Source organism: Crocodylus siamensis, chromosome 4, assembly GCF_052110815.1.
Source record: "Crocodylus siamensis isolate JL-2025a chromosome 4, ASM5211081v1, whole genome shotgun sequence".
Taxonomy (NCBI): domain Eukaryota; kingdom Metazoa; phylum Chordata; order Crocodylia; family Crocodylidae; genus Crocodylus; species Crocodylus siamensis.
The window spans coordinates 210,290,062-210,578,419 of NC_143398.1; the positions used below are offsets into that span (position 1 = coordinate 210,290,062).

A 288,358-nucleotide genomic window follows, 5' to 3' on the forward strand; every position below is an offset into this window, starting at 1 on the left:
AGTTTCTCCGCAGTTAGTTCTGAGGTCAACCTTCAAGCAGTCCTGCTGGGAACGCAGCCCTGATTCTTCCATCTCTCACCACCTGGCTGCTGGCAGCTTCGAAACTTTCAAAATGTTTTTACTAGCTTCGTTTTGTTTCGAGGCTGTTTCAAAGCCCTTCATTCTGATTTCACTGTTTTGAGCTCAAAATGAGTCAAAACAGTGTTGACTCAAAACAGCTGGTGAAATTTCACACAGCCCTATTGAACAGTAGACTACTTGTTAATTTAAAAAAACAAAACAATATTTAATCCCTGTGGTACCACAGCTATTCCTACTGAATAAATAGAGGATCTGGGCCAATCAGGCTTGCACTAAGTGTAGCCCCCCATGAATATTCCAGCACTTACTTTTTACAGTTACTATTTCCCAACAATTATTTAATTAAAATAAAAGGTGCTTGCTTTGTTGTGCATGAATGTGTGGTTGGCAAAAAATGTTAGTTGTTACTTTGTGAATCCCAAGAAAACTATAATGACATAGGGCACATCCACACATGTAGGCACATACGTTTGAAGCAGCTCAAATAGAAATGGTGCAAATTTGAGCCGAGGCTTTTAGTCTCAGGGCACGTGCCCAGACATGCACTTTGGTATAGTGCAAGTTGTGCCACTTGGGGCAAAATAACCCTGCCTGGCTCCTCCCAGATCTGCAGCTAGTGGGAGCTAGAGCCTATAAAAAGCTGTCCTGGCAAGCAGTTCAGAGCTATGCGTTCTCAGAAGGTTCTGGGGCCTGGCCAATTGGTACCTGGGAACATAGGGAACTCATAGGAGGGGCGCATGGGTGCACGTGCCGCTCATGAGGTTGGCCACTGCCACCTTCTGTGGGCAGTCTCCTTTTGTCACCTGTTCCCCCCTTACCGCCACCGGCATCTGCAGGCGCTCACCACCACCATCCGCTCACCACTGCCACCTACAAATGGTGCCCCCTTCTTGTGCCAGCTGGACTGCTGAAGCAGTCCTGAGAGTTCCCTACACCCTCTACTCACTGCAGCATTCTGACAGTGGGGGCTGCTGCCTGGCTGTGACCTGCTGTGTACCTGCCAGACCTGAATGGGGACTGTACAGTCAGTAGAGGCATCTGCCCCTCCGGGCCAGCTGCCAGTGGGCTATGGCTGCAGAGCTGGCCTTTGTGCGGCACCACTGCCGTGTACGCCTCTGCCCGGCCATCTGGGCAGCTATTGCCCAGAAGATGTTCTGGGTGTGGTAGCCTGCTTTGAACTGTCAGAGCATGTTTTCCTGGCCTGAACTGGCCAGGAGGTCAGCCACCTGAGAGTGGGCCCAGAACACATGCTTTGACAGTTCAAAGCAGGCCACCACACCCAGATATAGATATAGATAGTGGTCTTTCATTTTAATTGTGGAGGAATGTGAATTTCAGGGTATTTTACAGAGTGACTTTGGGACTTTTTTTATCAGGGATTTTTCAGTTTTCAAATAGAGAACGCCAGAATTCCTGCTAGGGAGGCAAGTGGCAGGACCCTGCCTGCTCAGAGCTGACAGTTCAAAGCAGGCCATCACACCCAGATATAGATATAAATATATGACAGAGAGACAGATCCATTGGGCAATATTTTCTTAGATATATCTACAGTGTTAACACAATCTGGAAGCCTACCCATGTCTCTATCATCATCATAAAATGATTTCTAAATATCTGTATGTTTTGCTGTTTGCCTTTGGTTTTCTTACCACAGAGCAGTTAGAGCTCCCCCGACCCCTTCACTAACCAGGATATGGGGACAGCTTCCCCTGCAGCCACAGCTCCAGGTTTCATCCTATCTGGCAGCCGAGCACATAGGGTGTGTGTTGGGGGGATGTGGGATTTGCAGAAGGGTGGTGGGAAGAGGGCTAGTGTATGTGGGTGGCTGTAGAGGGATGTCGGGTGTGTGGGTAAGTGTGGATCATGGGGGTACTGTGCGGGGAATGGCTCAGGAGAGGTGAGTCCCCTGTCCCTCGCAGCTCACAGCCCTCCAGCTCATGGACTGCCCCCCCAATACAGGCCACACTCCTCCCTGCAGGGCCCATGTGCCCCCCCACTTTCTACCCTGGCCCCATCCCCCACTGACTCTCGCAGCCCCGCGATGGCTGCCCTATCCCTCGTTTGCACCCCCAAACTCCCCGATGGCCACCCCACCCGGCCCCAGCCTCCCAGCACTTTAAAAAAAAAAAAAAAAAAAAAAAAAAAGCTCTGCACTCACCAGAAGTAGTAGCAGTTGATAGGGTCACTGGGGCCTCTTGGCAGAGCCCTCCACATTACAGCTGTCACCCAGGGCCTGGCAACGCTCAGTCCAAGCACCCCCAGGTGCCTGACAGCATGTAGAGCTGCATGCTGTCCTGCCAACCCCAGCTGTACCCACATGATGGGGCAGTGCAGGTGCCAGGTAGTCGGGGCCAGTTTCCGCTGCCCCATGCTGGGTGAGGAGGGCTCTGCCAAGAGGCTCCAGTGACCCTGAGAGCAGCTGTTACTGCCGGTGAGTGCAGGACATTTTTTTTTTTTTTTAATTGCTGGGACGCTTGGGCCAGGCAGGGGGGCCATTGTGGTAGGCTGCAGGAGATGGATGGGGGTGGAGCCAGGTGAGGTAGCAACTGGGGGGGAGCTTGAGGGCAGGCGGGGCATGGGGCCGGGTGAGACAACCATGGTGGGGCCTGGGGAGCAGGTGGGGGATGGGGTTGGGCAAGGCAGTGATCCAGGGGTCCTCCCATGGTCCCCTCCCCGCTGCTCCAGCTCCCTACCCCACCCCCAACTTACCAGCATGGAGCGAGGGTTCAGCTCCCTGCGGCTTTAGCACTGGGGTGAGAGTCAGCCATAGAGATGTTCTGGCTGGCCACCAGAGCATCACTATGGAGAGCTTCAGGACAGATTATGGGGCTGTGCCCTGCCCCCACTTCTTTCATCCAGGGTATTTTTTGCCCCCTGGATATCCTGGATATTTTTTGCCCCCATGCTGCAAATTTGTAGCATGGGAACTTTTTTTGGTCCCGCACGTGCCTCTTGCAGCATCTCAAAGGGCTTTGAGATGCTGCAAGAGGCATGTGCAAGCTTGTCTGGATGCGCCTGTCACCCGGGTGGTACTCCAAGAGGTACCTCCTCTCCAATTGAAGGGATCAAAGCAGGTGCACAAGCGCTGTGGGAGGTGTAGGGACTTTTCTCCCCTATAGAGCAGAGCCAGACCACCAATGGGGACTTAACCATATACCTTTTAATGAGAGAACAATACTGGGAACATAATCAATATAAGCCAGGGGGTATAGGGGACACTACAATGCCCTGAAGGGGCAGGATTCAACAAAGGTCAGACACTTACACTCATAGACATATTCATCTAGTTGACAAAAGACAGGATTAACCAAAAAGTAAAACACAAACAGCAGAACAAACAATACTGGTTGGTAAAATATAAAAGGAAAAATACAGAATGTCAAATGACAAGGAATATAGGGCCTAAGTACCTCGAGGGGGAGGAAGGGGGAAAACACAATGACCCTTTTCCACTGCAAGAAGAATTTCTCCCTGTTAGCTCACTCATCCCAAGACACCCCAGCTGGGACTTAAACTCAGATCTCCCATGTGGTAGGCAAAAACTCTGCCATGCAGTCACCAGTGCTAGTATTATATCAAGCTGGTAGGGATCCTGACCTTCCAGGAACCCTGGCATCACATCGAGCTGCCTGGCCTCTTACTGGAGGAGCTGAAGGCAGAGCTGGGAACCTCTCAGGTCGCTGCTCAGATCCTTGCTGGAGTGGGAGAGCCTCTCCTGCTGGCCGCTGCCTCCTGTAGGGAATCCTGGAGCCCGGTGGGGAGCTTCTCCTGCCAGTCACACACTGCACTGCTGAGGGTCCAATGGCTGCCTGCAGGTCCCACCCCTTTGGGCACTTCTGGGGCAACTGCTCCTGCCCCGCTGGTCCAGCTCTTTGCCAGTTCTTTGAATCTCTTTCCTTATGGTCCCTCACTGGTCTTCCCTGAGTCAGCCACGCTGCCCCTTTTTATCTCCCTCCTGGTTACCCGAAGGGCCAACCAGGGGATGTAGAGGGTGAGTCTCTGGGGCCTGATTGGTAAGGAAAGGTCCTTACCAAGTCCTCCAATCATCTTTTGCCCTTTCAAAACCCCTGGGCTAAGTCACTGCAAGCTAGCCCATCACACGCCCACAGTGTTTTAATCAAGATACTTCAGTTTGCAGCCTGGTTTGTGGCTTGATCAGCTGCTGTAGCCTAATCAAACACATCAATGCCTTAAAAAGCTTTAGAACACAATTAAAAAAAAAGCTGTTGTAGCAAAAGGGAATTATTATAATTCTCTGTACTTTTATACAGCCTTTTATCACTTCAGTATCTCAAAGTGTTTCATAAATAATAATTAAAAATTAAGCCTCAAAATAACATAGGCAAGAGTTATTTTCACTTTTGAAGTACAAAGAAGTTAAGCATCTTGTTCCTAATTACACAGACTGTCACTAAGCTTCCATCTCCTGTCTCCCACTTGAATTCTGTAGCTTCCTGAATTCAATTACATACAAATAAATAAATAAAGGACTGATGCAAAGGCTCACTTGAAAAGAAAAATGTGATTTCAATGTCCCAGTGTTCTGTGTACAGGTTATCTTTTTTGCCCAGATACAACTGCTTAACCTTGGCCATTCCACCCAGTGGGCTGTCTTATAAAATATTATTCTTTCTTGGTATGCATTTCAAGAAATTTTGCATACCATGCCCCATGTGCTTTAGGAATTTTCAATGGAAACAAAGTTGTTATACAAAGGCTGGCAGAGATACAAAAACCATATATTATCAGGCAGTACATAACTCTTCAAAAATTATCTGTGGTTGGATGCATTTTGTGTGGAGTTTTCTGTATTATGGAATTTCAAAATAACTTGTCCCCAAGCAAAAAGTTAGAGTCTTTCAGCAAAATGCATTACTCCAGGGTTGCCAACATATGGTTCATAGGCCAGACCTAACCTGTAGAGTCACTGGACCTAGCCCATGGAGCATCAGGGCTTTGCCTCTGTCATGCCCGCACTGGGACTGAGCAGCAAAAAGCAATGCTAGGGCCAGGAAGCTGAAAGCCATGCCTGTACCACTGCCATTTTTCTCTGTCCCCCTCCTCCCTTCCCCTACCTCAAGGCTGTGACATGGGCACAACTTCTAGCTAATGAGGATTTGGGAGCTGTACCCTCACTGTTACCACTTCTCTCTGCCTCCCCCTCCCCCCTGCTTCCCAAGTGCTGTGGTGCAAGTGCAGCTTCCAGGCAGAGTGGAGCTGTACTGGGGCTGGGCTGGGAGGAGCAGGACCAATGTGGGAAGCAGCTTCCTGCTGCCTTGCCCCAACACAACCTTCTCCAACTTGAAGGTGCACTTGCACCACAGCCAGGGAGCAGGGGGCTTGAAGAAGTGGAGCAGGCACAACTCCCAGCTGTGTGAACCTGGTGAGGATGCAGGGAAAGTCACTCCCACCCCACCTCACCACTGATGTGCTGGCAAGGCTGCTTGACCCATGCTGGACTGGGGCCAGTTTGTTTTGGCCTGCAGCTTGAAAAAGGTTGCCAGCAACCCTTGAGGTAACGTATAAAACATTCTAAGGAGTGGGGTAAATACTATTGCTCACTAGATTCCAGAAGTTGGAATTCTACCTGCTTAGAAGCACTTACCCACTTAGGCACCCCAGTGTGAACCCTAAAACACTTGAGTACCTCCCATGGCTCCCTGCCTTGTCTATGGCCTAACTCAGGGACCAGCAACCTTTCATAGATTCTAGGATTGAAAAGGACCTCAAAGGATCATTGAGTCCGACCCCCTGCCAGTGGCAGGAAAAAGTGCTGAAGTCATGTGACCCCAACCAAGTGCTTGTCTAGTTTCCTCTTCAAGATCCCCAAGGTAGGGGGACAGCACTACTACCCTTGGAAGCCCGTTAAAAGCAATGGTAGGGCCAGGAAGCTGAAAACCGTGCCCTTAATCGAACTATGTGTCAGAGTTCAGACTGATATGGATCAGGTGACTTTGGTGGCAGGACAGCAGCAGGGGCTTTGCCTGCATCCGTGCTGGAGCCATACAGATGAAAGCTGCGCCTGCACTAGAGCTGCTTCTCCCAGGCTCTGCTCCCCAGCTGCAGTATGAAAACAGCTTTAAGCTTGAGGGGAGCTGCCCCAGGGCAAGGAAGCTGGAAGCTGTTTTCATGCTGCTCTTACTTCTCCCCAGCCCTGTTGGTCGAAATCCCCAACCCAGCCCTAGCATAGCTTCACTCGAGCTGGCAGTTCTGCTTGCACCACATAAGCTGAATATGAGCCAGAGGCATGTCCTAGTTGCCAAGAAGGCTAAACACATATTGGCCTGCATTGGTAGGAGTATTGACAGTAGGTCAAGAGAAGTGACCTCTATTCCCCTCTATTCAGCACTGGTGAGGCCACATCTGGAGTACTGTGTCCAGTGTTGGGCCCCCCACTACAGAAGGGATGTAGACAAACTGGAGAGTCCAGTGGAGGGTGACAAAAATGGTGAGGGGTCTGGGGGATATGACTTATGAGAAAAGACTGGGGGAACTGGACTTACTTAGTCTAGAGGAGACTTAATAGCACCCTTCAACTACTTGAAGAGAGGTTTGAAAGAGTACAGAGCTCTTCTCAGTAGTGGCAGAGGACAAAAAAGGAGCAATGGTCTCAAGTTGCAGCAAGGGAAGTTTAGGTAACTTTAGAAAGAATTTTATCACTAGGAGGGTAGTAAAACACTGGAACAGGTTACCCAGAGAGGTGGTGGTGGAAGTTCCATCCTTGGGGGCTTTCAAAACCTGGCTAGACAAAGCTTTGGCTGGGATGATCTAGTTGGAAATGGTCCTGCTTTGAGCAGGAGGTTGGACTAGATGACTTCCTGAGGTCCCTTCCAAACCCCAACTTTCTACGATTCTATAAAACCAGAGACATAATATTAATTTAGTAGCATAAAGTGATCCATTAAAAAATATACAGATCTTTTGAAAAATTTAAAGCTACCACCTTTCCACAGTTTGACTTTGACATTAAACTGTGCTACTTCAAGATTCGCATCTGTTCTAGGTCCTAGTTTCCTCTTCTCATATTAGCAATGGCGGCTTCTCTGTTTTAGTTAGGTACATTTCAATAAACGTCACCCTGTTTCAACAAATAGTAAGTTCCCTTTGTAAACAACCAGTTCTTTTGCTATTGAACCAAACAGCAATTATAATCAGTCTTTAAACTGAAATTCTGAAAACATTTGCCAATCTCTGTGTATAAGAATTCTTAATCAGCTTGGATTCTTCAGCTGCCACAGTAACAGAGAAGGAACTGTTGAGAGGACAAAGAATTCCTAGTTTCATTAAAAAGAAATGTTCTGCAAAATCATTTGTAAGTCAGCCAAAATAAAAAACTTCTGGTGTTTCTCCTACTTAAGACTATTTCTTCATACTGATAATTGCAATGTTAGCCTCTGAAGCTAGTTCTGGAGCCTTAAAACAACATCTGTTCTGAAACAGGTTTCTTCAATAATAATTTTAAAAAAATCACTCACTTTCTAAAGTTTTTCAAATATTCTTAGAAGTGTACTACATTCCTCTGACTTGGGCTTGACCCTAATCATTTGACACAGTCATATTTATAAACAGTTTACCAGTTCAGTTCAATGCAGTTAATTGCAGTGAACAGAGAAAAGTTTCAGGGGGTTTATTATACACTAGGCGAGTGTATTTCAAGAACAGTTGGGTAATTACAGTGTTTTCACTTTGAATTTTGAGTGTAGTCACAATTAGGTTTGCTTTCAGAGTCCTAGAAAATGACCACAACCTAGTGAAAGGACCATTTGGTTTTATGGTCTCCTAGATGTAACTTGCTAGTGATGAACAATGGACATGTAAGCAGGTGCCCAGCTGGTATCTGCAGTCCCCTCCTGCATTTCTCTGCATCCTCTACAAACCCAAGCTGGGGTTGGCTTCTTGTTTTGCTCGAGGGGCTGCTGCCAGGGCTGTAGGTAAGAACCCACCTTGAAGAGTTTAAACACACAATGACCAAGATAGGCCAATATCAATAGCTTTATTCTCCTCTCTTCAAGAAGGATCTGGGGTATGGAGTGGGGAAGTGCCTAAAGTCACAAGGAGAGTAGAATTGACTGCTCCTCTGACCTAACACCTGAGCCTGGTGGCCAGCTGCCCGGAGGGAGGCAGCTTATGGCTTTTGGGTCAGTGAACACTACTTGGCCAGAAAAGCAGAGAAAAAGTAAGTCAAAGAAGAAATGTCAGAGTGAAGAACTGGCAGGATAAACAGCGGTTGGAGGAAAGCGTGAAGCCTCCCCTGGAGAGAATCATTTCATGGGTGGATCTAGGATTTTGAAAAGTGGGGTGCAGGTGATGTGGCACATCATTGCATAACACAACACATATCTTTCTCCAGTTACTCCACTTGGAGAGAAACAAGATACTTTACTAATGTGCTAGGGGTCAAGCACTTTGGGTGCTGACACATGTGCAGCTCCTGCTCTAACTCATGATGCTTCACAGCAGGTGGTATGACTTAGAGCGACCCCAACCCCAGCAACAGGCATTCACTGTTTGGTAGGGGGAGGTTGCTGGGAAGTGGAGCTCTCCTTTGGAGGCCACTCAGCTGATCCACCCTCCCTTCCAGCTGGGGCTAGGCAAACCCCAGCCCTGAAAGCATTCCTCTCTGGGATCCTCCCTCCTCTCCTCCAGAGAGCACAGGGCTACATCAGAAAGTCACCTGCTCAGCTTTGGAGCACCTTCATCTGATCCTTGTTCTGAGGGTTAATTTGTGACATGATGGGGCATATGGGCGTCTGTCATGGCAGGGCTGTAGAGCACTTTTAGAGGGCCAATGACTGAACAAATGTCACTTTTTGTTAGCATCCTTAATGAATCAGTTTAAGACCAAAGCAAAAACAAGTATTACTACTGGAATGTGCATTCATTTGCTAATTGTATATATAATTGAGCAAACGCATGACAAACCATACAAAATTAGTCAAAAGGTAGTGTTGCTTGAACCCTGTAGTCATTGGAGGCAAATGCACGTCACTTTTTCAGATTCGTAAAACAAAATCCAGCCTTCTTGAGAGACTTGGCAGTGTCTTCGCTGTCAAGCATTTCTACCCCTCAACTCGCTGCCGCACCGGAGGGAAGGTTTTTGGCCACACCTGACCGCAGGGCGGGGAGCCGGCAGAGAGCCGCTGCGAGGGGTGGCCACCACCCTGCAAACTTGCAGAAGAAGGAGGGGTCGAAGAGGGGGACTCGAGCCCACGGAAAAGGAGAGAGGGGCTTAACACTGGTGCAGGAGGCGATAAGGAGCCGCCAAGCGAGCAGAGCCTCTCAGCGCTGCCCCGAGAGCCGGAGGTGCCGGCGGCAGGAGCCCCGCGGCGCATCCCCCGCGCCCGAGAGCAGAGCGGCCCGCGCCGGGGCTCCCGCCGGGCGGCGCCGGCGCCGAGCGCAGCTCCGAGGCACGTGCGGCCGGCGCGGGGATGGCGGCTCCGCTGCCGGAGGGGCGGCGCGGCGCGGCCGGGGCTGCCCCCTGGACGGCGCCCGCCCAGACCCGCTCCCCAGCCGCGCCACGGCCAGACGGGTAAGGCTGGGGCCGGAGGGGCAGTGCCGGGGGCCGGCCCGGGCTGGGGCTGTCCCGTGACGGGAAGGGCCACGTGCAGCAGCGGCTGCTTCTCGTTGCCTTCCCCTACCTGACAGTTTGGAAAGGGCCCTGGGCCACAGGAGCCGGGCTGGGGCGGCGGCCCTCCCTGCCCCCGAGCTGGCCCAGCGCTGCCTCGTGGGTGTGAGGTGGTTGGGTGTGGAGCCCCCCCTCCTGCCCCGGCGCTCGCTGCTGGCGTCAGAGCGTGGCCGACGGCGCAGACGTCACCCTCGTCCGAGGTGCTGTCGGGCGGCGCCTTGGGGAACGTGTGTGCGGGCTCCCTGCGAGGGTTAATGCCAGGCCATATTGCCGCCCCGCCCCGCCCCGCCCCGCCACGGGGGTTGTCATCCTGGGGACAAGAAACCGCTGTCTCCTCCGTGCACAACTAGGGGGTGGGGTGCAGTGGAGTGGGGAGGAAACCTCCCATGCCATGTGTGCCCCACCCCCCGAGCTACACCTCCTGGGATCTTGAGGGGAGCCAGGCCTGGCCCGCACAGCAGGGGGGTTGCCATTGCTTCCTCCCCACCATGCGGCTGTCTTGACACAGGCAGAGGCTGCTGTACCCACAGCTGGGGCAGGGGGAGATGAGCCTGACCTGGCCACCCCGTTAGGGTCCTGCTAGCGGGGTGCTGGGCCAGGGCCATGTGGTGGAGGGTGGGGACAGGGTCTGGGACATGAGTGGGGTGCAGAGGGGTGGCTCCCTTTCCCTCCTGCCCTGCTCCAGCTCCAGGCTTAGCTGCCATGAGGCTGGCACTGTCCAAATATTCAGGGGGTGGGCAAGGCCCCCCTGCTTTGCTGGCCTGGCCCAGCAAGGCTAGTTGGAGGAGCCCAACTCCCTTCTAGACACTGCTGACCATTACTAGCTGGTGGTGGGGTGTGGGGCTGGGAAGAGGGGCAGTCCGGCAGCCTGGAGCACCTCCACCTGCAGGCTTGGACCAGTGCACCAACAGGCAAAAGCTCGTTGGGTTCAATAGTACTCTAACAAATGGTGCATTTTGTAAAGTGCCTTGGGATTAAAGCACCTCCCCAACAGGCTTCCTGAGGGTTTTTACACACCCTTGAGGTGACATGAATTGGTGTTATCTTCCAAGGCTAGCTTCTTCATCCCAGGCTTGGAAGATAAGGGCTTGATTTGCCCTGGACAGTGAATATTAAAGCCATGGCTGTTATAACTGATTGCTCGCAGCCACATTTGTACCACATCTCCAATAGAATCCATTACAGTGGGGATTAAAAGTCTAGTTCGCCTACTTAGCTTCTTATGAAGTTTCTGGTAGTTTCACTGGGCTGAAATCTGGAACACCTTAGAATATTGTGAACACAGTATTTTTCCCTTTGTTCTAAAAACTATACTTGCTATCAAATGACTGCTCTCTAAATGCATTCAGAAACACAAGCAATGGTCTTTTGCATCATCCATTTTATTTTGATGGTCTGTAAGACTCATATCGTACCAATCAGCAAGTGAAACCTAGAGTAATTTTGGAAGTGAAGTTAGACATTGAGCTTAGAATATCAACTTGCACAAAGGGGGGCGGGGGAGGGAGGAACTAGGTATTAGCAAAATCAAACCAGTATTTATGCTGTTTCAGTTTCTGTTGCTTGTGATGAAACTTGTATATTGGATCCTCATTTTATTTTACATATGAGAAAATAGCCCAATGTTGCTTACAGCATTCTAAAAGCTTTGCATTTGGTTGCTTAAAAAGAGAGTTCTAAAACCATTATAAGGCAAAAGGTTTCGCAAAATGGTATTGAAATTAATGAAGTTTGTAGATACTGCTTGGCAATAATCATGGCAGCAAGAGAATTAGATTTAAGTAGTGCTTAGCATCTCCTATTAGGTGCTGTATTTAATAAAGCAGGAATGCAAAAGCAGTGAGAGGCAGAAAGGAATGTCCTCCTGTGTGATATTCCAATCACTTTGCCATTACCCTGCAAAATAACTTACGCACCAGCTTGGTTTACTACAGTGAGTAGGCAAATTGAAACAGACTTGTAGTAATGGGTGTGTTTGCAAGACTCAGGTTCCACTGGTGTTCCTGAAAATATTTGCTAATTCCAGAAGCCAGTGCAAACAGATTTATACACTGATCCTGCAAAGACTTGCATGCAAATGTAATTTTACACTCAAGAGGAAGTGCTGGGATTACTTCACGTTCAGAGCTAAACACATATGAAAACCACATGCAGCCTCCTGGCAAGGAGCTAACAAATGCAACTGATGACCGAGGCACCAAACATAATATGGTCACTATTTAATAGATGGTGATTTGCTTATTTCAGATTTAATTCTGGCAGCAATTACATTGTGGTCCCTGCTCTACTTATTTATTGCTTTATGTTCTGTATTGATGTAGGAGAAAAAAGAGCCAACTTGATGTGCTGGAAATCCCATCAATTCCAAATCCATTTCCGGAGCTATGTTGTTCTCCATTTGCTTCAGTTTTGTCAGCCAGCCTGTTGCCCAAGGCAACTTCAAGAAAAAAACAGGTAAGATTTATTTTTGATAAGGCGCTTGGATCTACAAACATTTCTTTTTTGCTTAAGGTTTACACAAATTGTGTTTGCCTGGGAGAGGGATGGAGCTTCACATATACTCTAGTGCTCTGGGGGATCTACTGAGTGTGAGACAGCCACAGAGAGACTAGATCTGGGTGCTTTTTAATGTCTGTAATACTGTTTCTGGATTAAAATCTGGAGATTGAGTGAGGAACTGTGTGAAAGTTGAAGTCATTTCGAGTAGCATTAACTTCTCTGGATGCTGTTGAGTCATTAAACCTCTCAGGGGCAGCATAAGTCTTACTGGACAATGTTCTATGAGGGTGTATGAGGCCTGGAAAATGGCCTTTGCATTGAGGGTCTGGCTGTAAACTCCTATGTGGCTCTTTAAACTTGTTCCAGTAGAGAAGATGTCTCAACTCTAAAATCAATCAGGATGAAGTTTTCAGTCTTTTCTGTTTCCCCTCATATGAGTTTATCCATGGCAGGCCCTATCTGACCCACTGTTCCAATCACTATGTGACTTTGTTTCTCCCAAATCGTAATAGGCCTCTTTAACAGCCTGTGACTGTGCCAGTGATTCTCAGCCAGGAAGCTGTGGTACCATGTGGTGCCATGAGATCCTTTTAAGGGTATCATGGGATGCTGTGCAATAGTAGGTGTGCAAACTCCTACATGTGATTCATGCGAGAAACTTGGAGATTTCAAATGGGAATCCATAGTGTCAAAAACACTCACACCTGGTGTAATCTTTCTGAGTTCTTTACAACATGAGTATTGTTCTATTATTTTTCCATAGCCAAGAAACAAGTGGAAGTAAGAGCTGGCATATTCAGAGTAGAGGTGCACTGATACATTGGTCCAATATTGGATTGGCACTGACATAAAGAAAATTGACTATATCAGAAATCTGCCTGAAGTGGCCGATAATTTGGCCGATTAAATGCTCATGTGTGCATGCAAGCTCAGTGCGGCATGCAAGGAGCAAAAGTCTGGCAGCTTGGAGAGCTGTGTCCGGCTGGTAAGTCTGGTGTGGTGGAAGGGGAGGAGGGAGGGAAGGGGCGTGGAGAGGCAGTGAGGGAAGAAGCGGGGCTAGGGCTAGGGTAGGCGCTGCCTTGGTGGGGTGGGTGTGGGATGGAGCCGCGGCTCATGTGAGAGGTGCAGAGAGGGGAGGGGTGGCTCCTGCTGCTGCGTGCTGCTTGTCCTGCTGCTGCTCCTGCTGCTTGGCCCCAGCCTGCAGCTGCAGCCCGCCCTGCCCCACAGATTAGGGGGCAACTGCCCCCCCCGCACATGTCCTTTTGTACAAACAGTGGGAGCAGCGGCGGGAGCTGCTGGATCAGCAGCGCACAGCAGCGGGAACTGCTTATAGTTTTCTCATGCTATATCAAATCAAATCAAAATTGGTGTTGTTCTGGTCAATTTTATATCTGGGTTTTGAGCACTGGCAGATGGCAAGAAGACTTTTGTTTATTCCACGTGGAAGCTATAACCAGAGGCATTATAGATATCCTTCTGCAGAGGGAGGAGGAAAGTGCTGTATTATACTTGGAATATTATCTTTGTGATTTTTGTGGGATTAGTACTTTTAAATTAAGTTTAAATTACTCATGTGTTTGAGTTAAACCCGTCTCTGTTCCACTCACTGCAGCAATCATACTTGCAACTAGTAAGCGGCCTTTTCAAGCCCTGCTTTGACGGAAGAAAACTCGATTTATCTGTTCTTCTGATGTATCAAGTTTGAAAGTATTTATTGTCTTTTTCATTTGTACTTATCTCAGTGCTGAGTTTGGTTATGAAAACTTCATATCAACTTTTACTACTATCTAATTTCCCTATAAAATGCTCACTCTGCTATCTCTAATAAGCTGTGGGGCCAGTCATGCTCTTCTACTGTTTCATGTTCTGCATTCTAAATGCAGTATTGGTAGATTTATTCAGTGGTAAATAGGTGTGCAGACAGATTAATTAACTGGTTCAAGATTTTGCACAATTAGCAGCACTTCTGGGTTAAAACTGAGGAGTTCTAACTCCTGCTTCTTTTAACTACTTGTTTTCACTGCTTTTTTCTAATGGATTTGCAATACATATATAATGCATGCACAACTGCTGTACTTAACGTATCTCTGTTGAAATACATGGATGTTAGACTTTTCTAAACATCTTAAAGCCAACAACCTTAAAAAAATATAGGGCTAGATTGAATAGAAGACTTAAGTGACTTGAATGGCACCGTGTAACTTTCAAGCGCTTCTCCTGCTGAAGTAGAATATAAGGCCAAAAGTGAGCTATATAAGCTCCCTAAGTAATGCACAAGGAGAATTAAGTACCTCAGAAGTATGATCCAAATAAAATCCTTAATCTAAGGAGAAATCAGCCTAGGGTTTGACAACAAAGGATGTTGAGCACAGGAGTCTGTTTCACTCTGGAGCTCAGGTGCCTGAACCATGGCTGCAAGAAGGAAACTCCTTCTACTTGAGATCTAGAGCAGAAATCCTTGTCCTGAAAGTATATTTCTCCCAGTTTTCTTTCAAAGATGATGTAAGACCTGCTGATTTCCTTTTAAATAATGGGTGGTAGCTAGGGTAGATGGAAGCACAAGTGGTAGTGTCCACTTTATATAAAAAGTGATCAGTTAGTGGCCTTGCCCAGACTTGTGTTTTAGGCTTTTCTCAGGCTGTGGGGTTTCAGACCAACATTTCCCATTCCTTGGGGAGGTATACTAACCATCAGGCTACAGGTCAGACTCGGTGGGAGGCATTTCCCACTCCTTCTGAAGCTGGGTAGAATGAACTGTAGATTCTGCAGTGACTGGATAAAAATAGATATAATCCTGGGAACAGAGACTGAAATGCAGGATTTCTTTCATCCCAGTGAGTGTCCTAACCACTAAGATAGGGTCATGGTTCTGCTATTATTGTGTCTAGCCCAGTGAATCTTGCATTCTTGTCTGCGCAGTGACAAAGCTTTCACAGGGTAAATGTGGAATGTGGATTTCTCCCTCCCCCTAACAATCTAGCTTGGTCTCCTTGGACATGTCTGTTTAAATGTTGGCTGAGAAGATCCTATGATTCAGGTGTCCCTCTTAGTAGGAGAGCACTGTAACCCAGAGGTGGGCAAAATGGCAGATCCAGCTGGGTGCCAGCCTCCATTTCCCAGCAGTCCCCGCCCTCATCTCTGTGGCTGGTTTCCGTGGAGACCCCAGCAGTGGTGGGTCCATGCTAGCAGGGGGCCAGGGTTTCCATGAACAGCCCCAGCAGAGCTGGCAGGGAGTGTGGCTGGGCAGAGAGCTGCTCCAGGGCTGGGATCTTACAGTGGTGACAGTGTGGTCTGGAGCTGGGGCAGAGCCATGATCCTCTGCCTGCACGCCCCTGCCTGGGGTGTGTGGGCAGCTGATTGCAGTTGTGCCTTGGCTCTGGACTATGCTGTCACTGCCACAAGATCACAGATGCGAGCACCTCCCTGCTCAGTTGGGTACCCTGTTGGTGCTGCTGGAACCAGTCTCCATGGAGACCCTGGCCCCACGTTGTTATGGCCTTGCTGCTGCTGGGGTGTCCATAGAAACTGGCTGTTATGACTTGGGCAGAGGCTGCTGGGAAATGGAGTCCACTGTGGGCCGTCCAGCTCACACCTGCTCTAACCATTAGGTTCCTGTATATATTGGAGGTCATACCATCTGTCTCCTTCTCCAGCAACATAGTAGAGCAACTACAACTGCATTTTGTGAGGGACTCAATCCTTTTGATGTGTGGCAGGTATGTTTATTAGATCAGGCCTCTCAGGGAACTTAAGCATCTGTCTACATTGTTTCTGGATCTCAGCAGAGCTTAGGTGGAAACTGGATGCTCAGGCTGGGGCAGAACTGAAAGTGGAGATGTCTAGGTAACTTGCCTCTTGTATAGGGAGGCATCTGGTAAGTTTTAGGTGCTTCCAGAGTTAGGCAGCTGCTTTAATGGAAACAGTTTTGGTTCACAAGAACTCGGGTGCCTAAAGTCTGCCTAGGTCCTGTTTGAAGTGTGTAAGGTGATTCTGCCCCTTAGTAATTTTCTTTACATAAAAATAAAAACTAAAGTTATATCAAACTGTAGTTTTATTTGGCTAAGGGCTTTCTCCCTTTTATTTCTGTTTTGATATAATTTCCTGTTAAATGCTTCCCATATTATGACACTTTCATCCCTCCTTTGTTTCTCTTTCTGATGGTTTTATACAGTAAACTCAGGTAGAGAAAAATTAAAGTAAGATTCTTAAGTTTAGCATGTCGCTATCCAACAGCCTTGTATGTAAACGCAAAACAAAACAAAACCCCGCTTTGGATACCCTGCCATATAAAATAATTTATTCTTACATAAATGGTTCATGTGAAACCTGACCGCTCTCTTACAGATACTTGGAGCATACAGGGAATGTCCTTGGGCATTGTGAGAGGGAATTTCTAAATTTCCCCTTTACTCTTTGAGCCTTGAGAAGGAAAGATTATATATGACCTAGTCTTTTAGGCTGTTGAAGATACTTGTATATTCCTCTTCTTTTCTCCCATCACACCTAATTTTAAACATAGCTTGATTCACTGGGATATTAACATGAACATTTCAAACATATAATGTGCCTTTGTTGTCTATACTGAATAATGACGGCCTCCAAAGGCTTCGTTAAAAAAACAACCCCCCCAGCCCTTGTGCCACCTTGTAAAAAGCCTTTAAAATTACAAATGTATGTTACATAGCCTGACTGAAGTTGTTAATTCTAGTTTATCACCTTTCTGAAGAGATGGAGTTTGCACTCAGACCAAAAAATGCCCAAAATATTAGCATGAAACTTGAATATTTATTTTGCTAAGCTGAAGTTTTCATTCTTCACTGATGTCCTCTTAAATTTCACCTATTTAAATCAGTCATTGCCAAACAGATTACAGTGAATACTGACTGATGAGGATGTCCCTTTTTATTAGGTTGACTTGCTGAAAATGTTCTTCCTTGGACTATTCACTTGTTTTGATTGCAGAATTATGAGTTGCCTCCATGTGTGGGTTATGGGACACATGTGTCTAAACTATTCAACACTGTATTGTCATCTATCAGCCTCACTTTTTTTTTCACATAGCTTACCAAGTTTTTCATTATGCTGGCATTAGTATGTGGGAGTGGATGGAGCTTGGCCCCATGCAGAGTGCTATGAGGGCAGCCAGGCACTCAGTCAGGGGGTGGACTGTCCCTGCAGTTGCACTGTACTGTCTGGGGGAACTATGCTTCATGCATCTCCTGCCCCCCACTCCCTCCTTCCCCACTGTCCCTAGCTGGCTTCTGGGCCCTGGCATACGGGCAACCTTCTACACCAACCCCAAATGCCCACCCCAACACCTCTCCTCACAATATACAAGAGTAAGATTTTATTTTGCATATTATTTTATGTAATCACCTCTGTATATAATACTAAAAAAACCAACATAAATCAGGACAAAGATATTATTTTTTTTAAATAAAATGAAACTTTTTAGTAGATGCTTTATTTTTAGTGCATGATTTGTTCTTTACCTATAATTTGTTAAAACGATATCTTCTGAAAATGTTTTGTGTGTGCTGCTCTCAACAGCTCACCAGAAATTGTTAAGTGGCCTTCCAGGTACAATAATTGAAATTTAAAAAGAGAAACTTACAGGGAAGTTGGGAGATACCACCAAGGAAGAGTACACAGCAATAGCCCGCACCTTTAGGGAGAGGATTAGAAAAGCAAAGGCAGAAACTGAATTCAAATTGTCAACAGAAATCAAGGACAATAAAAGTCCTTCTTCAGATACATAGGAAGTTGGAGAAAAGGAAAACGTTGGTCCTGTACCGACTGACATGGGACAGCTGACAACCAACACCCAGAAGAAAATCGAACTCCTAAATGATTATTTCGTGTCAGTATTCCACCAGTCCGAGGGTGTTACCCTGCTTGACAGGATACAGGACGATTGAGGTGGGGGTGATTACCCACCAGCAGTTGGCAAAGATCTCATGAGGGAACATCTAGAGAGGCTGGATATCTACAAGTCAGCAGGACTGGATGAACTGCACCCAAGAGTGCTGAAAGAACTGGGCAACATCACTGCATGACCCAATGCAAAACTATTTGAGAACTCCTGGCACTTGGGAGAGGTTCCAGAAGACTGGAAGAGGACCAGTGTGGTGCCTATCTACAAGAAGGGAAGGAAAGAGAATTACAGGCCAATCAGTTTGACCTCAATTCCTGGAAAAATCTTTGAGAAAATTATCAAAGAATCCATTAGCAATAGGTTAACATTCTAATAGATAGCCAATATAACTTCATTGCAGGCGGGTTGTGCCTGACCAACCTTATTTCCTTCTACAATCAGGTAACACGCCTCCTGGATAAGGGAGATGAGGTGTTGATGTCATATACTTGGATTTCAAAAAACCCTTAGTCTCCCATGACACTCGTGGTAAAATTTGGGAACTGAGGCCTCAATAACCCAATGGTCCAGTGGCTAGGAAACTGGCTCCAGGGCAGGACACGGAGAGTAATAATAGATGAAACAGAGTCAGCATGGCATTTGGTGACCAGTGGCGTCCCCCAGGGTTCAGTACTCGGACCAGTGCTTTTTAAGTTATTCATTTATGATTTGGATTTGGGTGTTAAAATTGGACTGGCAAAGTTCACAGATGACACCAAATTATGTGGGACTGTGGTCACGCTGGAGGATAGGCAGGGGATACAGGCTGACCTGGACAGGCTTGCAAGGTGGGTGGATCAAAACCTGATGATGTTCAACACCAAGAAGTATAAGGTGCTCCACCTGGAGAGAAATAACCCCCAACACGCATACAGGCTTGGCAGTGCTACATGTGCTAGCACCAGAACCAGAAGAGACCAGGGGTCTTGCTAGACCATAGAATGAACGTGAGCCACCAATGCGATGCCATAGCTGGCAAAGCAAACGAAACAATGGCGTTCATCTACTGATGTATCTCAAACAGAACTAAGGATGTCATCCTCCCACTTTATTCGGCCTTGGTGAGGTTGCAGCTGGAGTACCACATTCAGTTCTGAGCATCACGCTTCAGGATAGAGGTGCAATATTCAATCGGCACCAATATAAAGAAAATTGCCTGCATCAGAAATCGGCCTGATATAGCTGATAATTTGTCCGAAAAATGGTTTGTGCATGCGTGCAGCTGCAGCTCTGCACATAGGCAGTGAGCAGCACAGCATGGAGAGTTACATGCAGCTGGTAAGTCTGTTGTGGTGGATGGCAAGGAGGGGGAGAGAAGGGGTGTGGAGGGGGCAGATCAAGGCCCCTGGAGTGACGGAGTGGGGCTGGGGCAGGAGATAGGGCAAGCTCTGCCCAGCTGGGGTGGGGCAGGTGAGGGACAGTGCCGCAGCCATGTGTGCTGCAGATCTGGGAGCCACTGGTCTGGCAGCTTGTCTGGCGCTTGCCCGCTCATCTGGTGCTTCTCACCACAGCTCCCACTGCCAGTCCAGAAAGGCATGGGGGGGGCGTGTGGCCCTGGATCTGCGCGGGGTGGGCTTTTATGAGTAGGGCAGGGCTGCGCTCTGGGCAGGTGGCAGTGGCACTGGGACACGGGCAACAGAGAAGGGGGCTGTAGCCACCGCAAAATTTGCAATAGCTCCCCCATCCTTCCCTGCAAACACCACCACCACCCACCCCAAGCACAACCCCACTTTACCCCGCCCCACCACCATGCAAATATGGGGCAGGTTTCCCCCCTCCTTAGAATCTGGCAGGGGCTTGCTGTGGACACACAAGCACTTGCAGCACCTCTGCGCTGGCCTGGGTAGCCGGCTACCCCGCCAGCCACTGGCCGTGCTCACCAGGTTAGGCTGCTCTCACTGACGGGGCTCAGCTTCCTAATCACTGAACTGCAGCTGCTCAGGAAGGCCCCACCCCTGCGGGCCGGCCCCACCATGTAGCTGCCTCAGCTGGGACTGAGTAGGGCTGGCCTGAGCCATGGGGGCGGGGCCATCTACAGTGGCTGCGGCTCAGTGACAGTCTCTCCCTGTGCCCAGGCTGGGCTGGGCCTGGCAGCGGCACACAAAAACCCCTCCCCACCACACAGTGGAGGTGGGAGAGTAGAGGAGGGGTCTGCTATGCCCCAACTGTGGTCCCCTAGTGGGAGGGGAGGGGGGAATTAACTGCCTCCCTGCCCCCTTAGCCTTAATGGGGCCATGCCAAGATGGCTGTGATCCCTGCTGGTAGGACAGGGAAGCGGGGGAATAAACCCCATCCTGGGCACCCTGACGGAGACTGCTGTCCCTCTCCTGGACCTCTCACTGCTCCAGTGGTGGGGGTAGGGGTGTCATCTGATGCTATCCCAGCATGGCCCCATGAAGGCAGATGCCAGAGAGGGGGTTAATTCCTCCCGCTGTTTCTTCTGACCTAGGGACTACAGCCGGGGTGTGCCAGCCCCAGGTACCCCCTCTGCCGCTCACCCTGGAGACAGGCAAATCCCAGCTGCAGGAGGGGAGGGAAAGGAGGGAAGAATTAAACTTCTCCTTGCCCACTTTGCCATAATGGGGCCATGCTGGTATGTGTTTGGCCATATTTATGCCCCTGCTTGGGCTAGAGAGCAGAGGGATGGGGCCAGCCCTTCTCTCTGGAGCAGAGAGCAGAGCCCAGGCCAGCCAGGGCTGTAGGGCATGCTGGAGGACTCTGGTTTAACTTAAACTAGGAAGAGGTCTGAGAGAGAAATTCCATAAGCTAGTTGGACCCAAATCAGTTAAGTCTGGTACTGCATTCAGTCAGGCTTATCTTAAACCAGTTTCGGCCATTTTGAAACCAGTTTATGTGTACTGAACTTCTGTTCTGTTACAGGTTGAAACCAGTTTTTGATCACTTAAACTGATTTAGATGTAACTTCCGTCTCTATCCATAATGAGTCTGTTGAATTACCTCTTTACTAAGGTGCAAAATACTATGGATGTGAATATTCAGAGGACAGGATGCATTTGGCATAAATAACACTCATATTTATATATGTTCAGAAAAGAGTAATCAAGTATCATGGTTCAGGTCATTAGATATTACTTAAAGAGATCAGAAATAATTTTTTTTCTCCTAGGCTAGGTACAGACATTCAAAGAGCCCAAGGCAGAATCCAAATTATGCAGTTTTCTGTAAGTGATGTAATTTAGATCAGTAATGAACAGAAAGCATATTTGTACTTTGGTTGGGGGCGACAGGATCAAATATTAGAGTGGGTTCAACCATGGGCAACTGGTGCCTCCCGGTCTGAGGGGCACCAGATCGCCAACCAGGGAGGGGAGTCCTCCAGCGGCTGATCGCTGAGCCCGGAACCACCAGCGGTGAAACTGGAAGTGTGCTTCTGCCGGCTCTTCTGGTTTCATGGCTGGCACTTCCAGGGGGTGTATGGCCAATCTCAGGGGGTGCACATGCACCCCCTATGGATCACCAAAGAGTTCTACTATTTTAAAACCACTCTGTGTGTGCTGAACTTCTGTTCTGTTACTGGTATATACTGGTTTTCGATCATGTATACTTGTGAAAGTGCAGTTTCTATACCTGGCTCTAATGCAGGGGTGGGCAAAATGGCCGATCTGGCTAACAGCTGGACTCCATTTGCCAGCAGCCCCTGCCTGCAGTCTCTATGGTGACCCCAGCCACTGCTATGCTGAGAAAGCACAAGGCTGGGGTTGCCATGGAGTCCAGTCCCAGTTGTGTTGGTAGAGCAGGAGGCAGGGCAGGGGGCTGCTCCAGAGCCAATGCCATCTGGATCTGGCCTGCGGGACAGACTTTGCCCACCCTGCCCTAATGTATATTCATTGCATAATTTGTACCTTTCAACTCTCTTCTGTGCTAATTAAGAAATTGTAAGGAATGTAACTATATACCCTCCTTTATTATAATCTTTGTGCAATCTTTGTTTTGTGCATTTAATATGTATATGTATGTATATACGTATGTAGTGTCTGAAATGGAAGCCTGCAGTAAAATGTATGTTCATTGGGTAATTTGTGACTGGTCAGAAAAAATAGTATAGTTTTATATTCTTTTTCCATTTCTGCTGATCAAATTAATTAAGCACAAGTATTTAAAAGAGTGTTGCAGTTGTTAAATCTTTGTCTTTGCAGTCTTTCTGATGACAAAACAATAATCATTTATATTAGAGTGACTGTTCTTGCCCTGCTCAAGGATAAGCCAACAATTATTTCACCACAAAAGTAGTTCAAGGTAATTAGTGCCTTGTGTTTCCTTGAATCCAATTTCAAGTGTAAAAATAAAACTTCAACAAATCTGAAGGTGAAGAACACTTCATTCCTTTCGGTTATCTTTCTACATTTATCTCTTTCTTGGTGTTCTAAGCAAATAGCTATTTTTAACATCTAGAGACCAAATATACACTAAAGAATGCACAACTTCCATTTCAGGAAAGCAGTGTTGTAAGACAGCATTTTATTTATTGCACTGGAACTTGGGTTCACTTACATTCAGAATTGTGCAATTTACATCAGTAACCTTGTTAAAGATTATTGGCAAAGAAGATCTTTATGGCAAAAAACAGAACTTTTCTTTAAATATTTAACTATTCAGAGGTTATGGTTAAACTCAAGCATTTGACTCTATCATAACTAGACAGCCCTTTTATTTTACAGCTGCTATGGTTCAAGGTCTTTCAGTATTTGTATTTGAAACCTCTTTTTTCCAGTAGATTACAAATAGCATTGTTAGTGCATTGTTAGTATCAGGCATATAACCAAGTTACCAGAGACAACACTTGAGAAAAATAAAATTATCTCTTGATTTTAAAAAACCCTCATATCCTCGGGTGTTGAGCTGAAGTAAAAAGAGGGAGGAGGGGATACCTGTGTTCCTACTTTGGTACTGGATTTCATAGCTACATAGTTGCCACCGTATTAGTGAATATTAGAAATCATAGATTTCATAGACATTAGGGCTGGAAGGGACCTCGGGAGATCGAGTCCAGCCCCCTGCCCAAAGGGCAGGAAGTCAGCTGGGGTTATAGGATCCCAGCAAGATAAGCATCCAATTTACTCTTGAAGGTGTTCAATGTAGGCGCTTGAACCACCTCCGCTGGCAGACTGTTCCAGACCTTGGGGGCTCGGACAGTAAAGAAATTCTTCCTTATGTCCAGCCTGAAACGGTCTTGCAGGAGTTTGTGACCGTTCGACCTCGTCATCCCATGGGGCGCTCTGGTGAACAGATGTTCCCCCAGATCCTGGTGGTCCCTCCTGATAAACTTGTAGGTGGCCATCAGATCACCCCTGAGCCTGCGCTTTTCCAGGCTAAAGAGTCCCATGGCTCTCAGCCTGTCATCGTAAGATCTGTTTTCCTGACCTCTGATCATGCGTGTGGCTCTCCTCTGGACTCTCTCAAGCTTCTCCGCATCCTTTTTGAATTGTGGAGCCCAAAACTGGATGCAGTACTCCAGCTGCGGCCTCACCAAGGCCGAGTACAAGGGGAGAATGACGTCCCGGGATTTGCTCGAGAAGCATCTATGGATGCACGCCAACATTTTGGTCGCTTTACTAGCCGCAGCATCGCATTGGAGGCTCATGTTCATCTTGTGGTCAATGATGACCCCCAAGTCTTTTTCTTCTGTAGTGCTAACCAACGTAGCACTGCCGAGCCTATAAGGGTGCTGCAGGTTTTTCCTCCCAAGGTGGAGAACCTTCCATTTTTCGGTGTTAAACACCATGAGGTTCTCGTCTGCCCATTTGCTGAGCTTGTCCAGGTCAGCCTGGATCACCTGCCTATCTTCTGGCGTGGATGCTTTGCCCCAAAGTTTGGTGTCATCGGCGAACTTGGCCAGTCCACTCCTGACTCCAATATCCACATCATTAATGAAGATGTTGAACAGTATGGGTCCCAGGCCAGAGCCTTGAGGGACCCCACTGGTCACAGGGCACCACGATGAGTGACTGCCATCAATCACAACCCTCTGGGTCCGACCACGAAGCCAATTTCCCAGCCAGCGGATCGTGGTGGAGCCAAAGCCACAACTGGGCAGTTTGGCCAAGAGGTGATCATGGGATCATGTAGACTATGAACTATCTTAGTTTCAGATTCATTGTCACATAGAATGTAAATGTTTATAGAACTTGAGGTAAAATTAGGATTTTATTTCCCTCAAATTTTGTTGTGCTAAGTCCTCCCCCTCCCCCCCCCCTTTTTTTTTCTGAAAAGGAAAATCTTACATATATGTGCACTATAAAGCACTAATCAGAAAAAGATTTGATGCTAGGTGGTAGAAACTTAAGGATTTCTCCTCTGCTTCAGTTAACCTGAAAAAGTACAGCGTGTCAAAACAAGGTCTGGTCTGCGTAATGGTTTTGTAGTGGTGCAACTGTTCTGATTTAGGACATATAATTTTATTTAACCACTGTAGTTAGACCAGTACAATTCCTAATCTGGTTGCACTTATGCTAGTATAAGGTGTCTTATCCTATTGGTTTATTTATCTTTCTGTACTGGAAAAAAATAACATTGATATAGTCACATCTTAAATTTTAGTATAAATGGGTCAAAATCAAGGGGCTTGTACTGCTGTAACTATCCTGGTACAATTAAATTTGTCTGTGGACAAAGCTGTGTAAGTGATCATACATTTTCAGTTCCAACTTTGATAATTATATATGTTTCACTTGTGTCCCTTCTCTAGACAGGCTAGCCTTAGCCAATGTATCAACTTTTAAGTGATGAACATGAGTCACCAACGTGATGAAGCAGTTGGCAGAGCCAATCACACCTTGTTGTGCCTCTGTAGGTGCTTCACAAACAGATTCAGGGAAGTGATTCTCCCCGTCTATGCGGCACTGGTCAGACCGCAGCTGGAGTACTGCATCCAGTTCTGGATATTGCAGTTCAAGCGGGATGTAGACAACTTGGAGAGGGTCCAAAGAAGAGCTACTCACCTGATTAGAGGCCTGCAGGGAATGCCCTATGAGGAAAGCTAAGGGACCTTAACCTCTTCAGCCTCTCCAAGAGAAGGCTGAGAGGGGACCTTGTGGTGGTGTACAAATTCATAAGGGGAGAGCAAAGTGAAGTAAGCGATGATCTGTTCACCAGGACACCCCCTGGAATGACAAGGAACGATGGCCATAAGCTACTAGAGAGAAGGTTTAGGCTGGACATTAGGAAAAAGTTCTTTACGGTCAGGGTTGCCAGAGGAAAAGCAAGGGCAACATTGGACCCCTGCTAAACCAGATGGGACAACTGACAACTGGCGCCCAGGAAAAAGCCAACCTATTAAATGGGTACTTTGCATTGGTCTTTCATCAGTCCCATGGGATGCCCATGGCCACTACGGGACAGGGAGGTCTGGGTGAGGGAGATCCCCTGCCCTTCATCTATGCTGACCTTGTGAAGGAACACCTTGAGAGGCTGGATACCTTCAAGTCAGCTGGCCCTGACAATCTACCCCCCAAGGTACTCAAGGAGCTGTGAGCATCATAGCCCCTGGCATGGATATTTGAGAACACCTGGTGCTCTGGTGTAGTGCCCAAAGACTGGAAGAAGGCCAATGTAGTGCCTATCTTCAAGAAAGGGAGGAAAGTGGATCTGGCAAACTACAGGCCCATCAGCCTGACCTCTATCCTGGGAAAGGTCTTAGAAAAGTTTATTAAAGAGGCCATCCTAAATGGACTGACTGATGCCAACATCCTGAGAGAGAGCCAGCATGGGTTTGTTGCAGGTAGGTCTTGCTTAACCGTTCTTGTTTTCTTTTACGACCAGGTGACCTATCACCTGGACAAGGGAGACGAGTCATATTATCTTGACTTCAAAAAAGCCTTCAATCTGGTATCCAGTTATCACCTTTTGGTGAAACTGGCCAGTTGTGGCCTTGGGCCCAACACAGTTCGCTAGCTGGGGAATTGGCTCCATGGTTGGGCCCAGAGGATGGTAATTGAAGTCAATCGTCATGGTGCCCTGTGGCCAGTGGGGTCTCCCAAGGCTCTGTCCTTGGACCCATAGTATTCAACATCAACATCTGGAAGCAGACTGGCCAAGTTAGCCAATGACATCAAACTTTGGGGCAAAACATCCACACCTGAAGAGAGGAGGGTGATCCAGGCTGACCTGGACAGGCTTAGCAAATGGGTTCAGCAAATGAGAACCTGATGGTGTTCAATACTGAAAAATGCAAGGTTCTCCACCTTGGGAGGAAAAACATGCAGCATTCTTATAGGCTCGGCAGTGCTATGCTGGCTAGCACTATGGAAGAAAGAGACTTGGGGGTCGTGATTGACCACAAGATGAAAATGAGTCTTCAGTGCGATGCTGCAGCTAGTAAAGATACCAAACTGCTGGGTTTCATCCATAGATGCTTCTCAAGCAAATCCGGGGACGTCATTCTTCCATTGTACTCAGCCTTGGTGAGGCCGCAGCTGGAGTACTGCATCCAGTTTTGGGCTCCACAATTCAAAAAGGATGTGGAGAAGCTTGAGAGAGTCCAGAGGAGAGCCACGCGCATGATCAGAGGTCAGGAAAACAGATCTTACGATGACAGGCTGAGAGCCATGGGACTCTTTAGGCTGGAAAAGCACAGGCTCAGGGGTGATCTGATGGCCACCTATAAGTTTATCAGAGTGACCACCAGTATCTGGGGGAATGTTTGTTCACCAGAGCACCCCAAGGGATGACAAGGTTGAACAGTTACAAACTCCTGCAAGACCATTTCAGGCTGGACATAAGGAAAAATTTCTTTACTGTCCGAGCCCCCAAGGTCTGGAATTAGCCTGCCATTGGAGGTGGTTCAAGCACCTACATTGAACACCTTCAAGAGTAAATTGGATGCTTATCTTGCTGGGATCCCAAGACCCCAGCTGACTTCCTGCCCTTTGGGCAGGTGGCTGAACTTGATGATCTTCTGAAGTTCCTTCCAGCCTTAATGTCTATGAAGTCTGTGAGTGTGGAATGGGCTCCCAAGGGAGGTGGTTCTCGCCGAATTCTTGGGGGTCTTCCAGAAGAGACTGGACAGGCACCTGGCTGGGATCACATGACACCAGGGTTGGTGACTCTCTTTTCTTGCCTGCCAGAGGCAGGGGGGCGGACTAGATGGCCCACTGAGTTCTCTAACAACTCCATGAAACTAAGTTTTTACAATGAAAGTCCGACCATGTTTTGATACTTGTCAAACTTCTGCTTTGAATATCCCAATCTTTTTTGGTATGAGAAGAGAATGAAAGATGACAAATGCTTTAAATGAAAAAATAAAGGACGCACAAGGCTGAGTTAGCTGGTCTATCCACACACTACAAGACTGGAGACTTTAAATTGCATGTTGGAAGTAACAGCTAAATTGTATTTTAAGTAGATTAGTAATGTCAGCCTATCCAATGCGAGTACTAAAATACCCACACCAACTTGCAAATTGCAATAGCCTCTGGTACAAATAGATTATTTTAGTTACCAAGTAACCTGTAAACTGTAGAAATATAGATATATTTAGAAATCACCTCAAAATGACTTCCTTGAATTAAGCCAATTAGTTATTTTATCGCATTAAGTATGATTAAACCAATAAGAGACTGAACAAATGTAAGAGGAATAAGGCCTTGATTTTAATAGCTATTCCTGTTAACTCGCAGGTGGAATAATAATAAGAACAAAACAGGTGTCCTGCTTTATCCATACTGTTAAAATCAGCATTATATGTATAACCATACAGTTAAAATCAGCATTATACTTCTTAATGTTGGAAGTAAATCAGGCCAAGTGAAGGGGAATTTGGTGCCCTGCATTGAGTGACACCTGCCTCACTCCACCCTGTCCCCTTCCCCCAGCTTTATATTTCCATCCTTCTACCACATACCTCGAAGACAGTGATGGCAAGGTTTCCTGGAAGTGATGGCAGCAGAGAATTTCTTCAGAGGGGGCAAAGATGTCACTTCTTCTCCAAGTCATCTTCATAGAGATCTCAGTTTTGTAGAAGGACAACCAAGGATGCTTACTGAGAGTAATTGGTCTTGGACTTAACACCTCACTGAGTTGTCAGGTAGTCCTCATGTCGGAGCTATAGCTTCAGTATTCATCACACTCCTGCTTGTGTATTTGTAATTTCTGACCTGGGACATGCATTTGGCTCAAATAATGTCTCTTGGGCTGCCCCTTATATTTGCTTAAGAGGGCTTAAGCAATCAGTTCAGATTGTCCCATACTTTTGTAATGTTGCCTTGTTATCAACTTCCTGGGCTTTGGGCCTTGTATCTGTAGTTGGTTCCTCGTCTTCATATCCTTGTGTGGTTACTGAATGATACATAAGAGGCAGGTTGGTTTTAGGGTTCCTCGCATCTTTTTCAGAGCTGTTTTGTTAGGATTTGAGGTGGCATCTGGTTAGCTGACCTTCGGGAGGAAGACACTATCCAAATAGAATGACCTAGCTGTTTATTAATAATAGTAAGAGATGCAGGATGAAATTTTAAAGATACTCCAGTAACTTAGAAGCTAGAGCCTACTGAAAATCATGGAATTTCAGCTTCAAAGTTATTTTAGGTATTTCTAAAAAAATTACCCTTAGGCTTTATTGTATCTTTTTTTTTTTTCCCGGTAGACTTACAGTCTTAAGTCATTTGAGTGCTTTTGATCATTTTACTTTAAGTAACTCGAACCTGACATAATTCAGGAGAATTCTTAGCTTTTGTCATATCTATTCTGTTTCTGCATGTAGCGTTTAACTCTTAGTTCTGGAACTAGGCCCTTTCATGTGAGAGTGGGTCAGGGAATTGGGGTCTTGCTATATTTCTGTGTCTTGATTCAAAGGAACGTGTGTAAAAGAGAAAGTATCTTTGATGTATTTACAAGACTAATTCAGAATTTAATGTTAAAAAATGTTCTGCTGTCCTGTTTTTTATCACCTGCAAAAAAGCATCTGCCTATGAATAGCATCCAGAATGTGAGGTTTTACCATCTTGTACTTACCGTTTGGTGACATTAAGGGCGCTGACAGAAGTGGCATTTGTCATGTGATTGGCTTCTTGAAAGCATTCTACAATTGTGCTCTGACAGAAGTGCACAGCTGCAGAGAGCTTTGAAAGTGACTGATCACACAACAAATTAACCCTTACTTAATGAGGGTTTAGATGAAGGCACTCCAAAGGGGTGGGTGGATTGAAGCCTCCAGCCTCGGGGTGGGGGGATGGGAAGGGGAGGAAGGGGCTCTAATCTACCCACCTCTACTCTGGTACAGGTTGAGCAAAGCCCAGCCCAGAGCTCTCACCCCTCCCCTGCCCCTTTCTTCCCTCCCATCCTACAGGCAGCACTGGATCTGGGAGTGGGGTGGGGCTAGGGGAGAGTGGCTACAAAGTGGAGCTCAATCACAGCCCCTCCCCCACCCCGACCCAACAGTAAACATCTGTTGGATTGAGGGGGAGAGAGGCTTGCTGTAATTCATGGCACTTTCTTTGAAGTGCTATGAATTAGTGTGGAGCTGCATGTCTGTCAGTGCCATAACAGTTCATTTGTTTTGAAGGCTGTAATTGGAAGTGAAAGGCCAATGAAAGGAATGTTTTCTGGTATAGTCAATAGTTTTGTGAATCCAGAGTTTTAAATGACAATTTTAAAGTAACTTACTGGGAATCTGTTTATGAAAGGGCCATGTACAACTACCTTACCATGGCTCTCCATTCTTCTCAGGCAGTTGAAACAGCCTTACTACACCAAGTTTATCTATTTTAAGTTGCTTGAACCAAAACAGTATCATAAGTATGTCTTCTGTTTGCGTTGTGTGACATCTGCAATTTGTAATTCCTGTTCCTAGGTAGTTTGGAAGAAGAATCCTATGGCAAGGGAAAATGGTCAATACTACTTATGCACTGTCATCTTTTATCTTTTTGCTTACCCCTAGGAGTACTTTTGAGAGCATTATTTCTGCTTTTATCTACTACCTTGCTCTTGCAGATGTCTAATTGGAAAGGAAGTGGTTACTGTCATAGCTATTAGGCTCACAGCACCTCTGATTCCATGTGTTCTCCAGGTGCCTCTCTGTCTTTGGTCCCCCTGGGAGCTATGACAGTGGAAACTGTTTACCAGACACTGTTATTTGAACAAGTATTCAACTAGAATAAAATGATTTCAGAGACAGCAGATCTGAAAACATGTAGTCTCCCTAAGATTTTAGTTGGAAATTGGGGAAGGCCCTTAGAATTAGGAAGACACTATTCCATTTTGGGTATGTCCACACTGTACAGTGTAGTTCCATGTGGCAATTTTTGAGCCATGTTAGGTATTGGTAATAGTATAGAGATACTAGGTCAGGTGGCACACCAGACTTAATGCATATGTTTTTGTGATGGACTATCAATCTTACTGTAATATTTCTATGTTAACTGTCTTCATGTTGTTATAATATTATATGCCTCAGTTTTTCCATAAAGCTAGTACATATGGAAAGCATATGTTAAAGAGACCGTGAAGCAAGGGCTCTGCCTACTGTGTGGTACCAGACAAAACTGTGGTACCAGACAAAAGCTGATGCTCTAGCATCAGCAGGCTTGAACAGCTTGTTTGACATATCAACAGTACTAAGATGGTTGACAACTAGGAAACTGGAGGGAAAGTGAGTGAGGTGAACCTAACAGTGGAGAGGGAAGCATGAACAAGGAGCTTGTCAACTCGTGGAGGGGGTCAGTTAGAGGAGTCTTGAGACCAAGATGAGCAAAGGAGCTTGGGGGCTCAGGATCTGGAAAAGATTGGAAAGAGAACAGCAGAGCAATCCTTTTGGGTGCTCTGGGCTGTGTGGACTGTGCTGGAGACAGAAGAGCTGTTTAATCCTTTGAGATGTAGTAAATAGAGAATGTCTGGCTGAGTGGTCTAATTTCCCCAAAATATGCCTTCATTGAAGCAAACCCATCTGTTTTGCTACTTGGAACTTCTGGTTGTATTTGATCTCCCCAACAAGAAGTAAATACCCTCTCTCAGGAGCAGAACTGGATTCTAGCTCAGGGGTAGGCAACACTTTTGGGAAGAGTACCAAAAACACCTACTGCTTTGACTTGTAAGATGTTGGTGTGCCAGGGTCGGATGGCAGTGGAGCTGTTAGGAGGTCAATTCTTGTTGTGGCAGCACGCCTCGGGGCAGACTGTAGGGAAAGGGCCAGAGGCACATGCGCCAAGCAAAATGCCTTTACATGCCATGCTCTGGCATCTGTGCCAGGAGTTGTCTGCCCCTGTTCTAGCTCTGTGAGTCAGGGCCATGGAGAATCAGGAAGGGTGAAGGACAGACAGGTCAGAGTTTCAGAATGGGAAGGAGCCTGGAAGGAGTACTCTAGAAGCCACACCTGGGTTTGCTTCAGGGAATACCCTCGGAGGCAGGACAAGGCCATAGCAATCCTAGCAAGCACCACCTGGGGTAGGTGGGGGGGTGTTGTGGACCCCTCTAAACATTCAGGTAAAGACGTGATAGGAGCTTATGTATGATGCACACAGTTTCAGCTCCTGCCATGCCACACATGCATGGTAGACAGTGTGACTTGTGGGATGTAGCATCAGATCCAATCATGCCATATTGCTGGTGCAGGGGGAGCCCAGGATCATGATCCCAGGTTCTCTTTGCACCAGTAAGTAACAAGGTCCTGCAGCTGTGAATCTCATCAGCTTATGGGACTACCAGCCACAGCGATGTATGGTGCACCCCTGTGGTTGTGAGCTTTGTCAGCTGATAGGGCTCCCAGCTTCAGGGACATGGCTACATGTTCAAATTGTAGGTGGTTTCTATCCAGTTTTAAAGTTGTTACATATTTTCCAGCTCTAAGTTTACAGCTGGTGGACCTTTTTATGGCATGATAGTTATTTTGTATATGAAGCTGGACTAAATGAATTCTTCAATTAACCAGTTAATTGTTAATGCACATAATGTGTAGAGGGGGTCTATGACACCCTAGTTCTTATCAGAATAAATTAGCCAGGACAGAGCTTTGTGCTGATGCAACTAACCTGCTTTTGGTACCCAGACTCTCTCAGATGTCTCACCCTACCTCTTTATATCTAGAGAATCTTTTCAGTCCATTGAGCGTCCTTCTAGTTTTTGTGTTCTCAGCCTTGGAAAAGCATCTGGAACCTTGAAATAAGTCATTGTTCTTTTGCTCTGAGTTTACATATGTTTATCCCCCTGTTAAGTTTACCTCACTGACACATTCACACACTCTTTTGTAGAGATTTTATGAATTCTGTATTAGTATGTACATAGTTGCTGTACATTTGCCACTAGCAGATCTTTGATTAGATTAGATACCATCACTTACTGACAGATCTTTTGCTAACTCGCTTCTGGTTGATGGAACCATAATGTGATCAGTAATTGATGTTATTTTGCAGGCTGAAATAATAAAGTATTACAGCAAACAGAATTGGTGAGTAATTTTCCCTCATTGGGCACTGTTTAATGTGCTGTCTGTATTATGTAAAATGAATAAAGCTTCATTTGACTTGGGTGTACAAACTAAACTAGAAAAGTCAATAGATGATACAGCACAGGTGTGAGCGATTATTTGGGCCAGAGGGCCACTTAAGGAGTTTTTCTGAGCTGTTGTGGGCTGGGTCAAGATCTCCCCCACCCCCCATCCATCCTCCCTGCTCTGGGCCAGGTGGATGGGATGGAGCCATGAGCAGATGGGATAGGGCTGCAGGTGGGTGGGGAGCAGCATCCAGGAGTGGGATGGGTGGGGCCAGGATCTTATGGTTGGGGTCTGGAGCAGAGCCACAATGTATTCCTGCATGACCCTGTGATGGGTGCTGGTTCTGCAGCCAGGGATGTGCAGGGAGCAGGTTATGGCTCTGCCCCAGGGTCCAGCCTTGTGTTGTTATGGCCTCATGGTTCTGGGGTCTCTATAGAGACCGGCCACAATCTGCATAGGCTGACCACATATTCAGGAGGATGGGATGGGTCTGTGGGTAGATAGGGAGTGCCATCCAGGAGAGGGATGTGTGGGTGGAGCCATGGCTGTGATCTCAGGGCATTGACAGCACCGGTCTGAGGCCTGGGACAGGGCTTTGATCCTCTCCCTGTACACCCCTACCTGCAGAACTGGAGCCTGTTGCAGGAACATGGGCAGCAGACTGGCTCTCCCCTGGGTTCCAGCCACACGCTGTCACTGTCCTGTGATCCCACCTCATCACTACCCTATGATTTCACTTTGTCATTGCCCCTCCATCTCCCACTCCCAGATGCTGCTCCCTGCCTGCCCACAGTCCAGTCCCATCTGTCTGGTCACGTGACTTGTCCATGCACCCTCCTGGCCTTGGGTGAGTGGAGGACGGACTGGAGTGCCCAGGCAGCAGGGCTGGTCTAGTGGTGGTGATGACACTGGCAGGGGCAGCTGGAAAGCACTGCTGCCACTGGGGGTGCCAGGAAGTGAGTGTGGCCACTGTGCCACCCCAGCCCTGCTGTCTGGTGACACTGGTCGCATGCGCCATGGCCCAGGCTGCCCTCCTCTGCATGGGCTGGGGTGGGGCTGAGGGTTCCACTATGGGCTGGACAAAATCCCTTCGTAGATTTGCCCACCCCTGGTATAGCATGACAACCAGATTCAGGACTCTCTTTATCAGTAGTTCTAATATGATGTAGACTGAAGAAAATGTGGTTTGTTGTTAAAGGAGGTATTTAGATAGTGGGAGGCAGTTTCCCCCATCAGTGCTACACCAAGACCAAGCGTTGAGAGCTTTCCTGTTCATAAGTAGGCTGTTTCTTATATAATGAGCAGTCTGTCTAATGAAAAATAAATAACAGAGTTACATCCTTAACTTTCTCAAGTTAACTCATCAAGTTCAAATTTTTTTTGATTCTTAAATAATTCTTGATTTTCATTAGAGGTAGAGTGTGGGTACAGGTTTACTGACAAATTACATTTTTCTGTTCTATGAACATCTATATTCCTAAACGGCACAGATTTTAAAGAGCATAGTAAATCCCAAAACATTTTAGCCCACTTCTTTGTGAAGCTAGACTTCTGCTTATGCTTTCCCCTCTGTTATTATCAATCATTTACCTTTTCTGTATGCCCTGAGTTTCTTAGGTCTTCTGGAAGATGAAGAAAAGTCAAACTGAGACGCTATGTATGCAGCCACATCTTTGCTTCCATCAAATTCAATGGAAGATGCATTCTTACTTATTTTCCCTGACTTTTAACATTTCAACTGATAATCTTTAAATATGCTGAGAAAGAATAACTAATCAGAAAAGTGGTTAGGTGAAGGGGAAGTGTTAAGAAAGGCTGGTATGTATATTTCATATAGTAGCCTGTTTTAGCTAGTGTCATAAATTGATTGTTTTCCAAGACTTCACATATTACCTAAATACATGAAGGTCTCAGTCAGGCCCTTAGATTATGTGGGCAAACTTTTGCTCCCGTGTATAAAGCATTGAAGTATTCTACACATATGTAAGATTCTCCTTGCATGGATCAAGTTCCAGGATCAAGGTCCTGGACTATATGGACATTTACACATGTGCAACAAAGGTTCCCTGACGTGCTGTAATTACAAGGGGGCAGCGCTTTAGCTAGAGCAGCTCGGAGTGGTGCGGAGTCATGTATCAGTGTCCCTGCATTTTAAAAATTGGGGGTGGGGAGGGGCTTGAACTAAAGCTTGAGCACTGCTGATTTACACTTCTCTGTGGTGTTGAAAATATCCAACTTCCCACAGTCCTCTGCTCCCCCTCCCTTGTAATTGTCACTACAGAATGCCCCTACCAGCCCTTGCACTGCTCTGGGTTGGCTTGGATCAGTGCGGGGGAGGCAGCTTGCGGTAATGCAGTGGCAACCTTGCTGCTGTGGCGGAAAGCCTACCTTGCCTCACGTTCATCCAAGTCAGCTGGCAGGAGTACACAGAGTGAGGGTTGTTCTCCCATGATGGGAATAAGGAGGGGTCCTGCCATAGGAGATTGGCTCTCCATCTCACTGACCAGTTGATTGGCAGGATGTGGGGCATTTCCTCAGGGCTAGAACCTTCACAGGGTTGTCTATAGCAGTTGACAGTTTTTGTTACCCCTTCCCAGACAAGAGAGAAGGAAGGCTGTCAATTAATGTAGGCCTCCCTGTCTAGAGAACTCACCTGTGTAGCTCTCCAGCCAGGGAGTTGAAATGCATGTATGCTTCAGCTCCCGGGCCATTTTTTTAACAGGAAGAATTTCAAAGAAATGTTTAATGCTGGAAATGAATGCTTGTCCATGGTTTTAGATAATGTTCAATGTTGTGTGAGATGTAGACTAATTGATATCTTCCTTCATATGTTGCCTGATGGTGATGTCCCAAAACTGAGATAACGATTAAGGCTCTAAGAATTTATGACAACACCACTTCCACCTTGTACTCATTTGTTTTGACAGTAACTGAAAAATTGAGATCAAACTAAGAGTTTCTTTTAGTAGTTACTGTGTAGTTTTGTTTCAAGAGTTATGAACTTAATACAGTTTTGGACTGTTCCCAAATATTTGGGAATAGTTGTTCAGGATTTTTTTTTTAAATTTAAGTTCATTATGTTTCTGTTCAAATAAGTAATAGGAAAATATTGAAATTAAAATGGGAAGCTGTCCATTAAGAACTCATTAAAAAGGAAAGGTGAAATAAGGCAGTTCTGCTGCAAGAGGCCAGGCAACAACATTGCCTGGCTGGAGGGCTGCTGATATCAGCTGGAGGTAAGGGAGGAGCTGTAGGGGATGGATAGGAGGCTCCTGGACCTGAGTGCGACCTAAAACTGCACCCTGCCGGGAGTGGGTAACCTGGTGGGGCTCCCAGTGGCACAGGAGCCCCCAGGAAATACCAGGTCAGTTACTACCCTGGTGAAAGGTGGGTCAGGGTGCCTTAACTGCTAGCCCTCACAACTGGGTGGGTGACCCCTTTGTTTGGAGGGCCCAGATGGTGGACCCTCAGAGAATGAGAAAAGGGGCATAGACTCAGGCCTGAGTTTTCCCTGACTGGCCTATGCTGGGGCCAGGACCAGAAGGGTCATAGTTTCATAGCTAGTAGGGTTGGAAGGAACCTGAGCATCAAGTCTGACCCCCTGCCATGGCAATAAAGAGTGCTGGGGTCAAATGACCCCAGGAAGGTGATTGTCAAGCCTCCTCTTAAAGACCCCCAGGGTAGGAGCCAGCACCATTTCGCTTGGAAGTTGGTTCTAGATCCTAGCTGCCCTGACAGTGAAGTAATGCCTCCCGATGTCTAATCTGAATTTACCCTCTGTCAGCTTGTGACCATTATTTCTAGTCACTCCTGGTAGTGCTTGGGGAAACAGGGACTCCCCCAATGCCTCCTAGTCCCCTCTGACTAGTTTGTAACAGGCCACTAGATCCCCCCCTCAGCCTTCTCTTGTGGAGGCTGAACAGATTCAGGTCCCGTAGCCTCTCCTCCTAGGGCCTGGCCTGCTGCCCCCTGATCATGTGAGTGGCCCTCCTCTGGACCCTCTCCATGTTGTCCACATCCCTCTTGAAGTGTGGCGCCCAGAACTGGACGCAATACTCCAGCTGCGGCCTGACCAGTGCCGCATAGAGGGGGAGTACCACCTCCCTGGACCTGCTTGAGATGCATCTGTGGATGCATGACAAGGTGCGGTTGGCCTTCCTGACTACATCCCCACACTGCCGGCCCATGTTCATCTTGACATCAGTGATGACTCCAAGATCCTTTTCTGCCTCTGCACTGATGAGAAGGGAGTTCCCCAGCCTGTAGGAATGGTGCTGGTTCTTCCTCCCCTTGTGCAGCACCTCGCACTTGTCAGTGTTGAATCCCATCCTGTTCTCATCTGCCCCTTCCGTAACCTGTCTAGGTCTGATTGTAGCCTATTCCTTCCTTCTAGCATGCCCACATCCCCCCACATTTAGTGTTATCCACAAATTTGAACCGGGTGCTTTTTATCCCCTCATCCAAGTTACTGATGAAGATGTTGATCAGTGCGGGCCCAAGGACTGAGCTCTGCAGAACCCCCCCTGCTCACATCCCTGTAGGTTGAAAATGACCCATCCACCACCACTCTCTGGGTGCAGCCTGCAACCGCCTGGCCTCAAACATCCGGTCATGCGCTGTGCGAATTTGGATGTTTAGGGTTCTCTGTTTATGCATCCCTGGGGTCCTGCTGCGTAGATGCCCCTCCCTTGGATAGGCTCTCCCCCAATCTCACCTGCCATGACTTTGTATCTTAATTCAGTGGTGGAGGTCTGACTACTAGGGTTCTTACACGTACGGGTCCTCCTAAACGTTGATCTTCTGCGAGGCTCTGCCTCCCCTACACCTCACCTTCGCCCTTGCCTTGACGGCTTCCTGATGACTTCCGGCCTAATCCCCAACTGTTGATGCCCCATGTCTTCTTGCCAAGATGAGCTACAGGTTGGCTGGACCAAACCCTCGCTCTTCCTACAGGGTGTCACCACCGTCTACCTTCCCTTGAGACTGTATGCCTCCTTTAGGTTTAGCAGACACTCTGGCTCTCTGTGCACTACCTCACAACCCCTACAAAAGTAGGAAAAGAAAAACAGAAGGAAAAAATACCAACAACAATGAAATGCAAGTACTGCTTAGGAGATGCCCTCTGCCCCTTTACCACCTGCTCCTGCGGACTGCTCTACCCCAACAGGCCTCGGCCCCTAGCTGGCCCTGAGCTGGGTCAGTGCTGGACTGCCCGCTACTACGTTCTCTCCTCCAGCCTTCGCCCCGCCCGTGACTCCACTGGACCCTTGGTGGTCCCTCGTGCCACGTCTTCCTACATGTCTCCCGCCGGGTGGCTCTGTACTGCTGGGGCCCATCTTCCGCAGCCCTACCCGCTGCTTGTGCCCTTTGTCCCCTGCTGGGGACACCTCCTTGAGCCCACTCAAGCCCGCGACAGCCCCACCTGGTCTGGCGTCTTGACCTCTGCGAGCCTTTCCAGTTCTTTGGGGGTAACTCCCGTCGTCCCGTTTCTCCTCCTTCTCTCGGTTTTCCCGCCCGAGCTCCTGGTCTGAGTGGGGTGCTTCTGCCCCTCCGGTCCTTGTGCTGCTGCCTGAGGCGTCCTCTCCACGGAGAACTTCACGTCATCCTCCTCCACTCCCTCCTATTACCCCATGGGGGTTGCCCCTAAGCATAACCTCCCCTGCTGATCCCTCGTGGACATGTGCCCGAATAATTCTCTCAAAAAGCTTACCCAAGATTATGGGTAATGGCTAAATGACCTATAGTTCTCCAGGTCCTCCTTCCTCCCTTTTTTGAAGATGGGAACCACATTGGCCCTCTTCCAAAGCACCACGAGTGCTTGTACAGCTGTGCCAGGGGTCCCACAGTGACCTCAGCTAATTCCCTCAGCACTCTGGGGTGGAAATCATCCGGACCAGCTGATTTAAATACATCCAGTCCCTCCAGGAGTTCCCTGACTAAATCTTCACTGACCCTTGGCCTGAGGGGTGTCCAGTCTGATCCGGTCCCTGCTCAGAAAAATAGAGGCAAAGAAGTCGTTAGATAGGTTAGCTTTGTCGTCTGGTGTGACGACCAAATTTCTTAGCATGTCTTGCAGGGGCCCCACATTACCCGGTGCCTTCTTTTTGCCCCCTATATATTCAAAAAAAGGACTTCTTATTGTCCTTGATCCGGGTAGCTTATCCCTGTTCCATCTCTGGCTTGGCCTTCCTGACTGCCCCCCTGCATCCCTGAGCAAGCGCAATATAGTCGTCCCTGGTGATGGCTCCTTCAGTGATTGAAGGAACATTGAGATGCCATCTGCGAGGCTTGGGCTACGGTGTAGGGGAGGAAAGGAGCCACAGATAGCGCCCCCTGGCATCTGGGCAGAAAATGGGCTGCCTCCCGCTTGATTAACATCTACTAATTAAATATTAACATCAGAGCGTGGCGAGTGAGAATGCGGGCGGCTAGCCCAGGAACAGGTGGGCAGGCCATGGTTAGATCAGCCCAGAGCAGGCCCCTTGTTACAAACTGCAATATGAAGAATGTATATGAAATATACAAAACATACTTCCAGCTGAAGATCTGTCAATGATACTAACATGGGATAATGCATGCAGAACAATTTTAAGTAGCTGCTGTTAACAAATATAAAATTGCTTTGGTATGTGCATATATTTTCTTACCAGCTATTCAGTTACCTTGGAGACCTTTGATGCTTGATTATTCTAAACAGGCACATCACTTGAAGGCCATGACATGCAATTTTTTTTCCTAATCATATTTGATGATTTTGGTTGTCAGCTACAATGCCACATTTCTCTTTGCAGTTTCAGTGTTTTTAAGATTTTCCGTCTAACATTGTATTGTGAACAATTAATTTTAACTTGTGACCGGTTTCCCAGTCACATTGCTTGAGGGGGAAAAAGTGCTGATATTTAGCTCCTTTTGGTCTGTTCCTTGGTCTATCTGCTCTATATTTTCTTATGGATGCAGATGAGAAGACTGGTTAGTGAAGAATGACTCAAGACTGGGACCACTGAAATAAACAATAATTTTGTGGTTGGATAATTGACCATCACTGTTTGGATCTCCACAAGTGTTTTAGACTGTAAGATCCTTGAGGAGAAGGACCATTGTTTTTGTTCTGTGTACAGTCCCATGGACAAGTCCAGGTTCAGGTCCATGGTAGGGTTCCTAGGTGCTCTGGTACTACTACTGCTACTATTACTTCTGCTTAATGATACAGCACATGCCTTTTTCCCACCCACAGAGCCAAAGGTTCAGATAGCCAGTTAGGGACATTAGAGTATAAGTGTTATAAATGTCTGCAGTAATGTTTCCTTGTTGCTAGGGAGGGATTCTCTTGATTTCCCAAAGAAAAAGTTTCCCCGGTGAGAGTGTCTGCCCTTCTGGTAGGTTCCAGCTGGGAATATTTCCTCAAGAAGAAGGTAAAAGCAGCTGTTTAGGGAAGCTGTTTGACTGCATGCATTCAGGGGAAAGTGATCAGAGCCCCTGGAAAATGGAAGAGCATCTAGTTTGGAGAAATTATCTCAGGAAATCATTCTCTCCTTCCAGAAGCCACCACATGGGAGTTAGCTGCTAGGGAAAGCTCCAGCTCAGTTACCAAAGAAAAGGGTTGAGCTTTAGGCAATAATATTGGGTGACTGAGCATGATAACTGTGTCTAATGGTTTGTCTGCCTTTAGCATATCTGAAACGCTTCTCAGTGAGGTTTAGCAACACATTTTCTTCTTTGGCAGACTTATCGGGTTGGGCAGTAGGCAGGCAAGTCTTACCGATACTGCATTTGTATACCACTTGTACAACATGAAAAGCAAATCACCTCAGCCAGGGAGATCAAGAAAGGCTAATCAGATGATAGAGTTCCTCCCTCTCGTTGATGAAAGACCAGTGAGGGGGAGGAAATAAAGGTCAGAAGGAGTAATGAGATCCCTAACAACAGGGTAAACTACCTCCTGTTCACAGTCCCCAGCTCATAGTCATGGGACTTCATTTGTTACTAAGCTGCCTCTGGTTTGTTTCAGATACTTTAATGATATTTGTTAATACTTGGGATTTCTTACTCAAGCAACCACAGATATTGGTCATGACTGTTAAAAACGCAACAAGTTTTTAAAATTTAAGAAGCATATGGATGTGCTTACCACACTTTATACAGGTATGTACACATGTGATAATGGTAGGTATGTGATTATGGTAAGTACTCATAAACACTTCAAACTTGCTACAATAAATAAACTTGCTACCACAAGTGACAAACTTTAGCTAGTGCTCTTATACTATAAATAGCCTTTTTATATTAGTTGTTATGAGACCTCCTGTTACTGATTGCATTAAGACCTTGAGTTTGTGAACAGCTGCAAGTACTTAATAATGACACATGCATATTATGGAACGTTGAGAAAACATTCCTATAAAATTCTGGCTGTTTTCCTAATTACCAATATTTATTGTTATATTAAGTGTATAGGGCCATGGAATACAGTGACAATTTCTTATGCCTTATTTGACAGAGGTTTACAATTGGTATTTTTTTAATCGAACAACTTGATTGAGCACATGATTAGGGAAGACAGTTAGTTGCCTTGCAAGAGTTGCTTATAAATAGCGATTAAACGTTCTACAAATTCATGTACAAAACTGAATGGAAAAAAGAGTGCTATCTAATATGATTACCTTAATTTTCTGCCTAGCATTTTTTAGATATCTCCACTGCATAACTAGGCTTAGAAACAGGTGACTTGCAAGGTGGAGACTGATATCCTTGGAACAGGTTTTGCAGATGAGTAGTGTAATCATGTAGGAAGACAGGGCTTTACAGCATTTATTTATTTATAGTCTTTTATGTAATCTTTATAACCCTAGTAACTAAGACTCTCAAATACTAGCAAGTTTTAAATGCATGATACAGAGAATGTTTTCCATATTTTGCCGTTTGCGTGAATTATTAAAACTGTTTTCTAACTCGTAAAGGAATCTACAGCAAATTTACTTTAGCATCATATGATATTTGTCTGGGTTTTTAAACTACTTTAGTATTTCTTCTATTTATGGTATGGTTTTATGTAGACTGATTGTGGGATTATGCCACAAACTCCAGAGGCTTTTAAAATTTGCTTTCGTTCTGTGCTGGAACAACCCAGATTTTCAAACCTTTTTATGAAAATTTGATTTTATTGAAATGTGCATTTCCAGATAACTTTTTGGACTCAGGATGCTGTGACTTCAGAAGTGAGAAGTGCTTTTTACAACATAGGGATTAGGCCAGGGGTGAGTAATTATTTCAGGTGGAGGGCTGCTTACCCAGTTTTAGCAAGCTGTTGAGGGCCACATGGGTAGCCCCACCCCTTGACAAGTCCCCCCCCCCAGGCACCATCTTGGGACCAATGTCTCAGGGCCAGCACCAATGGGGCCCACAGCAGGGCGCAAGCTGGCAGGGGCCTGTGGAGCCGGGCTGGGCTGCACCAGCAGGGAGGGGGGAGCTGGCTTGGCTCCATAGAGACCCTGACAGTCAGGACCTTGTACCCCTACCACCCTGCTCTGGCCCCTGCTGGTGCTGGCCCCAGGACACCAGTGTGGGCCCTGTGTTCCCATGCCTGCTCACTCCCAGTGCCCCCCAGCCCTGCAGTACAGGTGGGGGGAAGCTCACAGCCCTGACCCTCCTGCTCGCTGGCAGGGAAGGAGCTGGTGCTGAGCATTGGGAAAAGCAACCCCTCCCCTGCCCATGGCCAGTGCTCCCTGCTGCAGCTGCTCGCAGCCTGCACAGGGCTGTGCTGAGCAGGAACAGGCAGCCCCATGTAGGCTGCAAGTGGCTGCAGTGTGGGGCACCGGCCACAGGGTGGGCAAGGGGCCAGTTTTCCCCTGCACTCAGCACCAGCTTGTAACCTGCCTGCACTACCAGTCTCGCCCTGCACCAGCTCCAGGCTCGCCCTTTGGGGCTGCACCATGGTGGCAGCAGCTTCAGCCTTCCTGCTTGCTGTGCCAGGCAGCATTTGCTGCTGCTGCCTGTGCAGAGCTTGTGTGCTGGGCAGCACAGAGGCAGTGGTGGCAGCCTCGCTGTAGCCTACCATGGTGCGAGCTCCGGGCAGGCAGCACAGCAAGCAAGAGGCTGACAGCTGCTGCTGCTGCTGCTGTGGTGTGAGACCAGAATCGCATGGGGCTGGTGTTGAGTGCAGGGGAAAAGTGGCCCCTTGCCCACCCCATGGCCAGCACCCCGTGCTGCAGCCTCTTGCAGCTCGCCTGGGGCTCCCTGTGCCTGCTCAGGACAGCCCTGCATGAGCTGCAAGCGGCTGCATCAAGGAGAGGTGGGGCTGGGTGGGCCCTGCTGTTGCAGGAGCTTTCCAGGCTTCCCCTGGGTCCTACTGCCCCTGGTTCCTGTCATTTTTGACAGAACCCAAGGAAAGATGCATTTTAATTTTCAAAAAATTTTTAGGGGCCTTGTGGGCCGGATCCAGCCCATGGGCCATATTTTGCCAACCCATGGATTAGGCCCTGGGATAAAGTGTCAAGCCCCTGCTTTGTCTGATTCAAGGTTGGGATGAAAAACTTGTTTCTGAAGCAAAGCAGGTATAGTTTGTCTGTAATGCACACACACAAATATACCATTTTTCCTATCACTGTCTATATATTTCTAAACATTTTCTTTTGACTTTAAATTTTTCATTTATTTGAAAATGTTCCAGCTAGCTATATTCTATTTCTTTTCTGCAACAAAACAATGAAGTTTATACCTTTCAGAATATGATATTCTAAGGTCTAAAGACAAGAGTAATAAATATGTACTCTATTTTTATTGATGGGCTGAGCAATGAGGGTATATTGTAAACCTAGCATCTTTTAAAATTGCCCATCAAAATGAACTGGAACAATAATACTTCCATAAAGTTTACAGATTAAATTCAGCTCATCTAGGAGCAAGAAAGAATGTGCCATTTTTAATTTTTTTTTTAATAACAGAAAGATAAATGGTCAGAATTGATCTTGGAAAACCATTCCTTTTAAGTTATTACTTGGAAAGTTTTGTCCTTTGTACCTTTACTTATGAGACCAGGACCCTTATGGCATAGCAGCAAAAATTAAATATTAATATGTGTCCAAAGTGAGACAGGTATCTGGCAGAATACTTGGAATTTTGTTCATTTTAGCAAGCTGTGGGCTAACAGGCAAGGTTTTTAGGCATGAATGAAGTCCTAGAATACATGAATCATTAAAGAATGAGATGACAGAAATAAAACTGAGTGGACTTTGTAAAGCAAATTGGAAGACTAAAATTGACACAGGGGAAGATACTGTAGACAGAACCAGTGTCATGAATGGCTTGACAAGCAGAAGCTGTTCAGCTTCCTGAAATTTCAGTGTTTAAGGTATGTTGGAAGCCCTTACTGAACTCCTTAATGAAGCCACTAAGTCTTCTGATAGACACGCTTCAATGAAGAACCATGGGGAAAGGAAGAGCAGCTCTCAGACTTCATATTCACCTGGGCTAGGGAGAGACCTTACACATAAACCAGTGTAAGTGATCAGAAACTGGTTTAAACCTGTAACGGAACAGATGTTCAGTGCACATAAACCAGTTTGAAAATGTCTGAAACCGGTTTGAGAAAAACTGGTTGAATGTAGTATCAGATAAAACTGATTTGGCTCAAACTGGTTTATGCAATGTCTGTCCCAGACCTCTTTCTGGTTTAAGTTAAATCAGAGTCCCCCAGCATCCTAGCATGCTCTCTGGGCTAATCAGGGAACTCTGCTCCACAGCAGGGCTGGCCCGTCCCCTCTGCTCCATGGCCGGAGCTCAGCAGAGACTTGCAGGCACAGCCGGGTCTGCTGGCTTCCCCATGCCCCCCTCCCCCTCCTCCTCCTTTTACCACTTGCTGCTTAAGCAGAATTCCGTGCCTCCTCTCTGCAACACCAGGGATTGTAGCCAGCATGTGGTATGCTAGCTAGTGCAGAGAGGTGTCTTTGTATGTGTCTCTCTCCACTTTCACTGGGATAGGCAGACAGATCAGTGACCACTTAGGGCTTTTGGAGCTAATCAACAGGTCAGCTGGTAAGCTGTTTAAGAAGTTTGAAGTAATGTGGAGAGAGGGTACTGTTTTGCTAATCAGGTGATAAAGACGATTATCAGCCTTCTGGCTGGCTTGCTTACCTGTCAGTTTGCTACAGAGAGTATGAGGAAGCAGGGAGGGAGATTGAAAAGCTCTGTATCATCAACAGATGCATGCACTGCACATACACCCTTGCCTCAGAGTGCTAGCAGGGGGCTGGGAACCCTCCCAGCTCTTGAGCAGCCAGTGGGGAAAAGCCTGGGATGTGCGCAGGCAGACATCCCCAATAAGAGCATCCTGTTGGGGCTTGGCCACACCCCCCTCAGCTCAGCTCCCTGCAGAAGGGAAGGGAGGGCTGCTTTAGCACCCAGCTGGAGCCACTGCAGGCATGTGCCTGCATTTCCTCAGTCCAGAGAGAATATCTGTCTGGTTTCAAACCAGTTCAGCCTAGCCAGGTTAGACTAACCTGCACAGATTGAATCAATTCAGGCTCAGGCTTTTTGAATGTCTGTCCCTGGCCCTGATGCGTATACACTTGACAGTCCTAGTCAGATATCTGCTGTCTGCTTCAGAAGTTCTTCTGCTACCATTATTGATTGGTTTCATATAAGTCTTGAACCAGCTTTTGGAATGAGTGAACTGAGAGCTGTGAAGGAGAAATTGTGTGTGCTGCCTGAAGCATGAGGTAGGGAATTAGTGCTTCCCTTGCATCTGCATCTATGAAGAAAAAAATGGGGCCTCTCAATTAATTGATGCTGGGGTCTTGGGTTCTGTTTTATGTTTGTGTTTACCCTGTGTAAACTCCGAGCTGCCAGGGAATTAAGTTGTGTATGTGTAAGTTTAACTCCATGCCAGTACAGTTTCTAACCTGAGTAAACAGCATGTTAGTGGAACATATAACGTGGTAAGACATCAAATATATCCTTCAAGGTGGTCGTAAGTTCCACAGGTTAGACCTGAAAGTTATTTAGCTTGTGAAGTTTTGAACAGGATTCTGTTTATGGTGATATTATGATCCCTGCTAACTTGGGTGAAACTAGACCCTATTTTGGGTAACAACATAAAACTATTGATACAGCTAGACCCCCAATCCCTCCCATGTGGACTGGAGCAGTGCACCTTCTTGTAGAGAAAAGGTTGGGATGCTGAGCAGGCAAATGACATGGCCAGCCAAGCTGGGAAGGAAAGGTCCCAGCCAACCCGTGACTTTAAAAGGAACTGCAGATCATCCTGAGATGAGCACTGCTGAAGAGTGATGCCTTTGTGGTCGCCCTTCAGTAGGGCCAAAGACAGGGGGAAGAGGAGTATGGTTGGTTTTATTCTTTTTTTTTAATTGAACAGTGCATTTGCCTTGTGGGAAAGGGACTAACATAACAAATGGGCTTGGGGTTCAGCCATACCCCCCTTTGAATGAGACAGGGTATGGGTCATAGGTGGACAGTGAGGGAGTGGAGGGACTCCACTGTTTGTGATTCAGGGGTGGGAGAAGGGAGGAAATTTGTTTGGGGGGAAATGTTTTGTTGTCTTTTACAGAGGAATGTGGGTTGGGAGGTGAGAGTGGGTTGGGCAGGGGCAGACACTCCTTGGTCAGAGTTTAGGACAGGTGGCAAGTGGGATGGTGAGTTGTAAAATTATAAAATCATAGAAAATTAGGGGTGGAAAGTACCTCAGGAGGTTATCTAGTCCAACTGCCTGATCAAAGCAGGATCATCCCCAATTAGATCATCCAGCCAAGGCTTTTTCTGGATGGGTCTTAAAAGCCTCCAAGAGAGTTCACAACCTCTCTAGGTAACTTGTTCCAGGGTTTTACTATCTTCCTAATGAAAGAGTTTTTCCTAATATCTAACCTAAACTTTCCTGGCTGCAACTTGAGCCCATTGCTCCTTGTTCCATCATCTGCCACCATTGAAAACAGTCTAGCTCCATCCTCTTTGTAACCACCTTTCAGGTAGTTAAAGGCTACTATTAAATTCCCCCTCAGTCTTCTCTTCTGTGGATTAAATAAGCTCAGTTCCCTCAGCCTGTCTTCATAAGTCATGTCCCCCAGCCCCCTAACAATTTTCATTGCCCTCCTCTGGATCTCTCCAATCTGTCCACATCCTTTCTGTAGTGGAGGGCCCAGAACTAGACACAGTACTCCAGATGTGGCCTCACTAGTGCCGAATGGAGAGGAAGAATCACTTCCCTTGATCCTGCTGGCAGTGTTCCTGCTAATGCAGCCCAGTATGCCATTAGGCTTTGCAACAAGGTCACACTGTTGGCTTATATTCAGCTTATTGTCCACTGTAACCCCCAGGTCCTTTTCTCTAGAACTGCTGCTTAGCCAGTCAGTCCCCAGCCTGTAGCAGTGCATGGGATTGTTCTGTCATAAGTGCAGGACTTCGTACTTATTATCCTTATTAAACCTCATGAGATTTCCTTTGGCCCAGTACTCCAGTTTGTTGACAATCTTCCAGGATTCTGTCTGAATCCTAGCCCTACCTGTCAGCATATCTGCTGTACCCCCTAGCTTGGTGTCATATTAAAACTTGCTGAGGGCACACTGTATCCCATCCTCCAGGTCATTGATGAAAATACTGAACAAAACCAGCCCCAGGATTGACCCCTGGGCACTTCACTTGATACCAGCTGTCAATTAGACATCGAGCCATTGATTACAACTCTCTAAGCCTGATGATCCAGCCAGTTTTCTATTCACCTGCATGTTCATTCTGTCTGTTCATTCAACCCATACTTCCTCGACTTGCTTGCAAGAACGTTATGAGACCATGTCAAAAGCCTTGCTAAAGTCAAAAAATATGTAGAACTTTTGGCAGAGGTGATATTTTTTATTAGGCCAACTAAATAGCAAAAAAAGTCTTTTTGCAAATGCAAAACTCTAGAACTCTTGGTTCACAGATGATACCTTTTATTAGACCAACTAAGAAATGGCAAAAAAGTATCTTTCCTTCCAAGTTTTCAGGCACACCCACCCTTCTTCAGGCTGAGGACAATTCCAAGGTGGTAAAAATCCTCTTGGGTAGAAAATAAATTTCCTTTTGCACAGGGGAATCTTGAGGCTGGAAGTCTGTTCCCTTGAGTCTGTGAGAGTCTTTTGTGTGAGTTGCTCCTTGCTTTCAGGCTCATGCGCCCTTCCTCAGGCAAAAGAGAAAGCACAGATTGTAACATTTCTCCTAAGTAGAAATTAAAATTCATAAGGCACAGGAGGAAAAAAAGGATGTTATAGTTTCCTCTGGGTGGAAGAGTTCCTTCCTTCTATGCAAGGTAAGATAAAATAGAAGTTTAAGCAGTCTGTTTACCTCCAGGTTGTCTGATGGTAAGCTGGGTGTTGATATATTTTTTTTAACTTTTTTCTTCTTTCTTGGTAAGTTGTTTTCTGTTACACAGGAGAGAGGCAGATGGAATGAGCCTCCTGGTTGAGGTAGTTCTGCAGTGTGGAGCCTGTTTTTCAGGTATGCCAATGCAGCTCAAACAATGGACTGGCTGGAGCAGGGTTGCAATTCTCCAGGTCTCTGGGTGTTAGATTTTTGCTTTTTTGATGTAAAAATTATGCAATTTTCATTTCAGAGCAGCTAATTTTTATTTAGTTGGTCTAATAAAAGATATAACCTCTGCCAAAAGCTCTGCATATTTTTTTTGTCTGTAGACCAACATGGCTAAAACCTATATCCTTGTTAAAGTCAAGGTATATCGCATCCACTGGTTTCCCTGCATCCACAGAGCCAGCCATCTCATCGCAGAAGACAATCAGATTGGCGAGGCATGACTTGCCCTTAGTAAATCCATGCTGACTGTTCCTAATCATCATTTTCTTTTCAAAGTGCTTGGAAATGGATTCATTGAGGACCTGCTCCATGATTTTTCCAGGAACTGATGTGTGGCTGACCAGTGTGCAGTTCCCTGGTTCTTCTTTCTTCCCTTTCTTAAAGATGGGCACTATGTTTGCCCTTTTCCAGTTGTCCAGGACCTCTCCTGATTGCCATGAGTTTTGAAACATGATGGCTCTCCAGTCACATTGGCCAACTCCCTCAGCACCCTTGGGTGCATCCAGCCCAGCCCCATGGACTTGTATGCATCCAGGTTTTCTAAATAGTCTCTCCCTGTTCTTTCATTACTGTTGGCTGCTCACCTTCTCCCCAAAATGTGCTGCCAGGTGCCGTAGTCTGGGAGCTGACCTCTCCTGTGAAGACTGAGGTGAAAAAGGTATTGAGTACTTCAGCTTTCTCTGCATCCTCTGTCTCTGCCATTTAGTAAAGCTATGCACACTTTCTCTGATCCTCCACTTATTGCTGACATACTTATAGAAATCCTTCTTGTTTAATCTTCACATCCCTTGCTAGTTGCAACTCCAGTTGTGCTTTGGCCTTCCTGATTTTTATCCCTATGTGTGTGAGCAATACTCTTATACTCCTCCCTAGTTGTTATTCCAAGTTTCTACTTATAAGTTTCCTTTTTGTTTTTTAGCTTACTGAAGAATTCCCTGCTAAGCCAAGCTGGACTTTTGCCATATTTGCTAGTCTTCCTTTGCTAGTGCATCGGGACGGTTTGTTCCTGTGCTCTCAGTAAGGTTTCTTTAAAGTACAGCCAGCTCTCCTGGATTCCTCTCCCCCTCAGACTAGCCTCTCAGGGGATCCTGCCTAACTGCTTATCAGTTTCTTGAGTGAGTTGAAGTCTGTTTTTTCTGAAGTCCAGGGTCAATACTCTACTTCTTCTTTTCCTCAGGATCCTGAACTCAGTCATCTCATGGTCAATGCTGCCCAAGTTGCCATCCACTATTACATTCCCCACGAATTCTTCTCTTTTTGTGAGCAGCAGGTCAAAAAAAGCATGGTCCCTAGTTGGCCGCTCCAGCACTTGTACCAGGAAGTTATCACCAACACTCTTCAAAAACTTCCTGGATTGCATGTGTGCTGCTGTATTGCACTTCCAGCAGATGTCAGACCGATTGAAGTCCCCCATGAGAACCAGGGCCTGTGATCAGGAAACTTCAGCTAGCTATTTGAAGAAAGCCCCATTCATCACTTCTTTATCTGGTGGTCTATAGCAGACCCCCATAACTACATCACCCTTGTTGCCTTACCCTTTCACCCTAACCCAGAGACTCTCAATAGGCTTATCTCCAGCTTCATACTGGAGCTCTGAGAAATCATATGACTCTTTTATATGAAGTGCAACTCCTCCTGCTCTTCTTCTCCCCTGCTTGTCCTTCCTGATTAGTTTGTACCCATCCATGACACTGCTCCAGTCATGTGAGCTATCCCACCAAGTCTCTTTTATTCCAATCTCATCATAGTGCTGTGACTGTGCGAGGACTTCCAATTCTGTCTGCTTGTTTCCCGGGCTCTGTGCATTTGTGTACAGGCATCTGAGGTAACTAGTTGATTGCCCTGATTTCCCAGGAAGTATGAGAGCACCTCCCCTGTTGCCCCCCTTGCTTGCTTTTCCTCTAGGTCTCCTGTTTCCCCACGTACCTCAGAGCTTTTATCTCCATCCCCTGGCGAACCTAGCTTAAAGCCCTCCTCACTAGATTTGTGAGCCTGTCTATGAAGATGCTCTTCCTACTCTTTATCAAGTGGATCCCTTCTCTTCGTAAACCATCCTTGTTCATGGTCAAAGAAGCCAAAGACCTGCTGGTGAAACCACATGTGCAGCAAGGTGTTGATCCGCAGGAAGCACCTGCTGCTGCCTGGGCCCTTTCTCTTGACCAGAAGCATCGATGAGAATACAGCCTGAGCCCCAGACCCTCATCCTTGCACCCTGAGCCCTGTTGTCACCCGTGATATGCTCAGGGACTCCCCTGGCAGTATCGTTGGTGCCCATATGGATGAGCAGCATAAGGTGGTAGTCAGAGGGCTGGATGAGCCTCAGTAGTCCCTCTGTGACATCTTGGATCCGGGTAAGCAGCAGACTTCTGAGACAACAGGTCAGGTTAGCAGGTGGGATTCTTCAACCACCACCAAGCGCCACCACTTCTCTTTGGTGGCGGTTGTCTCAATCTTTACCACCTTGGTGAAGCCTGGCCTCCTTCTTCCACCATTGAAATGTGCTCCTCCCTTTCTGCTGCTAGGGCTGCATATCTGTTCTCCAGGCAAACCACTGCAGGTGGAAGTGAATATCTCTGCTTGCTGCCAAAAGTCACAAGTCTCCACCTTCCACCCTCTATGCATGTCCAGGCCCTCTCTTTTCTGTAGTGTAGTTGGCATTTCTACCTCCACAGTCCTGAAGGTCTCTTCCAGTATCAAATAGATGAACTGCTCATGGCAGAGGATGCTTCAGTGCCTTGCCATCTCCTCCTGTAGTTTCTTGCCTGTTCCCTAAGAGACACCACCAAGAGGCGCTGCTCACACCCAGGCACTCCCCGACCTGGCCATCACTGGAAGGAGCCTGAAGCCACAGTCCCCACAGTGCCAAACCTGGACCTGGGTGGAAACGTCAATAGTTAGTTGTGCTGCCTGCACAGACACCCAGGTGCAAGTAGTGGCAGTGGATCTGGCATTGTGACATTCTCCAGCCATTTCCCTGGGTCTCTTAATCTGCCTTTTCTCTCTTACTGCTCTTCTTCCAAGCAGAACTTCCCTAGTGAACTCGCCTGGAAGCTGGCCTATTTATTGCTCATTGGTCTCAAAGGATTCCCTTTTTTCCTGTTTCCTCATGCCAAGCTGAAAGGTTTGGCCCTCAAAAAGGGGGGAGGAGGGGCACGAACTGTCCTGCAAGCTGCTTACCCTGCTTGCAGTCCCTCTTTGCTGACTCTCTGGTTGCTGGCTCCCTGGTTGCCTGGGGAGTCTCCTTTTTTATACCCTGCTGGGCCTGGACTGGCTCTGCCCCCTTGTTAGGGCTTCTGTCAGGCCTAGGCAGCAGTCAGTCAGCAGATAGCAATTGTTCCCGGCTTATTGGAGTACACAGCCCCAACACACACAACCCACCTAACAAACACTCAGCAGACCAAAGGCAGAGGCAGCTTACCTTCCCTGGGCAGGATCTCATACCTGGCTTATCTCTCCCTTTCTCCTCCTACCTCCAGCAACTGCCTGCAAAATGCTTACCCTGTTTGCATCCCCTGTTCGCTGGCTCCCGGATCACTTCTCTCCCCCTGCCCAGTATATAAAGCAATACTTTCATTTTCTTATCAGTAAGCTGGCTACTACTTTATAAAAACTAAATCTTTGCTTCCATGCCTATGCAAGCTATGCTAGCATTCCAGGTTGTCTGAGTTCTCCCAATCTGCCTGTTTTTCTCTCTAAGTAAATTATATTGTTTGCTTGTTTATCATGGATTCCTCAAAGAGAGTTCTTGTTTAGGACCCCCAGTCTTATCCGGTTTCCCTTAGTACATTAGTTGGCATGGGTTGTAGAGTTATGGGGGGACCCCCGGCTCCTTCAAAGTCTTAGACCTTAGGAGGAACTAACTGCCTTCCAGTTCATCTCCTGATAGTGGAACATCAAAGGGAGAGGTGCATCAAACAGCAGAGCAGAAGGCTTCTCTTCAGTAAAGACATTCAGTGGGGGTAAAAGCTACAGAGCAAGAAAAACCTGTCCCTTCCAAAGGGGTAAGCAGCACCTCTGTCCTCAGTCTCACAGTCCTGGGCACCACAGGGTTAGCTTAGGTATTCTCTCTCTGTCCACAGAGCCCTGAGTACTCCAAAAAAGCTGAGCGCTTCTTTTCCAGCCTCTAGTCTGCACACCCTGAGCACCCGAAAGTAAGCTTTGCTGTTGTCTCTCCTCAGACTGGTGCTCTATGGCCAGCAACCTCTTCTGCAAGCTGCTGTGTCCCTTGAAATGCTTAGTTACACCCCTTAATGCTTCCTGGGTATCACTTCCAAAGCACCCAAAGCATGTTTTACCAAGCCTGAAGGGCTACTTAATTCCTTATTGATGGATGTGTTTCTGTCATATGGGCCAAAGGGCTACTTAATTCCTTGTTGATGATTATGTTTCTGTCACATGGGTCAGGTAACTCTGGCTTCTGTCACTTAGGGTAGATAGAGGAGAGAAAGAAGGGGCTGTCAGAGAAACTGAGGCACATAACATTATTACAACACAAACTCATTTAAATCAGAAATATTACAACAAGGTCAGCAATGGTAGAGATGTCATTCTTGTTGTGGATTTACTAGATTGACTGATTCATTTGATGGCTTCTTATACCTTTCCAAACCTTTCCATCTTGCAACATACATTCCTTCCTCCCAGTTCCAGGTAGAGTACTCCACAACTTTACGACACCAAGCTGTAGGGTGAGGTGGGCACGCTGGAGGGGAGGGCCAGAATCCAGCTAGATCTAGACAAATTACAGAGGTGGGTGGATGAGAATAGGATGGAATTCAACACAGACAAGTACAAGGTGCTGTATCTAGGGAGAAGGAACCTGCAACACACCTGTAGGCTGGGGAGCGCCCTTCTTGTCAACACGGTGGCAGAAAGGGATCTTGGAGTCATTGTTGACTCCAGGATGAACACGAGCCGCCAATGCGAGGAAGCGGTCGGTAAAGCTAACCTCACCATGTCATGCATCTACGGATGTTTCACAAGCAAGTCCAAGGAGGTGGTTCTTCTCCTCTATGCGGTATTGGTCACACTGCAGTTGGAGTACTGCATTCTGGGCATCTCACTTCAGGAGGGATGTGGCTAGCATTGAGAGGGTCCAGAGGAGGGCCACTCGCATGGTCTAGGGGCAGTGAGGCAGGCCCTATGAGGAGAGGCTAAAAGGCTTGAACCTATTCAACCTCCACAGGAGAAGTCTGAGAGGGGATCTGGTGGCTATTTACAAAGTCACTGGGGAGACCAGTGAGAACTGGGGGAGGCTCTGTTCCCCTGGGCACCACCTTGGGTTACTAAGAATAATGGCCACAAATTGCTAGAAGGTTCAGGCTGGACATTACTTTACAGTTAGGGCTGCCAAGCTCTGGAATGGACTCCCAAGTGAGGTGGTACTCTCTCCTACCTTGGGGGTCTTCAAAAGGAGGCTGGGCGGATATTTGGCTGGGGGTTGGACCTGATGATCTGTTTAGGTCCCTTCTGACGCTAAGCATTATGATAAAGGAAAATACATTTTAACTGCAGACTGCAGAAATATGTCTCCTAGTACACCCCGTAGACCTTGTATAAATGTATAAGAATTGTTTTTGAAATTAGCTGACAAGATAATTTCATTCACTTTTGAATTGTAAGATTGACATTTAAATAACATTTTAGAAGGGTTTTAGAAAGATGGTGACATTAGCTCTCTGTACAAAATAGTAAAGGCTTTTTCTAAAGGAAAGAAAGTAACTAGTATGCCTTGCTTGCACATATATCCCTGGTGCCATGCAATTGCCAATTTTTACCTCTCTTATTCCTTGTCTCTTTACTCAGATCGGTTCTCTAGTAACATGTAGTAAGCACGATGCAAACTGCACACTGCATATCTTGTTTCTTTGCCTAGTTAAATGGCTTGTAGTTGTGCTAGCAGAAAGCTATTAGCAATCCAATGAGAACAACCAAATGCTACATTTTGCAGACAATTTTCAGCACAGGGTTTGGAATCTCAAGGCTATCATAGCTTGTCCTTAACCTGTCTTGTCATGCTGCTTGTTATATGTAGTGTTGCCAGCATAGGCTGGAAAGGTGGATGAGGTATAATCTTCCTGTAATTAAAGAGCATGCCGTTAGAATTCTATGCTCTGTCATATTTAGTTTCTTAATAAGGCAGAAGTTAAATATGTGGAAGATGGACGTGTGGGGAAATCAACCTTGACTTAAATTTCCTAGGTGTTTAGAGTTCAAATCGTATATTGTACATGTTGTTTTACAGGTTAATATAGCCTGTTTTAATGGAGCTGTTTCTGCCTGGGAATTAATCATTAATCATTATTCCAGCCCTATCTGAAATCATGCTGCATGTTGAATTTGGGTATAAGACCTTATTCCAGTTGCTTTTACCAGGAAAAGGGCTTGGAGGGTGGGGAGGGGAAATGGAAACCAGACACTTAGAGTTGATGTTTAATTTGTTAAGATAATCTATTCTCAGAAATATGCAAAGGTTCCTGTATGTACTTTCTCAATAACCTTCATAGCTTAACCTTGATCCGTCTAGTTAAAAGACAGACATTTGAAATAACTGACCATTCTGTGGCTCTTGTAAAGAAATGAGGTGGTCTAATAAATAGACTTGTCAAACCATGTACTATATTTACTTGACTGCAAGATGAGGACTCCCTCCCCCAATCAGCATGACGGGAAAAGCCCCTCGTCTTGTATTCACATACAAGGAGACCTCATTAAATATGCTGTCCATCATTAAACTGATGCCAAAAGCAGCTTGTGCTTATAATGGTTATTATGGAAGTTGATTAAATGTAGCTAAAACTGGGAATGATTATAAAACGCATGTCCTGTATTGGGCAAACATACTGCTTACACACATGCAGGGAGACCATTCTGACTCACTGGAAATCCCAGCATATCAGAGCAGACTCAGTCAAGTCTGTTGGAGCGCATAAATTAATGTGCTCTGGCAGCCTCATGTGTCGTGTATCAGCAGCCCAGTGCATCTCCATGCTAAGAAAATGGCGATAGTGTGCTTTGAACAAAAACACTTTCAAAGTGATTTTGTTCAAAGCACATCACCGATACTTTCTCGGTGCAGAGGCACAGTCCACCTCTGCTGCATGTGACATGGGTGCTTTTAATTAGTGTGGCTCGGTAATTAAAAGTGCCCAGCACTTCATTGGCAGTATCTGTAAAAATGCCCACTGATGGGGAACTTTTTTGCTATGTGGAGCCCCTTAAAAAAAACCAGGAAGGTGTTCCCTCCTTAGGGAACTGTCACAAGTCTGGAGATACTGCAATATCAGGCTGGCACCGGCAGGGCCAGAGCCAGCCTTGACACCCTCCCCTTGGTGCCAAAAATGTTACATTTGATCCCAGCCAAAAAGGTAGAGATGCTGATGGAACCTACCATAAGGAAAGGTTAGTGCAGCTCATCTAAGATGCATGGTAGTGTACATTGCGCACAGTCCCACTTGGCGCCAACTCTTCTTCAAGTCATACTGAACCACTACATTTAAATATATTTCAACTTCCTTTTCACTCCCACAGCTGAGCTGTGCCTTTCTTTACCATTTCTAATGAATCCTGTTTCTTCATTGGCCTTAAATGTCTGGCAGATGTCACCGAACAGGGCCCCAAAGAGTTCACCCAGAACCCCTCTGTCATTCCATATCTCGTAGCGTGCCCCACATGATCAGTGTGGCCCCACCTTCCATGAGCTTTATGCAGGTATCAAATTTAGGCTCAAATAGCCTCAAATCACCATTTGTAAGGTGCATTAAGGGTGCGCACATGTAGACACATGCCTTGAATGCACCTTAAATCAGGCTAATGCACATTAAATATGTATGTGTAGACATGCCCTGGGTGCTTAGGGAGAGCAGGGTCTGACAGTAAGCAGAGGGAGTAAGGGGCTGTAGGGGGCGGAAGTTAGGGGGAGCTCAGAGAGCAAGGGGGCTACCTGACCCGCCAGATTTATTTGCCCTTTTGTAACAGTGGGAAGGGGACAAACTCAAGGCAAAGCTCCAGTAATCAGTTTCTATACCTGAAAAATTATATCAAATGTGTAAGTTTTCCATATACAGAATCTAATTATTGGGAAGTCATTTTTTATATTCAGGGTCATCTTATATTTGAGTAAATACAGTATGTAAGACTTGATTTGAATAGGTTAAGTAACAGTTCTGTTAAGAGTCTGAAAGGTGTTCTGAAAACTAATTATTTAACTGCTTAACAGTGTTATCTCTGTTCTAGAGATATAAAAATGGAGTCACAAAACTTACTAGCCCACTTTGGCAGAGCCAAGAATAGAATCAAGATCTTGTTTCACCTAGTGACTCAACTGAAGGACCAACTTTACTCCACGGAAAGATATATTTATAGTATGTGCTGCTGTCAAAATGCTTGCTTGTATTTTCTGACTTTTGTTATGCATTTCAACAGGTTTTAGATCTCTCCAAATAGGTTAATTGTTTAAAAAAAAGCCATAACAGATTTTCTCAGAATATCCATAGCATATTGTTTAACATGATATAAATTCAGGTCTCTGAAAAGTACTGACATCTTCCTGCTCAGTATAGTCAGTCATAGCTGCTACGTTGATGACAAAAATAGGAGTGAAAAGCTGCACAAGCATGTTACTAGAGAGCCAACACAGCTAAGAGTGAGTGGGCTGGATTCTATTCCTTTCTTTTGCATTGTCAACATAAAGCTGGTGTTCCAGGGCCAAGTGTTTTACATCTATAACCTGTAAAAAAACCAAGGGATCTTATTTGTGTCACTGAAAATGTAATTAAGCCTTTAGTAGTATTATTAGTGATTGTTGATGGAGATGAACAGGATTTGTCTTGACTTTTAAACTGAGGACTGATTGGAACTAGAAGCTGAGTCCGTCCCCCACAATGGTGCTTGTGGAGATTGAGAGGCCAAAATACGCCACAGTCCTTCCCTCCACCCCCCACCCCGTAACATCCTCTTCAGAACACAGGCTTCCATGTGCGTGTATATATGTTTTCAAAAAAAGATAATCATCTGAATAAAGGCTTTTCAATCCATTATAAGTTTAAAAGCGCACACACTCTTTGGGAAGTAAGAAAATACCCTAGAGATGTGGTTGGTACACCTACCTAGATTTAAAAAAAAAAAGTATAGCTAACTTCATTGAGAGAAATAATCTTTTGCTTCACCTTGCATACATGTAGGACAAGCCTTTGCATCAGACAAGGAACTTACCCAAGGGTAAGATTAAAATGGTTTGGGTTATTTTTATTCTTTCCCAAAATAGCCATTGATGAAATGTACTCGGTTTGCTATTATTGGTTTTTCTTTTTCTTTCTATCATAGTCAAGGACAAGAGCTGTCATTGGTGTTTACAAATCCTGCAGATACATGGATAAGTAACTTATTTTCATGAGTAAAGTGATTGCAGGATGATTGCAGGATCAGGCTCTGAACCCCAGGTTTGTCTCAGGATTTCCTGAAAAGTTTTAAAGCTGCATTGTGGAAGAGTGTGTGTGTGTGTGGGGGGGGCTGTTCCCATAGGAGATGAACATTCTTAATTGGAGTAAAAGGTGAAAAAAATAAACACTTAACATTATTGTGGCCAAACTATAAGCTCTATAGTACGGGAACAAGGTGTTCATGGTAGGTGTTACAGAATTCAAAATAAAATTTGAACTACAGTATAAGCTTATATCCTTACAAAATTGTAAGGAATATTTTTACCTGGCTCTCAAGGTAAGCAGAGACATTTCAAGTAAATGAGTTTGTGCCTACCTGGTCTTGTATAAATGCTCCCTTGCCTCCTTGGAGCGTGCACCCTGGGTTGGCTGCAACATTTGTTCCTGCGGTCTTGGCAAGGGCTCGCGTTCTCCCTGAGGGAAACCCCAAAACTTGCCTGCCACAAGTTGGGTCTTCCTTTCAGTGGTGGGGCTCCCTCTTGTAGCCCCTCATGGGTCGGTTGCACTTTCTAGTGGCTGTTCTTAGGGCTCCATCTCCCCTACACCCCAGCCACATGCCAGCCCTTAAGATGGCCACTTGATGGTTGATTGGCTTACCCTCCGATGTTGCCTCCTGGGCCCTCCTTGTCTGCAGGGTCCCTAGTGATGTTGCCCTGTCCAAGATCTCTTTGGGATGGTTGACTGTCCCTGTTGCTATGCTGGATCTTCCTGGCTGCATTGGAGCTAACAGTATTGCCCCAGCCACTCCTGTTCCCTGAGAGTCTCCCTTTGGCCCTAATCCTTTTCTTAGGGCCTCTTAGGGTAATCCATAAAAGAACAACTTGGCAAGGAAAGAAAAGGAGAGTGGGGTCTTAGCCTTCCCCACTCACAACTCCGACATTTCATAGACATTAGACATTAGGGCTGGAAGGGACCTCGGGAGATCATCGAGTCCATAGTCCCTTGATGCTATCCTCATCTCTTTAAGGAATGACCCTCCAATGGGTCCTCCCTTGGGTCCCTCTGTGGCAGCTGGTGCTATCCTTGCCCAGTTGCCCAGTGCAGGAAGCACTTACAGCCTGCTCCCTGCAGTGCCTCTCCAGCTGTTTCCTTGCCACCAGCTTTTATGTTTGCTGGGTGGTGTTCTCATGTGATGTCATTCACCTGTGCTACTTTTAGCTGGAGATAAAAGTGGCTCACTAACCGCATGTGTGTTCCATCCTGGCGTGGCTTGTCCATCCCTTCTCTCCCTGGAAAAGGTAAGTTCACCCTGTCTTCAGGGTTTTCCTTGCTGGGATGGGCTGTCTCCACCCTGGGTCCTGCTGTGGGAGGGGTCTCCTGTCCCCTCATTTCTGTTCCCCTGGGACAGAGTTATATACCTCATATTTAGGAGACTGGATAATTACCAAGGATTTGGTATTTCTGTAGCCTCATTGCAAAATCAGCCAAGCTTAAAACTGAACATTTATTTTGAGTCAGCAGAACTATTTTTGCTACATTTTTATGCTATTATTAAGTTTTTTATGTCTTTATTCAAAGACTGTCATTTAAAATGAACAGGATAAGAAGTTAACTGTCCCAAAATTGGACTTCTCTGTGGATTTAACATCAGTGTTTGGTAGGTGTTTTCTTCCTTCCTGTCATAATCAAGGACAACAGAAAATTCAGGAAGATGTTTACTGGTAATTCCTGTTAGTTGACAATATTTTGTTATTCTGTGACAGCTGTAGATTTCAGCAGAAACATATACTAGGTTACATTATTTGATTTTTAATTTGCAGTTTTTTGGGGGGGGGTTGTTTTTATTTTTTAGAAAAGAGGATTTGAGGCCCAGATCTGGGCCTAGTCTATCCAAACATACAAGAATGTGCTTAAATCTACTTTACTTCTGGGCGTCATCACCATGGCCAGTACAAGAATAAGCACATTGAAGTCTGGGGTCTAGTTTCACCCATATAGGTACCAGTGACCTGTTGCACATAATTTGCAGCTTAAAAAAAACTACTGTACTGAGATTGTAGAACTGCTTCTACTCAACTCAGCAGAATGTATTTCTTTATTGTGACCAGTAGTATTTTTTTCCCTTACCTTATTCTGAGCATTAATGGCTGTTTTCATCTTCCAATTATTCCAAGAAAAAATCACTATCAAGAAAGATAAGGTAGTTTTGGCACGGACTGCTGTGGAATTTGCCAAGTCAGCTCTGGACACTTCAAGGATATGTACACAGCTCATAAGGCATGTGCTAAATAATTTACTTATACTAGTTTTTTTTAAAGACTGCAATAGTTGCATCATTGTTTGAATTTTATGAACTCCTGATATGAGCTATTGTTGTAAATTTACCTTGTTATTCACACTCAAGTTATATCTGAAATCCGTTTTAAAAAAAAAAAAAAGTCTGATCTTACAGCTCTGATCACATCTACTGAATAATCCACCTTGTTTTAAGTTTGAAGACAAGCATATCTCTATTTTTCACTATTTTGAAAAAATTGCAGATGTATAAATATTTTTAGCTCACATAAAGTGCACACTCTAATGAAAAGCCAGAATTACCAGCAAAGAAGGCAGAGAATTACACTGCTGCTTTCCTGAAGATGGAGAGGAGGAGAGAGGAGACAATTCAGAGTGATTTAAACGCATGTTAATCTGGTTCTTTAAATATCTTAAACAAAAGTATCAGAATGTGTTTCCAAGGACAAAGGAAAAGTTTTCAGGCTCTTTGATTGGTTGGTTCCTGGTTAGCCCTATCCCAGAGTCACCCTTTATTGGCTTTGGGTAGGATTGGGATCATATAAACAGAATGACATTTATTGCATTCTTAGCTGTTTCTTTTCACTGACTCTAAGGTATTTGGGTCTGAGAACTGAAGCTTCAGGGAATCCTGCCAAGGACTTGCTTTATTTCATGTATGACCTGAACGCAGGTTGTTAATCTAGTTCTGTGAAGAGCAGACATGAACTTGTATGCAAGAAGGGTAACCTTGCCTACAGTTACTCCAATAGTTCTGCAAAAGAGGGTAGGGCAGTTATTAAATCTTATAATATTTGCTGTTATGCGTGTGTGTGTGTGTGTGTGTGTGTGTGTGTGTGTGTGTGTGTGTGTTGGGGGGGCGGGGGGGAGGGTTGCTGTAGTTGAAAAAAGTATGCAAGCAACGTATTAAAAACATTGAATGTAGCCATGGCAAGAACATGGTAAGTTCCTGAGGTAAATAAGAAAATGTTAATTTAATTACTGTATTCTTTAAAATTAATGAAGTGTGTTTATTTCTTCTATTGGACTCAAATGTTAGACTGTTCATCATATACAGCTTCTTCTGTGGTTATAGTACTGTACCTTACAGGACAGGAAACTGTATTTATAAAATGTTTCAGCCTGCCTAACCAAAAAGAAAGTGTCATAATTCTGTTTCTCAGTATTACAGCAAAGATTTGTGTAAGGTTTTATTTTTTGATGAGCCTGATCCTGATCAGTGCTTATTGAAGTAAACTGGAAGACTTCCACAGGTTTTGTCTCAAGATCTGTTTTTACACTTTTTGCTAACTTTTTGGCTAACGTTTGAATTTGTTGAAGACTAGTACGCATTCAGTCGTCAGGGTATTGGTGTAAAATCTTTGCATTTTATAATATTTTCCAATAGCCTTTTTAAAATGTAAAATTATTCTTTGCCAGAATTAATGTAAAGGTTTAACTTTTAAAGGTGGCCATAATACACAATTATCTAGTTTTTATTATACAGTGGAACATAGCTAGACTTACACTAGCTAATCCTACGGAGTGCGGATGAGTGGACATTTAAAAATCCAGGGTGAAGGATGGAGCAGCGATATTTTTTTTTCCTTCCCCCCCCCTTTAATAGAGGAACAGTCATTTATATAAACAAAATGTAGACAGCTTATTGGTTTGAAAACTATTGTGATTTATGAAAATCTTGATAAGTTTCCTGAAATAAGTTGAATCTTTGTTAATAGGGTCTATGTTACTCAGAGGTTTTTTAAGGCATTGTGGTGCCTATGAAAGATGAAATTACAGTTTTGAAGATCCTATTTAGACAAAAAAGGCACAGATCCCATGAGTCAAATATACCATAAAACATATACCTCTTTTTTTATTCAAGGAGCAGTTCTAAATTTCATCATAGTACATTAGGAGAATCCTAGGATTTCTAAGTTGAACCTTTTGTTAACAAGGCTGCTCATGCAGCTTTAGTGTGTCTTATGTACAGTATGATATTATGCTATTTAAATTATTGTGCATTATATGTATGGTATAATATTTATCTCTGTATAAAACTTAGATGTGTAATATGCTACAATGTCTTTGTTCTTGTGGCATTAAACAGTTTATCCTAATAATTGAGCATATCTCATCTGCCTATCTACAGGAACCTTTTCCCCTCAGATCTTGGGTTCTTCTCTAAAAAGGTTCATTTGCACTTTGTAGTATGCATCTTATTTTTAGTGTTCTCCATTTTATGTTCATCCTTCCCTGTGTGTATCAGGAAGAATCTTGCCTTCAGAATGATTTAGCTATAAAGTTTAGTGTCTATGAGGCTTCACTGTATATTTATGTATAGTCAGTGCAGACATTTGATATGTTTGCTATGGAGTAAATTACACTGTAGTAAGAGGGGAGTGGATGCATGATGTACATCTGTATGTTGGTTTAGGTCACTCCATTCCATGGTAAAATTACTTCAGAAAGTGAGGGTAAAGCAGTGTACCAGTTGCGCGTCTGCTTCTTTAGTCAATTCATTCAATGGTTCTTTTGGCTCAGTTAAAACTGCCCCCGCCCCCCCCCCCCCCCCCATACTAGCAACCACTGTAGTGCTAAGTACAGACATTCAAAAAGCCTGAGCCTGAATTGATTAATTCTTTGCAGGTTAGTCTAAACTGTGTAGATTGAACTGAGAAACGAGTGAATAGACATTCACTTTTGATTCCAGAAATACAGTCACGTGCCTGCAGTGGCTCAGACCAGAAGTCAGGGGGTGCTACAGCAAGCCCTCCCTTTCCTTTGGAAATAGCAGGAAGGCTGGAGAGAATCTGGCAGAGATGCCTTCCAGGTCTTTTCCCCCCCAGGGCAGTAGCAGGAGGCGGTGGGGAGTGGATGGTAAGAGAGAAGACAAGGTAGGGAAGGGACATGCCTCTAGACACAAAAGGGAGGAGGGGGAGGCAGGATTGTTACTATCTTCAGAAACTTAAAAATGTCCCCAGCTTCTGCTCCTGCCACCTAGTCAGAAAGCGGGGTACAGCCATGCCACTGTACTTCCTCTGGATCTACCTCTGGACCCTTCCCCACTACTCTTGTGTATAGCACAGAATGCACCAAAGAGTCCATAAATAAAAGTACAAAATATATAATAGGGTGTAGATACCTTATGTGGTTACTAAAGTCATTTATGCAGGATTTTGCTCCACAGGAAGGTATGGGCACTAGATGAGTTCTCCCAAACTTGCTCCCTAGGCTAGGAACAGAAGTTATACATAAAGTGGTTTAAGTGACCAGAAACCTGTTTAAACTTGTAACAGCACATAAGTTCAGGGCACATAAACCAGTTTCAAAATGGTCAAAACTGGTATAAGATGAACCTTGTTGAATGTAGTATCAGAGGCTGTGTGTAGATTAAATGAGAGGTGTGTGCGCACAACACTTTAAAGCGGTATAAATGCTTTTGCGCCGCTTTAATGGTGTTGGTGTTTGCATGCCTCGGTGGTGTACTGTGAATTAATACCAGCCACTGTAGGAAATTTGGTGGCATAATGCACTTTAAATGACTTGGGGCACACCAAACTACAACTCCTTTGAGGAGTTTTAGTTTGCTGCCCCTACAGCTGTGGAGTGAAGCACCGGGCTCCGTGCACCTTTACGGGTCTGCAGGAAGCCCTGCAGGTAGGCTGACAGCAGCCCAGAAAAGCAGTGAGCCTGATCTCCACCCCCCCCGCCCCCCGCCCCCCGGGAGCCTGCCTGAGCTGCACAGGGGCCTGGTGCTTCCCTCCGCAGCCTCCCAGGACCACCAGGTGCCCGCGGGTGGATGCAGCCTGGGGAGGGGCTGCAGCTATTGCAGAGGGAAGCACTAGCTGCATCCGCAGCCCAGGGACCACTCTGCCTGCCAGCAGCTCACCCTCCCCTCCCTGTTAGAGAGGCAGATAAGTCAGTGGGGTGTGTGCACGACATGGGGGTTTAATTAGGCCTAAGTTGAAGCAGTGTTTTTTTAAAACCCACCACTTCAATTTAGGGCCCCCATTTCATCTACACATACCCAGACTTAACTGACTGAGGTCAAACTGGTTTATGGAACTTCTGTCCCAGACCCCTTCCTGGTTCAAGTTAAATTAGTCCCCCAGCAGCCCAGCATGCTTTCCAACCCTGTGCTCTCTGCTTCAATGGAGCAGGGCTGGACCCTGCCCCAGCTGCTAACAGAGACTTTTCCATCCCTGGCAGCCAGGAGTAGGGTGGATTCTCCTGCCTCACCCCCTCCCCTGCTGCTTCCAGCTGGGCCAGGGGAATAAAGACACCACTGCCAGTTACACCCTTCCACTGGACATTCCCACCCCCCACACTCCCTCCTCAGCTGCCCCACAGGAGCTACCAGGCTGCAGGCTGCACTCACTGGAAAGCCCCACACTACAGGACAGTCTGGGGCAGGGGAGCTGCAGCCTGGGATGACAGCCTCATCCCTCCTCCAGTGTCAGCCATGCTGCAGCCCTGCCACAGCCTTGTGGGTGGAATGGACTGGGAGCCACAGAGGCTGTGCCATACAGGGCTGATGGGCACCTCAGGATGGCTCCAGCCATGTAAGGGGGAGGATTCACTCACAGAGAGCTTGGGGCAGGCCCGGCTCCCCAGCAGGGGCATGGAAGAGGTGTCAGGCTGCAGCTCTGCCCAGGAGGCATTGGGCAGCCCCAATGCTCTGACCCCCTCCAGGCTAGCTCCAGTGAAGCACTGATGCCAGGAGCCACACTCACTCTGTCGTTCCCAGGACACAGCAGGGGTCTCCAATGGGGGTGGGAGAGGAAGGGGAAGAAGGCTGCTGTTTTTCCACCCCACTCCCTTCTCAGCTGGCCTGCTGGGCAGAGAGAGTGTCACAGCATGATCTGCCCAGCTCCTGGCTGCAGGTAAACCCGCAGTCCCCACCTGGGACTTCAGTTCAGGTCTGCCTGGCTGGGATGTAGCAGCCCCTGCCAGGCTTTTCCCCACACTTGCCACTCAAGTGGCTGGGGCATGGCCATACACCAGCCCTGGACTAGCTCCCTGAAGTGAATGGGGAGAGGGGTCTGGGCTGATATGTGGTCATGCCTTTGCTGCTTGAGTGGCAACCTGGAGGGGGAACAGGGGAAAGCCCAGAAGGGGCTGCTACACTCCTGCCAGGCAGACCCCAGCTGGGGTCCCATGCTGGTGGGGATTAATCCCCACTTCTGGCCTTGGCTGGCATCTGACCACACCCCTGCTGCTCAAGATGCCAGTGGGAAAAAGCCTGCCAGGGGCTGCTTCCCCCCCAGGTACACCCTGGCTGGGGACCACTCCCCACCTCCTCCTGCTACTGCCCTGGAGACAGGAAGAACTCCTGTCCTGCTCCAGCCCAGCATGATGGCAGTGATAGTGATGGCAGGCAAGTAGGATCCCCATTCCTGCTTAGTCTCTGCCGCAGGTGTTACCCACCAGCTTGAAGCATGCACAGGTAGGGAGAGCCTGCCTGCTGCTGTCCTAGGTTGAGCCCAGCCCCATACAGCCCAGCTGGGGCAGCTCGAGCCCCCAGGATTTCAGGGACAACAGCAGCAGATGGGGGAAGGGAAAGGAGGGGGAGAGGACTTGCTTTTGAGGAGGGAGGGAAAGAGTTCTTATATGCTTTGAAAACTTAACAAAATCTCTGACTGCTGCTCCTGAGCTGCTGTCTGCCCACCACAGTGGGTGAGATGCTGGGAGTGGAGGGGAGTGGGGGCTGTTGCCATCCCTGCAGTGCTGATAGCTGCTTCTGTAGCCAACTTCATAAAATTCTGGATCATCTTCTGGAAGGATGCATATATAACTCTGGAAATGTCCTGACTTTTGAATGCTTTACTGAGTAGTCTTGATGTTTTATTAGTCTCCTTTGTGTTTCACAAAGAAAAATAATTTTGTACCATGTATTTTATTTTGAATTTGTAGTTTATTTTATTCTGTTCTTTGAGGCTAATACCACTTGCACTCAGTACTATGAACCTCCCAAAGCACATCTGAAAGAGGCCATTCTTCTAAGGAGCCTTTTTAGCATCATCTTTATATTCTTTGTAGATACTTAGTGAAGGAAATACCCTTAGTGAAGGTAATCCTGCATAACTTTGCTGATTTTCCCCCCCCCCCATAAGGCTAAATTATATATGTATCCATACTTACTACAGTCTTGCTTATCTGTATGCTCTACAAGCTCATTTAAAAAAATCCTCTGCAAAATATTTTGTGTGCATGTGCGTACAGAATGTAATACACTGTAGTAGATTTTGTGCTGGAAAAATACTAAAGCATTTGTCCTTGATAGAGGCTAATCCATGCTAAATTTAGACTTTGTTTCAGTTTGCATTGCTTTTGTCTGTACTTCCGTGTGGATGCCCTCCCAACCAAGATGTTCAGAAGGTCTCAGCCACTTCTGTAGCACCATCTTTCTTACCTCCTGACCCAAAGCCATCACAGTGAAGGAAGGGAGGCTAAGAAAGCTGAAGGCGGGAGTGCTTCTGGAAAAACTGAGCTGGGATATATAGCATTCTCCCTCTTTGTTGGCATTAGACAAATATAAACACAACCATAAGCTCTGTTTTTGTTTTGTTTTACGTTGTGCCCTGCCCAAACCAATTATTCTGGGAGATACCGATGTCAGGAAGAATCTCTGGTAAAATAGCTCCAGCAGAACCCGGAAGAGGAGAATGGAGGATCAGGATAGGAAAGGTGATGTTGTGAGGTGGTGGATGGGAGAGAGGATAACTCTAGTTGGCTTGGGATCCTTCAAGTTTAAGGGTCAGTGCTGCAGCAAGCAAAACCTAGCTCCCACTTCCATTCTGAAAGAAGTGTGGGTAACACCTTGCAGATACCTCCTATGTTATTCCCACCCTCAGAGCTTTTTCAGGAAGAAAGACTCAAGATATTTAAAGCAGTTTAGTAGAGGAAGTTGTGAATAACATTTATAATGGGGAAGATGCATATTTGCTTTTTTCATTTTCTTCTTTTTATGCTTAAAACCTGTTCAGATATTCCCCTTGCATTCTTTTGTAGTATATTTATGGTAAATAAATACATACGTTGTACCATACAAAGCACTACATAGACATCCTGATCTTAATGAAACCAAGGGCAGTAGTCCTCATTTTCTTAAATTAGAGCAACTTCAGCCCTTACTATTTGAAACAGCATGTCATTCAGTATTATTTCTTTAGAGGAATGGATGCAGCGAATGAATTTTTTGTTTTCTGAAAAAGTGGTTCTACAAAATGCAACAAGTATATTCAGTCTTGGATATTTATTGCATCCTTTATGTAACTGAATACAAAGCTAAGCTAAATCTGAAAACTGGTGTAAGCATATCTTATGTCAGAACTACATAATAATTAGGAATAGATTTTATGAGACTCTTGGAGAAAAGCAAGTGTGAACTGAGCTTTATATACTCGTTAAAAACAAATTGTATTTGTTCAACACAACATTGAAGGAGTTATGGCATCCCTTTGCATCTACCTATTAACATCCTATACATGAAAATGGCACAAGGCTAGAGCTGATGAATTCATTGGCATGTTGCAGTAGTTATGATCATTACATAATGAATCCTAAATTGTGCACCATTAAAAGCCCTTGAATATACATGTAGTATGGATGGCATCTCTATCCTGGCTGTTGATTCTTATAAAGATATTATTTAATTTATCTTTCAAATGGGCAGAGTCCTTGATTTATTAAATAAGTAATTGTTTAGATTGCTTAAGCCTAACCTAGTATGTAGTATACAGATTTGCTTATGTACCTGTAACATGCCTATTTTCTGGCCTGCAACTGTCATTTTACTTTGGTTCTAATTCTTTCTACAAAAATGGTGACTTAAGTCAAGCCTTATTGGGAGGTAGTAAGGTATACAGACGCTTGCTAGGCTGAGAATATGAAAGTTATTTTTCAATTTGCGTCCATGTCCCCAAAGGTGAAAGGTATTAGCCTAAGAACTCTTAAGTGTTCTGACAGTAATGAAAATGGATTTTGTAAATGGATACCTTTTATAAACTAGCTGGATAGGGACAAAAGTTTCACATGTAAGGGCAATTGAAAAATGAGTTATTTAAAGATTCATACATGCCACCTACCCATTACCTCTGTACCAGAACACTGCATAGATTTAAATAGAAATACCCCAGTATTGTGGGTAACTCCATTGCAAATTCTGTGACTGGGTGCAGGAAAAGAGGCAATTCCAAATTGTGCTCTGTTTGTCTTTCTTGCTCCAAATGAAAAGGTATTGGAGCAGCCCATAAAAAACTTCTATAGCAAGAATATGCTAGCCACTGTGAAGGATACAGCAATAGTTAATAATGGGTTACTGCCAAGTGCTGCATATGAGAGTAAACTTTGCCCTGCTTATGATCTTCATATAGATGGAGTCACAATGCTTCCTGCCCTGGAGAAGAATTGGAACAATAAACCTGTTAAATAGTACTAGTTAGTTGGGAAAGTTCTAGAAAGGAACTTTATCCAGGAATAATATGACTGCTGATGCTGTACCAGAAGAATTGGAGCAACTGGTGGGATTTTCTTTGGGGTCTGGTGATTATTGCTGACCACTGTACAGTAGTTAGAAAAGGACTCCAAAACTGAACACCTGCCATCCTAATGTGTGTGCACTTATTCGCCCAGTGTTAGGGAAGGAAGACAGTAACCTTGACAGCCCATATGGGTTGTGCTCTGTAATTTAAAAAAATGGGGGCAGTGAAATTTCACTTACCAGCAGGGAAAATTAAAAGAAAATGGGAGGAAAGGTAAAGTACTTTAATAGCTAGACCATTGATGTGAAAGTTAAGAGACCTAGGTTTTATTTCTGCCCTTGCTGCTAACCTTATGTGTAACCACTTTTCAACATCTCCTGTTCCCTTTCTGCCCCACATCTGCATAACCTATTGATACTGGGACACTTCTACTCTGTGTTTGTAACAGATGGCAGAATGGGGTCCTAATATCAGTTAAGGACTTTGTGATGAAGTAGTAAGGCAAACTACAAGACAGTCAGTACAGGAGAAAATGTAAAAGGACAGGGGCAGATATGTATGTCAAGTACATCCACATTAATATTGGCCACTGTGACTACTATAGGAATTGCTGCACATGGCCTGCCTTGGTCCTGGAAATTCTGACTCTGGCTCTAGTACAGGATCCCGAAAAACTATTGTCCAGAAAACATAGCAATTATGAAACAGTTTTGGGAACTGGCTTCACAGCATGCTTATAAGCCTTCCAGCTTTAGTTTGGTTCAAATAGTACCATTTTGTCCTTGTTATACTGCCTTCTAGTCTATCACAGTATGGTAGGTGTTTTTGACATTTGTGTCAATGTCTTATTTAGAATATAAGCTTTCTGGGGAAAATTCTGTACACATTGCAATGCAAAATGCCTGGAGAACCGTACAGGTGAGACTTTGAATACTCTCTCTCTCTTCCAAACTATCTTTTTGCATTATGGTCACTGCTTGTTGCCAGCACTGGCTGTTGCTTGTCATGCTTATTTGAAAAGCAGATGCAACTGGTCTTAGCTGGAAGGCATCTGTGATTGAATTTTAAATTCTTTTAAGTCTTTTTAATGTGCCACGGTCTACAGATTTTTAACTGTGTATGTGATTCCAAAACTTGAATGAGCATGTTGAATTTTCCATTGCGCATGTAAGCGATAATTTAAGCTATGCTGTGTAATATAAAAAATGGAATTCGCATAAGTATGAAAGAACTTGAAGATAAGGACAAGAAGCTTGTTTTTGATATGGTGAAAGACAGGCTGGGATAGACTATAAAGGTTTCAGCAATAGTATTGTTATGGTCAGAAGAATGATGAAGAATTTGTTTTAGTACTGGATGTGGGCTTTTTTATACTTATTGGAAATAATAGTTTATTGAGGTTAATCATTAAATCAGGTGGTAGTAATAACCAAGACAAATGATAATCAGGAGGACAATTCAGGATTTCGAACGATAGCTCAGATCCTAGAGATGACTACGAGAAGCAAGCACCAAGATTTGCATGTTGTAAGCCTGAGTGACAAAGAGTAGCATTAAAGAGTGTTTGGGAGGCAGGAGAATACAATTTAATCAAAGCTTAAATTTAAAGATGAAAGGGAGACATTTAATATGATATTCCAAAGAGACCACTTACGATTGACTAGCTGAAGTACCTGTTCTTTGCCTGGGTTGTTATTTTTGTAATTGCAGTGTTTGTTTATTTTCAAAGAACTTAGTACAACATATTAGATCAAAACTATTGTTCATTTTTGAAGAACATATTATATCATATTTGTTGCAGGCACTAAGGTGTGTCTGCTCCTTTAAGGGCAGAAGCAGCCTGGCTAGAGAGCCCTGTGAGATGGAGCTCCACAGCTGCAGGTCACCATGTCAGCAGGCCAATGAGAGAATTAGCTGGCACCTGCACCCGGTCAGCTGACTAAAAGGAGGCAGGGCCCTGGGCACATATAAGCCCCAGGCCTGGGGTCGGCAGAGGTTAATTCTGTGGCAGTCGCCAGGAGAAAGCTTCTCCACGAAATTACTCAGAGACTTTGGTTGCCTGATTTGCTACCTGTAAGACTAATAGGGGTCTAGGAGCTCATAAGGAGCTAGGAGGCACACAATACTTGGGGAGAAGTTTGTCTTCTTAAAGGGATAGAGTGGTGCTGCCATTGTTATTGTTATACAGGAGCTTATGTTTATGTTGTCATTTGCGCTGGTGGTTTAGGGATGAGGCTATAAGGGGGTGTGGTGGCCTCATTAGTGTCCAGAAGGGGGGGGTGCACAATTGTGTAGACCCCAGCACCAAAGGGGCACAGCTGCAGGGGCCAGAGAGCTAAGCACCAGAAAGGTGCAGCTGCAGGGGACAGAGAAGCCAGTGATGGGAGGAGATTAATTAAAGCTAGTGTCTCAAAGCCGAACCTAACACAGTGGAGCTAGGCTAGAAAGGTTTAGCTACATAACGGGGATGGAGGCTGAGACCCCAGCAGAGGGAACAATTTTCATATATCATCCACGAGGCATGGGGCATGGTAAAGGGGAGGTTTTGGAGCCATGCATTTAGCCCGTAAGGCCTAAGGTGTCCCATGAGGCACTGACTTGGAGTGGGACCCAGCATGGGGTACAAGAATCTTCAGGGTCTAGTGGGTTTCAACAGGACTGTGACCACACACAAACTTGTGGGCAGCCTCCCAAATTATGATGTGGCAGGCGAGATTAGAAGGCAAACCAGGGCAATGTTGGTACAGTCATGGAGCCCTAGGTGTATCACGGTCATCCTTGGAGACCCTGTACTGTGGCAATATGTAACATTTAACGTGGAACGTAAAAAAGGCAAGTATCAATATAGTAATGATAATTGAACTGCATGCACTGTATCCAAAATGTGGTGGTACCAGTTTGTTATCTGAGAAGCGAAGTAATCCCAGTCAATGGAAAACCCAAAAAGGGTCAAGTGAAAAATAACCTGCTTATAATTTTCTTCTGCTGATATTCAGTGATTTTCAAAGGTTTAGAGTAGATAGGACCGGTCATTCTCAAGTTATAAGTGAACATACATGCACACACGCTTCGTATTATAGATACAGATATATCGATTGGTGAGAGGCAAGTTCATAGCCTTGCTGCAGAGATGGCCATACTTTGGGCAAGGAGAGAAATTGCTTGACATGCATGTAAAAATTCTTTAAAAAGTTATTTTTTTTACAAATAGCAGTGCTTATTATACTTATTTCAGAAATGTAATTGTTTGAGGGGTATACAAGCCCTACACTGACTAGAAAAAGGCTTATAAGCTATTGGAGGTTCACTCATACTGTACTTGCAATTAAAAGTTCAGCTGATCAGGAAGCTGAACAGGCTTCTGTTTCTCTTCCTGTGTGAGAGATGTGGTAGATTCTCCTTGAGGGAAGGAAGTCATGATACAGGATTGTTTAATTTCTCCCCAGGACTTACTCACTGTAGAATCCTGTTGCTGGTGATTTTCTTATCTGACTATGGTTAAATAAGTCCTTTTACTTAAAGCCAGCTGGGGACCTTAAGGGAGAACCCTACGATAGCCAGAAATGACCTAGTCATCTTAATCATTTAAAAGCAGCAATTATAAAAACAAAACTGCATTTGATAGTAGGAGAGGATACTGTGTTTTTCCTTCAATCTTCTGACATTCATTGAAATGATTAAACCTCTTTTTTAATTGGCTCTATTAAACCTGGTCTCTTTTTCTAACATGTATGTCAAGTGTTTTTCTTGGGTGTCTAATATTTAGTTTTGCCACTCCACACTTTGCACTCAGGGCATTACAGTTTCCATAGTTTTTCACATTATATTAGTTATGCAATTCTCGGTGGTTTTATAGCATGAACACAAAATGCTACATGTCTGTCATGAAGTGTGTGTGTACATGCACGCGCATGCACTCATGTGAGAGGGAGAGAAGCATGTAAGGTCATCAATGGGTCGTTTTTTTGCAAACCTTGAAATCTCAGTAGTTAATACATTTATTCTTTACTACTTACCATCTGTAGCTTGACAAGGTTTAATGGCACAATTAATGTTGCACTCCAACCCCTGTCCCTATTCAATTCCTGAACAGACCTTTGATATATATTTTTTCAGTTTCCTCTTGACTTTTTCTTTGAACATCTAACATTCTTCACAGAGTAACCAAGGAAATTGGCAGTGTTTAGTGCCCTTCTCTACTCGTAATCCTTTTCTTATGGCAGGAATCCTTTTGAAAAAAAAGCTGATTTCTCATCAATTGAGGAAAGTGCTTGGCCGTTTCCTAGCCCTGGTACTTTAGTCTTCTCTTGAATAAATTAGGTTTCCAATAAGTCAGAACTTGACCTTCAGACTGTGTTATCTAGCCTTGAAAAGTAGCAAGAGGCACTGCTTAATAGTTCTTTCTACTGGGAGTAAATCTTTTACTGAATATACTTTATGATTTTGTCTAGTTAAAGAGGTAAGTATACAAATTTCACATAAGGGATTGTTTATATGCCTTTTATGCTAAAAGTAATATATTCCTGTTTCTAACATCTTATATGCAGCTTATAAATTACTTCAATACATTAACAAGTAACTGGAAAATTAAGATAAGCTAACTCTAAGGTTTGAATAGAAGTAATTGTTTAATAATCTAATAATGGATAATACAGGGACGGCTGAAGCATTTAATAACTTTTTTGCTTCTTCCTTTTTCACTATGAGTGTGGTTAAGCATTGGAACAGATTTACCTGGAGATGTGGTGGAATCTCTATTCTTGCAAGTTTTTAAGAGCAGGTTAGATGTATGGTTTAGACAGGGATGATCCTGCTTTGAGTAGAGGCTTGGACTAGATGACTTTCCTACCAATTCTGCTTTATTTCCAAGTTTCTTTCCAAGTTTCTTTGGATGAAACCTGCCGAGGCAGCTACTTCTAGACATTTACTACAAAATTCTCTGTTTCTGGGCACCTCCATTCTTACAGTCATAGCTTAAGTCCTAATTGAACTCCGCTGTACCGTCCTCTTCCCTTTTAATGCCATGACTGTTTTTTAGTTTCAGTCTGAATGCCCTCCAGTATGGGATTTGCTGAAACAGCTTTCTCCAAGTGTGTAAAGGCCAAATCCCAGGCTGTGTACCCAATCCTTTCTCTCTTTTTGACCTCCATGCACCTCTTGGAATAATTAATCTTTTTTTTCTTTATTCTTGTGTAGATGCACATCTTTCTCTGTCTTTAGGCCTATAACTCTCCTGTCTCTTCCACTCATGATTTTTTCTGTTTAACTGTATTTCATTCTCTCTCTCTGCCTTCCTCTTTACTTAGAGCATTTTGTCTACCCTTGTCATGAAAATATATCACTTGAGGATCATCTCTGACTTTCTAGTTCTTGCCCTGCACATTCATGCTGTATTCAAATCATCTTGCTTCTTCCATAAAAATTCTGAAATTTAACTTTTTTCTTTTAAAACCACTAAAATTCATATTTAGGTCCTCATCTTATGGCTTGATCACATAAAATATATATTTTTCTGGTCTCCTTGACACCGACATTACTCCCACTCCATTTCATTCTAGGTTCAGCTTTCTTGTCTGGTGCCCTGAGAATGTCCTTTCCTCTTTCAAATCGTCTGCAACTCCCCACCTCTTTTTGCTGAATGAAATTATTAAATCGTCCTCATTCAAGGCCCTTCACAACTCTACCCATCTTTGCTGCTCACTTATTACTCAACTGTACCCATGACCCCAAATACGTCTTTGTACATGCTCCCATAAACACTGTCATGCTTTCTGTATCTTTGGCAGGGAATTCCTTCCCTCCTACTTTTTAAGAGATTAACTAAGACCTGATGGCTTGGCTGAACGACAGTGCAGGATAACTGCTTCTATTTTTATCAGGTTAAGAACAACAGCTTGACCTAGAACCATCCAATTATCTATATTGTCTACCTAAGTACATGATATTATACAGAATCATAGGGTTGGAAGGGACCTCAAGTGTCATATAGTTCAACCCCATGCACAAATACAGGATGCAGTATGCATACTATCCAGACAAATGTTTATGTAGCCTCTACAAACAAGAATCCTTCTCCTCCTTCCTCTTCCATTGTTTTGTTATAGTCATTCGTGTTTTGCTTCAAGTTAGTGGGGAGTATTTTCAAGTCAGTGAGTACCTTTCTAGGTATTTTTTTTGTTTTGTTTTCTGTTGTTTTTTAAACTACAGCATTGAGCTCAATAGGACCTGTAGACATGACCACAATGCAAATAATGTATTCTTGGGTGGAATATGCCTTGTACAAGGTCAAGAAAAAAGAATCTCCCAACACAATGTTCTGTGATGATAGTCTGAATCTAAGATGACTTAAAACTGAGTAGTTTGCTGTGAATTTTTAAATTTCCTTGTATCATTTAAGAAAATTCTGTCTACATATTGCACTTCTTTCTAAGGAAAGTGGTGATGGTAAACTTTTCTAAGTGTACATATTTATTTTAGTATTTTTCCACTGTCTGCTTAAAAAGAATTTCTGACTTGCTGACTTCTCCATGATGGAGGGATATTCTGTAAATAAACATGTAATCAATGGAAGGCAAAGGGACAGGTCTTCTTGAAGATTTTTCTAGCTTGGGTAGACTCATTTATTCTGTTGCTGAGTAGTTCTTTTTCAGATTTTTTGGGTTCACAACACTGTATTGTACATTAAACAAAATTGATAAAACTAGAAAATAAGTAGGCAGATATCTAGCTAGAGATGGACTGTTCTCTCAGATTGCACTTGCTCCGAACAGTTCCAAGTGTCTGCCAACTGACAAACTGTGTTGGCAGTCAACAGCAACTGTTATTAACTCTGGTAAAATAGGCTCTATAGACTTTATCACAGCTGCTGTGGAACATCTCTGTTTCTGATCCAGAAATTCAACAAAGGAAGCATTAAAAATGTGTGTCATCTTTATCTGAAGTCTAAAGATTTCTCAGATGGTAACTTCCCCTTTCCTTCTGCAGTGATCTCCATCAGGATAAAGTGGCATCTAATTCTTGAAGCTGTGTGGTATGCTTCACCCCAGGTTTTCTATGTGAAACAATTCTACTGAACCAGTTAAAAAAATATTGAGGGGGGAAACATTAGGGGGTTTTTTTGTTTGTTTGTTTGTTTTAAAGCAATACAACTATAAACCAGATGCCACCGAGCTTCTGCAAGTGTATATTCCATTCCAAAGTAACAATATATTGAGAAAAAGCTGGTAGAAACAAGGTGTTTCTGTTACATGGATGGTATTTGTTCAGCACTACTGAATGCAGCAAAATGTGGCAATAACAGATTTGCTTTCTGGAGTGCTGGAACACAGAATTCTATTTATCTCCGACAGGCGAGGGATGTGTTGGGCAAACTGCATGGTTAGAGCTGAAAAGCTCCATTTTAATAATGTTGACATTTATGACATAAGTGGAAACAAGCAATTCAAATGTAAGGCTGATAACTTTTCTGCCCTTAAGTTCATCACATACAAAAAAGCAAAAAATAAAGCCAACACTCGCATTATTTATCTTGAAATTCTTTTCTTCCCCCTGTTTTCATATGTGACTTCTTTTTGTACATTGATCCTTTTTAACATAACTCTAGTTAAGGGGAAGAAACAAGCTTCTTTTTATATTTTGACCTTGTCCCCTTTCAGGAGATACCTGCTTGATGAATTGTTTGAATAACATAAGATCTCTCAGACACTTTGACTCCCATAGATTGACATGCCCTCACCTCCGATCCCCCCCCCCCAGAAATCCTTTTAGATTCATTTCCCCCACTGAAATCCTGTAGAATAACCAGGTATTTTTCATATCCATAACATATATGTAGTGCATGTCTTTTAGTTGTTGCTCCTGTTTGTTTTGAAGTATAAATCTGTATCAGTATATTAAATATACTGTATATTAAGTATACTGGTATGTCCAAATACAAGATGACCCCTCAATTATTAGATTCTACACAAGGAAAAAATTATAAATATATTATAATTGTCCATGTATGGAACCTAATTATTGGAGGATCATCTTAAATTTGTCCATCTCCCCCTCCACTACTGCAGATAGTGGGGAGGGAGGTGATGAGGGGAGCAGTAATGGAGCAGGTGGTGGGAGACAGTGGGAGAGGCAATAGAGTGGACAGGTGGGGGGCATTAATGAGGCAGGCAGTGGTGGGGCAGGTAGTGTTGAGGTGGTGGGGCAAGCCCCTTGCTATCTGCCCTCTTTATGCCTGCTTTCCCCACTCCCCCACAGCCTCAGGCTGCCCCAGTTCCCCCTTCCCCTGTTCCCCCCACACACTGTTTCTGTCCCCCACAAGCCTCAGGTCCCCTGCCCCGCCACAAAGTTTCTTTCCCCTGACCTGTCCCTCTACCCACCTGTCCACCCCCCTTACTTTTGCTCTGTGCCAGAGGCTCCATCTCTGCTGCAGCCTGGGGCACGGAGCATGGAATCAGCCCAGCTCTGTAGCAGTGGCGCAAAGCTGCAATAGCCCAGCCCAGCCCAGCCCAGCCCAGGCTGCAGCAGCAGTGGCATGGAGCTGCCACAAGGCCAGCCTGGAGCACTGGTGCAGGGTCTGTGCCACTGGCAGGGGGCCAGGCTGAAGCCATATACCATGTCCCAGGCTGCAGCAGGAACAGAGCCTGCCAGAATGAAGCAAAGGTAAAGAGTATGGCAGAGGGGGAGAGAGGTATGTGTGGGGTAGCAGGGGGTGGAAGGGGGAATGAGGGCTGTGGGGGAGAAGTGATGGAGCATGCAGCAGTTGTGGCTGAAGCATCTCCTTGCTGCCTCATGCTTGATTGTAAAATGAGAGGCTGTTTCCCTCATGTTAAATGCGGTAGAAAAGCCTTGTCTTCTAATTGAGTATATGTGGTAAGATTATAAAGATTTATAGGAAGGAAGTATAGAAACAGTGCATATATAGGATACTGAATTACAGGATTAGTAATGGAGATGTAATAACATTTTCTTCTCTATCCATTTAACTTTTTTCATGAGTAATAAGGTCACTTCTTTTTTCCCTCCATTCAGTGAAGGGGAGTAATGTTGAAAATATCTTTTCTTTCCATTTACTTTTTTATAAAAATTAGAATGAAATCTAATGATTCATTTTTTTCATTTGAACCAAAACCTTTTTTAGAGGTTTAGTTTGTTTGTATTTTTTGCTCACACAACAACTTGAGTTTTTGTTTTGCTAGTTACATAGGAATTCTCTATGGATTTTTGGAAAGAGAATTAGATGAGTTCCTAGTTGAGAGAATAGGTCAAAGAGCATATATGGCAGTACAAGATAACTTTGGTTTTATACTAGTGGGATGAGGTACTCCGTCCCTATCATAGCAGTCATATCAGTGTTTAGTAGTTCTGTACTATTTATGGCTTCATCCAGTTTTCCTGATTTTAGAAGTTTACTGCAATGCACCAGATCATTTCTAAGTTTTATTCTTTTTTTTAAAAGGTACAACATTTACTATGTTCAGGTATAGCAGCTTATGTTAAGAAGAGGTGGCATATTTTTACCACCATTTCACATATCTGTAAGTTTACCCAGTAATCTTGAGTATGTGTTATGCAGTTCTGGGGGCTTGCTTTCATTTGTTCTAGTACCCTTATCTAATAGTTTTAATTACTTAGCCTGGTTTTGAAAATTCCCAGGGAAGGTGACTATACCACTTCTGGGGGCAGTCTGTCCCACAGGAACTGTAAAGAAGTTTTTCCCAATGCCTAATCTGAAGTGATCTATCAGTTTATGACCATTATTCCTTCCCTTGGGGTGCCTTGGTGAACTGGTGTTCTCCAATCCCTGATGTTTGCCCCTTATATTCTTAAAGGCTGCCACCAAGTTCCCCCTGAGTCTTTTCTTTACCAAGGCTGAACAGTCCCATGTCCCTTAGCCTCTCCTCATATGATTTGGTCTTCAGACCTCTAATCATTCATGTGGGCCTTATTTGGACTCTTTCCAGATTCTCCACATCCCTCTTGACCTGTGACACCCAGAACTGGATGCAGTATTCCAGCTGCGGCCTCTCCAATGCTGAGTACAGCGGAGGGATGACATCCCTTGTCTTGCTTATGATGCATTGGTTGATGCATGCCAGAGTGGTGTTCGCTTTGCCAGCTGTCACGTTGCACCGGTGGCTCATGTTCATTTTATGGTCGATCATGACCCCCAGGTCTCTTTTGGTTGTGGTGCTGGCTAGTAAAGTGGGCCTGTAAGTATGTTGTGGGTTACTTCTCCCCAGATGGAGCACTTCCTATTTCTTGGTGTTAAACATCATTAGGTTTCAATCTGGTAATGGGTTGCATATCTTTGGAAACATAGCTAGAAATCTGTCATGCCACTTTTTTCTTTCTTTTCTTTTTAAAAAAAATGATGGTATGATATTGTCTTTGTGGCTTGGAAGAGTCTTCTCTTGAACTGCTCTAGGCAAACATTTAGATGTTGGCTTTTAACTACGGCATGAAAAAAATTAAAGGAAGAATTGTGGAAAAAGTCATTAAACTGTTTAAAGTGGCATTCTACCATGTCCTGGGGTTCTGCTTAGTGATGGAAACTATTCTTTGGCCAAGGACTAGTCAGTAGCCATGTCTAAATAACTGGGTGTCCTTAACCATTTCTATCATTTTGCAAAACTTTCTTATTTCTAATGGATTTCCCTGAGATGGCAATGAGAAATACTGCTGGAAGGTGTAAAAATGTTTCAAAAAGGTAGAAATTCTAAGTGCCTCCTTTGTAGTACAAATACACTACAAATTCCATTACCCTCTTGGGAACTGGAGATCAAATACTCCAGGCAAATAGCCTATTAGTGAACTCTAAATGTAAAAGGTTCCCAGAATCTTGCATGATCCTTAAGCAGGTCCCAGTGGGTGAAAAGGCCCCTGGAGAGTTGGACTCTTCAAGGCTGATTCTTGCATATGATAATTATGTATTTTACATATGTGTGACTGAAATTCTAATACAAGAACAAAATGTGCAATGTTTTATTCATGGAAGGAGATATATATGGAAGTGATGAACTAAGGTACCCAAATCCATATAAATAACCAGTGACCTGGTTTTCAGAGGGGCTGATCATCCATTCTCTTCAATCAGTGTTTAGAGACACTTAGCACCTACTGAAAGTTAGGTTGTTTTGATTTAGGTGCCTAAAAATTTTAGGTGAGTTTTAAGCATCGAAGATTTGTCTGTAATCTGTAGTTAGCTGTTTAAGAACTTTAAGAATTCATTGCAAGATACTTTTACATCTCTTTGTAGTTTTAGACCAAATATCAAATGGATTAGATTTTAAACTTGAGGGCAGGGGCTATCTTCAGTTTGTTTGTATAATGTTTACATACTGTGTCTTCTGAACATGACTTCAGTCCAGAGGAAATGCCAGTAAGACTTGGGTGTTCAAGGTTGATTTCCATAGGATTTCAAAACTCCTGCAACAAACCCGAGAGTTTCATTTATTAGTAGGGGTGCACCGATAAAGACTTTTCTGGCCAATACAGATGACTGATTATCAGCCGGCCATGTCGGCCAATACCAATCTGATGGCAGATATGCACCCTGACAGCTTCGAGAGCAGTGTCTGGCTGGTAAGTCTGGTGGGGGGCAGGGGAGGGACATGGGGGAGGGAAGGGGTGTGTGTGGGGGGGGGATAGATTGAGGCCCCCACAGTGAGGGAGGGATGGGGCTGGGGCAGGAGTAGATGCTGCCCAGCCAGGGCAGGGGGTGGGGTCAGGGATGGAGCTGTGGGCAGCTTGTCTGGGGGCATTGGGGGCGGGGAGAGGAGGGTGGCTCCCTTCTGCTGGGCACACCCCTGGGGAAGGCATGGGGGCATGTGCCTCCAGATTTGTGTATGGGGTGAGGGTGGGCTGCCCACTGTGGGCTTGGGGCTAGGGGTTGTGCCAGCCTTTTCTCAGTGGGGTGGTACTGGGCTGGGGCTGTGCTCAGTGTAGGCAGGGTTGGGGTGGGGCAGGCAGATGTGGCACTGGGAGGGGTGGCTGGGAGAGGCAGTGGTGAATTTTGGGATGGCTGTAGCCCACCTCATAGCCCCCCCTTCCAGCACTACCACCATGCACTCTGCCCAGGCCTACCTCAGATGCAGCTCTGGCATGGCCCCTGGTCTCAAGCCTGCAGCAGGCAACCTGCCCTTGCCCCACCCACAAATGTGGGGTCACATGTCCCCATGCCTCCCCTGGAGGCATGTGCAGTGGCGGGGGGCCATGCCCCCAGGACAAACCTCCTGCGCCCTGCCCACTCCTTCGCTCACCATGGTGGCATTGATCTGCCCTTCCTATACTCCTTTCCCCGACAGACGTATCAGCCAGATGCTGGTTTCCAAGCTGCCAGGCTGCATTTCAGGCCGTGCGCATGCATGCTGCTGCAGACATGCACATGGCATTTATCAGTGACATCATCACCTACACCAGCCAAAAACTCCGATTGCCAATAATATCAATTTTTTTCCTTTTATTGGTGTCTATCCAATATGGACTGATATATCAGTGAACCTCTACTTTTTAGCCACTTCTGCCACAGGCAGAGATTGGCCAGGTGGCAGGCTGGATGAGACAAGGGAAGAGTCACAGTTTTCCCAGGAGAAACCATGAGCATATGGATGTTCAGAGTTTTTCTCCCAAAGTGAAAATGGGTGATCCAGGAGAAAAATAACTCAAGAGCAACCAGAGTTAAGTGGTTCTTGGGAGAGTTTCTCCTGGGAGACTGAATGTCTGTACATGTTTTCTTTTGAGAGAAGCCACAGTACAGTCCTGTAGCTTCCTAGGGTGCTTTGCTTCAGCTTCCCTAAGGCAGGTGATATATCTCGATGTGCTGGACTCTACTGAGCTCCAGCAAAACACTCCCCATTCACAGTCCCCACACTACTGCAGGTAGACACAGGTTGAACTTGAGCAGTCTGGGTCAGCCAATCAGGGCTGCCTTGTGTGCTGCTGCCATCGTCTTCAGGTAGACTAGGTGAACCCACAGAGCACGCTGAGATATGGGCACAAGGGCAGCACTGCAAGCTCACTACTCTTCAGTAGCTCAGCATTCAAATGTCTGTTCAGGGTTCTCTGGGTAAATTTTTCTAACAGGAAAGCAAATCTGGGAAAATTCTGCCAGATTATTTGAATGTGTGTGATTCTGGAACAAATTTTGAATAAGATGGAGCTTGATAAGTTCATGAAAAGGATTTGTACAACGATGATGCCGACAGTTAGATTTCATGACTCAGTCTCTCCCTGTGTTATGTATAAGGGTAAGTTTTCAGAAAGGAAAAAAAATGGACAGAGGAAAAGACGTCTGGTAACTTGATGGTGTTAGCAAGAGCAGAAACAAAAGGAGCTGGGCTCTGATTCACGTAATCATCCTGGCTACACAGGATGTACGCTAGCTACTTTGCAGTTGTAAACTGTCAGTACAGCCATCTCTTTAGCCCTCCTTTCACACATGAAGGACTTCCTTTTCCATGCTGCTTGCAGGAGAGGGAATTGTAGCTCTGAATTCTAAGGAAAATGGAGGAGCAGTCTCAATCCATGCTCTTTCAGGTAGTTCCACTCTTAACAACCCATGGGCTTAGATAGTGATTCTATAACATTCTAGTTTGGGTTACTATATTATTCTAGCCTTGGATTCTTCCTGTGGAATTACCTAAAATCATTAATCCCAGAAAGATGTATTCTACACATTTCCTAATGAAAATGGAAAACTAGAGGTCACTAGCATGCTTTTTTTTTTTTTTGGTAAAATTGAAGCAGAAGTTCAGAAATCTCTCTTAGGCTCAAGGTTGTCAGTTGTATTTGCAACAGAATTCCTGTGGTTTATAAGGTAGCTAGTGTCATAGCTGTGAGCAGGAGATGACTAGCTGTCTTAGACTCAGGTGGGATTTATTCATTTACACTTGGGAAGCCAAGCAAGGAGACTTGAAAAGAACAGAAACTCTATCTGGGGGCTTTTTATTTTATTTTGTTTCAGCTGTACTGCTCTAGTCCAAGGCCACCTCCAAGGCATCTCTCTCCCCAAGTCAAATGGCTGCAGGCTACTCATTATCATGACTTGTGTTGCTGTCTTCAGCATTTTCAAAAGCCTGTTTCTGTTTCTTCAGCAGTAAGAGCCTCATCATCTGCCCTGCAACTCTTAACCCTTTTCAAAAGAATTTTTGTAACAAAATCCTCCATTAAGGGCCTCAGTGTACACTGTACGTGTTCTTGATATAAAATGAAATGTCCAGCATCCAAATTTTGTAACTGGAGAAAACTAAGTGCAGAGTGCAGTCTGGCAATGTCCTTGTGGTTTTATTACTGGCCTGTTCTTTGACTGTGGGTAAGTTATTTCATTTCTTTGTGCCTCTCGTTTAACTGTTTAGATTATAAGCTCTGAGACTACACCTAATGGTGTTTCACCAATCCTGGTTGAAGTCTTTAGGTCAGTGGTTCCCAATATTTCTAGGAAACAACCTGAGCAAGTACTGTGCTGTAGGCAGCATCAAACTTTGCCCTTTCCCTAATAATTTCAGTTTTAACTTTAATTTCCTGTGGCTGTAATGTTGATGAATCTTACAGGCTTCCTGCAAGTCATGAATAAGGAATCATTTTAAGTGTCGACACTGTCTCTCATCCCGTTCTCATTAAAAAACTGGGGGACTGTGGTGTTGCCACCAACACAGTCAAATGGGTCGCCAACTAGCTGGAGGGCTGCACCCAGAGAGTGACAGTGGATGGGTCATTTTCATTCTGGAGGGACGTGGGCAGTGGGGTTCTGCGGGGCTTGGTCCTTGGGCCCGCACTGTTCAACATCTTCATCAGTGACTTGGACAAAGGGGTAAAAAGCACCTCATTCAAATTTGCTGCTGACACTAAGATGTGGGGGGATGTGGACATGCTAAAAGGAAGGAATAGGCTACAATCAGACCTAGACAGGTTACAGGGGTGGGTGGATGAGAACAGGATGGGATTCAACACTGACAAGGGCAAGGTGCTGCCCCTGGGGAGAAAGAACCAGCAGCATACCTACAGGCTGGGGAACTCCCTTCTTATCAGTGCAGAGGCAGAAAAGGATCTTGGAGTCATCATTGATGCCAAGATGAACGTGGGGATGCAGTCAGGAAGGCCAGCCGCACCTTATTATGCATCCACAGATGCATCGTGAGCAGGTCCAAGGAGGTGATCCTCTTCCTCTGTGCGGCACTGGTCAGGCTGCAGCTGGAGTACTGCATCCAATTCTGGGTGCTGCACTTCAAGAGGGATGTGGACAACATGGAAAGGTCCAGAAGAGGCCACTCACATGATCGGGGGCAGCAGGGCAGGCCCTACGAGGAGAGGCTATGGGACCTGAACCTATTCAGCCTCTGCAAGCGAAGGCTGAGGGGGGATCTAGTGGCCTGTTACAAACTAGTCAAAGGGGACCAGCAGGCATTGGGGGAGTCCCTGTTTCCCCGAGCACTACCAGGAGTGACTAGAAATAACAGTCACAAGCTGGCAGAGGGTAAATTCAGACTGAACATCAGGAGGTGCTACTTCACGGTCAGGGCAGCTAGGATCTGGAACCAACTTCCAAGTGAAGTGGTGCTGGCTCCTACCCTGGGGGTCTTTAAGAGGAGGCTGGATGTACACCTTGCTGGGGTCGTTTGACCCCAGTACTCTTTCCTGCCATGGCAGGGGGTCGGATTTGATGATCTGCTCAGGTCCCTTCCGACCCTACCAACTATGAAACTATGAAGTACTAAAATAATATCAATGAGTAATATGTTCATATTCTGAACTGCTGAGCATGATCTTGGCATCCTCTATGCTAGGTTGTTTCAAGCTCCTATTATGTTTGGGAAAGCAGGTATTCACCTAGAAATCATTTAAACATGGAGATGTACCATATTCCCTTTTTTTATCAGGGATTAGAAATTTGGAATAATAAAAATGCAAGTGGAAGCGATAAAAATCCAAGGTGTATTTTTAAACTTAACTCTGTTGGTAGCAGCCTTAACTGCCTGTCCTGCATGCTTCCCTTGGATGTGCGCTTATACCTCCAGTACAAGCTTGTAGAGTATGCATACTTAAATCCTGGGTACCCTGCCCTCTGTCATGAAGTTGGGTGCAGTGTCACTTTGATCATCTGGCTCTGTAGCAAGACACCTTTAGCCTCTGAAGGTGAAAAGAGTGCTATGTAGCCTGTTCCTAACATTCAGGGGCATCCACCAGGGTTGCTCGCTCTCAAAAATGCCCTGTGTCTTTAGCCATTGAACCAATGCTCCACATACCTGACAGACTTGGCCTCCCATTGGTTGCAGTCCCAGTCACGCTCCCCTACCCCCAGTTAAGGTGAAAGCATATGTCAATTATGTGACTATTTCCGTGAGTAAAGAGAGCGATATCCAGTTCCTGATTGTGTTAGCGGGTCTATGAGCATGCCTTCTCCAACTCTGTATCGACTGGCACAAAAGTGACACGTTTCTCCTGGACACTTGGGCCAAGACCTGCCTGGAGGCTCAGCCCTGGTGTCATGATGCTTTCAAAGCCCTGGGTATATCCCTAGGCCCACTGGTGTATCTAGCAAATAATTGGGAAGGCCTTAGTGAGGAGGTTGAGGTGCACAACTACAGCTGTGGCACTGGTGGCTGTTTGGCTTTGCCTACCTTGGCTGGGTTTTCATCAACAACCTGGCAGAAAGGTCCTGGGAGGAGGCTTCCTTCTCCCTGACACAAGGAGTCCTTCTCCCTGATACCCTGTAGTGGTATGTTGTCCCCCTCTAGGAGTTGGAGACTGGGGAGAGGGTGGGGCTAAGCTGATCCCTGCCCAATGTGCTGGGCTACAAGGGGAGCAAAAAAAATTCCACACCACAGTGGCTTTTCCTCCCTTTTTGTACAGCCTGGAGCTAGGTGGGCCTGGGTGTCCATTCCCCTGTCCCTCTTCCTGCTGGGCTGACTGGCCCAGGCGAGAAGCAGGCTGGGGAGCTGAGGCTTTAGTGCCTCATCTCTGTGACAGCTGGGGGTGGGGCCAGCCTTGCTCTGTTGGAGTAGCCAACATATCCCAGATCTGCAAAGCATCCTGGGATGCTGGGAGTTAACTTGAATCTGGAAGGGATCTAGGACAGAGGTTCAATAAACTGATTTAACCAAAATCAGTTAAGTCTGATACTATATTCAACCAGGTTCATCTTAAACCAGTTTCAGCCATTTTGAAAGCAGTTTATGTGCACTGAACTTCTGTTCTTTTACAGGTTTAAACTAGTTTCTCATCGCTTAGCCTGGTTTATAGGCAACTTCTGTCCTTAGTCTTAGTGTTTTCTATAGCTCCTAAGAGTGGTATTTGTACCCTGTAGTGAGAGGAGAACTGGCAGCAAGTATAAGGGCTAGGGTTTTCTGCCAGCTTTCTGGCCATCCATCAATGCTCTTGAATGGAAGAGACTTAACTTCTTCTGCCTGTTAATCCCTTAACCAATGCGAGTTCTACTTAGGCCCAGTTTAGACTTCAGAACTTCTAGTTTGGGAACTCCACAGTGAGCTTTTCACTGGGTTAGTAGTACGGGATTCAGAGGAGGGGGAGAGAGAGAGGGGAAGTGTGTGTGGATGTATGTGTGTGTATGTATGTATATATGTGTGTGTGTGTATGAAAGATAGACATATATTTGAGGTATAGTGTTGCTTTATGGTACGGAAGTGTTTAAAATTTATTTTAAACACAAGAGTTTTTAGTTAAATGAGGTAAAAAAAAATAATGAAAATATTTGATAATCCTCAAGTGAGTTACATATACTATAGTATGATAAAAATGCATCTAGAAACAATGAAATAAAATGTAATTCAAGGAAGACTTTTAAGGTAAATATCAAGAACAACGTCCAGAAATGAGGGATCCTCCAGGTAGATCTCCCCTACACAGTAGGGTAAATTAGCCTGTGCTGAACTTTGTGCTGACTTGGCTAGTTCCTCATCTAATGAATTTAAAGCTCCCCCTGGTATCTCTGCTTCTGTGACTGAACCACAGGCATATCACACTGTGTCAGAGCTTGACCAAAGAAGTGAGATATTAATTTGTCCATCTTAGTATAGTCCCAAGCTACTAGAAAGCAGAGGAAGAAACCCTATGCTGGCTATAGAAATTAACTTGAGTTAACTTTTTATATTCTCTCTCTCTCTCCTTCCCACCCCCCACTTCACTCCCCCTCTTTCTCTTTCAAAGATTTTAAAATAGGAATAAACACTCTGCTCAGAAGAAATGAAATAAGAATAAAAGGTTGAGCTCCAGATTTGTTATTTTACTGGATTTCCTAGGATTATGTAAATTCATTGGGTTTTTTAAGGTTCTAAGACCCAATGAAATTAATGAAACTTCAAGGTGCTGGCTTCTATAATAGTTTTTTTCACTGTTTGCTTTTGTTATCCTTTAAAAATAAAAAATAATGGCAAATATATCTTTTTTTTCTCTATAGACTTGTGTTTACAGATTAAAACACCTTTCTGTCAGCTAACTCAGACTTGGTTTCTCACATTTTTCTGTTTTATATAAGTTTACAGGATCTTTGAATCATACTGTTCATCCTTTGCAGTATCATCTGTATAAGAACATGTGGATCTGGCCATCAGAGAGGAATATGCCAGTTTTGTCTTGTTAAATTTTATCCAGTGCATTTAGGTTCTTGTCTCAGTCGCAGCATTTTAGCTTGCCTTCTTTCTTTACAGGTAATAAAAGTGTACAGTGAAGATGACACTAGCCGAGCTTTGGAAGTACCAAGTGATATAACAGCCAGAGATGTATGCCAGTTGTTAATACTGAAGAATCATTATATTGATGACCACAGCTGGACTATATTTGAACACCTTACTCAAATAGGTTTAGGTACGCTTATCCTGTGCATGCTGTAAAAGCCCTAACATTTTTATATGTAGCAAAGTTGTAACAGAAATATTTTGATGCAAACCAGACATAAAGCTTATTTTTTTTGTTTAATTCATTTTGGTACGTGTGTATGTTGTGTATGTGTGTGAGAGGTGGGGTTGGAGCAAGACGAGGAAAGGATTGTGAAGTGCAGTTATAATGTATGTTTGCATCTGAGACAATGATTTGTAGAATGCTGGCTCTTAACATTTTTATGGTAAATTACTTCTGGTTCTTCCTTGGTTTTATCTGGGCAGTTTTTCCCCTTGTGTATTGTTCCTATTTATCTCTAGCAAAAGAATGGGGATGGTATTCCAGTGCAAACTTTGTTGATGCCACTCCCAGTGCAACCTGGTAAAATTCTGAGAAGGCTTTGTGAAGAAATACCATACTAGCAAGAGAAGCATGATCATATCTTATTTGGACAGTGTGTCTCTGTCCTTTTAAAGTACATTTTGTGCTATTGAAGTAGCTTTTTTGATTTCTGTTTGTAGTATAATATGTTTAGTATAGTTTTTATTTGAAATATAGCGTAATTCAGATTTACACATTTTTTTAACCTTTTCCTAAGCCTCATATTACAAATAATAATAAAAAAAATCTTCATCAAATAAGTGTTAAGATTTTAGCCACCAAAATTAAGAGATTCAAAGGAATGCCACGACAAAGTCTTAACCCTCATGGTATTGCTATATATAATATAAATATTTCTTCTTGAGTAGAGGTACGAACTGACAGGTACTGGCTTTATATTTGCAACCTGAATACAAGTTACATTGCTGTGTTGGTCTCCTTCCCTTTTTAATGAGAGGCATAATTTAAAAATTTTTCAATACAAAGAGAAGCTAACCAAGGCATATCACCTACTGAGTTTGTAAATGGGTTAAAAATATATAACACAGCAAAAATTGCATTCACTGAGGAGTCACTGTAGATGCCTATTCCTAAAAGGCAATGGTTTAAAGTTACCCCAGCCAGACATTCTAAATACCTTTTTCAGAATAAATAGTAGAGCACTAACTTTCTATAGTGCAACTTTTGTAAGAGAGCTATGGCTGAGAAATCTACTGTAACTCAAATATGTAATGTAAGTATATATTTCATTTTAAGCAATTCATACTTCCTTTCTGTAAGCAGATACACAACTGAAGCCAGGTCAGATCATGGTTACTCTTCTTTATTTATTTGATAAATCTTGCTGCATCATTCCATAGTTCTGCCTCTCCCATTAAATTGCATTAGAGCCAGCATCATGCCTACCTGTGCAGGAGTGTGAGTAGAGAAGAAGAGAGTTACTGGGACATCCCTGCAGCTTCTGGAAGGCCACTGTGGTTGAGGTACAAATTAAAACATTCTTCAGGATGATTGACTCATAGAAGGAACATTTACTACTACATAGTGGCTTGAGGACTAGGGAGTCATAAATGTGGTTTAAAGCCACTATTATGTTTTCTTTTTGGGTTTGTGCTGATTGTTCTTTTTCAGTGTGGGGCATCTGGCCCTATGTGTGTGTATGTAGAATAAAGCTGACTCTGCACCTTGGACTATATTATGTTTAGCAGTAGTATTTTAAAGATGAACTACAAAGCTAAAATTGTTTTTGTTCTTTACTGCTCCCTTATCCTATAAAGACATTCACAAATGTTTTTCAAACAAAAGTTTTTTCTGCTTTGCAGCATTTCAAAGATATTTATAACCTTTTGCACTCAGGGTGACAGTTGTAAGCTGCTTCCATCTCAGAGTAAGGTCAGAGTTAAATCTGGGTCAGGATTGTAAATTGACTGACTGTGCTACCAGAGGAGAAGGTATAAGGATGGCTTTAGACAATACTACTATATAAAATAAGTGTTTTCTTTATTTAACAATGTGACTGGTGTTAAAATAGAGAATGCCTAGTAAAAGAATCACTAAGGGGAACAACGATAAACCTGAGATGTGATACTGAATTGTTTACTGGTTTATCAAAATTATTGATATACATTTTTTTTATCTTGCAGAAGATCTGAGGTAGTATTCCTGTGCAAAACAGTATTGGTGCCACTCCCAGGGCAACCTGATGAAATTTATGAGAAGGCATTGTTGGGATATTCGGATGGCACTTTTTAAAGCCATTATGGTGGTGATGGGTAGTTGCTTGGTGGTTGAAAGATCAATCCTTTAGTCAAGGTATTATTAAGATATTTGAACTGGAGCAATCTTTGCTTTAAATGAATGTGTTCTTTTCATGCCACATTTCAAATACTAGTATGCTTGAATTCAAAGGAATTCATAGGCATGTCCTGCAAAGCAGAATGTTTGGAGACATGACTATTTCTTCATGAGAACAAGGTTGAGAGAGTTTCATCGTGCGCTCACTGTTGACTTCACCTTCATCAGCAATCTGCTGAACTCTATCTTTTTCCTAATAAGTTTCCTTTCTAAGGAATCTGCATAGCCAGACTGGCACAGGAGGCAGATAATCATGGAGACGACTCTTCCAGTTCTCCTTTACACTATCTGCTTTTGAATATTTAAACATTACAGCTGATTTAAATACTTACAATGCAAATTCAGACCCCATTTTGGTTAGTGAAGTAATTGTGAACTGATCTGTGTTCATCAAATGTATTTTTCATTAATGAATGAGTAGCTAGGGTGAATAACTTTCTAACTATAATTTGTTTTTGGACTGTTTGCTATTCATTTATCATTGTTATGTAGTTTATGCTTTTAAGTCCCTGGTGTTTTTCTTTCTTCCAGCTGAATGACTGAAACTCTTTAAACAGGACATGATGAAAAGCTAATTTCTAGTGCAAATTTTTGGATGAGAAATAATTCATGCTTAAAGTTATGAATTGATTCAAGACCATTTTTCTGTAGCATCCAGCAGCTGTCCAAATATTTCTGAATAAGAGATGATCCTAGTAATCATAGTGATCTAAATATGGTAATTTATTTATTTTAAATATTCACAAGTCATTTTATTTATAAAATATTTTTACCATAGCATTATTGGAGTAGGCTGTTTAGCTTTTGATAGAGATATTTGAATAACCATCTGCACATTCAGGGTGGAATGGACGTAGGTTGTATATTTATCAGAAATTACTTCAGACTTTGGTACTTCTCATCTTTTAATACAAGCTTAAAAACAGTAAGCAGTTTAAAAATCTTAGTTATACATTGCAAATGCCAATATTTGATTTTGCATTGTAAGTATTAGTGATAATTGTCAGTTGTATATGTTGGCGGCTTAGGCAACAATACATTTTGAACAGGCTCATGCAGATGTGTGATTTTTTAATATCCACCGGATGTCACTGTTGTTCCTTGTATACTCTATTTATTTTAAGAGAATAAACATTAGCTCTTGCATCCTAGGATATTATGCACTTTATGCTTTTTCAGCTATGGTTTTTAATCTATAATTAGGGTTATAGTAGGAAAAAAAATGTATGCAGTACCATACGTCTCATGCAGGTGCTGATGCAATAAATGGCCTGTTCAGATACCTTAAAAGCAACTTGACTAAAGATTTGATCTTTCAGTCACCAAGCGACTACCCATCACTACCACAACAGCTAACAAAAAGTCCTCTGGATTTCTCAGGTATCCGCAAGTTAGATGCTTGGGCTGCAGCTGTCTTCCTGAAAATACTGAAGGCATCTCAGGCATGTCTGCAGAACTCAGGGTCTGGTCCAAGCCCTTCAGTTTTCTGTATAGGTTCTTTGCTTTTGGCTTCTGTTCTATTTACATAACTTCCATATTACTTACTGTTGTTGTCCAAAATTTGGCTTTAAAATTCCAGGATAAGTGATGAACAGTATTCTATATGCATTTTTCTTTTGCTCCCTAGGATTGTGCCCTAACAGGATTGTCTGCCAACCTCTGTCTCCACGTTGGTAAAGTCATCAAAATATAGCATGGAAACTGTACTCCACCTGTGATGTAGACAGAGTGTGACAGAAATCCCCTTCTGTGGAATCCAGGCTTACAAGTAGTGCAAGGACTCTTTGTTTTGCCCAGGTTTCTGGAGAGACTGTGGCTTATCTTGCAAATATAGAGACTCCTCCTGGGACTCTGCCTTTAGAAGAGGCCTTAAGCCACTTTTCAGTTTTTGGACCTTAAAAAACCCATTTTCTCCTTGTGACCACCGGGCCTTGAATAGCCGCTCTCAGGTGGCCTTCACTCTGGTGGTAGACATCAAGTGCCTTACAGACTCGTGTCACAGACTGAGTAGATGTCCCCCCACTCAAGTCGCCTCCCCTGTTCTTGCCTGCCAGTACTTCTTGTTCCCCACTAGGCAGGATTGGTCATCGAGTGTACTTGGTGGCCCATGGTTTGCCCAGCAGTCATTCACGGGGCTCCACCACCCCTACACCTCGGCCTCACACCTCCTCAGTGCGTCATCCATCTGTTGGCCTCATCCCATCTGTTGGGATAACGCCTCCTGGACTTGGCGTCTACGTGCCCATAGCCTATAGCCACGTTCGCCCGTGTGGGTCTACCCCTTGGCCCTCCTTGCCTCTGCCCCTTCTTTTGGGGAAACACAAAAAAAGGTAAACCTTCCAAGGCTTCTCCTCAGACCCGTCCTTCGGAGATACCTGCACTCTTCCCCTATGCTCCTTCACATGGGGTAACTAAATAAATGTAGTAACAAAACACAGAATAAAAAGCCACTTCCTGATGTGGCGGCCCCTGCCCCCTTGCTATCCTTCCCCAGACTCTAGCTAGGGGGGTTGCTTTATTCCTGACCCGTCACCTCCAGTATTCACTCCTGTCTGCCCGTCAGCCCGGCTGGGACCGGGTCCGACTGTCAACCCGGCGATACCCGCTCCGACTGTAAACCCCTCAGGGCTCTCCCGGGGTCTTCTCCTCTGGCGTGGCTTCCTCCTCACCCCTGTCATCCTGACACTCCCACCTGGGGTCAGCTCTGCCTCCGGGCACAGCTCTAGCTCTGCCTGTGGCCGGCGTGCTTGTCACTCCCTCGCCGTCCCATGTGGGCTTCAGTCGGGATGCTCTGCCTTGCACTGCCAGTATCCGCCCCTGCTTGCCAGGCTCTGAGGGTCCCTTCTGCTCCCTGTGGTAGTTGCAGCTCCTCTCCTGTGCTGCCCGCCTCCTCCGCGGCATCAGCTACCATTTTTATTTTCGCCAGCTGGCTTCTGAAGCTGACATCATCAGTTGGCCATAATTGAATAAAGAGGTGGCTGATGAGCTGCGCTGGTCTTCATTCTGCCCCTTTTGTGCTGCGTCTCGTGCTGCCAGTAAGTATCCTCCATTACTTCTGTCCCTGGGACACTCCTATCGAAGGAGTTTTTGTGGGTTAAGCTAAAATATTCTTCCAGTTACTCCCTCAGTCTGATCTAACTAAAAAAAAAAAAAAATAGTCCCATACTTGCACAGAGTAGTAATTTTATGGCAAGAAATCTGGTATCTTTTCTGGTTTTCCTTCTTTCTAGAGCGTCTCGGCTCCCATGTAGAAGCTATCAGAAATGGATACAAGATTTTAAAAAGGAGGGTTATACTCCCCACTCCCAGCCTTCTGTCTCTGCCCCCTTCCTCTCCTCACCCCATAGCAGACAGATGGCATAGTAGGAGCAGCTGAGGACTTCAACTCCCCTGCCTGCTGCTGCTGGCACTGTCCCAAAGTTAGGGGAGCTCCTGTCACAATTCAGCCATGCTGTGCTCACCTGAGACTGCAGCTGCAACAGGTGGCACATTTTTGCACCCCCCACAATACCTGTTCCTGGGCTGGTGCAGAGAACACCCGGGGGAACATGCCTGCTCACTGGGAAGGGCATTATGTCCCTTCTCTTGCCTCAGGGACAGCATGGACAGTCAGGAAAGGGAAGGAGCCATGGTTTTGAGCACAGGGGAGTACTTACCTTTTTTGAGATTTTAGACTCTGGTTCTGCTGTGGCGATGTGATAGCTCTACTGCATTGCCCCTGGATCTGCTCCTGGAAGTTATGCTGAGCTTTTGACCCCTACAGGAGGAATCCCAGAAGGAGCCTTATGTATAAAGGGGAGCCAGTTAGTTGCCAGACAAGAACAAAATCATACAACACACTCCAAAGGACAAGCCAGGAAACATCCTAATGTATGAGCTCCAGTTCCTCCTCCTTAAGTTTAACATCTGCCAGGGGCCTAAGATGCAATTAACCATTTAAGTGTGTTCCTTTAATTAAAAAGGTCCAATAATTAAACAATTTCTTTTGACCCTGTCCCAGGGGAGAAGGGGGGAAAGAACCCCAAACAATAAGCCCTGGAGCGGGGAGCACACGAAGAAAAGAGAAAAGATATAAAAATAACTTAAAGAGATTACTCGCTGACAGCAGCAGGACCCGCGATGCAGCTGGAGGGAGAGAGAAAATCCACGCAAATCATAAGCCATGCCTTTATCCAGCTGAGACTGGCTGGTGATGTCACTGGCAATCACCAGCTGACGGGGATAAAAGGAACCGCTGGGGAAGATGGCGAGGAGGGCAGAGCAGAGATGGGGAAGTCTCTGACACTGGGCGCTTCCCGGAATACCTGGAGAGTGAGAACCAGCAGGGGCTCTCTACTGCAACAAGGGACAAAGTACGGCAGAGATGGAGGAGACAGAAGAGGCTCCCTGCACCGACAGAAGCAGGGTCAATGGAGGGACAGCAGAGTCGGAGGAGGCTCTCCTCACTAGCACAGGTGGGAGCATTGGAGGCACGCAGGAGGCAAAGGAGGCTTTCCCTCTGGACGGAGATGGAACGGGGCAGCAAGGGAAGCTGAGATGCACCCCAGCCAGAGGCTGGGTGTCAGCCCACAATGCGAGGGGTGGCCAGATACATAGGGAGACACCCCAGGATAATAGAAATGGGGCACTTCCCACAGGGGAGAAGGATGACAGTGGCCCATGTTATACAGGGCAAAGGGAGAGCCGTAATGACTTGGGGCAAAGGGCCATGGTCTGCACTGACCATGATGGGCCAGACCTCAGCAGGATCAGAGGGTGTGAAGAGTTGACCGTCACCCTGACATAAGGGTAGGGGAAAAGGACCGATCAGGTCCTCCCATGCTTGATTTTTGTTAGTCTTTCTTTTCTTTGCTTTTCCCCCTTTTGGAGAGGCTGGGAGATAGGGTGAGGTGATATAGCCAGGATGGCACTGTCTCATATTTTTCGTTGATCCTCATTTTTTTGTTGGAGTGTGGAATAAATTCTGGAGTCCTGAGTAGGGACTGTTCAATCCAGGAGGGCGCGATTTTTTTTCCATAGCCCTATGGCTGATTGAGTTAGTTGCCTCAGGAAGCAGGTCCTGGGGCATAGTAGGGACACGTGAGCCAAAGGGTCCCAAGGAAGACAAACATCATGGGGAGTATGACCACGAAGATCTGACGACCTGCTGGAGGTTGGTGTGAGGTTGGGGTGTAGGGGAGGTGGAGCCCCACGGACTACTGCCAGGCTGTATCCGCGCTGCAGCTGAACCCTGCAGCTGAACAGAGGATGGCTGGCCCTCCCGCTGGTATAACTTTCAAAGTCGTGGCAGGAGAGATTGGGGGAAGCAACTCGGGGGATAGATGGCAGCCCACAGGCCTACAGGAGATCATAGGACGCCCTCTACTGGCTGCACGGACCAAGGCTGCACAAGACCAGATGTTTGAGGCCTGACGGGTACAGACCCAAAGCAAATACTTTTTGGTTACTTCATCTTCGGGTTGACCTCAAAATCAATTTTCTTCCCCCCCTCCCATCCCTTTTGAACTTCCAGAGAACTGAAAAAAATAATTTATTCACACATCTCTCCTCATATCCTTAAGGTGGTCCTTGCTCAGATCACCTCACCTCAGTTCTCCTGTTTCTAAAATGGTTATAGAATCTTTCTACTGTGGCATTGAGACTTAATGTATGTAAAACATTCTGAAATAAAGTATGCCATAAGTGGAATGATTTTCTATGGATATCTTTCTCAGAAACAATTACATAATTTGTAGGAGCTGTACAATTAGATTATATAGTCTTCAAAGTCCTCCTTCACATTCAGGAGGAATTGCAGTATTGTTAAGGAAAAGTAATCTGATTACAGGATTATGATTTAAAACATAGTTCTGTTAATACTTAATTTCCTTTAAAATGTCATTTGAATTCATGTAAGATGTTCTATATAATCTACCGTATTAAAGATCCTTTGGGTAGAATTTGTATTCCTTGCCAACCTTTTTTCCCCATCTATGAGGGTGATGCGGTATGTCTTGCCATTGGTCTAAGTAGTAGGTTTCCAGGAAATGGTATTTTCTTAAACTTCACAGTGCCAAGAATTTAGGATTTTAAATGTCATGCCAGAAGAGATCTGTAAACCTGGTAAATATATTTTGAGAGAACACCTCACTCTTCAGTGCTTTTCCATGATAATAGAAGAAAAATTCTGGAGTAAACCACAGGCTGGCTCTGTACCATGTGTAGCCTCTGGGACTTAGGCAGAGCCATGTGCTGCTGGGGGTCTCTGCAGCAATCCATAAGCACCCCAAGGGCGCACTGCTATCTGCTGCCACCAGCACTGGGGGCTGTGTGCCATGAAGGGGGGCCCTACACAAACTCACATACATTTCCATGCCCTCTTATAAACCCCACACTCACAACCCCCTCCATGAACCTCTCCACACCCTCCTATAAACTCCACGCCCACAAACCCCACTACACACCTACCCAAGTACCCACCCCAAACCCTACACTTCCCCATATAACCCACAACCCCCTACATACCCACCCACAAACCCCATAGTCACACTCCCTCACAAACCTCCCTCCCACAAATTTTGCACCCTGCATGTCTGGCTGCCAGGTGAGTGAGAGCTGTGGTCACATGGGCAGCTGATGCACTGTAGGTCTGCCCTGTGCCCTCACCAATGCAGCAACATGCTTCCCCAGCCTGTGGAGAGTCCTGGTCCTGAGAACCACTTGGGGAGGCGGGGGTTGATGGGCTAGAAGGAGTGTGGGGGAGGTGGCAGCAGGGGTGGATGATGGATACGGTAGGGTTTTGAGGTGGCAGCAGGTTCTATGGGTGTATGTGATGGGCCAGTGTGGCAGCAGCAGTGTGTGTGTGTGTGTGTGTGTGTGTGTGAGAGAGAGAGAGATGTGAGGGGGGGTACTCCAGGTAGGAGTGGCCACCAGAGCCGGGCTAGGAGCCCTCCTGCCCCCCTGGAGCAGCCTGTGCAGGAGAGGCTGGTCTGGAAGGGAAGGGGCTTGCCCAGCCCAGCCCCTGAGCCCCAGTCAAGGGCTTCCCAGGAGGGGCATGGGGATCGCTGGGGCCTAGGCACAGTTGCAGGGAGCAGAACAGCAAAGGCTGGCACTGCTCAAAGCCACAAAGCAGTGGGTGGGACAGATCCAGCTGGACCCATGTCCTGGTGCAGGGAGGGAGCTGCTGTGAGGAGGGTGAATGGGGGGCAGGCAGGTGCTCCAGGTCAGGAGTGAGTGGCACTGGCAGGGCTGTGGGTTGGTAGTGAGGGGCAAAGGCATGGGCAGGGCACTGGCATTTCAGTGCTGCTTAGTGCCACAAAGCCGTTGTGAGAACAGCTGCAGCCTGACCTGCATCTTGGTGAGTGAAGGGAGCAGGGAGAGCTATGATTCTCTATGATAAAAAAAACCAAATGTAAACCCCAAAGTATAGAGATATATAGAATTTATTTTATTATTTATTACATGATTAAGGCACTGGTAGACTTCCAAAGTGCTTTAAAATTTGTAAACATCAATAAAATATTGCCCAACTGATCTCTCTCTCTCCCTCTCTCTCTCTCTCTCTCTCAGTATTTCATTTTAATCATGGAAAAATGAAAATTTTTAGTATTTTAACCAGAGTTCAGATTTTTTTTTATCAAAGAATTTGCAGTTTTTAAACAGGGAACACCAGGATCTCTGCTGGTGAGGCAAGTGGTGGGATGTAGGCAAAGGAGCCTGCCCAGGGCTGGTACCAGAGACCCAGCTGGAGGGTGAATGAGGTGGCTGATCTCCTAGCCATTTGAGGCCAGGAGGACACACTTTGAAAGTTCAGAGTGGGCCACTACAATGATGACATCTTTTAGGTGATAGCTGCCCAGGTGGCAGAGTGGGGGCAGTGCCGCATGAAGGCCAACCATGGCCCACTGGCAGCTGGCTCAGGGGTGTAGGTGGCTCTGCTGTAGTGTCCATATCCAAGTTCAGGCAGCCGTGCAGTCCCCATCCGGGTCTGGCAGGCACACAGCTGTGGGGACTGATGTTGTTGCAAGTGGCAGGCCAGGCTGTCACTGCCGCAAGGAGCCGGAGCAGAGCCACAATCCCCTGCCTGAGCACCCCTGCCCGCAGCATGCAGGCTACAGATGGCAGTACTCCAACTCTGGAGAAAACTGTCCCCATCCCACATTCCTAGAAGCTCCAGAGCAGCCCTCTGTGCTGCTCAGCTGCATGAGCTGTTGGCATGGCGGAGTCTGATTTCCATGGCAATCCCAGCCTGAGCTTTCCCACGCAGTTGTGGCTGGGGTCTCCATGAAGACCAGTGCAAACCATGAGGGCAAAGGCAGCTGGGAAATGGAGTCCCCAGCTGACCAGATCCAGCCCGTGGGCCTGATGTTCCCCATCCCTGTCTTAGAGGTAGGTGAGCCTCTTCAGTAGATGGATAGTTTGGGTGTTGAATTACCACAAATGGTGAAGGCCAGTGCTGGAATGAGGTTCAGTCATAGTTCTTTAATTTTTTTCTGGACCAATATCTTCAGAAAATATATACAGATTCTGTGGGCTCAACATGAAGCTCCTTAGAAGGATCAGATATTCAGAGGACTGATGCAGAATGCTTTTTGAAAGTTGTCTTTTTAAAGTGCCTTAAGTAGAAAACCCAATCATCTGAAAACTTGGTCTTCACATTTTTCAGTGCCATAGTAAACTCTGATTTAAGAGGGCAATTTTTAATTCTGATGCTTCTGAAACATGTCAACAGAAAAACACTTTGACTAATCTGTATATTTGTACATTTCCAGCTTCATTGTTTTGCATATACAATCATTTTTTTTGTACAGTACTAGACAGCAGTTTTGCCAGGTTTCACAATTTCATCGAGTCTCTCAAGATAGCTAGTGACTTTCTTTAAAGACTCTTGGTTTCAAGTGTCTACATAAGTATCACAGCATTCATTCTTTTTTTCTCGTATTTATAAAAAAAAAAAAAAAGATTTTAGCTCTTGTGACAGCAGGGCTTGAGAACATCTTGAAAACTGAAGAAAGCCAGAAGGCAATTTAAAAAAGGGGTTATATTTAGCTTTTGATTTTTTTTTTTTTTTTTTAATTTGGATTGGCAATACTGGGGAGGAGAAAGAGATTTAATGAGAGTACTATTGGAACAGAATGGCATAAGAGGTCTTATAACTTAAATGACTTAAGCTTGTGTACTGGAATTTAATTTTAAATTGAAGGTGTTAGTGATCCCTTAAATTTGATTCAATAAAGTTACAGATTTTTGGCCACTTTTATAATTAAAAATAAATTCTGTTATCTTCATTAGTTCAAGTTCCTTCCAATGTAGAAGTAGTCCACTAAACTTTGAAACACATCCACTTTCTATATAGCATGGACATTACACAATGTATTTAAGTTTTTCAAAGAAACCTATCCTACTATTATACAGAAATGACAAATTTAATCCCAGTCTTGCAAGAATTATGTGTGTACTTTGCATACCATGAATAGTCTCACTGAAATCAGAATGCCTTTAAAGTATATATTATTTTTCTTGAAAGATGGGGACTTCAATTCTATATCAGTAGTTTAGTCACTCATGCTGCAGTCCCTCCTAGTCTGGCTCTGTATGAGACATGGGGGCAGTTCCAACTAGATACACTGGTGGCAGTTGTGGGACCTATCCCGAGGCACCCCTGAAACATTCTGGGATGCCATGGCATCCTGGTTGAGAACCACTGCAATATGGTATATCCAGAAGCAGCCAGGATCTCCAGATTCCCTTTCCTTCTGGCTTCTCCTTCCCTGCCCCAGGAGATGGGTGTAGGCCACAGACCAAAGAACCTGAGAGAGAAGGAGAGCAGTGCGGGACTCTGGCTGGGAAACTTACTGTGAGACGTGGTGCCCAGATCCGTGGTGCAATGGAGGAGACCTCCTGGTATGTAGTGCAGCAGAGGGGTGGCATCAGGGCATGCAGTGCAGTATGAGGATGGGTACTCAGGTGCACTGTGCAGTGTGTATGTGTTTCAGGGGCTTGGGGGGCGCCAGAATGGGCAGTGCATCAGGAGGTATGCTGTAGTATCCTCAGGGGCCATGTCTCCTACTGGTCAGCTTGTAGGGCATGCTGCCCCTAGCTGGTTAGAAGTTTGACAACCCTGTGGTATGTAATAGCATAGCTTTTGAAGAGCCAGCACCTTGTTTTCCAATTTGGAAGAGATTTTAAAACGTTAGTGTTTGAGGAAGGAAGTAGAAGATAAAATTAGCTGTTTTACCCTGTTGCAGGCAGTCATGTTTTAGGAACACAGTATTTGAGCACTGTCTAGAACAGTGATTTTGGTGACAAAACATAATGAGCACAATGCATCCCAGTTATCTAGTTACTGTTGAAGAAAGATTAGCCTTAATTTGTCTGAGCTCAAAAGTTTTCATCATCACTGTGCAGGTGGTCTTTAGTACAGAGCTATATGTTTTTCTTTACTTTACAGAAAGATCTCTAGAAGACCATGAATTGGTGGTGGAAGTTCTGTCAAACTGGGCATTGGAAGAGGAGAACAGACTTTACTTTAGAAAAAATTATGCCAAATATGAGTTTTTTAAAAACCCAGGGGTAAGTCATGAAATGCTTATCTGTGCATTGAGAGCATATGATGAAATAACCTATTGCCTTTGCACATTAATGCCTCTTTGAAACAGTCTCTGAGGTGCCACTCTGTCCCCTAACTTTTATCGTTATCTATAAGACATCTAAATTGCTCTAATACTAACTAACATTAACAGAAGAAATTAATTTTAATCACATAGGAGAAAGATACTGAGAAAGGAAAGCAGAAGGGTAGCTGGGAAAATTTTATACGTATATATTTAAGTGTGTGTGTACACACACACACACACACTCTTAACTATTCAGGTATTGCTGGTCAGGTCTTTTCATGATAAGGGAGCCTTAGACTCAGTAAGGGACTGAAAAAATACTCCCTTTTCACATAGAAAGAAAGTTAAATAGATTCTAGGCTTGTGCTTAAATTTCAAGAAATTTGAAGCTTTTGAAATTCAGAGAATTGAAGGAAGTTTTTGTCAAGCCATGGGACACTAGTAAATCTCTCCCCTACATTTGCAATTCAGGGAGAATCTATCAACTATCAGTTTTGTCAAAGATGTAACTAAGTGACAAATGACATGAGCAAAAATGCAGGATGCACACTGAAAGACACAGGAGATCTAAGTTCTGCTCATAGTCAACATTCATTGCCTCAGGCAAATCACCTAATCTCTTATACCTTAGTTTTCTATCTCTCTGCTTCATAGAGATGTCACTAAATTATTTGATGTTTATGAGGGCTCAGAAGGTGAGCCATGGAAGAAGATTTCCAGTTTTTCAGTTGTGGCTGACCAATGCTGTTGGCAAAACAGCCATGAAGCCATATGAAAAATATAGATTGTCACTAACTAACTGGCCAAGATGCGTATATAGGAATTGAATGGCTCCAATCAAAATTCCTTTCATTTCAAAGGAATCAGAAACGTGTATGTTTTAATATATCATCAGCTACTTTGGAGGAATTTTCATTTAAGCCTTTTGTAAGGTCTGGTTTATAATATTTGGATTTTGGGGCAACTCTTCAGTTAGTATAAATATGGATAGCTATGCTGAAGTCCTCAGCTGAGGTTTTAATCCATAATATAACTGTTATATTGTATTTTCATTCATATCTGTACCATATAAAATAACTGTTCACAATTAATTAAAAGAGGGCTTGTTTGTTCCTTAGTGAAAATAAGTAAAAATACATTAATTGAACTTCTTTAATACAAATCAAATATTTAGGCAGTTTATTCCATTTATTTTCTTTGTTGAAGGGAAAATTCCATACAAACTATAACAAAACGTTCCATTTTAATGCTTTGGCCTATATGTCCATCTGCTTAACCAGTAGGGGTAGATCCAGGTGGGGTACAGTAGTTGGGGCTGCCCTCTGCTTCTGCTACACTCGCCACTGTCTTTGCCTGCACCTGAAAACTTGCATAGCCTCTCCCTATAGCTGAAGCCCCCAGTTTGGTGGGGGGACACAAAGGAGCTGGGCAGGGAGTAGGCTCAGGAGCTGTGGAGGTTCACCTTCTGCCTCAGCTTTCCCCAGATGTTCCAGGTATAGGGACAGCCCCAAAGCTGCTGCAGAAAGAGACTGCAGCTGTACAGGGTGCTGGGCTCAGCTCGAGGCAGCAGTGGTAGTTGGTGGATCTCCTGCTTCTTACCATCCCCATCCCTCCCCCTGCTGCTTAGGAGCAGGCATAGGAAGAAAAATCCTCCTCTGCCACAGTCTGTGGCTGATGCAGACATGGAAGAAACCTGAGAGCCGCTCCTGCTCTGCTCCACCTGTGGATTGCCGGATGCAGATCAGGAAGTCGGGCTCAACCAGGATCATTGGCAGTGATGGTGGATGGATTTCTCTTTCTAGCCCTACTCCTTAAAAAAAGAGAGAAGCGAGAAGGTGAACAGACAGCTGGCACAGAAAGGAGTAGGCAGGTAGTATAAGCAGCAGGTGCAGGAAGGAGGAACCTCCCTATTGCCACTGCTGTTCCTGGCCACATCTGGCATCAGTTGCTCCCTGCAGCCACTCCTCTGCCCATCAAGTATTGTGTGGGAAGAGGAATGGCTCTGGGCCTCCACCATGTGCCTGGGTCATCTGGAGACAGTAGCAGCAAGGGACAGGCCCTCCATCCTGCACCTGCTTTTTGACCTGCCCTTCCCAGTGTCTGCTGCCATCCCAGGCACTTCAGCTGCACCTTGTCCCCATCTGCCACTGTGGCTTCAGGGGAGGTGTGCCTGGCAAACTAAAAGCAGACCTTAACCCTGTTATCTGCCTTTCACTACCATCAATCCTTAAAGTGTCTTGTTTCCCTTCACAAACTTGGCAGATGAATTTACAAGATAGCCAAATGCAAGGCTATTTCAGTGGCTCGTCCCTATTCTTTCCTACATCCTTTGGGAATGAGAATGTTCTGGGGTATCTTGGTTGATGGTTTTAATTTTATGCCCAACTTAAATCTGAAATTTTGTATTTGCTTTTATCAGAAATGTAATGAGCAGGGTTTGCACCCTGAGTAAAACCTGAAAGAGTGGAAGTACTGCTGAGTGTCACTATAAAGGTGGGGTTTTTGAGTGGGCGGGAGCACTCACAGGAGTCTTACTTATGTCAGAGACTCAGAAGCAGTGCCCAGCTGCTGCTCCCACAGCCACAATATGGTCCACAATATAATCCTCGCTTTTGCTTTTACAGTAGCAACACAGTGTATGTGCATCTAGGTGCTGATGCGAAAGCAATGCCAGGGGGCTGCTTTTGCTGCCAGGGGGTGGACTCTGAAAGTGAGGGGCAATTCTGGCACCTCTTTTAAGTTGGCATCTGGGGACAGTGCCCCTCTTGCCCACCGCTAGTTACACCAGTGGCTTTTGTAGATGTTTATTAATAACATTTTGTATTTTAACAGAGTTTTTTTCCAGAACACATGGTTTCTTTTTCAAATGAGACAAGTGGAGCTATAAGCCATACAGAGATATTACAGGTATGTAATATTTACATGAAAGTAAACCAATTTAGAGCTAAATATCTCAGAACTTCAGGTACTCTGGTTATAAGCATGTGGGAAGAGGTTTTACAACAGGATAGGATTGTGATATCTTTTGCATGATTTCAGCTATGTTACCTTCATGGTACATGGGAAATCTCACATCACACCTCTATGCAGTTCTAGTATGATTGCGTGGAATGTTATATTCAGTTTGAAAATCAGAGAGTTCTGAGAAGAACCAGATGTAGCCAAAAGGTTAATGGAATGGGTGGAATAACTTGCATTAATTGAGTTAAAAATTAAATAAACCTACTTTATCTGACAGAGAAACAGCAATGAGCACATCTATAACAATGCTGTACATAAAGGAAACCAAGGAATCAGTTAACATAACACAAGTGGATATAATTAGGAGTAAAGACATAAACTTAACGAAATTAAAATTTAGACAGGCATGAGAAAAAAATCTTTCTGCCAGTACATTTTGTTAATTTGTAAAATACTGAAGTGGTATGTTTACTCAGTGCTTAGCATATTGTAAATGTTTGCTGGAATCAACATTTTAACTATAAAATAGAAGTTCTATAAAATAACAAGCAGTCCCTTGCTAGGCAAGGAGACGTACTGAACAACTTCATTAAGGAGTGCATGCTGTCTTTTCTAAAAAAACAAGAAATATGTATCAGTGTAAGTAGTAGGCATCAGTGATATGTGTACTTGCCATTGGTTTAAGTTGGAATGATCAGTATTGACACATGGGAAAGCTGTCATTGATGCTACAGGAAATAGTCAAATTACTGTATTTACTTGAATCCAAGATGATCTCGAGTTTAAGATGACCCCCAAGTAATTAGATTCTATACAATGAAATTTATAATTTTCTTATAAATTTCCATGTATAAAATCTAATGATTGGATTTCAGCTAAAATCTAGATCTGATTTTCAGCCCAGGCATAATCAAAATGTTCAGCCCAGGCATAATCAAAATTTTAAAGTTAAGTACCTAAAGCCAATTTCAGGTCCTAATATAAAAAAATTTTTAAATTGCTGAGTATCTGCACTGAGCTTTGGAAATTGGACCATTTTCAGTCCTTAAATATAGATTTTAAAACCTAACTTTATGTACATAGTTTTCAAAATTCGTGCTAACCATATTTAGTATTTCTTGTTCTAAAAGGTGGCCTAATCATTTTTTAAAAAGGGAATATAGTCAAGGCTTGTTTTCTAAAACTTAACTGCTAAAAAAAATCTGCACAGAACAGATTCAAGGCCCATAGACCACTCAGATGCAAGTAGGACCTCAAAATAAAAAAAAGTGGTACATAGCATATGATAACAGCTGATTTGTAATCAATCAAAAGTAGTTATAAAACTGAATATCTTCAGTCACAACTTTTTTTTTTACATGGCATTGTCTGCTTAATTAAATTGATTTAATAATACTTACAAAACAAAGTACAGCATACTCTTGTGAATTCCCTAGCCATCATGCACATTTCAGCAAAAGCCATTCAATAGATTGTTTACAGTATATTACTGTTTCCTTAGATTCTTTCATTAAGACAAGTTAATGGACTTGCAATATTATTTGTGATATGCTTGGTCAAGTATCAAGAGGGACATTAGTCTTAACAGCCCAATGCTTACAAGTGATTACAACAACACTTTTGAAACTCTTATAGTTTTCTGTGGTTTGAACCATAAGCAAGTAAAATGTTTTCTCTGTGCGTTTAAACATTTTGTTTGCCCTTTGGTACAAGAAAATAATGGGGTAAGTGCTTTGGCTCCTGTCTTTAAATTAGAGAGCTAAAATATATGAAAATGTTCTGATTTCACACCATTTCTTCACATTCATTATTGGAGTTACCATCTTTGGTTTCCATGTCTTCCAAAGAGAAAGAAGGCTTCACTCTCTGCCCAAAGAGCTGTAAGCCTAAAAAGGACAAAAGGGTCCAGTATATTGGTTGAATAGTCAAGGATCGGGGTGTGTGTAAGTGAGTGTGTGTGTGCATGGCTTATGTTCATGTGCTTTAGGAATGCACAGCACGTGTGTACATTCATACATACGTGCATTCTGCATGGAGTCAGCATAGCTCATATTAAATCACTTTCCTGGTTCTTCTTCAATATGGTAACTTTTGAACAGAAAATTTATAGAATAAAGGATTTTTAACCTGAGACCGTCTCAGAAATATAAGTAGAAGGTTCTGTTGATTCACTTATGATTCTCTTTAAGAAACTTCTGCTTCCGTAGTATGAATGAATGTAGCTTACTTATTTCTGCTGAATTAATTGCATGCTAAGCTAGTAGTTTAAAATGTGCGCAGCAAGTTGTACAATCGTGCAAATGACACAACTAGTCATTTTTAAAAGAAAAGATTTTTTCATGCTAGCTTTTACTCGTTTGTGTACTTTCTGTTTAAGTTTCCAGTAGTAGTAGAGACTTGTCATATGAATAGGATTGGTAGAATGAGACTGTTTTATGCTGGCTTGGGTTATCCAAGTTGACATGTCATCTCCCTAGACTCGGTGTGAATTTTGCTTTTGATTTTAGGAGGGTTGGGCTGGAAGGGCTCCATTGGCTCATGCAGCTCTTCTGGATTCACAGCCAACCATTTAACCAAGAATTCTCCAAAATAGTCACTGCAAACCCTGCCATACAATGACAGGCCACAAAATCAGAAACAGCAGGAACTCCCAGAAGTAGCCAAGCTTTTTTGTAGAATCCAATATTCTCTTTTTCTTATATGAATGGCATCTTGTGACGGTCAACATTTTCAGTTGAAGTGAGACTTGGGCTACAATTTTTTTTACCATGCAAAATATCCATTGTTAAACTTCATTTTCTTTATACTTAACAATAACAATTGCACAATTTAGAAGCTGTGAAATTATTCTGATAATTATGCTTTTTCCTCTTCAGTTTTGAGGATTGCTCTATTTTTTTCAACCTCATTCTTCCATATATACAATTGATATTCAGGTTCTGTAGGTAGAATTTGAGTTCAGAGTGCAAACCTTGAGTTGACTAATTTAGCTGCTTCTTTTTAATAGCCTTTTAAGAATAATGTGAATACATTAGAAAAAGCATTGTGGATAGCATATGTCCAAGTCATTTTCCAGAAGCAATGAAACCATCTTGCACTTGGAATATATTAAAGGAAAGAGTGTACTTCTTCTCTAGACACCTGAAATATATATTACACACAGAAACCCTTCCCTCTTACCCTTCTCCTAAGTTAAAAGCAGAATTAGGTTGAAAAGTCAAGCATTTGAAAGTTAAGAAACGGCAGATTAAAATTGCCCAAGGGAAATTACTTAAGGCTGCATGGAAAACCTGAATTCTGACATTTCCTAATTTTTGAGTGCTTGACTTAGCAAACTTAACTTTCTCTCTTAGCTTAGGGTTTAAAACAAATATTTTAATAGTCAATTTTTCATAATGGTAAAATAAATACCACCCCCCATCCTGCCTCTGAAATTTCAGTATATGGAAGCACTCATGAGGGGCGTCTATAGGGCTGGAACTTTTAGATTCATAGCCCAGTTGTCTGCCACTTAAGATAACAGAGAAACTGATAGGAGTAGTTGGGATCTATTCTCCACATAGAACAGCCACACTAGAGGGAGGTGAAACATCTCATACTTTGACATTGGGTTTAATAGACAGCTGAGGAATCTTGAGTCTTGGAAACCTTAGGTGAAAGGCATATACTCTATTGGTCACAGACCTTTCAGACCATGTTTGCCACAAGCTTACTGCTGCCTGATTTCTTCTGCCATAATGTAGCATAATGTGGGGCTAGTGAGTAGGGCACATGCTCCAGGTGCTGCCTAAGGAGAGCAGTGCCTACTGCCCTAGTCCCCACTTGGCTTGCACTTCCTGCCTGTACGTTCTGGGAATAGTAGTTCTCTAGTGGCAGTACAATTCACTACTGCTGGGGGGTAGTATTTATTCCCCTTTTTGCTGCTGAAATCAGTAGCTTTTTTTCCTCCTTACGTGGGCTTTGGCGGGGGGGAAGGGAGGGAAATTTCCCTTCAGCATCCAAGAACTCCACCGTCACTCTAGAGAAGTACAGTTCCCAGAACATTTTTCATTCCATGCCACATACTGTCCAGGTAACTGCTTGCTGCTCCTTCTGCATTTGGCTTAGTGAGGGAAGGATGAGAGAGATCTGCCCTAGAATCTTCCTTCATACATTGTGCTTCTGTGTTTTGTATTGCTAAGAGTACTTCTCATCCCAGTCCTCATCTCCTACTTTGGGTTTCCTGTGTAAATTCAAGGTTTTTTTCCTCTTTCTCTCTCCATCCCTGTTTTCAGTCCAAGACTTCCTTCAAGGCTCCTATTCTAGTTTTCTTACCACTGCTGGTACTAGTTTTCCCATACTACTGCCTGTTTTTAATCTGATTTAGATGCTCCCCCAGTATTCTGATTCATCCAGGCCCTAACTTCTATCCAGCTTCCAGTTCATTTTTGCCCTTGGCCCCCAGATACTTTCTTTTTTTACTCACTCTCTGCCTTGTGTTTTGGCACTGCCTCCATTTATAGCACTGTAAGCACTACAGCACTTTATGGCATTGTGAGGGGTAGACAGTCATTCAGTAGCCCCTGGTTGAAGCGCTGAAAAGTCACCAGAAATGCATTTAGTAACATGCTCTTCAGCCAGGAGAGCTAGGGGCAGACATTAAAAAACTCTGAGCCTGAATTGATTTAGTCTTCTTAGGTTAGTCTAAACTCACTAGGCTAAAGTGGTTTGTAAATGAAGAGACAACCCATCTGGACTGAAGAAATGCAGGCAGTTGCTCAGGTTAGAAGCTGGGGGTCACTATAGCAGCTTTCTCTTCCCTTCCATAGTGCTGAGCAGAGGGTGGGGGGCATGGCCAGGCCCCAGCAGGACACTCTGATTAGGGAGGGGTCCCCCCCACCTTTGATAACAGAGCATTGAGTTAAACAGCAGGGAGTTACACAGGGAGTTATTAGCATTTATCACCCCATCAGCAAAACCAAGCCTCTCTTATTAGCTTAAGCTGTTCTTAAACAACTTTTTCCAAGGAAGGAACAGAGGGACATAACCAACTACCTGTTGATTAGCTCCAAAAAGCCATAAACTGACACTGTCCTGTCTATCTTTGTCTTGTCTTCTTCAGCACGGACCATAGCCAGCATGTGGTCTGGTAGCTAATGCTGAGAGGTGTCTGTGTAAGGCAGAGGGGAGGGGGGAATCCCTGTTTGAGCAGGAGTGGTGCAGGGAGGGGGAGCAGGAGTTAGCTAGCAGACCCTGGTGTATCTGCAGTCTCTGCCAGAGCTGCAGCCAGGGAGCAGAGGGGAGGGGCCAGCCTTGCCGGAGCAGAGAGCAGAGCCCTGCCCAGAGTTGCAAAGCATCTGGGATGCTGGAGGACTCTGATTTAAGTTAAACCAGGAAGGAGGCTGGGACAGACATTGCATAAACGGGTTTGACCCAAATCACTTAAGTCTGATACTATATTTAACCAGGTTTATCTCAAATCAGTTTCAGCCATTTTCAAACTGGTTTATGTGCACTGAACATCTGTTCTGTTACAGGTTTAAACCAGTTTCTGATCACTTACACTGGTGTATGTGTAATGTCTTTCCCTAACTGAGGTGGCAGGGGGTTGTTGAGGTCCATGGCTTGGCTCTCACTTCCACAAGGTTCTCATTCATAGTGCTGCTGTGCTGTGTCTGCAGTGGGAGCTCTCTCTTTCCTTCCCATGATCTCTGATCCCCACTGCTACCACCATCATAGCAATCCCCACTGGTGGGGGATGTAGGCGAGAGAGGCTGCAGCTCCCTGGTGCCTGGGGGACAGCCACAGGCTTTTAAATATGTTCAGACCAAGTCATAATGTTCATATTGCTACTGTCAAGTAGTGTCACAAATATCTCATCTCCACAAAGTAAAATGACTTGCTTATTATTACCTTTTGTACAATCAGCTCAGTTCCATGAAGAATTCTCTAATCCCTTCCATTTCTTACCCTGAGTTGTTTTGCTCCCTATTTAATTTTTGTTGTTGTTTTATAGTGCCTTGATTATTTCTTCTCATTTGATACTTTAGTCTGAAACACACTTTCAACAAAATCCAGTTAAGTTATCCATTCTGTCATCTTTTATGTTTTTGTAACAGTTGAATACTGAATTAATTCTCCCTGTCTAGTGTCATTGTTCTTTTCTTGTAATAGTAAAGATTTTGTTTGGTGTTATTCCCAGTCTGGCTCTTCATATAATCTCTTGCTATCCTAGGCAGAACAATGGAGATTTGGTCTCACTCTTTTCCAGGATTACTAGGGTTATCAAGTTAAAATAAAGCACTAATATGGGTACAATGTATATTGCTTAGACTGAGCTTGATATTGCTCTTCACTTTTGTTTTATTGATTAAGAAATTTGTTTATCATAAACATCCTTCCAGCAGGAAGCAAGGAACCTAGTGAAGATTGTTATATTAAGGGCCTGGGAGTCATTAATATAATCTGCACAATTTTAACATTTAGAAGATTGTTGAGATTCTTCTTCTCTGATGGCCCTGAAATACATTGAGTCTTTCAAACTTTCCCAAAGCTCCTTTTGTACGTGGTCTGTAGGAATAAAATACATTCTGAGTACCAGTGTTTAACCCCATCAGTGTGCCTGAAGAATAATAATGTGTCACAAGGCAGTGCTTATAGATTTTATAGACATTAGGGCTGGAAGAGACCTCAGAAGATCATCGAGTTCAGCCGCCTGCCCAAAGGGCAGGAAGTCAGCTGGGGTCATAGGATTCCAGCAAGATAAGCATCCAATTTACTCTTGAAGGTGTTCAATGTAGGTGCTTGAACCACCGCCGATGGCAGGCTAATTCCAGACCTTGGGGGCTCGGACAGTAAAGAAATTCTTCCTTATGTCCAGCCTGAAACTGTCTTGCAGCAGTTTATAACGGTTTGACCTCGTCATCCCTTGGGGCGCTCTGGTGAACAAACGTTTCCCCAGGTACTAGTGGTCACCCCAGTAAACTTATAGGTGGCCATCAGATCATCCCTGAGCCTGTGCTTTTCCAGGCTAAAGAGTGTTATGTGCCTCTTAAATACATCATAACATGCTGTGCTTAGCATAAGCATAACTGTGCTTCAGACTGCTGAAGTGAAGCTGTCTTACCCAACTGTTACCTTGCAGTTGGAGATTTGAGTTTCTGTAGCTCTGAGCAATGCAGGAAAACAGCTTACTGAAAACCTCTTTAAGCTCTGGTCCTGCATATGAAGAGCTATGCCAATGAGGGTGTTTGCTTGCAAGCTACTGTATATTGAGATTCTGTGACCAAAAATCTGTTGCAGAATTTTACCTTTGCTGGTAAACTGTGCTTCACTGCATGGCAGTTCATTTAAAAATGTTTGTACCCAGTATTACTTTGGGGAGAATCTCAGAATTCAGAGTATAAACTACGTTGTATCAGCCTACCTGGGTCTCTAGAAAAGCTGAACTAGTAATTCAGGTTGCGATTCTGTGTTGTAGTCCAGGGATACATTGCAGTGTGCATACACATGTGAGCTGGCTTGAATCTAGCAAAGTACTTACAAACAGCTAAGAAGTGGAAGTAGCATGAGCTTCAGCATGAGTGCTGTGAGTCAGCTCAGGCCTGTGGGCTTGAATCTCAGGCTGCCACAATTTGCCTGTTTTCAGCATCTGAGCTGGTTAGGTTAAAAGTAGCTCAAGTGTGCCTGCACGTGCTGTAGTCACACCTCCAGCTGCAGAGTAGGAAAGTCCTGAGAAGTGCACTCCACCTTGTTTGTTGTATTCATGTTCCTGTGGGCTCTGTGTCTGACTAAACCATTTGACGTTTCTAGGATTTGTCAGCTTGCCAGCCTCATATCTTTTTCCTCCCTGCCATCTCAGTATCTGCCTACATCTACCTCTTGTTCTCCAGCTTTCTCTAGAAAAGGCAGGTAATGGGCTCTCAATACATAATCCATAGAGCCCTGGAAGCAGATGAGCATTGAAACACCAAGCAGGGGAAGCCAGAGGTAGACAACATGGAGAAAAGCACATCAGTTTAGTTTTATGGGGGATGAACTGTCAAACAAAGCTATAAATTCTCTTTGCCTTTGACATACTGTGACACAGCCTGGCTGTGCCTTTTGAGATATACTTCTGACATATTCTTAAACCTTCAAGCTTGCCCTTCTGCCCCAAGCCACTTTTTGCTGCCTGCTGCTTGACCACCAACAAACTGATGTGCTCCAAAAGTCACCTTCCTGACCAATAGCCTGCCACACCTACATTTTTCCAGGTCTTAGCAGAGGGGATTTTGCCATCTAGAAGTCTAACACACTCCTCCATTTCTGCACTTAGAAATGTATAGTTCCCCCTGCCATAGAAGAGGCCTACCTATGTGGTCGAATGCCCTGAAATCACAATTATCACTGACAATAAGTATGTTATAAAAGAAAATTTAAAAGATTTATAATAAAGGCAGAAGCAAATCTAAGTAAGCAATAACTATGTTGAGATATAGACAGATAATAAGAATAAATAAAATCATTGTTCTGATATTTTCTTTTAGCCCTAAGTTATAAGAATGCAGCTTTCACTTCTCTGCTCAACAGGTTAGACAGCAGCTGCTGCTAGGGGTGTGTGAAGCAGGCTCTATTCACTTCAGATTTGCCTTGAATCAGGGACAGTGATTCGATTAGTTGATTCAGATCGCTGTCCCTGATTTGATTTGGCTGAATCTGAAGATTGAATGATGATTCAGAGAATCAGTGATTCAGACATAGACACAGTTTTAAATGTTTTTTCTACATACCTCAAGGTACCCGGCACAGCTCGTGATTACTGCGATGCTGGGATGCATGTAGCATCCGACAGGAGAGCGGGGGGCCTTCCACATGCTTGGTGGTGAACCTGATAGTGGACCAGAAGTACTTCCCCAGCACACTCGGTAGTGGATCAGAAGTACTTCTGGTCCACTTCTGGGTCTGCTGCCGAGTGTGCTGGGGACCATCCTGCACTCCTGTGGGATGCTCCATGTACCCCAGCATTGCAGCATTCACGAGCTGCCTGCTACCTAGAGGTATGCAGAAAAAACGTTTAAACCTGTGTCTGTGTCTGAATTGATTTGGAGGGTTCCGATTCGATTTGGAGAGATTAAAGAGTTCTCTGATTCAATTCAGATTCGGCCAGCAAATCAAATCAGGGACCAAAGCTTTGCACAGCCCTAGCTGCTGCCTCTAACTGTCCTGCCATTGCTTGCTGCAACTTCTCTTGTCAGCCACTAAACATATCCCTGTCAAAAGTTAATTCTTAGCAATTACTTTTCTCAAGTGTAAGTAGGGGAGGAATGCTCAAGTTAATCATTGCCTACCAAGCAGTCTTGGCCAAAATAAGTAACCTAAAAATTACATTCATATCAAAAAACAAAATTCATACAGACATAATAATGATAATGCTAAATATAGCTTGATGCTACCTATATGTAAAGATCATGCATGCCGTATCATTAAAATAAATTCCAGAAAGCATCATGACATTCCACGAATGGCTCAAAACTTTGTGGGCCTATGACACTTGGAAGGCTGCTAGTACAGTGCTGTAAAGCATGGAACTAGTTTACCTGGAACACTCAGCAAAAAGCTCATCCTCAAATAAACATATTTTCAAACCTGAGCTTTAGTTTGTGTGAGTGAATAAGAATGAAGGCATTATAATGGTCACTGAGTAAATTTAATATTATATAACTTAACAGTTGCTAATGCAGAACTTGCCCCTGCTGCATTGCCAAGTACATAAAGTTCCTTGTTTTCTTAAGATGTTTCACACTCACAGTTATCCAGTGCAAGAGAGGCATTGCTGCTGAAACAGTGCAATGGAAGTTCTTTTTCTTTCTAGTCAAACCCTTGGGTAGCAATTGTTTTCATCTTGGGGGGCAAGAGGCAGGAGGGAAGGGATGTGGTGGGAAGGCGAAAATGAATAGTTGAAATAGTTTAGGTTTTTTTGCTGTTTGTTCTTGTATAGAAACAATGGAGTGCTGATCACAGGAGAGCTCACTTTCTTTAATATGGATCTACAGGACAGGGCAGAGTGTAATATTAGAGAGGTTTTGAAAGCATTCATTTCAGAGGAAGAGATGATATTACACCTTGCAGAGGGGAGAGAGCACTAATTTTGCTGGGAATAGTTTGGCAGTTGTGCAGAAGAGTGATTTTTCTTTTCCCAGGTACCTCAAACCCTTTGAATGGGCTGTAGGGCTGACACAAAAGACTCCAAGATGAGACTTGTGTGAACAAAAATGGATTGAGAACCCCAGCTTGAAGCTGAATCAGTTTATTGGGTTGAATTAGGAGGTGTTCTAGTATCTCATATAGTTCCTTGGGCATTCTCTCAAAAAGGATGATATATTCTCTTTGGAAAATTCAATACAAATATCAAGGACAATGCATTGAAGTAATAAGGAACACACTTTATGGAGTATGTGTACCTTCATCTGTCTACTAAAGGCCAGTTCTGTTATAATAAATGGTGTTTGCTTCCTTGTGTCTTCAATATTTGTGACAATGTAGAGACACGTTTGAACAAAAGGTTATGGCAACATACTCTGTAGGTATCTGCAAAGTATTCGTATAAATAAATGTGTTTTTTTTATCCTTTCAAGGATTTGGAAAACTTCTTAAGCTAGCTTACTTGGAAACAATACAGCTCAGACTTTTTCCCCCCCTTGAAGTGCTTGTATCTTAATTTGCATTTCAAGATCTATGCATGTTTTAATGATATCTTGAGTCAGTATTCAAAGTGTGTATCTGTGTGTGTTGGATAGAGAGAAGCAGTGTATATATGCATACTGATATGCATGCCAACTCCAAAACTGATGGTATGTTCTAACCTCCTATAAACTTACTCTCTTCAACTTCCTTTCAAGCATTTTTTTCAGGTGGTTATAGTTGAAATTGGGAGATATGGCTTTTACTAGCTCCTTAATTATGCTAATTAAATTTACAAATCCCTGAATGAATGACTGTGTGAAATATTTCAAGTTGTAGAAGGCTTTCTTTAAAGATGCATGATTCTGATTTTCACATTTTATAGCTGTACTTTTCTGATGCATCTTTGAAAGATTCAGATCCATGTTTAAAAGATTAATCTAGGATCTCATGATGTTATAAATAGGCTGTCCTGAGATGTGTGTGTAATTTACATTACAAAATTGAAGAAGTATTAGCAGGCCAGAATGATGGAATTTCATGCTATTAAGTCAAAAGTTTGTTTCATATGGATAATGTTTCATATGGGAATTTCTTTCAGATGTTCATCAGTTCCAGCACATATCCAGAAATTCATGGTTACCTGCATGCAAAGGAGCAAGGGAAGAAATCTTGGAAAAAAAATTACTTTCTCCTGAGAAGATCTGGACTATACTTTTCTACTAAAGGGACATCAAAGGTAAAACTAAACAGCAACATAGAGGTAAATAAGTATATGACAAGTGTATGTCATATACTTACGTGCATGTGTCTTCATATACTGTAGTTTCATTAGAACTATATTACAGTCCATGAGTATTCAAAGGAAAACCTCTCTGTACCCAAATTTTATGTTCATTGTTCACTTTTATGGCAAAATATGCATCATTGTGGGTTTAGATGAATGAAAGCAAGAATTCGAAGAAAGGCCAGACTGGAGTAGTTTTCTGGAAGAATTTCTTACTAACAAATTGATTTCCTTCAGCTAATTTATAACTTAACTCCTTAAAAATAAATTCCACATGTCTGATCTAGTTGTTGAGGATTCTGAATAGAACACAGGCAACTGTTTATGACTTATTGCTTGCATGCCTTATTATTAATACTTATGCTTAAACAGGATACAGTGGAAATGAAATAACTGTTTATGTAATGCAAATAATTAAGTGGCTTATGTATTTCTGGAATACAAAACTCTAAAACTCTTGGTTCAGAAGTGATATCTTTTATTAGACCAACAAGAAAATAGCAAATAATTATCTTCCTTTGCAAGCTTTTGGGCACGCATGCCATTCTTCAGGGCTTGTGTATTTCTGAATATTTGTGCAAACTGTCACTGTATTCCCAGAGTTATTCTTGAGGTAACAAGTTTCTTTTTGCTTATTTCCTTGACTGGGTTACCCACAGAGGAAAGGAGCAGCACTTAGAAACAAAATGGGAGAGTAATTGCTGTAATAGTGTGTTTATTTGTTTTTTGTTTTAAATTTCTAAGAATATTTTTAATTTCATAGTTTTGAAATGCAAAAAGCAAAGTGATTCCAAAAGTTCTTAAACTTTAGGAGCTAAAGACTCGTGCCTGCAAATTTTGTGACCCAGATTTCAAGTATATATTTTTCCAGAAATGACATCATTGGTGCTATATTTTTTTCTTCCTGGAAACCCCCCCCACCCAAACATAACTCCCTCAGCCCCGCCCCCCAGCTTCCTGGCTCAGTCTAGTTTGGGGCATTTTCCTCTGCTGTAGCAGGTAAATTTTGAGTGGCCCTTTTCTGGATTTCTCTAGTCACTGAGACAGCTGGACTATCAGGAAGCCTGCTGTTTTGAACAAAAGCTTTAGACTAGCATAGTTAATATCATCTAACTAGCTCGCCTGTGTAAAAGAGACGGTGATGCATACTGTTGTCCTTCCGTGAAATGGAGAGATGTTCTGTATAATAACATTTACTACACGGTTTCTAACTTGTTAGTTCTCATATAAAAATAAGTTCTGATTTAATTTTTGAAGCTGTCTTCAAAGCCAATATATGTGGATTTTTTTTATAAATAAGAAGATGCTATTTTCATGTCTCGGTACACATGTGAACCATAATTAAAAATCATATGTTCCACTTTTTGATGAGAGAAAAAGGCAGCTCCCTCAAAGCAAACAGTTTATCTACTCAGCCTGTCAACAAAAATATATCAGATGGCTATTCATAATTGTGCCACTGAGTAATTAGGAATGTGTTCTAAAATGAGCTTTAAAAAGAATATAAATTCCTGTCTTTTAAATGTAGGTGACCAATTAGTAATTTCCAGCAGGATCGTTTTTGTGCCCTTAAAAATGTTCTTCACTGGGCACATCTACACAAGATAGTTACTGTGCAGTTGACTAATTAACTGTGCAGTAAACATCTCAGTGTCTACACATGCACCCCTAACTATGGCACACAAAACTAGTAAAATCCTCAGCCGGGTAGTTTTGCAAAATACAAGTACCACCTTGCTGCAGAGTTTTTTCATGTGCAGCAGTGCATGTTTAGACAGTGCCCCAGCTGGCTCGGGCATGGTGCTTCAGTATGGGCTAGCTAGCAGGCAGACCCAGCACCAAAGCACCATTGTGATCCAGCCAGCTACTCTGGAGCACACAGAGCTGTGGGGAGCAGGAAGCTCAGGGCTGCTCCAACAGGGTTTCATTTTCCATGTGCACATGGAGCCCTGTCGGAGCACCCCTGGTCTGACAGGCTCACCCTCTGGGTCCCCAGCCAGCCTGGGCTGCTCTTATGAGGCTCTATGTGCTGCACACAGAAAGCTCCAGAGCAATATTCTCTGGGGTTTATTCATGTGCATTAATTGCACATGTAGACGTGCCCGTTGATTTATTTGGTATCTCTCCATGCATTTTTAATAGTTACACCTTCAGAATTTGGGCTATAGGTGAATGTTGTCTTCAGGCACTCTTTTTACTGTTGATTGTTAACTATAAAATTTGTCTATCAGCACAAAACTTGCTAAAAGATTGGGGCCTGGAGAAAACTTGTGCAGCAGTGGGTTGTGACAGATATTAATTTTGTAGTGCTACCAAGTTTTTAGCCCCGTAAAAAAATAAAGCTCTCTGAGCAGCTACACATGCACAGCCCCTGGCTGGAGAGCAACAATTTTACCCAAGCTTTAAAAAATATGGTTTAATTTTTTTGTTTGTTTGGGGGGTTTTTTGGGTATTTTTAGCTGTATGCATATTACATATGAAAGTTTATGCACTATATGCACAAACTTGAATGTACACACAAATCTGATTGAGAGAGGGAGAAATGAACATGGGAACCTGATTGATGGTAACTGGGAGCGAAACGCATGCAAACCTGAATGGTTGGTGAAGTGGTGCTTTTACTTATCTGTGAACAATTACACTTTTTCATCGGATCTTATTATATAAGAAAGATTCATGCATACCTGTTGACAGATAAAATTGTCTTCTACTGCACTGCTGCTACCTTATACAATTTATCTATACCTCAGCCAGAGAACTCAACAAACCCTTACTTTAACTTTTCCATTTTTTTTTTTTTTGCCTAGCTTTCTATTGCTCCATTGTGCACGTAACCTTTTACCAAACAGTCTCTGCCCAACCCAGCCAACTATGTATAATAGTCAGTAATGATTCTGGCAAAGGTGTTTGTATAGAAGGATAAAAATGAATGCAAATGTAAATCTGTGGTACATGTAGTAATGGTACAATGTATACCTGTGATTGATGGAGCAGAATATAAGTACTGGAGGGGTTCATGGTTGTATCAGGGTGTGGTGCATGCAGCAGCCCTAACTACTTAAGAACTGCATTTTTATATATTAAAATATGGTCAAAATTTGGCATTCATCAAAGGTTACTCAGTTGAGGAACTTGCATCACATGGTGACAGGTGATAGGTAACTGAGTAGTTGAGAATTTTTTGGAGATCTATATTATATATGATTGTAACTTTATTTCCCAAATATAATATTATGCATTTAAATAGGCTGTATTATAAATGTACATACAGTATTTGCTTTACAATATAAATATTAAGTATAATTTGCTTCCTTGATTTTAAGGAAGAACAGCCTAATGTTTTATATTGCTCTTCCTTTTAGGAACCAAGGCATCTGCAGTTTTTCTGTGAATTCAGCAATAGTGATATGTATATGTCTTTGGCAGGCAAAAAGATGTCTGGGGCACCAGCAAACTATGGATTCTGCTTTAAGGTACACATTTTAATATTTTGATGTATATTAAGGCAAGCCTCAGTTTTTAGGTAAGCTTAAGTACCTTTAAGATTATTTTTTAAAAGGTTTCAGTTGTCTGGTATAAAATAGGAGAATTAGTGGCTTTTATTTCAACAGGTATTATCTTCAGGATGTGCATTAATGCTAAACAATGTGCTGTGGCCTTCTAGCCTAACAAATCAGGAGGAACCAGAGACCTGAAACAGCTTTGTGCAGATGATGAACAGAGTAGGACCTGTTGGATGACAGCACTTAGATTACTTAAGGTAAAATCTTCCATGAAGTTTAATTTCTTCCCAGCCATTTACTGTATGAAGTTTTGATACTGTGGAAAACAAAGCAAAGACATTTGTAGATTCTAGTATACTATCAGTCCATAATCTTAGACACCAGTGGTCGTTGTGATTTCTGTTTTAAATTAGATTGAAACTGAACTTCCAAGAAGAGAGAAATAACATTATGCTCTTTATCAACTTCAGGGCTAGGTACAGATATTCAGAAACCCTGAGACAGAATAGATAAAACCTAAGTAGGTAGGGCCTGGAGCAAACGGAACAGATGTTCACCATTCAGTGGGGAGGAGAGAAGATGTGTAGATGCCTGCACTGACTGAGGCCAGGTGGGGAGTATTCCTACATGCCTCTCAGCATGATCTCTCTTGGCAGCCCCTCTACTCCCCCCAGCAGCTGGCTGTCGGCAGTGGGGGGAAGGGGGGGAGGAAGAGTGGGGAGGGGCACCCCACCCTGCTGTGGTTGCTTGGGACTGGAGGGCACGGGGCTGGGACCAGGTCTGTGCAGTGGGGGCTTCCTCTCCACCCTTTATCCCTGACATGGGCAGGAAGGAGCTGGGGCCAAGAGCTGCACAGGGCTGTCAGGCGAGTCAGCCAGTACAGGGGGAGGGGAATGAGGGAGAAGAGGCCCCCCAGCTCTACTGCTGCCCAGCTCAGTGTCACAAAGATGGCAGGAGCCTGGGCTGAAAGCCATACAGCACTGGGTGGCATGGGTGGGAAGGCTCCTACCCCAAGGACATGCCCCAGCTGTGCTTGCTTGGGTCCTAGGAGGCCTATGGCAGGGGGTCTCCACTTCACCACCCCTGCCTGCCTGCTACTACCTGGCTTGGCTGACATGGCTTGGCTGCATTGCTCTCGTCAGCTAAGCTGGGTAGCAGTGGGGTGGGGAGGGGGAGTGGAGGCCCCCCTCTCTGCTGGTCTGGCCCACCTGAAGACCAAGAAAGCACAGCTGGGAGGGCACTGCATGGCAGGAACCTCTGCTCCATCCCCTCCCCGCCCGCCCACGTGCACACAGACACTGATACTGCATGGCTGTCAGTTCTGGTTCCTGCCATATCTGTAACAGCCCGGGAGTGGGGCTAGCCTGATGCTTGACCAGAGCAGACACATGTGACCAAAGCTAGTGTGCCACCCTGCAAGGGGCGGGGGGGAGTGATGGAGGCCTCCTGAGGCACCTGGGATGCCAGTGGACTGTGATCCAAGTTGAGCTGGGAGGGGATCTGGTACAGAAGTTTAATAGACTGGCCTAACCTAAATCAATTTAAATCTGATACTATATCCATCCAAGTCCATCTTAAACCAGGTTCCACCATTTTTTAAACCAGTCTGTATGCTGAACTTCTGTTCTGTTACAGGTTTAGACTGGTTTTCAGTCACTGATACCAGTTCCTGTGTAATGCCTGTACCTAGTCCAAGAGTTTAGCTTTAAGCATATGAGTAGTTCTGTTAAAATCAGGGAGGTTGCCCACATGAATAAGTTATGCTTTGAACGGTGGAGCTTGTAAGAGTGGGAATGAAGCTTTAACATACATTATTTCTGTTTAAATATAATGTATATAACTATAATCATAGTTAGGGAGGAATAAAGGTAAAATATCAAACTTTTCCATAAAAATATTTGGCTGGCAGTCACGTGTCTAGGATCCAGAGTTATTAATGTTTGGCTTGCTTCTGCCCCAGGTGCTATTATGTAACCAGCCCTGCCCATAATTCAGAAACTTACTTGAGCATCCAGGAGGATGTCTTTCAGTGACCAAAGAGAAGTAGTTAACTCTGTTAGTCTGAACTTAGACAGAAGGCAGGGCATTGAGGTACCTTATTCAGAGAAATATGAGCTTTTGTAGGCAATAGCATAATTTGTCAGATACTTTGAATGGAATTGCAGAGAGCAGGGGTGCTAAATAGAAAGGAATAAAGTTGTTTAAATACAAAGATAGGGAAAGGGGAGGGAGGTAAGAGAGGCACTGCTGAGAAAGGACAAGGTGGGTAGGAGAGATCAAAAGGTTTGAACAAAGCAGTTAACCTACTGAGGGATGTAAATGTTATAAAAGTTAGCCCAAGTAATGGGATGAGAATCCATAGTCTCTTTTGAGGCTGAACTTAATACAATCCAGTCTGTGGAGGATTTCTTCTTCTACAATTTTGTGTTGAAGTCAGGTTTTAAATTCCTGTTGTGTACGAAAAGCTACTCTAAGGTCAGTGATGGAATGTCCAGGGACTTTAAAGTGTTCTGCCACAGGCTTTTCTGTCTTTCTGTAAATGGTGTCAGATCAGTGTCCATTCATTCTTTCACATAGGGATTACCCCATGTGTCCCATGTAGACAGTCACTGTTGGTAGTCTCTTGATTTGAGGATGATCTCTACTGTGGTTTATTGATGGCTCTTGAGGTGACTTGAGACTAATCCTTAAGCTGGAGATCCATCTGCATAAGTTACAGGTCTTTCTGCAAGAGAGTCAGCTGCAGGGTGGGATTCCTCTTCTTTTCTTTCCTCTGCTCTCTCTTCTTTGCTTCAAGGACAGGACATTTTACCTTGAAACATGCTGCCACTTGGTTGAGACTGCAGCTGTGGCACTGTTGGGGTTAGTTGGCTGCCAGCTTCTCCCAACTTTTCATGTCAGCATCCATTTTCTTGAGGTATGCCTTCAAATTGTCCTCGTAGCATTTCCTCTGGTCACCATAAGCTCTCAGGCCATTACTAAGCTGGAAGTAGAGCACTTGTTTTGACAGTCAAGTCAGGCATCTGCACATAATGTCCAGTGGAGTAAAGTTGGCGCTTGAAGAATCACTGACTCAATGATGGTAACACAGGCTTTAGCAGGGATCCTGGTGTTTGTATGGTGATCTTCCCATTTATATGGAGGATTTTTTTTAAGTATCATTGATGATACCTCTCCAAACTCTTGAGAGATGATGGTAGGTCACCCACATTTCATATCCATGGAGGAGGGCGGGGGGATAATGACTGTATTTGTAGACCTGGATCTTGGAGATCACGATGAATAAAGACATGCCAAACAATTGTCCAAAGGAGGCACTTGCATACCAAATCCTATACTGGATCTCTTTATCAATGGACACTCTGTGAGAGAGGTGGCTACTGAGGTAGGAAAAGTGCTCAACTACCTGTAGGGTCTTTCCCTCAATGGTAATTTGGGGAGGGGGATTGCATTCATGGCCTGGGGCAGGCTGTTAGAACACTTTAGTCTTCTTGATGTTGAGAGAGAGACCCAAAATTCAGGAGGCTTCTCTGAAGATATCCAGTACTACCTGGAGGTTTTCCTCACTATGCAAGGATGATACAATCCTTGGTGAAGGTCAAGGATGGTTGTTCTGAGTACTTTGGCCTTTTAGAGAAAATGTCCCAGGTAGAAAAACCCTCCATCCCTTTGGTACTCGGTGTCCATTCCAGAAGGAAGGTGGTCCTTAATGAGAACCAGGATAATTGTCAAAAAATGGAGAAAAGGGTTGCGATGATGACTCATCTTTGCTTGACATCAGTTTGGATAAGAAATTGATCTGTCTCCAATCTGTTACAAAGAACGGTCACAGTTGTCTGATCATGGAGAAGCCTCAGGAACTTAATATACCTTTTGGGACATTCAAATCTGGCCAGTACTTTTCACAAGGCTTTGCAATTGATGGAATCAAAGACCTTAGTAAGGTCAATGAAGGCCATATACAAGTCCTGATGGTTGTTCCAGATACATTTCTTGGATCTGGTGAGCAACAAAGATCATGTCAATTTTCCCATAGGATGGTCTGAAAATACACTGAGATTCCAGCAGGACTTCCTCAGCAAAAGGTAAAATATGTTTCAGGAGGATGCAGGAGAAAATTTTCCCAGCTGTGGAAAGGAGTGTGATACCTCAACAGTTCCCACACAGACTTATCTCCTTTCTTGAAGATAGTCATGATGTTGGTATTCCTTAGGTCAATGAGAATGTTGTCGTTGTTCCAGATTTGCAGAATAAATTTGTAACATTTCCAAACCAGTTCTTTGCCACCAAACTTACAGATTTCAGCAGGTATGCCATCTGATCCAGTAGCCTTGTTGTTCTTGGTTTCCTTGATGGCACACCACACTCCTTCTATGATAGGAGGGTTGGTGAGGGATCCCCTTTCAGGGTTTTGGGGGATGAACTCAATGGTGGTATCCATTATGGTCAACTCACAGTTCAGGAATGCCTCAAAGAGCTCTTTCCATCTAGCTTAGATAGATTTGTCATCTTTGAGGAGCGCCGAGCCATCCTGCAATCACAGAAAAGTAGGACTGTGGGAAGTTGGGCCATGGATGGCTTTCATTGCCTGGCAAAAGTTATGTATGTCTTGGTTGACAGCATAGAACTGGATCTCTTTGGCTTTATCTTGCCACCACTGATTTTTGATTTTCTGGACACTACTTTGAGCTTCAGCTTTGAGGAACTGATGCATCTCCTTCTGTTTAGATAAGGTGTCATCTTGCCAAGCAGAATAAGCCTTTCTCTTCCAGTAAAGGAAGGCTTGGATCTCTGTGTCACTCTCATCAAAGCAGTCTTGGTGTTGACAGATGGTATAGCCAATGGATTCAGCACAGGCCATATGGATGGTGGTCTTAAACCCCTTCCAGAGTTCTTAAATATTACCTTCATTTGCAGACAGGGCAGAGAGCTTTTCATGGAAACACTGTTGGAGATCCTTACAGACCTTTTGATGTTGACAGTTCTTCACATTGCTTTTGGCTGTTTTTGGTGTTTTGGAGCAAACCAAATGTTCATAATAGACCTGATAAGACTATATTCTGTCCAGCAGTCATCAATTCCCTGCATGGGTTGTGTGATATAGACATGCATTCAATCATGAGCCCTAACAGTAACATAGTCAAGGAGGTGCCAGTGCTTAAAGTGAAAGTGTCTCCAGGTGATCTTGTTTTTGTCATTCTGTCTGAAGATGGTGTTCATGATGACAATACCATGCTCTGTGCATTGGCTCAGGAGAAAGATAATGTTGGAGTTGGCTTTCACTATTCCTTCCTTCCCAGGGATGCCACTCGAGTGTTCCAGGTCGTGTCTGACTGGTGTTGAAATAAAAGGAACATTATAAGCAGGTGATGGATATATGATATTGATAGAGGATAATCTGTGCTGTTTGGTCCAGAGTTGATGTGGTCTTTGAGAGTAGGAGGGCACAGCTGGCATCAGGGTCCATTGCAAGGTCTGGTAGTTTGGTGAGAATAGGTACTGTATTGCTGAAGAGATGTCACTGGGGGGCCTGCTGTAAGCCAGGACAGCCTTGTCCCACAAGGCTTCCTTGAGATGGCCCGGATTTTTTTAGGAAGTGTTGGAGGTCATTACTGATGTATCCACAGTGTGCAAGATGAGGGTTGTAGGTGACAACCGGAGGGATTCTCATTTGTATTTGTATTACTGTAGGTCAGAGCAGGGTCCAAGTCTGGCTCTTCTGATCTGAGCTGTGGTTTTGGAATTGTATTGTAAGTGCAGGAATCTTTGCTCTGGACACCTAAGGTGTACATCCCGATTGATGGGATCGGAGCAGACGTAGTTGTAATGCAGAGCTTGACTTTAGATGGTGATGTGCTTAGGATAAAAGCTGGTGGTCTGAAGATAGCTGTGGCAGTTGAGTGGTTTCTGATAAAATATGGTGAAGTGACCATTGCAATATTTCACAGTGGTGTCCAAGAAATATATAGCTTGTGTGGAATATTCAAAAGTTCCTCTACACTTTACACTTCGGCTGCTATTAATGTGTTAATCATGACATAAATAGCAAGGGATACCCAGGTACCCAATTTAAGGTGTCATAAAATGGCAAATCAGCCATAAAAAGTTCTAGGTATAATGTAGAACATTTTTTGGATAGTGTGTGTATCATGTAAAATTGAACATGTGGCATGTCTACATGTAGGCTCTCCAGGTCTGATGTCCAACAATTAACTGGTTGTTGGCATCAGCCTTGAACAGCTCCAGTTTCCAACCTGTGTGCCAATAACAGGTACCAACCCCCAGGGCAGTCAGGTTCTTCAGCTGGGCCTGGGACTGCTCTGTGGGGACAGGTTGGGGAGAGGGAGGGGAAGGGGAAGCTGAAACTCCTGGCAGGTGGAGCCAAAGGGCCAGAGCTGCTGGGTGTAAGGTTTAAAGTCCTAGTTGGGGGGAAGCCCTTTCACTTTTCCCACCAGGGCTTAGAATCGTTTGGTTGTCGGCCCCAGCCCAGATAGCTCTGTGTCTTGAACCAGATTTGGGCCTGCCCAGGCCAGGGCCAAAATCAGCTGTTAGTTGACCTGGACGTTCCTGGTAAACCTGATCTGTTACTGTCAGGGGTTGGGACCGATAGTCAGCTGATTGTTGGCCCCAGCCCCAGGACAGTCCTGCGTCATGCTGAGATGTGGGCATCCAACTTTCAGCTTGCTGGTGTAGGGGATCATGATCCCTAGATCCCCCTGCACTAGCAAATAGAATGGGCAAGATTGCGGTCTGATCCCTGATTCTACAATCTCACCATTCTATGATCCATGCATGTGTGGCATAGCAGGAGGTGCAGTTGCTGGGACTGTGGATCAGATCCCATGGCGCTTTTAACCTGACTATGTGCCAGAGGTCCAGGAGTTAGTTTGATCAAGTTAAGAAGAATGGGCCATAAGTAGTTTTACAGATAGCAAAAAATAATGTAAATGTGCTGTTTAAAATAAAGCTTTCCTCACTGTTTATTTCTTCTAATCCAGCTTTTTATTTAAAAAGAAAAGCAGCGCAAGTGATAGTTTGTGAATTGAGAGTAACATTTTCATTTAAGTTTTGTAGTTAAATTCTCTTTAAACATAACGTTAAAAATTGTTTGCCCAAATTATATTTCAAATTGTTTGCCCAAGTTATATTTCAAAAACAAAGATTCCAATTGTGTGTGTCAGCAGCAGGCTATTTTAACTAATACAATTAATTGGCAAAAACTTAACAAGTAAAATATGTTGTCTCAAATGCAGGAACTCCTGTATTGTCCCTATCTAACATTTTTAACTTGTACTACTTAACATATGACTCTCTGTTTTTTTTAGTATGGGATGCAGCTATATCAGAATTACATGCACCCGTATCAAGGCAGAAGTGGCTTCAATTCTCTGAATATATCTCCTACGGTATGTACTGAAATAACTCACTGAGTTAATTTACTTTAATACAGTGGTGGAAGTGTCTGTTTCAAGTACCTGATCCTGAAAACATTTGTGCCCATGCTTAATTTAAAAGCCTATGCGTGCTTGTTGTCTTTATGAACTGTAGTCAGGTTCCTCCCGTTATACTGCAGCCAGAAGTGGAGGCAGTTATTTTTGGTTTCTTCTCCAGCTTTCCCTTCTGTTTTGATATCAAGGTGAGCATTGTTCAGTGGAGAGGCTAACCTTAAAGCTTAATCAATACCAGTATTAAGTAATGTACCATTTATACAAAATTGTGACACTGGTAAAATCAGTGCATCAGGCGGTCCTGAATAAAGACAAAAATAAATATTCAAATTGAGACTGAATATGCAAATCATTTTTAGTATATGATGCAGTTAAATTTTGCAGAGTCCTGAATAATTCACAGTGATCTGAACCACATATCCTACACTTTCCTATAGCTGTGCATCTTACTTTGTTCTTGTTTGAAAAATTATTAGCAGGCTTTAATTCATTGACTAGATTCTTGGCTCAGAATATCACCCCAGGATCAGAAATCACTTAGTAACAATTTATCTAGTAATTACTGTGAACGTGTGTCACAGACCCATCTGTGAGATTACCCAGAGCCTCGAGTTTCTTCCTGCTGTCCTGCTGCTTGTACCAAGGAACAGACCAAGGTTTGCCCTGAAATAATTCCTCATCTTCACGAGCCTTAGCTCCACTGCCCTTATATCTGACCTCAGGGCTGCAGCAGGGGAATGTCTGCAGCTCTAAGTGGATTCTCCTTGTGCTGTGAAAGAAATTTTGGGTCTCCCTTTTGGTAGAATGAGTTAGCCTGGATTATCACTTGGCCAGAGATCACTCTTTACTATAGTAAAGAGACAAAACAACAAAAGGGCTTATTATATAGAAAAAAAGGATTCCATAAGAAGAACTTAGCACAAGCTTGCAAGTGAAACAGAAAAACCAGGAAAGTTTTGTACCCTCTCATCAGACTATCATCTAATCCTTCAGAAATCAGCTTTCCCGCTGATCCTGCCAGCCCTGGCTGTGGGGAACTGGACTTCTCCAAAGCCCAGGAAAATCTAAAGACCGCAGCCACCTCACAGGTAGCCCTTAAAATATCTCCAATCCAGTCCCCTCTCCCTTTCATCAGCAAAGTCCCAATTCCTCATGAGTCCCAGAATTTTCTGGAAATTTATTTCTTGCTAGGGACCCTTAGCATTCCTCTACCTAATGGGCTATTTTACTTACAGCTTTGTAGTTGTTTTTCCGACTACAAGCAGACAAAAACTTGGGTGACTCTTCTATCAGTGGCCCCTTCTCTTTATGATTGGGAGTAGTAGTTGTCCTCGTCCCGGAACACAATGGCAACAGATATTTAATGGTTTCACTGGCAACAGATATTTAATGGTTTCACTAAGGATGCATTCCTCATTTCGTTTCGCTAAACCATGTTCAAAATCATAAAGGTTATCTACAGTGTAACATAATCCATACAGAGATGAAAGCGACATACGCTGATGTAGCATAACATGGGTTTTTTCAACAAGACTCCACATACATACCAGCACTTCAAACCCGAGAAAAAACTGTATGACACTCCATGACTTGGTGGGGTTTGTGACTATGTTGTTTGCAGGAGCCCCTTCCATCTGTTAGCGTTGACTGCTGACATGCTATGTATTTTTGAGCACTCTTCCATTTCTTTCTGTTTCTGTTCAAGAAATGTAGGTGTGGTTGTAACTAAAGAAGGAAGGAAACTTTTTAAGGCAAGAGATTTTTTTATTAGTAGGCTTTAATTGCACAGGGAAATTTTCTTTTGTTTTCATGTCCCTTCAATTTACAGAAAGGTAGCTGTTTTCATTTATTTCTATCTCGGTGCCTAGTGCCTGGAATAGTGTTTGGGATAGAGTTTTTAGTATCTTTGAGTCTTTCTTGTACATAAATCCATATTTACTCCAGAACTGGAAATGTCGATAACCATTATTTTCCTGTTTACAAACCTGACCTATAAATATTTTTACAAGAATTGGCACCTAGTGTGCTACTGTGTCAGTGCTGTTTCATAACAGCCAGGAATTGAATAGAAAACACTCAAGCAGATCTTACAAGCGTGCAAATTAACATTATGGAGTCTCCCTTAGCAGATCTGTAGAAAGTTTAGAAGTTTAGGTTGTGGACCCTATTGTAAATGTACATGCTTCAACTACTTATCAGTATTGGAAGAATTCAAATGGTGGTGTATAAAAAAACAAACCCAAAAACCAAAGAGTCCCACCTTATTTTCCTTTCTGACCAAGCCTTAAAATTCAGGTCAAAATAACTAGAACTGTGAATGTTGTTGCCTAAATCAAAGTAAGTTTTCTTATAGAACAATTTTAAAAAATGACTGCTTCAACTATACTACTTCCTGTGAGAATCACAGCTTTAAAACATGTGCGTGGGTGGGGGGGGGGAGGTCAGGGGTGCGTGGTAAGGAAAAAACATTGAATTCTTTTTTCTTCATTGCAGAGAAGTTTTTCAGAAAATTCTCTAGTCGCAATGGACTTTTCTGGACGCAGAAGCAGAGTTATAGAAAATCCAACAGAAGCACTTTCTGTTGCGGTTGAAGAAGGGTTAGCATGGCGGGTATGACGACTTTCATTTTTTGAAAGCATTTCATCTATTATTGCTTAAAAAAAAAAGCTTGAAACCATGTTTTGTTTTCTTTTCAACTCAGAGAAAAGGGTGTTTACGACTCAATGCACACGGTAGCCCTTCTGCCTCTCAAACTGCCACACCAAATATTGGTATGTGTGAATTAATGTGCAGCCCCAGGAGAGATACAGTGATGTGTGTGATATAACAATATTGTGAAAACAAAGATCATTAAACATTTATTATTTCTCCAGCTATACACAGATCACAGCCATGGTTTCACCATAAGATCTCAAGGGATGAAGCTCAGCGACTTATTTTGCAGCAAGGGCTTATAGATGGGTAGGTGGATTTACTTTACTTTCTGGGACATGGTTACGATCAGAAAAGTACCCATAGGAATAGCACTTGTGAACTCAAGAGTTATCTGCATAATGGAAATAAACATGCTCATTGTGTTGTGTTGGCAATGAGCTGAATTCTGGTTTTGCTTTAGGAATGAAATAGCCACCTCAGACTTTCACCCTCTAGTTGGATGGACTGCTGCTCAGAAAAAATCAGCGGGTGCTCTTTATTGGCACAGTAGCTTCTGTGCGCACTGCCCATTGCATGATCAGAACCAAAACCCTGACTCTGGTATCTCTTACTCATAGTAGCATGATGTCAGAGAATACCTCTTAGCTTTCATGTGCAGTGTTAAGTTTGTTAAGGCTAGGATTCTGAAAATACATTTTGGCTTGCGAAGTGAGCAGAAATGACATGGAAGTCATTGCTAGTAAGTACATTCTTGAACTTTAGGATGCTTTGCTCTTCCAATGATAATTGCTAATTTCAAAGCTAGAATTTTTTGCTATATTTTAAATATTTTCTCAGAAAAATTACCAAGCTAGTGTATAACTTATTTCATATTTTTTCCAACCTTTATATTTTATCACTTCCAAATTTTCTGTCTTGCACACTGTGGCAATTTTTGTTTGAGTTTTGTTTGAGTTTAGGTCTTCCTCAGTTCCATAAATATCCTGGTTAATTTCCCCCTCCCCGCTCTTGATATTGTATTAGCTGGTCCTCCAGATAGGAGCCATTACTATTCACTGAACCCATTACATTGGGCCTCCACTTGAAATCCTTTTACTTTGATTAGCCTAGTGATGCTGGAATGCTTTTTTCTATATCTGTCAAAAAAAGGCTGTGCAAAATAGTCATCTCAGGGAATTGAAAATATTTCAACTGTGGTGCTCTGAACCTCAACCAGCCCTAAAAACAAGAACCCTTACCTCCCCACTTTTAATTCTCTTTTCCACAATGATATTCCAGTTCGTTTAAGAAAGGGAAATCTGATTTGTATTACTGCACCTATCGGGTAGTGTTTCTGAAGTATTCCCATCTCTAGGGCTCATAATACTGTTCCATAGTCAGTTGAAAGAACCAAAATACACAGTCCATTTTTAAAAGCAAAAACAAATAAAAGCCATTGAACAAGAGCACACAATCTGGGAAAGTCAGTACCTCGCTAACGTTATATATATAATGCTAGTTAGTATATGATACTACTGGGTCTACACAGAAATGTCCACTGTGGTTTGTTGGAATTGATTTTGTTAAATAGGCTGTGAATTGAATTGACAGAACTGAATTGAATTGAATTGAAAATTTATATATGTAAGATGGTGACAGCATAGATATGCCTACCCAAATGGCAAAGAAAATAGTAGTAATAATTGGCACAAAAGTCTTTTGTAGATACATATATTACAAAATGCAACAAATGTTTCTTTTCTTTTTTTGGTGGGCTGAAAGAACTAATTCTTTCAGAATAAATTTTGGACAAGATTGATGAGATTTTCTGTCTGTATTGGACAAAAATCTGCATTATTTGTTCAAAGCCTTTACTAATAGGTACCATTTAAAAGGGGGTAGAGGGTCAACTCCAAGGCATTAGGCCTGCTATGCGATACAAACAGATTATGGGCTTGTGGACTAAAATGGGCTCATTCTGGTTTATAAAAGAGAGACCTAAAAGTGCTTGTAGGTAAAGGAATTGCAGGAGACTAGTAATAATTCTATCATTTGAAAAACCAGCTGAACCTAATTGCAGATAGTAACAATTTTTAAGCATTTGAAAGAAATGTTGCTTTGTTTTGGATCTGCAATACGTTTTAGTAACAATATCGTCTTTAATGAGGGGCAGAAGTTTATACTGCCAGATTGTGACATTGATATTTGATCTTCAGTAGCTATTTAAAGGCTTTTAAATTGATAAATGGCTGACAGCTAGGATAGAACAGTGGTAGGCTTCTTTTGGGTGGATGGCATAATATCATGGACAAAGAGGCCAGGTCAAAGTGCAACTATTCAAGCAGGCAGCATCTTGCAAATCTAGGGTTATTTGGACTGTGACACCTGAATTAAGTGCAGGAATTAATGTTTTAAAATAGAAGAGTACACAGTAAAGAAAAGAATAAGCACTACAAACTCCTAAAACTTCCACAATAAAAGTTTTGGATTTGAAGAAATCATGACCCAGAAGTGGATAATGCATGGGAAATATAGAAACAAGTTTAGAAAGTGATTTAACAAATTAAAAAAAGACTACTGTAATAAAGAATGGGGCCCAAAGAACAGAAACAAAGATGAAATGAGCAGACCTTACAATGGATTTTAAAACAAACCAGTGAATGTGAACATCTTAGCTAAATGAGTCCTGATTCACAAAGACACATGATGGTGAGCTGTTTTAATTGGAGCAGCTGTCCAGCAGCCACTCTAACTCCACTCCTACCACCTCCTAGCATGTATATAGGCAGTTTGTGTTGCCCATGCATTCTTTAGAAGTCTTGCTCCTGTTGCAGTAGTTCTGCATCATTCTTTTCTGGTACCACCATCACTTCAGGGCTCTCCCCTGAGTCTTCCCGCCTGCTGTTCTGGAGTCTCCCTCCCAACGCTCCCACTTTCTCCAGGAAACCTCTCATCATTCTGCCTCTCTGGGCCAGAACTCAGGGTTGACGTTTTTCTTCCCTCCTAAAACATTTCCAAGGATTCTGCCTTTCCCCTGAGTTTACTACTGGACTTGGGAACCACAAAAATTGCCTGGTGGCTTGTAGGTTTGCCACCATCCCTCTTCCCTCCTGCAGCCCCACTTCAGGGGCATTCCATTCACTCCCCACTCTTTGTTTTAGAGACAGAAGCAATGTCTGCTTTGGCTTTCATGTGCAGATCATCCTGTTCAGTAGCCTCTGCAGTGCTCTTGGGCTTCCTTCTCTAAGCTGCCTATTTTAAATCTTGGCTAAACTTATTATAGAGTTGTTCAAGAGTAGTAATGCCCAGAACTACATCCATATCCTCCATCTCCATTTGCTACTTATTCTACTTATCTACTTATTCACAAAGTCATTCAATTTGTTCATAGTTTTAGTATAACTAGCACCCTCCCATTTTCAAATAATCTGGAATCTCTTGTGGTAGGTCTTGAGAGTGACCTCTGGAAGGTGCGTAACACAGCTTTTCCTAAAGGACTGCAATCTGAAGATTCTTCAACCTTCAGCAAATTCAAGACAGGCAGGAAGTTACATTTATAATATGGGCTTCTTGAAAATCCAGTAGGTGGCATGTTACAGACTGTGCTAGAGAGGGAGTACAAGACATGGTGATGATTAATTTGGACATTAATACTTCTTGGGCTAGAAACTTATTATGGAAACTTGCAAAATGTTGCACTCAAACAATACAAAAGTTTGTCTTTTTTTCCAGGCCAGTTTGCCCATGTTAACATTTGAAATATACCAGGGGGTGACTGCTCTGAAATCTTCCTTGTTTGGTCTTGGAAAGGGTGAAGAGGTGATACTTAGACCACTAGATGGTGTGGGAGAGCTTACTAAAAGAGTTTGAATATGTTTAAAACATTGGGTCATTACTTTTGCTTGGTGTGTGTCTAAAGTGGCCAGTAATTAGGTTTTCCATTTATAATAAACTGATGAGGGTTCTGGATTAATTTGGTGAATTTTCATATGCATTTTATTGGAAGTGTTAATGTTCAGGGATGCCAGATGACATAGCCTCACTTTTTAATGCTATTTTAAAAGTATAGTAGAATCCAGATTACTCATATCTAGGTAGATCGCATCTTGTTTAATTTGCAGCAGGTAGCTGAAGTGAGAACTAACTATTCATCTATTTGCTATGGCTTTTACTTCAAAGGGTGTGACTTTTCTGATCAGCTGGAGCTCAGCAGTGACTCTTCGGAGCTGATTGGAGAAGCTGTGTCCTTTGAAACAACACCCCTAGCAAACAAATTCAGCTTCAGCGTGTCTGCTCAGCTATTTGCTACAACCCTTGTGGGTTTGTGAGCGCTTATCTTTGTAGAATTAAGGCAAGAAGGTGTTCTCTTAGCTCTCGCCCTGCTTTTCTTCATACTCCTGAAATGTTTTCCCCTGCCTGTATTTGTTTGGAATGAGAGAGATGAGGTGGTGGGGGAGGGAGAATAGATCCAGGGTCGAGCTTCCAGCTGTCCTTGTCCTTGCACATGGATAGGATAGATAAGTAGCTAGTTCTTATCCTGTTGGAGATGAAAGAGGCTTCTCAGCCATGTTCTCTGGGGAATGAGTTCTCCAATCATTTCTTTCCTTTTCCCTTTCTTTATCCTCCCACAGTTTTCTTGCTTTTAGTTTTGTATGGCCTATTCACTTCCTATTGTTCCCTTGGTAAGTACAAACATTCAAAAAGCTGGAGCCTGAATTGATTCAATCTTTGTGAGTTAGTCTAACCTGCTTAGATTTAACTGGTAAGTAAGTGAATAGACACTCATTTTTGATTCCAGAAATACAGACGCACACCTGCAGTGGCTCAGGCCGGAAGCTGGGGGGGGGGCACTACAGCGAGCCCTTCCTTCCCTTCCACAGTGGCGGAGGGAAGCTAAGATGAGGGAGGGGGCATGGCCAGGCCCCAACAGGCCTTGGTCTGATTGAGTAGGGGTTTAAACCCCGACATGGCTTGCAGGGACCCCAGCCAGGGTGTGCTGGTAAAGCGGAGTGGGGGGGAAAGGAAGCAGCCCTTGCCAGGCATTTTTTTGAGGGGGGAGGGGGCATGGCCAGACCCCAGCTGGCACTGAAGGGTCAAGCAGGGACAGCATGGCCAGACCCCCTGCTTCTGGTCCCATGGCAGGGGAGGAAGAGGAGGAGGAGGAGAGCCTTGCCCACCACAGTGGCTTCCTGACAGCCTAGCCTAGCCTGGGTGCAGGGAGCTGGGCTGATGTATTGGTGCACCTCTAGACAGAACTTTTGTGTCCTCAGCACATACTGCAGCTCCAGGGCTGAGGATTAACTGAATCAGTGAAGATAGTGGCAGTCTCTTTTTGGCCTCCATCCTTTCTCCATAAAAGATCTTCTTTTTAGCATTATAGCAGAAACCTTCCAACTGCAGTATTCAGGAAAACAGCTGTCACCTAAAACTGCCCAGAAAATCCCAGAATAGGGTGCAGCTAAGATGGTCTTATTTGAGCTCTGCCATAAAGCTAATAGACTGCAGCTTAATCCTAACTAGGAGATTTTACTGCTATGTAGATCTTAGTATTTATATATATTTGACAGCTATAAAACCAATATAGTTCTGTAAACTTTCCATTAAGATGACCATTAATTTTGCAAATGGGCATATGTTCCTGCTGTCTTATATCCAGTATTAGCAACATATGTGGGTTGGGATCTCCAGAGGACCTCTGGATTTAGTTACCCAAACCCTAAGGAAGTCAGTGGGAGGAGAGTATGTAACACAATTAAATTATTTTGCTTGGGCTGAAGTACTTTTTAAGGCAAATTGGCATATGTCACTCTACTGGTGATTGGTGCCTTTCTGTTAAAAATATGAGCTTTTACAGTGCAATCCAGATTTCCTATGTAAAAAACCATGACCGTCAGTTGTTGGTACTTTAATCCTGTATAATTTATGGCTTGGGCAGCTGTCAAGATCTAAGACAAAACTTCATAAAAAAGTATAAACTCTTAGATATGCTTTTCTGTCTGAAGATACACACCTTGACATTGACATCCGTAGCTGTTTAAGTTAACAGCTACAGTATCAGTCATTCTGTAGATTTATATTTTTTTTCACAAAAAAGACCATGTTTGAAGTGTAATAAAATGGAGAGGGATAATACATTAAAGCTTGTAGATCAGTGATCCAATCTCAAAGTAATAATGATTACTTTTTAATATAAATTTTAGGTACAAAATTGTTTAAATGAATGATTTTGCTGTTTGTTTATATTATGTTTTACAATGATTTTCCATAGTTTTTGGTCTAAATCTACCCAAAAAGAACTACATTTGACATGAGCTTGCTTTGAAAATGTGTAATTTCTCTTCCTAGGGTTTTTTTGGTACGGGATAGCCAAAGTAATCCCAAAGCATTTGTATTGTCATTGAGCCATGGATTAAAAATAAAGCACTTTCAAATTGTACACGTAAGTAACACTTCTTAATTACGTATATATTATTGAAAAGACATAATATTAATGAAAAGACATCATCTTAATTGGGTATATACTTGAAAAAAATACTGTTTGCTGATACATGATAAATACTGGTACTGTATTATTAGATGCATTAAAAATTAATATATAGCACCAAACATTTTTGGAGTTTTCCCATTTGGTTGTAACTTTTGGCAGATATTGTTTAGTTTCTGTCTGAGCTCTCCTAACACAAAAACAAGTCTGTTTTTCAGATGTAACAGAAGCAGCCCTTATAGCACAAAAATAATACTGCAGTACTCCAACAGAACACACACAACTTTTTGTTTTCCTTTTTGTTTGATGAATCTCCTTTGGTTAGAAACTTGTGGCACACATGTTAATATTTCCTCCATACATGGTGCTTTCACACAGGGCCCAATAGTTTTCTTTCTGGACCTTGTCTCCTGCTTTCTGTTACTGTTCTTCCATGTACCAGGGCCAGTACATTGCATAGGGATGCTCAGTTTTCATCTGTGGGGATTTGCATTTTTTGGTAAAATTGATTGCATCTTTTTTTTTAGTCCAGTTACCTGTGTTTAGCTTTGAATTGCCAAGTTAATTTACTCGAGTATGGTCACATTTCTATTGACTTTTCATTGAAAATGGTTTCTCAAGCATAAGCATTAGATGGCTATATGGTTATCCCATCCATTATATACTGACTGCGGAGGCAATTTAAAAATACCTGTATTTTATTTCCTTCAGGTTTTCTGCTCACACATGCTGGCATTGTCTGATTTAACCCTAGCTATCTGCCTTTGCTCCTTCCCCTTCTCTCTCCACTAAAGAGTCTCCTCTGTAGTCTGTTTTCTACCCGTCTTCTCAGTTATAATTAGCCTCCTCCAGTCGCTGTTTTCAAGGTATTCTTCAAATCCTAGATAGAATTGACGGACTGAGAGATTTCTCCAGATGCTGTCCTTCCTTACTTGCTGACCAGTCAGAGGTTTCAGTGGTTCTAGGGAGAAACTTCAAAGGCCCATCATTTTTTACATCTGTGTTCTTGAAGTCAGTGTCACAGAAGCCTCCCCTTTTGCTGTAGAATAGAGCTGAAACAGTATAGTAGATTTCAGGAAATCTTGTTTAGTATTTGAATAAGAGTCTATAACCCCATAATTTTTTTTTCTGAACCATCCATACCTCCTAATACAGCAAGGTTGAGAAAGAAGTGCCTGCAGTTTTGCCTAGATAGAGCTGCCAAAATGCTGGCCTGCAGCTTGCATTTGACATTCAAGAGGTTAAATTACAGTTCATTGGGCTTGTTAGTATGAATGCCAGACCTGCTACTTTGGAATGGCTTTGGAACCCAGAAATACTCAATCCTCACACTCCTTTGCCTGTTGCCAGATCTAGGATCTTTAGTCACCACTAGTGGCATAAATCAGTGGCAGGGGGAAAGGAGGACAAATGGCAGTGGCGTTTACCCGCAGGCTTCCAGAGCTACTCCAACATGGCAACCATGGCAGCTGCACTGACAAACTGTCACCTTGGGACCAGAGATTGGTAGTCTAGCCTGCCAGGAGCCCTGCAGTTTGGATCCACCCCATAGGGCCAAGCAAGTTAGACAGCCCTGGCTTAGATGCATGTAGTACAAGGATCTCTGGCTCAAAGATTCCAGAGACAGCCTAGCCCCAGAGTCCTTTGCTCTGTCAGCATCAGAGTTCTTACGGGATTACATTATGTTTCCTGCAGTATGAATCCCTAAGGATAGAGCAATAGCATCTTCATTATCTCTAGTTGTTACCTGTCTGTTCCTTAGGTCATATGCCAAATGGCCTTTTGATGTCCATGCAAATTCCTCCAGGAACATAGACCTAGTTTCTTTAATAGTAGCTGCGGCTGGAAGATCCTGGTATCCTCTTCTAAAAATTCCCCTTCCCTCTGACCCAGATAAGACCATCTTTTTCCTTTCAATCCAGTCACTGCTAACACTCCTCAGTAGATTGCTTTTTCAAATGAAGCACTACAAAATTACAAGCGATACTCTTCAGTCACATAGCTGTTGAAGTCCTGCAGTGGGATCTTTGGTGAAGGAAAAAGAAATATCTGCTTTGTATCATTCACAGTCCACAGACACAGGTCATCTTGTGCTTGGGGAAGATCTGGAAGACCTTCTCATACTCATTGATATAATTTTGGAGAACGAGGAATGCTTGTCTACATCACTTTGATCCAAACAGAGCCCCAAAAAGGAAAAGTAAGAAAAGGCAATGCAATTTTATCATATGTGAGAATCATTAGGAAAAATAGTGTAATGAGAACAGTTTAATCTAGAGAGAGAGAGAGAGCGTACCAGGAAATGGAAGAGAACCTCATTAAAATTGTAACGGGCCCAATAGGACAGTGTTCTAAAATTATCATCAGTTCCAAATATTGATTTTTTTTTTTTCCTTACACCTACACTAAAAGTGCTGTTTTTACTGGAGGATATTGATCCCAGTGGACAGTGGTGGCAATGAAAGACTCTGTTGAAAGTTCTCTTAAACATGTGTTTATTTTAATCCTGAAGGATGCCATGTCAAATTGCCTGACTGGCTGTATGCTACACTTCTGTCCAAAAAGAATCTGAAAAGCATTGATAAATAGAATTTAAAAATATTTTAAATAATTGCTGAGCCAGTTTCTCCATTCATTAAATGCATAGGAAGAAGGATGACGTTTTATATATTTTGGTTTACAAACAGGGATTAATAATCATAGAAAAGAGAGGTCTTTTGAACATCAAGATATATTGTCCTTTCAGGCTATTTCTTTACCTCACCTCTTTCTAGGAATTAGAAACTCAAAAAATTCTTTGATACCATTAACCCAGTTTCTGCTGATCAGGTAGGTCAGAGGGCCCTGACAGACGTGAAAAAGGTACTGTATCGGAAGAGGAAGTGCATTAGTTTGACCTGGCTCCCCAGCATCTGTATCAATTGGACACTTCAGCAGGACTTTTTGGTGCTTTTGTCTAAAGCTCGTTAAATCAGCTATTAGATAAAACAGCCAAAAAGCCCTGTTGAAGCACATGATCTATACAAACGTTGGGCGAGCCAGGTCAAACTAACGCAATGCCTCTTCTGGGCATGTGCTATGGTTAATGCAGGGGTGTGCTGAGCTGAAAGTAAAAGACTGTTTGTTTTCACATCTGAGCAGCCAGAGATTTTAATACAGATGCTTTAGTCCAACAAAGGACTTGGAGAGTTTTGCCAAGCTTAAGATAAGTTGAATTTAAATCTGTTTAAATACTTCTGGGAGTCTTGCCTGCATACCCAAGAAAATGTACTGAAGATGTCCTTTATTTATAGTGTTAGGGTGATGTTGTAGTTGTGATGGTCCAGGAATTACTGGTATACAACAGGCAAGGGTTTCTTAGGTTGATATTTTCTTCTGGACCAACTCCATAGTTTGGATAGAGTTAGACAAGCTTTCAAATGCAAAACATTCTTCATTAGTTCTGAGGAGAGAAAGCTTCAATTTAGAGAGTAGTATTTCTCTAATTTCAGCCATGTTTCAGTCTAACTTCTCCAGAATTGGAAGTTGGAATAGAATATTGTCTAAGACCATTTCTTAGATGGGTATCACTATGAAAATGTTAGAGCACCTTACCATAATACAAAATATAATAAATCCTTTGTAGCAATACCAATTAATCACTGTTTTATCTATTGTTTTGTTTCTGTTTTGGGGTATGGGCTTTTTTTTTGTATTTTTTACAAGGTTAATAGCTATTTTTGTTTCCAGGTTGAGATACTGAAGTAAAAGTATAGCTATCCTCAGACATTCATCTTCTGTTGAAGGTACCATCAGTCAGAATAGCAGCCCTAATGACTTGTAAAATATGTTATGCTCTGAACAGTGTGGACCATACAAGTTCCTTATTAGCCTGCAAAAACCTTCATGGTTCTCTTCAGAAAATTGTTTGTCATTGTGCAGTTCAGTTCAAGGCAAATATAGATTTGAAACTATTAACAAAAACCATGTCAAAACTTAATTTTCAGTCAACAGATATCTCCAGTTTCAGCCCTGGGAATGCTTTCAGGCTGTTGGCAGAATAGATGAATTATAGTTCATCTTCATACCTCTTGATCAAAAAGAAAGTATTTTCAAGCCCCACATTTCCACCCTGCTTTCCCCCCTACACACACACACACACACACACACACACACACACACACACACACACACACACACACACTTTCTAAACTCCCAAAGTGTGCCTGGGACTGGTGAAAATCTGAAAATAAGGAGCTTACACCAACTGAGGTGCTGCAAGAACACCTCAGGAATGCCACAGTGCAGCGTGGTAGCAGCCAGGTAAAACTGCCCTGCCTGCTCCTGTTGCATGAAGACTTGAATCAATGTGGGACAGTCCTACCCACACGCTTTCCTTTCCAGGAAAAGTGTAGAAGGGCCTGGAATGGCAGTACAAGGCAGCTCCCACCTGCTTCAGGCTCATCAGAGATCCCTAATGAAGCACTACCTTGCACAGGTGCCACAGCCTTTCCCAAGCATATGGGGCACTTTTACCTGGAGGCAGCAGAACCAGTTGAGAAGCACTGGAGTAAGATAAGGCAACACCAACAGTGGTTCTTAACAGCAGGTGCCACTACACTAAAAAAAGTGGTGGAGGGGTGCCCTAATCCTGAAAAGGTTGAAAACCACTGGATTAGACATTTCCCACAGACTTAGTACAATGGGTTGGAAAGTGCCAGACCCATTGTGTTTATGGTGAAATTAAGATTTTAGGTATGCAGTAAGTCACAACATGCCATGCATCCAACCAATTTATGCCATGATGAAACAGCAAATCTGCTACAAAGGTGTTCTACATGTAATGATGCCTGCTTTTTGTCAGCATCAGGACTGGGACAGGTCTGGGACCCAGGCCTGCCCAGCCCAGTCTTCAGAGATTGGACTGGGGGAGCCCCAAGTCTTGAACTGGATCCGGGGCTGCCTCAGGCGATGCCAACAATCATTTGCAATCATTATGCCCCATTCCAGAAATGAAACATCCTATCTGGCACAGACAAATGTATGACTTTTGGAGATGAGGCATAATGTTTCGTAGATCCAAATCATTATATTAATGTCTGCCAGGGGCCAAAGTCACAACCAGAACAAGACTTGTTATGAAAAAAGTTTGCTACAGGTAAGAAAGCTAATTGTACTTACTTCCAGAGGATGGTTATATTTTCCCCATGCAATAGCATGCTTTCACTATTTTAGGATGTTCTTTTGTGCACTGTTTTCCATTACCCTTAAATTGTCTTTTTTCCTGCTTTCATTAACTGATTGATATTTCAGTTAATGTGTTAGTATCAGGAAGCTTCAGTCATTTGGAATAAAAATCTGAGCATATTCCATTAGGCAAAGTTACTATAGCTTCAAAATTAATTGTGTGATACAAAGTGTGGGAATGTTCATTTTTAATCATTTCAAATTGGAAATGGTGACCATAAAGAATGGAAAGTCAATCAAAGTAATCTTGCTGTGGATATTTTCCAGTTGGCCTTCCCAGCCCATGCACTTACTCTTCTACTCTAGGCAAAGGGAGCCAGAGCAGCAGGATTCTTTTCTCTCTCCGTTTCTCTTCCTCCTGCACAGAAGAATGTATTTCTAAGCTGTCATGGTTCTGGTAAAAAGCAGTAGGAAAGTTTCTGCCTGACAGCGTCCTCTGTATCTTTTCCTTTTTACTAGTCACTTCTGAATTTCCTATGAATGAACATTACTTTTATCCTCTTATCTCACAAACAATGCATCACAGAGAAGTGTGATTATCTAAACAAAGAATGTATCAAATGGCCTTATTTCATTAAATATTGGTAATGTGCATAATCTGAATTTCTGATAAATGCTATAGCTTATGATCACTTTGGTTTCCTTCTTTGCAGTTGGAAGATGATGGGAAGCAATTCTATACGCTGGATGATGGCCATACCAGATTTACAGATCTTATCCAGCTAGTGGAGTTTTACCAGCTCAATAAGGGAGTACTGCCTTGCAAGTTAAAACACTATTGTGCTCAAATTGCTCTTTAACCAAAGCATCAGTTGATTCACCAACAGATGAAAAGAAGAGGGAGATGCTAGAATGTATTCCCCCCCCAGGGCAAATATTTTGGTGCAAGGTGAAAAAGTCTTTACACTGAAATGTTTGTAAATTTTAGCTGCAAGGGAAACCTCATATGCTTCATAGCTAAGTACTTTGGATTGTAATTATCCATCACAGGATAACTTTCAGTAAACGGTGAATTTAAGAACAAAGGTATAATTGTATAGTGTAGCAGCCTTGGAATTCTCCTTTTGAATGACAACAAAAACTATTTTAAATATTGTGTAACTTTATTTACAAAAATAATATTGAAGGGTGCCTCGGTGGTGGTAGCTTTCAAAATTATTAAATGCTTTTGGAAATGTTTCGCACAGAATTTCTATTCAACTGGTTGGGATCTGACACACTTTGGGTGAAAAAAGTAGAAGTTGGATTGCACGTAACTTGTAAATAAAATAAAAACTATTTTACCTTATATTTTTGAATGCTACTTTGGCTTTATCACATTCAAAACTAAAATTATTCTGAATTAATCAATTAAAATAACTTGGAATATATTAACTGACTGGATCAGTTGTTTTACAAATATTACTATAACTGGCACAATAGCATTCTAGATTTTTCTCCTTGTGACCATCATTGTGTGTTTAGAGCTAGTGTGTCATTTTTTGGGTGGAGGAGGGGTGATGCATATGAACTATGCCAACCTGGTAATATATATTATGTTGTGTGGATAAAATCTCTACTTACACACATTGATTACTCCAGGATCATGATTTGAAATTGGTATTTAGGATGGAGAAGAGAATTCTGCATGCTATCAAATTAGTAATTTTTTTAGATGAAAGTCTCAGACAGTTGGCTATAATTAGCATAATGCTTACAATTAGAAAGCAGCTAGTTCAAATCGGTCCCTTTCCAAAAGACCTTTTATTGGCCATTTAGCATCTACAGCTATGAGAAAAAATGACTTTTAGACACTTACCCAAACTTCCACCTTCCTTTTGCATGTGAATAGGTTTCCAAAATCACTAGATTGAATGAATAGCATTCCATAATACGAACTGAAGATGAAATTCATTTTGCTCATCTGGAAATACATTTTTAAACTCTTTTCATCCTAAATAAATTCAACCGTTATAAACATTAACATAGTTTTATAAATATCCTCCATGTTTAATTGCAGGAAAAAAAGAAAAACACTTCAAGTTGCTTTTGTGTTGTTTAATTGGTATTTAGCTATATATATGTACATGGGGCACAACATGGCATGGCCTCAGGATTTGGAATTTGATAAAGAGAAATGTTTCAGTCTCCACCATGATCTCAAGCAGATGATGACTACAACTTGCCATCTGACACATGAAATGTCTCCTACTACATGATGTACAGAGCTGTGCTGTGTGCATGGCTGTGGGGGGCAGCAGAAAACTTGAAATGTGCTATAGGTCCATTTCACGGTGGGAACATTCTCATTTTAAAAATTAAATTGTTGGCATGTGTGCCCTCAGTGGAAGAGTTGCCCAGTAGTAAAAATGAAACCTTTCTCTTGGACCCCTGAAGAGATGGGAGGAGAAATATAGATTCCAGAGTATAGGAAGTTTGGATTGCCAGCTTCACTTCAACTTCATCTGTAGCAGAAGAGTCAAATGATGGTCAGTTCCTAACTTTACACAAATGTTAGGTCTTTTGAAAATGATAGTGAAGTTCACTGGCACACTTGTGTGAACATTTTTAATGCTTTTAAGGGGGAATGTATCTAGGACATCTATATTTTCTAACATGTTGCTGCTTTTAGTTGAGACTTTTCTGATTAGATTGCCAAAAGCAGAAATTATATAATGAAATTCTCTTGAAAATGTGAAATTTTATTTTCAGATCTGTATTTCACACTTTTATTTTAAGCGTGTTAGTAAAATCTGAGTTGATATTTAAATGATTCACTTGATAACTCTTAACATTTTAATGGTAGAATAACCTGAAAATGCAATTAAGTGAAAGATGAACATGTAAAATCTCCTCATGTTCTGAAATGCACTTAAATGTACCAGGGTTTAGAGGTGGTTGATAAATGATTTACAAGCTCCCTACTGACAGCCTGTATCTTGATGACAGCTTTTAAGGAGGCATGGAATGCCTTTGTGATGGGGTCTCATGGTAAACCTCTTGAGTTCTTTGAGATATAACTAGCTTTTCTTAAAAGCTGCTGATGGTCAGATTATGTTCAGGGAATTAGTGAATGCTATGTAATCAGAGACACCTGCCTCATTTACAATAAGATGTGCAACAATGCTGAAGAGAGGCTAAAAGAAGAGCAAGGACAATTTTATGGTTTAGACCAGGGCTGTCCACCTTCTGAGCAGAGGGAACCACACACTACATGAGCAACAGACAGTCCTGCTACCTGCCATGTGGGCAAAGTAGCCGTCCCCCACTGCCATGCAAACAGCATGGGCAGCCCAGCTCCCTCCCAGTTCTGTGTTGTGGTAGGGCAACCAGCCTCCCAACCCTCTATGTACAAAAGGTTGGGTCCTAGTTGCATGTATTGCACAGGAAGGGCAGCCTGGTCCTTTTCCCTGTTGCTGCATGTGTTACCTAGTTTCCCTTCCTGGGACCCCTCCAAACAGCCTACTCCTGGGGATAGGGGCAGGAAGTGAAAAATAGAGGATGGAAGGGGAGCCCAGAACATCAGCATGAGCAATAAGGGGAAGTGGCAGCCAGGTGGGAGCCTGCAGACTGCATATTGCCCCCTGCAGGCCACCTGTTTGACAGCCCTGATTAAAACAACTGATTGTCACCCAGGATGTGCTCACTGGCTACCTTCATAAATGATACTGCAGAAGCCACTCTAATGTTTGCCTGACAGCTGTAGCCACTAAGGATGTGTCCACATCACTTCCTCTGGGAAGCGGGTGTGCCTTCAAGAAGTAAGCCCCACACATTCGCTCCTGCTCCTTGTCTGCTTAGGCTTGCAGATTTACAGAGTTATATGGCTGGATAGAGTCCAGAGTGTGCGTCATGGCTGTAGTATGCTCAGGTATATGCCAGGGAGTGACCTCCGTGCCATGGGGAGCCACCTACTATACAAATTTGTGGGCCCAGATGCATGAAGAGCAGGTGAGGTAGTCAGGGCTTGTATCTCAGTGGTGTGCATGGTTTTGCTTAGGAGGCAGTGCAGACATACCTTAATTGGGCTCATTTTCTTGGTGCCAAACCTGCAAAGGGAATTAGGTCATCATAAACCATGTAGACTCTACCAGGGAACTGCCTTGTGACCTTGGATAAGTCAGGCTGTGCTTACCTAGTAGTAGTGAAAATTAATTAGCTAATGCTTTTGCATAGAATTTTGTACGTACAAAGGGTGATATTTTGATCCCTATTAAGAAAATGGTGAAATTTAGTTTCTAGATACCTCAAGTTGGATACCAAAATGTTGAGGCATGTCGCAGAGCTCTTAGGTGCCCTGCACCTGAGAACAGGGATGGCTCAAGAGAGGCCCCTAGCGTTGAGAAGGGGGAGGCGCCGCTGTCAGTCACCAGGGCAGCATAGGTGCTGGTTGCTGGGGCAACCAGCGAAACCTATTGACAGGAAGGGTCAGGACTTAGCCCTTCTTAAACCCAGGCAGGAGGTCAGGGTGGCAGTTCCCCTCTGGCAGCCAAGGAGTGAGGAATTCAGTCAGTGCGGGGAGAAGGGCAAGGATTGACTGCATGAGTATCCACTGGTTGCTGCCATGGGCTGGAGTATTTTTCCCAGTAGGGATCAAATGTTGTTTGACTGGACGGTTTAGTTTTACGTTATAGCCCAGGGGCTTTGTGCTTTGTGTTTACGGTTTACTGGAGGACTGGATGAGGTAGCCTGGGGGTCCTGGCACCTGACAGGGCGCAGCATCTTGGGGGTGCATTGGCCACAGCCCTAGAGTGAAGAGGGCAGCGAGGAGCCCCGAGGGCACGGGGGGGGGGCAGTGAGGAGCCCCGAGGGCGAGACGGGGGGGCAAGACATAACAGGGCCCAGGTCAGATCACATCAGCACCATCTGCGAGGCTTGGGCTGCGGTGTAGGGGAGGAAAAGGAGCTACAGGTAGTGCCCCTTGTCATTGGGGCACGTAGAAATGGGCAGCCTCCCACTGATTACAACAATCTATTACTCATTACAACAATCTATTACTCAAATAAGATCAAGGCATGGCAGGAGAGTAAGCAGGCGGTTGGCCCATTACAGGAGGACAAAGCCACACCCAGAGAGGCTCCGATACAGGTACATCTGTCACAAGGCACCATAATTAAACTTTTTTTTTTTAGAAACTTAATTTTTTTTTCTAGTTATGCCTACACAGCACAGTGCAGTGTCATGTAGACATGCTCTGTATGCCTCAGTTGCCACTGTATGAAATGGCAAATTTGCCATAAATTTATTTGATAAAATCTTTCTATGTACAAGGTAAATGAAAGCAAATTTTATTAACATAAATAATGAGCAGCTTCCCCAACAGCAGGCCCACTGCGCATGCGTGCAGTTTAAAAGGGCCCGCCAACAGCAAAAAAGCCCCAGTTAGGCTCCGGAGCAGCAAGAGATGCGTGGGTGAAAGCCCACTGCACCCCTGCTCCCCTGAAGCCCCCCAGACACTCCCCAGCAGCCGTGAAGACCCCTGCCAACCCCCAGCACAGCCAGAGGCAAGCAGGGCCCATGGTGGGAGGGGGTTAACCCCTTAGTGAGAGGGAGGAGGCAGCTGAGTGGAGCCAGGCCAGGTCCCACCCAGCCCCCCAGGGAGCCACACAAACAGGCTGCACAAACAGATGTGCTTGTCTGCTGGCGCATGAGTTAGTGCAGATTTTGCGCAGGAGGGCAAGTGAGAGGCCCCAAGGCCCTGCCTGCAAACCCCCTAGAGTAGAGACAGTCCCAGCTGTAGCCAGCCTACCAGCAGCATGACACAGATGGGCACATGCCGCACCCTTCAGGGCCCCTCGGGCTCTGCAGCCCTCTCCCCAGCACCTCAGAGAAGGCAACCCAGACAGAGCCCATGGTTCCAGGCTCAATGCAGATGGAGCCATTGTATCTTGACTGCAGGGGCTGCCTGTCCCTTTTTCAGGCTCTGGGGCTGGGGAGCATGGCCACCTCCCTTTGTGGGGTCTGCTCCCTTTTGGGGTCTCTGGCGTGCCAGCTCGAGGAGCTCCAGGCCACAGTCCAGAGACTGTGTGCCATCAGAGACTGTGAGCAGGAGATAGACTCCTGCTGCCAGGCCCTACTCCCCCGGGAGCCAGAGGGTAGACCACAGTCTCCCTCAAGGACAAAGGAGGACTCCGGGACCTCCCACTCTGTCCAGTCAGAGGCATGGACCAAGGTGGTCAAGGGCCCTAAAGCCCCTGCCCCGCAGGAGCTTAGCAACAAGTATGCAGCTCTTGCTTCTCCAGCAGAGCCTGCTGAGTTGCCAGGTCCTGCAAGCAACGCAGGCTCAACTGCAGCTACCGCCCTGTTCTCCCCAAGACAAAACGTAAAGTGTTTGTTGTGGGAGACTCCATCCTGAGGGGGTAATCTGCCACCCTGACCACTTAGCCTGGGAAGTCTGCTGCTTCCTGGGGGCCCACATCTGGGACATTGTGGAGGGGATCCCTAAGCTCCTTCAGCCCACAGACCACTATCCCATGCTCCTTATTCATGTGGGCACCAATGACATGGCTCAGAGTGCTCCCAGCCAGGTCATGAGGCGCTACAGGGACTTGGGAGGGGGGTTAAAGGGAATGGGAGGACAGATGGTGTTCTCTTTGATCCTCCCAGTCTCGGGGTATGGGCTGAGGAGGGAGAGGAGGATTCACATAGTTAACCAGAGACTGCGGCGCTGGTGTCATAGGGAAAGCTTTGGCTTCCATGACCACAGCCCACTTTTTGGCAAGGGGAGGAGAGGAGGCTCTTCTCAGCCAGACTGGCTGACCTGCCCCACAGGGCTTTAAACTAAATCCACTGGGGAACAGGAGGGACCGTTGCCACTGCTGGCCCACTGAGCAACCCTTGCAAAGCCAGCAGGCCAAGGCACTTAAGGGACCCCACCTCTGCCCCAGCCCTGGTACAATCTGTGGGCAAGGCAAGAGTCCCCAAGGGGACACTTGCCTGCCTGTACACAAATGCCAGGAGCTTGGGGAATAAGCAGAAGGAGCTCATCCTATTGCTCAATGCAAATAATTATGATGTCAGGGAGATAACGGAGACCTGGTGGGACTCCACCCATGACTGGACACAGGTATAAATGGCCATACACTGTACAGGAGGAATCATGTAGATAAAAGGGGCGGGGGTGTAGCTCTCTATGTTAAGGAATGCTACACGTCCCTGCAAGCTGATATTGGTGACCAGGGTGGACAACTGGAGACCCTCTAGGTTAAAATCTGTGGGGAACATGGCACAGGGGACACAACATTGGGAATCTACTACAGACCTCCCACCCAAAGTCCTGAGCTTGACCAGAAGTTCACCTGGGAACTGGCTGAGGCCGCATGCTCCAGGACCATGGTTGTCATGGGTGACTTCAATTACCCGGACATCTTGTGGGAGGTTCGCTCAGCAAAATCTGAGTGGTCGCAAAGCTTCCTTTCGTGTGTGGATGACCTCTACCTGACTCAAGAAGTCTATGGGCCAATGAGAGGCAGAACGCTGCTCAACCTGGTACTGACTACTGGGGATTACCTAATGGGCAACCTACTGATTGATGGGAAGCTGGATGACAGCGACCATGAGCTGATCACCTTCACCATCCACCGAAAAGCTGGCAAGTCAGTCAGCAACACAGGAGTCCTTGACTTCAGAAAAGCCGACTTTGACAAGCTCAGGAGGCTTGTCAGTCAGGCCCTAAGGAACCATGACCCCAGGGAGAGGGGAGCTCAAGAAGAGTGGTTGCTCCTCAAGGGAGCGATTCTCAATGCACAAACTAAGTCTATTCCATCTTGGAGGAAAGGCAGCAAGAGAGCACAGCAGCCCCCCTGGCTCTCCAGGGACCTAGCAGACCTCCTGACGCTAAAAAGAAAGGCCTACAAAAGATGGAGGACAGGATTCACCTCCAAGAAGAATTAATCTGCACTGGTCTGGTCCTGCAAGGAAAGCTAAGTCTGCAACTGAACTCCAACTAAACTTGAGCATCAAGGACAATAAAAAGTCCTTTTTCAGATATATGTGGGGAGGAAAAGCAAGGGCAACATTGGACCCCTGCTGAACCAGATGGGCCAACTGACACCAAGGAGAAAGCCAACCTATTAAATTTGCATCAGTCTTTCATCAGTCCCATGGGATGCCCATGCCCACTACAGGACAGGGAGATCCCCTGTTCTCCATTATTGCTGACCTTATGAAGGAATACCTTGAGAGGCTGGATACCTTCAAGTCAGCTGGCCCTGACAATGTACACCCCAGGGTACTCAAGGAGCTGACAAGCATCATAGCCCAGCCTCTGGCACAGATCTTTGAAAACTCCTGGTGCTCTGGTGTAGTGCCCAAAGACTGGAAGAAGGCCAGTGTGGTACCGATCTTCAAGAAAGGGAGGAAAGTGGATCCAGCTAACTACAGGCCCATTAGCCTGACTTCTATCCTGGGGAAGATCTTAGAAAAGTTTATTAAAGAGGCTATCCTTATTGGACTGGCTGACGCCAACATCCTGAGGCATAGCTAGCACGGGTTTGTTGTGGGTAGGTGTTGCTTGACCAATCTCATTTCCTTCTATGACCAGGTGACCTATCACCTGGACAAGGGAGATGAGATTGATGTCATATATCTTGACTTCAAAAAAGCCTTCAAACTGGTATCTCATGATCACCTCTTGGCAAAACTGGCCAATTGTGGTCATGGGTGCACCATGATCCGCTGGCTGGCAAATTGGCTCCGTGGTCAGACCCTGAGGGTAGTAATTGATGGAAGTCACTCATCATGGTGTTCTGTGACCAGTGGGGTCCCCCAAGGCTCTGTCCTTGGACCCATATTGTTCAACATCTTCATTAATGATGTGGACATGGCCAGTCCGCTTCTGACTCCAAAGTTCACTGCTGACACCAAACTTTGGGGCAAAGCATCCACACCTGAAGACAGGCGGGTGATCCAGGCTGACCTGGACAGGCTCAGCAAATGGGTGGACGAGAACCTGATGGTTTTTAACACCGAAAAATGCAAGGTTCTCCACCTTGGGGAGAAAAACCTTCAGCATCCTTATAGGCTCAGCAGTGCTATGCTGGCTAGCACTACAGAAAAAAGTGACTTGGGGGTCATCACTGGCCACAAGATGAACATGAGCCTGCCATGCAATGCTGCAGCTAGTAAAGCGACCAAAATGCTGGATTGCATCCATAGATGCTTCTCAAGCAAATCCCAGGACGTCATTCTCCCTTTGTACTTGGCCTTGGTGAGGCCGCAGCTGGAGTACTGTGTCCAGTTTTGGGCTGCACAATTCAAAAAAGATGTGGAGAAGCTTGAGAGAGTCCAGAGAAGTGCCACGCACATGATCAGAGGTCAGGAAAACAGACCTTACGATGACAGGCTGAGAGCCATTAGGGCTCTTTAGCCTGGAAAAGCACAGGCTCAGGGGTGATCTGATGGCCACCTATAAGTTTATCAGGGGTGACCACCAGTATTTGGAGGAACGTTTGTTCACCAGAGCACCCCAAGGATGATGAGGTTGAACGGTTATAAACTACTACAAGACCGTTTCAGGCTGGACATAAGGAAGAATTTCTTTACTGTCTGAGCCCCTCAAGGTCTGGTACAGCCTGCCATCGGTGGTGGTTCAAGCACCTACATTGAACATCTTCAAGAGTAAATTGGATGCTTATCTTCCTGGGATCCTATGACCCCAGATGACTTCCTGCCCTTTGGGTGGGGGGCTGGACTCGATCTTCTGAGGTCCCTTCCAGACCTAATATCTATGGAATCTATGAACATTTGGGAGTGCAAATTGTAATGATGAATATCACTGGTAATCTTCCAAGGAGCTTGTTTAAATCCTCCATTGAGTATGGAAATGGATGATGTGCAGTAAGCCATGATGCTACACACTGAACAACATGAAGAAAAAAATCTTATTTTTTGAGCTCATTGCATCTGGCATCTTACAGTGAGGTGTGGGGGGAGGACTGGATTTGTGGAGAGAAATGGAACCACATCTTAGACCATATTTAAGTGCATGTATGTAAGGAGTCAGAATTACTTTTGCACAGGCGAGCCTAAATCTGGCATTTCCCAAGTCCTGAGTGTTTCTTACTTTACTGTCCTTTTAACACGATTTTGGGCAAGAAACAAATACATCTACATCAAAACCCTTTAAATATGTGCTTGATTCGCATTGATTTTGAAGCATACACTTGAAGTTAAGCACATGCTTAAATGCTTTGAATCAGGGCCTTACTTATTAGATAACTGCAGTAATAGAAGTGTAAAAAGGGTAAAGTTGAATCTTTCTAGGAGGGTTGAGCCTTCTGTCAAAAGTTTCCTTGTGACATTCTATTTTTGGAAGTGTAGTAGTCTGTGGTTTCCCCGAGGGTATAGAAATTTATTTTGTAGACTTTTTTTAGCACTGTAAACTAATTTTATCATTCCAGTTAAGGAGGATAGTCTTTTTATTATAGCATTTAAAGTTAGTGATTTTCACCAAAAAGGAACATTATGTTACAGATTAATTTGTATTTTGACTATTACACATTTTACTATAATTGAAGACTGACAGTATATCAGTTCAATGAAAACCCTATTTAAGTTTATATGCCTTTCATTAGTCTTCCAACTGTTTTATTATTTTGCAAAAAAATGGATGAGAGATATAACTTACAAGAATTGTCCTATTCAGTTAGTTAAATATTTTTATTGTTTCTCTGATATTTGAAGCTATTATCCTGCAGTGTTCCAATGTAATTTTTCCCTGTTTCAACTGCACTCAGCTGGATTTCATTGGATTCATCCAAGATAGGACATATAGCATTATTTGAATATGCTTGCAAGCTTTCAGAGGTTAAACACTTGATGGTCTATGCATAATCAATGTGTATGGTAGCCCAATTAATGTTAACTTTAATGAAATGCATGAATATTTAAAACTTAATGAATTGAATTTATAGTCTGCTTTACAGTCCAGTTGAAAGAAATATGAACAATATTGAATGTTGGCCTCTGGATGTCAGCAGTGTATCATGGAATTCCTGTTGTCAGCCACTGTTTTCCTACTACCTCCCAGAAATTTCTGTGACTTGTGGTCTCTGCACACCTTCAGAACACCCAGTGCTTTTTCCTCTTATAAATTATTCACTTGTTCTGTACCAATTAGTTCTACCAGTTGCTAGGTTTGTTATCAAGTTAAGCTTCAAGACAAGAACCTGAACTCAATGAATGATTAAAAATTTATTAGCGGAGATGATTAAATATGCAGATAGTCTGTGAAGCTTGTTCTTGAAACCATTATATTACCTTTTTAATACTAATGATTTGTATAATTAATTTAAAAAAAAAGCCTGAAAGTCTTTTTTTTTTTTTTAAAAGCAGAGTGGGACATAAAAAGAAAGAGGATTAAATGCAGAGGAGGTAATGAACTTGAGTATTAAAACAGCTCATTCACATTGTATGGTAATAATATTTGCTTACAGAAATATTGTTGCTTTTTTTCTCCAAGATCATTCTTTTATTAATGACTTAAATAGTTTTGAAAATTAATTTAGGTAATGCCTTGCTTATTTCACTAGTGGAGTACTTTTATAAAATGTAGGTTTTTTTTATCTTTACTGATTGCTATAAGTATCCCTTAAACTTTTACAGTTTGAAAGGTCAAAGGTTCCTTTGTGTCTAGCAGGCCCTAGCTTGGTTAACTTGATTAACATATGCCAGTTTCTGTAGCCAGTGGCACAAAAAGGAGTGATATGGTCAGAATTACATTAGTCTGATTTTGACTCCCCAGTCCAAATGACCGAATGCCTATTTAGTGCTGGATCAGTGGGGGGGGGGAGGAGGAAGGAAGCGGGGCATTTGTTGACATGAGTCCAGGGCAGGGCTCAAACTTATGTTTCTGGAGCTATAAGAAGCCACCTTAACTTCTTGGACAATGTTCCTTGCAATTTTGATGGCAAACTACTAATAGAGAATACATAATAGAGAAACAGTTTTAAGTTTCAGTTTTAAGATCCAGCCTCAGCAAAGTAATTAAGCATGTGCTTAATTTTAAGCGCATGAAGTAGATGTGCATGAGTCCTTTGCTAAACAAGAATAAGATTTTTTTTTTGTGCTCCTTAAATGCTTTGCTGAATTGAAGCTAGTGTCAGCAACAGTGATCCTTGAGACCTCAAGGTCAGACCAAGACTTCAAAAAGGGATACCTACAATAAAGTTCCTAAATCCAAATGTAGGCTACAGCAGCTTGGAAATGGTTAAAGAAGGCCAGCTGTGGCCAAGCAGCCAATTAGAAACAGCTGCTATAAATGACTACAGTCCAGGCAGATTGGGGGTAGTAGGCTGCCCTGGAGAAGCTTCAAAGATACAGATTGAGAGACGCTGTGGAAAGAACAACATAAGGAGAGAACATGCCAATATGGAAGGTCGGCAGCAGCATAGGAAAATGGCAAGGGATGGGAAAAAGCAATGCCCCATTGCTTAATACTGGGTTCCTGGGCTGGAACCTAGGGGAAAGGGTGGCCTGTGTTCACTGGCAGCTACCTCCTATAAAAAGGGGGTAGCCTTAGTCTCAGAGAGAAAGGGGTCTAGAACTTACAAGCCTCAGACTAGGAAAGGACCCAATGGTGGGCACATCCCCCAAAGTCAGGTGGGTTAGGGACTTTAAACTTTGTTATTCCCAAAGGGGCTAGCCCTTGGGTTATACAGACCACAAAGGGTTATGCCTGACAAAGGGAAGGCTATGCTGCATTTTGGGTATGGGGGTAAAATTGTCATATGGAGCCTTTCACACTCTTATTGAAAGAATGTGGGGGGGCTCCAGAGTTTGAATAGATGCATTTTTGTCAATAAACATTCATGTCACAATTGTAGTAATATATGATAGATATAATCTTGTGCTATATAGATAGATCATCATAAGGTTTACTGACACACTGTGGTGATTTGATAATGTAGAAAAACTAAAAGCAATAAGCTAATGAGTAGCATCTTCAATGTTGATGTTTTTGGATTTAATTGCCAAATGTGGTTTTAGGATAGGTAAATTGCACCTGGTTGTGGGTGTAGGATGAATACTGTGCTAAGTAAGATAAAACTAAGGCCAGATCTGTATTTAAGCACCTGGCCCCTGTTGATTTTCAAAGGGAATTAGATGCCTAAGTATATCTGTGGGTCTGGGCCTTAAATGTTATGTTCAAACTTCCCATTCCTAATTTGTTTATGTATTATTTTGTTAAATCTGGCACTTCTTTTGTCTGACTTAATGTAGCAGTATGTTTCATTGCATTAATATGAGTGTGATAAACCTCTTTGTTTATAATATTTATTTTCAAGGGTTTTTTTGGGGGGGGGGTGAGTTTCTTCAGTTGATATTTGAAGTTTATGATGTTCAGCATGTGATTTGAAAGCACGTGGGTTAACTGAAGATAATGTTTCTGTCACATCTTTTGATTCATCCCTATTTCAGTAGGAGTGTTAATGTTACTTACCCTAGCTTGTATCAAGATGAAGTTTATGAATGAAATTTTATTAAATGGTTGGCTTGGATAGTTGGGAACTGGAAATCTGTAGCCATACAGCCTTACTGTGTGGTAAAATGCGGTGGGGTTTTGTTGCACCAGCTGCTTGGTGGTAACTGCCTATGTGTACATTCTTACCTGAATTGCAAGTAGAAGCTAAACCTATGGCCCTGCAACCTTTGTTGAAAGAGGATAAGCTACTGCAGTTTGGCTTTGAGTACTGCAGTGTAAGAGTGTACACTTAGGCTGTTATTGTGGAGAAGCCCTTCCCTTTTTATCCCACAGCATGTTGTTTCTGTGCCCATACCCTGTGACCCAGGATGTTCTTTCCAGTCTGTCTTCAGCAGATAGGACAGCACATGATGTTTTAATTTGGTACGAGTTGCACTTTTTCATCTCTTTCCAGTACTAACTTCCATGTGTTTCATTCAAGCTATAACTGCACATTTTCCCAGTTTCCCCTAGGAGTGTCTGAAACGTTCCTGTGGGGGACATACATGCCCCACATACTTCAGCTGCCTTCACTTCCTCCTCTTCCAACTCTCTTGTGCCCCTCTTTCATCTAGTTTAGCTGCCAATTGTTGCCAGTTTTCATGCTGGTAATTGACAACTGCAAAGGAAATTAGCAGTAAGGGAAACATCAGTAGTTGGAGGGGTCCCCAAGAAAATTGGTGGCCAGGGAAGCTGAAGGGGGGTACAAGAAAATTAGTGGTGAGGGAAGTGGTGGCAGTTGAAGTACAGGGAGTTTATTTAAGTGTGCCAGTCTTCCTTATGATGGGGCATAAACCCACCGGGCTTGGGAAATACTACTGTAATGAATAATCTCTTGCTTTTCAAGAAAGCTGCTGCCAGTAACTATTTATTACAGTAAAATACCCTTAAATGGTTTTAAACATGTTTATACTTGTGATGTGTAAGATCAAATTCTATTGGCAAAAAGTCCTTGAGGCCCATTGAGTCAAATGTATGTAATTAAGGGAAGAATGTGGATCTTAGAGCCCCTCTAAACGTTCAGGTAAAGAAGTGATAGCATTTAATGCATGATTCACACCATTGTGCCACCTCCCATGGCAGACGTACATGGCAGGAGATGTCATTGTGGGATTTAGCACCAGATCCTATCATGCCTTATTGCAAGCCCAGGATCATGGTCCCAGGCTTCCACTGCCCTGGCTCCCACTGCATGGCTGGAAGACTTATCAGCTGATGAGACAGACTTCCATCCATGGCAGGGCTTCATAGTCTGCTGTGGATGAGAGTCCCATCAGCACATGAGACTGCCATCCACATCAGCCTATGGGATGGTGCCATGGCTGAGAATCCCTCAGCTGTGGGACTCCCAGCCATTGCAGTGCATGGTACACCCCCACAGTGGGGAACCCCATCAGGTGATGGGGCTCCTAGCCATGGAGGCATAGCTATGCTACACATGCAAATTAAAGCTGGGTAGAAATCAGCTATAAAGTTGGTACACATTTTCCAGCTCTAACTTTATAGCTGGATAGATCTGTTTAGGGTATGATAGCTAATTTGTATATGTAGCCATCCTAAACTAATTGCACAATTGTCTTTCCTGCTCGTGCAGGGGACGGGACCCAATGATCCTTTGGGATCCCTTCCAGCCCTATGATTCTAATTAATCTGATAACTGTGTGATGCATGTAACATGCAGAGGGGGTGCTAGATTTCACCTGGCTTAAAAAAAATGCAAATGTTAGGTTTTTTGTAGATTTTGTTTGTTTCTTTTTGTTTTAAATGACACCTGTGACTATGCATTTGAGGGTCTCTCTTTTTTCAGTGCCACTTCCCTTTACCTGGGGTAGGCTGCATCAAGCATTTAAGATGTGGCTGTTATACCCATCAAGCTAACTGCTCTGGTATGGCAGGGTGGCAGGACTTCTTGTTATTCCTCCCACTGCAGAAAATTAGGGTTGGAAGGTACTTCAGGAGGTCATCCAGTTCATTTCAGCCCTGTGCTCAAAGCAGGACTATCCCCCAACTAGATCATCCCAGCCAAAACTTCAGCCAACTGGGTCTTGGAAAACCTCCTGAGGAAGCCATCTGATGTCTTCAAAATATCGTTAAGAAAAAACCTTGATTTCTAATTCACAAGGAAAAGTGACTTGGGAGTGGGAAGAATTAATTGTCAAAACACTTCCACAGTGTATGAAATAAGAACATGGTAGGAGACTTTTTCTTCTTCTCCGGTTACTGTTTTCAACTTGGACGAGATGATAGAATCTTGTGGGGTTTGCAGCCTAAGGGCACTGGTACACGTGCTGTGACGCAGACTCAGTCGAGTCTCCTGGAGCATTCCAATCGGAGCTCTCCAGCCTGCTGCAGCGTCTCATGTATTTCGTGTCCCACATTTCAAAATGGTGGGGGCACTTTAACTAAAGCTCATTTGATGAGCTTTAGTTAAAGCACCCACACAGCCATCTTGAAATGCAGTACGCTGAATACGTGAGACACTATAGATGTTTTAATTACAGCAGCTCTTGGGAGCTGCTCTAATTAAAATGCCCCTCCCCACAACCCCGGAGCACGTGTATAGGCACCCTAAGTGTAAAAGTTAAGGAAGCTGGATAGGCAACTGCTTCAGCTGGCATGCACCATATCAGTTGTTCAAAATTAACACATTTGTTATTGTATTTTGTGCTGTGGGAATGCTGTGTTCTGATCACAAGCATAATTATGTGTAGAAAACTGAAGAGAGTGGCAGCAAAGAACCTAAAGTTAAGAGCAAAATTGAGGGCAGCACCTTAGGGTTGGGAAATGGACATGGCTTGCCACACACTTGATTTTAATATTTCACTGTGGGATCCTTTCTCATTTGTGCTCAAAGGGGATCACATCATATTTGGTAGCAGGAAAACAACCTGGACTCTGAGCCAGCAGAAACGCATGTGCATGCACACGCATGCATACCTGCACGCATACGCACAGTATCTCCATTGATTTTATCTCTATTGATTTTAATTCGTGTAAAGGCATGCACAAGCAGGATTGGAGTTTAAAACTTCACAAATGGAAATCATCATAAATTCTATAAGCTAAAACTGTGTTAAAACTTTCACTGTAGTTGCTATAGAAATACTGCATAGTGTGTATGTAATGAGTTTGTATAGTATCTACCTTTTCTTTAAGGTAAATTACGAGAAATAGGAGGATCATTTTAGAGTGTGGTTTTTGGTGGTTTTCTTGTTTGTTTTTTTTTCTGTTTTTCGTTTTGTTGTGCTCTGTAACACTTCATACAGTGTGTCACTCATGCAAAAAAATAAAAATAATTTACCTACAATACATTATTTGCAACAGGATGTTTGTATTGGAAATGATCTTAGCAAAGGGAGTAAACTACTGTTGTCACTGTGTAAAGGGAATGGATGAAATAACCAAGCCAATTCATAGGGTCTTCAGTAGTGGTCTGGTGCTTCAATGACAATCCCACAAAAATGAGGACATTGTAATTATTACTTCTTTTTGTTATTATCACTTCTGTTAAGAAAATAACATAACGTCAGGAGTACATTTGCCTTTAGAAACCCAGGTTCCCTTCTGTTATTTTCACCCTTTTAAACTAAAGCTAAATCTATTGTGTGAATTCAGTCCTAGGAAAGAAGTAATGTCCTGCTATCCACAGCTTGGTCCTGAAGATCAGAAAGAAGTCACTGGTGACATTCTCTCTGGTTTTACTTTTCTTTTCTGTACATGATTATATATTTATCTGTTTCTTTTTGCACAATTTCATCTCTCTCCTCTTTTAAATTTGAACTATTGCACTGGTAAGTTACCTAACATTGTGACAGGCTAGGAATTGTTTTGACTTGTTTAAGTTGTTTGGCAGAAGGGGGAATATAAATTTTGCGTGTTGATATGTGTTTTGTTAATAAGAAGTGGAAGTAATGTACTACATGTGTGTATTTCATTAATGTAAGAATTCTGCTGCTGGAGAGCAAGGCAGTGAATGGGTTAATGCATGTATACTTACTGAGGTGCTTGGAAAAAAGCTGTTTTCAAAATATAATGGTGAGAAGAAATTAGAGTGTAGTTTACCACAGACCATCTTACAATTTGATGAAAGACAAAAGCTAATGCTAAACTTAGTTGTACAGACAGAACTAACCTGGAATAAAGGCTTTTGACACTCTTTTATAAAGAAGTAATATGCCTCTGGAATACGATGAACAGTTTCTTCCCAGTTCAAAGGGAGAAAAATTTGAAAAATTACCCACTGGATGAGCCACGCCCTCCCCCCTGCCAAAAACCCCCCCAAAAAACAAAAAAAACCCACACTTGGAAGGACTGAGCTTCAAACAAAGGCTACAAAATGACAGTAACTTGCAAAAATGGGGGGTGATAGTGGTTAATACAAGCTTATGTATATATAAGGATACTCAACATTAAAAGGGAAGGAATAACCGGGGCATTAGAATGAAACTGAGGGGGAGAAGGCAAGAAACAAGTCTTTCAATGAATACTGGGCCACAAATATCTTAGATGTGTCAAATAGACTAGGGAACAGACTCCCACAGGACACAGTGGAATTATTCAAACAAAGTGGCATATACAGGTCACCTGAAGAAAGTTTGCATTAAAAACAATCCGTTAGTTGATGACAGATGAGGTTTTATTTAAAACTGTCTTGTGCTGCCATGCAAAACATCACAGAAGTGCAACGGTTCCTAATTATGAGGCAGTGACACAATGCTATTATTTCTCATACGCTAATTTCTTGCACCGAGCACGTACCTGTCTAGCTCTCTAAAAATACTAGTTGGAACAGTTAGTCTTGATGTCCGCATTTCATGAAGAAGTGCTTTAATAATATCTTAGCCAGATCTAGGGTTATGGCCTCTGCGAATGAAGTTCCTCTGCTATTGAAAGCTTCATCAGAAGTTACAGTTATCTAAAGTGTCAAAGTAAGTTAAATACGTCTTAAGTTAGTTTGAACCTAAACTTCACTGTGATGAAGCTGCCACCATTCAAGAGTTCCAGTGTGATGCAAGGAAGTGAAACTGTAAAAACGAAGTGCACTTTTACACAAGGGAACTTTTAATATATTAAAGACAAACCTGTCCAGGAGACCTCATTAAGACTGAATGATAACCAAAAAATGAATGCACGTGTTAATAGCTATACCCATAAATTTGAAAATTGCAGAAATGTTCAGCATAAAAAAAGAGTGTTAAAAAAATTGTTGATCTTGCCCCTGTAGTATTTTAGGAATCACTTATTTCCTCCATGATAATAGGTTGTATGTGAAGAGAAGCTATAAAGTGGGACATTGCCTTTTTAAAAAAAAAGGTTTTCCTATTTTTTATGATGTTTCTCCTGTCCTGTACTCTAAGTGCAGGCACTCCTTTCTAAAAACTTGCATATAATGATTTGACTTCAGTGACCAATGGGCTAAATAAGATCTGTCCTCCCCCCTTCCCCACAGCTGATGAAACACAATCTGCAGTCCCCTATATTCTGTTCCAGGACAAAGGCCTCTGTAATACAGAAAATATAGGCATGCCCTAAGGATAAGCAAACTTCCTCTCTGTTTGAAAAATTGAGGAAGGAAATTTCACAATTAAGGAATTGTCAGTTACCAAATTTAAGTTGGTAAGAAAATAAAGGAAAGGACTTGTCTCCTCTTTTGTTATGATCATTTCTGGAGCCTCTGAGAAGGTAAAGCTGGTGAAGTAGGATTTTGCCAGTTTCAATCTGCAGCAGTCAGTTTGCATGAACTTTGTCTCTGAATTGAGCCATTTGGCCTAAGTGAGCCAAGTGGTGACTTATAAACTACTTCAGTCCCAGGACAGGTGGGAGCACCAGTGCTTACCCTGCAAGCGCTGAACGCCAGGAGAAGCACTGAAGAAGAAAAAAGAAAAATGTAACACTAAAGAAAGGGCTGAGCACCAGGCAGGAGTGCCAGGAGAAGCACTGCTGGCACTTCTGGGTGCCCTGCTTGTGCTTCCCAGTTGGCAAGATCGACTCTGGGGGATTCCCCCCTGGTTGCTGAGTGGCTGCTGGTGGGGCATGTGCCCCCCCCAATGCAGGAGGCACCAGTTGCCCATGACATAGAGAAATCCATCTGAAGAGCCTTGGCTGATAAATTGGGTATATAGCATGGGATGTACAGTCTACTATATCAAGTCAAATTTTGGATCAGATGTAGTCTAGGAGATACATGGGTGAAAAAATCTTACAGGCAATATGCTATATAAGTTGACCTGTCATATCTGTAGACCAAGGATTCTGTGATTAAAATGTGGCTACTCTGTTCAAATGCTATTATGATTACCTTATCCCATAAAACCAAAAATACAGTTTTGATACCAAAAAGTTGTCTGTTGCATTGTACAGACCTCAAATTAGCATGGAGCCAAATATGGTAGAAGCAGTAAAATACCAGGATAAAATTGACAGACTCACTCTAATGAGATTAATTGCTGAAATAATTGTACCGTCCCTGGCATCTTTTAAAGTAACTGAACATAAGCTCCTTAAGTAGACATTTTATTAGTGAATGCCGATGGAAACCATCTGCTAAAGGAGATTCTTTTTGTGCAAAGTACTTCTTTATTTCTAATTAGGAGCCTTAAAGAGATTTTCATTTCCTTGGTAAAATATTGTGATTGTTGTTTGTGAAATAGGGAAGTAGTAGGAGTAAATTTCAAATATAAATCAAGGATGTTGGTTAACAGTAGTTACCCTACTGTCCTAAGGCATTTCTAAATTGGACTCCTCCATTTTGCAGCTTGTAATACATTCTGTTCTTGTCAGAGTGGCCTCTTTCAGAAATACAAACAAACATTTCAGTCTGTAAAATAAATTAAAATTATTTGTTCTGTGATGCATAGATTTAAAAAAAATCACCATATGCATTCAAGTTAAAGGATTTGTATGTAGCCCAGAGGTATTTGTATATAGTGGAAACCAAGGAAATAATCACATATTTAGGGTATAACAGTCTGGTTTTGGTATGTATTCTCTAGTGGCTGAAACCTCCAGACTGACATAACACATTTGAAGTAGTCTGTTATTCCATTCAGAGAATAGTGGTGAACATAAGCAATGGAAAAAATGGAGCTGCTAGTAATTGTATATTTGTCACATAGTTCATCCTGGACCAGGGAGCTAAATAATTGTAGTGTAGTGTGTGCACTCACCTCTTCTACTGATCTAGTAATGGAACTGATGGACTTCAGCAGGGTATATTGCTATAATATGAATCTGTTAAGCACCCCTTATGTATTTATAGGTTGCTACCAAGTTACCCCTGAGCCTGTGCTTCTCCAGGCTGAAGAGTCCCATAGCTTGCAGCCTCTCTTCATAAAACCTGTTCTCATGCCCTTTGATCATGCACGTGGCTCTCCTTTGGACTCTTTCAAGCTTCTCCACGTCCTTCCTAAATTGTGGAGCTCAGAATTGGATGCAGTACTCCAGCTGCGGCCTCACCAATGCTGAGCACAGTGGGAAGGTGACATGACGTCCTAGGTCTTGCCTGAGATGCATCAGTAGATGCAAGCCAAAGTTTTCACTTTACCAGCTGCAGTACCACATGGTGGTTCATGTTCATCTTGTGGTCAATCATTACCTCCCTCCCCCTCCCCAAGTCTCTTTTGGTCATGGTGCTAGCAAGTGTAGCACTCCCAAGCCTGTAAGTGTGGCGTGGGCTTTTTTTTCCCCTGAGGTGGAGCACCTTGTGTTTCTCCATATTGAATGGCATAAGTTTTTCATCCGCCCACCATGCAAACCTATCAAGATCAGCCTTGAGGATCTTATCCTCAAGTTTGGACACTCTTCCCCAAAGTTTGGTGTTGTCAGGTAACTTAGCCAGTCGGCTTCTGGCACCAGTATCCAGATCGTTTATGAAGACATTAAAGAGTACAGGTCCGAGAATGGAGCATTGGGGGATGCCACTAGTCACCCTGTGCCATGTTGATTCCGTTCCATCAACTACCACCCTCTGGGTCTGACCTCGGAGCCAGTTCCACAGCCATCAGACTGTGGAGTAGTCAAGGCCGCAGTTGCCCAATTTTTCTGTGAGGACATCATGTGACACCAGGTCAGAGGCTTTTTTAAAATCCAAATATATGATATTAACCTCTTCCCTTTTGTCCAGGTGATACATCACCTAGTCATAGAAGGAAATGAGGTTGGTCAGGCACCAAAGCAGCAAGGTCTTCCACCAAAGCAACAACTTCATCTATTTTTACATTGGAAGATTGTCACATGCTTCAAAGAAAAAGGAAGGAAGAAATAGAGCATAGCACTGAGAGAAATAACTATAGTTGTGGATGGCTAGAGTATTTGACTTAAGGACTTCTCATTTTCAAGTTGAGACATTGCTTCAGTAGGTGGATTCATCTCTATGTAATAGCTTAACAGAGAACAAAAATCATACTTGGTGGTAGTCTTAAATTGGCAAGCACATAACAATTGCAGAAAATTTGAATATACTAAGAGTGGAAGAGATTGTTGGTATTGAACTTGTATGGTAGCTGAAAATGGTTACCAGATAACTCTTTCATATTTGCTAAAATTAATTTATTTGTAGGAGGGAAAGCAAAACCTGTAGTTAACTGATGATAGCTCAAATGACTAAAATTTAGAAGAGTAATCATATTTGAAAAAATATCTGCTCTTTTAGTTCTGTATTCTCATATATGGGAAGACTGGGGAATAACTTCCATAGCTATGTAGGCAACTCTTATAAGTGACACTTCTCCTCTGCTAGGAGGGTAAACATTATTTCATGGGGGAGCTGGTCAAATGGGCACACACAACTTGTTGTATGCCCTCAGTTCGTAGGCCGTCAAAGATCCTTTTTGCCAGCAGTAGTAGTGGAAAATTTTTCTTCTAAGCAATGGCAGTGGTGCAACTAGGACAGGGGAACTAGGGCATATGACCTGGGGGATGTGGGGGTAGTGAAGTGGGCAGCAAGAAAGGTGAAAAAATAGTCACTGTTACCAGAAAGTCACACCACCAGCGGTTGCAACCAGGAAGTTGCTGTCCCTGTATGGCAGTTGCCCCAAGAGCCTGGATGCACCGTGACAACGCTGGTATTACTATTCTTGGTTTCATAGCTTGGTTAAGTCTCCCTACATGTATAGTTTCCTATATTTATGTATTTATTAATTTCCTTTTCCCAGTTAGCACAAGTACTTTCTACATATTCTGATCACTCCATTCTGTAAGTGGAGGTGTAGGCATATGCGGAATTGAATGTAGTCAATTATAAGGACAGCGCCCCCATTAGGTTCAAAAGACAATTTAGCAAGGTTGATGTGTTCTCTTTCCTGCCAGAAATACTCGACAGAATTTCTGACATCAGAAGACTTCCTAATCCTTGTCAGAAGTAGAAAATCAGGCTATTTCCACAAGTGAAGAAGAAAAAAGAAAAATGAACCACTAAAGAAAGGAAAATTATTACACTCAGATTTAAATTATAGATGAATGTGAAGAGACAAACAGTCATTAGCAATTTAGCAGCAGGCAGTGGGATGAAAGGGCTTGGGCGTTTGGTGTGCTGGCAAGGAAGTGAGCAGCAACTTTTTGGAAGGGATTTCTATTTTGATGATGCAAGTGTAGAGATGTGATCCCCTCCCAGTGTATGCAGGGGCTTTAGGGGAGACATTTCAAGGCCCTCAGCAGCTGGAAGAAAAGGGATGTAATGTTTATATTGAGCATAGGCAGACCCAAATATATATATATAATTTTTTTACAAAATCTAAAACCAAAATCTGTGCTTTCAGATGCACACCTTGAAATGATTCGGTGACCTGGAGAAGAAAGAGGAGGAGGGAGATATCTTGGGCAACCAAGAGAGGAGATATCAAGAATGCATGATCTTTTAGGGTTTGTTTGTTTTTTAACCCTATAAGTTGGTGGGGCTGGCTTTCTAAAAGAAAAGAGCTGATGCTGAAAATGAGGTGAGGTAAGAGAGGAGCTGGAAAATAAAGGGCAGAAACAACAACTACGCAAGGAGGGATTTGTCAGGAGGGAGAGAAACGCCTTGATTTCTGAAATTAGAAACATCCTCAAATCGTGTTGACAGAATCAATTGTGTACATTTTCTTCTTCACAAATAAATTAAAAATTTTAAAACTGCATCATATAAATTTCCCAAACTGCCACTTTGAAAGGATACCTTTCTATCTACTTCATTTCCCTTTTCCAGCTTCATTTAAAATTGGCTCTTGATGAATAGTATCATTTTGTCACATTGCAGCACTTCATAAATAACATAATGCAGTGATATACAGTGCACTGACAACTGCAGTTTTAGTAGCTATTGGAACTGGTAAAAATGAACATTTTCTATAATCTAGATCATTTACTTTGGCTGTTGGGCTCCCTGCACATCTCCAGTGTGTATTCCCACAAGATATTAAAAAAGATGTATATGTTTTTATTATATTGAGTATACACTTTGGTAGGTGTAAAATAAATTTATATTTTAAATACATTTGTGCTGCTATCAGAGAAAAGCAAAACAAAATAAATTGATACCAGGGGAAATGTCAGGCATGCAACACAGATTTGTTAAATAAACATTACTGTGTGGCATTAGTTAATGTTATTACTTTGTGTCCCTAGTGGCTCTTTTTTGATTATCTGCATTTCTAAAGACTGTGCACATTTCATAAATGTTGGGAGCAGAGCACAAGGTTTGTGCATGCATGGAGGGGTTTGTAATCAAAGCTAGTGTCATCTTTACAACTAATTTTTGGTGGGAAAATGGTGATTTAAAAAAAAAAAAATTTACCTGTCATTTAAATGCAAATTACATCAAACTTACTGCAATTAGAAATGAAGTAAGCAAAGGTGTACTTAATGTTAAGCATGAAGATTTTAGGTTGATGTGCAATACACACTTTCATCAGTTCATAATTTTAAACTGGAGTCTTTGGAGAAAGAAATCCCCAGGCATTTTTTACCACATGAGAAATATGCTCTGTAGATGTCTGAACCATCCTACAACTTCAGTGCAACCAGGAGGGTCAAAGATCCTCATACATCTTTCCTGAGGTAAGTAGTTTCCTTCTATAAAAGTGATGATAAGAAAGTAAGTATTGTTTTACCCATAAAAAAGTAGGTCTTTACCGTTACCTCAGTTTTTGCTTCCATGATTTCTTCATTAGACTCAAGAATTATATTTGGATATCTAGAGTATTTTACATCTAAGTTGCTGGTTTAAATTTGGCATAAGTTAAATACACTGAAATGTCAGTATAATGAACTCCTGTAGACTTGCAAATATGATTAGTTACAGTTACATGTCATTAAACTGGAGTTTTGTTCAGTTGAGAGTGCTTCCCAATAGATTGATACCTGGATGGAACAGCTAACAGTTGCCCTGAAGATGACTGTACCCATGTAATGGGAAACCAAGTCAGAAATAGGTTGGCTACATGTATTTACATTACTAGTATAATATAAATAAATATAAAATATAATCCTGAACTAATACTATGTGATTAATGTAATGTATGAAATCCTGTATCAAGTTCTGTATAGTCCTGATAATAATTGTACATGCATATCTTTCCAAGTAATGTTGAAACATACCTGCGCACTCAAAAAATGGTGTTAGCGACATCTCTGAGTGATAAAATATTCCTTTTTGCACTTTTGACCAGGGGAAGAACATCTGAAAAGGAACATGTAGATGTGTCTGTGTTGGTGGTAGCTACTGCTGCTTCATTTTTTATTTTTGCATCATCAGTTTTCACAAACCTCTCCAGCAGGAACTTCAGTTCTCACAAACTGCTATATTCTTTTCTAATATATCAGGATGCTAACATGCCTGTCCTAGCGCTGGTTTGTCATCTCAGTGAGAGGATGCTGATGTTTAGAGATTCATTCAATTTCAAGTTTGCTGAAAATTGCAATCATTCGTGAACAATTTGTCTTGGTAGCTTGGGTGATGGGTTTTTTTATCCAGCGGCCATAACACAGAGGTATGATTGGGTGCACATAACTCTACTTTCGTATTTGGTAATATTTTCAAGACCGAGTTGTGGGCCTAGCAGTTTGCACAAAAAATTGCTTTGCTTAAGGATTTCTTCATCATAGTATCAAGACTGAGTAACCATTTTTTGGACAGCTATGCAGTCATCCAAGTTTTTGTGTGGAACCTGTAGTCATGGGGCAAACATATGTTTAAAGTGCTGTTAGAAGGACTCTTATGTATACCAGTTGCATTGCATCACACTGGCCAAGTTGGCCTGTTTTGACTTCTCCCTGTGATAATGATCATCCTTTGTGGCTACGGTTCAGTTGGACATCTCCTGTAATGAGATGTTACTCAAGAGATGATATTTTGCAGCTCACTCATCTGCCACAAAGTGTAAGTGTCTGTAGGTACACTGTCTTCCGCAATGCATAACATCCTATGCATAAAGTTCATGCGGGGGAAGAGGGGGAAATTCAGCCAGTCACTACTACCTCTAAAACTGGTAATTACCAAGTTCATATGCAAATATGAATGCCTTGTTAGAGAGCAGTGGTCCACTTACTGAGGTATTCTTAGCATGTATACATTCGTGTTGCAAAAATCCCTTACACTACCTTGTCCATGTCCTCAAAAGTGCTGGTATAGACATGCTATTTGTGTTGAGTCCAGAGGAGAGTCACTCTTATGATTCAAGGCCTGAAGGGCAGACCGTACAAGGAGAGGCTGAGAGACTTGGGACTCTTCAGTCTGGAGAAGAGAAGGCTCAGGGGGGCCTTGGTGGTAGCCTACAATTTATATAAGAGAGGTACATCAGGACCTAGGAAAACAGCTGTTCACCAGAGCTCCCCAAGGGATAACAAGGTTGAATGACCATAAACTCCAGGAAGGTCGATTTAGACTAGACATAAGAAAAAGGTTATTTATGGTGTGAGTGTCCAGGGTCTGCAACAGACTCCAGCCAGAGGTGGTTCAAGCACCTACTCTGGACTCTTCTTAACATTGTCTGAATATTTTTCTTGCTGGGATCACTTGATCCCAGCTGACTTCCTGCCTATGGCCCGGAAGGAGAGGAGCTGGACTCGATGATCTCACGAAGTCCCTTCCAGCCCCTAATGTCTATGAAGTTGTCCAAGTGCATCCTCCTGGGTCTTGCTTTCAATTTTATGTTCATCTTCTAAAACATGTTAACAGAGTTGATGGTACCTTATTATGGTTTTTAAGTGACACTATTGATTCTACTATCTGCTTCACTTATAATTTGTAATATTGTCCTTTTTAAAGAAACTTGTTTATGCTTTCTGTCCAACCAACATCAATATACAATATGTGCATGTGGAAATGAGATTTGACACATGACTGTCTGTATGCAAGGTCTATACTGTACTGGTAGGTTCATAATGGGGAAAAAGAAGGCAATTTTGCTCACCATGGGGGAAGAGGGGCTACATTTCCTTTTGATGTTTGCTTTCATCTGTGTGTTTTTGTTTTTTGCTTTTGAAATTTAGCTTTACTCCTCATAATATCACAGAGATAGTTAGTTAGCCATATCAGTCTGAAGTCAATCAAAAGGCAGGGTAGCTCTAATTAAATAAGACAGCACAAGCTTTCATAAACCCAAGTTCACTTCATCAGAGGCTTCATCATACTCATAATGCTCCAATTATGTTGATTAATCTGAATTTTTTACCATACCAGAATTTCTTACATTGAGGCACAATAACAAGTGTGTGTGAAAGATGAGCTGGGGTTTTTGCATTTTGTAAGTTGCTCTTAAATTGTTAGTTACATTGCAGTTTTTAATTCTGACACTGTTACAGGTGTAAAACTGTAGCAATTTTATGTAGCAGTGTTAGCGCTGAATGACAAGTACTGGCCTACAAATGAGTTGCTATAACATTTGATTGAATAAACTATTTTCTACTTATTTGAGAAATAGCTTTATATATCCTTCATTTTTCAGGGTCTTTTATGGATAATCAGCCCATTATGGAAAATTAATTGGGTGTGTATTTGTGGGAGGTGGGGGGAAAGGGTTAATGGTAACAGCCGAACTGAAAGTTCAAAACTGTTCAGCATATTTAGCATACAGTACTGGTGGCCCCAGTCCAGGTTCAGATACACTGGTATTCATTTCACAAATATTACCATCAGAGCTGACCTAGTGTGTTTGCTTGCTGGGATTGCAGCAGAGAGACCAAAGTCTAGATGAGAACATTTATCTACTATCTCTCACGCATGGCTGAAATACATTAACAAACAATTTTGTGGAAAACTGCACTGCCACTGTTCTTTTTGCTTGTGTAAACCTCATATTTTAGGGTTTTGTGGGTTTTTTTTCTCTCATTTAACTTAAAAAAATGCAAAAATACAGCACATACATGAGTGCTGGCAGTGTAATCCACAAGTTGTACCCACTGCAACCTGTCACGCATCTGTCTATTTTAGTATGCACTTATGGGTTACCCTGCCAGCATGCCTTTCACATCTGCTGTGAATTGAACTAAGAAAACAGAAGTCCTAGGAGGTAGTTCTCCTGGGACTTCTGCTTTCTATCAATTCACTCTTGCCTTACATTAGCAGCCTTAATTCTGGCATCTCCTAGATTCTGAATATTTGATTTTTATAAACTTATACTTATTTGAATATAGTTCATTGCACATGTGCATATAACCTATATAAATAATATAGAACCCCGAAGAAATAGAGTTTAAATCTGGGATGTTATTGGGTCATGAGCCAGGCTTGGAATTTTTTTGATCCACAATGTTGGTCTCTACCACATTATTTACTGGCAAAACAGGCAGAGTAATAGGCTAGTGATCCAGACACCTAAAAGAGGATAAGACATACTTTTGGTGGTAGGTTTATTGATAGGACAGGGGTACAGGGACTCAGTTCTCCAGGGTTTGGTTTCAGATTCTGGAGGAAAATCATTTCTATATTTTTTCTTTGTATGCTCAGCCTATCTCCTGCTGTGACTATCGTTCCTAACCCATGGTTCCTACATCTCTCCCCTTCACCTTTTGGTTCTTCATTTGTATACTGCTTTATACCACAAGATCCTATCACTGTCATTCTTTCTTTCTTATCAGCTGGCTCCCCTTCCATTCTGTCTGGTCTTTTGGCTACTGCACCATGCTCCATCCTGCTCCTTATACCACTGTCTTTGAGTCTGGCTACAACTTCATTTCCTCTGTTTTCTGCAGCGCTGAGGGCACAGAAAAGACTATTTCCTCTTTCTCCTTTTGTGTCTGACACCAAAGATATCAGATTCACCTAAAGAACCTTGTAGGCACCAACTTTCTTTTTTTTGTGTGTGTGTTTGAGGGTGGGGGGCACTAAGATGATGAACATGTGGAAAGTTTATACATTTCAGGTGACAGCTTTCTTCCCAAGGGGGGCTGGGGTGCAGAGCCCTCAGCACCCACATACTCAGCACATCTACCTGAGTGACTTCTGCCAGGTGCAGAGCAGTGAAAGGAGTTGTGTGGCTCAGGTCTGGCCACTGGCTGGAGCATGTGCTGCAGATGGACTCTTTGGAAAATCCAGCTGCCAAACTCGGACAGAGCTCTGGGCATCTGAAACCTCAGAAGTTCTAAAGGTTTGTACTTTGAATTTTTTAGGGTTCAAAGCATATCCCTGCCATTGCTTAGAGACATTAAGGGGGCTCTAGAATGCCACAAACAAACTATTTCTAAGAATGCCATTATGGCATTATCTCATTCTCAAGCAAGGGATTATTTGGTCCTGAGGTGGGAGTGGTGTGTTTTCCCCTGAAACTTGACAAAAAAAATCAATCTAAGATAAATGCCCACCATGGAAAATATCAGCCCAAATTGTTAAAGTCCTGTTAAAGTTTTAGTAAAATTGTAATGGGTAGTTAAGATGGCCTCACACTTCAGGCTAGGTGTATGTGCTGCCTAGGATCAATATCTTTTGTATTTAAAATGTTTCATATGCGTGTGTCTGTTATAGGCATCTGCTAAATAGCTGCTTCTTTTAGGCATGGCATAGGTCACACTTTGATGCTCTGGTATTTCAAAGGGCCCATGGCATTTTGTACTGCACCTATATGAAAGCATCTCAAAATTAAAACTTAAAAAATGTGCCTGATCCTCTTCTACCTGGAACCAGTGGCTCCTATGCCATTGGTTTCGCTTGCTGCTGGATCAGGTCCTAAATTATGCTTCCTTTATTATGTGAAACTGAAAAGGGGAAATTTCAATGAGTTTTGCTGTAGGTATAAAACTAATTGCCACAGTTTTAATTTCCATACTGGTTTTCAACTTTCTTTTAAAAAATGAACTGTAAAAATAACCCTCTTTTTGTTGTTGTTAACCCTATTAATGGATTCTATCACCTAGTGTAAGGCTTTAATCCTAGCACCCACCCTTTCCCATAATATTCCTGAAATCTATCATTTGCAGCATGTGGCAGTGGAAACTCTTAAATAGTGACATATTTATCCTTAAGAAGCAGGTTTTGCTGGAGTTCACGCTTGAGTCCGTTTTTCTTATCTTTCTCAAATGGCCAAAGTTAACTGATTTGAAAGGGCCTCATTTTAAATTACATTCATTCAGTGAAAACAGAAATTAACACTTAGAGACATCTATATGCTAATGATTGTAGCTCAGGGAATACCCTTCTAACCTTTTCAAAAGGAGTTGGTAAAAAGCCATTTCACTTGAAAGCAACTTAGTAAAAATGGTAGATTAATTAAATACAATAAAATTTCCCTAAAATCTTTATCCCATTTATCATTTAAATCATCATTTTTCCTTTTTACATATGGTACCTTAGCTCCAAATTGAGCATTCCAGGATGCATTTATTCTTAAGTTGTTTTCCTCATGACATCTATTAGATGCTGAAAAACAGAGGTTAATAATGTCAGTTTTAGGGATAGGATAGAGACAGGAGAAAAGTGTTTCCATCCATCACTATATATGAGGCTAATTGTATGAATTTTGGCAAGGGGTTGAGAGTAGGGAGAAGGAGAGATTTCTTGCAACCCTCCCAAATGTAAAACAGAGAGCTGAACAAGACTATCTCAAGTCTTTAGACCTTCTAAGTGCTGTCTGTGTGTGTGCTAGGGATAGAATTTACTCTAAATGAAAATCATGGATATTGCTTCATGGAAGCATAATTACTAGCTGGGATATTCACAGAAATAGGCACAGTATGTGCTTATTCTGTTTACAGAATGACAGCAGACATCTGGACGGATGATGTGCCTGAGCTGAGCATGTTACAATATCTTGGCTATTGGTATACCTGGTGCTTCCTGTGCTCAGTTTCTTGTGTAGTGTCATCATGACAAGTTAAGGACTTAGCAGTCTGAAATTAGCTTACAGGTCCCTGTTTGTCCCATGGCTTTTAGGGGTAGAGTACAAGAGGAACAAAAAGCTGGATCAGTGAGGAAGGGTGTGGCATGCTCTTTCCTGACTTGCTGAAGGAAGGAAAGACTGAGAGCTTCTTTTTTGCTGGGTAGACGGAATGAGCACACAAAAAGCACAAGGTCTGAGAAACTCCTTAGAAGATTAATCCCTAAAGTTTTATTTCCCTTCCCTGTGTGTTGAAACCACCAATCAATTTATAGCCTTGCAGAGGGTTGTATGAAATCACACTAGGTGTCTAATAAAGCATTAATCCCTGTAGTATGGCTTGGACCAGAAGCTATTTGCAACTGATGGGACAGGTAGCTAAGATACGTGTTTATATCTAAGGGCAGCAAAAATCCTATTGAAAGTGAAGTGGGTCATTTGTTACACTTGGAATTCTAGTAAGAGAGAATGGAGTGGGGGAGAGAGAGAGAGAAATCACAGGTCTGCATTCACAGAGCAGGTGGAAATCTAGTTATAAAAGCAATGTTGTCACTCAAGGGACACTTGTAGGTATTTTATTTTGCTGAGAGCTTTAGTAATATTTAAGCTGGTGAACATCTGTACCTTTTAAAGGCTGTGAAAAAGTAGAGAAAAGTGATGTTCTGGGAGGGCCTAGCACCAGCCCAGCTTTGCCACAAGTTCTCTTTGCCTCCTGACTCCAGAAGTAAAGACCTGAGCTGTCTTGTCCCTACAACTGGAATTAAGCAGCTACTGCCTGTCAGCCCAAAGATTCTGCTGCTGCTCATTGCCAAAATGCATATCATCTATTTCTTGTATTAAGTACCACTCTTTTAGGAAACAGTTGCTCCCTTAATTTTGCTGAACAAATCTCCCTGAGGGCTTTAATAAAAATGGTGGCCATATTCATTTCTGTGGGCTTTCAGTAATGTCTGATTTGGACAGGGAGGATACAGTGTGTGATTGTCCTAATTGCAAGTCACCATTTTTATTGCCTAAATGGTAACATTAAGTCAAAAAGAATCCAAAAATCTCAGCAATCTATCTATTTCACTTAAAAATCAGCATCCATCCCTCTCTGGTAGCTATTGTTCTGCATGGCTTTATCTCTAAATATGTTAATTAAAGGCAGGTTCTAGTATCTGATGACTGCTATCTTGGTTACCATACTGAACCTCCAGTTAATAAAGTATTAACTGCTACAGCTTGACCAAAACAGCCAAAAATCCATGTCTGTGGGCTGTAACACTTCTATTGCTTTGCATATGAAGAAAGGAAAGGGGCCTATAACAGACAATTAAACATGCCCTGAGATATTTAATTTTTAAATAACTTTCTTGTGCAAGGTATGTGTTTAATTACTTAAACCTGAGATTTTTGAAGGATTCTGAAGGAAGTAACCTAAACTGATTTTACTTGTCAAAACATTTGCATGCTGAGCCAGTGGCTAGAGAAGCTCCTACGTGGTCAGAGACCAGCATACTTTTTTTTTTTTTTTTTTTTTAGTAAGGGTAATAGGCCTGCATTTACTACAGAAATATCTAACAAAGTGAGCCATCTTCAATTTCTACCCTCTGCCTGTTGGTCTTTTCTCTAACTTAGGGCTGTCCAACTTTAGCAGCTTGGGGACCACATGTTATGGGGCTATATAGCAGGGACCACATCCACCCCTATTTCCCTTGTTGCAGGCTGCCCTGGCACTGCAGGCTGCACTGCATTGCCCTGCCCTGCCCTGCCCTGCCCTGCACTGCTGGAGAGAGAAGAGGGGAGCGTAGAAACCTAACAGCCAAAACAATGATGGGAGCCATACCGGGGTTTGGGGGGGGGCGCTGCAGATTAATCATTTGCAGGCTACAAGCAGCCTGTGGCCAGCTAGTTGGACAGCTCTGCTCTGACAGTGATTAGTTGAATACTTGAATAAGCACAATCCTGTGGAATAGAAAAACTGTATAAGGGTTAGTAAATGGATTATTTTCAACGTGTTGCTCTGAATGAACATTTTCTCTCTCGTTCTACGTTAAGAGCAGCCACATTGTTCTGTTAGTATGTAAGGGTAGTGATGGATGCTGTGCACAGCTTCAAAATAGTGAATCACTTGAAATAGAATCCCTTACACTAAAACAAAAGCTATACTTGCTGTTCCTGTGAGAAATGAAAGACATGTGAAGTGACAGTGATGAAGGTAAAGCAACAAAGACCTGAAAAAAAAAAATCTTCCTAGAACACAAGTTGGCTTGATATGTGCACAAACTAAAAGATCTTAGATGCCTTGCGTCTGTGAGACCAGAAACTGCACTGCACTCTACCCTTTCATTCTTACTTAAAAACAAAGGGCATGCATTGGGTGTTAGAGCAGAATTTGATTCTCAGTTGGTGCAGTTTTTGTCTTCCTGTGTGTCCCTGGCTTTTCCTGCAGAAGGCAAGGAGGATATGTACCTTATAAACTAGATACATGTATAGAGAAAAAATAGCTTCCCAATTCTGTTTGTTGTCCTATTTTCCTTCCCCCTTCAATAAACCCAGTTATAGTTAAATATTGCTTGTGAATGGGGAATCTTGTTGACACTGGAACACCCAGGCAGAATTTATTTTCCCAGGCTTCTGGCTGGGGGCCTGAAGCAAGATAATATGTTTGTGTAAAACCCCTAAGTTGAACCCTGGTTACTGCTGTCTTGTGCTTGGTATGAGCCCTAAAACAATTATAGGGAAATATTATGTTGTGTCAGTGCACATACTAAATAATTTAGAGAGAGAAACCCATTAAACTTTTTGGAGCAAACTCTGCTCTCATACTAAAGTTGACCATTATCCCAAATTTATACAAAGGTCACTAGGATCAACACTTGGCTTTCTCAGTGTCCAGACTTATCTGTGTAACTATGTAACCTGGTGTGATGAGCTATGTTTTATTGTAGTATTTGTTACAACATCAACATCTTTAAATGAGAATGTTGTATGCCTCCGTTTTTCTGATTTATCCTGAACACGGGGAAAGGAGGGGTATTAGAGTCCCTGCTAGGTCCCAAATCTGCCTACATAGGGGACAAGAAAAGATGGAACTTCAGCACCGACAGAGAACCAGATAGCCTGGTTGACACTTCTACAAAATGGGGTTGGAGGTGACACCCATGAGGCAGCCTGGGCAGAGAAAAATAAACAGGACAATGGACAAAAGAGCCCAGAAAACAAGGTAGCAATCTATGAGAAGAGTCTGAAGAATGCAAACAGCTGAGTAACTTTAGGGTGCTCAGGGCAGGACAGGCTGAACTGGGGATGTAGATGACGGCTTGACCCTTTGGAGAGAGCAGAGAACCTGTCTGGGTGGCCTTTGCCACAATACATACCTTTTATTGACGAGGAACTGTCTATTTTGCTGCTCAGAACTTTGGCATGTACTTCTCCTGCCTATGAAGAGAGAGAGTTAATAACTGAATTGGGAGGTACCTCTTTGAGGCAGGGCCACAGATAGCCAGGGAGGGACAGGGACCAAAAGGCCAGGGTCACAGAGCTGAAAGAAGCCAGGGCTTCTCCCTACACTAGAAGTCATGCCTGACTTCAGGGGGCATTCAGAGAGACCAGACAAGGCCTCTGAGGTCCCAAGGAAGTGCATTCTTTGTTGGAATCCATGACACCTGGTTTTCTATTATTTTCTTTTGTATTTATTTTTTTAAGATATATTTTTTTTATATTGATTAACTTTGACTGTGGTAGACATTTTGCTTATGTGCTGTGTGTAATGCAAGGTGCTTGTTTCCTACTCCTAAACAGCATAGCAAAATTGGAGTTAATTTGTAACATTTCTTGGGGTCTGCTGCTCCCCTTTAGCTGCACTTAGAGAGAAAAGTAGGCATAACATGGGAGGGGGAGCAGCAGTGGCAACATGGCTCCTGCCCTGTTCACCATCCTTTCCCCACTTCCCCCCTGTTCTCAGCAACTTTGGCTACCCCCGACCACTGCAGCTGTGCACAGATAGAACCTTATGGTTGGAAGAAATCATGTCCAGGAGGGTCCAGCAACCTATGGCCCATGGAATGGTCTGGCCCATGGAGCCGTTTCATCTGACCTACAGACACGGGTCTTGGGTGGCATTTGGCAATGGGGGGGCTTTAGCAGTAGTCAGTGTCCCATGCTGCTACAGGGATGAACACTGGTTGTGGCACCCTCCTCTGACCCAAACTGGGTCACTTTGGCCTGCAGCCTAAAAAAGTTGATAACTGGTGATATAGATGATGGGCTGCATTGTTCCTGAGAACTGTAGGAGTTCATGATGTGAAACAGCAGCAGAGTTTGCTTCTTGCAACTTTATATGGACAGCAGCAAGAGACTAAACCTACAGAATCAGAGGAGAGAGTTGTCAGCAGGCAGGGTTGTACACCAAAGGGGCTGCCTGGCACTATGGTCTTACCTCTGTCCCAGAAGGAGGCATGCAAGGAAAGGAGCAAAGGCCTATTATAGAGGGGTCTGTAGATTGCTTTTCAAGAGAAGGAGAGGTCTGAAAATTACTGAGCATATATTAAAAGATCCCTCATTCCTGTATTGCATGTATGCTAATAAATCTACTCACAATCACTGTAATAAACTTGTACGGATTGTTTAAGAGTTTTAGAACACAGAGGATGCTGCAATTCAAGTTGTGCTGAAACGCCAAAGGAGGCATGGGTGTAAAATGGTAGAAAAACTGATTAGTGGAATTTAACAGATGACACTCATTGAACACGTTGGCTAATAATCACTCAGTTGACCATAGCAAAGAACTAGGTTAGCCAAGATGGGTATCTGTCTTAATGTGTCACAGCACCTTGAACATCAAAACCAAACAATAATATTGTTTATGTTAATTAAGATATTTTTAAGCTGATAGTCATATTACAGCCAACAATTGTCATGGTTACAAGAACAAAAGGAAAACCCTAGCAAAAACTTTCTGCATGTAGATAACACGCTAAATTCAAACCACTTTAATACGCTGTCATAATAGTAAAACAGACCTTTTCTGGGAACTTAATGAACTGTTTGCTACAATTGTATGCAATGATACTCTTTTTAGAAACAAAAAAAGCTTGCTCAGTGCACTTTATAGTTTCTAAGTGCTATATCTAAAAAAGGTAAATTATATCGTGATATTGCTCCATATATATTTTTTACTATTTAGCTATTGGCAGGTGATTGCATGTTTTTTAAACCAGAGAGTTTGCTTTGGTGGGGGTGGGAGGATTGGGAGTGGGAAAAAAATATAGCTCAGACATATTGAAAACAAAGTTACGTCATTAGGTTAGAAGAGATTGTGATGCATTCTGATGTTGTCTGAAAAAGGGGAAAAAGAGAAAAATTAAGGCTTTTACTCTTTAATAGATTTCATAGACATTAGGGCTGGAAGGGACCTCGGAAGATCATTGAGTCCAGCCCCCCGCCCGAAGGGCAGGAAGTCAGCTGGGGTCATAGGATCCAAGCAAGATAAGCTTCCAATTTGCTCTGGAAGGTGTTCAATGTAGGTGCTTGAACCACCTCTGATGGCAGGCTGTACCAGACCTTGAGGGGCTCGGACAGTAAAGAAATTCTTCCTTATGTCCAGCCTGGAATGATCTTGTAGTAGTTTATGACCATTCAACCTCATCATCCCTTGGGGCGCTCTGGTGAACAAACGTTCCCCCAGATCCTGGTGGTCTCTGATAAACTTATAGGTGGCCATCAGATCACCCCTAATCCTGTGCTTTTCCAGGCTAAAAAGCCTCATAGATCTCAGCCTGTCATCGTAAGGTCTGTTTTCCTGACCTCTGATCATGTGTGTGGCTCTTCTCTGCACTCTCTCAAGCTTCTCCACATCCTTTTTGAACTGTGGGGCCCAAAACTGGACGCAGTACTCCAGCTGTGGCCTCACCAAGGTCAAGAGGAAGGGGAGAATGATGTCCCGGGATTTGCTTGAGAAGCGTCTATGGATGCAAGCCAGCGTTTTGGCCACTTTACTAGCTGCAGCATTGCATGGGAGGCTCAAGTTCATCTTGTGGTCAATGATGACCCCCAAGTCTCTTTCTTCTATAGTGCTAGCCAGTGGAGCACTGCAGAGCCTATAATGATGCTGCAGGTTTTTCTTTCCAAGGTGGAGAACCTTGCATTTTTTGGTGTTAAACACCATTAGGTTCTCATCCGCCCATTTGCTGAGCCTGTCCAGGTCAGCCTGGATCGCCCTCCTGTCTTCAGGTGTGGATGCTTTGCCCCAAAGTTTGGTGTCAGCGGCAAACTAGGCCAGTCCACTCCTGACTCCAATGTCCACTTCATTAATGAAGATGTTGAACAATATGGGTCTAAGGACAGAGCCTTGGGGGGCCGCGCTGGTCACAGGGCACCATGATAATTGACTTTCATCAATTACCACCCCTCTGGGTTTGACCACAGAGCCAATTTCCCAGCCAGCGGATTGTGGTGGATCCAAGGCCACAATTGGCCAGTTTGCCAAGAGGTGATCATGGGATACCAGATGGAAGGCTTTTTTGAAGTCAAGATACATGACATCAATCTCTTCTCCTTTGTCTGGGTAATGGGTCATCTGCTCATAAAAGGAAACGAGGTTGGTTAAGCAAGACCTACTCGCAATAAACCCGTGCTGGCTATCCCCCAAGATGTTGGCATCAGCCAGTCCATTAAGGATGGCCTCTTTAATAAACTTTTCTAAGATCTTCCCCGGGATAGAAATCAGGTTGATGGGCCTATAGTTTGCCAGATCTACTTTCCTCCCTTTCTTGAAGATGAGTACCACATTGGCCTTCTTTCAGTCTTTGGGCACTACACCAGAGCATCAGGAGTTTTCAAAGATCTGTGTCAGAGGCTGGGCTATGATGCTCACCAGCTCCTTGAGTACCCTGGGATGTAAATTATGAGGGCCGGCTGACTTGAAGGTATCCAGCTTCTCAAGGTGTTCCTTCACGAGGTCAGCATTTATGGAGGGCAGGGGATCTCCCTCACCCAGATCTCCCTGTCCTGTAGCAGGCATGGGCGTCCCATGGGACTGATGAAAGACAGATGCGAACTTAACAGGTTGGCTTTCTCCTGGGCGTCAGTTGTCAGTTGCCCTATCTGGTTCAGCAGAGGTCCAAAGTTGCCCTTGCTTTTTCTCCGGTTCCCCACATATATCTGAAAAAGGACTTTTTATTGTCCTGATGCTCGAAGCTAGTTGGAGTTCAGTTGCAGCCTTGGCTTTCCTGGTTTGCTCCCTGCAGGACTAGACCAATGCAGAATAATCCTCCTTGGAGGCGAATCCCATCCTCCATCCTTTGTAGGCCTTTCTTTTTAGCCTCAGGAGGTCTGCTAGGTCCCTGGAGAGCCAGGGGGGCTTCTGTGCCCTCTTGCTGCCTTTCCTCTGAGACGGGGTGGACTTAGCTTGTGCACTGAGGATCGTTCCCTTGAGGAGCAACCACTCTTCTTGAACTCTCCACTCCCTGGGGTCATGGTCCCTTAGGGCCTCACTGACAAGCCTCCTGAGCTTGTCAAAGTCGGCTTTTCTGAAGTCAAGGACTTGCGTGTAGCTAACTGACTTGCCAGCTTTACGGCGGATGGTGAAGGTGATCAGCTTGTGGGAAGCTAGGTGGCAGCAACCATTGATCACTAGGTTGCCGATTAGGTTATCCCCAGTAGCCAATTCCAGGTCGAACAGCGCTTTACCTCTTGTTGGCCCATAGCCTTGTTGAGTCGGATAGAGGTCATCCCCACATGATAGGAAGCTTTGCAACCACTCGTATTTTGCTGAGTGATCCTCCCACGACATGTCTGGGTAATTGAAGTCACCCATGACAACCATGGTCCTGGAGCATTCAGCCTTAGCCAGTTCCCAGGCAAACTCCTGGTCAATCTCTTGACTTGGAAGTTTAAATAAGCAATATTTCCCATGCAACTGAAGTGCTGGTTTAAAGTCTGATACAGCAGAAAAGACTATGCTTCTTAAATTGGAATCATCTCTCATTAGTAGCCACCTAACTACCTATGGATGATGACTGCTTGCAAGACAACTACTCATGGGTGGTAATACTTTTTGGGTTTTCAGAACCTGAAACAAATTCAGGTATTCATAAATAGATTATTTTTTCGGAAGAGGTCAAAGAAGGTAAGGTTTAATAGCTGAAAATAATAATAATCACATTTCAATTCTAATGGACTTCTCAGCATCTGTTAACTGCAATCCACCAATCATCGTTTTTTTGGAATCCCCTCAGATTTTTGAGAACATCTCTAAGGTAAATCAGCACAGCAGGGGGGAAAACCCTGTTTTGTCATGCCGCTTTTCCATGCAGTCATTTGCTCCATTCTTAAATCCTCTGATATTGTTCCCCAAAAGCTCCATCCAGCATGTAAGACACCCAAATGACTATTGCTAGTCATTGTAATGCTATTAAAGATTTTATGCTATGCTCCAGAGGGTATGTGTTTATAGGCCTGTTCATATTCTCTATTCATCTTTGTTATGGAAACACTTGTGCCATGTTCAATGCATTTCTTTTGATTTTTTGGGCCTTGTTCTCTTCTACCTTATACCGTATGTATTTGCTTTCAAGTGGCTTAAGTGTGTACAAAGCTGATCAATCATAATAATAGAAGTCTAGACATATTCTTCAAATGTGAAAATGATTATGCAAGGGCCAAGGTATAGAAAATGGGCAGGGGGAAGAGGATTGGTTTTTAAACCTGTATTCTGAAGGCCCACATTCCAAGAATAGCTTATAATTTTGTCTCTGCAATCAGTTACAGGTCTCTGCAACTAATGTTTGGGTGGAAATGCTGGACTATTGAAGTCTGTCTATATTATTTGTTGGCATAAACAGATTTTTTTCACACACCTTTCAGGTCTGCTTTAAAATATATATACTTGTAGTCAACTGCAGAGGCAAAATCAGAAGCCAAGCTGGGGTTTTCCTGAACCCTTAAACATCAAATATTTGGGATCTCATCCAGCTCATACTTATTTTAATGCCAGTTGTTATGCAGTTTACTTCAATAGGAACAAGACTTAGCTGGTAAAACAGGATCTGTTAAGTCTACACTGGTTGCTTCAGCTGAACAAGGCACCCTTAAGTCTGGCTTTGCTCCTCTAGAGGAGTTTTCTATAGGCACCAGGTATAAGAGAAAATGGCCAGTGTGGTTTAGAGCTGCTATGACTCCAACATTCAAGGCATGGCTAGACCCAGGTGAGCCCACCAACTGTAAAGGCCATGTTAACAGAAAGTAGACTGAAAACTGCTCTGTCCTGCTCCAGGTGCTGGGCTGGTGTATGCTGGAGCCGTTATTGTGGGGAAATACAAGCATATGGCTTAATGCTATTATTTATTTATTTATTTTCCTCCTTCCTTCCTGGATTTAGATATAGCCTGGGTTCTTAATATAAACAATATTGATACAACAATTCTTAAAGGAGTTTTGAAAATACCTGCTGCCTGGCTGTCCATTAATGCTTTGTCACTTGCCAGTAGAGATTTATTTGTCACTGCATTAGGATTTAGGTGTTATGTTGCTATAATAAGAGCACACAGAAGCCATGTAAGGACAAGGAGAAACACTCTCAGGAGAGAAGAAAGACACAAGGCCAGCTCTGAAGGTTGCAGATGGGCACAGTGCCAACTTCCAACTGATACAGTGCATCACGTGAAGAGGTAACAATGGGCCTATAATCCAGCCATAACAACAGCCCACTACAAAGTTTAGGACTCGAATGGTCAATAGTTTTATTAGTTGTCTATTGCAACAAATTATTTTTTCTGAGTTCAGGGAGTTTGGAGTTCTTGTACAGCTGGGTTTGGCAAGTGCTTTGTAGGGGTGGGGCAGGGAAGCTGTGTATGTAAAATCATGTTTCTCTCTTGCTAGTAGCTGAATTGTGTAATTTCTAAATTTAAACACAATGGACTTATATTTTTTAAGGTAATAAATAAGAGTCTGGTCCTAGAGGCTTTACTCGTGTGCCAGTTCACCACTTGAAATTTACTAGAAATAAACATGAGGCATGTACCTAATCTTGTAGTCCATACTCGCACACACAGGGTGCAGACAGAAGTGCAGCTACCTGCTGTAATTCAGAACCCTTTGTAGGAAGCATTCTAAGTTGCAAAGATCCCCCAGACAAAACAGAAGTTCATTGTTGGTTCTAGCAGGGAGGGAAATCTAATTGCTGGCTGAGCTCCTCCTCTCTCCCAGTCTGTCCCTGTTTTCAGTATGGGAGGAGGGTGAGGGAGCTGGTTCTAGGGGTTCCCTAGCTGGCAATGCAGGTGGGGTGGGTGAATTGGAGCTCCAATTCACCCATCCCACCCACCAGCTGGGGCTGAAAGACCCAGACCAAACTCTCTCCACTCTTTCCCCCTCCCATTCTGAAAACAGCTTGGAGGCTGGCATAGTCAAATTGTCTTGAAAGCTTTAATGCCATAGTCCTAGGGCTTGATTCTGTTCTACCTTCTGGGCACCAAAGTTAGTGTAACCAGCTAAATGTGATCCTTTTCTGCCCAGTTCAAGTTCCTGAAAATCCATTAATGCATTTACTTTTGTATTACACCATCACCTTGCCCTTCCAACTGAGTTGCAAAAAAGCAGTGAGGAGGAGGAGGATCCACATATGTCTTGTATTAACAGTTTTTCAGTTAATGCAGCAACTTGAGAAGAATAGAAAAGGATCATGCTTTGTCCACTTGTGTGCTTAATAAATAGAGTAGAATAATCTGAACAGGTGAAACTATACTGAGGCGTAAGTGTGGGGCTTGTGACAAAGACCCAAGATAAGGTCCCTGAATTATTCCTGCAGAAATCTTATATTGTAGGTTTCTTCCTTTCATGTTACTAATACCTCCTGTAATCTGTTTAATGATTTTTGTCCTTGTGTCCTTTCAGTAAGAAAATTTAAGAAGACCTAACATATGTGAAATGGAGCTTCATTTTAGAAGCAAATGAGGAACACTTGAGAATTGTAGGTATAGAGTCCCATGTTTTGTGTTGCTTTATTTTTTTTAAATCTCATCATACTCCTTTAATGCAAACTTCTGAAAGCCTGAGCTCAAAACAGTAATTGGCTTCGATAGGTAACTTATTAAAAGACTGTGTGCTTTATGGTTATTGATGACTAGATGTTTCTGACAAGTGAAATGGGTACCCTTTTTTCATTTGAGCTAGGCAGAAGTTTCTCTTGTCTTCAGGAGGGCTACTCAGGGGAACATGAGTGATATTTTTTTTAACTTGATTTTTTTTTAATTTTTCTCATTCAGGATCAAAAACAGATTTTTATTTTATTTAATTAATTTATTTATTTACAGAAATCTAAGACAGAATTACCTTTAAAAGTATTTTTAAAAGTATAATTTCTAAGGTAAAGTTTTTGAACCATTCTGTCTTGCCATTTGTTTTTCAATTAGTGTTAGTTTTATTTTTTATGCATTTGTCATGCAAAGATGTAATTATGAGTGCAGAATTTGGTGGCTCACCATGCATAAGGGGGAGTTATGCTTATATAGGTCTTCCTATGCAGCTCATTGTAGGATACCCTGTGGTAATCATCCTGGTAATGATGGGTTGAAGTAGGTATTCAGCGTTCTGTATTTCATAGAAAGCTCTCTCCTTCATCCTGAAGTGGTTTCTCTATATGGTTCCTTATAGGTACGAAATGGTGTGCATTTTTAATGGTAGGGACTGGAAACCAACTTTAAGGTTAATGCACTTCCTGTTTTCCTCCTTCCTTAACCCCCTCTCTTTTTTGGGCACTATTTATATAGAGAAAAATGGATGTTAACTTATGCATAATGTATCAAGGCATACCTATTAAGAATCTGGGAATTCCCTCCATAGCATATTTAGAAAGTATTATTGGCATTCTGTCCCATGGTGTTACCAGTGAATGACATGTTAATGTCTTGATGCCTGATGTTAATTATTCAAAAATTGCCATTCCCTTGAATAGAAATGGCTTCTACTCGTGATGATGCACAAAATAGAGAAAATAGCATTATTAGACTCTAGAGGAAAGTGAAAAGAAACATCTTTGTACCAGAGTGGAATGGAAGAAAGCAGGAGGTTTATATGGGTAAGAATGGATTACAAATAAAAATTGGCTTCATTTTGGGGAATGTACACATAGTTGGGGTGAGAGAGAGGGAGTTTATCCACACAATCCACATAAATAATGGTGGTTGATGCTGACATTAAAATGTCAATATTTCTCTTTAGGTACTACACAATTATTTCCTATCCTAATAGAATAAGAATATGTGGTAGTTCAGGTATCTGATGGCAAATTCTATGTTTTAACCATGAATAATGTAGTTGATTGCATTGCAGGTTCTGATGAGGATCCTGAAGAAAATATGGCAGTAAAAAAATGCAAGCAATGTGCCTGACTCAATTTTCTGTGCTAAAGATTATTGCATTTTTTTAGCACAAAAAAGGTGTTGGAATTTGTTGAACTATTTGTTACTGAGGGATAAATTCCATGAATTTGTATTCATATTATATCGCAAAAACCAGGTTAGTTGATGGAAGAATGCTTCTTATGCTAGTGTGCTGCTGATAGTTCCATAACTGTCCTAAATGGCTGGGAATTTATTCCAGGTTAAGTACACCTCTTACCCAAACAGTCCAGTCTTTGTAATGAAATAATTTTAATGGAAAGGGTTTATAAAATATGGATTTAAGATTTCAAACATACTTTTCTTATTAAAATTGAAGCAATCTCAGAAAAATCACATTGATAAACTTTCAATGGAACAAAAGAGTAGTGAATCATCTTATTATGACATTGAGAAAATTAATCTAGTTATAAGGGATTAAATTTCCCTTGAAGTTATTTTCCATTTTATATGAAGATTATAAAGTTATCTGTTTTTGAATTGTATCTAAGGAAAAACATTTGTTACAAATATTAGAAATAGATAAATACAACATGTTTAAAGGCAAAATGAAATAAACCATAGATAACGAGGTGAAGCTATGGTCTGTAATTCAATACCCAGCTGCTAAAATTTGGTACTATTTCCAGATGTTATTTTGCCCCTTCCCAAATAATAATTTTTATAATTTTATTAGTTGTCCTTTCTAATTGAAGCCCTTGTGTTAAGTTTTAAATGGTCATTCTTGACTTGAATGGTAACCCCAAGTTAGCTTTGCAAGTTTACAATATAGAAGGAATGCTTTCAGAGTAATTCCAAGAGACAGAGTTGGGGTTTTTTTTTTTTGGTTTTTTTTTTTTTGAATGAATGTTTCCCTACGGTATTTGCAATAAAATCTTTTGTGGAATTAAGGCACTCCTTGACACAAACCATGATCAAAAAGTAAAGGTCAAGTATATTCTTCCTGTAACTAAAATGAATGTAGAAAGTAAGCCCTTCAAAAGTGAAAACTCTTGAGTTAAAAAATAAAAACTACCTTATTTAGTGATCTAAAGGGCTATAATACCATATGAGGAAATGCTATGGTTTGAATACAGTGGTACATCTACATGTTCATTAGTATGGTTTTGCTGATGCACATTAAATTTAGTACCTCCACTGTGAGGTACTAGAAAAAAGTTGCATTAACCTATTTTAATGCGCATTAGTGAAAGCACACTTTAAGTCACACATGTAAACTTGCTCAGTATGACCTTTTAACCTGATATAATAAGATCTGCTGTACTGTTCTGAGCTACAGTCATCAGTATGGCTATTGCCACCATGGCCATTTATTTTGGAAACTGATCTAGTGCCTACACAGTTGGCCATAGAGAAGCAGTCAATCAATTCAATTAGTGAAGGTCCCTGAATGTGTAAGCAGAATTTGGGGTCTCTCTTGATGCATCTAACTTCCATCTTCTGGATCTGGTCTCTGTTCTTTTAGGTGTTAGGACAGTTTAACTGAATTTCTTATTCTCCTTTGTATGACGCATGTGGCACCTACCAGCCACAAGAGTACCTTGTTGGGCTTTCATTGTTATGATTATTTTAAGCAACAGATAACATTGAAGAAGAAACAAAGACGTTTGGGATGTCTGAAAATGCCTAGAAGACTGTTTGTTTATTTACTGCTTTGCTCTAGTTAGAGTAGACTTTGGCTTCCTTTTATCAGTTGAGGGTTCACACTTTATTTTGATTACTTTATGGATCTTCTACAAACCAGTGGAACAACTGGGAACTGCAAGACTTGTAAAAATTTTGCATAATTCTGTTCCCTAGTAACAAATAGTATTTTGACTAGCTCCCCGGACAGCACTGTGATTGGAGCAAGACCTTGCCCCACTCCCTGGGTCATATTATACCTTTCACATTTGCAGAACATCTTATGACCAAACTTGGCCTCTATTTCATCTTAATCCATTCTTTTTTAGTCTTTCCCATAGTTTTAATAGGTGGTCCATTTGGCTGTCTCAAATGCTGGGTAGTTTCAACATTAAGGCCAAAAATACTTTTTTTGTACATGCCTGCTCTTACTTCTGCAGCTTTTCAAAACAATGGTTATATTGGAAAGGAATCTTAAAATGCCAGTTCTCATTTTCTACTACGTATGGGACAACTGGAGGACACCATCTCATTCAAACCTTTCCCTTCTGCCAATGATAAATTCCTTAAACAGAAAAAATGTAGCTTTCAGATCCTTCCCAAATATCATACTATATTCACTTCACTTGCCAAATCCTAACTTCATTTTCTAAAGAGAAAACATAGCTGTGCATCCAGGGAAACATATGATGAACTGCAGAATATATTTTCTAGTAAGAAAAATAACAGTGCATTTTTTTTTTAACTGAGTGAAGTACAATGAAATAGCTGATAAATGCTGCATACAATAGTTGGGCCTGAAAACTTTAATTAGCTTGTGAGGCTTTTTATTATTATTTTATCTTTTGTTCATTATTTTTTGCACAGTCTCAGTGGACGTTCTGCATTTCCATCATCAAATAACTTGCTGGCTATTTTTGTCAAACAAGAAGCCTGAAACCATCAAGCTGGAGTGCTGAGCCTTCTTGCCCATTCTGTCAACAGGATGAAAGTGAATCTTAGGCTTTTTTTAATTACAAGGATAACATGTTCGCTCATCTAATAATGAAGATGGTTAGCAATTTTAAATTTTAATAATCAATTACTGAAAGTAATTCTCCATTAAACCACAAGAGAGCCATTAAATCTCAAAAGATGGAACATGCTGTATGTAACAGTAGCAAAATTTCTATTTTTAAATATCATTAGGGAATATCTGATTTTCATTTCTCTGCATTTCTTTTACCTTTTTTCTCATGCAGACCATCTCATTTTCAGCAGGAAGACAGCACATGATCTTATAAATAATAAAAGACCCTTGCACGACTTGATCCAGTGTGTGAAATATGTGCCAAGAATCTAATTTGTTTCAATCTAGCATATATTGACAGAATAATAAGGAAAGTGACTAATTAATATTGTAATATGCTGAGGGCTAGGTATCATGATAGGTTTGATACACTTCCCTTTCATCTCTGGAGAGCTGGGTTCAGATCTTACTGATATCTCAGGTGGTTAACTGAATTTGGTGGCATTGTCTGTGTTTCTAGATGTATTGAAAACCAGTAAAGAGCTCGGTGAAATTGGCAGCTTTTAGTGAACAGGCTAAGGTTTGGAAAGCAAGTATACTTTAGCTCAGACTGCAGTGAGACCAATGTTCTTCTTATCTCATGCTTGCACAGTACTTAGATAGAAATTAGCCATTCACTTTCATTAGAAATTAAAAATAATACAATGATTAGCTTGCTTACTTACCATATTCAGTGCCAACATAATATTGTATTTCTTTTTTCTAAATCTAAATTTACAGTTAAATAAATGCCAGGCTTTGTTTATATGCTTAAATTACCTTTTCGCGAATAAAAGTACAACTTTCTACTTATAGTCTATGGTGAAGATATAATCTCAGCCAACGTATATAACGACTAGATCTAGAGTTTAAAAATTTATAATCTGTTACGGTGACACCTGGCTTCAAGATCTAATAATGATTGGAAGCATTTAAGTTGCAAGGCCCAATAACTCATTTTTATTAATTTCTATCAGTAGTTCAGGGGCCAGTCTAGTCCATGATCGTTACCCTTATTTGTGTCCTGGTTGCAGTAGCCTCTTTTCTGTTGTATTTCTGAAAAATTGTATTGTCATCCTTTGCCTCCCCACTCCAAATCTTCATACTTTTCAGATTGTAGCACCTGCCAGCTTTCAGCTCCTTAAGAGGCCTCCCTTTATCTTATAGTTTCATAGTTAGTAGGGTTGGAAGGGACCTGAGCAGATCATCAAGTCCGACCCTCTGCCATGGCAGGAAAGAGTACTGGGGTCAAATGACCCCAGCAAAGTGATTGTCAAGCCTTGTCTTAAAGACCCCCACAGTAGGAGCCAGCACCACTTTGCTTGGAAGTTTGTTCCAGATCCTAGCTGCCCTGACAGTGAAGTAGCACCTCCTGATGTCTAGTCTGAATTTACCCTCTGCCAGCTTGTGACTCTTATTCCTAGTCACTCCTCGTAGTGCTCAGGGGAACAGACTCCCTCAGTGCCTGCTGGTCCCATCTGACTAGGTTGTAACAGGCCACTAGATCCCCCCTCAGCCTTCTCTTGTGGAGGATGAACAGGTTCAGGTCCTATAGTCTCTCCTCATAGGGCCTGCCCTGCTGCCCCCTGATCATGGGGGTGGCCCTCCTCTGGACCCTCTCCATGTTGTCCACATCCCTCCTGCAGTGCAGAGCCCAGGACTGGACGCAGTACTCCAACTGTGGCCTGACCAGTGCCCCATAGAGGGGGAGGATCACCTCCTCGGAGCTGCTTGAAATGCATCTGTGGATGCATGCCAAGGTGCTGCTGGCCTTCCTGACTGCATCCCCACACTGCCAGCCCATGAGCGTTTTGGCATCAGTGATGACTCCAAGATCCTTTTCTGCCTCTGCACTGAAGAGAAGGGAATTCCCCAGCCTGTAGGTATGCTGCTGGTTCTTCCTCCCGGGTGCATCACCTTGCACTTGTCAGTGTTGAATCCCATCCTATTCTCATCCGCCCAGCCCTGTAACCTGTCTAGGTCCGATTGTAGCCTCTTCCTCCCTTCTAGCATGCCCACATCCCCCCACATCTTGGTGTCATCAGCAAATTTGAACAGGGTGTTTTTTATCCCCTCGTCCAAGTCACTGATGAAGATGTTGAACAGTGCGGGCCCTGCAGAACCCCCACTGCCCACGTCCCTCCAGGTCGAAAATGACACATCCAACACCACTCTCTGGGTGCGGCCCTCCAGCCAGCTGATGACTCATTTGACTGTGCAGGTGTTGACACCACAGTCCCCCAGTTTTTTAATGAGAATGGGGTGAGAGACAGTGTCGAAGGCCTTCTGAAAGTCCAGAAAGAAGCCTTGGTGGACTAGAGCACTGTTTCTCAGCCTTTTAAGTAGGCAGTACCCCCTAACTTCTGAAAAGTACCCCAACACTCAATTTTCTAGGGTATTTTATATTTACATATGTTGGAAGAAGGGCTGTATATATAAGCCCGTGATATGACAGATGTCTGACCTGGTGTGGTCAGGGTTGCCATCTTTTACACCAGGGGTGCACATCTCAAGTATGTACCTGGGCTAGAGGTGATGTTAGCCAAAGCTAGGAGGGCTGAACACCAAATTATTACTGGGGAATTTAAAGTGCCACACAATGCACAGAGCACCAATTTTTTTTGCCATAGTTTTGAGAGGAAAAGAGGGAGACCCAGAGAGAGTGCTGGGGTACCCGTGTACCCCATGCCTGTGTCTTGCATACCCCGAGCGGTATGCATACCACAGGTTGAGAAACTATGGACTAGATCATGAAGAAAGGGCTTACAGCTGTGTAGCCAGTATTAAGTGGCTGCAGCCTTGCATAGCTCCTACACAAAGGGCACCTCTACATGTGTGCTTTATTGCACATTAGCCTATTTTTAATGTGTATTAAAGCATCACAAAAAATTGTGTGCTTTTGCTAATGCACATTAAAATACATTAATGCATCTATTTCTAGTACCTCACAATGGAGGGCACTTCTACACATTCTCCAGGGGTGGAGGGGGTGGCGTTTTAATTAGATTGCCGCAGCATCTTGTGCATCAGCATCCCTGCACTTCAAAATGGTAGCTGGGGCACTTGAACTAAAGCTCATTTAAATTTTATTAATCAATTACTGAGAGTAATTCTCCCCTGTCACCATCTTGAAGCATGGGAATGCTGATACACATGACGTGAGAAGCTGCTGGAATGTGGCAATTGCTATGTTCCAGCAGACTCATGTAATCTAGTCTGCTCTGATGCTGTAATTACAGGGCATTGGAGTAGCTTCTGCTCTTGTGTGCAGGCACCTGGAGGTACTAAATTTAATGTGCATTACCAAAAGCACATTAACGAACATGTAGACACACCCAGATAATGTTAAGCGTGTGGTCTTGCTCTATAACAGTATAAGAGAGTGCTGGGATTATATGCGAAAGATGAGCTGCAGTTTGAAAATTCATCATTTGGTTAGAGATTCCCCATATTGAAAAATTTGTGTAAGTGCAGAAAAAAGCAAAAAATACATGTTTTATAGGAGTGCCATATTTTGGAGTAGAAGCTGACATTTCTATTAATTATTTTTATCTTGCTTGGTAAGACTTGTTTGATAAATAGCAGAGCTGCCAAATGATTTAAGCCTTATTTTAAAAAAACGAACAAGATGCAACACACAAGAAATATGAGGACTGAACAATCAGAGCACATTGCCTAAGCAACAGAAAAGGACCCCTGTTATCCTGTTAACCAAAGCACAGGGAAGACTAGGTAGGGCTATGTTTTACATATTTTTGCTTAAGGCTACTTTTGACTGTTTGAATTGGCTATTTTTGTGAAATAAAATCAAAATTACCAAGTCTGCTACCTTAGTTTTCTCTTAAGAACAGTGACGCTTACGGAGAAATCAGATCTAGAGTTCTCCAAATCTTCCACATTCCTTGCATTAGTACAATGCCTTAGACTGATATTTCCAACTTAGATAATTCTACAGAGTCCAGGTATCTGAGAAATGGCATTGAAAGGTGTCAGTAATATCTCCAGATGATAGCCTAGATAGATGGAAATAAATTGTTTAAAGAATCACTATAGCTAAGGGGTTAAGATCCAGAATGTGGGGGCAATTACACCATTAAGCAACCTCTTGAAAGTGCAACATTTTGATGTGCCATTGAATGGCCCATATTCTTTAATCATTAATTAACTATTAGTTGGGCTTCACTGCTCTGCTCAGGAATTATGTAACTATCTTTAAATCATGCAGTCCTATTCCACCTCCAGGTGCCACCTCTTTCTTGGTGCTTTGACCTTTTCAGGATGAATAATTACTATGGATTAGGGCTACAACTTCTCTCAGGCCATTCACACATTTCTTATCTTTTCTGGCTCTATACTTAGAAAGCTTCTCTCTGTCTAAACTTAATAGCACTAATGAAAGTTACATAAAAAAGAAGAGACTATTCCCTATTGGGTACCAGATAGTCCATGCATTCTTTATAATCATTACTTCAGGAACTGATCGACTTTTTCCTGCACTCAGTGAGAGTTCAGGTAAAATGTGTAGATGGAGATAGGTTTGCAGTTGCAAAGGGCAAGTGTTATGTGGCACTGATGAATTATCTAGAGAGCTATGTAGTCCTTGACTTCAGACACCTTTGCCAAAATTAAAAATGCAATCAAATAGAAAGAAACATGACAGTTCTTTCTTGCTCACAACCCACCCATAAACAATACAGTAAAAAATCAAGCACAGTCATGCTCCCCTCCAGCATAAACTTCAGTCCATCTTTCAGGTGCATATCACTGCCAAAGCCTAGATGAATAAATAGGATATGAATCATGCTTTAAAGATCAACAACTTCATGGTATTTGGGATCATACAAAGCTTGCCACCAAGTTGAAACATTCAACTGCTATTTTACTGGGGCTCTAATGCAGATCTTTTAACTGATCTCAACCATGGTAGTAGGGCATTGTATCATAGGACCTTGTTACACAGTAATTTTGGGTAGCTCCTGGAGCTCTTAACTCCTAGATTGTCTGCACATTAACACATGAAACTAGTTTCACGTACTTGTTATGTGGCTCTAAGTTATGCCACTCCAGGGCAGGATTATTTCTGATCTGTATTACCCAGCTCATGTTATACTGAAGTGTAGCCATTCTCTAGGCTACATCTTGGTATATAAACACCCCATCCAGCCCAGCTGGCCTAGATAAGGCCTACTGCCCCCCTACTCTCTCCAGCACCCCAAATTCCTGATCATGATCCCCTTTGCTGCCCCCCTTACTTGTGGCTGCCTGCACTGTCTGTTGCAGGGGAGCAGTCAGGGTAGGGTTAACTTGTCTGCCCAGCTGCTGCTGCCACTGCTGCTCACTCAGTGGGCCTATCACAGAGAAGAGAAGCAGCATGGCAACACTGGCCAGGCAGTTAGGTTGCCAGTTTCTTGCCTGCTGCCCCAAGACAGGCAGCATGTGCAACCACAAGTAAGTGGGGGAGGGAAGCCTGGGGGTGGAGGGGAATCCCAGGAGGGGTGGGGGAGAGGGAGGGGGAGATTCTCATCTTTCGGTCCTCTGGGGCCCTGCTAACTTAAGCCTGTGACTGGTCCAAACTTGAGCTAACACTAACACGGGTCGACATTTGTGCGGCTCGCACTGTAAGATGTAACAAGGTCCATGGATGTTGTCTCAAGTGTGTTCAAATGACATAGAACTGACACAAGGCAAAATCAGCACCCTAAATTCTCCAGAAAAAACAGCTCTCACAGTTCCTAGAGTGCTGGTGTCATGTCTGCTGCAGCATCCAGAACTAAGTCCTGTCCTTGGTCTGATGTTAAAGTGTAGGCTGTACATGGAAAACCCGTTAGTAGTATTGTTTTGGGGTGACAAGTATCTAAAAATAAACATTTGAGATTTCTTAGCTAAATGCAGATGGGCACACAGATGATGATGGAAGTCCAGACACACAGCCAGCTTCAGAACCCTTGTTACAAATAAGGGTGCAACTCCAGTCCTCATCTCTGGCCGACTAAAAAATATTGCACCAGATAGCTCTAGACTGAGTTTCAGCTAAATTTCATACTTGTTTCGGTCTTCCTGGAGACACAGTGATGCTGAAATGTCATCTGATGTTAGCCCATGAACCTATTTAGTATATTACTAAAACTTCCAGTAGATTATTGGAAGGGCAGGTTTGCAACTGCTGTTACCATGGCACCATGTGCACCTGTTGAAGTAGGAGATTCTAGGATTTTTTTAAAACACAATTACATTTTCTTAAAATAAAAATTTTGCCTCCCCTATTAGTGCAGAGAAACAGAGGAAGTATAGGGAGCCAAAGGACATGAATGAAGCTTCAATTCAGACTGTCGAGAAAGAAAGCCATCACATTGCTGTGGCACCAGCAACAATGCTAGCACAAGTACAATGAGCATAACTTGTGGCTATGTTAGCAGCAATCAGAACTCCCTTGCTACTGCTGTGATTTTAGTTAGGCTTTGTTTTTAATCTTTCCTTCACTGTTTCCCTTCCCTTAACTATGTTACTCCTGTTTTCTCTCTGGAAGCATTTCTTTCAATCTGTTTTTGTTCACACTGTCCTTGTTTTGAACTTTCCCCTAATATTTTTCAAAATCTGAAATTTATGTTAAATACCATCCCTCCTTGGTGCGGCTTCCTTGCTGCCTCTGTTAATTTGGCTGGTGACAAAATTGTTGCTCCTTTGATGTCATGACTGTGTCCTGCTGTGTGATTTTTCACTGCTTTCAGCTGTTTCCTGCTTAGTGCAGTGTGTAACTTTTTTTAGAGTACAGAGAGGAGTTTTAAGCAGAGGCTTATATCATAATCATGGGCACCTTAGAAATACTTAGATATATAGGAAGGGAAACTGCAGAGCAAGTTTCCTCAAGCTGGATATTGATAAACATTCTGTTGTGGGCTTGGCACTGATTTCACTTTGGGCATTATAGATACCCCTCTGTTTAGTGAAACAACAGAATGACTAAATACTAAATGACATGATCCTGGCCACAGGTTATGCAGAATGGTCCAAGGGGTTCTGATAACAAATGTAGACACAAGGTATTGATTTGAGAACAGCATCGTGTGCATGTAAGCACTTCAAGATGAGAGAGAGAGAAAGAAAGAAGCAGGAGAAACAGGATAGAATCTTGTAGAATTTATCAAGAAAGCTGGGCAAGAACTGGTAGTGTGAACCTGATGAAAAATCAGGAAGTTTTGGGTAAGCTGTTGGCTGAAAAGAGGTTAAGAATTCAAGCAAAGACACCCATTGTTTTGAATGACACATTTGGGGGTGGGGGGATGGGTTAGCTTTAAGAAGCACAGTTGCATTAAAGAAATACCTGTCCCAATAATCATTTTTTCTGCCTACTAGAAAAAAATAAATGGGCATATATACATGTGCAGTGAGGCTGCTCTGATAGGCTGTAATTGTGTAGAGAAGACTTGATTAATTAAGTCTGCTGGAGCATGGTAATAACTACGCTCCAGCAGACTCCAGCATCATGTGTATCAGCGTCCATGCAGTGAAAAATGGTGGTGGGGGTGTTTTAACTAAAGCTTGTTCAATCAGCTTTAGTTAAAGTACCCCCACTACCATTTTTCAGCATGGGAATACATGTGATGCTCCGGGCACTTTAATTAAAGCAGCTCTCAGAGCCACTCTAATTAAAGCACCCTTCCCCCCACCTGCACACACTCCTGAAGCACATGTATAAACACCCAATGAAACTCTGAGGGAGGCCTTAACCACTTGGGATGATTGACGACTTAAGAAAAGCTTAATTTCTACCATTCAATCCTGGCTACAAATATTGACAAACTAGAAGGAGTTCAAAAAGAAGAAGAAGAAAAAAAAATCAACTAGCAAAGCTGGGTAACTGGAACACTATTTATGAAATTCAAATGAAGGTGTATTGTAAATGCATATAGTTTGGCTATGTGATAACTCAGGTTTGACCTGGCAAGGATTTACAAGTAATGAAAGGTAAAAGGATAAAAATAGGAAGGTGAATTCTTTAGGGTGGCACAGAATGGTTGAAAGTTTAAAAAAATAAATAATTAAAAAAAAAAAAAAAGTTTGGGCAGACTGTGGAAACAGTTCTTCTGTGCAGTAGTTTTCCAAAGGGATCTGGTGAAGTGCTGTTGTTTGGAGTATTTAAAACCAAGCCGCTGAAAATTCTATAGAATGTGTACCCTAGGAAATCGTCCCGAGTTGTTAGGAAGCTGAACTGGACGGTCTGCCTAGTAGATCCTGTCAATTATGAACATCATCCCATCTGATTTTAAAATGGTCCCTTGAATATTGTTTAATATTCAGGTACGCACCACTTGCAGGTCCTGCAGAGCCTGCTGAGTTGCCACCTCCCACAGGCAACACTGGCTCACCTGCAGCTACCGTCCCCGCTCTCCCCAAGACGAGACGTAAGGTGTTTGTTGTGGGAGACTCCATCCTGAGGGGGACTGAGGGGACAATCTGCCGCTCCAATCCCTTAGCCTGGGAAGTCTGCTGCTTCCTGGGGGCCTGCATCCAGGACATTGTGGAGAAGATCCCAAAACTCCTCCAGCCCACAGACCACTATCCTATGCTCCTTATTCATGTGGGCACCAATGACACGGCTCGGAGCGCTCCCAGCTGGGTCATGAGGCACTACAGGGAATTGGGAATGGGGCTTAGGGGTCTGGGAGCTCAGGTGGTGTTTTCTTCCATCCTGCCAGTCTCGGGCTATGGGCTGAGGAGGATCCACATAGTGAACCAAAGACTGCGGCACTGGTGTCATAGGGAAGGCTTTGGCTTCCATGACCACAGCCTGCTCTTTGGTGAGAGAGGCAGTGAGCTGCTGGGAAGAGATGGCCTCCACCTCTCTCTGCTGTAGAGGAGGCTCTTCTCAGCCAGACTGGCTGACCTGCTGCACCGGGCTTTAAACCAAGCCCGCTGGGGGGACTACTGCCACTGCTGGCCCGCTGAGCAACCCTTGCAAAGCCAGCAGACCAAGGCACTTAAGGGAGCCCACCCTTGCCCCAGCCCTGGTACAATCTGTGGGCAAGGGAAGAGCCCCCAAGGGGACACTTGCCTGCCTGTACACTAATGCCAGGAGCTTGGGGAAAAAACATAGTTTCATATTTTCTAGGGTCGGAAGGGACCTGAGTAGATCATCTAGTCCGACCCCCTGCCATGACAGGAAATAATACTGGGGTCAAACGACCCTAGCAAGATGTTCATCCAACCTCCTCTTAAAAATCACCAGGGTAGGAGCCAGCACCACCTCTCTTGGAAGTTGGTTCCAGATCCTAGCCGCCCTGACTGTGAAGTAGCGCTTCCTGAATATCTAGCCTAAATCTCCCCTCTGCCAGCTTGTGACCGTTATTCCTGGTCACTCCTGGCAGTGCACGGGGGAATAGTGACTCCCCCAGTGCCTGCTGATCCCCCTTGACTAGTTTATAACATGCCACTAGATCCCTCCTCAGCCTTCACTTTTGGATGCTGAACAGGTTCAGGTCCTGTAGCCTCTCCTGATAGGGTCTGTCCTGCTGTCCCCTGATCATGCGAGTGGCCCTCCTCTGGACCCTCTCCATGCTGTCCACATCCCTCTTGAAGTGTGGCGCCCAGAACTGGACGCAGTACTCCAGCTGCGGCCTGACCAGTGCTGCATAGAGGGGGAGGATCACCTCCTTGGAGCTGCTTGAAATGCATCTGTGGATGCATGACAAGGTGTGGCTGGCCTTCCTGACTGCATCCCCACACTGCCGGCCCATGTTCATCTTGGAGTCAATGATGACTCCAAGATCCTTTTCCACCTCTGTGCTGACAAGAGGGGAGTTCTCCAACCTGTAGGTATGGTGCCGGTTGTTCCTCCCCAGGTGCATCACTTTGCACTTGTCTGTGTTGAATCCCATCCTATTTGCATCCACCCACCCTTGCAACCTGTCTAGGTCTGATTGTAGCCTGATGCTTCCTTCTAGTGTGCCCACATCCCCTCACATCTTGGTGTCATCAGCAAATTTGAACAGGGTGCTTTTTACCCCCTCATCCAAATCACTGATGAAGATGTTGAACAGTGTGGGCCCGAGGACCGAGCCCTGCGGAACCCCACTGCCCATGTCCTGCCAGGTTGAGAAGGACCCATACAATACCACCCTCTGGGTGCGGCCCTCCAGCCAGTTGGTGACCCAATTGACTGTGTGGGCATCGACACCACAGTCCCCCAGTTTCTTAATGAGAACGGGGTGAGAGACAGTGTCAAATGCCTTCTGGAAGTCCAGGAAGACTACGTCCACTGCTACCCCTGCATCTAATGATTTGGTAATCTGATCGTAGAAGGCCACCACGTTGGTCTGACAGAACCTGCCACTGATGAACCTGTGTTGGTTGCCCCTAAACATGCAGTCCCCTGCTGGCCCCTCATAGATGTGTGCCAGCATTATTTTCTCAAACAGCTTGCCTAGGATTGAGGTAAGACTATCTGGCCTATAGTTTCGTGGGTCCTCTTTCCTGACCTTTTTGAAGATGGGAACTACGTTGGCCCTCTTCCAGTCCTCTGGTACCACACCAGAGCACCACGAGTGCTCATAAAGCCGTGCCAGGGGTCCTGCCATGACCTCGGCCAATTCCTTTAGAACTCTAGGGTGGAAATCATCTGGGCCGGCTGACTTGAATATGTCCAGCCCCTTCAGAAGCTCCCTAACTAGTTTCTCACTAACCTTTGGCCCAGCTTGTCCTCCTGCTCAGTGCAAAGAATGTCATTGGGATAATGGAGACTTGGTGGGACTCTACCCTTGACTGGACCACAGGTATAAATAGCTATACCCTGTACAGGAGGGATCGTATTGATAAAAGGGGCGCGGGTGTAGCTCTCTATGTTAAGGAAAGCTACATCAGTGACTTGGATGACGGGGTAGAAAGCACCCTGTTCAAGTTTGCTGATGACACTAAGATGTGGGGGGATGTGGGTGCACTAGAAGGGTGCAATAGGCTACAAGCTGACCTTGACAGGTTGCAACGGTGGGCGGATGAGAATAGGATGGGGTTTAACACTGATAAGTGCAAGGTGTTGCACATGGGGAGGAAGAACCGGCACCACACTTACAGGTTGGGGAACTCCCCTCTTGCCAGCATGGAGACGGAAAGGGATCTTGGAGTCGTCATTGACTCCACGATGAACATGGGCCGGCAGTGTGGGGAGGCAGTCAAGAAGGCCAACCGTACCCTGTCATGCATCCACAGATGCATCTCAAGCAGGTCCAGGGAGGTGATCCTCCCCCTCTATGCGGCACTGGTCAGGCCGCAGCTGGAGTACTGCATCCAGTTCTGGGCGCCACACTTCAAGAGGGACGTGGACGATATGGAAAGAGTTCAGAGGAGGGCCACTCATATGATCAAGGGTCAGCAGGGCAGGCCTTATGAGGAGAGGCTACGGGACCTGAACCTGTTTAGCCTCCACAAGAGAAGGTTAAGGGGGGACCTTGTGGCCTGCTACAAACTGGTCAGGGGGGATCAGCAGGTATTGGGGGAGTCCCTGTTCCCCCGTGCGCTGCCAGGAGTGACCAGGAATAACGGTCACAAGCTGGCAGAGGGTAAGTTTAGATTAGATATTAGGAGGCGCTACTTCACAGTCAGGGCGGCTAGGGCCTGGAACCAGCTTCCAGGGGAAGTGGTGCAGGCTCCTAGCCTGGGGATTTTTAAAAGGAAGTTAGATGAGCACCTTGCCGGGGTCATCTGACCCCGGTGCTCTTTCCTGCCAAGGCAGGGGGTCGGACTAGATGATCTACCTAGGTCCCTTCCGACTCTAGCTACTATGAAACTATGAAACTATGTCCCTGCAAGCTGATGTTGGCAACCAGGGTGGACAGCTAGAGACCCTCTGGGTTAAAATTCGTGGGGAACATGGCACAGAGGACACAACGGTGGGAGTCTACTACAGACCTCCCACCCAAAGTCCTGAGCTTGACCAGGAGTTCGCCTGGGAGCTGGCTGAGGCTGCTTGCTCCAGGACCTTGGTTGTCATGGGTGACTTCAATTACCCGGACATCTCCTGGGAAGATCACTCAGCAAAATCCGAGTAGTCGCAAAGCTTCCTCGCATGCGTGGATGACCTCTACCTGACTCAAGAAGTCTATGGGCCAACGAGAGGCAAAGCGCTGCTCAACCTGGTGCTGGCTACAGGGGATGACCTAATTGGCGACCTAGTGATTGATGGGAAGCTGGATGACAGTGACCATGAGCTGATCACCTTCACCATCCACCGAAAAGCTGGCAAGTCAGTCAGCAACATGGAAGTCCTTGACTTCGGAAAAGCAGACTTTGACAAGCTCAGGAGGCTTGTCAGTCAGGCCCTAAAGGAGAGGGGAGTTCAAGAAAAGTGGTTGCTCCTCAAGGGAACGATCCTCAGTGCACAAGCTAAGTCCACCCCATCTCAGAGGAAAGGCAGCAAGAGGGCACAGCAGCCCCTCTGGCTCTCCAGGGACCTAGCAGACCTCCTAAGGCTAAAAAGAAAAGCCTACAAAGGATGGAGGACAGGATTAATCTCCAAGGAGGATTATTCTGCACTGGTCCAGTCCTGCAGGGAGCAAACCAGGAAAGTCAAGGCTGCAACTGAACTCCAACTAGCTTTAAGCATCAAGGACAACAAAAAGTCCTTTTTCAGATATGTGGGGAGCCAGAGGAAAAGCAAGGGCAACATTGGACCCCTGCTGAACCAGATGGGGCAATTGACATCTTACGCCCAGGAAAAAGCCAACCTATTAAATGGGTACTTTGCGTTGGTCTTTCATCAGTCGCATGGGATGCCCATGCCCGCTACGGGACAGGGAGGTCCGGGTGAGGGAGATCCCCTGCCCTCCATAAATGCTGACCTCATGAAGGAACATCTTGAAAAGCTGGATACCTTCAAGTCAGCTGGCCCTGACAATCTGCACCCCAGGGTACTCAAGGAGCTGGCGAGCATCATAGCCCAGCCCCTGGCACAAATCTTTAATAACTCCTGATGCTCTGGTGTAGTGTCCGAAGACTGGAAGAAGGCCAATGCGGTGCATATCTTCAAGAAAGGGAGGAAAGTGGATCTGGCTAACTATAGGCCCATCAGCCTGACTTCTATCCTGGGGAAGATCTTAGAAAAGTTTATTAAAGAGGCCATCTTTAATGGACTGGCCAACGCCAACATCCTGGGGGATAGCCAGCATGGGTTTTTTGCGGGTAGGTCTTGCTTGACCAATGTCATTTCCTTCTACAACCAGATTACCTATCACCAGGACAAGGGAGAAGAGATTGATGTCATATATCTTGACTTCAAAAAAGCCTTTGATCTGGTATCCCATGATCACCTTTTGGCGTAACTGGTCAATTGTGGCCTTGGGTCCACCACAATCCGCTGGCTGAGAAATTGTCTCTGTGGTCGGACCCAGACGGTTGTAATTGATGGCAGTCACTCTTCATGGTGTCCTGTGATCAGTGGGGTCCCCTAAGGCTCTGTCCTTGGACCCATATTGTTCAACATCTTCATTAACGATGTGGACATTGGAGTCAGGAGTCGACTAGCCAAGTTCACCGCTGACACCAAACTTTGGGGCAAAGCATCCACGCCAGAAGATAGGCGGGTGATCCAGGCTGACCTGGACAGGCTCAGCAAATGGGCGGACAAGAACCTGATGGTGTTTAACACCGAAAAATGCAAGGTTCTTCACCTTGGGAAGAAAAGCCTGCAGCATCCTTATAGGCTCAGCAGTGCTACGCTGGCTAGCACTATAGAAGAAAGAGACTTGGGGGTCATCATTGACCACAAGATGAACATGAGCCTGCAATGTGATGCTGCGGCTAGTAAAGTGACCAAAACACTGGCTTGCATCCATAGATGCTTCTCAAGCAAATCCCGGGACGTCATTCTCCCCTTGTACTTGGCCTTGTGAGGCTGCAGCTAGAGTACTGTGTCCAGTTTTCAGCTCCACAATTCAAAAAGGATGTGGAGAAGCTTGAGGGAGTCCAGAGAAGAGCCACGTGCATGATCAGAGGTCAAGAAGACCTTATGACGACAGGCTGAGAGCCATGGGGCTCTTTAGCCTGGAGAAGCGCAGGCCCAGGGGTGACCTATAAGTTTATCAGGGGTGACCACCAGGATCTGGGGGAACGTTTGTTCACCAGGGCGCCCCAAGGGATGACAAGATCAAACGGTCATAAACTACTGCGAGACCATTTCAGGCTGGACATAAGGAAGAATTTCTTTACTGTTCAAGCCCCCAAGGTCTGGAACAGTCTGCCATCGGAGGTGGTTCAAGCACCTACATTGAACACCTTCAAGAGCAAATTGGATGCTTATCTTGCTGGGATCCTATGACCCCAGCTGACTTCCTGCCCTTTGGGCGTGGGGCTGGACTCGATCTTCTGAGGTCCTTTCCAGCCCGAATGTCTATGAAATCTAAAAGTTGTTGGTATCTAAGTGCTACAGGACATCAGAAGAGTCTGTGGAATTGTGTGGGTTCCTCCTTGAAAGTTTTGATTTTCGTAATGCTTATGAATTACCCTTCACATGTACGTTCACTCTTTCTGTATATGTCGGTGGTACAGGGTTCTGTGGCTTTTTGTATCTTTCTTGACCCTCCATACTTCATACAAACGTAACACACTCAAGACACCATTGTTTTAAAGAGCATACTTAAGATCTAACAATCCAGCCTAACAATGCAGAGACTGCTCACTTTGAAAAAGGTATCACTGGCCTGTACTCCGTTCTCTCATCTTCTCTCAAACTAAAATAGTCTCCCAATCCAGTTGTTCACCTAATTGCCACCTCTTAGTTGTTTCACTACCTGGGATTCTCCCTGTGGGCATGTGTAGACTAAACAATATTGCCCATTTATGTTGATGCAACTACGATTGTGTTTGCATAACCTGGGATTTCCTGCTGCTCTAAAGCCCATTTAGTGCCTTAAACTAACACTACTCGGGGATGTGTTAATTTGCGGCACTCTCCAGTTACACCGCTACAACTCTGGATTTGTTCATGAAAACAGCCAGAGACTGCAAAGACTTCTAACTAATCCCCTTTGCCACAAGGTGGCACTGTGTTCCAGTAGGTGTTCTTGTGTGTTTTTACCCTCCTTCACTCCTCCCTCACAGCACACAGTGCAGGTTGGGATGGGTCTGCTAGACCAATATTATTTTAAAATGGGGGGGACAAATCTCTTAATTTTCTACCCCTTCTTAATTCTTCTGCCCCCCTGCCACCTATAGTGCATGTCCTCCCCCCCACCCATGTACCTTCCTGTTCTCCTGCCCCCCATATACCCTCCACCTCTGTTGTGTGCTGCCATTGCAACGGACATAGCTCCTGACGACAGCTGCAGCATCACCGTAATGGTAAGTTTTTTGCAACTAGTTTGAAACTGGAGTGAGTGGTTACATGTCTACCTTCAACGTTGCTCGCCTCCTGAACTTCATCACATTCCATTTCAGATCCATGACCAAAAGTCCAGGGGCAGAATGCTGCCTGCCACGCCTGATGCCCATGATATGCAGCATCCCAGGTGATATTTAGGTAATATATACCACTGACCATGTGGGGGTGGGGGGTTGGGTGGGGGGGGCAAAAGTCCGTTTTTTGACTGCGACAAACCCCCCTTTCTTCCTCTTCTTCCTTTTCTACCCTCTTTGCGGAAAACTTTTGTGGGCGGAACTCACTGGGGATGGCAACCAGCCCACAGCCCAGTGACAAGGAGAGTGGAGTGAAGACAGTGAAGAGGAGTAGAGTGAAGATATCTTCAGATTTTTTTAAAGATTTTTTTTTAGTATTTTTAATATATTTTATATTATTAAGTTCTATGTAGTTATTGTTAAAGTTGCAGCATTTTTAGTAAAGTGTTTTATTTTTGCTATATATGTCATGTTTTCTTTGGGGTGGGTGGCTGGATGGGTTTGTTTTCAAAGACTGAGCCTGCCTCAGCGTGGGGATGCTGTGCTTGGTGGTGGTGGGGTTATGGAGTCCTGGCATTACTGGAAAGAGTTGAAGGGTGGACTGTTATCAGAGGGAGGGAGGTTGAATGCTTGTTAAGTGCTAGCTAGGGTGCAGTGCAGCCAGCATGTCTTGTAAGAAAAAAGACTGAACAACTACACCCACTCCCAGTGGCAAACAGGCAATCTGAAAAACTTCTCCATGTATGGACCTCCCAGGTCCTTTAGCCTTTAGCAAGTCTTTAAAGACTTTTATAATTCATTAAAGACATACTATGCATTTCATATGCATGGCCACTGAGTGGGGTGGGGGGTTGGGGTTAATGCTTGCTGCCGCAGCTCCAAAACAATTTCCCCCTTTTTTTCCTGAATTTTTTTCTTTGCAGGCTGTACTGTTACAGGAGGTGCAATGCAAAAATAATTTTTTTTATACGCTTTCTTTGCAATGCAATGTTTTCTTTACAAAATCCTGCATGCAGCACCTTTTTTGGAGCTGGGTTTGCAGACCACCCTCCCCTCTCAGTCAGCTGCAACGCACTCCGCCTCCCCCCCCAGGAGAGCTCATTGGATTTTGTTCAGGATTGCTTTGTTCTCCTTTGCCATGTCTCTTCTCTCAGCCTTCTCACAGGACAGGGAGTAGGTGAGAGGGGAAACAAGGAGTAGCACTCCCAGGATAGCCCTGGGTAATCTCTTCAGCTACCTTTAGGTCTCTGCAGAATCAAGCGTATTCAAAGAAAGAATCATTTAGGGAGAACTTCCTACACTAAGTATTGGCATGTCCTCATCAGATGGGTCTCAGCTAAGCAGGGAGCTGCTTATTAGCCAAGGCCAGGGTTTCAGAAAGCTCTCTGCTCCCTGTAGAGAGGCCAGCAGTGTTACACAGCAGATGGCTATCTCCAGACATATTATTGAGGTGCCTGGAGGGGAGGCTAATCAATCTGAAATACGGGCCCTGACCAGCTCTGTGTTCAGCCTGCAAAGCTACTGCACTCCTACCCCTGGCCAGCTGCAAACCGCTCCCTCGCTCCCAGATCCATGCTCTGAAATCAATCAGGAGCAAATATAAATAAGAATGTTTAGTTCCTCATCTTCATTTTTTCACAATAAATTGAATTGCAATCAATTTGCATCTTATACCCCCTGCCTGGTTACTGAACATGTCCCAGCAGGAAGATGGCTGGGTCAAGGGGGGAGGGGGGCGGGCCCAGGCATGGTCCCCTAGGGGCCCCCTCAGATGGAGATGTATGGCCTGACTTAGCTGGCTGGCTGACTGAGTCAGGCCATGCTATTCTCCATTACATTGTAACTTTGGAATCTTTGCTGGCCACAAAGCTTAGGGAGGGAGGGGTCCCAGGGTGGTGGGTGGGAGGGAGAGAGGCATCCTGCACCCCCTTCCTGGTTACTGAACATGTCCCAGCAGGAAGATGGTTGTATCATCAGTGTCTTCTTTCCCTGTCTTCAAATCCTGTTCACTTGGGTTCTGATTTCCAATTATTCCTTAGAACAGTGATTCTCAACAAGGACGATGTACGATATTAGCAGTTAGGTGTGCAGGCACTTGCACATGATTCACAAGATAAACCCAGAGATTTCAAATAGGAATCCATAGTGTCAAAAACATTCTGACCTGTTGTGCACTTTCCAAGTTCTTTGCAACAGAAGAACTGCTGTATCATTTTTCTAGTAAAAAACCCCAAACAGTGAAATCTAAGAAATGGCATTTTCTGTGGGGTATCTTGAGTCTAAAAAGGCCAAGAACATGCATTAGAACAATGTGTGTATCTGTTGTGGCAAGCAGCAGGTGTTCAGCTTGCTTGCTGTTATGTACGGAAAGCACAGATAGGGCAGCAGAACACATAGCAAAGCAACTGGTGGCTTGCACCTATCAATGATTTCATAGATGTATTAGATTTTTAGGGTCAGAAGGGAGCTCAGTAGATCACTGAGTTTGGCCTCCTGCCCTGGGCAGGAAAGGCCACTGGGGTCAGATGACTCTAGCCAGGTTCTTGTCCAGTCTTCTCTTAAAGATCTCCAAGGTAGGGGAATGGGCTTCTTCCCTTGGAAGCCCATTCCAGATTTTGGTAACCTTTACCAAAAAGAAGTTCTTCCTGATGTCTAATCTAAATCTGCTCAATCTCTCCTTGTAGGACCTTACCTGCAGGCCTTTGAGTGGCCTTCCTTTGGACCCTCTCAAGAATGTTTTGCACCTATCAATGATGGTCTCAAATGTTTTCTTCTTCCAGCCTGGTGGAGAAAGCAAATTATTACATTCTCCTAAAACTCTAAAACTGTTCATATCCCTTAACTATAGGTATTATTTAAAGCCCTTTAGAGCTCTTGGCCTTGGCTATCAGCCAGTTCATGGGGCTGCAAGGACCTTCCATGAATTTTGGCTACTGTTAGGGAGAGAGGGCAGTAGGGGGTCCACAGTAGGGGAAAAAACAAAAAAAGCATGGGCTGGAACACTGGAAAACCTGGATACATCTCTCAGGGAGGAGGAAAAGTAATCCAGGACAATGATTAGTTCAGGGATCAATCTTTGTTGCATTCTGAGATCTTATTTCTAGGGGTTAATCCATGTTTTTTCTTCCTGAGACTTCTGCACCCAGACTAGTGGGCTGGATCTTTTTATTGATCTTAGGCTGATTGGGCACTGCAATGATTTGTCATGCTCAGTTACACGTTCTTGTGATCGTTGAGTAAAGTAACTGAAAATCCCACAGCTCCCTCCTCTCCTGTCGCCTCTACCTGACTGTGAGTATGTAGCTCTGCATATAAAAATAAATTACCACTGGTACCATCACCTACCTTCCTTTTCCCCTTTCATAATGCATGCTCCACTGGTGTGTTTCTTGGCAGACACCATTCTCCCCCTCTCTGCCACACCACTTTTCTGGGACTGAAAAATTATTTGGGTTCTGAGAACCTCATCTGAGCAAAGAAAGTGAGCTGTGAATAGCATACAAAAATTTGTAGCACGGAGGTAAAATTCTATTATTTAATTTTTATTTACCCATTTTTCTGGCTGCCCCAAGGGCAGAAGGAGCAGTGCCAGAACGTTCTAAATTAATTTTGAGGATGTCTTTTGTGTTTTCCCCTGGCTGGTTCCTAGATCAGCTTGTGTTGGCTCTTTAAGTCTTTCCTGACATTAAGTTTAACTAGAAGAATTACCCCTTTGACAGATCAGGACTTCTTTTTTTTGTACATAGTAGTGTGGCACACTTCAGGTCTTTTAGATGAGATGTAAATTCAAGGTCCTGACCACCTGTGGTCATTAAAGACTTCATGGCCCTTATTTGCAAGAGGAAGAATGTTAACACCAATGACCTGGCCAAATTCCAGCTTTGGTAATTACATTCTGCCTTCGTAACAATCTCTCTGCGGTTTCACATGGAAAATATATTCTTCACTTCCTATACAAAAATACTTCAGGGTATCACCCACAGCTATGAAGATATTTGTTGTCTTACACCAGAGAGAAAGCTGCATTTCAATAGGAAATGTAGCTTTCTGTGTTTATTATTACTTGTATAGTAGTAGTGACTACACCACCAGTCACAGAGCAAGATCCTATCATGCTAGGCATGGTACAAACACAGAATAAAAAGACTGTCCCTGCCCCAAATAGTTTATAATAAGTGAGTATTAGTTTACAATATACTCTCAAAGCCTTTATGAGGAAAGGAATTGCATAAAGCTAAGGAGATTGTTGTTCATATATTCAATGGATAGATACTTTATTAGCTTTCCTTTCTTAGATCTGCTTGTAACCTATTCTCCCTACCACCTTAAATCTGTCTCCTCTCTTCTGCACCCTCCAAGGACTCTGAGCCTCCTACAAACATTCTTTGAAATTTAAATGCATGTGTCTGAATGTCAGTAATGAAAAATTCTTGAAAGTGAAGTCTTCTGTTTATCTACATCACAGGCTAAGCAGGTTCACGCTTCTATCCTCCCCTTGTATGTCATCACTTGAGCAGAAGAGGCTCTCTCTAGTGGTCCAGGGGCAGTTCACACTCTGATTCTCTTCTATCCAAGAGGTAATTCTAAGGGCAAACTTTTCCTGGCAGCTATTTCTGTGTTTGCCTAGTCCTTTTCTAGGCCAGCAAGCCCTTCTTAAAGTTCCTTTTTACCTTTTTCTTTTACCATGGCCTGACCTGAGGAAAAAAAGAAAAAGAAAGACTTTAAAGAGAGCTCTTGTTTAGAGCTCCTAGATTTGTGGTATCATTGTTTTGTTTGTTTGCTTTCCCTGTTTTATTTTTCAACAAGGAAGTAAAGTTGTAAACCTGTCTCTGGGATATCTTCAAATTAATCTTTGTGGGCAAATAAGAATGGTAATTAAAGGGTGCACATGCAGAGGGAAAAAAAACAAGCATTAGAGGTTTAAGAATGTGGATTGCTAAGGCAGGCACCGAGTCCCTGCTTTTCAAGAAAAGCAGATCCTCCAGTGTACTTGTGGAACAGGGAAATTTGTCATTATTTTAACTATGAAAATATTTAAGACAACTTATTTGTGGATTTTTTTTAAAGTAGATCCCCATAGAACTTGTATTTCAGGTCCTTGTTCTCCTCCGACTGGGTAGGGAGCCCACTGCACGGTTTCTTACAGGGCATCAGTATCTCTCCTTGCTGAGTCACTAAGGCGTATCAAGGAGGATATAGTCCTCTGGGGTGTCCAGCATATAGAAAAGAATGGAGCCTGAGGCAGCCAAAGTACAATTTGCATCAAGCACAGTAGAATATTCCTAAACTGATTTTTTTATTTTTTCAAGTATCTGACCTTCCGAAAAAATTCCATACGGTTGGGGCAGAGGGGAAGAAATTTTTATTAAAAAGGAAATTTTAGTTAAACTCAATTTTCCCATTGTAAAACAGCTTTGACACAACATATTCAAAGCAACTGAAACTGTAACTGGCCTGCTTTTCACCCATTTACAAGTTTGTTCCCACATATGCCTGTCCTAAGAGTATCTGTCTCTGAGAAGCAGTCATCTTTCCACTTTGATTCCTTTTTGACTTACCTGCACCATTATGTCAAGCTTCACCCATAAACATTTCACGTGAGGTCCTCTGCCTTGTTGGATCCCCTTAGAGGTGGAAGAATAAATATGCTTTCATTTTCCCTTTGCCTAGTTGTTATTTCATAGATAACTCCACAGTTCTTTGACATTCATTTGCTGCATGTTTTTCTCACATTTGCAAAGTATGCTCTTTCACAGTCTATGTTGTTCCACCAGTCTTCTTTTATATGAAAGCTTATTATTGTGTCATCATTGCTTGGAATAAGCATAAAAAAATCACAGCCAAATACAGGGCCCACATTTAATATCAGCAGCATAGAATTGTTTTTTTTTTTTTCTAGAAACTGGCAGTACTGCTCAATCAGAGCCTAACCCCACTCCCCTAGATAGTATGAACCCTGACCAAGAGTAATCCCAAAGCACCAATGCTCCATTATAATTTAGCTCTTGTCTTCTCTTACTCAGCAGCAACATTGTGTTAACCACTGTTCACCATCCATGGAATTTGTTCACCAGTCTTATCCAGCCATAATAACTATACGGTATGTCTGCATCGTGATATTTTCCAGAGGGGTAACCAATACCTGTAGGGTGGAGTTACAGCTTTGTTTCCTCCAATTCAGCTTTGCATTTGTACAGTAGGTATAAGTAAGCTGGAATGAGTTCCGAATAACGGTTTAATTTTTAAGATAAATAATATGAAGTACATACGTAATTAATGAGAAGGCGCTGAATAACTATATGAGAATGTAACTCTATGGTTGTCATGAGTACGGAAGCTGGGAAAGTCAATGCTATATATTGCCAAGTTCCACTGGGAGCATGGTTCATCTAAAGAGCTTGATAAATGTTTTAGGACTCTCTAACCTAGTTGGTCTAGTTTGTTTTGCCTTTTTGCTAATGAATTCCCTGTACAGCAGAGCCTTATAAATAAAACTAACTTCACTTTAAGCTGAAACTTGTACCATGCTCTGTGCTCAAACCCATACCTTACAACAACAAATAAAAAATACAGAACACCAAAGAAATGTAATATCAACTTTGTGATGTGTATGGTATATAATTCAGTGGCTAACAACCTTTTTCAAGCCCCAGGCCAGAACTATTCAGCCCCAGGCTGGTGCGGGTCAGGTGGCTTTTGGTGGTATGTCAGCATTATGGGGGTTCTCCCCACAGCCACACCAGAGCCATGCAGCTGGGAGCTGTGCCCACTGCTGCTTCTTCCCACCTCCTGCTCCACAGCTGTGGTGCCAGTGCAGTTTCCAGCTGAAGAGGACCTGTGTCCAGGCTGGACAGCTGGAAACTGCCTCCACACTGCTCCCACTTCTCCCCACCCTGCATCCCCCACTTAGTCCAGCTCTAGCACAGGCCCCCTCTGGCTGGAAGCTGCTCTCGCACCATAGCTTTGGGGAGGAGAAAGTAGGAGTGGGGAGAAATGGCAGCAGTGGGGGCACAGCTTTCAGATCCCCACAAACTGGAAGCTGCACCTATGCCACAGCTTTGTGCAGGGAGAGAGGGGGCAGAGAGAAGTGATAGCAGCAGTGAGGACACAGCTTCAAGCTCCAGTGCAGCTCCTCACTGCTCAGCCCCAGCTCAGACGGAGGCAAAGCCCTGTGATTCTGTGGGCCAGATCCAGTAAGCTGCCAACCCCCAGTCTAACTGAGGAAACCAATTGAAAGTTTTTATACCTATTATACCAAAAAGATGTATAGAAAGAAACAGCAGAGTCCTATACATTGGATTTCCATACAAATCCAGATATAGTGATTTAATAAATGTGTCAGTTTAAAAACACCTACAAACTAAAATTGAGGCGTCACGAACTATACAAGCATGATCATGGAAAAGAAATACAGTTTTCTTTTTCTCACGCCTGTCAATGAAGTCTTGTCCCTGCATTTGCTGCAGAGAACAAAACATAATCTTTGGAAATGCAGATTTAGCACTATTTTGTATTCAATAATTAAACACAATATGCAAAAAGTTGCCTTCTTGGCTTTCAAATCAGGCTTTCACCACTTCCCAGATGAAACACAACTGCAGGCTACTAATAAAAGTAGGCATGACTAGGCAAGGTAATTTCCTCCTGCGTTAATCTTAAATTCTTTAAGAGTCATCAGAGTTTTATTTCACTGGCAGTATTTTGAATGGCTGAGTTTAACAGAACACATTAAAATCTACACTGAGGAGATCAAATGCTGTCATTTGCTGTTGTGTTGATATTAAGAATAACAATCCTGTATCTTAAGTAGTTTAAACTATATTCAATTTCTAAGGTATCAAAGATACGGCCCACGGAGCCCCATCATCTAGCCTCTGTAGTGGTCGTGGGTCTCAAGTCGACCTGCACGCTGGCCCTGCATACCAGGCCTGGGATGTGAGACATACATGGAGCTTGCCTCAAACTGCCTGGAACCGGCACCATGAGTACTGGATCCAGCATATGATGGAGGTCTGTGAGTTCAACCCAGCCTGCAGAGCCCTGCACCATCCCAGGGACTGGTCTCACATTGCTCATCTGGCCCACGGAAACCTTGAGTTTGATGTCCCTGGTTTAAACAATCTATTTGGGGAAATGAACTGTATTGTGTATACAAAGTGTAACTCAAAACTGTATCCATGTGCACCTCTGTTGTCCACAATAATAATGAGTGCTGGGTGTCAGTACCAGGCATTTTGCACATCTACAGTAGAATACATTATAAGTTCTGTTTCTTGTTTTCTGCGAATACAAGAATCAGCACTGTTGATCACCTGGCCTCTGTATTCCTAACAACATTGAGACTCCCTGAGCATGCTGGAAAGTTTGGGCAAGGCTGCTTGTTAAGAAGAGCAGTATAGTTCTGATAACCAGGGTAAGGGCAAGATTTTTCTCCTGCACTGAGATCCACTCAGCATGGGTGTGTGTGCTAGGAGTTGTTAAGTAGTAGTAGCAGCCTGGTTCTCAGGATCCCAGGCTCAAAGTCCCCATGTTTGATGTGACAGATCGAATGACTTTTTCTGAATCGTAACTGATCAAATACAATGCATGAATTTGCAGTGAGACCTTTCTGCCAGCCCTGTGCTGAAGTGGGGCAAAGTAGATTAGGTAGGGACTGGCTCTCTACTCATATCCCAGAGAATTTCTTTTTGGTGAAAAAAATGTAAACGTTACTGGTTTAAGTTAAATCAAAGTCCCCCAGCATTCAAGCACGCTGCTCAGCCCTGGGCTGGGCTGTGCTGCCCGCTCCAGCAGAGAAGGGTTTGGAGGGAGCGGGAGGCATCCCCACCCCACCTGGCAAACCCTGGGTGGGGTCTGGGGCCAGGGAGGGGTTTTAACCAGAGGTGCCCTGCTCTGCTAAACTTACTCAAAGTTACTGCTGGCTGCAGCAGTTGTGGACTATGAATCCCAGAGGCACTTGAAGCAGGAAGAGGAACAGATGATGAGCTACCCTTCAGAGCCCTACTGCTGTGTTTCTGGACTGCAAATCCCAGAGTCTCTGGGGGCAGCAGAAAGGAGAAGTGAACACACAGCTCATGCTTGCAGGCATGTGACTGCATTTCATGAATCAAAAGGAAATGTGTCCAGTTGTTTCTCAGTTTTACCTGTAGACTAACCTGCAAAGACTAAATTGATTCAGTCTCTGATTTTTTGACTCTTTGTACTTAGCTAAAATGGCAATTGTAGGCAGATTTTAGTTTCTTTGGGCCACTTGTTTGGCTGACAGAGGCTGGAACTAGGACAAATTGTCTGACCCTGGTTGTATTAAATGCAGAGTTCTTGAAAAATATAATGGAGATAGCTCTATATGCATAGCTCACTATGTTGTGTATACTTTACAAGCTGCCTTATTCTTTCAAGCTGTTCAGCCTAGTGGACAAATCAGTGGACCAAGAATCAGGGGACCCGACTTACATTTTCAGGTAGCATGCTAGATCTCTTGGGGACCTTGTTATGGTTGTTTCCCCATTTGATCTCTTTTGTCAAGGACCTTGAGATGTACTGAGAATTAATCCTATCTAAGATGGAAGTATTGTTATTATAATCTTTATAGCTGGTATTTATTTGAGTAGATCTAGTGGAAACACATGAACTACACAGCCAAGTAGTGGCTCAGGATCTCGATTTTGATTTCTAATTTATGTTTATCCAAAGACTTGGTGCAAATACTGCCTGTGAACAGCAGAATTTTAATGAACTTGATTTCTGCTGCTCAGCATCTGATACAAGATATATGATTACAGCTGCAATAATCAGATTTATGCTGAGCTCAACAGATGCATCCCTGTATATCTGAGAATATACCTATACTGCAGGCACAGAAGTGCTTTTCAGCAGGGTAAATTAGCCTGTGCTGAGATCCATGCTGCTGTGGCTGTACTGTTATTGGTACCTGAACTATCTCATTTGAAGGTAGCTCAGCTACATGTACACAGTCTGGCCTATACTTTGACTGCAGTGTAGTTATACCCTAAATCTTAATGACTGCCATTTTCCATAGAAGGGGAATGGGAAGTTTTATATGCTACCTTCATATTTCAATTATAGGCACTTCCTATAAACATCTGAAATTTTCCTCCTTCAGTTTTCTCCTTAAAAGTCTCTTCCAATGCTACAAACCATATGACAACAGTTCTCTCTGTTGTGCTGACCAATATTCCACCTGACTGTCTCCTTTGTTGGCTCTGTATAGTTAGATACAGTAGATAAGCTCTTTTGGGTCGAGATGGCATTTAATCTTTGTTTTTACAGCCCGGGTCCATGGCAAATGCCCTTAAAAATGCAAATAGTAGTATAATTTAAGTACCATTTATCTCGTTCCTCAAATTTATAGCATACAAGACTAGGTTTTTTCACTCATTATTTTCTTACATAACGGTTGGAAGCATAAACCCCACCCAAAAACAAAGAAAAAATCATCAGTTGGCTTGTCAAAGAGAATCACTCATACATTCCTGTCTATCAGCATTCAGATGAGTTTTCAGAAGTCTTCATAGCACCAGAAAAATTCTCTGAACTATATTAGTAGGACTAATAATACATCTCTAGTCAACTAGTTTCCCATTTAGGTAAGGAACACAGCCTTCCCATCTGTAAGCGACAAAGTAAGGCTTAATGATTTGATATAATTAGGAGTCCAGCTCCTCAGACCAGAGGGCCTCTCTTTGATGCAAGAGAGAAAAAGGGAGCAACCTCCTACCATCCATCTTAAAATTACTGCTCTGCTCAGAGACCCTAAATTCTATAATCACTGCCCTCTAAATATGAGAAATAATCATTGGCTCCATCTCAATGCGAGGTCATTATTGCTATTCCCCTTAGAGTTTCTACAGTATAAGGACTCTTGATTTTTATCTATAGAAGAAGGTAGGTGTCTAGGACAGGATTGAGGTAAACTTTGGGTGCCTAAGTCCAAAACTGCAGTTAAAATAACTGTGCCCAGTAACCACTTCTCCACTGAAGTACCGGGGGAATGGGGCTGCAGACTTAATTGCTCCCTCAGTAGGAGGGGGGAAATCCTGGGTTCTGATCTTTGCTTCAAGAATGATTTCTGATTTTCACTCAGTAAATTATAATGTAAAATGCATAACAATGACAGCAGGACAAAGCAGAACCCTGGCCTGCCCCTTCCTGGCTGAGCGCCCTAAACACAAGGCTAAATGTTCATGCCCCTCTTATGCCATTTTTTCTAGTCTTGTGAATCCTTCATCTTTCTGTACAGTGGTCCAGCTTCAACAGGAGGTGTGAAGACTGTCCGGCCTGGCCTAGCCTACTTTATACTCCGGTGTTTAGGGCACTCTCAGTGGAGGTGAGTGGCTTGAAATGTCTCAAGTTGATGAGGGCCCACAACCCTATTCCCTTCTACTTCTGGGATGAGTGTTCATTATTATATCATGATAGGTACCCTGATCTCCTCCTCTGGCATTTGAAAATAAAAGAATAAGCTTGCTTGGTTATTTGAAAGAACAGTTTCTGTTATGGAGAGAGCTCTGACTCCTGAATCGATGAAGACACCTGTCTGCAGCTCTGAATCAGAAGTTTAACCTCCAGAAATGAGTGAAAGTTCAGACTTGCATTTATGCTTAGCATGTCCTATTGGCTAGACCTTGCAACTCCCCTCGGTATGTGGTCTTCACAGATCATCTTTCCTCTGGATGAAAGACCAGTATGTGGTCTTTACAGATCCACTTAATTCTGGATTCAGACTCTGCTGAGGGTACCAAGAGTAAGTAAGGTTCTTATCCATCTGTTAGGCACCTCAGTACAATTTTACTACAGCCATCTTGAGTTTTGCAAATCCATTAAACTAGAGGTGGCCAACCCATTGCACTCGTGTGGCATGCAGCAGATTGAGGAGGGGCAGGTGGTAGTATGCTGGCAGATAATACAGGGAGCAGAAAGCAGAACATTAGATTGGGCAGATGAAAGGGATCAGGAAAGACTTTAAGGAGAATGTGGGACTTAATTTATGGAATATCTACTAGAAATCTTGGACCCTCCTGCATTTGATCTTACCCTTAAGACAGAGCCACAAAAAGGCAGGGAAGAAGAGGAGGACCCACCCACCTATTGCATTCCCTGTTTTTCAGTGACTCAAGCAGCATGGCATAGAATCACACTAATGCACCTAATTAGTAGAACAGAATCTGTCCAAAGGTACCTAACAACTACCTTGAAGGCACGCACACATTTTATTTGACTGGCTTGACTTCAGTCCATGTATTTCCTATTAACTGTGGCCAAATCCTGCTCCCAGTGCAGTCAGAGGCACATAATTGCGATTAAGCTTAATGAATTTTGTCTCGGTGCATACAGAAGCAGGAAATTTATGATGGAAAATATCTGTTTGTGATTCTCCATTTCAAATTGGGTTTGTTTCTTTGTATCGTAAGTTTAGCACAAGGTTCCTGAAGTTTTCTTCTTGGCTCCTGTTCACATTAATCATGGAATCTGTTCAGAGGCCTCCCCAGGCTCTTGGATAAATCAGTTTTAAAGCTGCTTTTGAGGTATAGAACATTCTTATATATTTAACAAATGAGTTTTCTCCCACTTACCTATAATGTATGTAAAGTCCATCAGGTATAGACACGTTTCTAACCATTTAAAAATCCTGTGTTATTTGCTCAATAGATCTTAGCAGCCCTGTTTTGGAGGCTTCTCAGACTATTGTGCAAATATGTATTCACACGGATGTCAAAAGTCTATCTGAGACCTCTCTGACAATAAATGTTCCTATAGAGTTTGAGCTTTATTCTGCCTATATTATCTACCAAGGGAGCCCTCCAGACAGAGTGCTTCCCCATCCTCATGCAAAAGCAGGACTCCCAAGCCTCTGTAGTCCTGAGGACATGCAGGGAGGAGGAACATGGAGATTCATTCAGCTGTAGAGGAGGCAGAAATCAACACACAAATCATTCCCTACTGGCTTTAATGGCTTTACCTAGAAATTGTTAGGTCAGGCTACTCTATTACACATAAGCTTTCCTGCCCAGGATATGTGGGGGCTGCTGAAGAGAGGGCAGCCCCTGGTAACCTGGTACTGTTCTCCTACACAAAAATAAAAATCTACTTCTCTGGAGACACCTGCCGGACACCTTATCTGTTCACCATGTCATAATTTCCTTTTCCTTCAGCAGGGCAGGCTCCTGTATGTGAAACAAAGGGTTGAGGCAGCAAACTCTGAAGTGAAACTAACTTTGGATATTGGTGGGTTAGCCATACAACACATCCTTACAAATATGTGATGCTTTACTCCATTTATGTGCATACTCAAAAAGTATATTTAATTGCGTAAAACAATGCCTGTTCCAATTTGGTACCTATTGTTTACATTGTAATAAATTTGCATTTTCTACATATGAGTTAAATACATAAACCACTTATGTGCACAGCATTTTTCATGCTCACTATCTACTTTGTAGCTTTACTGTACTCTGGTTAGCTGCATACTAACTGTAATTGTGTTCTTCGTAACTAAGGCTCTTAGCAGATGTTAATGGTGCCATAGAGATGTCTAATAATATAGTAGTGATAGTGTTGTGTCCTAAACCACCATTGATTATTTACAGTAAGTTTTGATGGTTGTATGCTCCAGGTAAGTGAATGGACTTTTTTCCATCCTGGGCATACACACTTAAAAATAGCATGCCCTTTAGTGCATAGTAATGGCTTTATATGGATATTTTTGGCATAGACCAAACAAGATGCTCTATGTGTATCTATAGTCACTGGAAGAAACATTTTAGCATTTGGAAAATACTTTGAACTGAACTGAAATGTATACAAATCAGGAGATGGAGTTAAAGTTGTATGTGCTGCCTTAAACTTGTCACGTTCTGACTTGTGAGTTCTTACTATAGAGACCTTAATAACAAGCACTTGTCCCTGCCAGATTTGCACTTCCTCTCCCTGGTAGGTTCAGCAGTCTTTTGATGTAAAAGAAACCCATTAAATTGTCCAAACATTAGAAAAAAACACAGGTATCAAATGTATATGGTACTTCTGCAAGGCAGACCTTTTTTAAACGCATTTCATTTTGGAGTAAAGAATGTAATGTCCAAATTGTAAACTCCTGAAAGCAAGGCTTTATGATACAAGTAATGACAGAGCTTAAGCTGGAAAAATGGGAACATCATAGCAAGCAGTCCTGGTGTCTCCCTCAAAATGAATATTTCACATAATGGAATTTTTTTATCTAACAAGCCATTGAATACTCATATTACAGCAAAAGGAATGGGGAAATTATCTGCATCCATCTTAGCACAGACACAGACAGAAGTGTGTAAGCCTTTAAAATATGCATTTGGTTGCCAATACTAAATACTGGTTTAAATGCCTACAGGTAATATTGGGCAACTGTAATTTAGAGTTCAATCCACAAAGGGGTATGCCTCTCTCTCTCACTCTGTCCTGAAAGGCAGAGTTCTTAAGCAATATATGTTGGGGGCTGAGGGCACATTTAAGGGGCAGAGGGTAGGAAGAGCCTGAAGGTGAATGAATTGCATACCTAGATGTGCCCAAAATCTAGTGGAGTCAGTATATGGACCTCAACTAACACTACAGTACAGAGGTGCTAGTAGAAGCTACTGAGTGGAAGAACAGATGTTCTTACAGAGGGATTTTTCCCTAGTGAAGCTAGATCCACCTGTTTCTTTTTGCAAACATCAAACCCAGAAGTGCAGTGGTGAAGGTACTCTGTGAATGTCCCCCACAGCTGGTCTCAGGCATGCTAGAGATAGTGAAACTGCTCCTTGCTTGCTCCTCTATCACATTTCTGGGTTTGGGTCATATAAGTGGGAGCAGGTGGATGGGGTGTGGTCAAGAGAGTCCTCCTTGGGACATACTGGGTGTTTCTACTCATTGCCCTATGACAACATTGTTCTTGTGCTGTGCTTTAGTATTTCTTTAGTATTTGGTGCACGGTTATTTTTAGCACCTGCTTCGCCGTAGTGGCGCGCTCTAATGAGAGGGGTGTGCTGCTATGGCAAAGTAGCTGCTGGTCATGTATAGATACCTGTGGATGCTATGTCACTGTAGCTTGTTGTTACGGTGACATAGCATCATGTGTAGACATGCCCACTGGGTGCATCTACACATTCGGTAGTCACTGTGCATTTAGTTTAGTACTTGCTTAATGAAGTACTAAATGCGCAGTAACTACATTTACTCTATAGTAGTGTCAGCACTCTGTTTTTTTAGTGATGCTTACTGCACAGTAGCCTAATACTACTGCATGTGGAGTAGCATATTAACACTCTTTTTGCTCAGCACACTACTGCACTGTGTCATTAAGCTACTGAGCATTAAGCATCTTGTGTAGATGCACCCACTGAGGAGATGAAGCGGACCTAGTTGAAGAGACTTAAGTATTTTAATTCTGAGCATTGCAATCCTTAGCTTTTAGTTGAAAGCCCCCAGACTGAAATCCACAGCTCCAGGTTAGGTGCCTTGACTCCCTGCAGAAGAAAGTTGGGAGCCTCAGAATGGGATTCACAATAGTTAGTACTGTACATGCAGAGTCAATAAGGAACAGTGATGAATGGGATGTGTCCTAAGGCCTACTCATTTCTGAGGCTCAGACACCTTCCTTATTTTGAGATTCAGCCCTGAATTGTCTATTGGAGTTAATTGTTTAATTCCTTGCTTTAAAAATGGAGAAGAGTTCAACCCTTTCTGTTAAATAATCACTAGAAAACGAGTTTCCTTCCTGCTATACACTATCTGAGTAGATTTAGTTGTTATCCAGGATGTGTCCCACATCCAGTCTCACATTCAATTCTTGCTCTCTTGAGTGGGTTCAAACCCTCATCTCTCACTTCCCAATAGAGTCCTTTTCCCACCATGCTGTTCTGAGGTAGTGCTATGCTCAACCTCCTCACTTAAAGTTTTTTTACTTTGCACAAAATAATTTAAGATTTATTGAGCCAGAGGGAGGGAAGGCACTCAGCTGGTATGGGGGGTGAAGGGAAGGGACAGAGGGTTTGTTTCCTGCTCCAAAAATTGTTATGTATTTTTAACTAATGACTGTCTCATGTGAAATGCATCATCCAGTTCACAGAACAGTTTCCTATTAGGTCTTGAAGATGATATAACTGCCACACTGCTCATCAGTGACAAATTGGAGACACTTCTGTGCTTACTCAGAAGCAGAACTTTAGGAACTAGACTGGGTAAAACTTAGCAGAGTTTAAATAAATAAAGGCTTAGGTAGGGTTTTGAGGATCACATTTTTGGAATTAGCTGTCTTAATCCATCTACATCCATCTGTGGTCTGGTTCCACCATTTTAGAGCCCCAAATAGTAGATTGCACTATCTTCACACTACCTTACTATCCACAAAAAAGTTGTTTTTAGTATTATTTGTAGCCCACTACACTGACTTTACTGGATTTTGAATACAACTAGGTATGCAGCTCATTGATCTGCAAGCTCTTCCTCTTCCTCAACTTCCTTAAATGTGCCCTTAGCACCCTACATACTTTGCTAGCTGTACTTTTCAACACGGAGGGCAGCTTGTGTGGGCAGGCTTTGCCAGGAAAAAAAAACCAGTGAGGGGCCTGATCCTTTTCTGAAGCCTGCTTGTGGGGGGGGAGGGACAGTGAGCCACCCCTGAGCTGTGGGGGACTTGGTCCTTTCTTCCATAATGGTGGTACCCCCCAGGGCCACTTGGCTGAGCTGCTAGTGGGCCGGATGCTGTTTCAGCACAGAGACAGCACCTGCTCGATCCAACTCTTCCTGAGCATGCCCAGGGAGCAGTGCCCCATGCTCTGTCCTTGACACTTGGGACCACCTGGGAAGGGGGAAGCGGCAGGAGGGTGGCTGGGTGTGCTTGTGACTGGAGAAGGTGGTAGGGATAGTGCATGGTGCACTGGATCCCTGGATGGGTTCAGGGAAGCATCAGATTAGGCGCATCTGATTAGGGGCAGTGCACCCAGGTGGCCCATGAGACACCACCACCATGGAAGGAAGGACCAGGACCCTGCTCAGGTCAGGGGCCACTTGGCCTGCTGGCAGTTTTCCCCCCGGCCATAGGAGAGTAGGACCCCTTGCCACTCCTGCGTTCAGTCCACCCCTCCTGAGGCTGGAAGGCAAGCTGTCAGATTAAAGACTGAAACTCTACAAATAGGTACATTTCAGACTAAACTACATGTGGATGTGATTTAGTTTGCAACGTAACAAAACTATTTTAAATTGCAAGCCCCCCCATACTTGTAAAGTGTGACAAACTGCAAAAACAGGCAATTTATGTCATATATACAAGTGGCCCAATAAACTAATTAACTCCACTGTAAATTAGTACTTGTGAACACAAATAATATCCTATGGTGGCACTTTAATGTGCAGCAACATGCCTGTAGATGCTGACAGGGCTGGCTGGGCAACAAAGATGCTTCAGTGCTGGGGCTGCCTGGTGGCTAGCCCCAGACTAGAGCACCCTTCTGCCCCAGCCAGCCCCTTGGTAGCATGTTGAGATGGGTCAGAGCAGCCCCAGATTGGCAGGCTGACCCCTAGGCCCCATGTCAGCTGGGGCTACTCCAACCCAGCTCAACATGCTGCGGTCCCAGGTGCAGGTATAAACAGGGCACCCAAGAGCAATAAACTCTGCTGCAATATGCACTGGAGTTTATTGTGTCACATTAATTTCATGTGTAGATGCCCCCAGCATGGGTGTGGATTCTTCTTCCACAGTTCCTTGGAACTCTCTCCTTTCTGTAATGGAACCAGAGGCTTTGCTTCCAACAGCAACACTGGATTAAGGTACACTAGATATTTGCAGTGTTGGGTTTTTTGGAGTGCTCATTTTAATCTGTAATCTCTCTGGGGCAGGAAGTGTCATTTTCTACATGTTTGGACAGCACTTAGCAGAGGAAGGGCCCCAGCTTGATTGGTGTTAAGTGTTCTGTAATACAGATTATGTGGAGCTTACTTTCCAGCTGGTATGAGAGGAAATAGTAAAGATAACAGTTATATTTTCCAAAGTATGTATATTTTTCTGTAATTTCAGAAAATTCCTGTCAATTATTTAGCTTTCCCTATATGCGAGAGAAAATTAAGCAAGCTTTCCATTAAATGATAGCACTATGTTGAAGTATATGCAAGTACAGTTTTCCTGTGTCGACACCATACCACTTGCACATGTTTTTCAGGTCATGAAAAATATATTTTTGCATTAATAAATAAGAGATGGACATTTCAAATGCTTAATATTAGTGTGTTTGGTTTGCTTTACAGTTCCCTGCTAGTATATGAACTGTTATTTACAGCTAGTGCCTGGCGCATATGTACTGGCAGACAAACTGTGTGAATGTACTTAGAGCTCTCACATAGACAGATTTTTTATGGGTTTTGCATTGGTTAAAGTGGAAAAGGAAACATTTGTGAATATTATTGAAACACTACATGACTGAAGATGTGCACTGGCATACAAGCACACACACAATTACTGCTTGAGCTTATGAAAATGTAGCTCTTAATATCTGTTCTAACCTCCATTAGGAATATTATAGAGCTGCAGCCTGCATCTATATTGGTTATTTAACAGTGATAGTGCATATTGTAATTGATCTAGATAAAGATGTTAGCATAAAAGATAGCAGATGTGCTTAAACCTTATGTCTCTGAGTAGTCATATTGGCTGGTGATGACTTAATTTTTCCTTCAGATAAAATGTGCGACTCCACGTTCTAGCTTGGTATCTTCTGTGAAAGTAAGAGGAAAATTCCTATGCATCTTTATTTAAAGTGACACAACATAATGAAAGACTACAAATAATTAAGTGCTTCAGTTGAAAGCCATTTCTGAGTGAGGAGTTCTGCTGCTTTTTATTTTATTTTATGGGATTGTTTACAGAATTCATTCTCTATTTGCTCCTAAAGAATACACTTAAACACTCAATCAATGAATAACCTACAGCAGTTTGTTGTAGATTCAATAATAGGGAATGGTGCATTGTACCAGGATAGTCAGATATACCCACAGGGAGTGTCAGTGGTCAAAATGCTTCCACTGCCAGAAGGTAGTTTGAAAATGGTCTAGAAATTCAATACAGCATTGACCCTACATTGTATACATGATCCACAGTCAGTTTCTCAAGCTTACTTGAAGTTTTAAAAACAGCCATTTTAATGCTAGCAATCATAATACATGTAAATACCCATTACAAACTTATTATTTTTCCTTTGCTAAAACTGGAAATTTTGTAACAAAGGAAAACAATTACGGTATTTAAAAATGTACACATTTTCCTCCATAAATGAGTCTTTTGAAAGTACATTGCTAAAACAAATACTGAAGAATTCTCTCTCTCTGTCATGAAATATTTACTTGGAATATATGTTCAGTCTGTGTTTTGACACCGGCAAGTATGTCTCCTCACTTTTACTTCAGGTAACATTCCTCTTGATGTCAGTTGGTGTTTTACGAGATTATAAAGCTCACTATTTGGTCTACTGTTTTGATATCAAAATGTGATTTTGGAATTCAAAATATTTAAATGCTTATATTAATAAATACCTTTTAATTCTATTGAAACTTGCAGATTACATTCATATTTAAGGTATATTAATTAATGTTTTTTGCTACATAGAATTAGATTTATATACATTACCTAAGCCAGAAAACACACTTCAGATTTATTTTTTATATTTCTTTTAAAGTTAGAGGGATTTTTTTCTTTGCTTGTTCAGAGGAGGGAAATAGATGTCAGAATAACTCTGCTCTGCGCTCTGCATTGCAAACAGAAGCAGATCTAGATTCCTGTACCTCAGTTTCTACTTAAACATGCTAAAAACTTTCCACTGACTGTAAATATTCAGCTTTGTGCCAGACTACCAGGAGTTACTGTGAGAAGACTTTTTCCCCTCATTGTATAGCACAGTGTTTGCTTCATTTTAAAAATTATCCATAATGGTTTCAGTACAATAAAATAAAGCAGTAGGCTGCATTGCATCATACTTAAAGCCTGAAAATTTTTAAAGTCCTACTATAAATGTTTGGAAATACAATTTTATGGCCACTGTTCTTGTATACCGTTATAAAGTGAGATTGCCCCTAGTGCCGTGTTTGCTGCAGGATTTCTCCTATGGTACTATCCAGTTCTCAGACAATGTTACTCAATTAGTTAGTCCACTTTCCACACAGAAATCTAGTATTTTTTTTTATTAAAGTGGTGATCGTCACTTTTCAGCAATGTTCCTATTTTAAACAGAGACAATTTTCTTTTGGGGTTGTTTCCTATGAGAAAATATTTCAAACATCTACCTCTTAACAGATACAAACATTTGCTAAAAGCAAGAGAGAGTAAAATAACCTTTCAGCTTTTCCTCATGCCTAAAAGTGTTCTGTTTTGCCAGCTGTCTATGAAAGTTCAGTGCATAAAAGGTTAGGAGCCTGACTTTTTTCTGTCTTGTATACTTTTGAAAAATTGGTTTATGAAGAGTCATACATCATGTAGCTAAGACATATGGGAATAGTTAAAGATTAAGGTAAATAGACAAATTGAACTGCTTTAAATCATTTTCCCTGTTTTTGTTTTATGAAAGAGCTTATGAACAAAAGCTGACATTAAGTAATCACAATAGGCTATTCTATATATTTTAGACAGTGGTAAAGACTTTAGTGTCAGAAAGTGTTGCATCACTGATACTTACATCAATTTGATTGGTGTCCAAGTTTTAAAAATGTTACTTTGTCAAGTCATAACCTTTCTGAATGTTTCATTTATCATTGTTTTAATGATTATATCTTTTATTTAAAAAAATTCCCTCTATCAGAAAATATGTATTATAGTTCAAAAGACATTTCTTTTATCAGTTGTCTTGATAAAATTGTTCTTGTCATTATGTTTATCTAGGACTGGTTTGGACATTTTAGAATAACAGTTTTGTTTTTAAAGAACCAGAACATAGGAACTTCCTCTAGCGAAATGCATTTGAAATGGCTATCTCAAGAAACGTTGGGAATATAGTTAGATTTCTAAAGATATGAATTGGAGGATTTTTTAAATTAATTCAGGAAACACCACTTTCTGCCTAATATTATTATTTATGTACATTTGTTCCTAACTAACGGGGCATTTAGGTGCTGCGTAGATAAAAATAGAACTGTGCAGACAAGATGTAGCACCTATGATTATAAACACAGTCTAAATGGATAACTCTTTTCATCTTCACCTTGCATAGCACAATGAAGTATATATACTGTGCAGTACGGCAAACATTACATGGCAGGGAAGGAAAAGATTTTTTTTGTTTTTAATGCTTTTGGGATGATCTGTGTGAGCTGAGCAAAATAAGAACTTTCAGTAAAAAATAAGCATCCAGTTTTCTATGGCTAGATAGCTTGATTTTATCCTTCAGAGCAGTCATTTATTTATCATTGTGCTGATGGAAGAATCCTCTGGTACGTTGTAAGAAGAGATGCTTAGCTTTCCTTGAGAGTAGATTTGGCTATTTAAAAAAAAAGATTTTTTAAAATTATTTAAATTATTGGGAAAATGCTTATCTCCATCCGGAACTATTGGAAAGAATTTTTTTTTCAGGATTCAGTGTACATATTAAATAAGTCCTCTGAAAGTAGTTAAAAACTTGGACTTATCCAAAATGGAGGCTAATGATTTTGGGGACTGTTGTGGTGGCTTTTTTCCACCTGCAGTGGAGTTGTGGGTCATGTAGTTATCTTTCTGTATTCCCATTTATTTTGCTTCTGAATGTAAAGAGAATGCCCTTGCTCATAAGTCTATAGGTTCTGTTTTTTTCTGAATCTGTTTTGAGCCTTTCAACTAACTGCTGTTCATCCTTACGTTGGGTGTGTACAATAATACAGTATATGTTAGCCCTAAAGTTACTCCTATAGCTTCTTCTGCTATATATGGCTTGTAGGTTTCATGCATTTCCCCCATAACTTAGAACTTAAATACCTAGAAGCTCATATCCCTCTGTCTATATGTGTATACATAAAAAGTTTTGAGTATCTATTCTTTGCACAAGGTCAATTTTATTTCCAGTGCAGAAGAAGTAAAAATATGAAATGCCATTGGAAATAAAACTCTTCATTGAAATAAGGTTGTCTGTTAGTTGAGAGACATTCTAAATAAGTCTTATGTTGTTTTAAATTACGTTTTTTATTTTGCTGTTTGGTTTAATTTCAGATCATATGCACAATGTGAAAATAGAGGGTTGTTTTCATTTTCAGGACCCCTTTGGTAATAGTGTGTCTCTATGCCTTTTGCTCATTGGTATATGTGTCAGGTTTCTGAAAACTCTCACAGTCTTTTCCATTGCTACTACAGCCATTTAAAAACATTGATCTAGTTCCTAAAATACCTCTAAAATTCCAAAATTAATTAATAAATTCCACCAGTCAATTGAGAAAAGAGACTTCACACAATTCATGCCCCAGTGCACCTAAGACTACTTCTTAGATCACTGTTAAAATTCTAAATGATACTCGATTATAGAATTATATTAAAAATTTTAAACTAACAAATGACACCAAGGTCCTTTTTTGATGATAGAGATCCTTTTTCATTTGTCAGTATTGGCTGCAAAGGCATTGGGAGTAAGCTAAGTAGTGCATACAAATGTAGTTCGTTTCAGACAAAAGTATCTTCAACACTTCAGCCACAAGAGGGTGGTATTGGAACTGAAACTGCAACAAATGAGAGATTACATGCTTCCTTTTAATCAATACTGTTCACCTCTAAATATTTAATGAAATACATTAATGATTATTAGTTTCCACCATTACACGCTATGACTATAAGTGACATGGATTTGCTAAGAAAACTACAAAAACAATAATTAAAGTGAATAACCCCTTGCATTGATAACAATGTGGGGGTGGGGGGAAGGAAGGAGAACAACCAGCAATTTTTTTCTCCTAGTGACAAGCTTATATCTGCCTCAAAGAAAACAGACTTGTCAAGCAATGAAACATTACTTTTGTTATAAAAATCTTTGTTACTCTTTATGTTGTCTTATGTCAAAAGTCTTCAGGTTTAAGTTTTCTAGTGGCTCTGGTAGGAAATTGAACACACACAAGAATGTCATATGGTGAAGAATGTCAGTTTATATGAAAATTGAAGAATTATCTGTTTTCCCCCTGCAGTTATGCACAAAGGCATCATTGTCTGTTGCCTTTCTTAGACCTTCCCTGCAGGCATGATCAGACTCAAGCAGACAGCTATTTTCCTTTAATTTTCCACAGCAAGCCAGTAATGCTTATGATTATTGTGAAGTCAGGAAAAGTTTAGTTTCATCAAGTGACATGTAGTGTTACAATTAGTTACTTAAGCACTTCTTATAAAATTTTCTATGATGGTAGCCAGCTTGTCAAATGCAGCTAAATATTAGCATCTCATATTAAACAGGAGCATAAAACTCATAGCAGAAAGCACAGCTGACAGCTCTCAACATGAGCTGAATGATCACTCTCAATTGTAATCGATTCTGTAAGTACTGAACACAAACCCCCAGGCAATTGAAGAAAATAGGATGATGAAGGACTGCAAACTAATACGTTACACATCTTCATTGATTAGTCATTGATTAACCATTATTTTCCTGAATGACAAACAGCTAGTGGTAAAGTAACTGAAGCTGATGATTTATTTACATGTTAGACAGAAGATGACTTCTTTATTCAGCTGATTGTGAGCTAATACTAAACTAGAGGACAGCAACTGCTTGGGAATAAAGAAGGCTGGCTTTTCTGTTTTGACAACGTTCCTAAGGTTTTTATAATAAGCAATTCTAACTAGGTTTTAAAACATTCCTCTGACTTCAAATGCAGATCATCTGCACAGTACCTGTAGAATAACTACATTTAAAGAGAAGATCATTTTATAGACTTGGTATTTACAAGAATATCGATCAGTGTTTATTGAACTTTTAATTTAATTCTCTATTTGTTCAGTGCCTTATTGTCAATTAAACACAATTGCAGAAATGGCAGAATAAGGGTTTTTTAATATACTTAGCATATTTATTATTCTGAGAGAGAGCTCCAAATCTCAGCTATGAGCACCCAAAATCATTAGGATACACATAACGTAGGAGCAATCTACACATTTGAAGATAAGATTTTTCTTAATACATGTCAAACATCTAATTATAATCAGTCTCATACTAATACAGTACAAAGTTAAAAACTGATTGGAGTGTGGAAAAAATTGCTACTAGTCCAGTTGACTTGCACTACAAGTCCAGCTGACCCTTTTCCCCTTACATTTTCTCCTCCTCTCTTCTTCCAAATTGAAAAGTGAACAAGTCATTCCTTGTTTTGGATGAATATTATTCTTAAATAAAATTCAGTATACAAAAATATTACATACGATACTGCCTTTTCAGAGATCCCTTGAATGGTCTGTTTCAGACACAAAAGTATTTTGGACAACAGCTGTTATTAATTAGTGATAAATCATTAAGATTCTTCATTTTTTTGTCATAACATTAATCACGATGAACTCTTTTGGTATTCATGTGGATATAATATGTTACTTCATAAGAATTCCATTGTAAATTAGCATTAATTAATGTCCACTTAATATAAAGTGTTAGTGATCTGTGATATATACCAGCTAGTTATCAGAAAGTGTTTCAGTGGAAACCGTGTGCTTTCAGTGAATATTAATGTCGAATAAGTGTTTAAAACTGAGAGAAATTTATCACCGTTGCTAGCTTTAAAAGTAAATTATGGCTTCACATAAATTAGGAACAAAGACAATGTTAGTATACCATATTACTGTAATTAATGTGTTCATTACAGATGTGTTCAATGCTACCTTTTAATAATTATTGAATTATTAGGGATATTATTGTGTAATTCCATTGTCTTCTGCCCCTAATAGATTTCTAATTCTTTGGATGAATAAATGAAATGTATCGCTACATACTTGGCCAACTCTTCTCATATCAGAGTAGGTTTCTCCCCCATTTTGTGACACAGTGAAGGCTTATCACAGAGTTTGTACTTTCCCTCGATACCTGCGTTAATTAAAAGCATGGGTTTTATAGATGTGCTGTTAACTATTATTGAACTAGAATTTTTTGTTTGAATTTAGCATGGACATCCTAATTACAATGTTCACTTTACCATTGAATAGTGGAGTTTGAGAAGTCAAGCACAAATGTCTGTTCAGTCTGATATTTTCCGGTGCTTTCAGTCTTTTTTTATTTTGTAAAGAAAGCAAATAAATATATCTGTTGTTAGTAGCTCCTTGTAGGCAGGATACATTGCAGTCATACTTTCTATGTGTACCAAGAAGCTCTCAGACCATGAGGCTTCTGGGGGGCTGTGCCATATGTTCATTTTTCCTTCCTGTCATTTGTGGAAACAAAGTTGAGAAAGTTAGAGCATATGGCCGTTTTGGACATACACTCGTCTTCCAGTTCCAGGCCCTGCAACACAAGCATCTGACCAGACAGGAAGGTGGCACTTGGTAGGTTGTGCCAAGTTGTGAGCTCTTAAAAGATGGTGCATATCCATTCAGCATATCTTAATTATAAATCATTACCTCCTCACCAGCTAATCAGCCCTGTGCATTTCTGAGCATTCTGAAGCACTCTTACCCTGCCACAAGTGTTGTCTCAGATCACACTCCGAACATTTGGAAGTGGGCTGTACTGATTGCCTTAATGGAGTCTGAACAATAACAAAGGAAAAATCACCCTTGCAGCAAAGCCACATGGGAAAACCTGTGGGGCAGAATATGAACATGCAGCGTTCCCTTCTCATTTTGTCATTACTATCACTCTCTACTTCAGTAAAGCATAAAGCAAGGAATCCCGGGGTTCATAATGTAATTTGAGAAAATGGAAGGGGGAGGAAGAGCAAGTCCTGTCCACCATATGTAACTGTTTAGTAGCACTAAACTATGTATATGAGCAATGTGAGAAGGATTTGGCCTGGTATGTGATACCTGTAGATACTTCTGCACTGGAATAAAGAGGAGAAGTGTCTTGGATTTCACTTTTCACTCTTTGAGTCCAGATGCATAATTACAGGCACACGTGGGGTGGAATATGCTTCAGCCTTTTCAAGCATATTTAATATCTTTAAATTTTTAAATGAAAATGTAGCTGTCAATTTTAAACTAATTTGGATGGACAGCAATAAAACGCAAACCTCACTTCAAATTAGAATTTTCAGTGAGGATTTCTAATGGAAAGTAATTGCTGACAATAGGAAATGACAAATTACTAATTACTTAGTTCAATTAGACTTTTGTGCCTTTGGTCCTAAGTGGCAAGCATACAGCAAATCTTGCACTTTTATAACAATTAATGACACTAAAACTATTTAAACTGCCAACAGATGTGAGTAAGAAGACATGAATTGAAACTTACTTAATTTACATACTATCCCAATTTTATATCAAGTAAATGGTGTTTAATTTTTATGTTACAATTAAATATCACTGGCATAGTGTAATTTCTGCAGAACTTTGGAGGACAAAATACTCTTCTTGAAATGCTAGCACTTAATGCTTTTTTTCCCCTCTTATCGCAGCAGTATTTGTCTTAAAGTGATTCTATAAAATATATATGTAGACAGAATGGAATATAATTTTTTCATTTAGAGCTTAGGCTTACAGCTCCTAACAAGTGAGGGAGGCTAGAATTATTTAAAATATACTATGAAAATATGTTAGTTAAAATTCTGTCCTGATTTATGAATTGCATGGGATATGAGTCAATACAGAATTTAGTCCAGAGTATTTTAGTTCAAGTAATATCAGAATCATACTCTTCTGTGCTGGGGTCTCTGTCTTTGATAGAACATTTGCAGTTGCCTGTGCTAAAAATACTTTATTTTTTGTTTTAGCCCATAATGACACATGCCATGCTTTTATTAAGGGCAAGATTCTGTCATTTCTCACTTATCCCACAGTTAATTCTTCGCAAGTTAATGGAACTACACATCAAGCAAAATTCTACTGATTGTGACAAAAAGCAGAAGAGCTGGGCACTAAATTAAATATGGTGATTTATGTAAATATTAATTTTCTCTGATCATTAACATATAATTTGATTGCCCCTCCCCCATTTCTATAGATAGCTGAAATACATTGATTTGTGTCAATTCCAGACATTGGTACCTATATTTAGGTATCTAACCACATATTTGTCTACTGAAGTCAGAGCTGTTTTGGCTTTGAGGAACCTGCAGATTCAAATTAAGTCATCAGGATTTGTTTCAATGCTTAGTATTTCTGAAAATCATATTATTTATATTTGAACACATCCAAATTTTCAGTTCTTGTTGTAGATGTCCATGCACAGTGGTAAAGAGAGAGAGAGAGGAGAGAGAGAGAGAGAGAGAAGACATCCTATTGTGAAGCTACTGATCTGACAAAACTGCCCCAGTGGCTCTTTTGCCTCAGGACAGAAGATAGGATTTAGCTCACTGAAAAATACAGATGAAAACTAAAGCTTACTGTATTCATAATCAAATGAGCCAATATCATTCCATATATATTTAGTTTTCTCTAGGAATCTAAAATAAAATTCAATTGAAATTAAAGCAATTCTGATCTAAGATGTTGCAATCTACTTGGATATTATACTAATAGAAACTGTTATAAGAGCCTGGATAAAGAAAGAATGCTTGATATGTACAGCAGCAAATATAAGAAAGTCTCTCTCTTTTTACAAAGGATAAAGGCAATAATACTAAATGTTGGTGATATTCATCAGGTCCTTAGAATTATTTAGTTTGAGAACAAAGAGATGGATACAGCGAGGAACCAAACTAGTATTACTAGGTGTTCTATGGGTTCCTTCTAGCTCTAGCCTTTTCTCTGCACCTGACTGTCAACTAATAGCAACCCCTGTCCCCCTCAACTCTTTGCCTGTCCTTTAGCACTTGGAAACAACATAATAAAATGAAATGTTCCTTCATATTGAAATAGTTTCAAGATAAGTTGGCATGTGTGTTCAATTGTTTTGACGTGGATGGTGCATTCCAAATGTATGGAAGAGAACCAGATACTTAGTAGAGGTCAGTGTGGCTCCCCTGGGGTCAGTGGATATATACGCATTTGCATCAGCTGAGAATCTGACCACTTTGATTTAGCTTTAGTTACTGTCAAACTCATGTACAAAGCACCTATATTGTGTGCTGTTCGTCTTTGTTTGGTTTTCAAAACTCTCAGCAAAAAGGTTTCTGTAAGTGCATCTCCCAAAGGATTTTTCTCAATTTTTGCATTTCCTGAAATTAGGGCAATTATGCTAGTAGGCTGCTAACTGGATTTGAATTACCAGCAGTGGTTTTGGACAAACCTATGTTGTTTTACCACAGCTGTAGCTTTCTTTTCCCACAAGCTCTGTGAACTTTAAGGGCTAGAAATATAACAGAGACCATACCTAATAATAGAGGAGAAAGGAAAAGCTTAGGCAGGGGGTAGGAAGCCTGGGCAGGGACAGAGGAAAGAAAGACTTTCACAAATCAGAAGGAAAAAAATGGCATTGGTATTGTGCTTAGAAAAAGATAATGTGGAAAAGAGGTGAGAGTGGGGACAGAAGTAGCAAGTATACCTGGAGCAAGAAGGACAGAAAAAAAGAAGTGGCCTAATTAGAAGAAAAAAGAGAGAGACAGATGATGGGGGGGAGCAAAAGAGGGGTCAAAGATACCAGGCAAAAAAAAATAATGAAGCTAAGGAAAATTAGCAGGACATATATAAGGCTAAGAATATGGTGTCTTCATTCATGCCACTATGAATCATGAGTGTAGAATGTTTAGGCTGATTTAATCATCCAAGGAATGTATCATTTCCTTCCTAGTTCCATCATAATTATTGAGGCACCAGCAACAGATAAAATGTGAGGTTCTTGAGCATTAGGAGTATTTAGGAATATAAGGGTGAGAAGGACACAGGGATAAAATATCGATGTTTAGTTATACAGCTGTATAAATCTCTATGGGTATGTGAATATATAAAGTTTATACAAAGATCCAACTGTATCTTTAGTGTTAGGTCTATATAGAAAATAAATAGACTGGTAATTTTTCTAATATGAATAGTTTCAACAAAAAGGTGTTGAAGTAATATTAAATTAAATTAGGTTAAAATATGTAATGTGCATCTTAGTAAATTTAATTTTGATAATAGGAACAAATACTTGGTAAAAGTTAAATTTTACAATGTTTTTGTTAAGATTTCCTTTAGTAAAGTATTAATTACATAGCTTGCGTGATACAAATGAATTTTATTGTAAGAAATTAGAACAAATAGCAATATAGGAATTTGGAAGAAACACAAGTAAAGTAATATTATTTAATAAGACAAAAAAGACCATGTTTTCTCAGCTTCTATAGGTTGTAAGCTTTCAGTATGATGGTGGTCTGCATTTTTATTAATACAGAAACTCCTAAGTATCTGACGTGATTATTACAATGTCCATTTTAAAATGAAACACAGAAATTATGAGTAGATTTGTACGATATCTTTTGCAATGGATTTTCTCTAGCCTACAGTGAAAACTTAAAATTTCTAGTGCAGTGCAATAAATATTTTCTAGTATAATGGATAGCAACCAGGACTAATCTAAAAATAATTAGCATATAATTCTCCATTTAATGTATGGAAATTTTGCATTTCCATTTCCAATTGTGTTTTGGAGTCAGCTTACCAACAGCTATTCAGACAGAGACAAAAGACTTTAGCCAAAGTAATTCCACTGGAGATTTCTGACAAAAGTTGATGTCTGCTTTGCGTTTATGAACTGTCAGAGATTCTACCATTTAAGTAATTTCTGAATCAATAAACAAAACATATTTTCCTTAAAACCCATGAAAACAGAGAATCTGAACTGAAAAAAGAAAAATCAGTATCATTTTAAACTAAGACCCTGATTCAGCAAAAATCAGCCTGGCTTCTGTGCTGGGCAAGGCTACAGAAATCCTGAACAATTGTTTTTCATAGCGGTGTGTGCCATGGAAGACAGATGGCTGTTTTGCTAAATGAGGTCCTAACCATCTTAACTATGCTTAACTAAAGATTTTATTTAGGTTTCTTAAGAGAGGCACTGAATGTTAAATAGCAGTGCTTGAGAAGGGCTAATTCTCACCTTGAGTGCAGGGCTGATTACCCATCCCCAACCTATGCAGCCTTGAGCAGTATAAAATGCTAGAGGATGCTGCTGCTAGAGACCCTTGTGTTTCAGTCTACTGTATATCACAAGTTTCATGTATATCATCATTGTTATCTGTCCTACGTGGATAGCTCATAGTGCACCTGAGAAAAATATTCATTACTTAATGACAAGCAGATCCCATTTTCCTGTGCTGGTGTAAAATAGGTTTGCCTAATAAAGTATTTTTCCTAGTTTGCTAGGTACAAGTAATATTTAACACAGGCTGACATATTCAATGACGGAGGGTGGGATGGCTTCACCCCACCATAGCAAAAGAATAGATAGGTTGCAGGTTAGATTTAAGTATAGCTTGGTAGAATCAAATTCTTCCTTCTAAGGATCTGCACTGTTCCATTGACTAGTCACAAGACCATAACTGGTTTAACTGAAAACTGTAAATACAAAGTGGTGCAACATTTATGTACATCGGTGGGAAGGCTGCTTTCTTTTTAATGTAGTGGCAAAGATGACAATGTCAAAGGAATTATCTTTCCCCTAAATTAGGGATGTGCAGATTCTAACTGGCTGAGGTTGCATGCCTCATAGGCTTTACTAGCAGAAATTTCATCAGTGAGGGCCATGGACCCCCAAGGCTGCATACCACATGCCCTGCTTGTCCCAGTGGTCCCCCAGTGCACTCCATGCCCTGCCCCCTACCTGCACTGAGTGCATCTAAATTACTGTCCTCCTTCCACTGCATTACATACCTGCCTCCCCCCTTCCTCTACATGTATGGGCACCCTGCTTCACCCTATGCTTCCCATCCCTGGGCTCCATTATGCCTCTCAAGTGCCCTGTGGTGTGGGCTTTCCCAGCACTATGTGCTATGCTATGTTGCACTGCCCCACCCCCTGCAGTGGGGAACGGGAAGGGGAAGCTGGAAGGATAGAGAGCCTGGAAACCCAGGTTGCTTCTGCAGTTGAAGCAAGGGGTGGAGCAACAGCCAGGTGGGAGCAAGGGGGCCACAATTTAACCCCTTGTGGACTACATGAGGCCTGTGGGCTGCTGGCTAGGCAGCTCTGCCCTAAATGAAGACATATGTCTGTCTGGATCAAAAGTCTTTTAGAAGTGCTGTAAATATTGTAAAATGAAATCAGTTTAATCAGTCTTATCAGCTGCAAAATCCTATGTGTGTGTTTTGGAGACAAAAGCCTCAATAGAAAAAAGATTGTTTTTGGCTATTCAGTTATATTTTCTATGTCTGGAGCATTGTTTCAGTGTTGACTATAGTATTCAAGAGATTTTAAAGAATGTTTCTGCATCACTATTGTTATTAGAAATTATTACTTGTCATTGATTAATCTGTTTATGAACACACTCTTACCAGCAAAATCCAATGATTGGCTACATACAACCAGTATGTGATGCTGGGTTCTTCTGTCTAATGATATAAGACTACCTTGCCTACTTTGATTGTACTTAGTAGGCGCATCTACACATGTGCATTTACTGTGCAGTAACCAAAATGACTGCACAGTTTGGGGGTATGTCTTACACTTGCATGTCTGTGTTGCACAGTAAATATGGTGATTAAGACTGACTTGAGCATAATTTTGATACCTGCATTATGCAGGTATCAAATTTATGCCCACTTAGTTGCTACGCGGTAATGCACATGTAGATGCCTTACTGTGCAATAGCGTTATGTGTGTGGACTAACTTTAGTCCCAAGTCAGTCCACACACAGTGTTAATGTGCTTTAATGTCTGTACATGTAGAAACTGGCCTATTCCCACTTGCTGTGCAGTAAATTACTGCACAGTAAATTTAAACTGGTGTAAACGCATGTGTAGCCATGCACAGAGAGTATCATGTAACAAGGATGTTAACAAAAAGAATCTCAAACCATCCGTTTTCCTTGAACAATCTACTCAAAAACACCCTTCATCACAGAGAGGGATGTATTTAGGGAGCTGATATAAGGTTCCTAAGCAAACTTCACATTCTGTCAGTGAATGTTTGGGGCCACAAAGAAATGAGATTTGGCAGGATAGCAATTAGAAAGACAGTTCAAAATTAATGCCACTTCTGAGGTATGTAGATACAGTAGGATGAGATCTCCTTTAAGGCCTGCTCATCTTTTTCAACTTAACTGAGCTTCTGATTATACAGTGAATAAAGCCAAGTTAGAGAAAAAGCTTGGTTTCTTTTGGTTAAGCAGGTTCATACCCATAGTGAAAGAAGCCGACTAATTTAGCCCAGTTCCTGAACATGATTCTTATCTGTTTTCTTTATTCATTTTTTTGAATTTAGTTAAATCCAGTTTGGCTGGGACCTGAAACACTAGTACACCGTGTACTAGTGTAATCTGGTTTGGTTGAATCCATTCCAAAGATAATCCTTAGAGCTACTTCCAATGAAAGTAGTACCCTCATCTTCTAGCTCATGCTGAGTCCTTATGCTTCCTGTCTTTCACTTCTCCCACCCTCATTTTCTTTCATTTATTCTCTTTTATATTTGTCCACTTATCTACCATATATCATTCATACTTATATCGGTACTTTTATTCACCTTTTTCAGAGTAAATTCATGGATATTTGGATACCAGGACCTTATTAGGGTAGAAAGATCATTAAGGCTACTTTGGATTCTCATCCATATATTCCCAAGTTTCTTAAAGCTCTTTCCTCATGGAGCATCATTTTAAGGATCACTATCCTTTCATGCACCTTTTATGATGCATAGTATATGTGGATATGTAATGAGCCACTGATTGTACAAGTGCCTTTTGAAATTGCTGTAATAGATCCATCCTTAGTCACATTGGAGAACTGGGATCCCTGATTTAGAACAATTAAAGGGTTTACAAAGAGGAACCTACTCATATTTATTGGTCATGTTTTCTCCTTTATCTTAGTTATTTTGAAAATAGATAGTTAAAAATAGAGTTGAATCCTACTGTATAATTTCAAAATACTTCATTTATGTCAATATCTAATGATAGGAACTGAGATGCATATTTTAAGCCTTCGGACATGTTAGTTCAGAAATTGTGTGTTCCTGTTAGCACATTTGTATTACATTTTAAGTTTTTTATTTATATTGTCATAGTATTTAGGAGCTGTAATCTGGAACCAGAACCCCAATGAATTAGGCACCAAACAAAACAAAAAAAATCCCTGTCCCAAAGAATTTACAGTTTACATTTCTCTTTGGCCTGTAGTCGGTGAGTTTCCCCTCTCTGTTTAGATGTTCTTGCATTATCTTAATTTCAACACTGAAAAGACTTTTTTCTTTCCTAGCAGACTGATTTAGTTTCAGGACTTGTTGTCCTTCCACTGTTACAGAAACAGGTTTTCAGTTTCCAGGCTGGTTGGCTAAAGACTGTTTGTTGGCTGTGTAAGAGCCAAACCAGAGCTCAGTACGTGGATCTGAGAAGGATTACTAAGGATTCTAGGGCATTTTGCTTCTGTCCAAAATTACTTTAAGGTGTAGGTATCAGATAGCTTGGCTGTGTCTGACGGATCAAGGGGACAGAGTGAGAGTGAGCAAGAGAGGTGAAAGGGATAAGGGAAGGATCGAGGACAAAGGGAAGATCAAAAAGCAGCCTGGGTAGAGAGGGGAAAGACAGGAACGATATCTTACTTGTGAACTCCTTTCTAACAGTTTGAATACCAAAAATAATTGAGAGTGTCCCTTCAAATAGATTGATGCAAACTCGAGACAGATAGTTGTCTCCTAAATCACTGGGGCTGATCCCAACTAACATATGATATTAAAAACATCATATTTGAAAAAAAATGGTGGTGAATTTTTATTTCACATCATAAATAAAAATGAGTTGGGTGGTCTTGGTACATGCCTATTTCTTTACTTAAACCTACATAATTTGACAATTCAGCAGCAAGGGTCCAAGAGACATTCAAAACTGCAGTAGCAAGGGTATTGGAGGTGAGAACTGAGGTGCCTTTGCAGAGCTATGTGAGAAAGGAAACTTGATCAACTGTCTGTGCTGTACTTGACTTTGGGCACTGAATAGTTTAAGTCCTGTCTGTCTGAGTGACTAGTTTTCTTTATTTGGTGCCAGGCAGGAACTCAGGCTAAAAGACTTCTGGGGGAGCTGGCAGCTGGACATTTTCAGCTCATCATTCACATTTCTGGAACTTTCCAGCTTAATTTACCTGATGATTTCAAGGATATGTTGACTTAGAATTAATTAAAACTAAGTATTCTTACTGAAAATTGTAAGTGTCCGTGCACTGATTTGTACTAAAATAACCCAAAATATGAAGTAAAACCCAGCTTTCTTAGTTCAGTGCCAACCTATGTGGACGAAAGTCAGAAGGGCAGCTGTTCAAAATAAGGGCGTGTTCTTTAAATTTTCCTTCCTTATATTGGAAGCTCTTTGGAGCAGGGATCCTCTTATTTTTCTCCTTTTGTAAAGTATCTGATACACTAAGATTATGGTTCATGACAGGGGTTCATAGGATCTACCGGGTAATATTAATATAAGCCACAGGCCATGCTTTTTACACATTAGCCTTTTATCCTCATCTCATCAACTATAGTGAAAAACACCTGCTTGGAAGGAAATGATAACATTTCTCCTCCCTTGGATTTTCCATACTTTACATCTAAAAACAATGCTTAGGTGCTTCCTAAGCAAACATATGGGCTACAGCGCTGTGAAAATCTGTTGCAGAAAGGAAGCCAGAGACTATTATTTTGGGAGTACTAAGGGAGGAAATGAAGAACCTGCAGACTGTGAATCAAAGTCTAATGAGAATGGCTGAGAACTAGGGCTAGGTACAGACATTCAAGAAGCCCAAGACAGAATTGATCTAAATGACACAGTTTTGTGTAAGTGGTATAGTTTAGCTCAGTAGCAAGCAGAACATACATTTGCTCTTTGTTGGGGGTGGGAGTGGCATATCTTAGACCAGGTTCTGTCACTTTAAACAAGTCTGTGTGCACCGGACTTCTGTTCTCTGGCAGGCATAGACCAATTTCTGATTACTTATACCAGTTAAAGTGTAATGTCTATAACTGGCCTAGGAGAAAACTGTTTGTTGGATTCCCATAAATGAAGATGATGGGAATCTTCTGGAATTTATTTAGTAGGTAAATTTTCCTCAAGACTGCTAGGTACCATAATAATCTGCTATATACTTAAAGATGCTATTGTAGCTTCTTTTAATTCAGCTGGGGCAGAGAATAGCTGGGAGACTATGATGATGATTGTCATGGGGATGGCAATGAGAGAGACATAGTTAAATTGTAACTATGTTCAGTGCTTAGATACCAAGGTGACAGGTGCCTTAGAAATACCTAAGAGATGTAGATAGAGAATGGGTCAGCAAGAACCAGCCTCCTAGATATGAGTGTTTTCAACATATTCAGAGAAAGGAATGTGAACTTCAATACAGTGGGCCAAATTTTGTCCTCATATCTTTTGTACTCAGGGTTATATTTTTACTATGCTCTGTATATTTTGCTATCTTTATCTCTGACCTGCATATCCTCTCTTCTCTGTCAGCCTGTCTCCATATGCTATTCCACTTCTCAGAATATCTTTTAAATTGACACAATTCCTAAAGAAGAAACCAGCATGGTGGGAAGTTTACTCCAACTCTACACATGCAGGGGTTTTTTTGAACCAGATAACATTGTGTTACGATCCAGCACACAAGTGATTGAAGCACTACTGTGAAACAGCAATGGATCAAAAGTTTTAAGAAATGATTCTTTTTTTGTTTTTGTTACCAAAAAAAAAAGCCCACAACACAGCAAAAACCAGGACAGTTTTTACAGCTCAAGAATTTTATTCTTATAAAAATGTACTAAAAAAAGCCACTGTGTAGATGCTAGGAAGGCATACTAAAAAGTGTCAGTTGCCTTAGTAGGGGACAGCATGGCTTCTTTATGATAAATTGGTGCGACAGGATAACTCTATAATTGATCAATGAGCTAGAAAGCCAACTAAGACGTAGGACACCCATCGGATTAGCTCCCCTCAGGTTAGGGTACCACAGATCTGACCATTCATTTAACATGTATTTTCACATCCCTGGTCTTACCATGGTGGAATATACTTTGGAATTGTAACACTCCTCATTTTCTACGTTCTCTTAGTTATTTGGGTAGGAGGGGTGTATCATAGCTGTAATGACAGTTGTTAGAGACCAGTTTTAAACACATGCTCTGTTTAAAAGTAGTAACTTCAATCTTTTTTTGTTAATTACCATAACAGTTACAATTGACTCAAAGCTGAAAAAAATGTGAAGATAGAGCCAGCTACTACAGCAGCTGCTTAGTGTGGAAAAAGGAATAAAATAATAATGGCATCCTCTAAAGCTAAGTATTGAAACTGCATTTTTTTTCTATTTAGAGAGAGACTGATACAGTTTATATACTGATTTATATGTAAATATATGCAAAAATAATTACCTAATGCTATCTTTAATTGACTAAAAAGTAATCAAGTTGGACCCATTTGAAATATAGAAATAAGCCATATTTTTTTATGTTTAAAATTCTTTCTCCCCCTACCCCTTACCTTTGGTCAAACTATAGTTTTATTGCTGGATAATATGGTAAAAAGATTCATTGTAAGGGTTACCTAACAACGTTGGTGGTGTTGATGAATAGTTGCAATTAATACATTCCCTTAATTAGTCTGATACCCAGAAGATGCACCTGGCAGGTCATTTTAATACTACAATTGATTTATTGCTGCTAGAAATGATTTTACCAGCTATCTTCAGAGAGCACAATTAGAGAGGATTTCTTTTTTTATGCATTTTCACTGAGGAATAAACATAAAAGGTCTATGTAATTCAGAACAAAGCAGCTATAATGTTCTAATGGTTTATGGATTTTATTAATATTCCGCTAACATTAGAGGCAATTTTAGAGAATAGCAACCCATTTTCTATATGAAGTATTCCATTTTTTAGTATCTGAGTGCTTTTTTTTTTTTTAAAAAAAGGAAGAATAAACTGTGATACTTTAAATGAGTTGCTATCATTTATGGGGGGAAAAATACATGTTGCAATGTTTTAAAAAGAAATTGAAAGATGGGAAATAATATATACTGGATCCTGTGTGTGTGTGTGTGTGTATATACATACAAACTCAAAATTGATAACACTATATATTTATATACACGCAGGGTACAATTATGGCATTTTTGTATTATAGCTATAATGCCATGATAAAGTACCTTTAAGCAGTGTGAATGTAAAAATGTTTTTGCAGGACTTTTATAATACCATAGCTGTAAATAAAGTTCTCTGAAGCCATTGATAAAAAGATTTACTAGTTTTAATATATTTTTCCAACTCTCCAATAGTTGGAATTGACTCTTGAAATTTAAGTTTTTCTTTCACTCTTGATTTTCTCATCCTATTGCGTTTGCTCTGTAACAAACAGCTCTGCTGCCTTTTGTTAGCTTCTAGGTTTGTGCACTAGCATCACTAATACTGTCAGTGGAGATGTGTTCAGCTGTAGAAAAAATGTCTGATAGACAAGGGCTCCTTTTTGGCTATCAAAACTTTTTTTTATCTGAAGAAAAACAATAGGGACTTCCTATATCTTTAAAAATTTGCTCATTTATTTTCTCAATAGCAAAATGACATGGTTAAAAAAATGCTTAGAATCAGAAAACATTCCAAATTATGGGCCCGATCATGAATGCCACACATCCTCAACATTTAAAATAATGTCCTCTGTTTTGTGAGAGGTATGAATGATTGATCTCTAGATTTTAGTTGTGTTTTTGATGATGACTAAATGATGGTAACCCAAGCTTTGCTTATCTAAGGACAACATTTCTGTCTTCCCTGGAACATGAGGGCCAAACCTAATTTGTAGTTTTCATATCTGCTGATCTTTAATATAGAGGTCTGACCTATAGAGACTAAAGGTCCCCTCAATGGCTGCATCTTGATGGAACAAACCTGGAGTTTGAAGCCAAGTTCTGTTTTGAAAATGACTACACTAGCAAAATACCCATTAACCTTGCAATATAAATGTATGAGAAAATAATTATATTTCAGTATTTTTGAGCAGAGAATGGACATCATATTTTATTCTTATTTATTATTTTATAGTGCCCAAAAGTGTGTCAGGTGCATCACAGGACATGTTAGAAAACAGACCCCCTATTCTGTTGAGCTTCCAAGCTAATTTCAGTTGTAACAGAAAAAATGGGATAAAATTATAACCAAACAATAGAGAGGCCCTATTAAGCAAAGACAGAGGTTGGCACAATAAGACAATGTAGTTAGGGCTTGATTCATCCTGATGGAACTTGGATGGAGTCTTTTGCATGAAGGGAAGACCCACCTACTGCATGTTGCAGTCTTTGTTTTATGAATTCCCCCAAGATATATATTTTTGTAGAAGTGCCTATTGTCTTTTCCTTTTTCACTTATGATGTGATACCTTCTGTGTTTTAAACAGAGGTTTGAATGAGAAGGTAGGTAGTAGCTATTCATACCAGCTTTGAAGACATTATGGGTGCCTGTAGGCATGAGGGGATGCTGCTCTGATGTGCTGTAATTACAGCGCATTAGAGCAGACTTGATTAATAGAGTCTGCCGCAGCATGTTAATTAGTGTGCTCCAGCAGCCTCTCCATCTCATGTATTCATCGTCTCTGTCCTTCAAAACTGTGATGGGGGGTGCTTTTAAGTAAAGCTTATTGAATGAGCTTTAGTTAAAATGCCTCCACTGCCATTTTTGAAGTGTGGGATACTGAATATATGAGACACTGTGGGGATTTTAATTAGAGTAGCTCTTGGAGCTGCTCCAAATGAAGTACCCCCCTTCTACCCCTGGAGCATGTGTAAAGATTACTGGTGTTACTGGTGTACAGAGATGGTTGAATTTGGCCTTACAGGTCAAAACAAAGTTTAAACTTAATATAGTGAGGAAGCTGGAGGCAATAGAATCATTCAATGTAGGACACGTAATTCTGATCAGCAGGCCAAGATTATATTGGTAATGACTGCATTTTATATGATCGGGGGCAAGGGGAATAGTTTTGAGGGAGATAGAAAGGCAAAGGAGACCAGAGAGAAGAAAGCTGCAGTAATAAAGATAAAAGATGATGGCAGACAGTTTTTGCCATTTAGGCTGCATCCAGATGAACATGAACATTTGGCTCCCTGGGGACAACTAGTGATGGCACCTTGTGCAACAGCTAATTGTCCCTAGGGGCACCCTTGCCACATGTGCTCTGGCATGCAGCAAGTTACCCCAGGTGAGGTAGGGGAGCTGGGGCCAGCACTGGGCTGGCCCCGGGAGCCTTACCTGGGGTCCTGGAATCTTCCCAGGGCTGCTGTAGCGGTGAGCCTGGCCAGCAGCTGGAGTACAGCTCTGACTGGCCAGGCTCCGGTTTTGAGCCGCACATGCTGCCCGTGTGTGCACTGCTCCACTTTATTTTTGAGCAGGTTTTTTTGACCCCATAACCACCCCGCCCTGCCCTGCTGGTCCCTTGCAGCATGGAGAAGAGCTGAACATGCAGTATGTGACACTGCAGACATGTCACATACTGCACAGCTGTGCTCATCTGGATGCAGCCTTAGGTGGCAAGAAACTGGTGTTAGAATGTGGAATGGTAAGTGGCAGGATTTGGATGCAACCTAGTTGGAGTGACAATGAGAGAGAAATTGAAGATGGCTCTTTGACTATAATCCCACATAGTAGGAAGATACCATCTTTACCTGATTTCATCCAAGGAACAAATTACACTTTGTTGTCTTATTTATTTATTTATTTATTTATTTATTTTTACAGAGTTAAGTGCTTTTAGGATTTTTTTTAAAAGTAGCATGTATGGCTTGATCCTAAGCCCACTGTGTCAGTAGACTTTGGATCAGGCCTTACTGTTTTGACACCAAAAGCAGAGCAGAGCACTGTCTTGACAAACATAGTTGCTGTTATTAAAAGACTGCCCAATATGCTAACCTTTGCAGTGGGCCCTGGGGCATCTCTATAATGAGGAGTTATACTGTACTGTAATTCTAATCAATTGGTATAACTGAGTGCATTTAGTTACAGAGTTTGAAGGCCTAAAATTATGAAACTAAAAAGTGATCTGAAGATGAAACCACATAAAATAATAGTAATAGAGTTACAATTCAAAACAGAAATATTATGAATGTTTAGTTTAGAACAGAAGAGAATACAAACACTTCCAGTTGCAAAGTTAATGTTAACATATGGGGCTTTCTTTCTCAAGGATTTTAGTGAAGATTTACAATTATCATAGGACTCGGTGCAGTTTGTTTGCTCCCCACAAAAGCAGAGATGATTTTTATTGACCAATCTTTGATCCGAGAGATTAAAGAAAGTACTGCATGAGCAGTGAAAAGGATAACACCATGGAGGTCAATAGGCTTACTGCTACTTGGAAATGAAAGTGAAGCATTCCATTGGGAGAGGGAGTAATTTAGCATTCTTACTGGGAACTCAAGAGTTTTTCCTTTCCTTTTTTCTTTTCTTTCTTTCCTTTTTTTTTTTAGGAAAAAAAATATTCATCTTACTTACAGGTTTCTCCATGACTTAATACCATGGCCATAATATGAGGTCATTTAGAGGGCACTAGATTCGCCAACATAATTCTACACAATGCCTTTTAGCCCAAATGGCCTGGCTGTCACATACTCGCACTCTTGATTGAAATGTTTCTGGTAGACTTTTGGAATGCAGTCTGAAGGCTTAGTGACTCAATATTTTCAACATGAATACATTTCCTATCTCATAGAAAGTTTCCATGAGCTACTGCAGCGTAAATGTGTCTTTCTGTTGTTCTCTGAAACACAGTGAACTTTACACAAATCTGGAAACACTATCTATGTTGGAGGGGAATGAAAGCCCAAGCTGTACAGCTTTTATTTTCCATGACACCATCAGCAGCAGCATGGACCTACTTTATGGGGGTAACAAAATACCTTCCTGAAAGCAAATTTCTGTTACTTGAAATATCCATTAATATTCCTCCTTCCTAGTCTGTGTGGGTGATTTTTTTTTCTGTCCATGAGGCATGATTTTGTCTTCTCTTTTACTGCAGAGAATAAGGGCTAGAAGAACAACAGCTGGTATGACTTTGATTGGGGATATACTGAAGTGCTTTTGTTTACAGAATATTCACAGAGACACATGAGGCCTGGCAGAATACTTGTGTCATGCTTCTTCCTCTGAAAAATTGCCAAAGAAATCTGATTGAAATTGGCCAGTTGTAATTACCACACTGTTTGCCAAAGATAGGTTTACGGCTGTGGGCATTTTTAAAGCTTTTCTTAATTTCCTTCAGATAAACAGTAAACAGTGATTAACTGAGGAAGGAAAAACCTTAAAATGATTGAAGTTCTAAGTCTCTCTAACAATCTTTGCAAACCTTTGTAAATTTTCTAAAACAAAGAATATTGCTACATGACAGATTTCCTAAAAAAGTAATGACTCAGAATGCATGAGAAATCTTTCAAAAACAAATACATTAAGTTTTAACAGAAGGGCTATTGTGGTCTTTTTTGCTAGACAAGACCAAGGCTTCCCAGACAATGTATTTGACTTGGAGGTGTTTCCTTGTTTCAGAGAGCTGTTCATCCTGTCTTTGTCTCTCTGCTTCTATCACTACCTTGCTTCTTCTAATGACCCTGAGTGAAATGTTGACCCCATTGAAATCAGTGTCAAAACTTCCATTGAGTTCAACAGGTCATGGATTTAAAATCATAGAAACATAGAAAATTAGGGTTGGAAGGGACCATAAGAGGTCATCCATCCATTCCAACCCCCTGCTCAAAGCAGGGCCTGCTCCAACTAGGTCATCCCAGCCAAGGCTTTGTCTAGATGGGTCTTAAAACTCTCCAAGGATGGAGAGTCCACAGCCTCTCTGGGTAACATGTTCCAATGTTTTACAACCCTCCTAGAGAGAGAGTTTTTCCAAATACCTAATCTAAACTTTCCCTGCTGCAACTTGAGCCCATTGCTTCTTGTTCTGTTATCTGCCACCACTGAGAGCAGTCCAGCTCCATCCTCTTTGGAACCACCCTTCAGGTAGTTGAAAGCTGCTATTAAGTTCCCTTTCAGTCTTCTCTTCTCTAGAATAAATAAGCCCAGTTCCCTCAGCCTCTCCTCATAAGTAAATGTACCCCAGCTCCCTAACCAGTTTTGCTGCCCTCTGCTGGACTCTCCAATTTGACCACATCCTTTGTAGTGGGCGGGGGCCAAAACTGGGCATAGTACCCCAGATGTGGCTACACCAGCGCTGAACAGAGGGGAAAAAATTGCTTCCTTCAATCTGCTGGCAACGTTCCTACCAATGCAACCCAGTATGCCATTAGCCTTGGCAACAAGGGCACGCTGTTAGCTTATATTCGGCTTACTGTCCACTGTAACCCACAGGTCCTTTTCTGCAGAGATGATGCTTAGTCAGTCAGTCCCCAGCCTGTAGTGGTACATGGGATTGTTCTATCCTAGGTGCAGGACTTTGCACTTGTCTTATTGAACATCATGAGATTTTTGGGGGGTCTAATACTCCAATCTGTCTAGGTCTCTCTTCTTTTGCCCCTGTTGGCTGCTTACCTCCTCCCCAAACTGTGCTGCCAGGTCCAGAAGTCTGGGAGTTGACCTTGCCTGTGAAGACTGAGATGAAAAAGGCATTGATTTCACCTCAAAATGTTAAAAAGTGACCAATGACTTTGATTTCTTCAGTTTCTACTTGGCAAAACAGGGTGTATAGTGTGTGAACATTCATAAAATAGTAAGTTTTATAACAGTATATATTTCTGTGAAATGAGGTAAAATCCTTTGCATAAGTCATTTATTCAAAATTTACTTCTATCTGGCCTTTGCAAACATTCATAAAGCTCTTTGGCCTATTCTTCTAATACTTTATGAAATGTATCTCTATTTTTAAAAAACAATTTGGTTATCAATATCACCTAGTTTCATAGTTGGTAGGGTCAGAAGGGACCTGAGCAGATCATCAAGTCCAACCCCCTGCCATGGCAGGAAAGAGTACTGGGGTCAAATGACCCCAGCAAGATGTTCATCCAACCTCTTCTTAAAAACCCCCAGGGTAGGAGCCAGCATCACTTCTCTTGGAAGCTGGTTCCAGACCCTAGCCGCCCTGACTGTGAAGTAGCGCCTCCTGATGTCTAGTCTGAATTTACCCTCTGCCAGCTTGTGACCGTTATTTCTTGTCACTGCTGGTAGTGCTTGGGGGAACAGGGACTTCCCCAATGCCTGCTGGTCCCCTCTGACTAGTTTGTAAATGGCCACCAGATCCCCCCTCAGCCTTCTCTTGTGGCGGCTGAACAGGTTCAGGTCCCTTAACCTCTGCTCATAGGGTCTGCCCTGCTGGCCCCTGATAATGCGAGTGGCCCTCTGGACCCTCTCCATGTCATCCACAACCCTCTTGAAGTGCGGCGCCCGGAACTGGCGCACTCCAGCTGTGGCCTGACCAGTGCTGCATAGAGGGGGAGGATCACCTCCTTGGACCTGCTTCAGAGGCATCTGTGGATGCATGACAGGGTATGGTTGGCTTTCCTGACTGCCTTCCTCCCAGGCAACTGTTAATAAGCACCATTGTATAATAAGCACGCTGCCCTTCCCACCCTCCTAAAAATAACCCACTATGACACATATGCAGTTTGCAGATCTGTTGTATTGGATGAGTCATAGCATTATAGAAGGTATACTATAATATTGATTTCTTCCTCCTTTAAAATAATTTGTTTTCAAATCCCTTAATTTAAATCCTCTCCTGCTGATTGTGCTTCCTTAAAGTAACTTTTTTTTTCTTGAAACTGTGAAGATGGTCCTCTATACTTCTGTTTCCAGAAGATCCAATTTCCCTTCCTTCAGATATTCTCTTTCCCAGTCTTTGGTAAATATTTTGCTAAAAGTTTCAACTTCTATAGACATGAGATTGCATGAAAAATCTCAGATTTCATTTAGACACAAGTAAATATCATCCTTTTATGATCACAGAGGACAGCCTAAACATGTCAAATGCATGAACCTGAGGGTTCCAACACCCCAGGGCATATAAAAAGAATCTTACATTTATTATTGAAAGGCAGACTTATGATTTTGAAGGCCTACCTTCTGACTTGTGAACAGTTTGGGTTGCGAATAGCCTTTTTTATGGTAATCCAGCTAATAATTCAGCTAATCTTGCACGATGACACTGATTAGCAGGAACTCAGGTTACAGTGGAAATGAATCCTGTGTTTGCAATAACATAAAAATGAAACATATAGTGAATGCTCGGTATTTATTTCCATCAGACAACATGAATAGGATTTCAATTCTGCCAGACCTACACATTCATAGATCATGAGATTTCATGAAAAACATGACATTTTAAAAATAAATTATTCTTTGTGTTTTGTTTTGCTTGATCTCTTTATATTACCCTTCTAGTTTTTGTGTCAGTTCAGCTTTACCATTGACTGTGAGTGGCTGAATATTGCCCTCTATTCTGCACGTAAAAAAAGCTCATCATAATCTGCTGTGTATCCTTCCCTAGTACTATATTTGCTCATATATTCAGAAAAATAGTACCATACTACTTGTATTCAAATTGATATTTGTGTGCCATATTGTTAAATGTACACAGGAGTGATAAAATTTCCAAATAACTGTAATCCAGGATCACATTCTTTGTGATATATACACACACACTGTGCTTTAAAAGCATCACTGGAAAAAATTGATTACAAATCTTGTATAAGGGAGCAACTATATTCCTTGCTCATGCTGTTGTCATTCAAGTGAAACATTTCAAGTACCAAAGGGATATTGTCACTTACATTGACACCAGAAGACTAAAACATAGTATTGGGATTTTTGCAAGATGAGTGAATAATATTCTTTGTCTTTATCTTCCTATTTTTCTCCCTCAAGGGTAAAGAGTTTGGTAGGCAGAATAATACTTTCATTTTATTATGCCATATTTAAACCTAAAATTATCAATAAGCATGAAACAAACCCCAAAATTTTAAATACCACCTGCCTGGGAATACTAGCCTAGATTTTTTGGGACAACACCAAAAGCTAGTCTTCAATGATTTTGCCCCCTATAACCGATGTGAATATAGACTCTGTTTTCAGAATGCTTCTGTGATCTTCATCCTGAACAGCCTTTGCTAATAAATTCTTGAGGAATATCTCTCTGGCATTTGGGGGTTCACTTCATTGTAGAATCTGAAGCACTCTAGAGGATGGCACAAAATGAAAGAAGTATGTTTGAATGACCCACAGGGTTATGATCAATTAGATTCTGTCAAATGATATATAACAATTTTGTACATATACCTCAGAGCTCTCTCAGTGGAGAAGATATGGGTGGGGGGGATGGAAGTGTGTAGCTGCTTGGAACAGTAAGAGTCCCTTAGGGTGTCAACTTCAACCAAATTAAAAAAATGTGTGCCAGCCTCAAGTTGGCATGCTTGAGTTCACTTCACTACAGTCAATGAGGCACCTTAGCACAGTAAGCACAATAGAGACAAAGAGATGCCTTGCAACTGACACAAAAAGAAAAGAGTCTTTTGAGATGAAATGTTAACATAAGAAGTGAAAATGGTTTGTGGTAGTCTCAAGCTGGCTCTTTTGGGTTCACTTTCCTATAGTTACTGAACTATAGTCCTGTACCTTAGCAGAAGAGTCTCAATAAAATTAGAAAGATATCCTAAAAAGGACAGAAAAAGAGAGAGAGAGCGTGAGAGAGAGAGAAAAAGACAGAATTCTTTTTGATAAGAAGCTTAACAAAAGTGGAAAAATGGTTTATGTGAATGTTAGTTTTCATGGCAGTCTCAAGCTGACACTTGGGTTCCCTTTATTACAGTATGTAAGCTACTTTGGCAAACAAAGGAGAATGCAGAGAGTGATTGCTGGAAACAACAGAGAAAGGGAGAGAGACACCTCTCTGACAGCAGCTAACACAACAAGAGATTTCCGTTACTGGATTTCCATATTTGAAATATTTTATTTTTCTTAAGGCAGAAAAATGACAAAGTTTGAATCTTTGGTGACCTAAGATTATCATCTCTCTCACACACACACACACACACACACACACACACACACACACACACACACACACACACACACACACACACACACACACACACACAAGCATAAATAATCACTTAATCACTGCACCCAGGTAAGCGACAAGAGGGTCAGACAGGGGTTATGTATTGCTTCCTTAACTCTTTTCAAAGAACATTGGTGTTTTACAAACAATAATAAGTATTAATAGCCAATACAGGGAATTCTGTTGTAATGAATCCCTTTTATATTCATCCTTCTTAGTTGTAGTGAATTGGAAAGGAAAACCATTAAGAGTGAGTAGCCCAAGTGTGTCAAACTCACCTTGTGCACCATGGCAGAACCAGACAGCTCTAACCCAGGACATGGGGTAGTTCCAGCCTGGGGCATATGGCAACAGCAGGAGCCCAGGACAGGACAGGTTATACAGCTCCAGCTCCTGCTGCTTGCCTGTGCTGGAGCCACCATTACCCATGTCTTGTGGTGCAGAAGCAGCTCCAGCATTGGCAGCAGGTACACAGTGGCAGAAGATCCAGCCCCAGCATGGGGCAACAGCAGGGCTGGTAGATGAGGAGATGAAGTCATGGCAAAGGTGATGGGTGGGATGGCTGGATGACCACTGGGGCTGTATTGGTCCTTATTCACCCTCCTGCTGCTGATAACTTTGTCTACTTGTGCCCAAGGGCCATGGGTGCTACTGCAGACTGCTCCCCCTACTCCTGGAGGAAGCAGATAGAGCAACTCCACAGGCTGTATGTCTGACACCCCTGCTATAGCTAATAAGGATTAAGAGGGAACTTATTCAGGGCTTGCACCTATGTCATGTGAGCCTGATAGATGAAGAAGCAGGCACAAAGAAAACAGTTACCTAAGCAAATGTGTTAAAGCCCTTTCCTTTCCTTTCCTTTCGTGCTAGTGATTTGAATTTGAGGAAACTTAAGTTCCATTTCTAGTCAAAATTCCAAATAAAATTCCTTCCAGGTGCTTCTGACTCTAGCCAAACTGACCTCCATAGTCTGGATGATCAATGATGCCATTCTGAAGCTGCTGAACACTGTTAATTCAACATCAGCAAATTGTGTAGAAAGACACTGGAAGGAAAGTCACAAATTATTTTCCCAATCCATTAGGCAAATGTCAACTTTTTAAAATCTATATACAATCCTGTATAATATACAAATTGATAGATATCAATGAGGAAAAGCAACCTACTTATAGGGGAATCAGGAATACTCCAGATATAATTATAAAGAAGTCACATGGCCCTCACTTTTCTTTCACGTTGCGTGTGAAATTTAGTGCCAGTTCAATTATGCTAAGCTTTTTCTTTTAATTTCTTTTAGTAAAACTGAGCTTCACTCAAAGAAGTCTAATAATAATAATATTCACAAAGCATCCCTGCAGCAGAGTGACTTGGGGTATGGAGAGCAAAACAATAAAAGAATTCTAAAATGTTGTAAAATTGTAATGGGTAAACACAGTTTGGGAGTGATATGTAGAGTAGGCATAAAGTGACTTTGTAAACCAATTTCAGCCTGTGATGAGTTCTCCAATTGTAAAGTCACACAGAGATTTTCTCCTTCCTAACTGGATCACTGAAACTTTTTAAATAAGAGAATAACAAACAATGAATGATGAATAGTTAGTAACTGGTTCTTTTACAGTATGTATTTTCATTCACACTAGTATTCATTAAACTTTTGGGATTCAGACCCCTTTTCTCAAATATCTGTCAACCGTTCAAATATTCAAGAAGTACAAATAGGACAGCACAATAAATAAAACCTCACTGCATTTCCCACTCTTACTTGCAAAAAATATTCATGAATCACTTTACATTAATATTCAGGAAGCCCTATTTAGATCTGTCACTCAACCACACCCAGGTGTATTCTTTTTCCATGATTATACTGATGCCCCTTTTGAAGCTGAAAGATGGTGTGAGGATTGAGATTCTCCTAAGCCTATAACAGGGCCTACTTTCCAGGAAACTAAACCTTTACTCTACTGTTAACTGTTCCTGAAGAACCCATGGACTGTTAGATCAACAGCCATGTGCTGTTATTTGGGGTAACCTACATGTATGTCTTCTTCACTTAAGAGTCTGCCATAACCAGTTTGGGGAATATGCCGGGCAGATGTAAAACATATTTGAGATAAGGAAAGCAGCACAACCCCAGATCTGTTCTTGTACAGTGCAAACGTGCTCCTACAATTGAGATTAATCTTGGCTCATTGAAGGCCATGCCCTCTGAGTTTTGCACCTGTTGTAGAATACCACAAAAGTAGTGGGAGGCCTTTGGCACCAGATTTCAAGACCAAACTTTTATTATCTTCTCCCTTAATACTCAGCTGAGCTATGAGGCTTCATGACACTGAGCTCATATAGCCCAGTGGACTTTGAAACACCCCAAGCAGCATTTCTCCTTCTGCTGGATGAATAAGAAGACAAGGAGTCAGAGAATGAGAGCAATAAACAACAAATATTAGGGCACGAAAATTAAAATGAGGAAAAAAACAGAAGATGCAAAGTAGTGAAAAAGGGGGTGGTAATTAACCAAAAGCTTCACTGCGCATCAGTGTATCAGTGGATGCTACAGTGAACAAAGGGGTCACTTGCTCATCTTTGCCATCTCTTAGGTGCAGTGTAATGCCTCAATATCTTAGAACTTTGGGAACCCCATCCTCCCCCAAGACCCTGCATAATAGTAGTTCAGAATATACATGCGACTAGCTAGGTACTATTGGTTTGGGAAAGAATTTAAAAAAAATCCTAATCAGTAACAGTAAAAGCAGGTGGCCAAAGCAAATTAGCAACATTTATAAAAAAATCAAAATAGTCCCTTCTTCAGGTAGAGGTGGGGGAGAGAGAGACAGCGATCAAGCAACTGATCCATCTGCTCAGGCTACAAAGAGAAATCTGAACAAACACGCAGCATACTAAATGGCCCCCCCAAAAGACTAGGACTTCTACTTAACATACTGTATGCCATCCAGTTTCTGAAGCTACAGAAATTCTCACCTACTCCCAGATAGTTTATGTATCAATAATTATTGCTCATTCTGACAAGAATGGTAAAGCTACTACTGTTCTTGTCCTTTCCCTGTTTGGGTGAGTCCTGGGAACTGGATGTGAAAATATGTTTTCCCCATTTATTTGTAATCAATTATTGTTTACACTGTAAGATGCTAGATTTTTAAGCATAAGTTCTCTTTTATTTCCCTTTTTCAAATTAGGTAACATAACACTGATGCTTTTATTATATCAAAGAAAGACTTAGAACATCTAGATCATCTGAATGAAGTTTCAGGGTTGAACCTGCCTCTCTTGGCTTGGCTGTGATTTACTTTCATCCTCTCTTTATATTGAGGGGTTATGATATTAAACTGATTTTGTCCCCAGGAGAACAGTTGTCTCCTGCTACTGAGGCTGTAGTGATACAGCGTTGCTGGTATGTGCAGGAGCAAAGTAGCCTTCTTTGCAGAAGGGAAGGAAAAGATACATTTGCATACTACTAAATGTTCATCTAAGGTGATGAGTTGCCACTTTGTTGACCCAAATCTTTTGTATGACAGAACATTTTTATTTAACCAAACAGCCAAGCTGTCTGGTGTGTAATGTTTTCTTCTGGTTTTTGTATCATGATGTGTGTCTGCTATTATGTAGTGCCCAACCTGAATTAACACAACTGGAGCAGATGTTAAATGGGTATGTCAAATCACTTGTGTCCTATTTTACACTTTGCTTCATGGACTGTACCAGACAGTGTGAACATTTGATAAACATCTCAGTCACACCACATGCCCTCATATTTGTAGGATATAAATCTGTAATCAACTACTCCATAGATATCATTGTTGCTCTCCTTAAATACAGGTTAAAGAGAACATCTTTGGACATAAAACTGTAACTACTAAAATGCAGTTGCATGAATATCACTTTGGGGAAAATTACCAGTGTTGGAAACAATGAAACAAACAGTGAATGAGGTCCCTGAAAACATGTGAATTTTTGGACAAATTTCTGTGTAATCCATCCATAGTTGAAAACTCTGCAGAACTTTTTTAAAAAGGCAAATACATGCAAAAAATGATAAATGTTGCAGTAAATCATTAGTTTCTTAATTGTATATTTCATTAAAATTGACCTTTAGTATCAGTCTTGTCTACACTTTCAAAGTCCTCCCTCACCACCTCTTTCACTTCATGAAATAGGGGATCATACTGTATTTCATTCCTCAAATTCTCTCCCTGGAACCATTCACATTCCTCAGCTCTCTCCCACTCCTGATCCAAGATTTACTTTCAGTCCTCTAAAATTTCCTTCTTCCCTCCTCCTAATAGTTCTAGGATGGAACAAAAGCAACTTTCTGATAAAACATTAAATTATTTTCATATTTTTTTCATGGTATAAATTATTTTCATATTTTTTCAGCCACATTGTATAAAGAAGGCATTTTTATTCCGTTTTAGTAGACTTTGAGCTGAATGGGGGGACAGTTCACATCTCCTCCAGCCAAGCTATGTAGTGTGCATTTTCAGTGTTGGAAGGCCTGACTCTAATTTTCAGTAGTAGCATAGCTGAATGCTTTTTTTTCATATTTCCACTCTAAAACAGTAAGTATGGTTAAAACATAGGGTGGAAAACCCCATGTGAATTTCAACAAATCACTTTTCTTTGCTGGTCCTTAGTTTGTCTGAAAAAAATGGGTGACAGTACTCAATGCTCTTACTGAAGTGCTGTAAAGCTTAATTAGTATTTACAGAGTGCTGTTTATTGCTTTGTTTAAAAAATGGAGAGGACTATTATACATGTATATGGCCCGATCCTACAATATTTGTATGATTAGTCTTTAATCACAGGAGCAATTCCATTGATAGGACTTCTAGTTTCAGGATCTAGCTCCTGGTTTTTGTTATAGATTCTTCAGGTTTGTGATATCCAAATGTATTCTGCATTTCTCTTGGTCTCTTTAAGAACTTGAATCTTCATCGACTTACAGATGACTGTAAGACAGTCTTTCGCTAACTCCTCTATGGGCACATGCTGTATCATGAATTGTCTCCTTAGAGACAACAGGCCACCTCATTATGGTTACAATAGACAAATTCCTAAGCATGTGGTCTGCTTTCATGGCCTTGACTTGTACATTTTTTACCTCAGAGACTTGCCACTCATGTTGACACAGATTTGTTGTGCGTGATGAAGTGATAAAATCAATGAAGAGGACACATGTGCCTCTCTAGCTTTCAGAGAGACTTTATTATTTATTGTTTATTGTTGTAACTTAAATCCACTCAACAAATTTCTGCAGAGGTGCATTTACTTTTTAGATTTGTTTTATTCAGCCTGCAGCTTAGAAGTTGCTGTTAGACATACAGTATATGTTACCTTTCTAAAAGTTGTGCTTGAAAAAAGGAGTGAATATAAATCCATGTGCCTTGGTAATAACTATACCCAAGGGGGAAAAAAGGCATTAAGTAAACAATTTTAGCGAAACATGCGGCCTGAATGCCAAGTATTTCTGCATTATTCCTGTCTTGCCTACCCAAGAAAACACAACACTATTTAAGGGCTAAAGAGAGCTACAAAAGCCTTTTTTATCTTTCTGGCTAAGGGTTGCATTAATAGTCTTCTATATGAAAAGATATAGACAGTCTTTTTTTTTCAGTTTTGTTAAAGAGTGAAGAACCAGTTTTAGAATCAGTTCCATTTGTTTCCAATGGGTGCAGCTACATGTGCACTTTACTGTTGAGTTGACTAATTAGGCCCTCAGTGGCTGCGTCTATATGAGATGCTGACTGAACAGTAGCCTGTAACCAGTGCACAATAACATCAAATGGAAGCATGAAATGACACTACTGCGCAGTAACTCCAGTTACAGCACAGTCATTTAGTACTTGTTTATACATGTGCTGCATGTTATAGATGTTTATACAAGTAGTAAATGACTGCACAGTAATGACCATGAACCCAGGTTTTCTGTTTCCCATGGAAAAACAGAGAAAAACACAGATTTCCCATTTTTATCAGAGAAAACATGAATGATCTCTTTTAGAAGAGAAACCCATGGATTTCCACCTTTTGCAGAGAGCTCTGCAGGCTGGCAGAGTTCCAGTCTGCAAGAGCTGTTTGCAAAAGGGGCTGGGAAACCCACAACCCTGCCTAGAGGAGAAGGGAGAGGGGGAAGGGTAGGGCCCAACATTGGCACTTACCAGAGGCTGCTTCAGGCTCACTCTTCTTGCTGGACCTGAGTGGGGCTTGGAGGTTGCAGGGCAGGGCTGGAGTGGGGAAGCTGGCTAGGGGCTGAGGGAGTGTGGAGGTTTGCAGTCATCTGCGCACTCCAGCTAGGAGGGATTGTAGTCTCCCCACTCCTGGCCAGAGTGCTCTGCTGGCTGCAAACTGCCCTCCCCTCCCAACTCTTGGCCAGCTGCAAACCCCCACTCCCAGCTGGAGTGCCTGGCCAAGGAGTGCCCAAGCTGATCGGGGGCTAAGGGAGAAAGGAGGTCGCAAGCCTTCCCTGCTCCCAACTGGAGTGGCCAAGCTGGCTGGGGGCTAAGGGAGAGGGGAGGTTTGCAGCTGGCTGGACACTCTGGCTGGGGGGAGGGGGGTTTGCAGCTTCCCCAACTCTCTCAGTTCCCAGCCAGCCTGGGCACTCTGGCTGGGAGGGTTGCAGCCAGCCAGGCACTCTGGCCAGGAGTGGGGAGACTGCAACACACACTCCCAGTCAGTGTCCAGCCAGCTGCAAACCCTGGGTCACAAAAACTGTGCTCCCCACTCTGCTGCCCTCCCCCAGGCCCTCTGGAGTGCAGCCTCTATAACTGGTGCAGCAGTTGTGCATGGCCCCACTGTGCCCTGCCACGCCAGTTGGACACATATCACCTGTCCACCCCATGCAGCGTGGAGCTCGCTGTGGCAGGCAGCTTTCACGTATGTCCCCCCTGTGTGCTGCCACACTGGGTTGCACATGCTGTTTGCTGGAGGGCCTGGGGGAGGGCATCAGGGTGGGGAGCATAAACCCCCAGTGTACACCCACCCTTCCCCCACCCCTCACAGATCTGGGGGGTGTGACTTCCCCCACCCCCCTGTAAATTCATGCTGCCACTGGGAGCCAGCCCTACCTGAGTCTGCAGCACCAGGAGGGGAGCCAGCTCCTGCTCCTGCTGTAGCAGCTGCTGCCTTCCATTGGGGGCAGGAGGCTGTGGACTTGGGTCCCCGGCTTCATAGCCCTGGCAGCAGAGGGCCTCCTCCAGCAGGACTGAGGGCAGGAGCTCTGGGTGGGGGGAAGGGGTACAAGCAGGGCTGTGGGCAGGCTGTGGGGGACACTTCTTTTTAATCATGGATTTTGGGGTTTTTATCAGAGAAGTAGTGATTTTTTTTTTAATCATAGAAAACCAGGATCCCTGGTAATGACTGTGCAGTCAGTGTCTCATGTAGATGTAGCCAGTAAAGTATCACGGTCTATACATGTGCTGGTATTATGGTGCAGTAAACTAATTAACTCCACGGTAGGATAGTACTGTCAGGGAAATACTAGCTTACAGCAAGTACTTTATTGCACCAAAACGCACATGTAGATGGTGACTGGGAGTGTAAATTGCTTTTGGTCAGTCCAGCCAGCCAGGGGCTTGCTCTGCCCCAGCTCAAATTGCTGCTCTCCCAGGCACGCATGTAAACACTGTGCTCAGAAGCAGTTGATTCCAGCTCAAACTTCTCCAGAGTTTATTGCATTGCCTTAATTTCATGTGTAGATGAACCCACAGTAAAGCAAAACCAGAATATCACCATGGAGGAATTAGAGTGTAAAATCTGCATCTCTTATAAAGATGGTTTAGAAATGGTACTCACACAGTACCTCAAGTATTCTAAAAGGTACTTAGCCATCTCAGAAGCATAAACCTTGAGCCAAACTCTTTCTCCTAAAATGTAATTTGTAGTCTGTTTTTCTACTTTTTGAAGGGATGAGAAGAGAAAAAGATTTGTACCTGGATAAGGAAACATAGGTCAATTGTACTTTCCAGAAGTATGGCCTCTGTAGCTACATCTACATGAGACACATTAATGCACCCTAGCCTAATTTACTGTACAGTACAGCCACATGTTTACATGTGTACACCCTTACTGCACAGTAAAAATGGCTAATTGTGACTACAGGTATCAAATGCAGCAATCAAATTTAGTCATAATTAGTTAAAGTGCAATAATTAGTTAAAGTGTGTAGATCTACCTGGCTCTAAGTTTAGTGGCAGGTCTTCCCTGCCACTAGGGGGCCACCCTGAGGCCAGCCCCAGGTCTCCTGGCTGCTGCTCCCAGTGCAGCAGGGAGCAGCAGTCATGCAGAGAAGCTGCTCGCTGCTGCAAGTTCTATGCTACCCTAGCAACATGCCCCCTGTGTGCAGGGCTGTAGTGAGGGCAGCAATGTGCTGTTGCACCCCTTTAAGCAGTGGCACACATAGGGGGCATGTTGCCAAGTCAGTGCAAAGTCTGCAGTGGCAAGGAGATCCCTGTGTGGTCCTGCTGTTACCTGCCATGCCAGGTCATGCCTGCTGGATTGAGGAGACTTTCGGGGAGGGAAGCAGGGTGGGAGCCCAAGCCTGTAGCCTGTACCTGCTCTGCATGCAGATCTAGGCATGAGTGACTGGTGCCTCCTGAATCTGGGGGGCATCTGCAGAAGCTGCCGATGGTGGCGGCCCTGTCAGGGAGGGCACCGGCCCTGCCAACAGTGTTGGTGTCAGCTGTCAGGGGAGGCACATGCACCCCTGTGCAGCCCCTGTCAGTTGCCTATGGTCTGGAGTTGTGGGTTCCCACTGTTCCCCCAGGAGTGTGCACAGCAGCGGGAAGATGGACCTCCCCCTCCCATAGATGAGCCATCTGTGGCCCTGTTCTGCTCCCCACTGGGGCCCCGTAGCCACACATTGTGGCCCTAGGCCCCAAGCACTGCCTGGCTGGGCAGCAGTCCCACTTCTGCCCATCTCCCTCCCTACAGGGGCCTCAATTCCCCTCTCCCCTCCTACTTACCTACTGGAGCTGCTCTGCAGGCTACCTGGGGCCATGTGCATGTACTCACCACCTTCCTCCTGCTCCTTCCCAGCTCTCTGCAGGCTGGAAATCTGCCAGCCTACAGGGAGCTTATTGCAAAATTGTAAAATCTGCGGGTTTCTCTGGTAAAATGAGATATCTGTGTTTGCCTCTGGTAAAAGGTAAAATCTGTTGTGTACTCCATTTTTCCATGGGAAATGGAAAACCAGATCCCTGGTGATCAACAACTGCTGGTGGAGCCACCAAGTGGAACCCCCTGTGGCTATAGTAGTGCTTGTCTGCATGGGGTGGACAGGTGATGTGTGTCCAGCATGGCGTGGACAGGGCCCCAAGACACTGGGGGGGACCCTGGTGCACAGAACCCTGTGACCCACACCTGGGGGTCATGGACATGGAGGATGATGTCTGCCAGCTTGTTTTAGAGGGTGCCACACACCTCCAGGACAGTGGGAGTGGTCAGCTTATTCCAGTGCTAGGGCCAGGAATATGCCAGTGTCCTGGAGCTTCAGGTAGGGCCAGAACTAGTGAAGTAGGTCAGCAAAGATGGCCTGGGTCATCTTGAAGGGGCTGACCCACTGCTCAGCATCCCAGTAGTGTTGCACCAGGTACTGCTATGAGTCCTGGCTGGCACAGTGAGCCCAGATGTGGTGGGGCTGGAGAGTTGGGAGGGCAACTGTGGCCTGGTGGTAGCCTCCTGGAGCCCCTCATTTTGGCTGGTGGCAGCAGCTATGCGGTAGCGGGGGCCCTAGGATGGCATGCAGTGGTCGGCTAGGTGGCTACTGTGTGGGGAAGCTGGGCAGAGCAAGATGGTTGTGAGCCAGGTGATGGTGACCATGGCAGGCCAGCAGGATGATTGAGTCAGCAAGGAGGATCAGGGGACCCTGCCAGGGCCAGGGGCTGGGGCAGCCATTACTGAGGACCACAGATGAGGCAGGAGCAGAGCTGCTACATGCTGCCTGTCTGCGTTATGCTGCTTGTCTGTGCACTGGAACTGGCTGCCCAGGCAGCACAGATCAGGGATGTGTTTTAAAGATGGTTGCCAAGTGCTAGCAATGGGGTATGGCTAGCAGCTGGAACCAGAGGCTGGAGCCAATGGCCGCAAGGGTACATGGCAAGACTGGAGGGGCCTGGCACAAATTTAGTGCCAGATTCTGCACATGTAGTCACATGCCTAAAATCAGTTTACTAGCTTAATGCTCAGTAAATTTAGTTATGACTAATTACACGTGTTGACATACATACTGTGTAGGAGTATGGTGGACATTCAACTCAAACTTTGGATCTGCTCCAAATGTGACTTGAATGAGTTTCATCTTTATCCAGAGAAAATATTGTTACTAGCTTGTTTCCCTTTATGAAGGCAAGAATATGTCAAGCCCGCTGTTTGCAGTTGCACCTCTGTAAGTAGAAGGGTGACATTGGATATACCATATAATATTTTTCTTCTATTTCTGAATTGGCTGAGCCTAGCCTATGTGACCAGTAGGGACCGCTCAAGTTGAATCTGGAGTAAGTGCTGAACAAAGATAGAAAAATAGTATTTCCTTTCCCTTGCCTTGGAATTTGCATGACTGTCAGGCCACAGTCTGGATTACTGGATGGACTGTCTGATCTGTTTAAAAGGATTTATTTGTTAAACATATGACCAGGTATAATCAATAAGTTGGCACATCATAACATATATTGTCTGGAAGAAATAAGTGCAAGGATGAAATGCAGCTGGTTCAAACTTTAATTCAGGGTGACCCAAGCAATGAAAAAAATTGAGAGAAGAGATGGAAAAAGTCAGAATCTTGCTAGAATACTGAACTTCTCTTTGATTGAGGGCTTCTGACTACCAATTGTCAAGACAGCACAAAAACTCAGGGTCCTGCCTGACTCCTCTGGATGCAAGGACACAAGTCTTGTGTTTTTTGTCATCTTTAAGCATGGTTTTGTAGTTGAAGACTTTGCCACTGAGATACTAGGATAGACCATGGCAACGTATTCTGTCTCAGACTGAACGTAGTGGCTTCTCAGAAACTTTTCTCATGCAGCATTGAGAAGTACAAGTACTGAACAAAAAGGTCTGAAGAACACTTTGCATCAGATTCTGCAGACTCCACAAGTTACCTCTTGGTTTCTAGATCAAATTCAAACTCTCAGTCTTAATCAATAGGATGCTTCATGGAATAGGACACAGCTCTACCAGAGACGACCAGTCCTTCCACAATGTACATATCTGTAGGGATTCTACATTAGAAAGGTCAAGGATAAAACTCTTAGACACAGGAATCTGCATTTCTTGGAGATTTCTTGATGCAAATTGTGGAACACCCTCAGTTAGAGAAGAACATATGGAAATAGAATCAGATGAGGTTCAGAACCACTTCTTTGAAGATGAGATCTTTTTTAGAAGCCTCATCCTCTGATATTACAAGTCCCCTGCTAATCTGTATAAATTTAATAGATGATTGCTGATAATAAGGTTTATGCAGGATTGAGAAAGATTAGGGGATTGCAGTCCCAAAAGATTCTGGGTAGGTTAGTGATGAAAAGAAAAAATAGTACTTTAAAACTCATTTTATTTTTAAAGGAAAACATTATCATGTTAGTTCCTGGGCAGATGAATAGAATGTAATGGTATGATAAGCCATATGTAAATGAGTCTCTTGTCACTTAGATCTGCGGAGTCAGAGAAGGCTGGATGTGATGCTAGCCAGATTCCTCCCTTGTGTGTCATCAGTCAGAAACTGGCTACCATGCTAACTAGTGGGCAGATCTTAGACTCTAACTTGATATGCCTCTGCAGGATAATGGAGCCTCAAGTTTTGACTGTGACCTTTGTGCTGCAGTGCAATACAAATGCTAATATCTTATACATGTGCTATAAAGTTTGACCATGAGAAAAGTGTGATGATCAAACCCAATCGAGTTGGAATTTGAGGGCAAAGTTGTGCAAAACAGTTCTGAAAAAACAAATATGTGAAACATTCCAAACAAAACACGCACAGCTCTGTTTGGTATGCTCTTAGTCCTTAACAGAGATGTGATTATTCTCAAATGATCTACTCAAGTACCTACAGAATTATAAAATGTTATAATACAAACATCTTGCTCTGTATTGTCAAACACAATGAGCAAATGAAAAAAAGAGAGTGCTAAAAATCACACCAGACCTATTCTCAGCTTTGAGTGAATCGGCCCTTCAGTGTTCAACAGCATTATCCAGTGCTTTTAAAATGATTTACTTATCAATATATTTTGAAACAGGGGGCTTTTCCATTGTCTCCAGCTACAGCGTTATTGAATACTCATGTTTACTTACTGAAGAGCATTTCACTTGGAATGGAAATGCAAAACATTAATGCAGGCTTTGTGAAATTTCCCACTTCTCCAATACGTGAAAAGTACTTGAGATAAGGACATCATTTCAATAATACTGGGGGAAAAAAATAAGCTCTTCAAACAAATATAGACTGTTTATTTGTCAGTGTCATCTATATTTAACTAGCATACTGATTCAGTACACTTTTCTGTCAGAGTTTAATTTTACTGGTTCCTTCAAAGATTATCTCTCTTTTCCTTGTTATGCTAAATGCTATTTGCTGCTCTGTTGTTTCTGTGTCAGTAAGCAGAATGAAAATTTGTAATATTTCAGGGGAGGCAGAGGTGAGGGAGGTCTAAAATGTAAATTGCTGTTGACCAATGAGGGAGCAAAAATTTCTTGGTTCCATTTAATCAAGAAAATTTTGGCAAAATCACTTGATGGCATTTGGTTTTGTCTGGCAAATTACAGTAAATTCATTGATTTTGTTGAATTCTTAATATTTTTCATTGTATGATGAGATTATATCAGACTGGAAATGTCCAGAAGGCATGTATTCAAATAAAACTTTATATAGCCCTAGCAATCTACAAAAAAACCTAGACAAACCAACTTCTTTACAGATTTTCAGCATTGTTTGACTTGTTCACCTCTGAAATACATTTGTCCCTGGGACAAAATGTCATAGTAACATGATACCTGCTTTAAGAAGGAAATAAATTATAAGTGTAACTTGAGTAGGCAGAATGCTTTTAAAATTTGTCTAGGACACTCCACAAATGATCAGCAAAACCTTAGTTTGATATCTCAGCTGAAAAACAGCAACTAGAGCTCATAGTTCTTCCACACTCCTTCCATCAGCAATAATGCTTGGATGCATTCATTTACAGGGTATGTGTCTACGCGTTCATTAATGCACTTTTGCTATTGTGCAATAAATTTAGTACCTCTAATGTGAGGTACTAAACAAATCATTATCAGGCTGCACAATAGCAAAAGCACACACTTTTTTAGTGACACTTAATGTGCAGTAGCCACATTTTCTTGTGCATTAGTATATTAGCATGGTTTTTTACATGACATGTAAAATAAGCTATTGTGCATTAAAGCAGCTGTATGTGCTCTCCTCATGATACAGGTGTTGGCACTGGATTCACAACCCAATCCCAATGCCTTTTTCTGGGCGAACACAACCTTCAGACCAGCCACAACAACCAGTTGATAATAGGCAAATTTTATTGATACACACTGATAGGAAATAAGAGCAATGCAAGCAAAGCAAGCAAGATGATTACAACATATGTTACCCAATTTCCCCAGTGCCCAGAATATACACAAGGTGTGCGGTCCATCCATCCAGTATGTAAATGCCACCTTGAGGTTCTTTGCTTGAATGTCCAATGTCAGCAACCTTGGAGGTTGGAGGCTGACGGCAACTGCCCACCTGCTGTTTTGGAAACTCTTCCTTCTGCATTTTTTCTTCTCCAAGGACTCTTCATCTTTGGGCATCATGAATTGGTCTTTGTGTGGTTGTCACACTGTCCACATTCTATTTTGTCAGCCAAAATCCCTTTTTCATAAACCTGTCACATATACACATCCTAATCTGGGTTTTACCAGTACTCTCCTAATTTGATTTGTTTCCCCAAAACTGGAAAGCCCGAGGGCTTTTGCAAGTGGGCACTGTAGCCAGGCCTACCTCTATTATGAAAATAAAGTTGGGATGTTTTCAGTTTCCCAGGATGTGTATATCCATTGGCCTCAGACACCCTGTCTTTCGTGAAGGCTGTGAAACTGTGACAAAACAGGTTTTTAGAAATCAGTTAACCCTTGCTGTTGCCCTGGACCATTGTTCTAATACAATATCTATTTTATCTATGAGCCAATTTCTAAAACCAGACCTCTACATATAATTTTCTACCCATCAATAGGTACGGCAAAATTAACTGGTTAACCTTTTACTTTAAGACCAACTACAAGTGCAAAGTAGCTATCACACAATAAAAAGCTCCAACCAGCTATAAAGTTAGAACTCATGTTAAATATGTACTAACTGTAGAGCTGGTTGGTCTTGAGCTTTAATTTGGACACAGCAGAGGACAGGGCTGCCAGCCACAGGGGTGCACCATGTCCAACATGAAAACCTGAGCTCTAGATGTGTGAAACCCTCAGGCCCTATGGATTGAGCACCTGTGATCCATAGGACTCAGTAGTGCATGAAACCACTGAGCCCTAGGGATTGTAATAGCCACAGTCTCCAGGGCCTGGGGGTTTCATACACCTCCCAGCCCTATGGATCATAGCAGAGCAGCTGTAATCTCCAGAGCTCAGGGATTTCATGCCCCCTGATTGCTAGGGCTCAGGGGTTCATGCACCCCCAAGCCTGGGAGATAACAGCTACTGTGATCCTTTCAGCTGCAGGGGTGAGTGGAGCACCCCCATGGCTGGGAGCCCCCTCAGTTGAGGGGGCATCTAAATGTGGGACCTTCCTTCTTGCCAGTGTAGAGGGAGCCCAGGATCAGGCTCCCCTTGATCTGGTGATAAGGTGAGATGGGATCTAATGTGTGATCCCACAGTTGTGCCTCCTGTCATGTACCTCCTGTGGCACAGCAGGAGGTGAAATTGTGTGGATCATGCATTAAATCCCATTGCACCTTTACCTGCATGTGTAGCAGGGTGCCTAAAAAAGATTAATAGATACTTTTACTTCTGCTCCTGGGCTTCATTGAGCTCATGGTATGAGATAAGGGCTTGATCCTGACAGGTCCTGAGTACCCTTATATGTCTGTTAAAGAGCATTAAGAATGTTTGATATTTCACAGTATACTTCGAGCATCTTATAGATTCAGGACCTTTAACTTAACTTCTTGGAGTTCATATTCTAAGCCATCTCTTTGTCCCAAGCATAAATATACTCTTCATATTCCCCTGCCACTCAGTCCCCTCATCCATAATATAATTGTGAGGGGCATTGTTTTTTTGTGGGCAATAGCTAGTAATGGGCCAACTTCATGGTTGGGATAGGCTTATGGACATCACCAAATTAAGCAAATCATCTGTGCCAGGATATGTCCCAGCACAGCTAACCCACTTCATTGGGTGAAATGCGTATCGCCTATTGTCCTACCCATTGGTACTGTGGGACAATGGGCAATGTGTTCTCCTAGGGCTTGAAGGACCTTGTCCTGTGAACCCTTGGAATTCCTGCACAAGCCCTAGGAGAGCCTGCACACCTTCCCTACTTACCCAGACATATTCAGGAGATCCTAGGGACACATCTGGGTAAGTGGGGAAACTCCAGTTATTCCCGCTTACTCAGATACAGCCCTGAGATCCTGGGAGCATGTCTCAGTTAGTGGGAAAAGCTGGGTAGGCTCCCCATGGCCTTGAAAGGCCTGATCCTGTGCAGGAATTCCTGGTTTGCAGGTCAGGGCCCTGAACTCCTGCCCAGGGTAGCTAGAGAGTTTAGGCAGCTTCTGGCTGCCTGTGATCTGCCCTCCATTTCAGAATTTTGGGCATTTAGGGCACAGTGAAAGATGTGGACATCTATTTGTTTTCGCTTTGTGCCACCACAAAGGCATAGAAAGATAATGTCTGTTTCCACTCTTCAAAAACCTTTTGAATATGATTTATTCTTCTGTAGACCTGAAGAAGAAGACAGTGCATTCAAAAACTTGTCTAAGGCCAGATACAGGCATTAGATTTCTACTAAGAGAATTGCTGATCTCCTGGTGGAAACTATGAATGTACAAACATTTGCTCAGTTTCCCCCAGAAAACATGTCCCTTCTAGGATATAGATTCTTCCAAGTGTCAACCAGAAGAGTGAATACTTGGTCTGGTCTGGTCTGGTCTGGTCCAGGAGGGGAGCGAAGCAGTAAGGCATCACTCCCCATGCTTCCCCAGACTGGGGTATGCTCAGTCAGGGGAATGGGATTGGGGTGTCATGGGTGCAAAGGCACATGGTTGACAGTGCAGAGGTTGCAGAAGCACCCATGGAACATCCTTGTTACATCTCAACAAATCTGCAAATTCTGCTAAATACCTTGTCACAAGGACATGAAAAAGGAAGAAAGTCAGGGGAACTCACAGAACGCATTGTCCTGCTTGTGCTTCCACTTGTCTCCTGGCCGTCGGCATCCTTGTTCCCTGCCCATTCCTTAGACTGGTGTCCTGAATTTGAGGCGTGGGCAGGGGCTTTGCCTCACTGCTCCCCTTGTCTCCCAGACAGGTCTAAGAGGGGAGGGGACCAGTTGCAATTACTCCCTGACTTCTCCAAATTTGGCAATGCCTGTCTTCGGGAACAAGCCGGTGGCTTTCCCCTACTGCTCCCTCCATTCTGCTCCTGGATACTCACATTGGAACAGAGGAGGTTGCTACCCACTCATTCCCCAGGCCCCAGTCTTTCCTTGCTACTCCACTCTTGCTCCCAGGGACCTTGAGGAGTGGGGCAGTCCCACTTTTCCCAGTGTGGGATTACCCCAGTTTGGTTAAGCGGTGGAAAGGGGTTGACTGCAGAATGAATGCCTATCTAAGTCTATCTCGAACATGCAGTTAGTCAATAAAAGATATCACCTACAAGAATCCTTTCTTTTTTCATGTTTTCTGGACCACCACAGCTGCAACATAATTCCAGTGCTACCAAAACGTAATATAATTGCAGATTGTACAGGTCACTCAGTAAACAAATGAACTGTATCTCTTGTGCTGGTTAGTTAATTTTCCTATAGGGTGCTTGGTTTATTTTCTATTTGAGAACATGTCAGATGGTTATATTAAAAACAACAGAAGCTTCAGATAATGGCTTTGGATGGACATGTAGAAACTTCAAATAAATTCATATTTAGACACTAAGATAAGATTCTACTTTCAGAGATACTAAGCACCACATCCCATTGGCTTAATTGGCAAGAACTAAGAAATTCCCCAAACCAGGTCATTGACATTTTGGCCTCTGAGTATAGGACTATTAATTTAGGTTGTCTGAACTAATAAATAAGATGTATATTAAAGTATACACTGTTTAAAATATAGTAGGACTGTTCCTAAAAACAAAACAAGCAATTAAATTGTTACTTGGTTGCTTTCAAGATTATATGCCGAAGTGAATTACCAGAAGTGTTGCTGTTGATATCTTCTAGCGTTCTTGACTTTTTGTCGCTTTTTGGTCATCTATAGAATTTATCAGTTTCCTCATGCACACCATGCGGCACGAGATGCTCTAGAAATGTTTTAAAAGAATTATATTTTTGCTAGCCTGACAGTTTTAGAAGCTTTAGAATGGCCAGTTTCCCCCACAGAACAGGTGGAATTGAACTGGCGTTTTGACAGAACTACTTAATGGCACTTTACTAAAGAGCTAAGGACAAGGAAAAAAATTAACGTGTTACTGCATTTACTGCTAGATGAAATGAGAGAACCATTTTGAGCCAAGTCTGAATGATTTGCTCACAAGTACAGTCAGCTTGCATGCAATTTTTGGCACATTGTCCTTTTAAATATTAAACTTTTACATGTTGCTAACTAGCACAGTATATACATTATTGTGGCCTCTATTCACTATAATGCCAAGCAATGGACCACACTGTCTAACAAAAGTGTCTGTATAAGCAGTCATCCTGAAGTGCTGATTCTGTTATTTGATTTGGGATTAAACAGTCTGTTGCAAGCCATCTGTTTCCCTATGCATGTGTCCTTGAGAGGTTAGATTTCCACAGATATTGCCCCATAGCTTTAGCTGGTGTTTAAAAGATCAGAATTAGCTGAGACATATGCCACTGAAATTATCTGTCTTATCCTAGAGGACTGCCCGGATTTTGACATCAGTGCTCATAGTGGAGAAAAGTTTACTTTACTCTCATTGTTGCTGATTTAGAATCCTGCTGTTTTTGGCCAAATGCCATGAGACTCAGGAGCTTATCATTTGAGGATGTTTTAACAGTTGATGCTCAGTGAGTACATAAAAAGCTCTACCAGCTTTTTCAGTCTCTGGCTTTCCTCAAGAACCTGTTTCTCCAACTGGTGCCTTACAACACAGGAGAAATCCATACTGCTTCTATTATCTGGGCAGGTTTCCGAACAGCCATTGTGACAATTAAGATCAGAAAACACTTTTCAATATCGTCTAGGGTTAGAGCGCCTGGATTCTAATGGGAATGTCACACATCTGTAACTCTCTCGTTTCTGTGTATGTGTATTCAGACTGTCTGCATTTTTATGCACAAATTTCTGGTACATGTACACACCATTAACTGGGTTACTAGTGTGACTGGGCAATTCCTAAGAAAATATGGGTTTAGATTATTAAAGGGAGTACAGACTAGAGGGTTGTGGCAACTTTGATGGCACTGCAGAAACCAGTCTGCAGCCTCTTCTACTTACCCATTCCTTATTTTAATCCCTTGGCAGCCAGTTGTCTCAGTGATGGACGTGTTTTGTGTGTCATCTGCCTGTGGTTTGGGACCTGGTTACCTAGGAGACCACCTCTGTCCCCCCCGCCTCCCTTACCATAACTTCTACAGTTGTAGCAAATACAGGTGTTTGTGCTGTAGCTCATACAGTACAGCCACTGGAATCCCAAGGTCTCTGTCCTTCCAGGTCAAGCCAATGGCTGAGCACATTCTGGTTTCCTCCCCTGTTCTTGCTAGGATTAACTGTTTCAGTGCTGGGCTCAAACCATGAGCTGTCACATTCCAGCATCACCAGTCAGCCATGATCCAGGTCTTCATTTATCTCTAATCCTGAATATGTTGAATTTTAAGCTAACTTTTTGGGAAGAGTAGGGAAAAGGACAGCTGGTATTTTTGGGTATGTTGGAATATTAGTGAGCTCGTTGTTCGGGTTTGCTGGTTACATTACAGGTATTCTTTCCTTTCCCCCTGTTTTTGCAAGGGTAGTGTAGGGAAAACTAATGGGCATTTCTTTTCTATTTTTTATTCTTAGAGCCCACTTTTTGTGTTTTCCCTTTCATGTATTAATCTACACAAATAAATGTGGGCGCAGCTATACTTTTAGATCCAAATTTGCTAGCTCAGCCATTATGAACACGGAAAGCCTGCATTTGTGCACACAAAACAGATGACTGGGCAGGTTAGCATTCGCATAATTACCTGTTTTATGCACACAAATGCAGGTTTTATATGTGCAAAACTGAAGTGCTTGCAAATTTTGTGGTTGCATTAAGGGAAGCTTGATATAAATGCATCCCCTAAAATTTAGTTTTTGATTAAAAATACTTACTAGGCAATCCTTCTGATAGAGTTTCCAAATTTACATTTCCAGGTGAAAAGAAGGATTTAAAATCTTTAAAAGCATCCATGGAAACAGAGGCTGCCTAGAGATAGGCAGCGACATAGGGCACCACATCTAAGAGGCACATTTAAGGGGGAGCTGTCAGGAGCAGAAAATGATACTTTCTTTCTCATTGCTAGCACAGTACCTGGACTGATGAAATCCAGCAACCAGAAGACTTGCTCTAAATCTGTCATCCTCTGCCTCTAGGACTACAAAGTTCACACTACAAAGTTCACATATGTGGGCATCACTATAACTGTGGCACCCTTTTTATTTTTCTTACTTCAAAGGGGTATCTCCACCCTGATAAGGTAAGCAGCTTTTGTGGCTTATATGTCTCAGAATTGTTGTCTTGGATGCTCTTTTCAAGCACATTTTATACATTTCATAGACATTAGGGCTGGATGGGACCTTGTGAGATCACTGGATCCAGCCCCCTGCCCAAAGGGCAGGAAGTCAGCTGAAGTTAGATGGTAATGAACTTTTTCCTTATGTCCAGTCTAAAACGGTCTTCCAGCAGTTTGTGGCCTTGGGACCTTGTTTTCCAATGCCCTGGTAAACAGACGTTCTCCCAGGTCCTGATGTACACCCTTGATATACTTATAGATTGCCCCAAGTACCCCCTAAGCCTATGCTTTTCCAAGCTGAAGAGTCCCGTGCCTGTCAATCTCTGCTCATAAGGCCTGCTCTCTTGACCTCTGATCATGTGTGTGGCTCTCATCTGGACTCTATTGAGCTTCTCCACGTCCTTTTTAAAGTGTGGAGCCCAGAACTGGATTCAGTACTCCAGCTACGGGCTCACCAAAGCCAAGTAAAGCAGGAGAATGACATCTTGGGTCTTGTTTGAGATGCATTAGTAGATGCAAGCCAGGGTTTTATTTGCTTTACCAGCTGCAGCATTGTATTGGTGGCTCATATTTTTCTTGTGGTCAATCATGACCTCTAAGTCTTTTTTAGATGTAGTGCTAGTGAGTTAATCACTGCTGAGTCTATAGGTATGGTGTGGGTTCTTTCTCCCAAGGTGAAGCACCTTGCATTTCTCTATATTGAAAGTCATCAGGTTTATATCCACTCACCTTGTGAGTCTCTTGAAGTTGGCCTGAATCCTCAGCCTATTCTCTGGTGTAACCACTCTTCCCGACAGTTTGGTGTCATCCACAACCTTAGGTAGTCCACTTCTGACACCTGAATCCAGATCATTAATGAATATATTAAAGAGTACTGGTCCAAGTACTGACCACTGAGGGACGCCATTGGTCACCATGCGCCATGTTAACTTGGTTCCATTGACTATCACTCTTTGAGTCCAATCACAGAGCCAGTTCCCCAGCCATTGAACCATGAGGTTGTCCAGGCTGCAGTTTCCCAGTTTTGCCATGGGGACATCATGGGAGACCAAGTTAAAGGCTTTTCTGAAATCCAAGTAAATGACATCAGCCTCTACTCCCCTGTTCAGGTGATGTGCCACCTGGTCATAGAAGAAGACGAGGTTGGTCAGGCATGACCTACCTGTAACAAAGCTGTATTGGGCATCTCTCAGAATGGTGCCTTCTGTCAGCCTGTTATTGATGAATTCTTTGATAATTTTCTCCAAGATCTTTCCAGGGATTGAGGTAAAATTGATTGGCCCGTAGTTCCCTGGATCTTCCTTCCTTCCTTTCTTGAAGATAAGAACCACATTGGCCCTCTTCCAGTTTGTGGACCTCTCCCGAGTGCCACAAATTCTCAAATAGCCACACCAATGGCTAAGCTAAGATGTCAGCCAACTCTTTTAGCACTCTTCGATGCATTTCATCAGGGCCTGCTGACTTATGGGTGTCCAGCCTCTCAAGGTGTTCCCTCACAAGCTCTTCACCAAATGTAGGTGTATGGTCACTCATACCCTTGTAATCCTGTGTCCTGGCAAAATGATCCCCTTAGGCTGGTGAAAAACTGACGCAAAGTGATCATTGAGGAGATTAGCTTTTTTCTGGATGTCAGTTGTCAGCTGCCCCATTTGATTCAGCAAGAGTCCAATGTTGCCTTTATTTTTCATATGACTTCCTATGTATCTGAAGAAGGACAAGGAAGGTGGTCAACTCATGATCACTGTTACCGAGCTTCCTTTCAATCCTCAGGTCACTCACTAGATCATCCCCTTTGGCCAGAACCATCTATCAGTGCCTCACCTCTTGTTGGCCCATGGACTTCTCGAGTCTCATAGAGATTGTTAAGGCAGGTGAGAAAGCTACATGACAGATCAGATTTGGTGGAATGCTCCTCCCATGACATATCAGGGTGGTTGGAATCACCTATGACAACCATGCACCAAGAGTGTGCAGCCTCTGTTAGTTCCCTAGAGAATTCACAGTCAAGCTCTTCTTCCTGGTTAGGAGGTCTGTAATAGACTCCTATGGTTATATCCCCTTCAACATGTTCTCCCCATATTCTAACCCAGAGGGTTTCAAGTCGTTGTCCTTGGGTGCAAAAGTCAGCTAGTAGGGACTGTACTGCTCCTTGACATAGAGAGCTATACCCCCGCCGTTCTTCCTAGCATGGTTCCTCCTGTACAAGGTATAGCCATTTCTACCTGTAGTCCAGTCATAGGTGGGGTCCCACCAGGTCTCCATTATCCTGATGAGATCATATTTGTTATTGCTGAGTAGGAGGGCCAGTTCCTTCTGTTTGTTTCCCATGCTCCTGGCATTAGTGTACAGGGAGCTAAGCCTGCCCCTGGAAGATCTAGGTTTCTCTGTACACTTAGGAGAGTCCTGTCCATGGGCTAGGGTAGAAGTAAGTTCGATTGTATTTTCTGACCTGTTGATTATGTGTTTATCTCTTCCTGGGGTTGTTCTGATGGTTGTCTGCCCATCCCCAGGTGAGCTTAGTTTAAAGCTCTGTCAAGCAGGTCAGCCAAACTGGTCAAAAAAAGCTTCTTTCCCACTGAGGTGAGGTGGAGGCTGTCTCTTCTCAGAAGACCAAAGTCTCTATCCCTGAGGTACGGACTATGATTGAAAAAGCTGAAGCCTTCACGGTGGCACCAATGCCTCGGTCTTCTGTTTACCTCTTCAGTACATCTCTTCCTACTGTGCCCATGACCCATAACTGGGAGGAGTGAGGAAAAAAACACTTGTGCCCCTAACCTTCTGATCCCAGCTCCCAGAGCCTTGTAGTCACTCATGGCCCAGCCAGGATTGCTCCAACCCTTGTCATTTGTGCCCACAGGGATAAGGAGCATGGAGTAATGGTTGGAAGGCCAGATACATTTTGGGATCCTCTTGGCTGCATCCTGGATACAGGCCCCTTGTGGGCAGCAGACGTCATGGGCTAAGGGATTGGGGTGGCAGATTGTACCCTCTGTCCCCCTAAAGTGGGAATCTCCCACAACAACCACTCTGCATCTCTTCTCAGGTGTGGGTGTTGGTTACCTTCTTTCCCCAAGTGCTGGAATCGGTGACTCTGCTGGCTCTGCTGATGTTGCTGTGAGGAGTTCATATCTGTTGTGGAGTTCCAGAGGTATGGTGACCCTGGCACAGGATGCCTTGGGACCAGAGATGACCTTTGTCCGCGTCCACCAACTGGACTTCACGGGGGCTCAAAGGACTTTGGTGTTCATCTGTAAAGTAAAAAGGCAGCTTCACTGTACAAATAGTTTTCAGTAGAGATAGGAGACCTACTGGGTTGCCAAGAGAGAGAAAGTGTGTGTTCTTGGAAGGCGCTGGGGAATGGGATAAAGGGAAGGGAATTGTGGCAAGGGTGGTGGGAGCAATAAGGCTAGGGGCAGACATTGAAAAAGCCTGAGCCTGAATTGATTCAATCTTTGCATGTTAGTCTAACCTGGCTAGGCTAAACCAATTTGTAACCATACAGACATCCCAGAAACGCAGGCACATACCTGCAGTGGCTCAGGCTAGAAGCTGGATTGTGCTAGAGCAGCCCTCCCTTCCCTTCGACAGTGCTGAGTTGAGGGGCGCATGGCTAGGCCCTGGCAGGAGGCTTTGATTTGGGAGAGCCCTCCCCCTCCCCCTCCCCCTCCCCCTCCCCCTCCCCAAGCAGCCGAGCAGGGAATTGGTAACACAGTGTTTATCACCTCTAACTCAGTATTTATCAGCCAATTAAGAAAACAACAGAGGGGCATTACCAGCTACCTGTTGATTTTGTATTTGTCCTATCTCCCACAGCATGGACTGTAGCCAGCATGTGGTCTGCTAGCTAATGCAGACCACATGCTGTGTCTGTGTAAGGTGGAGGGGACTGGGAATTCCTGCTTAGCAGGGAGTGGGGAGGGGATGTGGGGAGCAGGGGGAAGTCAGGCAGGCATCTGCAGTCTCTGCCAGAGCTCCAGCCAAGGAGCAGAGGGGAGGGGCCAACTCTGCTGTTGATCAGAGAGCCCTGCCCATCCCAGACAGCATGCCAGGATGCTGGAGGAGTCTGGTTTAACTAAAGCCAGCAAAGGGGTCTTGGACAGACATTGCATAAACTGGTTTAACCCAAATCAGTTAAGTATGATATTACATTCAAGCAGGTTTATCTCAAACTGGTTTTAGGCATTTTCAAACTGGTTTATATGCACTGAACATCTGCTCTCTTACAGGTTGAAACCAGTAACACTTAAATTGGTTTATGTGTAATGCCTGTCCCTAGCTCATATGCCTTTTTTGACTAATAAAAACTTAGCCTGGTGGGGACTTGCACTTTAGATGCTGAAACCACAGTTTTGGTTTGGAAATGAAGTCAGTGTTAAAAATGTCATTTAAAAAAAAATCATTGCATCTGCACTGCATTCCAGCCAGCAGAAAAATGATTCAATTCATCCCATCTCCTCTCTCCTCATAATCCTTTTTGTTCCATCTTGGATTTAGGAGAATATACTGTTTGTTTATGAGATTTCAACACTTTTAGGCTGGAAACTTCTTTTACTTATAGACATTTTCCCCGGTTTCCCCTAAAAAGAAAACCCCTTATTTTTTCTAGAAACAGGGTTTTGTTTTATTTTTTAGTTTGTTTTTGTTTTACAGAACATAGTAATGAAGGATACCAGAGTTGCAGTCAAAGGCTACATAGGCACAGACTGTAGAGGTGAAATCCATCCTTTTGTAAGGACACAACTTTAGGTCAGTGACTCACTTGTGTCTGATTTGGGGAAACTAAAATGTGGCTTACACTTTGTTCTGGCCCTTTGCACTGGGATACATTTCAGTCTGCTGGAATATATAGGCTACCATAGTTAGAGACATCATTGTATCAGCACCTGGGCTAGGGACAGACATTCAAGAAGCCTGAGCTTGAATTGATTCAATCCTTTTCAGGTTAGTTTAATGTGGCTAGGCTAAATAGATTTTTTTAACCAGCCAGACATCCCAGAAATACAGACACATGCCTGCAGTGGCTCAGGCTAGAAGCTGGGGAGTGCTAGAGCATCCCTCCCTTCCTTCTATGAAACTAAGCTGAGGGAGGCATGGTCAGGCCCCAGCAGGATGCTCTGATTAGCTCATCAGGGAATTGATAACAGTGTTTATCACTGCTAATGAATGATTATCACCTCATTAAGAAAACAACAAAGGGACATTACTAGCTACCTGTTGATTCTGCCTGTTGATTCTACTTGTTGATTCAGCATGGGACCATAGCCAGCAGGTGATCTGCTAGCTAATACACAGACACCTCCTTAGCAAGGCAGGGGGGAGGGGGGAAATCTTGCTTAGCAGGGAGTGGTGAGGGGGAGAGGGGAGTAGCCCACAGTCTCTGGAGCTGCAGTCAGGGAGCGGAGCGGGGTGGTGTTGGTGGTGGTGGGGTAGCTCTGCCCAGCTCAGAAAACATACTGGGATGCTGGGGGAGTCAGGTCTAACTTAAACAAGCCAGGGGTCTGGGACAGACATTGCATAAACTGAGACTACATTCAACCATCTCAAACCAGTTTCGGGAATTTTCAGATTGGTTTATATGCACTGAACATCTGTTCTGTTACAGGTTTAAATCAGTTTCTGATCACTTAAACTGGTTTAGGTGTAATGTCTGGCCCTGGTCCTGGAGGTTTTCATTCTAAACCAAACATTTTTAAAAGAAGAATGAAATGAATGCAAATAATGCACTCCCCTTAATTTTATATTTACATTAGATAAACTTAAGAGAATAACTTGGTGTACTGTAGGGGCCCATAACTGTCATAGGATATAACTCCACCTCCTACTTCTTACTATTATGATAATATCAGTAATTAGAAATCATTTTATTTTAGTTAGTTCTGTTATTTCCTTAAATATTTCCCTCTAGCCTTCATGGCTCCTTTACAGTAGGGCTGTGCAAAATGGCTGTTTCATTTCGGTTTTGGATTTGGTGTCTCAGAGGCACAGTGATTTGTTTCAGTGTTTTGGATAACTGTTCCATTTCAATTCAGCCAAATCTGTTTGAGAGTTTTGATGCTGTTTTAGTGTTTTGGCTATAGGCTATAATGGTGAATCATAAAAATGCCTATAACTTTGTAATTTCCTGCCTGATTCAGATGAAAATTGCAGGGATGGTAGCCCCTTCTGCGGGCATGAAGCCTGCCAAGTTTCAAGGAGACAGGTGCAGGGGTTTTGTGAATCTGCACCTCAAACTGTTCAAAGCAAAACTAGTATTACATGCTGGCAGTGGCAGCATGCTGTCATCCTGCATACACATCCAGGGGCCTGCATACCCTGAGAAAAGTCTGGCACAGCCTGACAGCCCTCCTGGGGTGCAGGTCCCAGAATCTGTGGGTGGAATGACAGCCTGCCTCTGCTGCAGGCTGGGGCCAGTGCCGGCACTGGGTTCTTCCCAGTGTACAGCATGGGCTGTGCCAGGCAGACTCCAGTGCTGGTATTCACCCCAGCTGGCAGCAGCAGCATGCTGTCATCTCCACAGCTGGTGAGTGTGGAGCTTTAAAAAAAAAAAAAAGCAATAAAAAAGCCCCATATTCACCAGCTGCAGCACTGGTGAATGGGGCCTCTGGGAATTTGTGGCAGAACAGGGGAGAAGAAGCAGGGATCACCCTCCCCCCACCTAGCAGCCAGTGGCTTATTTATTTATTTATTTATTTATTTATTTATTTATTTTAAAGTGCCAGGAGGCTGGGGCCAGGTGGAGGATGGGGCTGGGCAGGGCAGCCATGGTGGCTTCTCCTGTGGCTCCTCCATCTGTGTCTGCCTCTGCTGCAGTGGGGGAGCCACAGGAGAAGCCCAAGGGCTGCTCTGCCCAGCCCCATCCCCTGCCCAGCGCCAGTCTTTCGGCACTTAAAAAAAAAAAAAAACAACCATACTCACTAGCTACAGCAGCAGTGATCAGGGCCTCTGGAGCTCATGGGAGAGCCTGATCCCCCCCGTGCCACTTGGAACAGTGGAGGGCAGCAGGGATTGTCCTTCCCCAGCTGGCACCCATGTGGCAGGTGCCCCATGGTGTCGGTGCAGCACAGCTGAACAGGGTGCTGTGTGCTGTTTGGAAGCTGGGGCAGCTCCAGCAGCCTGCTAGCACTATTAATTCCCCAGCTCTCTGATCATTCCCCCAGCTGTTCCCAGGGGGCACGGGGCCCAGATCGCGCACTGGGTTTCAGCAGGCTGCTGCTGGCTGGGGAAATAGCCCAGAGCCATCACTATCCCCAGCAGGCAGTAGCAGCCTGCTGTCATCCTGCCAGAGATCCAGGGGCCTGCACTCCCTGGGAAGAGCTGGGAATCACTCAGGGACCTGTGGGAAATATCGGGGAGCTGGGGAATCGAACTGGGACCTGAACATTCCCCCCAGCTCCCAGTTTGATTTCTCCAGCTCCTGGTTTGTTTCCCCAGCTCTCTGATCATTTTCCCCAGCTCTTCTTGTGGGGGTATGGGCCTCTGGACATGTGCACCAGGTTTCAGCAGGCTGCCTATGCAGGCTGGGGCCAGCAGTAGCAATGTAGTCATCTCAGCACTTGCCGCAGGCTGTGCCTAGTGGCTGCTGCTAACCGAAGACTGCAGCAGCAGCCTGCTGAAACCCCAGGTGGAGATCCAAAGCACCCGCACCCCCTGGGAACAGCTGGGGAAATTATCAGAGAGCTGGGGAATCGAACTGGGAGCTAGATGGGCTAGATGTCAATACTGGAGCAGTTCTTCCCGCCCTCTTCCCCACCCCCTCCTTAGTTTTTGTTGCTCTGCAAGCCAGGCTCCGAAATGCTGAAATTCTCTAAAATATTTCTGACACATTTTGGAGCCTTCTGTTTTGATTCAGATTCAGTGTTTCGGTGCTGAAATAGCCGGAAACACCTCCAAAACAATACAGCTGCCGAAATTTCACACAGCCCTGCTGTACAGTATTGACATAAATCTATCCTATTTTAGCTATGACATGCCTTAGTTCTTTGGCCCATTCTTAAACTCACTGCTGCTACCCCTTCACAACAATTCAAGATATCTGCTTGCTCATTAATTTTCCTCAGACATTATCTTCAATTCCTACTACGAGTTTAGTTTTAATTGTGTGTGTGTGTTCATCTCCTCAGCTGTTTTCTAGGGTGAATTGAGATAAAACATGACTCACTGTTTCACTACTTTGTACTTACTGCATTATATTTAATAGTAAATAGTCCTTCATTCCCCAAATCCCTATTTTCTTTCTAAAAGGGCTATTATAGAGTTCCACCTACCAAAATTTTCCTGACAGGAAATATTGCCTCACATTTAAAAATGAAATAGAGAGTAGCACGTCGGAATACATTTTCTAGGTGAACAAAATCTTATGTTAGCCTGACATACCACAACGCTGTCTCTTCGAAGGTGCATCTCACTCTCAGCGTCATTCTTACACTTTCACTCACACTCTCATGCACATACACACAGAGCAAATTGCAAAGAATTGCAGCAGAGAAGCAAAGAAAAATAGTCCATCTTAGAGGATGGGGTTCCAAGGAGGAGCGACTGAGCCTTTTTAAACCTTTCTGAGGAGAAAGGACTTTATTTTCATTTCATCTCACCAAGCAATTGTTCTGCTGATTGCCAAAACAATAGCAACATTTTAAAAACATACTATTTACTTTTGTTGGTATAGTCTCAGATGTTTCTTTTGAGGGATGTTTACACCTTTGAATTATTTCTCCACCTTTTGTTCATCTTCTCTCTAGGTAGCTATATCAAATGAGCATTTGTTGTAAGATTTTTCTCTTGGTGCCATCAGTCTTCATGGCCTTGTGCCACTTGGCATGTAGCACAAGTCCTAGTGGATGACCCAATGTTTTAACTGTCAGTCACCGTGAACTACTCCATGAAACAGGCTTACCAGCTCATAAACTGAAAGCAATCCTATTTACTGCCATTTCTAGATTCAGAGATTGCTTGCAGCTTGTTACTGTTCTAGCAACACTTAAGGCCAGACACCTACAGTACTTTAGATTTTTCTTGATGTTTCTTGGGTAGGGTTTGCCTTGTATGCAAGCTTGTAGTGTTTCATCTAGTATAATGGGATTAGACCTCAGGGTGACTATATCAGAACTCCTGACAGTTTTCTACAATATATTGTGCACAAGTTATTTTAAGCTTTTCTGGATTAGTAGAATTATGAACTAGTCCATCAGTGGCAGATTTTGTAGAGGGGAGTAAGGTACTCTACTGAGAAAGAAAGTTAATATCAGTGGTTAATTGTCTTTTTTTCATATTGCCACTTACTGGCTTATTGACCACTTTCTCAGTCAGCAATTTTTATTCTGTTCTTGCTTTGCAGTTTGCTGAAGGTAGATGTATATTCTGAAAGTAAACTTGAATCTATTAAAGTGGCTAACATACAGTGATGTCTCTGTTTTGTAAATTGAGTTCAGGCATAGGCTATCTATCTGTCTGGCAGCAGTGGAGGTGCCTTTTTGCTTGAATTTTACTGTTTAAGCTTTTAGAGTTGCTTTCGAAGGTGGAGAGGGGTCAGGGTAGCATCAGATTCACACATTACTGTCTTTACTGAATTTATATGATTGACCTCCTTTGAAGATTGAAGAAGGTGGAACAACTATGCATAAAACCTCTCTAGCTTTGAGGAATGTGATCTTTGTCTTTTGTGCATGATCTTCTATTTGGCTATTGATGTGTATGTTCTCTGCGGGATGAAACATTTAGAAAAAATTCATAAAAATAAATTAAAATATAATACACTCAATTTAATGTCAGTGAACCTGTCTTTAAGCCTCCTTCCACAAATTTACTAAAATTGCTATTGTGTTAACTTGGTGATTTGTTTTGTTGTGTTTTATCATGTCACACATCTCTACAACCTCTGTTTTGTACCCCTCAGCAGGCTATGTGGCTGCTAGTGCATAAAAGATTAGGGGAAAGTCTACAGCATAATTCAGAAACATATATATTACACACTTCACTCAAAGAATGAAGGATAATTAGCTCACTCACAAAATCACAGTGGCTGTGGTGTACATACTGCAAGGAACACATATATCCTTATCACCTTTTCCTCAATTATCATGCAGCATCTGCAGCCAGGAGAAACTCAGTGCTGCACCTGGTACCTGATGCAACGTCCAGGAAGTCAAAGGAAGGACACCCATTCACTCCAGGGCAGCTTTAAATTGATCTTGAGTAGGTATATTCTAAACAACTAAAATTAAAAAGTCAGTGGTTTTTCCTGTTTGAAATCAATGGGGCGCATCCCTGCAAGTCCCCCATGGACCCTACTACCCCCCTGATCCTGTCAAACCCTGTTGGTCCCCACCAACCCCCTGCAGATCCTACTAATCCCCTCAATCCCTCTGAGCCACCTGGAGACCCCGCTTTCACTCATGATCCTGCTAAATGCTCCTGGTTCCTGCTAACCCCCCGATTCCTCACAATACACCCAGTAGACTCCACTTAATCCTCAATCTCCCCCACAGAACTACTTGCCCTTCTAATCTTCCCCATGGACCCCGCTTGTCTCCCCAATTCTCCTTTCCCACCCTCCAGACCCTGCTTACCCCCCACAGACCCCCTGAAGACCCCACTTTCCCCATGACCCCCCCCAATTCCCCAACATGGATCCCATTTGTCTTCCATTGCCCCCAAGCCTATCCACTACCTTAGACTGGTTGACCATTTTTAACTCAATCTAACCTCCCTGAATGTCCATCCTAAAGAGTATAAGACAGGTTCTGAATTGTTAGAGAGATGCCAGGTAGTTTTTTCTTCACTAGCCTAGAATTTAAATTTCCTATCAACAGAGATCCATTTTCCTCTTTTTTCTTCAAAGAACAAGACCACAAATAATGATTTAAGTCATCTTTCTCATTCTTCCCATGAGACCATATTTTGACCGAATATTGGATCCGACACCACCTGCCCATGACAATGGTAGGTCTCATTAGAGTGAATCTCAATCTAATAATGGCCTTTCATTTGTGGTTTTGCACCACAGACAGGTAGGTTTCTAGGTCAAAGAAGTACTTTATAAATCTTAAGAAAGGAGAAGTTTGGAAGTCTCACTGCCAGTATATCTGTCTACATGTCGGCATCGTTAATACTTAAATGTGTGTCTTGTTTTAAATACAGGGGAAAAATGGGTCAGTGACTCTTGGTGCATTTCCCAGACTGATTGTCTTGGAGAGAATGTAGTTATTTAACCATCCAAACAAGGGAAAGATCTTAAGCAATGTACCTAACATTTGTACTTGGAACAGTGTTGGCACACATCCAGTTGTGTAACTGACCCATTGGAGTATTTTTATTTTTCTAGTTGCCACCTAGATAAGTATCTGACAAACTTTCTCCAAAGGTGTATCCCAGAGTAGTTAACCAAATCAATGATTACTGTCCATGGATGTTTTACTACTTTAGAAGCATGATTTTCTCACACGTTTCCTTTAGCAGCAAGGCCATGCCAACACTCCAACCCAACTTTAGTACTTTGTACAAAGCCACTGCTTTACCCTTGCTTTAATTAATTTGTAATAAAAAGGCCATGCTCATCCTATATCACGATGACTGATGATAATAGACCATGAGTGTTATTTTTGGACTAGCCAAAAAAAATCTCATGTAAGGATCAATAGTATTTTGAAAAGTGGGAATAATTATTGCATTCTTTTACTTGACTTCGGAATTGTGATGTAAGTGGAATATACACAGATTGAAATACCTACTGAACTGCATAATCTTTGGGTCAGTTCCATTTTGGTCCATATTGCAGGAGCTGGTGGCATCTTACTGGGTATTAGGGATATGCAAAACAGGCCCTATTTGATTCAGATTCAGTCTGAATCAGGGACAGTGATTTGATTTGTTGATTTGGACCACTATCCCTGATTTGATTCAGCTGAATCCAAATCTGACGATTGTATGCTGATTAGGTGAATCAGTTTCATAGTTGGTAGGGTCAGAAGGGACCTGAGCAGATCAAGTCCGACCCCCTGCCATGGCAGGAAAGAGTACTGGGGTCAAACGACTCTGGCAAGGTGTTCATCTAGCCTCCACTTAAATACCCGCAAGGTAGCAGCCAACACCACTTCGCTCAGAAGTTGGTTCCAGATCCTAGCCACCCTGACTGTGAAGTAGTGCCTCCTGATGTCTAATCTGAATTTACCCTCTGCCCGCTTGTGACCATTATTTCTAGTCACTCCTGGTAGTGCTCGGGGGAACAGGGACTCCCCCAATGCCTGCTGGTCCCCTCTGACTAGTTTGGAACAGGCAACTAGATCCCCCCTCAGCTTTCTCTTGGCTGAACGGGTTCAGGTCCTTTAGCCTCTCCTCATACGGCCTGCCCTGCTGCCCCCTGATCATATGAGTGGTCCTCCTCTGGGCCTTCTCCATGTTGTCCACATCCCTCTTGAAGTGTGGTGCCCAGAACTGGACACAGTACTCCAACTGTGGCCTGACCAGTGTCGCATAGAGGGGGAGGATCACTTCCTTGAATCTGCTTGAGATGCATCTGTGGATGCATGACAAGGTGCGGTTGGCTTTCCTGACTGTGTCCCCACACTGCTTGCCCATGTTCATTTTGGCAGAAGATCCTTTTCTGCTTCTGCACTGACGAGAAGGGAGTTCCCCAGCCTGTAGGAATGGTGCTGGTTCTTCCTCCCCAGGTGGAGCACCTTGCACTTTTCAGTGTTGAAACCCATCCTGTTCTCATCCACCCACCCCCGTAACCTGTCTAGGTCTGATTGCAGCCTGTTCCTCCCGTCTAGTGTGCCCATATCCCCCGACATCTTAGTATCATCAGCAAATTTGAACAGGGTGCTTTTTACCTCCTTGTCCAAGTCACTGATGAAGATGTTGAACAGTGCGGGCCCGAGGACTGAGCCCTGAAGAACCCCACTGCTCACATCCCTCCAGGTCAAAAATGACCCATCCAACACCATTCTCTGGGTGTGGCCCTCCAGCCAGTTAGCAACCCATTTGACTGTGTGGGTGTCGACACCACAGTCCCCCAGTTTTTTAATGAGAATGGGGTGAGAGACAGTGTTGAAGGCCTTCCTAAAGTCCAGAAAGACTACGTCCACTGCTATCCCTGCATCTAAGGATTTGGTGATCTGGTCATAGAAGGCCACCAGGTTGGTCCGACAGAACCTGCCTCTAATGAACCCATGTTGGTTGCCCCTGAGCATAAGCTCCCCTGCTGGCCCCTCGTGTACATGTGCAAGGATAATTCTCTCAAGAAGCTTACCCAGGATTGAGGTAAGACTAACTGGCCTATAGTTTCCTGGGTCCTCCTTCCTCCCTTTTTTGAAAATGGGAACCACATTGGCCCTCTTCCAGTCCTCTGGCACCACACCAGAGCACCACAAGTGCTCGTAAAGCTGTGCCAGGGGTCCTGCAATGGCCTCAGCTAATTCCCTCAGCACTCTGGGGTAGAGATCATTAGGACCAGCTGATTTAAATACATCCAGTCCCTCCAGAAGTTCCCTGACCATATCCTCACTGACCCTTGGCCTGGGTGCGCCTCCCCTGGGGCCTGATGGGGTCACCTTGTGGGGGCTGATCCAGTCCCTGCTCAGGAAAATGGAGGCAAAGAAGTTGTTAAATAGGTTAGCTTTGTCATCTGGTGTGATGACCAGGTTTCCTAGTGTATCTTGCAGGGGTCCCACGTTACCCGGTACCTTCTTTTTGTCCCCTATGTATTTAGAAAATGACTTTTTGTTGTCCTTGATCCAGGTAGCTAGCTCCAATTCCATCTCTGCCTTGGCCTTCTGAACTGCCCCCCTACAGCCCTGAGCAATCACAGGGGTCCCTGGTGATAGCCCCTCTCTTCCATTGAGTGTACACCTTCCTTTTGGCTAGGAGATGTTTTGGATGCTTTTGGTGAGCCATGGGGGCTTTTGCACCCTCCTGTCCCTTCTGATCCTTTTTGGGATTACCTCCCTTTGGGCTTGGAGGATCGTCTCCTTAAGAAGCAACCATGCTTCTTGGACACCCGACTCCCCTCCCCTCCGGGACCTCAGTGCCTCCCCGACTATTTTCCTTAGCTCGTTGAAGTCCACCCTCCTGAAGTCTAGGGTTGCTGCCTTGCTGCAGGCCTTTGCCACCTTGTGCTGGATGATGAATTCCAGCAGGCGATGATCACTGTTGCTCAGGTGGTTGAGCACCCGCAGCCCCCTCACCAGGTCATCGCCCATGGCCAGCACCAGGTCCAACAGGGTGTCTCCTCTGGTGGGGCTGGGCACCTCCTGGGTTAGATGGAGGTCCTGTATTTTAGCCCTGTGCTTCTTGATGAGGATGTGTATTCCTCCTTGATGTAGAGCGCCACACCTCCACCTTTCCTCCTTGTCCTGTCCCTCCTGTACAGCCTGTAGCCTTTGATATTCACCACCCAGTCGTGTGTTGGGTCCCACCACATTTCTGTGAGCCCCACTATGTCTGGGTTGGTGTCAGCTAGCAGGAGGGTAAGTTTCTCCTGCTTGTTACCCACACTACAAGTGTTTGTGTAGAGGCATTGAGGCCTCCTGAAGATGTGTGCACTGCCTCCCTAATCTCAGCATTGCTCTGGCCCCGTTGCTTACCTGAGTATTTGTTCTGCTCGTCGGTCTAGCCTGGGCTGTACTTGTGGGTATCTCAAGGCTTCCTCCACCCTCATCTTCCCCTTCAGCCGATGAGCCTAGTTTAAAGCCTGCTGGAGGAGATCCACCAACCTGGAAGAGAACACACACTTAGCTTTGGGAGAAAGGTGAAGCCCATCTCATCTGAGCATGTCTCTCGTTGTGATGTGTGGGTCATTGTCTAGGAAGCCGAAGCCTGCCTCAAGACACCATTCTGGAAGCCACCAGTTGGTCTCTGTGATGCAGGTCTCATGTCATCTTCTATGTCTGCTCACTGGTAGGACAGAAGAGAATATCATCTGTGCACCTATCTCCCTCAGCACACACCCCAGAGCATGATAGTCTGCAATCAGGTGATCAGGGCTTCTCCTGGCCACATCATTAACACCCACATGGATTAGGACCATGGGGTAGTAATCGGTGGGCTGGATCATGTCCTGGATCATCCCCATCATGTCCTGAATCTTTGCTCCAGGCAGGCAGTAGACCTTGTGTGTTGAGGGGTCCTGGCGACAGATGAGGCCCTCTGTACCTCTTAGGATGCAGTCACCTATCATGATCACTTGACGTTTCCTCCTCTGGGACTGCTTAGCTCCTTTGGCCTGTTCAGAGCATGGAGAGTGTGGAGTTGTCTCCTCTCCTTCTTTCTCCTGCAGTGTTGCCAGGGCCTTGTATCTGTTCTCCAGCCAGACTGGAGGAACTGGTACTGCTTTGCTGTGAGCAGCCCTGTTCTGAAGGTGACCGTCTGCCACTCTGCAGTGAAAGGCAGCTCTTGGGGTGCTTCTTCCTTGGGTGCAGGGAAAGGAAATAACCATCAATTTCATCCTCCACCTCCCTGATTCCCCTCAGCCTGCTAACCTCCTCTTGGAGCTCTCTCACCTGTGCCTCCAGGGCCCTAAGGTGGGCGCCTGCAGGACAGGTGTGGGGACCCCCAATCCCTGCCCCCCTGGCCTTGTTGGGCATCCCCCACAGGCTGGGGGCAGGGGGATGCCAGCTCCCCCATGGGCTCTGTCTGGGTGGAGGCCTCAGACAAGCCCTGGGTTAGCTGCATCCCCTGGGCAGCGGCCCTAGAAGCACTCTGCATTGACACCATTGTATGAGTTGCTGTTTGTTTATAGTTTAGTATGGTGCTTTCGTTCTACCTGTGCAGGAGTCTCCCTCCTGGCCCTTCCTGCCAGTGCAAATGCCGGAGCACTTTTATAGAGCGGGCATGTTTGCATGCCCTGTTCGTGCAACGTGGCTCAGGAGCATCACTCCTTACTGGCTCAGCTAAAGGGGATCTGGGGGGCTTCCCCTCTGGATCTGGCTGAGCTGTGTCTGGTCCCTCTGCCCCACTTACCTTTGGGGGATCAGCTGATGCAGTGATTTGGACACAGGCACAGCTTTAAAAGCTTTTTCTACATACCTTGAGGTACCAATGTGGATCGTGATTACTGCGGTGCTGGGATGGATGAAGTGTCCCACAGAGTGTGTGTGTGGGGGGAATTTTCCACTGTGCTTGGCAGTGAACACAGAAGTGGACTGGAGGTAGTTCCAGTCCACTTCCAGGTCTGCCAGGGAGCACACAGAGGGCCCCCCTGCACCACCTGGCTTGGTGACTGGCTGCAGGGGGCCCCTGGGTGCCCCTCGCAGACCCAGGAGGCACCAGTCGCCGAGCTAGTGGGGAACGGCGGTTTGCTCCCTGGTGGACCAGGAAGTACATCTGGTCCACTTGTGGATCTGCTGCTGAATGCATTGGGGAGCCCCCTGTGCTTCTTGGGATGCTACATCTGCCCCAGCATCACAGCATTCAGAGCCCCTGCTACCTAGAGGTATGTAGAAAAAAACATTTAAAGCTGTATCTACGTCCAAATCACCAAATCTCTCCAAATTGAATCAGAGGGTTCTGAATCGATTCGGAGAGATTAGAAGTCCTCTGATTCAATTTGGATTTGGAGATTCAGCCACTGAATCGGGCTGAATCTCTGCCGAATTGAATTGGGGACCAAAGCTTCCCACAGCCCTACTGGGTGTGTATGCATGGTCTTATATTAATGAGATGGGTGGTGTATTGCAGTTATGTGAACTTTTTTTCCCTTTTGCCAGTAGCTGCTGAGCTTTCTGCCTCAGTTTTTGTGACTATGAATGCATTTTTCTGCATAATTTCTATGGAAAAAAATAGAAAGACTAAAAATAATAAAAATAAGATTTTTTTTTTCAGGTGCCATTCCATTTCCCTTTATTTCCTTCTTTTCTCATGTCATTGCTCCCACTATCACCAGTAGGCCTGTCCATTCAGCCAGTGAGCTTTCTCAACCTGAATTACCTACTATGCTATAATACCCAGCTGCTAACAACAATATAGCCTGATTCAATTTTGTTAAAATCAGAACAAAAACATATTAAAAATGTTCGTATCAGTCCTACACATCTCTGGCCTTTAAATAGTTTTCTCTGCAACACTGGGCAGATATTCTATAGATACTGCACTTCTCTGGTCTTGTGAAAATTCACAGATGAAAATATAATCTTGTCCATCTAAATGGCAAAAGATGTCAGAAAAGAAGGGGGTGCTCTCTTTACTGCCTTCATAAATCCTAGAGTCCTTAAGGAACACTTGTTCATTCTTATTACAGTTCGTGTAGTGCTAATGTGAACAGCACAATACAATTGTGATATACAGCCTGCAGCTTGCAAACCATATACAATATGGACAGTTAGATAAGGTTTAGGCTCCATCAATGTAAGAAAACTAATGCTAGAGGTCTTGGATTTAAGTAGAAAAACACAGCCCTCATTTGATGTGAACCTCTGAAATATTCATACACAAAGTGTACATTTTATACATGAATGTGTGTATGTATATTAAGCACTTTATACACCATTTTTCTACATGATGCATGTGAATGTAATCTTTAACATTTTTCCTTTTTCTGTACCTTCTTCTCTTTAAATGTAATTATTTTGTCTGGTGGAAAAAAGATATGACTCTCTTTTCCATGGTATGGCTCCAGTGGAAGATAACTTGATGCTATAACAGCTTGTCAGTCTGAGAACTGCTAAAATAAGGCTGAAAGAAAGAAAAGCTCCATTTACTGTGGAAACCCCTAGTGGGATGAAAACTATAGTTCATTTCTTTGGATAACAAAAGATACTTCCATTTCCTCCTCACTGGCAACTTTTCTTTTCTTTTTTCTTTTTTTTACACAAAAGCCAGAATGAGGGGGCAAGTGATACCCTTAATTATAACCTCCTTTTTGAGAGTTTTATCCTTCTTTGCTTGCCCTGGCTTAGCGGGACATCCTGCTCTATTTTACTTGAGTAATAAGAATCAGGATTATAGAACACTAAGAAGGGGTTAAATTTCCACCTTTTAATACCTTATGCAATTCATTCTAGGAAGGACAGCAACATGCAATGTTATTTTGACCTTCTCATTGTTCTATAATTTGATTGGCTGGCTACTCTTGTGCTCTTTCACAGCCTCAGCAACTTGCAGTATGACAAGGAGGTGCCATCAATGACCAATCAAAATGCAGAACATCTTAAAGCATAAAAAAACTTTACCAGTTATTTTAGGCTTCAACATCATTAGACATTGTTGTTTATTTTACCAAGATGGCCATGTGGACAGTAAAAAAGATGCAACATTAATTTGTTTTCATGGCAGTAATGATGATGGAAGCAGGACCAGATTTGATCTCAGGTTTTATTGTCCTAGAAGTAAATCCTCCTTTTTTTCTTAATAGCACTTTTCAAGTTGTCATGATATTAAAATCTACAATTTATTTTTAATTTTATGAGATGAAGTTAACGTTTGAAGCATGTTGAAGAAATTGTTATATTGCCTGAAAAAAGTGTTCTCTATTTTGTCTATTTTAACAATCCTTACACCATTGTTAAATTCTTCAGCATGCTTGCTGCTACTGCTCCTTTTTTGTTCTCTTTTAATGTCAGTGTCATTCTCATGAAGGGGTAGGATAAAACATACACTAAGATCAAGATAGGGGGTGGAGAATTTTGTGCTGGCATCTCTGTTCTGAGGACTGAGCAATGATCAGGAAGGATTTTTCTTAATCTTTGCAAATGGTCATTATGCGTTGGGGGGACAAAAGGGAGGGAAATCCAAGATGAAATTTATAAAAGGGGAAGTCAAGATGAGCCTAAACTTTCTTTTTAATAAACTGGGTTTATAAACTGGCAGCAGAACTTTGCCATTAGTTATATATGCACAAGCCATCAGTTATGTATGCACAAGTTGCATATATTTTTCTAACTGGCGGATCTGGCACTGTGATATTGTTGTAAATTAATCCTTGAAGAGAGGGAGAAAGAAGAAAAGTGCTGTTAGAAAGTAAGAGATTTAGAGGTTCTCTTTCATAGAATTGATGCTCTTTGTTCCTTTTAGAACAGAGGTGCTCGACACCTGGCATCGTGGGACAGATTCAGCCTGTGGTACCACATATTCCATTCCAGAGGTCTACCCAAGGGTCTTGAAATTTGGCACTGGAGGAGTGGCAGCAATTAGCACTTCAACTGCTCCCCTACCTTTAAATTTCCAAGCCCCTTTACTTGGATTGGCCCTAGTTGGGCCAGTCCCACATGGAGAAATCAAGCTTTGTTCTCACATGGTTGGATCAAACCAGGGTCCGGTCCAGCCACATGGAAATGGCCCAGAGTGGCCTGACTACAGCCAGTTGCAGCTGCAAAGGGTGGGGAGTGGGACCTAGTGATGCTGAGTGGACTCAGGGCCTGGGTGAACCACTCCTGTGTGGCTGCATTGGGTCCTGGGCAGCCCCATGTGCCTGAAATGGCTTGGCTGAGCTGTTTCCACAGGGCTGGGTTGGGCCCTAGCTAGGTCAGCTGGAACGGGTCCACAGACTAGATCTAGCCTGCAAATGGATCTGGCACTGCACATCCAGCCCATGGGCCTAAAAAGTAAGGCACCACTGTTCTAGAATATTTGCTGACAAATATTCTGTGTATGCCATTAAAGGATGCTGGCTGTCATATTGGCCAACACAACAGGGAAAGAAAGGGGTACTGTCAGAGCTGAAAGAATGAATATTTATACATTGAGCTAAAGATCCAAGATCTGTAGTTAAAGTTTGGAAAAGACCTATATTTTCTGTGGATCAAGAACAGGGGGAGGCACATAGAGTAACCAGTGAGTTATGTGAGAATGAATCACCAGCATATCCTTATGCAGAATAAACTTACTTGTATATTCCAGCCTCACTATCTTTTGTAATTTTGCCTAGTTGTTTGTAATTTTTTTATTAAGACCAATGAAATCAGATCAGATATTCACTGTCAGGTATACTAATGTGTTGGTTGTGGGATAAACGTTGATTCCATTAGAAAATAATGCTCAATTGTAGCAAAAATAAGGCATTTCTCTCCAAGGGATGTTGTCCGCCCTCCTGTGTGCCTGATTATGTTGACAGTTTTACACTGTGGCATTTTTTGGCATCACCAATAACTAGTAGTTGCTCACATAATATTCTTAAGATATTTCAGGAGTTTGAGAATGTTAGTGTATCAGTGAATAAAGAATCACTTCATCTACCTTATGGTTTGATACACTGCAACTGTGCCCAAAGTAATCTCTGTGGTTGAACCCATGTCAATGGTCCTCTTTTAAACAGTTTAATTCATGATTTCCCATGGACAGGGATTTTTTTTTTTTTGTGGGGGAGAGATGGCAAGACTATGTTAATGTCTATCCACACTAACTTTTGAAAAGTGTAGATTACTTCAAGGATAATGCTTGTCTAGATTAGTTAGAAACTACTACTAGCAGAAAGCATGGTTTTTGCAAGCACTGTTAAAAGTGGATTCTAGGCATGGACAGAATAGGCAGGTATTTATAGCAAATAATAGAAGTTAAGAAATGAGTAAGAGTATTAAGGTGGACTAGCCCACCTGCAGTCATTGCAAAATTATTCCCTTTTTTGTTTGTTTAAATGTATCAGGCGATGGGGCTTATGCCCTTCACCGGAAAAATGATTCCTCAACCTAATACAAAGTTTTGGGAATGACATGTGAATACCACTGGGTAGCAGGTGTTATCATGACAAGTTGGTAATGACTTATTATGCATTAGATTCCCTATAGGTTTATTGGAAAGAATATATACTAATGTGACTGTAACATGGAACCCTAGCCTTGTTATGAAAAGTCAGGATTGCCCCTTTAAGACCTGAGTTTTCCAACCACAACCTGCCAGCACAGCAGGGATTAAAGGCCAAGCCCACAGGCCTGTGAGGTGGTGGGATCTATCAGGTGACTGTGAGAAAGCCTAAGGTCAGAACTACATAAGCCCCGGCCTGAGCAAGCCAGGGGAGGGAAGGCTGAGATGGACGGTGAACTCCAGCAAGCTCTTCTACAAGTAGGAGCATCTGGCAGTGGAGACTTGGAGATGGGGAGCTCATGAAAAGAAAACAGGTAAGAATGCTAATTACCACCCTTAACTTTTTGTTATAGCCCAGGGGCTTACTATTTATGTTATAGTTTAAAACTGGTAGTTTAAAATTGGACGCTGTAGGGGAGGTGGAGGCCTCAATAGCATCTGGAGGGGGCACAGCTGTAAAAGGGCTGGAGAGCCCAGCCCCAGAGGGGTGTAGCAGACAAAGGCCAGGGGCCCAGTGATAGACATTATATAGGACCATGGGCCGAGTGTGCATTAAAGAGCTAGAGCCTCAGAGTCAGGCCCTATCTACTGGGTCTAGGCTGGTGAGCCAAGCTGGAGGAAAAGGGGTAGAAGCCGAGTAGGCTGAAGCCCTGACAGAGATATTAGCATAGAATCTGTGAGGCACGGGGCACACTAAGGGAAG

At 42.9% G+C, this 288,358-nt stretch overlaps 1 protein-coding gene and 1 pseudogene across 3 annotated transcripts; one reads left to right on the forward strand and one right to left on the reverse strand.

Moving 5' to 3' along the window:
- Positions 1-3,227: 3,227 nt before the first annotated feature.
- On the forward strand, positions 3,228-140,899 carry GRB14 (growth factor receptor bound protein 14). Of its 3 annotated transcripts, none has more exons than XM_090045599.1 (14): positions 3,228-9,610; positions 12,028-12,160; positions 86,929-87,085; positions 99,762-99,883; positions 102,760-102,834; positions 114,131-114,268; positions 117,679-117,789; positions 117,981-118,076; positions 125,145-125,225; positions 127,761-127,877; positions 127,969-128,038; positions 128,141-128,228; positions 134,247-134,340; positions 140,265-140,899. In XM_090045599.1, exons 1-14 carry the CDS (start codon positions 9,510-9,512, stop codon positions 140,409-140,411), a joined length of 1,530 nt encoding a protein of 509 aa, XP_089901725.1. In that variant the 5' UTR covers positions 3,228-9,509; the 3' UTR covers positions 140,412-140,899. The 3 variants fall into 3 exon arrangements, with proteins under 3 accessions (XP_089901725.1, XP_089901726.1, XP_089901727.1); XM_090045601.1 differs by lacking the exons at positions 3,228-9,610; positions 12,028-12,160; positions 86,929-87,085 and adding exons at positions 92,270-92,367; positions 93,096-93,202; positions 93,333-93,786; XM_090045600.1 differs by lacking the exons at positions 3,228-9,610; positions 12,028-12,160 and adding an exon at positions 60,404-60,570.
- Positions 140,900-281,602: 140,703 nt separating this feature from the next.
- Positions 281,603-288,358, reverse strand: part of LOC149867535 (uncharacterized) — a 20,582-nt pseudogene continuing 13,826 nt past the window's right edge.

Excerpts from the sequence above, each read along its gene's own strand:
- GRB14 (XM_090045599.1), top strand. The coding sequence starts at position 9,510 with ATGGCGGCTCCGCTGCCGGAGGGGCGGCGCGGCGCGGCCGGGGCTGCC. Across the intron at positions 127,878-127,968 it reads AAGAAGGGTTAGCATGGCGG|AGAAAAGGGTGTTTACGACT; the intron begins GTATGACGACTT and ends TTTTCAACTCAG. Across the intron at positions 128,229-134,246 it reads CAGCAAGGGCTTATAGATGG|GGTTTTTTTGGTACGGGATA; the intron begins GTAGGTGGATTT and ends TTCTCTTCCTAG.